At 39.3% G+C, this 288,358-nt stretch overlaps 2 protein-coding genes and 1 pseudogene across 3 annotated transcripts; 2 read left to right on the forward strand and 1 right to left on the reverse strand.

Moving 5' to 3' along the window:
* The first annotated feature begins 29,945 nt into the window (after positions 1–29,945).
* On the forward strand, positions 29,946–149,225 carry SGCG (sarcoglycan gamma). 2 transcript variants are annotated; one of them, XM_028106215.2, is made up of 8 exons: positions 29,946–30,145; positions 84,049–84,243; positions 110,146–110,247; positions 114,622–114,709; positions 122,049–122,168; positions 132,502–132,574; positions 146,210–146,333; positions 148,457–149,225. In XM_028106215.2, exons 1-8 carry the CDS (start codon positions 30,092–30,094, stop codon positions 148,628–148,630), a joined length of 930 nt encoding a protein of 309 aa, XP_027962016.1. In that variant the 5' UTR covers positions 29,946–30,091; the 3' UTR covers positions 148,631–149,225. The 2 variants fall into 2 exon arrangements, with proteins under 2 accessions (XP_027962016.1, XP_087878304.1); XM_088022178.1 differs by lacking the exon at positions 84,049–84,243.
* On the forward strand, positions 115,314–118,860 carry LOC148164736 (protein SDA1 homolog; annotated as a pseudogene).
* Positions 149,226–153,410: 4,185 nt separating the features above from the next.
* On the reverse strand, positions 153,411–199,841 carry SACS (sacsin molecular chaperone). Its single transcript, XM_028104917.2, has 9 exons — positions 199,791–199,841; positions 199,524–199,674; positions 195,021–195,108; positions 194,018–194,103; positions 187,924–188,035; positions 182,361–182,507; positions 178,555–180,037; positions 177,846–177,937; positions 153,411–166,312 (listed from the first exon to the last, which is right to left on the reverse strand). Exons 1-9 carry the CDS (start codon positions 199,799–199,801, stop codon positions 154,758–154,760), a joined length of 13,725 nt encoding a protein of 4,574 aa, XP_027960718.2. The 5' UTR covers positions 199,802–199,841; the 3' UTR covers positions 153,411–154,757.
* Between the last annotated feature and the right edge of the window lie 88,517 nt (positions 199,842–288,358).

Here is a 288,358-nt window from a genome sequence, read left to right on the forward strand (position 1 = left end):
CACTAGGGTTCCCACGTGGCTGGGGCCTTCCCCAGCCCTCAAACGATGTGATGCTTCCTCTTGAGACCCCGTAGCACTCAGTATCATTCACACACAATGAGTATTCCATGCTCTATTTCCAGCTAACTTGATTTTCATTTTCTTTATTATCAGATTGAACGCTTTCAGGGATTGGAGAGGAGACTGTAGATTTCTTAATATTTATGTGTAAGTGTGAACAAAGTATGTCCAGAGTGGATTGATGGTTATGGGGAGGGGAATGGATAAAAGGGAGTGAGTTAAGTCAAATGACCCAAGTTCTGTTTTCACTCTGCTGAAAACCAATGTACCTTAGTCAAGCCACTTATGCTCTGCAATTCAGATTTCCCTTCTGTTACGTGACGAGTCCCTTCCAACTCTCAGATTATATTATTTGTGGGTAGCGGTGGTGGTGCTGCTGGTGCTGCTGGTGTGTGAAACATCTGCCAAGACTATAAATTTCAAGTGCTTATTCATTGGAATTACAAAACTGAAATCCATTTTACATGTAGGTTTCTTTGATTCCTAGCCTTCTACAAGTACATCCTATACTTATAAAAAATGTGGAAAATAAAAATTAAGAAAATCAGGACTTCCCAACAAAATTCCATGGAGTTATTAGATTTCAGATGACATAAAAATTCATTTTTGAAGGAAGGAAATTCATTCATGAAATCAGAATTTATTTTATTTTATTTATTCTCTTAAAATTCTCATTTCAGAAAAGCTGCTAAGGAGTTTGTAATAAAAGACTTAAAATACCACAGAATGATGAACTAAAGGAAAATAAGAGCAGGAATATGAAATGCAACAGAATGAGGCCTAAAGGTGAGGTAAACTTTTGGGGCCTTTGCTTTGCCTCCTTCCTAATACACAAGTAGACACTGGAGATCCTGTTTATGCTGGTTATTCTGTGCTAAGCTTTCAGCAGCCAGCACAGAAAGGAAAATTTTCCCAGTTAAATGATTCATATCTGGCACATAAGATGGTCTGTGTCATTTTTGCATTCAAGATTTGTTGAATTTTGGAAATGCAGTTAGAAAACATTCTTCCAGTAAATATTTGGAAAGTGCCTATTTGGTAGTTTTTTTTTTATTTCAGCTTTACTGAGGTCTAATTGACATAGAAAATTGTAAGATATTTAAAGTATACATAGTGGTGATCTAGATACACATACACACATTGTGGAAAGATTCTCCCCGTTTTTAATTAACACATCCAACCCTTCATTTTTATGGGTGTGTGAGAGGAGACATTTGAGTTCTACTCTCTTAGCAAATTTCAGTTATACTTTACCATTTAGTGTATTGTACAGTCGAATGAAGACATGTATGTCTGAAGAGACAATAGATCTGTGGTTGGCCTGGCCACCTTTTGTGAAAGGCAAAGATTCTATTAAAACACAGTAACTTGCCCAAATATAAAGCCAAAGTATATTAAGACAATTACTTTGCATCTTTTCTAAAGCACAGACAGACAATGAGAACCTCAAAGTTACTGTTCGCTGTGTGAGTCAAATAATTTTCACCTTGAAAAATTTAAAGGTTATAACATAGACAAGCACTGAGTACAAAGGGAAAAAAGAATGCCTCAATACATATGGGGAATAAAAGAATTTTATTGTACCTGGATTTAACTTTAATAAATGCTCTTTAACTGTCTCCACAATGACAGCGGTCATTTGGCTAGATGGAATGCTGAACGGAAAATTTTATTAGAGATAATTTTAAAGGTATAGGAAAAAAGACGATGCACAAATACATTAAAATCTTAGCAATGTTGGGGTTATAGCTAGTGTTAATCTTTCTTTATACTGTGTTTTTCACAATTTTTACGATGTATGCCAATTAGTATCACAATCATAAATACAACATATATTAAATAATGATAAAAATACAAAGAAAAAAGCCATGCTATTCCATTGCAAGATGAATGCAGACTGCTTTCGAAAGAGTTACCAAATGTATAATTTCTGTAGTTGGTGGGGAGTCTGAATTTCCTGGCCAAAATTTCCTGGCCATTTTTGAGGAAAAAAAAATCACAAATTAATAAAGATAAATTGCCTAGAGATAGATTTTAATGAAAGTGAACCTACAACAGCAGCTTATTTATCACCTTGAATTGGTGATTTAGCAGAGGCACATCTGGGACTGGAATACATACTGTTTAAACTATTTCAGCACATCTGGTCTTATTAAACAAATAATGCAAATCCAGGTATAATTGAGGACCTCCTCAAATTCATGGGAACTATGATAAAAAAAAATAAAAACCCTTTCCAAATAGCAAAACACATGCAAGGAGACACAAGAACACCTTCAGAAAAACATGTACTAATATTCAAGTTAAATTAGGTATGTGTTGGACCATGGATAAATCTGGAAAATGACAAGCACGATTCAAGACATACTTTGTTCCAGAAAAATAATAGAATTGTAAAGTGGAAGAGAGAAAAATAAATATATAAGTACATTCTATAGAGCCAGTTTTAAATTCCAGGTCAGACAGGATCATACTTTTATTCATGCCTGCATCCATTCATTAGCTAAAATTGCATACACACTTTTATGTGCCAGTTTCTGATCTGATGGGGCACCGGTGATCAAGTGCTGACCCCAACAAGCACACAGCTTCAGGTCAAATGGGGGAGCAGACAATACACGTATGCATGATAATGTGCCATACAGGGAAAGCATCTTAATATTTCAGAGAAAGCCCCAAACAGAGAGAGAGAGAGAGAGAGATCAGGCTGTGAGTAATGTCTAATTTTAAACCTCACCTGCAACTGAATTGCTAATAATCCATAATGCAGCCCCCATACGTAAAATCAATCCATTGTGAACTCTCCACTACACTAGCAAGCAGAGGATGGTTTGACTGAGATTTACTAAGTGAATTGGTTGATGTTGAGGCCTTACCCTTCTCCCTCCTGTTCTTTACTCTATCTGGCCCACATTACTATTTAATAAATAATTGTCAAGTGAGTGAATTAACTGTTCAGTAAGGGATTATTTATTTGAGGCCTTAATATTATTTTTCATTGTTTCTCTTTAAGAGATGCACAACAAAATTTTCATATATCCAGGAAGCTACAAAAAGGTCTAAAATTTGTCTTGGGAAATGACCTTAAATTGTTTAGGCAGTTTGGAATCAGACAAAAATCATTACAAAATGTAATTAAGTAATTTAAATCATTAAGTTACAACTCCTATAAACATCACCGGGCATGCTGACCAGAATATCATGCTGCCAGAGGGCACTCCATTTTGCTGCATCATGTTTTGTTTGAATCTGCATTGTATTTTTAGAATAAAAGCATACTGTAATTACTAGGAATGTTGTGTTGACATTTGTTCAGAAGAGTTTTTCCCCTTTTATGTGTGATTTTATTTTATAGAGCAACAAAAATATTCCCGTGAAACACAACTCTAATTTAATGTTCCTGTGAAAATGATTTCTCTTTAAAAGATTATTTTTGAAAAGTGTTGAAACAAATTATTCTTCAAAGCAAAGAATTATCCATACAATTTATTTTAAAAGTGTTTTCCTGGGGCACCTGGGTGGCTCAGTAGGTTAAGCAGCTGCCTTCGGCTCAGGTCATGATCCCAGGGTCCTGGGATCGAGCCCCGCATAGAGATCCTTGCTCAACGGAGAGCCTGCTTCTCCCTCTCCCTCTGCCTGCCTCTCTGCCTACTTGTGTTCTCTATCTCTCTGTCAAATAAATAAATAAAATCTTTAAAAAAAATAAAAGTGTTTTTTCTATTTCACAATAGCAAAATATCTAACCAAAACTTTGACCACTTTTTATCTCAATATTTTTTTAAGATTTTATTTATTTATTTGAGAGAGAGCAAGAGCACGAGGCTGGGGGGGTGGTGGGACGGGCAGGGAGAGGGAGAAGCAGGCTTCCCGCAGAGCAGGGAGCCCAACACAGGGCTCAATCCCAGGACCCTGGGATCATGACCTGGGCCAAAGGCAGATGCAACCAACTGAGCCACCCAGGTGCCCCTCAATATTTTTAAGAATAAAAAAATAAAGGCATTGTTACTGCTTTCAGTGAATTCACAACCTAGCTAGGTAAACACATCAAAAGAAACTATTAATATACTAAAAGTGATGAACTGCTTTGTGAAATATACAGTAAAGTCTATAATAACAAAATCACATGATGCAAATAATTAGTAAATAGACCCTCAGGAAGGGCTAGAGGAATCCAAAATGATTGCATGGAGAGGGTTGGATCTGGGAAAAGCTTGAAGGGGAGGGACTTTGTGTGGAAACACAGAAATGGAAGAGCCTTCTAGTCAGGAGAACCTTCAAAGTCAGTACAGTGTGGTGGATGGAAATTTCCTAAGAAACTCTTTATTGCCCCTTCCAGCTCTGTCTAATCAGCTGTTCTATGCAAAAATAGAGTTCTAAGGAGAACTATACATAAATATATAGAACCGTTATATATACAATGCATATCAGAAGGATATACACGTAAAATATCTGACGGCTATATGTCGTATCTGAGGACTATATATTGTAGCATGTATACGTATTATATCAGGGGGGCTCAAATCCTGTCTATGAACACAGATTGCTGCAAGACCTAAACTCCTGACCCTCAAAGTTTGCTTTTCAGAAAAAGCCCTTCAAAGAAAATGGTGTCTATCTTTCATATCCACAGATTTCAATCCCAGTAAGTGAAATCATCCCATAACCAGCCAGTTAGGAAGCTCCAGGACGCAGCTTCTTCCATAATGGGTTAATCTGACCCATTAGGGCCCGAGTCCCTGTCACCTCCCACCTGGACTATTGCAATAAACTTCAGCCACAGTGCAATCTATTCAATGGGTGGCGTAAACAACAGAAATTTACTTCTCATGGTCCCGGAGGCTGGAAGTCTAGGATCAAGGGGTCAGCAGGTTCGGTTTCTCTTGAGGCCTCTCTCTTTGGCTTGTAGATGGCCACCTTCTCCCTGTGTCCTCACGTGGTCTTTCCTCTTTCCCTCACACACCCAGTGTTTGTGCTACGTCCTAATCCTTTGTTCTATGAGGACACCAATCACAATGAATTAGGGCTCCATCCTTAGGACCTCGTTCAACCCGATAGCCTCCTTAAAGGCCAAATCTCCAAATATAGTCGCCTTGGGAGTTAGGGCTTCAACATGTGATTGGGGTATGGGGCGGGGCACAATTCAGTGCCTAATAGTAGCATTCAATGGTTTCCCACCACAGCTCGAGAACAAGCCAATGTCTTTTCAGTGGCCAGCAACTAGTACCTGATCTGGCCATCTTCATTTTTTTACGCTCTCCCCTAGCTACTGTGCTCAAGTAAATTGGTCTCTTTGCTGTTTCTAGAACTAACAGGCACCGTCCTATACTTGCTACTCTCTCTTTTACACAATAGTCTTTCCTGAAGGTTTTTACTAAAAGGCCACTTCTCCAGAAGATCCCCCCTACCTAATTGACAAGCTCGACCCTTGGTGACCATCTACACATCATAACCCCCTCTCCTGCTTTATTGTCTGTAAAGGCATCTATCACCATCTCTCCCAATACTGACACAGCATATATTTTACATATTTATGTGTTTAGGGTCTGTCGTTAAGCTTCATGGTGGCTGAGGTCTTTGTTTTTGCTGTTCTCCATCATCTTGAACAGAAACAAGCATTCTGCTATCAAGGTGACAGAAATTTATGACTGTTTTCAAGGGCATACTGCTGATGGGAATTATAAACTATTTCTAGAACATACTTGGTCTTGGCCAATAAGTGACCCCCACTTTCCTCTACTTATTAATAAACTGTTCCTGGGTCTTGGACATCTCTCTGGCTGCTGACTTTGCACAGCTACTCAAAATCCATTATTATTTCTTGTTTCCTTGCTTGTATACTTAGAACATGCTGAAATCAGCACATACAAATTCATAAATTCAGACCTCAAGGGGTTTTCTAGGAAAGCGCATGGTTTATTGAGGTGTTAACATAAACACTAGTACTGCAAACAGAAATTCTAGATTAAAGATTAAAAAAGAGAACATTTATTGAGTGCTTCCCATGCACTAGGCACTTAATAAATACACAATTTCATTTACAACCCTTGAAAATAAAAAATATAACAATCCTGTATTTTATTTTCTCAGGCAAGCTAAGATTCTCCTGCCCGGACACCCCTCTCTTCTCACATTTGTACACTTGAACACACCCTGGATCTAGAGGCTCATTAAGAAGATGGATTGCTGACAGAGAAAGACATGTATCATATGACCTCACTGATATGAGGAATTCTTAATCTCAGGAACAAACTGAGTGTTGCTGGAGTGGTCGGGGGTGGGAGGGATGGGGTGGTTGGGTGATGGACATTGGGGAAGATATGTGCTACGGTGAGCGCTGTGAATTGTGTAAGACTGTTGAATCACAGATCTGTACTTCTGAAACAAATAACGCAACATATTTTAAGAAAAAAGAAAAAGAAGAAGATAGCAGGAGAGGAAGAATGAAGGGGAGTAAGTCAGAGGGGGAGACGAACCAGGAGAGATGATGGACTCTGAAAAACAAACTGAGGTTTCTGGAGGGGAGGAGGGTGGGGGGATGGGTTAGCCTGGTGATGGGTATTGAGGAGGGCACATTCTGCATGGAGCACTGGGTGTTATGAACAAACAATGAATCATGGAACACTACACCAAAACAAATTATGTAATATATGGTGATTAACATAACAATAAAAAAATTTTTAAAAAAAGAGTGAAAAAAAGAAGATGGATTGCTGAGTTCAAATCTCCACCCTTCCATTCTCCAGCTGTACGTCTTAGGAAAACACTTCTCTGTAAAACAGGAAGGATGATCCTGATGAGAACAATAGATAGTACTCACAGTGGCGTTAAGAGGATTAAAATGAAATAATACATGGAAACAACTTAGAATTGTGCCCACGACCTGTAAGAGCATTCAGTAAATGTAAGTTGTATTTTGCAACTTGTTTTTCTCATTTGTACAAACACATCACAAATTTTTCTATCTCCTGATGACAAACATCTAGTTGATTTCTACTCTTTTACTTTAATAAACAGCGGCACATTAAACACTCTCACAATGTTTCCATGGGCTTATGTGAAAATTAGTCTAGTGTGTACACACAGAACCGAGTTTGCTGTTTGGGAAATGTTCATATGCGATGTATCTGGATGTTCCAAACTTGTTCTCTAACGTGTTTGTATCAACCTTTATTGACTCCAGTGGTATATGACACCCTCACCGTCATTTGATATTATCAGGCTTTATGAATGTGCCTCTCCGTGTGTGTAAAATGACGTCATCCTTCCACTTTCATTTCTGTGGCCATTAGCAAGGTTAAACATGTTTTCATTGTATTGGACTTTCAGATTTCCTTTTCTACCATACACTATGATTTCTGCTGCATTTTATTGGTCAAGGAAATTCATAAAACCAGCCTAGATTCAAGGGGAGGAAAAACAAGAGTCCATCTCTAAATGGGTAAAGCACCTCACACACACACACACACACACACACACACACACACAGAGGGAAGGAAGGAATTGGTGACCATCTGTCACAATCTATATTGCACCTTTATCAGTTGTCTCGTTTGCCTTTTGCAAGTTTTTTAGCTACCTTTAGAGAAGTTATCTATACCTTCCAAATAATCATTCTTTGTAGGATATGCATCACAAATATTATTTCTCCACACGTGGCTGTTCCTGTCACACTTTACAGTGTCTTTGACTCATAGAAGTTTTCAGTGTTGCTGCTAGTACCCCATCTTTAATTATATTTTATTAAGGAGAAAGTTTCAGGGTTCAAGTTCGGTCTCAAAATGTCTGTACAACTTCTTCGGCTTACTCAAGACTAAGCTGAGTAACACCAAAACTGTTTCATAACCGTGTCCCAGCAAACAACACAAAATTATCTTGAATTCACAACCTACTCCAAATTTGACATATTCAGTATTAAATCTAATCATAGTCAATGTCCTTCTTACTTTACTTTCTCTCAGTGCATAACATCCTAACAATATTCTTTTAAAAACTGCTTATAGGAAACCTGACACCACCTCTCATTTCCTTATGCTCCAAAGTGAGCTGTTAATTCAACTTTAAGAAGTTCCTCATGCAGAATGTCTTTCTCTTTTTCTTCTCCCGGCTGGCACATTTTTTGACATAAAGTAGGCACGACTTTACTGTTTGCTTAATTGTATTTAATTGAATATATAAAACCAGGTTAAAGTGGTTTTAAAAGTTTATGAAGGATTCTTTTAAATCAATAAAGTTGAAGCCAATGAAGTGAGAGTTAAGACTACAAAATATCTATTTTATTCCATCTAAAAAATTCCTTGTTATTCTGTTACAGATTATTGCAAAGCATTTTAAATGATTTAAAACAACAACAACAAAGAGCACAAGGGTAAAATTTTTAAGTATAGATCAAGAATTTGAGCCAATTCAGATTTTATTTTATCGCTAAAGTTAATGAACCTTTTAGACTGTAGTTTCAATATGAAATTATGATACTATTCTTGAAATCTGGTCATGACTATTCATGGTGAAGAAGTTTTAGGTTCACTGAATTTACATGTTGCAGAAAGTCACAGCTTGAAACCCCATAGCTAAGAAACCTTGTGACTTCTAATTCAAGTTAATTTATGTCATGAATTTCTAGATATGTAAATCTGTAATGGGTATTTTTATCTACAAAGACTGCAGTAATGAGAGTGACAACTGTTTGTTTTCTACCTTGGCTAGTGCCAGTTTCTGGGTTAGCACATTTAATAATGTTTTTATACATTCACAAAATAGTTTAGGGCCTCTCATATGTTTGTTCCAGTGTCCTAAGCCATGACTTCTTAAATTTCTAGCATAGTCCAGAGGCTCCAAAGACTTTAATACATTTTTTGAAAGTGATTATTAGAAATGTATCTGAAAGATAATCTGACACTATGGATATGAAGTTACGGTAATCAAGGAAATTTTTTGAGAATCTTATAAAGGTGACAGACACTGTCCAAACCCATGCACACCTACACAAAATTTTGTTTTTAATTTTAGGAATCTCAAAGAATACTGAGGTCCAACTCTTAGAATGCAGGATAAGAATGTTTACCCTAGTCCAATCCCTTTATTGCGGACCAAAGCCCAGAGAGGTGCAGGACCCAACAGTTCAGTGGCAGAGGTGGACTGAAATCCAAACCTTTGCTGCCTGAAGTCAATACTCCTTTTTTCTGCACTACAATCAGACTTAAAGGAGGTTACTAGAAACAAATCACAGGATTAGAATTCAAAGTTCTCATTAGCTATGAAATGAACTCTAAATGAGATTAAAAATAAACTATTGGTATAATCATTGTAGCATAATATATTTAGAAGTGGAAGATGACCAAAACAAACTATCAAAAGTGAGAGCCTAAGCATGAGTGGCCAAAATAAATCCCAGCAACTGAGCAGGGGTCATCAATAAAGGGGACTGATGGAAGGGAAGAAGGAGAAGGGCAGATTAAGGAAGAGGTGAAGGGAGGGCAGGGCAGAAAAGAAGAGGAGAGGGGAAGAGAGGGCAGAAATTGGAAAAAAGAGGAAGAATATGAGGTGCCAGGGAGGTGGCCGAAGGACTATGCTTCTTATAGTTATCTCTTCCTCACAACCTCCAAATCCTGAGATGGCTCTAAAACTCACAGAATGTTTAATGTGAGCGGTTTTGAAACAAAACTGTAGGGTCTGAGAAAACTGTCTCTGACAACAGCACATAAAATAGTTCCCCCTTACCCATGAGGATATGTTCCAAGTCACCCAATGGATGCCTGAAACCATGGATAGTACCCAACTCTATGCATACTAAGTTTTTTCCAGTACATACCATGATAAAGTTTAATTTATAATATGGGCACCATAAGAGATTAACAACAATAATAAAAAATAGAACAATTATAACAACATACTCTAGGAAAAGTTATGTGACTATGGTTTCTCTCTCTCTTTCCCAAAATGTCTTAGGGTACCATACTTGCTCTTCTTGTGAAGATGTGAGATGATAAGATGTGTGAGTGAGGAGATGACATCAGGGGAATGACGTAGGCATCATGAGGCTACTATTGACCTTCTGATGATAAGTCAGAAGGGGGATCATCTGCTTCCAGACAAACGTTGACTGGGGGTAACCGAAACCATTGGAAGCAAAACCACAACTAAGGGGAGACAACTGTATTTCCAGAGAAAGTTACAGAATCTTGTCTGGCAATGGTAGGATTGAATTAGTTATCCAAGAGATTGAAATGATGTAGGAATAAAACTGACTGAAGTCATCAAAATATGCTAAATATTTCTTCAGTATATTTAACCTGTGGTTCTTTGGTTTTTATTTGTGTTCTTCAATACCCTTCATGTTTTAAAATATCAGACACCATTAGAAACAAGAATTTCAGGTACTGAATTTAAACACATCTGTGAAATTCACTCCTACACGTGGATTTCATTAAGTTCAGTGAAGCAAATAAAATCTGTTGTTATGAAAGGGGACTTTGACAGCTCATAATTACATAAAAATAAATGCATCTCTTGAAGAGTAGAACAAAATTAAGATGTCAGCATTGATGGATCTCATAACTAAAATTTTTAAGAAGCACATTAAATCTCAGTAATTTCTTCCTGTTTTGTGTAGTTCTATTAAAATGGTAACAATTTTGCAGCAACTTGACAGTATTTAATTTTTAACACATCATGAAAGTTAATTTTTAGAAGTGATAGATTAAAATATATTATATTAAAATCTGCTTAGTTAATTAAACCATGAAAGATTAAGTTGGCAATTGCAACAGGAATTCAACTTAATTCAAAACCTGGGCTAAATGTATAGATTATAAGTAAATGATTGGCACTAACACTTATAAGGAAAAATTACAATATTGAAACTAAAAGTGTCATTATATAAGTTAAATGTTCATCAAAGAAATGGAAATTGTTATCTTCTGATGAGCTGTTCAAGTGGGTCAGTCAAGTTTAGGTGGTCAATTTTATAGACAATGAACTTGAAGACTTGATGCAATCATGTCAGTGCAATAATTCAATAATTTTAATGCAATAATTCAAGTCCTACCACCAAAGAATAATGTAGGAAAATGGAGGCCATGCTTGGGGTTGATTTAAACAATCACTTAACTTTAGACTCTGTTTACACTGAGCTCTGATTATGAATCCAAATACTTCCATTTGGAAGTATTTCAAAGTTGATCCACATTTAAGATCAACAGTTACTGGGGTGCCTCTAAGCTTCACCATTTCACCCTTCCCTGCCCGTATATTTTCCCCATGCCCATAGCTTTCCTGTTCAGAATACCTTCTTCTTTTCTTCTGAAACTAATTTGTTGGCCCTTGTCAATCAGCTGTCAGGAGGACTGATTGGGAGGTAAATTAATTTCTAATCTATAAATAATTCTACCCAAACCCAGCACATTCCCTCTTTGTTCCCCACAGCTGTCTCTCAGAATATCACAGACACAAAAACAGCCTGATGATGCTTGAACTTAGTTGAAACCTCTGGGGAAATAATGATCTGAAAAACAACTAATTTTCAGGGAATGAAACTTGCTGAAGACAAATTTAAAAAATGACTCATACAATATTTCTATATTTTTATTTTCAGAAACCAATGCCCACTACCTGTAAGATGATTTTAAGCAAGTAGCCTTTCAGGTATAAGGTTTTATAAACATCAATTAATTATATATTTTGCTAACATTTCCATGACACTATCAGGATTAGATTGGATTGGATTGTGCATATAAATTTCCTAAATTACTAGAACTCAAACAGCAATTCAATAATGTGGCAGAATACAAAATCAATGCACAGAAATCAGTTGCTTTCCTATACACTAATAATGTAACTATAGAAAGAGAAATTAGGGAATCGATTCCATTTGCAATAGCACCAAAAACCGTAAGATACCTTGGAATAAACCTAACCAAAGAGGTGAAGGATCTATACTCTAGAAACTAAAGAACACTTAAGAAAGAAATTGAAGAAGACACAAAAAGATGGAAAAACATTCCATGCTCATGGATCGGAAGAATAAACACTGTTAAGATGACTATGCTGCCCAGAGCAATCTATACTTTCAATGCCATCCAGATCAAAATACCATGGCATTTTTTAAAGTGCTGGAACAAGTAATCCTAAAATTTGTATGGAATCAGAAAAGACCCCGAATCGCCAAGGAAATGATGAAAAAGAAAAACAAAGCTGGAGGCATCATGTTGCCTGATTTCTAGCTATATTACAAAGCAGTGATGACCAAGACAGCATGGTATTGGCACAAAAACAGACACATAGACCAATGGAACAGAATAGAGAGCCCAGATATGGACCCTCAAATCTATGGTCAACTAGTCTTCAACAAAGCAGGAAAAAATATCCAATGGAAAAAAGACAGTCTCTTCAATAAATGGTGCTGCGAAAATTGGACCGCTGTATACAGAAGAATGAAACTCAACCATTCGCTTACATCATACACAAAGATAAACTCTAAACGGATAAAAGACCTCAGTGTGAGACAGGAATCCATCAAAGTCCTCTAGAGGAGAACATAGGCAGTAACCTCTTCGACAACAGCCACAGCAACTTCTTTCAAGACCTGTCTCCAAAGACAAGGGAAACAAAAGTGAAAATGAACTTTTGGGACTTCATCAAAATAAAAAGCTTCTGCACAGCAAAGGAAACAGTCAACAAAACAAAGAGGCAACCCACAGAATGGGAGAAGATATTTGAAAATGACACTACAGGTAAAGGGCTGATATCCAAGATCTATAAAGAACTTCTCAAACTCAACACCCAAAAAACAAATAATCCATGAGAGACTATGGACTCTGAGAAACAAACTGAGGGTTTTAGAAGTGGGGGGATGGGTTAGCCCAGTGATGGGTATTAAGGAGGGCACCTACTGCATGGAGCACTGGGTGTTATATGCAAACAATGAATCATGGACCACTACATCAAAAACTAATGATGTATTGTATGGTGACTAACATAACATAATAAAATAAAATAAATTTTAAAAAAATAATCAAGTAAAAACAATGGGCAAATGCACATTTTGCTATTTAATTTAATGACATTATCACCAGTATCTTCATTAGAAACCACTAATTAGTGTTCTTTGTTGTTTTTGTTACCAGTCTTCTTTCATACTATGTCTTTTGAGTGACTTGAAGGATAAGTAGGATTTTCCCAGATCAAGAAGGTAGTGTAGGACATTCTTGGTAGTGATAGGAGCAAGATCCTTTTTTTGGTAAGTATTGGTAGCCAGCAATAGTCAGGGTAGGTAAGTATTATAGGTTTCACTTAAATCCTAGTCTCAGATCGAAATCTGTCACACATACATTCATTACAGAATAGACATGAAATAGTTCTATAATCAGGGTTGTAAATTATTTGAAGTCCACAGCACCTTTCACAAAGGTTCACCCAAAGCAAATGTGACAATATTCTCATTGTAGAATTTTGTTAACCATATTTCACAGTCAGGCATCAATTATCTTCCAAATTGGTGGCTGAACATGAGACTACCTAGCAACCCAATCCAAAACTCCACTCTTGGCCACTTGACTCTCAACATTCTAGTGTACTCATGCAATTCTGCAAATATGCTGAAAATATGCTTTCTATGTCAAATATGCTTTTTATGTCAAATATGCTTGCTAAAATATGCAAATATGCTTTCTAGTCAATCTATATATCTTAAGCAATGTGAATTTCGCCGGTAAACACCATTTCCATAACCCATTTCGCTTACCAACAAGCCACACTTTTCACCAGTAGAAACCCATTTCTAACACCCATTATGTTACCTTACTGGCTGAAGAGAGAGAGAGTTGAAACACTGTGGTAGCCACTTCTTGAATGTGGTGCTTTGGGAGAGGGAAGGAACAGAGTGAAGGAGGACAAGGTAAAAAGCCAAACTTCTCTAAATACCCCTTGATTTATAGATTTGACACTGGAATTGTGAAATTGATTTACATATTTGGTTAAAAAAAAAAAGAACCTCCCAAAGAACCTTAACCTGTTCTCAGTAACCATGCTGCTGATAAAACAATTGGTACTGGGATCCTGAAACTGATGTTATCCTGTATGAGCCAATGAGCCAATGATTACAGTCTTTGGTACATGTGCAACAGAAATGTTTGCAGTGTACTGGAAGACATGTACAAGATTATTCATACAGCCAAAAGGGGGAAATAAGACAAATGTCCACCAACAGTAAAACAAACTGTGTTCTCACTATCCAATTGTAATACAAAACAACAAAAAATGAACTGCAGCTATTTGCAACAATACAAATGAGGTCCATAAACAGTAATACACAGAGGAAGCCAAATACAAATCAATCTATCATCTATTTATCTATCATCTCTCTATCATCTATGTGTCATAGGATTTCATTTAAAATTCCCAAGACAGATAAAACTGAACTTTTTCTTCTTGTTAGAAATCAAGATATTGGTTGGCACTTAGTAAGAAGTAGGGAGCCATACCTGAGAATGAGCACAAGCGAGTTTACTAGCATGCTGATAAAATTCTGCTTGTTGGTCTAAATGTTGGATATGTGGACATTCACAATCTGATACCTCCTTGAGTTTTACCTTTATGCTCTGTGCTCTAGTCTGTATTTTATTTTATTTAAAATTCCTTTTAAGGAAACAGCTGCATTGATTTAGATTTAAAATGTTCACATTTGTTTTTAAAATTTGATTTAAAAGAGATTGTAGGTTTTAAAACCAAATCGTTAGAGATTTTAAGATAGAATCCACAATGTTATCAATCCATACTCTCATCAGACGCAGCTCTGAGAATTTTCTAAAGGAAATTTTCTGAAGAAAATATTTCATCACCTAAGAAAGAGCATATTCCACAATCACTGCCTCCGCTTCACTATGCAGTGTGTTATACTTCTGCTGTATGTCTACTCAGATAATATGATTATTTAATTTAATAACCTAATAATAACATAATGTGGAAATTTTGCTGTTGATTATACCCATACAGAATAGAAAAATGAAAGAGGTAGTTCAAAGCAAAATAGGAAGAATGAACTCTGGCCAAGGTTACTGTATGAAAAGTAATATGCAGGAGTCTGGTTCAGTTAAGGGTATTCTACTCTGGGCCTGTAACTCATAGACATATCTTGGCAATTTTACTTTTTATCCCTCTGAAAGTAAATGAATCAAAAACTGAGAATCTCAAGAGAAAGTTTGGTAAAAAGGATTTTCAAAGTTTCCATTAAGTGGACTAAAGATGCCGCTTAGAGACTCTGAGCCACTGGGTCTCCTCTTTTCTTGGTGAAAATGTCATTTTCTGACTTTAAGTTTGGTTCAAGAAACAGGATAGCTTAAAGTTTATTTACCCTAAAAGGTAAATATTAGGTAGAGCAAGGCATCAGTTCTTCCTGAATAGTGCAGAAAAGCCAAGTTGAAAGAATCATGGTACAGCTCAGAATGAAGCTTCTCCATTCCAGCAACATCCCACCTCGCCCAGATGTCCAGTCCCTCGCATCTGTGCCCTCACCTCTATTTCAAACACCCCACCTTGGGCAGCAAAGGTCGGGAGAAAGCATGTTGAGAGCCACAATGCATATGCCTGAGCTCTGCGTTGCTGCACTTTTGTCAGCTTCCAACAGGATGAATCTTGCAGCACATGAGGGGGTGAGTGGGAACTCTTCTGTCTATCTCTGCCCTCTGCCCACCTCATAAGTCAGCAATTACCGCAACAAACTGAGCCTTGAACAAAACTCACACGGTGGAGAATGTGTATTGACAAAGCTTTATTATCTGCTGTTGCTTTAAAGTACCCATGGAAACAACAAAACATATGATATTTGACCAGCTGTTTGTGACCTGGTTGAGTATCAATTATTTCTTACATGGTAATGGACACGACTCTTACAGTGAAGATGATCCAGGGAATCCCATGTTGAGGGAGTAAGGTCAAGCTCACTGTCAGCTCAATGATGGACTATGAAATACACACCCCTGCTATATGCGGAAAACAATGGGCACTCCTGCAATTTTTTCTCTTTGGATAGTTAACAAGTACTACTGATAGGATTACCTGCAATTGTGATCTTGGTATTTATGGCACTTTCATTGTAAATGAAGTATGGAATTATTGCCTAAACCCTACCAATTTTTTTTTTCCTGACTGAAGTCAAGACTGGTGGAACTGCTTCCTGGTGTGAATGGTGGCCCAGGATATCAAGGTGAAGTGCACTCACATCTTGCCATCACTATAACGTTAATCAATGTGGGGAAAGGAAGGCTATTTCCCTTTTAAAAATTATCCTAAAAAGTTAGAAAATTTGTATTCATAATAATAGATATGTAAACTACTATTTAAACTCTGGAGAAGTCTACACGGATGAACTAACTAGAATGAAACTCTGAAATGCTAACAATGGTTGTATTAGGTTAATGGGTGTTCAAATTTGTTTCTGTGTCTCTATTTTCCAAATGCTCTATAATAAGATTAACTTATTTTAATTATTTAAAAAATAAATATGTTAGTAGATATTATATATGAAAAATATATCCTAGGAATAATGGAATCAAAATTACGTATATATCTATATACCCATATATATAAATATAAAAATATATGTAGTTAATTAGTTAGTATGTTAACATCATTTCACCTAAATAGTAGAAAAGCAGGCAACATTTTCTACATGAACAAATAGAATCAGTATCTTAACTTTAATGCTATCTTTCATATGTCATTTTAGCTTTTGTTTCAATTATTTATATGAATATAATTGCTTCACATATCCACCTTTAATAATCATCTTCTAACATTATATTGATGCTTTTGTTATATCTAATGAATTTAATTGAATTTAGTTGAGTTTTTAAATTTCACATTATTTTAAAATATGTAGTATAGTTTCCTGAGATTAAGAATTCCTCATATCAGTGAGATCATATGATACATGTCTTTCTCTGACTGACTTATTTCTTAATCTCAGGAAACAAACTGAGGGTTGCTGGAGTGGTGGGGTGGGAGGGATGGGGTGGCTGGGTGATAGACATTGGGGAGGGTATGTGCTATGGCGAGCGCTGTGAATTGTGTAAGACTGTTGAATCACAGACCTGTACCTCTGAAACAAATAATACATTATATGTTAAAAAAAAAAAAAGAAGAAGAAGAAGAAGAGGATAGCAGGAAGGGAAGAATGAAGGGGGGGATCAGAAGGGAAGACAAACCATGAGAGACTATGGACTCTGAGAAACAAACTGAGGGTTCTAGAGGGGAGGGGGTTGGGGGGATGGGCTAGCCTGCTGATGGGTATTAAAGAGGGCACGTACTGAATGGAGCACTGGGTGTTATATGCAAACAATGAATCATGGAACACTACATCAAAAATAAATAAATAAATAATAAATAAATAAATAGGAAAAAAAAACGTAGTATAGTGATTTATTTCCCAATAATGTATAGATAGAATTCTGAGAATTCAAATTATATCTCACACAATGATTTAATAATAGGAAGTTGTTAACTAGTAATTTGCTTTTTCAGAAGTACTGGAAACTTATCCCCTTATTTAACATTCAGAAAGCAAAGCAAAGAATAAAAAAGGGAAATGTTTGACTTCACACACCCAAGAAAATATTTAGTTGCATATTCTTCAAAATTTTGCAGTCACTGAGCGAGGCATATTTATTTTTTAGATATAAGTTATTATTCTATAAGACTGATCTATATTTGTTCTTTTATCAACAATGCATCATGGACACATTTTTAAGTCAACATAAACTTACCTCATAATTTTAATAAATGACCAATGTTCCACTGCACAGCTATATAATAATTAATTTAACCAATGCCTTATTGATTAGAAATTTCAGCTGTTTGCTAATTTTCAGTACAATTAGCAATACTATGGCAATCTCAAATTCATCTTTGCAACATTGCCTAAAGGTTATTTTAAGAAAAATTCGTAGTAGCAGAATCATTGTTCCAAATGAGCATTATAAAAGTTTTTGACAGAGAGTATGTTTTCCAGAAATCTTGTGCCAATAAAAAAACTCTCACTCGCAGTTTATGAGATTATCATTTATCAAAAACCTTTGTAACACTAAATGCTGTATTTTTTCAATATTTGCTCATTGGAAGAACAGATATCTTGTTTTTATCATCAATTAATTAGTTATTAAATGATGGAATATTTTTCCTTACAGTCATTGACCATTTATGCTTCTTTGTGTATATGTTGCCTATAGTGCTTTTTACTGTTATATGAATAGTTTAAATTGCAAATTTAATTTCCATTTTTAGCTTTATTCTTTAAAAATCCCAAGTGTTTAGGACAGTGTTTCTCGGTGGGGCACCACTGGCACTCAGGAAGACAAGTCTTCATTCAGAAGGATCATTTACATACTTCAGGATATTTATCATACCAGGACCCTAAATACCACCAGTGCTCCAGGCTCAGGCTCCCTAACAACCAAAATGCCCCTACTTCCAAATACTCCCCAAGAAGGAAACAGTACTACCCCTTTGGTTGAAAATTATTTAACTGGATACTTCTGCTATCCTTTTACTTTTAGTTTCTAGGTTTATGTCATTGTACTGACACTTGTAAATAGATTCTTATCATCACTGTTTAGCTGTCTATGAAAACTGGGGTACATTATTGAATTTCACCTTATAGCCCAGTACAAAAATAAATTCAAAATAGATTAAAGACCTAAATGTGAGACCTGAATCCATAAAAATCCTAGAAGAGAGCACAGGCAGCAATTTCTCTGACATTGGCCATAGAAACTTTTTTCTAGATATGTCTCCTGAGGCAAGGGAAACAAAAGCAAAAATAAACTATGGGAACTACATCAAAATAAGAAGCTTTTATTAACTACATCAAAATAAGAAGCACAGCAAAGGAAACCATCAATGAAACAAAATGGCAACCTACTGAATGGGAGAAGATATCTGCAAATGATATACCCAATAAGGGGTTAATATCCAAAATATATAAGGAACTTTAAAAACTCAACAACAACAACAATCTGGTTAAAAAAATGGGAAGGGGTGTCTGGGTGGCTCAGTTGGTTAAGTATCCAACTCTTGATTTTGGCTCAGGTCATCTCAGGGTCATGGGATCCAACCCCTTGGCAGGCTCTGAGCTCAGCCAGAGTCTGCTGGACATTTCCTCTATCTCTCCTTTTCCCTCTACCCCTCCTCCTGCTTGTGCTCTTTCGCTCTCTCTCAAATAAAGGGGTAAATCTTAAAAAAAAAAAAAGTCAGAGGACCTGAGCAGGCATTTTTCCAAAGAAGACATACAGATCGCCAACAGACACATGAAAAGATGCTCAACGTCTCTAATCTTGAGGGAAATGAAAATCACCTTATACCTGTTAGAATGGCTAAAATCAAAAAAGACAAGAAATAACAAGTGTTGATGAGAATGTGGAAAAAAAGAAATCTTCGTGTGCTGTTAGTGGAAATGTAAATTGATGGAGCCACTGTGGAAAACAGTATGGAGGTGCCTCAAAAAATTAAAAATAGAAATACCATATGATCCAACAATTTCACTATTGGGTATTTACCCAAAGAAAAAAAATCCTTTTTTTTTTTATGATCCATGAGCATTCAAAAACATGTGTATTTCCTGATGATGGGGTATCACTTCATCAAATACACTATTCAGATCTCCTCCCATGATCCATGACAACAAACTAAGCGGCCTGAGTCCAACTTCTTTCCTCAAGTGGCTGACTCAGTGTCACATCAAAATTCCATGGATGACTGTACTTATATGATTAGTGGAACCTAATCACATTGAGACACCAGCTTCAGCATAGTCTGGAAATCTAGTTTTCAGCTTTTCTACATCTCTATGAGAGAAGAGGATAGGAAAAATGTGAATTTGCAAATCCAGAGTCCATTATATTGTCATTGTACTTTTTTTGTTTGTTTCTGTTAAATTACATTTCGCTTTTAATTTTTTAAAAAAACTTTAACATGTTTAGTTTTTTCCATTATTTCCTTCTTTTTTTCCCCTCAAATAGCCAAAAATATTTTTGGTGATTTAGGATTTTGAAGTTATGCAGCTAATTTTATTCTAATGATTTTATCATTATAAAAAATTACATTCTTCTGTCACCCTGAGAAATAAATTAGTTTTTGTAGACTCTCCCATAAGAAACAGAACTTTATCATATTTTTATTCCCTTCACCACTCCCTTTCAATGTTTAATATTTTTCTCAAATATTCAATATTTCTAGAGATAATATACGATGGCATAGTTTTGTAGTCCTCACGCATTTGAAAATATTCCTCTTGCTATTTGACATAATTTTATATTAGCAGAAGTCAAATTCTACTAAATCATAAACCTGAAAATGTGTTTTTCACACATATTTAATATTAACAAAAATATTTAATATTAATATTAATATTTAATATTAACAAAAAATTCTAAAGTAAAGCTGATTCCATCTCCTTACTAGCCATTTATATTTCTGCCAATTATTGTCAATAAATTCTCTTTTTTATTGAAGTATAGTTGACATACGTATTATATTAGTTTCAGGTGTACAACACATTGATTTGACATTTATATACATTATGAAACGCTCACCACGATAAATGTAGTCACAGTCTGTCACCATACAAAGTTATTACAATATTATTGACTATATTCCCCATGTTGTACTTTATATCCATATGGCTTATTTATTTTATAATTAGAAGTTTGTTTTTGTTATTCAAAAAAATCTCTTTATTCTGCTTTAAATGTGGTAAAATTTTAAGGAAATAGCCACAGTTTTCTTCATTTTAAGAGAAATTTTCTCTTTTTTTTTTTTCCCACTGCTACATCTCTTCCTCCATCAGGTCCATCTTCCTTCTTTTACTCCCATTATGGACTTACTGTATCTTCAGAATCTATCACCTAAGTAGTTTGCCTTTCCATCCCAAATTACTCTTTATATTTCTTTAATTCCATGTTATGAGAAGAATTTCTCTCTTATTCAGTCGTACATAGATTTTTTTCCTTTTTACTTAAGTGCTGGTAATACTTGGACTCATCACTCATTCAAAGACTTTAGGCCTCTCTTTTGGTCTGTTAAGTTTTATTTTTTTCAGATAGGCATAATTGAGACCTGTTAATGCTGAAATCGTTCCTCATGCTAGATGACACAAAAGGGATTTTGATGAATTGTTTTGTGGTATTAATAGTGAATGATTGAGAAACAAGAAAAAAGAGAGAATTTTAGAAGTGAAAACATCAAATAAAGAAAAAAATCTGAAATGAAATGAGTAAGTGGAAAAGAAAAACAGATGGTAGACAGAAGTAAGAGAAGAAAAGTTGATGGAAAGAAAAAGAAAATGAAGCGAAATCACAAAGTAACACAAAACAGAAAAGAGTAGGATAGGGAGAGAAAGAGAAAGTTGAAATAAAAATGTCTGTTAATATAAAAAGGTGAAGGAGGAAAGAGAAGAGAGTTGAGAAGGACTGGGAATCACATACAGTATATAACATTAGTATGCCCCTGGAAATTACTTTATTACAACAATTTGTAACTTATATTAAAATTGATTAACCTGAGTTAGTGAAGTTTCATGGTGGCACAAGATGATGGCTATCATTTTAACTATTCTAAATTAAGGCTATTAATTCTAAGAAATGGATAGCGGTTTCTTCTGTGAAAAATTCAGTGAAAATATACAGTGAATAAAGGATAAGAAATGTAGAAAGCTAACAGGGAAAGGACTAAAGGTCTATTATACAATTAGATGAATAATTGTCAGGAATAACGTATTCTGTCAAGCTGCAGTTACTACTTTTAGACACTGAGGCACACTTAATATATTGAAAGAATAATACACAAATGATGTTGGGGTATAAAGAGTCCATTGTGTTTCAGAATATTGTTCCCAACATGTTCATGCACTGCAAAAAAATCTGGGCCATTAACTTTTATTATCACATAATCAAAATGATTTCAATAACGTGAAAGCGAATAGAAGAGATCTAAAGAAATGTAAGGGTGCATTTCAATGAAACTTCAAAGTCTATCACTACATAGCAAATCATTTAACAGACCATCTCTCATGGATGATATGAGATTAGAAATGAAAAAGTAGATGTGAAAGCTTTGAAAATGAAAATCATCTATAAAACCAAATGTTACTATGGTTAAGGAATGAATTTCAAGGAGAAATTGGAAATGTTCGCTACAGAAAATAACTGAATTGGACAAAAGAAAAAGGCAAGTGACTATGTGATCATTGCACACAGTACTTGTTATTAATGATGGCCTGTTGGAATGCTGAAACAAAATATTATTGCATTGCTCATTGATTTCATGAACGATAGTAAAAAGAAATATTTTGAAATATTTCAAGTGTATAAAAAGTAAGAGTGTGTAAAGATCATCTGGAATATCCATCATCTTTGATAGGTACAGGAATATTTTTTAAAGTATTCTTATTTATTGTTTAATATATTTGTTACACCAATGAAATACTAGAGAAATAGCATTTGACTTTAAAGAGACATCTGTCCCTGGGAATCATGATTTATAATGTGATATTCAGATTTAACAAGAAAATCATGCAGAATATACACATAGATAGCCATGAATCAATTAGGAAGCTGTATTTCTGAGTCAGGACCAAGTGACCCAGCAAAGTTAGGGAAGCATGCCCCAGCCTAAACACCCAGTGTCTTAGCAAAAGAAAGAAAGTGTAATTGTTGTAAATGTACTAGAAGTGTCAGTCCACATGAAATAATTTAATCAAACCACAAAACATAAGTTTTTTTGTTTTGGAATTATGTAAAACTTGCTGAGTTTTTAAGGTAGAGAATGAAAACTCAACAATAAAATCTGGCACTATTAAATTTTACTAAGTCTTAAGTTAATCAATTTCCCCCCTGTGCGGTAGATCGCATTATTGTTTCAAACTATTTGTTTTAGACTTTAGACTCTAAATACTTTAGGGGATTATGTGCACCTACCTGTGACCAAGTAACCTGCAGTGTCTTGTGAGGGATAAGCACAGACTTTGAGGCTCGGTTGATATGAGGTTTGGGAAGGTGACTTCCTTTGGAATATGAATACTCGGGTTGACATGCCAGGTTGAAACAGGAGCTTTGAGATGCATTGTGTGTTTCTGTCCACTCTCTTGATTTTTTCCTGAAGGACAGCTGGCCTCCAATAAGGGCTGCTCCTTTAACCTGGATCTGGGAACGAGAAAACCTATGACAGCAGCGACAGCAGTCCAGCTGCAATGACTGATGTACAACATGACAGAAAAGTAGATATTTGTGTAAGTCACTGCCTTACAAAAAAAGTAACCATGCTATTAAATGCCACCACTAATAATACTCCTGGGTCCTCCTACACACCACCAACCACTTTCTCAAACCACACCTATGCCAAGTATTCTGGACAAAATAACATGAAAAAAGTCAACTCAAAAGTACCTCCACCTTCTGCTTTTGAGACTTTCATGAATACACAGAGATTGCAATAAGAAACACGAGTGGTAAATACTCCAGTCCAAGAATATATGGCCCGTATAAGAATTGGCTATGACTTGTACCAATGCTTAAGTCCCCTTTCCATCTGCCAAGTATTTCCTGGACACCTGGTCCCACTTGTGCCTATAAAGCAGTCTGTCACCGGCAGTCACTGTGATGCACCCAGCCTGTTTTCCCCAGCTTGCATTTAACCATGTCAAGGGACATGCCTCCGACTCTCCCTCGGCTTCTGGTCCTCAGGGCTTCAGGACATCGATGGGGTCCCCCTGCCCAAAGTGGGTCAACTTTGGGTCACTTAGTTACAAGGCCCTAGAGTGATTCTCCTTAGGCATAAAGCCCTGTAAAGTCCCTTTTGAATAGTTTTATCATCTTTTGCCTTGAGAAAATTTTTGACACTATGTGAATAAGTGAGGAAAAAAAATCGAGGGAAAATATTAATTTTTCTAATAAAGTCTAATATTTTGAAATAATTTATTTAACACGGTTGGATATTAAAATAACCTTCTTAAAGAAATATTAGATAGTAATAGAAGAGAAATTGTTGTTTTAATGGTTCTTTCTGGCAAAAGTAAAAAATATAACCTCTTATGTAGTCCTATATTGTTTAAATTGAAATTTTACTGTCAAAACTCTGGCCTACACAAGCAGAGTCCCACAGTATTATGTGTGTCTAATCGCTTTTTCTCACAAGCACATTGAGTATTTGCAAAGATCCAGTACTCTATTAAAAGCATACCACATTACATGTATATTTCAAGTTCTACATTATGTGAGTGTGAACGTGGTATTTAAATATTATATATAAATGAATATATACATACATATGAACATGAAGCACTTTATAACAAATGTCAGCTAATTAGGATATTTAAAAGTATCTTCCTTACCCTTAACTTTTTGTTGGAGTAACCAGTGAAAAGTGGCCCATATTAGCATTGAAAAAAAGAAAAGATGGCCTACCTAAAAAAATAACTTCCTAGACGCTAGGAACTGTGCTCTGGTTTTGTAAACATTAACTCATATATTTCTTACAACATTCCTATGACTTAACTTCCAATTTTTACTCTCCAATTATACACTAGGAAGTAGAGATGTAAGACTTTAAGTAACCTAAAGAAAGTCTTACAGTGACCAGCAGAAAGAGATCACAGCCCATGATTTCTGGACCCAGAGAGACTCTTCACATGACACGAGGCTGCCTTTACATACTCAGGTTATTGATGTTCAGAATCATTCACTTGTAGGGCTACAGTGATTTTAGGTGCAGGAAGGGCACATGGCCTACAGGGAAGAAATGCAGGCCCATTCAAAACTCTAGCCTTTCTTGGGACACCCTCACTAATATAGAAAACTGAACATTTAAAATAAAACCAAAAAAAAAGTACTTTTAAAGGTTAATTTTAAAAAATAAATTTTAGGGGTCATTTTTTGCAACAGTCTCAATCATAGATGAAAAGCGTTGGACCCAAACAGATAGATATCACCACGAAAAAGATCGCTGGGTGTAGGAATTGAATTTAAAATAACAGGACCCCCGGCACAAAGTTCAATGTGTTTTTTATCACATCATGGTGTCCCTCTGAATTTTGACTGATAATTCTGACACACTGTACCAATTTACACATAAACACAGTCACAGAAAGAACCCTTGGCTTGCAGTCTGTCTTATGAAATACAGTGCAAAGAATAAAAAAAGAACCAGGGACATTATCACAGAAGTGAATATGTCAGGGAGGGAATGGATTTTATAGAAGTGACCTGAGACCTTATTCTCATTTAGTTCTAATTACTGAAGAAGAAAAGGTAAAAGCAGAAACAATGGCCTGTCTCTCTTCTTACTTCTGCCCAACATCATGGGAGTGCGTTACTATTTTTATTTATAAGAACTTTTTTTAGTAGCTTTATTCAGATATAATTAGAAGACCAAACACATTTACCTTACTTAAAGTATTCAATTAAGAGACCTTTAGGGGCGTCTGGGTGGCTCAGTCGGCTAAGCCTCTGCCTTCAGCTCAGGTCATGCTCCCAGGGTCCTGGGATGGAGCCCCAAGTCAGGCTCCCTGCTCAGTGAGGACCCTGTTTCTCCCTCTCCCTCTGCCTGCCACTCCCCCTGCTTGTGTGCTCTCTCTCTCTCTTTCCCTGTCAAATAAATAAATAAAATCTTTTAAAAAAGAGAGAGACTTTTAGTATAACCACAGAGGTGTGGGACGACCACCACAATCTCAGTAACTTATTATTATCCACTCAGTGTCTTTTCCAGATATTTCACATAAGTCGAATAAATTTTGTGACTAGTTTCTGCCCCGCTGCATGTTCTCAAGGTTCATCCATATTGTAGCACGTATCAGCATTTCATTCCTTTTTACAGCTGGATGACATTCCATTGTACGGACAGACCACATTTTTTTAATTCATCCATTGGTAGACAAACATTTCTGTTGTTTCTGGATTTGGGCTCTTCTGAATAATGCTACTGTAAACATCTGTATACAAGTTTTCGTGTGAAAGTACGTTTTTATGTCTCTTGGTGTACTCAGAATTGCACCGCATCCTTGCCAACATTTGCTATTACTCGTCTTTTTTTTTTTTTTTTAAATTTCAGCCTTTCAGGGGGGTGTGAAGTGGTATCTCATTGTGATTTTGGTTTGTATTTCCTTAATGGTTGGTAATGTTGAGCATCTTTTCATGCACTTACTGGTCACTTGTGTATTTTCTCTGGAGAAATATCTATTCAGATCTGTTGCCTATTTTTCATTGGGTTGTCTTTTTCCTGCTAAGCTGTAAAAGTTCTTTCTATATCTGGTTATAAGTGTTTTGTTAGATATATGATTTGCAAATATTTTCTCCTGTTCCATATGTGGTTTTTTTCACTTTCTTGATGGTGTAATTTGCAGCACAAATATTTTTAACTTTGGTGAGGCCCAATTTGTCATTTTTTTCATTTGTTGCTCATGATTTGCCTCACCCAAGGTTACAAAGATTTACTCTAATGTTTTCTCCTGAGAGTCTTTTCTTTAAGCTCCTGTATTGAGACCTATGATCCATTTTAAGTTAACTTTTGTGCACGGTTTAGGAACACACTTCATTCTTTTGCATTTGTTTGCATATATCATGTAAATTATATAATTTGTCAGCACACAGTTGTTTACAGCATTCCTTTATAATCCTTCTCTCTAGGGTTGATGATGGTCCCTCTATTACTCCTGACTTTGGGAATCTGAGTCTTCTCTTTTCTTTCTTGGTCAGTTAAGCCTCCGAGTCTCTTTTCCCCTTACGTCCCTGTTAAGCTTCTGGCTGGTTCGACTCAGTGAATATACTCAGTTCTGAGCCTCCGCTAATTGCTAGTGGATTTCTCTGTTATTTTTAACAACACCTGGGCATAAACTGTTCCACTGTTGGATCTAATTACACTCCAGCCCCTTTGCATGGGTAATCTTTGATGTCACTCTCTGAGGCTTCTTCCACCCCAGGAGGGCTCCTTTCCCCCACCGCCCCCCCCCGGTTTTTTCTGTTAAATTTCTAGCTGGTCTACCATTTATTTAGCTTTTTGCTATCAAAGAGTTCCCATCCTTCTCTTAATTGCTTATTACCAAGATCTTCAGTGTTTTTGACAGTGCCCTTAGGTAGGAACTTCCCCACGATCTCTTCCAAATAAAATCCATCTTCTTAGGCAGAGCTACGGTGCCATGGTACAGCCTTTCTTCCCCACTGCACAGAACCTCTGCCCTGCTGCCCCAGAGCTGGACGCGGGAAGCAGCCTTTTTTTTTTCTGAGTGACACTTCTGCTCTCTGAGCAGGGGTCGCAGATTGGGGTCTGAAGCCCTTGGTATTCTGTTTTCCTCTCCCAACTTGGAACCTCCACACTATGAGTGAGCTACGGCGGGGACAGTAGTAGTAGCCCAATATTCTTAACCCCTCTATACCTGGGGTAGGGCTTCCACCCCACAGTGGTGGCTGGGTAGGTGGAAAGCCCCACACCTCTCAGCCACATCTGCCTGGAATAATGCTTATGCGGGATTGGGGCTGAAAATGGTGGAGGCCTGGCCCTCCCAGGGAGAAGCCAATATCCCAGACCCAGAACTGGGGGAGAGAGGCCATCTTCTCTCCTGCACTCATTCAGTCTGGAGCTTCCAGGATATTGAGCTGAGAGCTGGAAGAGTGGGTTGTGGCCCAGATTTTTGCTCTTCTTACGAAGATTTAGTAGATTCTCATGAATACATGTTTCTTCATCTGCTGTATGCCCTTGGGACAATTTCTAGAGACTTCAAATGATTTTTTTTAAATACTTTCACCACCTAATGGTTGTTTCACTGGGGAGAGGGTGAGCAGAAATTCTCATTTCATTCTGATACTTCTCTTATTTGAATGTAAATTTATCTTTCCTTTTTAAATTTCTATTTGTTTTACAATGTAATATGTTAATTTATGCATATATTATATATTCAGAAATGCATATATTTTACAAATAAATATCCATGTACTGCGTTGCTCAAAATATTTTTTACTGATAAGGTGCTCTATCAAACTAAGCCTTCACACCCTGCCACAAACTCCTGGTTTTTTGCCCCATATTGCTTTGGATATAGTTAGTTTTTCTGCCAGGAGAATGATGGCAAGTGCTCTGGATCCTCAGTGTTCTCACCATCCATAGCATCAAGCTGTTGCCAGTTACTTCTTTCTAAGCCAACAAAAGAGAAGCCTGGTGATGGGTGTTAAAGAGGGCACGTTCGGAATGGAGCACTGGGTGTTATACGCAAACAATGAATCATGGAACACCACATCAAAAACTAATGATGTAACGTATGGTGATTAACATAACATAATAAAAAAAGAAAACGAGAAGTCCTCACTCAGATCATGTTAGTTTTGGCAATTAAAATGCATTAATAACTTTTGGAATTCTTTGACCCAAATATATATACTGAAACCTTTAGTAGATAGTAGGGACATTTTTAGAGCAACAATTCACAGTTCTTTTCATTATGCTGCCTGTGAAACAGAAAGAAAATGATTCATATATGCTTAATAGTATATCTCAGCCTATGTCAATCTTATCTAACCTTGCGAGAGTAGTCTTTAAAAGAAATGGTTGTCACTATCACATATGAAGTGGAGAATAATTAACGAAGATTTTCTTGCAATTATCCATTTCGTTACATGAAAAACATGTGTAAATTCTCCAGCACCTTTATGTTTCCATTTGGTTCCAAACACAGTAGCATATCTCCCATCTAAAAAAAAATCGTAAAATACACCAAAATGATCCTTTCAGGAATGAGCGAATTTACCTCCAAGCACATTCACCAAACATGTTCAGATACCCATACCATTCTCCAGACACAAAACTACTAAAACCAGTCACCCTCCTGTGTAGATGAAGGGGTCCCAGTGTACGTGTGGAGGTCAACTAGAAAATAAATGAGTGAAATACACAAGCGCTAATAGGATAATTATATGCCACATAAGCACAGTTGAGCGAACCTCTTCAGGCCTTGAGAAAAACAGAGTGAAAGAGGCTTCTTAAAATTAATGGGTCAGCACTCACTACTTCCGAGCCTGATTCAAAGAGCTAAAAAGGTGTGGCAACATTTTTGCCACCTTCACATTTCTGCAAATCCCGAGGAACGCCTCCTAGCGGCGGCACCTGGCCCTTGCTCTGCTGGAGTCTAGGAGGAAACCGCGCAGCTCTGAAGCCCAAGTGGTTCTCGGCCAGACTCTAGAGTCTCGTGAATGGAACAATTCCCTCAACAGGGACGCCCTAAAACGCCTTAGATTAGGAAGGCGCTGACTGTTGTAATTGCAAGGGACTAGGAGCCCAGGTGGGAAAATGAGTTCTTCCCCCGAGCTCCAAGCCCGGGATGCGGTAGGCCGACTCAGTTGGACTGAAGGGGAGAAGAGGGAAGGCGCCCTCCCGCGGGCATCCAAAGAGGAATCGGCTGAGAGCGGGTGTCTGCGAGTGCCCTGCTCAGCGACCCGCGCGCGTGCGCGACCGTGGGGGGCGAGCAGAGGGCGGGGAGGCCGCGGTGGGCGCGATCGGAGCGCTGGGACAGGACGTTCTGGACATGGAGGGGCGGGGGACGCAATGGGGGCGCAGGGGTGTGCGGGGCGCGTGCGACGGTGGGACGGGAAGGACGCAGGGAGTCATGCAGGGGCGCGGGCCGTCGTGGGAGGGGCACAGGGGCGTGGGGGGCGCGCGGTGATGGGGTTGGAAGGGGGCGCGGCGGAGGGAGCCGGGCGCGCTGGCCCCGCGCGGGGGACTGGGGTGTGTGGCCGGCTGGGGGCGCCCCCGGCTCGTCCCGGCGCGCGCGGGGTTGCTTGGGGGCGGTGCCGTAGCCGGGCCGAGTCTCCCCGGGGTGTCTGGCCTCCGCCTCCGCTCGCGCCCGGGCAGTGGCGCCCGGGGCCCGGGCGGGGATGTGGGCACCCGCGGCTCGGGGGAGCGGCTCCCCCGCCCAGAAGCAGAGTTGTCGCTGCGGTCGCCGAGGAAGGAGGACGGAGCCGAGGCCCGCGCTGTCCGGAGAGAAGACAGTGGTCTCATCCCGTCGGGAATGAAGGGATATACGGTGGCCGTTTGCTCGTCCGGACCCCAAGAAGTACAGCAGGTAAAGAGAGTGGTCACGGACCACCACTTCGTTCTCAGTTCCCCCAATTTCCGTTGTCCTTCCTTCTCTTGCAGCCCCCTAAACTAACTCTTCCGTTGTTGGGATCCCCTGTTTCCTCTGCAGCCTTTCCCCAAGCCCCAAAACTCTCTTCCCACCCTGCTTCTTCTTCCTCCGTTATTTTCTCTGCCCCAAATAGCGTTTTCCTTCCTCATCTGCCAGTCTACGGGGGCTCTGGGACAAGTGTGAAACGTAGTTTAGACAGTCGGCCTTTCTTTGCTGGAAAAAACTTTGCTAACTGATCTGCACTCTGACATAACACTTAAATAACTTTGTCTTGCGGGGAGGTGGGGTAGCGACGAAGGGAGGGGGTGAGGAGACAGAGGCAGGCGTGGGGAGGGGCGGGGATGAGAGAGAACGAAAATAAGAATGAACTTGTTTTCTGTAAATTCATTTTGCCAAAAACATTGCCCTGGATTGCTGACTAGTCTATCCCTTGACATTGAGTAAGCAGAGTGGTTGCACCAAGAAGTGCAAAGTTGCTTTACTTCGGCATTTTAGAGGGGAAACAGAGATCCTTCAAATCACAGGTGGCTCACACAGTCTTCAGTGGGATGATAACTTGATGATCCTCCCGCCCCGCTTATACCCACTACCCTCTAAAGTTCCCATGGTTGGTATTTATTTATTTGCTTGTTATTTGTTAAACCAGAGTTAGGCAGTTGATAATTTTTAAATCACTACTGGATGGTCTGATGTTTATAAATAGTGGTACAAGCACATACAATTTTTCTGTGAAATAACAACTCATCAAGTGATGCCAAATGTTGTACAAGTAGATTTTTAGTGATGACACTATATATGTATGGTATTTTTGCATAAATGCTGTTGGATGTTCCTTAAAACAGGTAAATCTGTGTAAAGCCATGGAATTGTTTTTATTTTTCTTTTAAAGCAGATCTTTTTTTTATGGCTCTTTTGTGCTTTTCTTCCTTTAATATGAGCAAGCTATAAAAAAAAAACCTGAAAAAAATTTTTACAATATTATTCAAAAATATGTGTAAGCTGATCTCTTGGTTTTTGGTGATGGAATATTTTACCAAAAGGTTCAGTGTCTCTGATATGAGAACTTCCTCTCTAGAAAAAGTGCTTCCAAAGTGATTAGCAAACTGACATTCACTCTACATGTGTAAACATATCATATAGTAAACTTTTAGAGTTATTCAATCATGTTTTCAAATACCTTGCTTTGCCCAAGTCCTTATCCTCTTTTGATATTTAATGTTTGTTATTACTGAATCATTAGGCACAATATTTGGTAGATATTACACCTAAATCATTAATGTATATAGTACGCCTCCACTGTGGGCTTACAAGTATAGAAAAGTTGTCCTGTATAGCAATTATAATCTAGAAGATATTTCTTTAATCTTGAAAAAAATGTAGTGATGAACAATCCATTTAATAAATTAGACATGCATAAGCAGACTATAAAAGAAATTAGGAAACTTTGACATTTAACAAATAATTTGCTTTTTTAAACTATTAAACACCTCTCTCGGTGTTAATGAGAATAATAATAATCTAATTGTGGCTGGAGGATATTTCAAATATATATATATACAGTATTACATTTTGATCAGCATCATTTCATTATCTTGGGTATGACTTTTTAAAAATTATCAGACCCTCGGGGACGCCTGGGTGGCTCAGTTGGTTAAGCGACTGCCTTTGGCTCTGGTCATGATCCTGGGGGTCCCGGGATCGAGTGCCGCATCAAGTCCTGCATCGGGCTCCCTGATCGGCAGGGAGTCTGCTTCTCCCTCTGACCCTCCCCCCTCCCATGTGCTCTCTCTCTCTCTCTCTCGTTCTGTCTCTCAAATAAATAAATAAATAAAAATCTTTAAAATTTATCAGACCCTCATTTTGATGTTTAGTTGTTAAGATTGTGTCCTGCAAGAGCTCCTAATGTCCTTTGGGTAAAATAGGCAAATATCTATGGACATAGTTACAGTTAAGCAAAAAGATAATGCTAATTTTATTTCTTTCTCTAGAATTGTACTGTTAGAAAGTGATTTATATGGACATGATCATCATAGAATCATAACCCAAATATTTAATTTCCTAAAGAGAGGTGATGTTGCTTTGTGATTTGTCAAAAAAATGCCCATTTCATTACGTCTTCTGTAGTTGAATTTATGTGAAGTAAACACGGTTGTGTGTTGTGAATGGTACAAATACAAGTATCCCTTGTGTGAAGTGTATTTGCATATAAATTTCTGAACACACCTTCTAAATTAGGAAACAAAATAGCTACATATAACAACTTGTGTTTTTAGCATATCATTTTGTTAGGTATGAGGGAAATATTTGTGCTGGAGACAGCAGAAAAGGAAGGAGGTAGTAAAATAATGCTTCCTAACTATTTTAACGTCATGGATTCCTTTGAAAACCTGGTGATAGTTCTAGATCTGCAACTTGGACTGGATTTCAAGAGGTTAACTGTTCTTGAAGCCAGTTCTGGACCCCTGGTTGAGGTCACCTAAATTAGATTCTCAGCATGTAGATGGGCTCAGTTGCTGCACATACAAAACCTTGAGTCAGTCCATTATAATAAAGTATGATGACATTAATACTTACATTAATAATAAAACAATGAAAACTTAATTGGAAAAGTAACACGAGCCAGGTATTAATTTGTAGAAATGTGCTTGTGTTATTTTGTCTAGTAGACTTTAATATATGTGCCTAAACTCCTTTTTCAAAAATAACATATAAGTGAACTGAGTGAAAAAAGGGGAAAATTCTAAAATAGGAAACCTTAACAAAATCATATTGCACTGAAGACAAAGGCCTAAGTAAGCAACCAGGTATAAAAAGGGAAAGGCTGTATAAAAGTTGTGTTTTTATAAAGAATGTCTTTATGAGTCACTGGATTATTTACATGGAATTCTGTGGGTTGGATTATAATTGAGGCTGTCTTGCATTTTGAAGGCGTGAGGTGCAGATGCCCCCTGTATATAAAGGACTGTTCTTGATTCTTGATTCAATCTGTTGGTTTATAATCCCCCTTAATTCAAAATGATTTGAGGTAAATACCCACCAAATTATTCTCCAGAGAATTTCCTTCTCGCGTGTGGAGCTTGCAGCTATCCCTCTGACTCCTAGCACGTGCTCTCAAAAGGAAAGTGCGGTGTGCATCCCCTTGACTGAGCTCCTACTTTAAGCCAGGCGAGCATTCATTAAGTTTCATCCGTCTTCTCAAGCACCCTGTGAGGAAGGCCCCACTTAGCACAGACGGAAACTGGGCCCAGAGAGGCCATCGTTTGCCAAGGTGATTGCTCAGCCGAACTAAGTAATAACACAGACCTGACACCAAACCTACTCTTCCCACTGCAGCACAGCACCCAGAAGACTGCTGGGGTCAGTCCTGCCTGTCATTTTTCTTGAGAATGCAAAATAGCTCAAATGACTAAACCACATGACTAGTGCTAGGAATATTTTGAATCAAGGAAAAGGAAGGCATTTAACATTTAAGGGTAACATTAACTAGTGTAAAGCATGAGCACCGGGAAACTTGGTGCCCTTAAAAACCTCAGAATTCTTCTTTAGAAACTCTGGGAGTCTTCTTGAAGGCAACTTCAATGTCTTCGTTTTCCAATTAAATATTTTTTTGACTTTTTACTAAATCGGGCAAATACAGAAGGCAGATATAATAGATAAAATAGTATCTTATGAACACAGTATTCCATTAGCAAGTCTCGAGATTGTGGCACATAGTGGGATGGTGGCTAGCCCACTGGTACTTCTTCTATGAAGATTTTTATTTTATTCATACTTACCTGAAGCAACAGTTCTGTCACCCTTCACATATCATCATATTTTGCTGCCTCATTTTTGAGGCCTTTCTGCCTTTTTTTTCCTTTCCTTTCCAACATCCAAACTTGGAGGTGTGTGTAAGTGGCGAATGGCGAGAACGACCCAACTGGAATAGTAAAAGAATGATCATCCAGTCCTTTCATTTGACCTATCTCAAGCCACAGGTAACTGTCCCACAGTGTGTGTTTCTTTAAGAAATACCACACTCTGCTTAGGGTTCTGCATGATTCTTCCAGCTGACACTTTGTACAAGCCTGGAAAAGGAGATGTATTTTGGCCTTTCTCATTTCCATCTTCCATTTCTTCTCAGGCTGCTGATTCCATCATTCCACATCATGATAGTTTAATTGCTCCAGTGATTTGTAATTATTTTGTGTGAGCTCATCTACACTGAGAGTTATTCTTAGGTAGGACTCTCAAATGCAGCAGGTGTGAAAGTGTCCCTAGGAGTGGTTCTGCTTGTGCATCTGCTGGGATACCAGGGGTTTTATGGGTCTCAAAGCAGTTTTAATGTAAATCTCATGGTTGGGGGTTATAGCAGCACATATTTTTTATAAAGTTGGACAAACTGTCACCTGTAAATGGTACAGGCTTGTGGTTGATGCAAGCGTATGATTTTGCTTTCTATGCAGTGGTTTGTCTTTCTATCCACAGCCTTAGAGAAGGAGGGATCTCTTCTTGGACTTTCCTTGTATGTGGGAGCTCTGGCCTTGCTCTGGACAGAGGCCAACTCTCCCATCTCTGTTGGGCATTAAGATTCAGACTCAGTCTCTAGGCCCATAAGTGGGTCTGATAACCCTCATACGGTGTGTAGCATCACCCCCAGTTATCTCTGGCTTTCATTTCCATACTTTTTTCTAGCCTTGAGAATGTTTCATTTTTTCCTATAATTTTGACTACATATTTTTAAAATATTACATTTTATGCAGAACTGTGTCTTGGTGGTACAAATGGGGATCTCTCATGTCTTCTCCGTCCTTTACATTAGAAGACCTCTGTATGTGTGATACATTTCATTATTTGGGGGGAACATTTCCTATGTAACTATTTTTAAAGATAATTATAAATAATAAAAAAATACATTGTACATCATACTCTGAGCTAGATTACAAGAGAGCTCCATGATGTTCATTATCTAAATTTTAAATAAACCAAATTTTAACCAACTTCTGGAATTTTAAAATGAGCAATAAAGTTAAATGCTATATTAAATGATGTTAAATGGTTAAATTATAATGAAGATAATTCTCAATTATTTATGTTAATTATGCAACCTGTGGATTAAATTGGTTATCTAACCTATTGATTATTTATTCTTGGGCTGTCTATACTTTACTACTAAATTTTGTTTTTATTTATTAATATCTCTACCAAATATTAGTTGCAAAGTAAGGATAGACATCAGGACAGTTTTGTGACTGGTTAGAGTTTGAGCGATTGTTTGCTTGAAACTAATAAATTGAGGTTTGAGTATTTTATTTGTCTTGTGACATAAAACTCAGACCTTAAGTATGAATTTGTAATTAGAGCAGGTACTCAGGTAAGTACCAGTTGATTTCAGGGTTTGTTTTTTTTTTACTTTGCCAGGGGGAGTGAAGGGGACATAGGAATATAATATAATTATCAGATACACCTCTTAGATTAACAATGATAATGAGACAATAAGTTTATTTTTAAAATAATAAACAATAAAAAAGAACTAAAATATGACTTGCATGTCTACAGTAAACTCTATTTCCAGTGAGATATATCAGGAGTAGGCAAACTTTTCCCATAAAGGGCCAGATAATAAATATTTTCGGCTTTGTGGGCCATAGGATCTCTGTCACAACTACACAACTGGGCAGTCATAGCAGCCATAGACGTACATAAACGAGTAGGCATGGCTGTGGCTTAGGGACACTCGTAAGAATAGGTAAAAGGTCTTACTTGACACACAGGCTATCATTTACCAAACCCTGATCTATACCAATGAAAGGAATCAGTTATAAAGAAATAACTTTAGTTGTGAAGTATTTTTCAACATAGATTGATACTGTCAACCTTAAAAATTAAACAATAAAGCCTACCAAGCTGCAAATTAGTTTACTTGGGAATAGAGAAATTGCAGTTTGGGACATGTAAACTGTGGGGAACCATTGGCAAGCCCAGAGAACAGGGAAGACTATCCTTTTGTAGGGGAAAGAAGGAAGTTGGGAGGAGTTGTTTTGAACAAATGTTCATTGGAGTTTGAAGTAGTAGTGGCTTCTCATTGGCCAAAGGTGACTGAAGTCGTGACAGCTTTTCATTGGCTGTGAGGAAATCTTAATCCCTCCTCTTGGACTGTGTAGGCTGTGAGGAGCCCAGTAGTGCAGGAGAGCTCCCCATCATGACTTCCGAAATTGTATTGTACCCATCCATCAGTTAGCCGTGATCATCTGCAAAGTCGGCTTATGATTTTGTTTCTATGTACAATAATCAAAAGGAGGTGAGCCAGAAGAGTCATTTTCCTTTAAGAGGTAAGAAGGATTTATATAAATTGGAAATAAGGGGGAAAACCCTAAAAATTATTTCATCAAGTTTGCCTCTTTTGACACTTAAAAGATTATACAATTTCATTAAACTATTTAGTTTCATAAAGAATTCTTAGTTTCATACTGGGAAGGGCTCCAGATTTTTCTATGTTGCTTATTTTTAAAATATTAACTATGTATTTAAAAGTGATGTCCTTTATTTGCTACACATTCAACAGCTGGAAGACGTTTTTCCAACTCGTAGATTTTGGTTATTTAGTTTGTAGATAATTTATTTCAAATATAATAAAAGGTGGTAATCATCTTACAGTATATAAGTGTATCAAATCAACATATTGTACACCTTAAGCTTTTACAATGTTATATGCTAAATAGACCTCAATAAAGCTGGAAAGAAAAGAAATTAATGGAACCCTTCTTTCCCCCTTCAAAAAAAGAAAATACTCCCATAATGGTGGCTCCGAATCACTATGTATGTGTCCAAACCCATAGAAAAAAACAACACCAAGAGTAAACTCCAGTTTACTGAAAGTAAAATCATTTTAAGTGATTATGATGTGTCAGTTCATTTTTGATAAAAAAAAATGTATCATTCTGGTGAGATATATTGCTAATGGAGGAGGCTGTGCATGTGTGGGGAAAGGACGTATATGGCAAATCTCTATACCTCCCTCTCAATTTTGTTGTAAACCTGAAACTGCTCTAAAAAAATAGTCTCTAAAGAATGAACAGTGCAGGGCGCCTGGGTGGCTCAGTTGGTTAAGCGACTGCCTTTGGCTCAGATCATGATCCTGGAGTCCCGGGATCGAGTCCCACATCGGGCTCCCTGCTCAGCAGGGAGTCTGCTTCTCCTTCTGACCCTCTTCCCTCTCATGTGCTCTCTCTCTCTCTCAAATAAATAAATAAAATCTTTAAAAAATAAAATAAAATAAAGAATGAACAGTGCATACATACACTGCATTTTCTTTATCCATTCATGTGTTGAAGGACACGTAGGTTGTTTTTGTATCTTGGCTATTATAAATAATGCTGCAGTGAACATGGAAATGAGAATATCTCTTCAGGATCCTGATTTATTTCCTTTGAATATATACCCAGAAGTGGAATTGCTGGATCATGTGATAGTTCTATTTTTAAACTTTATGAAGAAGCTCCACACTGTTTTCCATAATGGCTGCACCATTTTACATTCTCACCAACAGTGTGTAAGAGTTCCAATTTCTCCACATCCTTGCCAACACTTGTAATCTCCTGCCTTTTTTGAGAATACCATTATAACAGATGTGAGGTGATACCTCATACTATATTGTATACTTGAAATTTGCTAAGATAGTAGCATTTAAGTGTTCTGACCAGGGAAGGAAGGAAGGAGAAAGAGTATGTGAGGTGATGGATGTGTTAATTAACTTGACTATGGTGATCATTTCACAATGTATGTCAAAATGTCAAGTTGTACACCTTAAATATATACAGTTTTTACCGGCCAATTATACCTCAGTAAAGCTGGGGGAGGGGAATGGGGCTGTGGAAAGTTTTCCATAGGATATGCTTTTGACATGATTTCTATGTTATATCCAAAATGTGGCTGACTGTCAACTCCTGCCCCAGTTAAACAAACAGATTTTTTAAAAGTTAATCTGCTGCATTCAGAAAAGAGAGGAAAAATTCAGAGGCCAGACTTTCATTAGCAATGGTCTGAGTTGTAGCACCGCAAAATTCTTACAGCTCACTAGCCCTAATCTCAAGTTGTAGACTAAGTACCTCCACCAGTGGTTGCACTCATCCCACGTTCTTTGCCCAAGGTGGGTGCTTCATTATTCGCTTCAAACCATGCCTGCTCTGGTTGGTTAACACTGCTTTTCATTCCATTTATTCTTCCACATAGCCAGGTTAGGACCTTTCCCATGTGCATCCAAGTGGGTGCTAAGTCCCATGAAAACCTCACTCTACACAGCTTCCCAGTGTCCTGGTTTGGGATCCAGTGGCCTCTGCTTTCACGTTGCTTAGACAGCAGCTTGGTATCTGTCACCATCTGGGGTTGCTCAACAAATTATTGTGGAGTTAGGCTTAATTTTTTCCATCCTCTCAAGTTTGAGCACAGAAACCTGCTTTGAACTTCTTTGCACAGGGGAAACATCATGAAGAAGCCCAGGCAGGCCCTACCCCTCCATTTCCCTCTCGGACTGCTGTCCGTCAGCCTCCTCTTCCTGTTGGCATTTCCCTTCCCACATACCTGGACCCATGTTGATGGCCTGAACTTCCTTGGCCTGGCCAGGGTCATCAGCTTCCACCTATCCATGCGTATCTGCTCTGTCCACTGAGAAAAGTCCTGCCACAGATCAATCCTGTAGTGTGATTTTCCTATTGTTATCCCAAAAATGTTTCTAAAATGCCGTTGTGTTCAGTTGCCAGTGCTGAGGCTGGAAGGACCCTTAGCCTCATGCTGTGATCGTTCATTTATGCTTGACTTTTCCCCTTCCCATCCCATTGGGAGCCATTCCAGACTTTCTCCGCTGTCCTTACCACCTTTAGCAGATGAGATCTCTCCTGCTTTCTCCTTCACCACCTTCAGACCATTACATTTCCATGACCGCCCGCCCCCCCAACCTTGGGTGCCTTCCCCTATTTATGAATTAGTGCAAGACCTTTAGAGAGAGAGAGATGGTGGCTACACATATGACTGGTTTATTAAAGACGGAAAATTATTATCAGCCTACCTATGAGCCATTTAAAGCAATCTTGTCCTGTGTCTGTTTTGATATAGTTTTTGTTTGAGAATTTTAATCAACTTACTCTATTACAATGGGAAAAAATTGGGGCAAAGAAATGATTTAAGACAGTTTTTGAACAATGAAAGAACATAAACAAACTGAATATTATAGCATTATCCTCAAATCAATAATTATGTTATTTACTAAATTCAACCAGTAAATACCTGATTATTTCTTGGACTAAATTTTGAAGTACAAATGTTGGTATTTTAAAAAGGAACAAAATGATAGGGAATGAAAGTAAAAAAAAAAAATTATTTTTTATATATTTTTAAATTTAAATTCAATTAACCAACATCATTAGTTTCAGATGTAGAGTTCAGTGATTCATCAGTTGCCTATAACACCCAGTGCTCATCACATCCCGTGCCCTCCTTAATACCCATCACCCCATTACCCCATCCCCCACCCACCTCCCATCCAGCAATGAAAGATAAAATTTTTAAAAGACTTGAGAGGGAGGGCAGTTTTAGGTTCACAGCAAAATTGAGAGGCAGGTACAGAGATTTCCCATGCTGCTCCTGCCCCAGCCCCAGCCTCACCATTGTCAACATCCCCTCCTACACTTGTTACAACACTGTTACCATCCAAAGCTCACAGTTGGCATCAGCGCTCACTCTTGGTGTTGTACGTTCTCTCGGTTTGGACAAGTGTGTAATGACATGTATCCCCCATTGTAGCATCATGAAGAATAGTATCTGTGCCCTAAAATTTCCCTGTGTTCCACCTAGTCAGCCCTTTCACACCACAGACTCCTGGGGAGCACTGATCTTTTTATTGTCTTCATAGTTTTGCCTTTTGCAGGATGTCATATAGTTAGAATCATGTAACCTTGTCAGATTGACTTTTTTCACTTAGTAGTAGGCATTTAAGTTTCCCCTACATCTTCTAATGGCTTGAGAGCTCATTTCTTCTTATTGCTGGATGATATTCCATTGTCTGGATGTACCAGTTTGTTTATCCATTCACCATTACCCAGGTTTGTGTAAAATCTTTTTAAATGCAAAAATTATATGACTTCTTTTCCTAAAAGCATTTCTAAAAGTATGTCTTTTCACACGAGTCAAACCTTTTTGTATTGTTTATGATGTGGGAAGAAAAAGACCTGGAATTACTTCCTCACAGTGTACAATACAGTTTGCATCCAAATAATTGGCTGTGTTCTAGAGGTTTGTTTGCAACTCTGAATATATTTTCTCAGAAATGTATCATATAACTGTTATGTTGTAAGAATTCTTTGCAAATGCTTCTTTAAGCCTAATGTAGCTAAACAATAATGTTTCTTGTTGCACAAAGCCTAAACATTATTCAGAATATCACTTCTGTGTTTCAGTTATTAAAACCAAGAATATATCAGAATATGTGGTGCTCAGGATTGGCCCAAAGAATAAGGACTCTTTCCTGGGCACATAACTGGGATGAGTTTTCAGTGATAGTTTCAGTAGAAAGGAACCAAGTGTGGTCCTGGGAGAGAAGGAGAATTCTGCACACAGCAGGGTGTGCAGGAAGATTCTATACATGTAGTGGGGATGAGCTCACAGCCACTTGGGGAACATACTGACGTGTGAATGTATACCAGCCATATCTATAATCCAGTAGTAGACTTTATGTTCGCACAGCATAGCCTAGATTTGGAAAAAAGCTTAATTATTTCTTTCAAATATACCAAAAAAAAAAAAAAAAGAAAGAAAGAAAAGAAAAAGAAAATTCTCACTTTGGGAACCTAAAGCAATTACTTCATTCTATTGAGTTGAAATGAACTGTCAAAAATGACTAAGCTTTCAGCTATACTCCTGGGCATAAAGGTGAACTGAACGGAATCATGTTCCAAAAGAGAGCACTCAAATTGCCAGGGATTGAGAGTGGGATAAGATCTGTAGAAGAACCAGGAATCCTGAGAGTCTGACTCAAACCAAGGCCACAGAATTGTCCTCAGTTCTGTGCTCTGTTTAAGCTTTTGCTGAAACTGAATTCACTATTTTCCTCTTCTTTGGTTATCTAAGATTGTGTGAAAGACCAAAATTCTTTCAGGAGTAAGGATCCACAGAAGGGTGCCCATGGTGCCTCCAAGTCAGTTTTCTCAAGTAGCTAACAACCCTTTTAACCTTACAGTAAAGAGACACGTGGGTGACAGACTTCCACGTTGAAGATGACAATGTGAGGGTAGTATTTACACAGTGCCCTCCTGAGATCATTCAAAAGCAGCAAGGTGAGTGAGAAACTTGTTCAAATTCTATTTTAGGCAACACTAGGAGACAACCAAAGCCCAAACCACAAAATTAGTGGAAAGTATTCCAAAAGAGTGGGGATTGAACAGGTATGCATCTGAAAGAATAGCGAGAGAGATCCTCAGAGCTGCAGGCTCAGAAAACACAGCACTGTGTGTGTTTCAAAGGCAAGAGTGTGTCCTGCGTGGTGCAGTCTGCACATCCCACACACAGTAGGAGGAGGAGATGAATGAGCTGACACCAGCAGGGGATCTCTTGCACAAGCTCTGTGCCAGGATGCAAAGGTGCGCAGATGAGGAGTCACACAGATAAGTCACATGTCAGGAGGCAGGCAGTCTGTTGAAGCTAAGCATAGCACAGATCTTGTACTGTGAAAGAAAAAGGAAGGAACAAAGGAAGAAAGGAGGAAGAGAGGGAAGGGAGGGAGGGAGGGAGGGAGGGCAAAAGAAAAGGGGAGGGGAGAGGAGAGAAAGAAGCCAACCAAACAAACTGAGAAGTGAAAACTAGACAAACACAAATACTCTGGGTCATGAAGAAAATTCCAGTCAGACCAGAACATACCCCATCCTGGCAAAGACCTCCTGAAAGTAGCTGGTCAGAGAGCAGAAAGGAGAGAGAGTGACAGCTCTACGGAAGGGGCTCCTTAGAAGAAATGAACAGTATTTTGCGGATAACGTCAACGCTCTTCATGTCCTACAGCTGGCACTTGGAATAAGGTCTTCTCTTACAGGGGCTGTAGCTACATTGTTGTGCAGCTGTGATTATCAGCCTTGGCAACCCATTAGAACTGCCTAGGGAACTCGGCAAACGCCGATAGCAGGGCCTCCATCATAGCAAATACATCAGAATTTCTGGAGAGGATCCCGGCCAGTGGTGTTCTGTATACCTCTCTTGGTTGCTGCTAACGTGTGGCCGGCTGAGAACCACTGCTCTTCATGCCTCCTCCTCTCTGGCCTTATCGGGCCTGTTCCGTGCACCATGTGCCCACCCCTGGGCCTTGCTTGTCCCACGTACACACAGATCATTCCTGCCCCCGGGCCATTACATGGGCCATCACCCGCCGATATCACACTTTGCCCTAGTCTTTTCATGATTGCTCCTTTCTCATTATTCAGGTCCTCCCACAAAGGCCTGCCCTGACCATATACTTAAATATTCTCCCCCTCCCCATGCTTACTTTCTTTTTTTTTTTTTAAAGATTTTATTTATTTATTTGACAGATACACAGCGAGAGAGGGAGCACAAGCAGGGGGAGTGGGAGAGGGAGAAGCAGGCTTCCTGCAGAGCAGGGAGTCCGATGCGGGGCTCGATCCCAGGACCCTGGGATCATGACCTGAGCGGAAGGCAGACGCCTAACGAATGAGCCACCCAGGCGCCCCCCCCCACGCTTACTTTCTTAATAAACTTGCCACAGTGAGAAATCTTCTTGTTTATTGTTTTCACACTGATTGGCTGTTTCCTCTCAACTAGAGTGTAAGCTCTGAACAGGTAAGCCCTCCTTCGTGCTGTGCACTCTGCTATCAGCATCTAGAACAGTGTTTGGCACCCAGTTGGTGCTTGCGCATTGGATCAAAAACAGCAGAAGTGACTTCAGCAGGATCCTGGTAGCCTTTGCGTATAACTGATTCATGTAAGACAAACCAACTCGGCATCCCAGAAAAACAGTTTCAGAGAGAGTTAATCGTTAATTCCATTAGGCAACCTCTATGTACAATAGGAAGCATTTCCATATAGCTACCTAAAAAGGCATTACTTTTCTTAGGCAATTACTGAGACAAGAACTGAATTTCTCATTTATTCTAGCAAACATAAAAGCTAATCAACAAAGGCAACTCATGTGTATGACAGAAAAAATCCTTGATGAATATTATTTAAATAAATCATGAATGACAGACAACTGCTGTTATCATTCACTCCATTGCGCTGTTACCATATTTTACCAAATCTACAATGCCAATTTTTTACATTGTAATAGCTCTTAATTGGGATGCATATTACCATTAGTGCCAGATTATAGTTTAATTTGCAGAGGTACTCCTTACTGGCATAAAAATAGTGGTGTTCTTAAAATCATCAATCTTAGCTTTGATGAAATAATAGTATATGAGAAAGTCAGGGCTTTTTCATGAGGTTTCCTTGAATCATTACTATGCCTATCTTTTTTTTTTTAATTTAGAACTACCATGTTAAATCTTCCCACTGGTCTTCTCTTGCCAAATCAGGTTATCTTTCTCTGTCCTCATCTTTGACCTCGGCAGAGCATTTGGTAACCCTGAATAGCTCCATCATTTACATATGCCACCACAGAAGGTATGGATTTCTGTAACCTCCGAGTTCTGTTTTACAACTGGTAAGGAGCTGTTCAAGTTTGTGTTCATCACCTCTCTTCATTGTTTGAAGCTTTACTCTTGGTACCATCACCCCCTCATTCTTTCACACCAGGAACTAAGTGAATTCCTACACCACCACCACCAACAACAAAAAAAATTTTTTTAAAAAGGCAAGTTCTTTATTGCATTGGTTTGACTAAAACTTACTTTATATTTTTATGTTGCAAATTATCAAATACCCACTCTACACTTTTGAATGGAAGAAAGGCAATTTATTGGCTGATGTAACTAAAAAATACAAGAGTAGAGGTGATTTAGGCATGCCTCGATTTACGGACTTGAAATTACCATGAATTTTACTTCATCTCTCAGCTCCAACCTTTGCTGCGTTGTGTTGTGTTCATGGCTGCTCACTAACCAGGCTTGAATTGCTATCAAATTCAAGTCAAGCAGAAAAGAAAGTCTGTCTTGTCAGCCACTGAAACAGAAGTTGTGGGATTGCTCTGATTGAGTCTGGTTGGCTTGGACAGAGTCAGTCTAAAATAATCTCTGGCCAAGAGAATGCCGCGCTCCTCTCAGCCTGGCCTAAGTCACATGACCTGCCACTCAACCTGGGAATGGCGTTGGTCTGACTGGACCAAACATACGGACTGAAAGCAAGGTAGGGGTGAGTCCCCAAAAAGAAAATCCAAGGGTCATTACCACAAGTGGAGTTCATGGATGTTGAGAAACAAAAAGCATATACTCATACACTTTTTGGAACCAACATGTTCACTTTTGACATTTTTAAGTTTTTAATCTCATTTTTTTAAAGATTTTATTTATTTGCGAGAGAGGGAGAGAGAGTGAGAGTACAAGCCGGGGGGAGGGGGGGCGGCAGGCGGAGGGAGAAGCAGGCTCCCTGCTAAGCAAGGAACCCGATGTGGGACCCGATCCCAGGACCTTGAGATCATGACCTGAGCCGAAGGCAGCCACTTAACTGACTGAGCCACCCAGGCATCCCTTAATCTCTCATTTTTAAATGAAAAAATATTTGTTTCTTTTTTAAATATTAATAAACCCATGGGATTTTTGTGCTATAGTGAGAAACCAGATTTTGTGCTGTTGTGGAGATGCCAGATTTTCTTCTTGTTGCTGAAATTATACAGAATCTAATGCTTGATTATCAAACAGCTTTATTTCTTTCACGGTAAGTAACTGGACTTGGTCATGCATGGGATGTGCTTAGGCCAGCATTCCTCATTTTTTCCCTTTAATTGCAGACTTCCTTATCCAAATAAATAAATAAAAATGAAATAAAATTTTAAAAAAAGACTTTTTGATCATTTGCCAGTTGGGGGGCAAATACACACACTGCTTGAAATAATTTACATTAAACTATGGAAAGTTTCTGGCAGGGCCAAATGGCAAACGGCAATGCCTTTAAGCTAAGAAAGAGAACAGAAGTTTTGGGGAGAAGTGGGAGGGATAATTAAAATATGTTGAGTTTGCAACATGATGACTTTGAAATATCCACGCCAATAAGTCGTGAAACACAAGGGACCCAAGCCAAAAACTTCATTGCTACATCTCATCTCTCAAGGTCATTCTCTTCACCACTGTCTTTTCTCCCAGGCCTCAGCATTGAGTCTTGCTGTCACCCCCATGACCCCATTACCTCATGACACAGCATTTGTGTTGTCATGAGCCCTCTAGCATCCAGCTTTCACATTTTCAGTGGGAAGAAGGTTTTTGAAATAATAAGACTTTGAAGACTTTTCAGTAGAGAGGGTGAAGGTCCGAGGTCAGGAGCTCAGGGGCCCTCAAGAGGACACAAGCAGGACAATGGTCAGAAGCAAGTCAAATTCAGCTTCATGGGGTCTCCACTATCTTTACCTTTCAGACTGTAAAGTATTCCTGTGTGTTTGTCAAGGCTGTTAAACTGTGTATATCCTATACAAGGCAAGTTGTTGGCAAAAGATGTGGATGCCAGAAAACTAAACTGTAAGAAAAAAATAATAATTTGGTTTGATTGTGTGAAAGTGCTATTGTGTAGTCTGCCTAGGAAGGTTAGTTACTAGCTGAGCACGTTAATAATTAGGCATAACATCAAGTCAGAATGCTTTTATTGTATTAGGTATACCATGAAGTGAGCCAAAATACATTTGTCGTAAAGGCTGCATTTGTCATAATCTGCGATTCATGTATTCTATTTCGTTTTGAAAAACTCACTCACAGCCTTAAGAAACAATTATAATAGCTGCCATTGATATGTGTTTTACTATGTGCCGAGTGCCTTTTGTACATTATCACATTTAATTATTTTACTAGCCTTAAGCAGGGAGTTGATATTATCCCCAACATTAATAGCAGAAAACAGACCATTAAGAAAAATAACTAACATTATACAAGCTATTACTTGTGAAAAAGCTGAATTTAAACTCAGTTGATCCGAAAGCCTGGAGTTTTGGGCCATTTGTTTATATTATTTGTAGGGAAAGAATAAGTAAGGAAGATTTTTAAGTTAATGCTGTGTAGTTTTAATCATAATTAGGCTACAGAATGTAGAGGGTTGAACTAAAGCCACCAATACTGTAACTGTTTCAAGGCTTTGGGTCATGGTCTCAAAACTTATTTGAGGGGCGCCTGGGTGGCTCAGATGGTTAAGCATCTGCGTTCAGCTCAGGTCATGATCTCAGGGTCCTGGGATCGAGGCCCACATCGGAGCCTGCTTCTCCCTCTGCCTGCCACTCCCCCTGCTTATACTCTCCCTCTCTCTCTCTCTCTCTCTGGCAAATAAATAAAATCTTTTTAAAAAAAACTTATTTGACTTAGGTCAATGACAGGTACACATCTCAATATATGTTGGTTCATATACATTTACAAATTATGTTCACACAATATTTATGTCACTATATTGAATACATTTGAAACACACACAAATATTGGAAATTTCAAAAGACTGAGCTAATGATGATTTCTGCTGTTGGAGAATCAACTACCACTAGGTCTTTCCCAAATACAATTAAGTTTTCCTTTATGTGCTTCCATAGCCTTTAGCTCATACCCATACTGTTATGCTAACCACATTATTGAATATTTAACTATCTGCCCTCTAAGCTGGAAAAAAACTACATAAGCACAGAAACTGTGGTTTCCTTGTTAAATTCCTTCATTTAGCAGATATTAATGAGTAGCTAGAGGCTAAGGAAATCCAGGTATCAAGACTCAGTCCCTGCCACCAAACTTACGAACAAATAAAGGGTTAACAGGATTTAGGGAAGTAAATAAGCAGCGACAGATTGGTCTGCACTGAATGCTGTGAGGACCACAGAGATATTTAAGAGGGTACCAGCCTTGCAAAAAAGAGGAAGTTAGAAGAGAAGAGTTAGATAAGTCTAGGTACTAATACAGGATAGCTCTTGCTATGTAGTAGCTCCTCAAGAGAGATATGTGGTTGTTAAATGCTGATTTTTTTGAGTTTGAGAAGATTGAGAAAAATCACTTCTCTGTTTACTGCCCCAGTTCTGAACCAACTGAGAGACAAAGGGATGAGGCAAATGAAGGTCTAAGTGTCATTGTGTTACAAATAGAGCTGTTGGAAAATGTATTCCAGATGTGCAGCAACAATGGGCTTCCTAATGTTACATCCCCAGCAAGGGCTAACACGCCCCTTAGGCAGCTCTAGATGATCACAGGTCCCTCCGAGGGCCTGAGGATCAGTGTCAAAACTGTACTCTCTGCAGGCATGAACGTCTCTGAAGAGGGAGGAAATGGACCATATGGACCCACTATTTTATTCTAACTCATCAGTGAGAAGAATTAATCCACTTTCCCTGGGAAGAAATGAGTAGAAGTTATAGAGAGAACCTAGAAATGTTACTACACTAGGAGGAACCTTCTCATAGAAGGAATAAGTGTTCCTTTGTAAGTTACTATTCTCACAAATTTCAGTGTCTAACATACTTTCCAATGTCCCTGGGCACAGATCTTCCTCCATCGACAGATTTCCAATATTCTCTTTCGGTTCTGTTTTTTTTTTATCCTCCAGTTTATTTTATACCACATATTTTCCTTTTCATAAATCTTACCACCATTTACACTCTAGTTCTTCATCAGAAATTTCTGATCAGGGTAAAGAGATTTTAAAAACATTCATGAAATAGAACGTTAAGTATTCTCACTCGATTATTTTTCAATAAGAACAAATACACTTACGTTTTATAAATGGACGCTACCTTCTCTTTGATTGAATCAGATATATGAAATGCCAGATGAATGCAACAGGAAATAAACTAGGAGAATATTAATTTTACCAAAAACTGCAACGAGTACCTTTAAATAGTAATGTACCTTACTCAATATAAACTAGAAATGCAAATCAGACTAGAATTACATTTCTCTGTAGGAACTCTTAATGACAGATGTCAGTGGAGCAAGGACTTCAAAGTTTAGTCTGAAATTATTTCAACCTAGAATTTTATACTAAATGAAACTATTAACCAGTTTTGGAGAATAGATACATTTTCAGACATAAAAGAACTTAGACAATCTACTTCCCAAACACCGTTTCTGAATGATATTTGAGGGTGCAGTCCATCAAAGCAAGGGGGTGTATGAGGAGAGGACATGAGAGCTGAGTCGGGGAAGATTCACCCAGCTCAGGAGAGCAATGAGATCTAAGGAAGACAGCAGCTGTGTGGGAAGCTGCCTCGGCGACGGACTGGTCCAGGAGGAGGGGAGCCTGGAGTACAGGATGCTGAAGAAAAACACGATCCTATATAGCAGATATTATTAGAAATTCAACAGAAGTTTGACGATGTGGTAGAGGTAGAGAATGCAAGGAACAGAAAGACCATTAGAAAGTCAGGGAGCTGGAGGTGAGTCCTACAAGAAAAGCATGATATAAACTACTTAAATTAGCAAGGAACAGTGTGTTTCAAGAAGAAAAATGACATGGATTCCAAATAATAGATTAAAGGAATAAAAACTGAGAGACAACTAAGATAAGCTGAAGAAGGCAAATTTAGGAAAATTTCTTATTTTACAACAATTACAAAAGTGATATTCAGAAACTCCAACAACAACAGCTCTCTGGGAAAGGCACAATGTCAGTACAAAGCAATTAAAATATTTGGAAGGGGCGCCTGGGTGGCTCAGTTGGTTAAGCAACTGCCTTCGGCTCAGGTCATGATCCTGGAGTCCCGGGATCAAGTCCTGCATCAAGCTCTCTGCTCAGCGGGGAGTCTGCTTCTCCCTCTGACCCTCCCCCCTCTCGCGCTCTCTCTATCTCATTCTCTCTCTCAAATAAAATCTTTAAAAAATAAAAATAAAAAAATAATAAAAAATAAAATATTTGGAGGAATATTGAAAAAAAAAGATTCCATTCAAACTGATAACAGAGGCATTGAGGAGCACAGGTGTTTGTCTCTGAAAGGGAATATGGTTAGATATTTGGGTAGCTAGTTGTAAAATGTGAATGCTGTGTATTGCATTTTTTTTTTAATCAACCTGATCAAATCACAAGAGATACAGGAGAATATAGTTTCAAAGTGGAAGGTAAATATGACCACTTTGAGCATGTACAAAAAGTACAGGGTAACTACAGAGGGTTAGAGATAAGAGTGGCAGGCAGTGGGGCACGTGGGTGGCTCAGTCAGTTGAGCTTCCGACCCTTGATTTCAGCTCAGGTTGTGATCTCAGGGTGGTGAGATCAAGCCCCGAGTTGTTCCCCGCATTGGGCTCCACACTGAGTGAAGGGTCTGCTTGGGTCTCTCTCTCCCTCTCCCTGTGCCCCTCCCCTCCCCCCTCGCTCTCTCTAAGATAAATAAATGAATCTTTAAAAAATTGTGATGACCAAATGCAGTGATTACCAATGAATAGCCTTTGAAATTTTGGGTAGTCCATTTTCTCTTCTGAAATGTAAGAGTTTTCTTTTTTTCAAGTCTTCTTATTTTTCCAGCATGCCACTGTTTTCTTTCCCGTCATCTCTGACAACACTGAATTAGCCCTTTACACTAACTAGTGACTCCTAAACTTCCCCCAAAGTACCACAAGACACAAAATGCCTACATTCAGTAATCTAGTGATCAATTTAATTTTTTTATTTGTACGGCAACTCCAAAGGGAATATGAATTATCTTTCTAAAATGCATACACTTGGATGATCTCTATTTAAGAATAATCAGAGAGTTTGGGTGAGAAGCATCCACGTGATTACATTAATTACATTCCAGATTTAAACCTATTGTGTTTTCATTTGTGTAGAGAATCATTGCATTTCGCTTATGTGAAAGGCCATCTCTCCTGAGGAAGTTGTATCTTTGATTGGAGGGCAGATCATTGACGTTATTTTTTAAGGCTTGAAAGTTTATCTCTCACAAAATATTTTAATTTGATTTCACATTTCATTTGCCCTGAAAGTGAGTACTTTTATTACTGTTATACTGACCTCTTCTGGAAAAGTCTTATAATGTCATCCTGATCATGTGTTAGCTCTTTTTTTTTTTTTTTTTTTTTGTTACGGTGTGCTGTGGACTTGATAGCATAAGAAACATTGAGTTTGATGTAACTATTCAGGGTTCAGTTGAGGGCTCAGGTGCTGAGCAAGGAGTTGATAGTTTAGTAGAGAGAATATGTATATAAAGCAATGATAGCAATGTAAATACAAATAACTATAAGTTTATAAATACATATAGAAAGCTGATAGTGACATATGAACAGACTTTCAAAAGTTACATAGTCATTAGAAAAAAGATGGGAGGTAACTTTGTCATATTTAGCCAGGCACCCAATGGCATGTAGTTTCTTACCAAACCTAAAGGATGGGGACATGGGAGACAGACACAGCCCAGTCGTAAAGGTGTGTGTGCCCTGTCAAGAACGTGGTCCCCATCCTGAAGGCTCGTTGGAGGTCTTGAGGCTGGGGAGTGATGAGGAGAGAATGACCTGTTCTCGGCATTTCTCTGGCAATCCCAGGAGTCTAAAATGGAACGTGGCAGAACCTGGAAGCAGAACCCGGAAGCAGGCCAGCAGGTACTGAGCACCAGGAGACACCTGCTGGTGAGCCGCCCAGTCAGACGGGGACCCCCCAAAGAGAAGGGAGCAGGTAGAGGGAGGAGATACAGCGGCTTAGTGACTGGCCGGCTGGTTAGTGAGGGAGGTTCCCAAGTCAGTCAGCGGTAACTTTGTGGAGGATGGCGTCAGAAACTGAGAAAGGAAGGACGAACAAAAGAGCAGGTTTGGGAGATGGTGAGTTTAGTCTGGGAGGAAAGAGTGAAGTGGTGTGGGGGGGTTTAGTCATAGGAGCTCACATCTGCAGTTAGTATCCAAAGTCACAGGAACTATTAGAAATAGGAACACTGTATACTGATCAACTTCAGCTGGGTCCAAACACTGTCTAGTATATTCACTAGTAAATTTACTGCCCAGCTCTTCACAACTTCTCTCCTCTTTTCAAACTTTCAACTGTCTCATCCCCCATCATCCCCTACATCCTCCCTCCTCAGGCAAACTTACCTCCCATTTCAAAACGAACCATATCTCTACCAGAAATTCCTTGTTTTCACTAGATCTAAAAGTGGTCTCTCTAACCCGGTGTCTTAGGCAGCAGGACTGTCTGCCCCCACGCAGAACAAGGTAGGAGGGCAGGATTGCTAACTGACTACAGGGGGAAGGATAAGGGTGAATCCCAGAAGGATCCTATAGTTATGGAAGACATAAGAGCCTAAGGACTTTCTTCTTTCTTTTTTGAATTGAAGTACGGTTGACACAATGTTACATTAGTTTTAGGTGTACAACATAGTGGTTCAACAATTGTATATATTACACAGTGTTCACCGAGAGAAGTGTGGTCACCATCTGTCGCTATACGTTATTACGATAGTACTGACTATATTCCCTACACTGTACTTTTCATCTCCATGACTTAGTTATGACTGGAAGCTTGTACTTCTTCTTTTTTTTTTTAATGTTTTTTTTTTTAAGATTTTATTTATTTATTTGACAGAGAGATAGAGAGCACAAGTAGGCAGAGTGGCAGGCAGAAGGAGAGGGAGAAGCAGGCTCTCCGCTGAGCAGGGAGCCGGACATGGGGCTCGATCCCAGGACCCCGGGATCATGACCTGAGCTGAAGGCAGTCGCTTAACCGACTGAGCCACCCAGGCGCCCCTGGAAGCTTGTACTTCTTAATCCCCTATACCTTTTTCACCCATCCCCCCTCTGGTGACCACCAGTTTGTTCTCTGTAGGTATAGAGAACTGTTTCTGTTTGTTTGTTTGCCACGCCCAAACCAGCTCTGTAACCTTGAGCGAGCTATTTTACATCCAGTGGACAGTTTGACTAGGTTGTTTCCTTTAAGGCCTCTTATAGCTTTAAAATGCTATGATTCCACTGAAAACATATACACTGAGGTGTGTATATGTGAGTTATAAGCTGAAGCTAACCTTACATTAAAAACTTTGAAGATCTTAAAAGGAATGAGATCTTGCCATTTGCAACGACGTGGATGGAACTGGAGGGTGTTATGCTGAGTGAAATAGGTCAATCAGAGAAAGACATGTATCATATGACCTCACTGATATGAGGAATTCTTAATGTCAGGAAACAAACTGAGGGTTGCTGGAGTGGTAGGGGGTGGGAGGGATGGGGTGGCTGGGTGATAGACATTGGGGAGGGTATGTGCTATGGTGAGCGCTGTGAATTGTGCAAGACTGTTGAATCACAGATCTGTACTTCTGAAACAAATAATGCAATATATGTTAAGAAAAAACAAAGAAGAAGATAGCAGGAGGGGAAGAATGAAGGGGAGTAAGTCGGAGGGGGTGACGAACCATGAGAGACGATGGACTCTGAAAAACAAACTGAGGGTTCTAGAGGGGAGTGGGTGGGGGAATGGGTTAGCCTGGTGATGGGTATTAAAGAGGGCACATTCTGCCTGGAGCACTGGGTGTTATGCACAAACAATGAATCATGGAACACTACATCAAAAACTAATGATGTAATGTATGGTGATTAACATAACAAAAAATTTAAAAAAAAACTTTGAAGATCTTGTTTTAATAATTTCAACTATTCTATAAAATGAAAGATGTTTTTCTCTAAGCCCTCCTCCTGAAGGACTGAAAAGAAAAGTTGGTAGTATTAAATGAATCTGTAGATGTGAATGGAGATCAAATCCATAACTTGAGTAACATTTTTACAAAGCAGTCCACAAAACATTGAAAAGTTCATTGTTATAAAACCAATTTACTGATTGCTGAAAAGGTCCCTCAATATGTAACCTTTAAATGTGTGACATTTCAACCAGAATATTGAGTTAGGAGTTTCAGAGTTTGACTTTTCAGACACAAACTGATACAAACATACATCTCATATCATCATTGTTAAGTATTTATATGTATGTATATATATGTATATATATATATATGAGATAGTTGTGCTGTAATTTTATGTCTAAATTGCTGTGTCAGAGAAAATTGTAATGTGCAGAGAGTTCATGAAAGATTTTTTAAAGTCTTATAAATAAATGTGTGATTAGTTGAAGCTATATCAGCTTTTAATTTAAGGCCTGCAGCTGTTGGTATGAGAAGCATCAAATGTCAAAAGAAGTTAGAGTTATGAATAAATAGAATAAGAGAAAAGGTCTCCTGAGAAGAAAAGAAAAGAAATAGTAAGCATGTGGATTATCATTGCACTGCTTCTCCTATTCAAGGTTTAGTGCTAAAATACAAATTTCAAATATATAATTTAATCTGTGTTAATTCATGCTCCTTACCAGGCTATATATAAAAATAATGCAAAATAAAAGATTATTTTAAAAGCTTGATATTTCTTTACATCTTATGAAAATGAATAAAGATAAAACATCAAGACTGCATTGTTACATTCACATCCTTTGTTAAACATAATATAAATTTAATTTACTGGGAAAGAACTGTCGTAATTTTAACGGGCAGAATTTATTTACTTTCTTTTTATTAGGATGATCATTCCCTAAGGTTTTCTTCTCAAATAATAAAGTTTTTCACTTAAAAAGAGGCTTAAAAAGAGTGATTTTTAAGGAGTGACTATTATATGATAATGTGCATTTCACATGAATGAGAATAGTATACATTTAATACTAATAAAGTCACAACTTCTAAATGTTGCATTTGAAATGATTGCCAAGAGATTTTGTCAACATTGAATTCTACTGGAAACTAGTCTGGTTTTTGCTATTCGCTTAAGGTAAAGTTTATTTTAGAAAGTTATAATTACATAAGACTATCATGATTCAGGATTTAAATGTTGGTTTTGTAAGAATTTTTTTTTTTTTGGCCCACTTAGAGCTGTGTCCTGGAATTGGTGCCCAAACAATTTTAAGTGTGGTACGAGCTGTTTATGTCACTGAGTAAAATTAGATACGCCTGTTGCTAATACGAGGGGACGAAACATGAGACAAGGCCAAACGCGTGAGAGCCTTTTCTTCCAGGCATAGTCTCTGAAGCCTGAAGCCCCAAATCCTTCACTCATTCTTCAAGTAAGGGGAAAGTTTGAAACACTGTGTGTCTGATAGAGCTGGAGCTGATTGTAGCTACTTCCCAGGGGGCTTTTTAATACATCTAAGGTAAGTCATCAGTTTTAACTTGGATTTTAGATCATTCAACTTGGATTTTAGATCATTACAATGTACAACTTAAAAACCAAACAGGTTCAAGTTTTCTTGGTTTTTCTCTTCGTAGATGACATAATAGTTAATAAATTCCATTTAAAATGTTGAATACATTTCTCTCAAAATGATTATATATAAGTATCAATAAAATTTAGTATAACTTCTTATTTCCACTCTTTTACTCTGACTACTAACATGCTATGTATTTTTCACACGATTTGTATTTCTAATGTTTTTAATTTGTAGAATTCCATGATAGCATTTCTCTGTTACCAGGCATTGCATTGTACACGATAGTTAATCTAGATAAAATATAATCTTTAAGATTACCTGTTTCTAATTCTACTCTTAAATTTCTGTGGTTGAACTACATTTGCTTTACATTTTATCCATAGCTCTGTTACAGACATTAAAAAATAGATTAAAATTAATGAGAGCAAGAGTCCCAGTCGTTTGATAAATTGGGAATAAGCAAAAAAAGAGCAAATTACCAACTTTGGCTTCCCAACTATTTTTGAAGTAAAAAAAGGAAAGAATAGTTCTCTCCTAAAATCTGGAAAACAAAGTGTTGCTCAAAATCTGTATCAAAAAGTCAATATAGAGTACAAGGTAAACATGTGCCAACACTTAGGCCTACTAAAGTTGTCAGCGCTTTCCTTGTATTTCCTAATATGGAGCAATTGGAAAACAAGTTTAAAGGGAGGCTCAGAAAAAGATAATAAGGGAAAATAGAACTCAACTGGCTGAAAGATTCGCCAGCAGGATGGAGTAACTCACTAGTACAAAATGTACTGTTTAGTTGTTACTTATTTTCTTGGAAACATTTTGTAGAAATAAGTACAAAGAGGAACACTCAGAGTTTCAAGACTAATGGTTCAAGTTGGTGTTAGTTTTATACGTTCTAGAATTTATCTAAGATTTTCTTTCAAAGCCAAATGAAAAGTAGTATTTCAGCATATTTAAATGTCAAATTCCAAGGACTGACAAATCCAAGTTTCCAGAAGAGGATGGCTAAGCTTGAAGTCGCACGTGCCAAGGGCGGGCTACCCCAAAATGTAAGAGTCACTTAAGAAACAGCCAGTGAATAAACAATCTGACCCCCCACTCCCCTGCATTTGTCTCCTGAAAGCAAGAAATCAGTCTCCCATGTGAAAGGTGCCCTCCTTGTAGCAGGAGATAAGGAGACCTCCTTATCACCAGAGGTGGGGAATTGAGAGCCAAGAAGTCTATATAAACAACCCTTGTTATGTTTTACTAATTTACTCCCCCAGCCCAAATTCTGTTTAGAATTCCTTACTAATGGAAGCTCCCAAAGTTAAGTTTTCTTTGTCCTATCAATTCCTCACAGACTTATGGTCCCTTTCTCTAATATAAAAACTGCCTGCCTGGGTTGTTTCTTTATTTTTCTTAAAGATTTTATTTATTCATTAGAGAGAGAGAGAGAGAGAGGGCACAAACAGGGGGAGCGGCAGAGGGAGAAGCAGGCTCTCTGCTGAGCAGGGAGCTGGAAGCAGGGCTCGATCCCAGGACCCTGGGATCATGACTTGAGCCAAAGGCAGACACTTAACCGACTGAGCTATTCAGGCGCTCTGGGATGTTTCTTTAGGTCTTCACCTCATTATTGGGCCTCCGTGTGCATGTAGTAAACCTTGGGCTTTGTCTTGTTTTCTCTGTTAATCTGTCTCAGGTCAATTTAATTCTTAAACCACCTGGAAGACCTTAAACGGTACAAGGAAAAATGTTTCCTCCCCTACACAATTAAAATGCTGAAAATAAAATGGCTCCATATTGTCCTTTAAAATACACACTTTCTAGTCATTGCATTGCTGTTGACTATGAAAATCAAATAGTAATTGTAAATTATGAACAGGTGTCCATTTAGTTTAATTTTGCATATTGTGTAGGACCTGTGGTTCTCCCTTTGCTCCCTCTTCTGCTTGGCTTCTCACAGACCCTTGCTTCTTTTCAAATGAGCTCAGCCCGGCTAAGGGCTAAGCCCACCATTGGTATGGTTTCCTCATGGCAGGGAAAGCACTACAATCCCAAGGATGATTTTGCTACTTGCCCATTCTTCAGAACCTGCCTCTCCCCCTCTGTTCTTCCCTCCCCTTTATCCCACCGCCCCCCCCACAAAGAGCATCAGCCTAGCTTTGTGCTTCTCTGGACCTACAAAGAGGCCAGATATTTCCATGCTGTCCCCATGAGTGTTGTGGTTTTCCTCATCCACTGGACTTGCCATTTCAGACTGCAACTTCATTTTCAATTTTATATCTGATTATGTCCTAGCAAAATTTATGGGAAAATTGATATAGGAGTATTTAGTAATTAGTGGATTTACAAAAGTCTCAAGAATTCTCTCAAAATCCCTCAAAATATCGAAGTCTGCTTGACGTGGGTATGACCGGTGTGCAGCACACCACTGATGAAAAAGGAGCTGGGGATGGCAGGAGAGTTTGTTTATGCCCAAAGGATGTGTGCTTCATCCTAAAACCGTGGGGTGCTTTTGAGCATTTACAACAGAAAAGCAGTGGGGACAGATTTATTCTTTGGGATACTCACTCTGGTTGCCATGGAGACTGGATTGGGGACATGGGGCGGGGAGAGGGAGGAGTTATGGAAAGTCCAGAGACAGCTTCTGCTGAGGACTGAGGAATGAAGGGAGAAGCAGCAGGAAGAAGCCATTGCTGTAGAGATGGATATCTTGAAACCTAGCCTCACCTTTGTGACTATATTTCAACTCTCTTTTGCACATTCTCAATTGGTTTTACTTGTGAAAGTTCCCTGAAAAGCATAGTTTCAATGGCGAGGCAGTGACTACAAGTGCAGGCTGTGGAGTCAGAGCGCCACTTCCCAGTTGTATGATCTTGTTTGAATTGCTTAACTGCCCTCAGCCTCAGTTTCCTCATTTGTAAAACTAGGAATAATCACTTTCTACCTCCTGACGTTATAATGAGTATCAAATTCAGCTCATACAAAACATGTAGGTGTCTGACTTCTTGGTAAACAGTAGCTCTCCTCATCCTCCCGCCCCCACGCCTCCTAACCATCACCACCAATAATGAAGAAATACATAATCTCTTATTCTCACCCCCACTGACAGGGAGGTCAGAGAGGAACCTCAGGATGGTGAGTATCAGGATTTCTAACCTGCTTCTCCTGGACCCCTAGCAAGGCACCATGAGCCCTCTGTAGAAGATACCAGACTGAAGCTGTTATTCCAGTAGGGAATATTCTAATGCACTCAGGGCTGCTGAGGAGGAAATGCACCTTCCAGAACACAAATAGAAAACCTTCCCTGATACTCTCATTAATTTACTGGAAATCCTTGGTGCCTTTAGTGGCTCTGAAGGAAAAAAACTCAACTGACTGGGTTTCCTATGAACATTTTCCTTTCATAAAACATTTTAGATCTTAATGAAAATTATATATAAAATATTCTAAAATGTTAATCTTGGTAAAACATAGAAGTCTGCTGTCCCTGTACTGGCCCACATTTGAATATCACTTTAAATCCTCACATTTCAATCCTGAAGAAAGGTGTCTACAAAGATAGAAGAGAATCGTGACCTTGAAGTTCTCTGAAACTTCTTAATGAACTGTCAGAGGAATCGGAAAATTGCATATACACCACATTTGATAAGAACCTTAATTAGGTCTACCTCAAGAATTCCTTTTTGCCCTAAATCTTTCATATGGAGACTTGTAACTAAAAAGAATCTCCTCTTGGTTGATACATTTAAGTAACTTTTTTTCTTAAAATTTATCCTTAATTTTGTGTGGTTATTTCTCAGAGTTAGCACTTAGTTAAATGCTATTTTTAGGGACTAGGCAAACCGAGGTTTTGAGAGGAAGGGGTTATAAAGCTGCTTTGCCTGAAATTTTCAGTTCGGTAATAGAACTCCAAAGACTAATGACATAGGTGAAGGCTCTTTTATTCTGTTTGGTTAAATGCAGCTTCCATGTGTACCTTTAAGAATATTCTGAACTCTGGCTTCCTTTGTAAATAATGTTAAACTTAAGAGTCATGTCTAAGAGACTATGGACTCTGAAAAACAAACAGAGGGTTCTAGGGGGAGGGGGTGGGGGATGGGTTAGCCTGGTGATGGGTATTAAGGAGGGCACGTTCTGCATGGAGCACTGGGTGTTATACACAAACAATGAATCATGGAACACTACTCCAAAAACTAATGATGAACGGTGATTAACATAACATAATTAAAAAAAAAAAAGTCATGTCTATACTAGGACGGACCGAGGTCCCCCCCCGCCCCTCACAGGGCTGGCCTAGGAACCGGCTACTAAATGCCTAGTAAGTGTTTGCATGTTTCTCTGGGGCATTGCCCACATCTCAACCCACATCTGTGTGTCTAGCTTCTTCTCCCTCCCTAATCAGCCGCTCTCATTGCCTGACCTGTGCCTCTCAGAGAACATTCCCTTAATAAGTCATTTGTATGAGAATCCTCACCTCAGGTTCTACTCAGGGAACCTGACCTCAGAGAGATGAAGTCGAGCAATGTTCTACTGAGAAATCCGTGGGCGTATCTGTTCACTTGTTAAAATCCCAATCTTTCCAACGGCAGTTGTTTAGATAAGCTTCCCCAGGAAACACTCTGAGCTGGAGATTTGTGTGTCATTTCATGCAAGAACATCTTTAGTAAAAACACGTGTAGGAAACTGAAGGCAGTCAAATTGGGCTGGACGACTGAATGGCAAGGTAGTTGTGACAGAGCTGGGATGGCCCTCAGAGTTGTCCTGGAATTGAGGAAGGGGCCTGGGCCTTTTGCACCCCTGCTGTGATCAAACGGTGGATGTGGGACATACTGTAGGTGGGGCGGCTCATGCCATCAAAAGTAATTCTCATCATCCATTCTCACTCCTGGCAACTGGAAGAATGAGGGCCTTGGTTCTGGTGTGACCAGGGTGTCACATCACTGTTGTTCACCCTGGCCTCACTCAGATTACTTCATGTACCTAATTTGGGAATAGCCCACCCTCCACCCAAGAGTCTAATCAGTCTCTTGCCCTGAGGAAACCACTGAAGGAACATCATTGGGAAAAACTACAGGCTCCGTGCCTGCAGCTGGTCTCTGGATGGCAACTGATACTCACCGTCTCTCGTCCTACCCCCACCCCCAACCACCCATTTGTTCCCACCTAATACCTTTGTCGGTCTACGTAGCCAACCTGGTGTGATGAGCCTGACGTTCAGCTCTGAGGGGTCTGAGCCATTGGTCATCATGCCCTTCTTTATCAACCTTTGTCTGAGCACTTGTCCATTTACGATCAAAATGGTCAAGGAATACCAAGAAATGCTCCATCAGACCTTCTGGGTGACAGACATTCTTCCCAGCCAGGAATGGTACATCCTTTCCTTCTAACTACTGTCTTGATGTGAAGAGATGAAGCGAATGGATGGTAGCTTGAAGATTAATGGGATTCACGTTGCACTCCCTGGTAGAAGCATTTCCCACTGGGAACAGACTTCTAGATCCACAGAGCCTATAGTTTTGGGGATGAGAGGTACAGATTTCCCACCCAGGTCATTAAAAGTGATGGTAAGAATGATCACTCTGACTCTCACCATTGGTAGATGTGTTCTACCTATTGAGGACGCAGTACCACAGTGGTTGTTAATAAGGAATATACAGACTGCATCCTGAGGCATTACACACCCTCACAAGGAATCTCCAAGCTGGGGCCTCAACAGCAACCTCAAAACGCTGTCACATACCCTCCTCTAGCCAGTAGCTTCTGGGACAGAATCGGTGATGAGAACAGTAGACCCACAGTCAAGTGCCACGGTGCCTTTGCTGTGAAGTGGATGATTTGATTTATTGAAATGTCATGGAAAGTCCCACACCAATGGATCCAACATTTGTAAGTCCTCAGATGGTGATGCTGGCCACAGCCATGCAGACAAGAAAAGCCCATACCCAGCCTAGGTGTCAGTTCCAGTCACAATAATATAATTGTCTTGCCATTGAGTGGCCGCTTGGGCATGTCAAGGGATGGTGCTAAATTCAGGTTCAGCATTGGTGTCTGTTGTTGGCAGTTTAGACACTCGGTAGTGGCAGTAGCTAGATCAGCCTTGCTGAGAGGGAGCCCTCGCTGGGCCCATGCATGGCCTCTATCCCAGCCACTATGGCCACTATGGGAGCACTGGTGTGGGTGATGATGAGCTGGCTGGTGTCGGCTGGCAGAGTCATTCTGGTTATTTGCTGCCTTTTACACAGTGAACAGTCCGGAGGATGTTAATGTATGAAACAAAAGTCTTTGCCCTTTGTACCCTGGGGGTCCACCCACAAGGCTCTTTCCCAGATCTCATTGTCCTCCCGCTTCCAGGCTTCCCCTTCCAGGTCCTGATGAACCAGCCAAGCCATTCAGCTCCATCAGTGAGATTGTATATATTCCAACCTCAGCCAATTTCTGTTTCCACAAAAAGTGGATGAGCAGATGCACCTGAAGCTTTGTGCTTTGGGAAGATTTCCTCTCAGCACCTTGACTGGTCTGTGGTCCACAGCAGGCCTTTTGTGGCTTGCACCAATATATTGAGCCAACCCACCCTGAAACCAAGTTTGGCCTTTTTCCTCCTCTCTAGGCTGGTCATGAAGGACACCCCTCAATGGCCAGAGGACTGAGATAGGGGAGAGGTGGTGGGTGACATGGAACTATGAGTCACCTGTATAAGTAGCCTACCTGTGCCCTCTGCCTGGCCCTAACTTTCTAGGAGAAAGTTCTAACTTTCAGGAGATTGCTGCTGGCTCCTGACCTTGTTATGCCCTGGTGTCAGTCTAACAAAATTCAGGTCATGATGGGAAATGCTGGCCACGTGGCCACTTGGTGTCTCATGGTCGGGTGCCTTATCTGCACGAAGGCCCAGTAGTAGTTAGAGAAATGTTTTTCAAACGGCATATAATTCTCTGCCACAGATGGCATGGCCTTATTCCAAAATGCTAGAGGTCTGTATTGTGATTCTTCACCAGGCTTAGTCTTTCGTCAATTGCATGGCCTTGGGATGTGTTGGAGCAGGGATGGCTGAGTCCTTGCTGTGTACGCTTGTTCTGGTGTTGCTGGTGCCTCCTTCTGGGGACCAGGCCTCTCTTCAGTTAAGGGTTTCACGGTATGAAACTTGAGCAAAGAGTTGTGATTTTTATAGGGGTTAGTGGCCCTCGGCCCCCTGATCACCCATCCTTGATGTCTCCTGTTGCATAGATGGAGAGAACTCCCTTGGTAGTTGCCCATCTATCTTCGTCCTCGTCAACAGCTAGTCTGGCATGTCTGGCTTTGTCTTTCATTATATAAGCCATTACTTTCTCCAGGCTTTTGAGGGCCAACCTAGCAGTGTATTAATGCCATCTTCCAAGACCCTTGCCATGGTGTTAAGTTCTGTATCATTGCAGGATGCTCTAATACCAAATGTTTTTCCTTGCCCACTTTGTATCTTCCTTGATCCATCTCCCCGGGACTCAGTTCCAGTTACACTGTCACCGGCTGACACCTGCTGGGTAGGGCCTTCTGGCCCTTTGGATATAGTCCCTTTGTTCCCTTATCAGGTCCTGTCTTTCCCTACCTGGTTATGTGGTGATTTAATCCCAACTATTTGGTCAGCTGGCCAGGAGAGAACAGGCTGGGTGGCAGGTTGTCACATCATCTTCAAGTGGGAGGGAGGGATGGGCCACTCTGCAGACCCAGACATTCCAGGGGCACCTGGAGTTTCCAGGTTCTTAAGTGTATTGGTCCCGATGTCTCATTCCAAGTCTCATGGCTCCACTCCCACCCTGCTGGGGCCCTGGTTCTGACAGAGCAGCCTTGCCCAGGCTGAGAATTCATTCTTTGGTGCTCCACGACTCTTAGGAAGGCTGGATCCTCTGCTCACTCTATCCTTCAGTTACAGGAAGTGAGAGTCTCTTCATCAGCTGCCAGAGAGGTCCTCTGATTTTTACAGTTTGCCTGGCACCACCTCAGTCTCTCATTGTCTTTCTGCAGTGCCTTGAAGAAGAGCATCAATTCCATGGTCCCTGTCTGTCCATCAATTCCATGATTGCCTTGTCTGAAACCCTCCAATCCCTTACGCATTGCACCTGCTAGTAAGTTTCCTCCCACTGATGTTCCATCCCGTTCAGCACCAGGGGCAGTTTTAACGGTGATGCCACCAATGTGTGCCCTGGTATAGCCGGTATTCCACGAACTGCCAGAAACAGGGTCCTGGTTGCCCGTGATTGACAGGTGATCCAGCTCCAAAATATCATTTTAGATTTGCTTCCCCAGACTACTTCTGGCCACCAACTCTGCTACCTGTGTTTTGATGGGGATTCGGGGATGGGGACAGGAGACTGAGATTTGCATAGAGGAAGTTCATTAGGAAGTGCTTTTAGAAAGAATACCTCTGTGGGAGTGGGGGAAGCAGGAAGGGGCAGAGGAAGAAGCTCAACTGTGATGCAATAAAAACAGAAACCTCCGTGATCCCACAGGACTGGCTGGGGAGAGACGAGGGGTGGAGGTGCTCTCTGGAGTCAGACTGACCCTTCAGAGAAGACGTGAATCTTCGAAGGCAGGGGCCAAGCCCTCATGCCCCCAGACTGACCAGTCCTTAGCTGCCCTGCGGGGGGCAACGCTTCGGGTGAGTCTGCCCTCATCAGCCAAAGACAGTCCCAGGGCAGGGACTCGGGTGTGCGCTGTGAGCAGGAAGCCATCCTAGTGGCTGGGAGAATGAGTTTCCTGGTGATGAGGGGAGGTCCGCGTGGCACACCACAGCATCTGCTAGAGTAATCTTGAGGTTTTCTGTTTTTATGATTATCTGATTTGGGCATGAATTTTTAGAAAATAATTTTCTTTCTCTACTTGTTTTACTTTTATAGGTATCACCAAAGTGTAATCCAGTAGAACAATTTAAAACTAGAATTTAATGGAGAATTCATCTTTGTATTATATTCATCCATTCAATCATCAGATATTGGCAATGCTCTAGGCAGTGAGACTGGCAAAGAACTCATAGAGGGGGAAAAAAAAATCCTGCCCTTGTGGATATGGGACAAATGATACGGGAACATGAATGCAGTATTTTTTGGATGTTGAGTAACCTAGGAAACTGGAGACAGGAGAGAACAATTTGCGTTTCAGGTTAATTTGCTTGGGTTCATAAGTAGGGGACTAAGTTAAAGCTACCACAGAACTGCCAGGATAATTCCACCTTAAGTAGAGGCTAACTTCGACTAATTATCCCTTTACTCTCAATACAGACAAATTCAAGGTCATTATTATTTTGGTGATTACTTTGATTAAATCATATTCTGTTATCAAAACATTTTAAAGGAACAAAATCATAAAATAAATATTTCATGGAAAATACATAAATGAGTCATTCATATAATAATTTTAATAAATAGGTATTTCAGTTTTGATTGATTCTCTTAATAATATAGAGTTTTTCTGATATGGGTTGTATCTATACAGCCATATTCCATATTATGGGTTGTATCTATAATAATAGTTTCCACAACCTTGTCAAGGTGTGGCACCATCACATTCTATAAATACGTATTCTTCAAAATACTAGTTTGATCTGACTTTAAAGTCAAAAGACCATGAATTTTGTACTTAGTATATAATAACAGCAAGTATAACACTGTGTGCTAATCATTTTTCTAGGAACGGTGCATTTTCCCTTTGGAGCTATGATGGCAAATTTCAGGGAAATAAGGGCCTCTACATATGTAAGATTTATAAATATATTTGGGGATATATCAGAGCAAATGTTATAAGGTTAACTGGATTGATTGTGAATGTTAGGTGTCCAATGATACTAAAATGGTATGTTTGGAATAATGATAGTAATCAGAGGCATAATAACATTTATGAAACTTATAATTCTCATGACATCAAATAACTGTAATTCACCAGTAAGCCTTACATTCCACCTGTTGTGAGAAAGACACCAGTGGGTCCAAGCATTAGGTAGTCCTTAAGAACTCTGGGAATCTCAACTGTAAGCATTAGGGGACTTAGAAGGAAACTATTACATTACCCATAGTAGGAAAGCATGTATAAGTTAAGACGCCAATAAACAGCCCAGTGAAAACTTTATATGTTAAAAAAAAAAAAACTTCTTGAAAAACTGCATAATTAAACTCTATGGTGATCCTTTGGTGTTGATATAACATTAGGAAAATGCTATGCAATGAAATAGTCCACATATTTGTTGGTAGTTTCTGAGTGATTTGACAAAACACAAATTCAACAACAAGAACTTGGGGGAAGAAAAGATAACCATATATTGTTTCCTAAAAGACTACATATTAAATCAAAAAATAAATCCTCGTGTTCGTTTTGGACCATCAAAATCAAAGAAGTAAATATTTTAAAGACAAGGAGATAAGCCACACTCAAATAATATCATACCTTTCTCCTCCACTTTCATTCAGGAGTCTTAATTGTAAGGAACTAAGAGTCTCCAAGTAAATCTTGTCCATGATTTCCCCAGAGCTTTGGTGGGGTCACAGGTTGGAGTAGAATTTGGGGAAGGAATGCCAGTGTGAAGAAGAAAGAGAAGATAAAACAGTAGGGGGAACTCCAATTTCCAGGGAGCAGGTGCAGAGGTTAGAAAGACATGTGGGTCTGTGGGCTGCATCTCACGGACAGAACCAGGTGGCAAAGCCCCAACCCCCTCTCAGAAAGCTCTTCAAACATATTCCACCAGAAGTCAGAACGTGTCCTGAGACTAAGGTGATCAGGAGTCTCTGCTGTGAGGAGAAGCCTGCTGGGCCAGATGAATTGACCAGTTGACAGAATTGATCATTACGAAGTTTTCGTCCTAGAACTAAGTAAGGCATGTCTTTAGAACTTAGTCTGGTTTATATGAAAGCAAAAGGGAAATACCTAAGATTCTATAGTTGAAAAGCAAAAGTAGAAACAGTGGTTTTATTTAGTTTTTTATTATGTTAATCACCACACATTACATCATTAGTTTTTGATGTAGTGTTCCATGATTCATTGTTTGTGCATAACACCCAGTGCCCTCTTTAATACCCATCACCAGGCTAACCCATCCCCCCACCCCCCTCCCCTCTAGAACCCTCAGTTTGTTTATCAGAGTCCATCGTCTCTCATGGTTCGTCTCCCCCTCCAATTTCCTCCCCTTCGTTCTTCCCTTCCTGCTATCTTCTTCTTTTTTAACGTATATTGTATTATTTGAGAAACAGTGCTTTTTGATTACGAATCTTCCTCCCAAATCCAACTCATTTATCTTATCAGGATAGAACTTTATATGATCTTGACCCTTGAAATGCACTGTTCAGACACAAAGAGTGTTTATGATTAACACTGATGCTAGCAAATGAAGTCATACACAGGATCGCTAGATGTGAAATGAGGGAAGTGTCAGCCTATGAATTATGACATATGCATCCGTCATCTCATTATGCCAATGAAAGGGTCTGGAAAATAATGATGTGTAAATCCATCATTTCCCCCTTTTGTTTGATATGTTCCAGTTCTTTTCCTAGCTATTCACAGAATTTCTGTTGACGTTGGTAGGATCTCAGTTAAAGAATGGATGAGAGAGATAATAGGATGTCTGGATAAAGAGGGAATGACTTACATTTGCAATCATAATGCTGTTTCCTAGACATGGAAATCTATTCCACAAATACATTATAGATGAGAATATATTTTATTTGGCCTCCCTGCCTGTAACAATTACATATAATGGAGTACCTGCTCTGTGGCAGGTGCTACTCTAGGTGCTGGATACATGACGGTGAACAAAGTATCCTTCCTGCCCTCATGGAGATAAGAGTCTAAAGAGGAATAGACAATACAAAGTAAACAAATAAAGGTATCCTTATCCACCTCGAGAAATATCATGAGAGAAATAACCAGGATTCAGTTGTAAATTAGGACAGGACACAAGATACACGGAAGTGGGGGTGCTCCTGAAAGACCCTTTAATTTAAGACAGAAGTGGCCAACGCATGGTACAGACCAAATTGTCAGTCAGAAGGAAGAACATGTACAAAGGCTACGAAACAGAAAGAGCTTAGTCTGTTTGAGAGATGGAAGGAAACCATTGTTGAGAAGGGCAGAGTGGGATGAGATGGAACTGGGAAGGCTGGACGCGCCAGTGGAGTGGAGCTTAGTATGAAGTGCAGCGGGAGGCCACTGAGTGACCTTCAACAGGGAGACAGCGGGTCGCTTTTGGGCTTCTAGCAGGTCCATGGTACAGCATCTTGTTAACATTTCCTTAGTTCTCACTGCAGCTAACTACTAATTTGTCTCTCTGCACTTGATGTCCATGCACTAAATCAGAGATAAATGGTAGGTATAAACCATGCCAAGAAGGGGAGCATATATGGTATCAAATAACACCTGGTGCCGGTTAAGAAACCAGGTCTCCAAATGTGGCAGTCTTTGTGATGCTACTTGAAGGCGCACACTTCTAATTGACATGACTACTGTTCTTGCTCAATCACTATTCTGTGTCTTATCTCTGCCAACTTCAATTTCTGGATGTTAATATTACTCCTTAGGCAAATACTATACAATGACACTGTAAAAGTCTTCGATTTCTGAGTTTATTTAATAAAAACAAGAACAAAACACTAAGAAAAGTATGTTTGAATTGCCCACCTTTATAAACCTCACAATGTTTTAAAATAAACCTACATCTGAACTATGAAACAAAATATGACATTTGAAACCACAGTTTTATTACCTAACATTTGTATGACCGTGGGTTTGAGGTTTTCTTTTTCCTTAACGTCATTCGTTCATTTAAATAAAAGTTTCTTCCCCATTTAGGTCTCTTAGCTACTTAAAGAGCATTTATTCTCTTGGTTTGGTGTATTTTGTAAATAATTTTTTTTTTTTATGTGGCAGAGTTTGCCATTTTATTTTAAAAGTCAATCCTATTGTAAAGAAGAGAGAGGGCGCCTGGGTGGCTCAGTTAAGCGTCTGCCTTCGGCTCAGGTCATGATCCCAGGGTGCTGGGATCGAGTCCCACATTGGGCTCCCTGCTCAGCGGGAAGTCTGCTTCTCCCTCCCCTGCTCTCCCTGCTTGTGTTCCCTCTCTCGCCGTCTCTCTCTCTCTGTCTCTCTGTTAAAAAATAAATAAAATCTTTTTTTTTAAAAAAGGAGAGAACAATCTAATGACCTTTCTAATCTGTGTGTGTGTGTGTATTTATAATATGGGAATATGGGCATAAATGATTCTAACTTTGGATGAAATTGATCATTATAATCCACGTATTTTGCTGTATTTAGGTGTCCAATGCTGAGCAGCTTGACTAAAAGATAAAGCAGATCTATTCTTCAAGTTATCTTATAGTCATAGTTGGGATGAGTATGGTAAATTTATTACTAACTTTAGTATTATCAAAAGAATATATATATCAAAAATAGATTTGTGTAAATTCTGTAAATCTGAAAAAATAGAGAAAAATGTTTGGGAAATGCAATTTTCAATGAAAAAAGTAGAGTATGGGGGAAATTATTATTAACAATTTTTAAATTTTACTTTTTTCTATGCATATACATTTTAATATGTATTTCTTTTTCATATGACACTCTATCATTAGCATTTCCCTAGGATATTGTTTTGCTTCCAAGCAGTTAATTCTGTCATACTGTAAGAATCCAATCAATTCATTACTCTTCATCATTTATTTAGTGTCTAGTTTTTCACCATGATAGATAATGCTACAATACATAATCCTGAAACATACATCTTCATTTTAGTTCCTAATTGTTTCTTCTTTGGACTGTTTCCAGAATTGAAATTACTGTGTTTGAGGTCCTTGGTACATAGTGCCAAGTACCTGTCTAGAAGGATTATGTTCACATTCAAGCTCACCAGCAGAGGGGTACCATGTTCGTTTTTCAAACACCTTGCCGATATTGGCTACTATCACTTTTTAAATCTCCCTTAGTCTTTGCAGACTGCTCCAGCACTTGTGTTTATCTGCATTCCCTTGGTTCACAGTGAAGTTGAACTTTTTATTTATTTTTTTTAAGATGTTATTTATTTATTTGAGAGAGAGAGAATGAGAGACAGAGAGCATGAGAGGGGGGAGGGTCAGAGGGAGAAGCAGACTCCCTACTGAGCAGGGAGCCCGACGCGGGCCTCGATCCCGGGACTCCAGGATCATGACCTGAGCCGAAGGCAGTCGCTTAACCATCTGAGCCACCCAGGCGCCCGAAGTTGAACTTTTTACTGTGGGTATTATTGGTCATTTATGTTTCCTTGGTGTAAGTGCATGGCTTTGCTCAAGTGTTACTGGATTATTTGTATTTTTTAAGGGTATTAACCTTGTCTTATCTTTAAGATAAATGTTTTCCCCAATTTATTATCAGCCATTGAATTTTTCTTGGGGCAGACTCCTCCCCAGTACTCTTTGTTTTCCTAAATGTTTGCACCTAGTCAGAGTGATGTGAGTTATGATGCAAACAGGGAGGTTGGAAGTAGTGAGAATTAGCTAATTAACATTGGAATTAGCTATCTTTTGGAAGTCTGAAAGCAAATGGAGGGAGAACTTTTCCGTCCCATGGTTCGCAGTACTAGCATGACCTCGTCCCCTTTAACTGATAAGCACACTAACTTCCTCCTTCCCAGGAAGAGTGGTCCATGTATACTGGATAGCTCTTATTTCTCACTTTCCATTTATTCATTTATCACCTCTATGTGGGGGCTTGTTTTAGACTCTATTCTCCTTTCTCTATTTGTCCTTTTGTCATGATCTCATTTTTCATACTGAAGCACAAAACTATGCTTTTTATCCAGTAAGTCCCACACTCTATACATCCATTTGTCCAATGCATACTCAGCTATTGCCTGTTATGTGTGCATAACTCCTACTGGCCATGTTTATATAGTCTTGCAGTTGACTACTCTTGTGAGTTGCCTTGTCATTTTAATGAATGATGTAACATGAGAGTACCTGCTGCGTAATAAGAAATTATGCTGCTTGGACATCAGAGCTACATTCTGTGATATGAAAGGCAGTTTTGAGACTGTCAAAAATAATTTTCCTGCAGTTTTTTGATTGACATGATGGGTACTGTTAGAGGTTTGGAAAGCCCCCAGTCAGCCTGCCCTGTGGCCTGGCAGGACCTAACTCAAAGCAGAGCTCTTTCCCTAACACTCAGATGAATCTCCCTTGGAGAAAAGAAGATGGCTGGGAGCTATGCCCATTGGACCTCCTCCACCCCTTGCCTTGTGGTTATGGCAGGAAAACATAATCGGAATCATCTGTGTGGTCTGAGTGAGTGTGCAGTCCTCCTAACGTATTTCAAAGACTTTGGTTTTTGTTTTACCCATCGTTGTGTAATGCACTTATAATTCTACTATGTTATCAACAGAGCAAAGACTTTGTATGAAACAAATCCAGTGACATTTCTTCATACTTCCTTGTGAACTAGTAGGTTATCAGATTTTGCAACTGTTACATGTATGCTTGTAAAGCATAAGCACTTCCCAGTTGGGCTCTATATATGTCCATTTAAACACATTTCAATTGTATTGTCCAAGTTTCATATAACGCCACTCATTTTAGAGGGCTTGATCTATCAATAGACGTATGCTAAAATCTTCCACTATGATAATGGCTTGCTTCATTATTTTTTGAACTTATTTAGTTTTTATTTCATGTATACAGATAAATAGATATACATGAAGGTAGGAATATCAGGATGTTTGTTAGATGCATACAGGTCTGGCACGTCTACAGCCTCCTTGTGAATATAATTTTATATGTGTAGTGTTATAGCAATAACCCACCATAATGTGCCTATAATTAGGGGAGTTCAGATATAACATAAATGATGGATGGTGACTGTCCTCTGCTCCTGCCCCATTGTTGAGGGTAGCTGAAGTTTTCATCTCCTTTGGGGTAAAAGGATGGGTGGTGTTATGTGTATTGGGCTGGGAATAAGCAACACCAGTAAATGGGGCCCTTATCACCAATAATCTAGATTACTCTTCCAAGAATAGTTTAACTGGGAGATCCTTGGAATCACTGCTCCTTCCTCCTTCCCTTCCTTCTTGGAATCACTGTGCAGGCCCAAGGGCTCAGGATCATTCCCGACGGGTGCCCTAGTAGTCAAGGAGTGCTAGCTGGAAAAAGGATGGATTTGAACTCTCTGCCAGACCCTCCTATATAGAGGCCCTCACTGTGATGAGTTCATTAATTTTGCAGCATGACCACGTTTACAAGGTTGAACCTGGGACCCATACTTGTCATGAGGCTTCTTTGCTTTTGATGTTCTCCAGATTCAGAATTATTTAATACATTTCAATTAATTTATCCAGCTCAGGAGTCAGTATCTGTTTTCAGCCTAATTTATCTTCAATCAGAGAAAATTCTTCACAGTTACCCTTTAGTCATTGTTGTTCCTGTATTTTCTCCTGTTACTCCCCTGGAGCTCCAGTGGGACACATTTAGACCATCTCTTCCTTCAGATTTCCCTTCACATTTCCCGTATCTTTACCACGCTGTCATGTTTTCTAAGATTTATCTTCTTACATATCTGTTGGATACATATAAGACATAGACTTTATATGTCTGAAAACTTCAAGCTATATAAATCATTTTTGAATTTTAAAATAGAACTGAATTTCTCATTTCTAAAGGGTCTGTTTGGTTGTTTTCAAATCTCCTTTTAAAAAAAATCATATTGGCTCCTTTTCAACATCATCCATGTATTTGTGGTTTCTATGTCTCAAACTCCTGGCAATAGCCTCTCCAAATTAGGCATGTCCATAAATGACCCTTGAAATTAAGAATGTCATTTAACAACATCTATTTAGTAGACACAGTGCTCAATTCACTATATTATGTCCCATGACAAGAATCAAAGAATATAGAAGACAGAATTCTTATCCATAAGGTGGTTTTATTTTAGTCATAAATAGGGAACCATGAATTCAAAGCATATAAAAACTGGTATTCATGCAAAAATGTATTATGCTTCATGTCTGAATCCCTATTAAAATGTTGATAACTATATTTGAGAGAAGCATTTAAAACCCATCAAAATTAAGTACACATCCATCAACAACTTTGAGAGATGGTTAACAGGGAAAGAAGTATAAATTTTTAATGATAACATAAATTATTTTTTTAAAGAAAGTTACTTTCTTTTATTTATTTATTTGACAGAGAGAGAGAGCACAAGCAGGGGGAGCGGCAGGCAGAGTAAGAGAGAGAAGAGGTTCCCTGCAGAGCAAGGAGCCCAATGTGGGGCTCTATCCCAGGGCCCCGGGATCATGACTTGAGCCAAAGGCAGATGCTTAACCGACTGAGCCACCCAGGTGCCCCAATAACATAAATTATTTAAAAAAATAAAGGGGTCTCTAAAGGTAATTTTTATTCAGCATATAGTGAAAGTCAAAATTCTTTATCTTGGAATACAGATTTTAAGTTCTAAGATAAAGCATTATTTCGTTAATTTTTTGGTAAAGGGCTTATAAATAGATTGCAAAGTACTCTGCATTGTTCCAGCACAATTTCTTGCCAGCACGAATGCTGCTTTGCTGTTGTCTGACGTCAGAGTGCTGAAGGATTGGTATCCTTCCCAATGCTGATAATAATAAATATCTGAAGGAAGCTAGCTGAACCAGATTGCCTCTGAAAGTCTCTTCTAGCAAAAACATAATACACAGTATCAAATAAAAATGAAAGCCAACATGAACTATGAGGAATATAAGCTAATAATTTATTAATTAACAAAATTGATTTTTTAGAAAAAAATTTAAATTGAGTGTTCCACCTAGTCATTTAAATCACGCCTGTCTAGAGTAAAATCCTTGTTTTATGCAACATAATCAACACTGAGAAATAGCAATAGCAGGTTAACCAAAATACTTAATGTGGGCAATCATAAAGCATGGTGGAGTAAGAAATAAATTGGGGGGATAAAACCAGCTGTGGGAGCAGAAGTAATTGTAACTAGCACTCAGATCTGGAAGGACAAGAAAACAGGTCATTAGCTTCTGAAAGTGAGCCTGGAGTCAGTATGTTCAGCTGAGGAAATGGGATCCAGCCTCTTAGGCAGTCAGCAAAATAGGTGCACAAAAGTGGGATAACTCATGGAGCGCCTGGGTGGCTCAGTCGGTTAAGCATCCGACTCTTGGTTTCGGCTCAGGTCATGATCTCAGGGTCGTGGGATCCAGCCCTGCATCAGGCTCTACACTCAGTGCTGGAGTCTGCTTGAGCTACTCTCTCCCTTTCCCTCTGCCCATCCCCACCATGCACTCTCTCTCTTTCTGTCTCTAAAATAAATAAAATCTTTTTTAAAAAGTGGGGTAACTCATAAACTAGACAGAACACTTTCCCCAGTTTCCTCTTCCCCAGTTAGTGAGATGGGGAAAATTTTACAAGGAGCAGGTTGGGAAGATGAGGTCAGTTTTGGTTGGGACATGTGAAGTTTGAGATTTCTAGTTGGGTATAGGAATCTTGAGTTCAAGGTGAGTCTGTGCTAGGAACTGGGGAGTCTTCATCTTAAAGATGCATTCAAGGGGCACCTGGGTGGCTCAGTCAGTAAAGCGTCCAACTGTTGGTTTCAGCTCAGGTCATGATCTCATGGGTGGTGAGATTGAACCCTATGTCAGGCTCCCCACTGAGCTTCTCTCCATCTGCCCCTACCCCCACTCATGTTCTCTCTGTCTCTCTGTCCCTCCCTTCATCTCTTTCTCTCCCTAAAGTAAATAAATAAAACTAAAAAAAAAAAAAAAGATGCATCCACAAATGGGGGTAAATGCAAATGAAGAGAAGTAGTCTAAGGGCTGAGTCTGAGGCTGGGAGATGAGGAGGAAGCAGCAAATGAGAATGAGAGGCAATCGCCATTGCAAATAGGGTTTCTGGAAACCTAGTGGAAGTGGAGGCAATGACTATTTGGCATGTGTTGACCCTAGGTCATGTGAATGCACGCTTTTCATAGCAACATGGAGGTCATTGGGGAGCTTGCAAAAGCAAGTTCAGTGGGTGGTAGGTGTGAAAGCCTGTCTGGAATTGACTTCTAGAGAGAAGGAAGACACATAGATAGTGGGTAGAGTCAACCTACTCAAGGAGTTTTACTGGAAGGAGGAGTGGAGAAATGGAGCTGGGGCTGTAAATATTTGTGAGTTTCTGCTGTCTGCCAGGGCATATGGTGGTAAAAGCAGAATCGCTATCCTCAGGAGTCACGGACTGTTTTTCTTGTCTTACGTAGTTTCTCTTTGTTAATATTCTTTCAGTAGTAAAATCCTAGAGATCTCATATTTATATGTTACTAGTCCTCTTTCCAATAGGTCTTGTCTGAAATGCTTTAACAGTAAAGACAGCAGTTTTATTTCTATCTACTTAGCCTGGATCCCCTTTGGAATTAGCTCCTCATCCGCAGTCATTGTTTAAGAAGAGTGTTAGACCGGGGGAGGAGCAAGATGGCGGAGGAGTTGGAGACCTAAATTTCATCTGGTCCCAGGAATTCAGCTAGATAGGAATCAAATCATTCTTACAACTACGAACTCAACAGGAGATCGAAGAAAAGAATAGCGACAACTCTCTGAACAGAAAAGTGACCACTTTCTGGAAGGCAGGACGTGTGGAAGAGTGAATCCAAGGCGATATTCGGGAGGATAGACAGTGGGGGAGGGGACCTCTGTTGGCCACTTCTGGCAAGTGATAGAGCAGTGGAGCACAAAATTGGAACTTTTAGAAGTCGGCTTCGCTGAGGGACGTCACTCCAGTGGCTGGGGGGGGGGGGGTGGTGTGGAACTCTCGCTGGGACAGTGTGGTCTCAGGACCCTCGGGGTCACAGAAAGACTGAGGTACCTGAGTGCGGCAGAGCTCCCATGAATCAGAGCGTGGAAGCCAGCTGCAGAGATGGAGCCAAGGAGCAGGCTCTCAGCGCAGGGTTGCCATAAACCATGATCCGCGGCACAGTCGGGTCACTGCTCCTCCAGCAGGGACCCAACAAGCGGCAGATCCGGGGAGACTCCCTTTCCTCCCCCGGGAGGAGCAGCGTGGGAGTGCACTGCAGGGATCTGCTGGGTTTGGAGACTCCACATGGCGTTGTGTGCCAGAGATAGAAATGCTCGGTCACAGGCCAGGTGAGCACGGAGTGCGGCCAGAGACCAGGGAGACGGGAGCAACTGACTGCTTTTCTCTGGGGCCTCACTGAGGATTGGGGCCCCAAGTTCTCGGCTCCTCCAGGGCAGAGAGTGGGAGGCCGCCATTTTCATTCGCATCCTCCAATGCTGTACAGAAAGCTTGCAGGGAACAAAAGCTCCTGAGAGCAAACCCGAGCAGATTACTTAGCCCAGACCAGCAAGGGGGGGACAATTCTGCCTCCGGCAAAGATATTTGGAAACCATGGCAACAGGCCCCTGCCCCAGAAGATCAGCAAGAACATTCCGCCAAGATCAAGTTTACCGATCAATGAGAACAGCAGAACTCCAGCGCTAGGGGAATACTGCACATAGAATTCATGGCTTTTTTTCCCCATGATTCTTTAGTCTTTCAAAGTTAATTTTTTTAACTTTTTTTTTAATTTTTCTTTTTCCCTTTTTCAACCAACGTCTTATCAATCCCTTTTCTAAAAAAAATCTTTTTTATTTTTCATTTTTAGCAACATATTCTATCCCTTCGTAGTAGTTAACCTTATTTTTGGTATATGTATATATAAGTTGTTCTCTCTTTAAATTTTGGGATACAGTTTCCTCTAACAGACCAAAATATACCCTAAATCTCTAGTGTATGGCTTTGTTCTAGTCTCCTGCTTGGTCACATTCTCTCCCTTTTTTTTTTAAATCCTCTTCTTTCTTTTTTCAACCAATTTCTTATCTTATCAATTCCTTTTATAAAATCTTTTATAATTTTCATCTTAACAGTCATATTCCATCCCTTCATCGTATTTATCCTTATTTTTGTACTTTCTTTGAACTTTTGGGAGGAACTTTCTTCTAACAGACCAAAATATGCCCAAAATCTAGTGTGTGGCACTGATCTATGCACCAGCCCGATCATATATGAGTCTGGGTTTTTTTGTTTGTTTGTTTGTTTTTATCTTTTTCTTTTTCTTTTTTTTTTTTCTTTTTTCTTTCTTTCCCTTTCTTTTCCCCCGGTTTCAGGTCTCTTCTGATTTGTTTAGTGTATATTTTTCTAGGGCCATTGTTTCCCTGTTAGCATTTTGTTCTCTCATTCCTCTATTCTCCTCTGGACAAAATGACAAGACAGAAAAATCACCTCAAAAAAAAAGAACAAGAGGCAGTACCGACTGCCAGGGACCTAATCAATAAGGACATTAGTAAGATGTCGGAACTAGAGTTCAGAATGATGATTTTAAAGATACTAGCTGGCCTTGAAAAAAGCATGGAAGATATTAGAGAAACCCTTTTTAGAGAAATAAAAGAACTAAAATCTAACCAAGTCAAAATCAAAAAGGCTATTAATGAAGTGCAATCAAAAATGGAGGCTCTAACTGCTAGGATAAATGAGGCAGAAGAGAGAATTACTGATATAGAAGACCAAATGATGGAAAATAAAGAAGCTGAGAAAAAGAGAGATAAACAACTACTGGAGCACGAGGGCAGAATTCGAGAGATAAGCGATACCATGAGACGAAACAACATTAGAATAATTGGGATCCCAGAAGAAGAAGAAAGAGAGAGGGGGGCAGAAGGTATATTGGCGCAAATTATAGCAGACAACTTCCCTAATTTGGGGAAGTAAACAGGCATCAAAATCCAGGAGGCACAGAGAACCCCCCTCAAAATCAATAAAAATAGGTTAACACTCCGACATCTAATATTAAAACTTATGAGTCTCAGAGGCGAAGAGAAAATCCTGAAAGCAGCTCGGGAGAAGAGATCTGTAACCTACAATGGTAGAAACATTAGATTGACAACAGACCTATCCACAGAGACGTGGCAGGCCAGAAAGGACTGGCATGATATATTCAGAGCACTACACGAGAAAAATATGCAGCCAAGAATACTGTATCAGTCTCGGCTGTCATTGAAAATAGAAGGAGAGATAAAGGGCTTCCAGGACAAACAAAAACTAAAGGAATTTGCAAGCATGAAACCAGCCCTACAAGAAATATTGAAATGGGTTCTCTAAGCAAAGAGAGAGCCTAAAAGTAACATAGACAGAAAGGAACACAGACAATATACAGTAACAGTCACCTTACCAATACAATGGCACTAAATTCATATCTTTCAATAGTTACCCTGAATGTATAAGGGCTAGATGCCCCAATCAAAAGACACAGGCTATCAGATTGGATAAAAAAACAAGACCCATCAATATGCTGTCTGCAAGAGACTCATTTTAGACCCAAAGACACCGCCACATTGAAAGTGAGGGTGTGGAAAACCATTTACCATGCTAATGGACACCAAAAGAAAGCTGGAGTGGCAATCCTTCTATCAGAAAAATTATATTTTAAACCAAAGACTATAATAAGAGACGAGGAAGGACACTATATCCTACTTAAAGGGTCTATCCAATATGAAGATCTAACAATTGTAAATATTTATGCCCTAACATGGGAGCAGCCAATTATATAAGGCAATTAATAACAAAAGCAAAGAAGCACATCGACAACAATACAATGACAGTGGGGGACTTTAACACCCCCCTCACTGAAACGGACAGATCATCGAAGCAAAAGATCAACAAGGATATAAAGACTTTAAATGACACACTGGGCCAAATGTACTTCACAGATATATTCAGAACATTCCATCCCAAAGCAACGGAATACACATTCTTCTCTAGTGCCCATGGAACATTCTCCAGAATAGATCACATCATAGGTCACAAATCAGGTCTCAATTGGTACCAAAAGATTGGGATCATTCCCTGCATATTTTCAGACCACAGTGCTTTGAAACTAGAACTCAATCACAAGAGGAAAGTAGGAAAGAACTCAAATACATGGAGGCTAGAGAACATCCTACTAAAGAATGAATGGGTCAACCAGGAAATTAAAGAAGAATTAAAAAAAATTCATGGCAACCAATGAAAATGAAAACACAACAATTCAAAATCTTTGGGATGCAGCAAAGGCAGTCCTAAGAGGAAAGTATATAGCAATACAAGCCTTTCTCAAGAAACAAGAAAGGTCTCAAATACACAACCTAACCCTACACCTAAAGGAGCTGGAGAAAGAACAGCAAATAAAGCCTAAACCCAGCAGGAGAAGAGAAATCATAAAGATCAGAGCAGAAATCAATGAAATAGAAACCAAAAGAACAGTAGAACAGATCAACGAAACTAGGAGCTGGTTCTTTGAAAGAATTAACAAGATTGATAAACCTCTGGCCAGACTTATCCAAAAGAAAAGAGAAATGACCCAAATCAATAAAATCATGAATGAAAGAGGAGAGATCACAACCAACACCAAAGAAATACAAACAATTATAAGAACATATTATGAGCAACTCTATGCCAGCAAATTAGATAATCTGGAAGAAATGGATGCATTCCTAGAGATGTATCAGCTACCAAAACTGAACCAGGAAGAAACAGAAAACCTGAACAGACCTATAACCACTAAGGAAATTGAGGCAGTCATCAAAAATCTCCCAACAAACAAAAGCCCAGGGCCAGATGGCTTCCCAGGGGAATTCTACCAAACATTTAAGGAAGAATTAGTACATATTCTTCTGAAACTGTTCCAAAAAATAGAAATGGAAGGAAAACTTCCAAATTCGTTTTATGAGGCCACCATTACCTTGATCCCCAAACCAGACAAAGACCCCATCAAAAGGAGAATTACAGACCAATATCCTTGATGAACAGGGATGCAAAAATTCTTACCAAAATACTAGCCAATAGGATCCAACAGTACATTAAAAGGATTATTCACCACGACCAAGTGGGATTTATCCCTGGGCTGCAAGTTTGGTTCAACATCTGCAAATCAATCAATATGATATAATACATTAATAAAAGAAAGAACAAGAATCATATGATCCTCTCAATAGATGCAGAAAAAGCATTTGACAAAGTACAGCATCCTTTCTTGATCAAAACTCTTCAGAAGATAGGGATAGAGGGTACATACCTCAATATCATAAAAGCCATCTATGAAAAACCCACAGCGAATAGTATTCTCAATGGGGAAAAACTGAGAGCTTTCCTCCTAGGTCAGGAACACGGCAGGGATGTCCACTCTCACCACTGCTATTCAACATAGTATTAGAAGTCCTAGCCACAGCAATCAGACAACAAAAAGAAGTAAAAGGCATCCAAATCAGCAAAGAAGAAGTCAAACTCTCACTCTTTGCTGATGATATGATACTTTATGTGGAAAATCCAAAAGACTCTACCCCAAAACTGCTAGAACTCATACAGGAATTCAGTAAAGTAGCAGGATATAAAATCAATGCACAGAAATCAGTGGCATTCCTATACACCAACAACAAGACAGAAGAAAGAGGAATTAAGGAGTCGATCCCATTTACAATTGCACCCAAAACCATAAGATACCTAGGAATAAATCTAACCAAAGAGGCAAAGGACCTGTACTCAGAAAACTGTAAAATCCTCATGAAAGAAAATGAGGAAGACACAAAGAAATGGAAAAACGTTCTATACTCATGGGTTGGAAGAAGAAATATTGTGAAGATGTCAATGCTACCTAGAGCAATCTACACATTCAGTGCAATCCCTATCAAAATACCATCCACTTTTTTCAAAGAAATGGAACAAATAATCCTAAAATTTTTATGGATACAGAAGAGACCCCGAATAGCCAGAGGAATGTTGAAAAAGAAAAGCAAAGCTGGTGGCATCACAATTCTGGACTTCAAGCTCTAATTACAAAGCTGTCATCATCAAGACAGTATGGTACTTGCACAAAAACAGACACATAAATCAATGGAACAGAATAGGGAGCCCAGAAATGGACCCTCAACTCTATGGTCAACAAATCTTTGACAAAGCAGGAAAGATTGTCCAGTGGAAAAAAGAAAGTCTCTTCAACAAATGGTGTTGGGAAAATTGGACAGCCACATGCAGAAGCATCAAACTGGACCATTTCCTTACACCGCACACAAAAACAGACTCAAAATGGTTGACAAACCTAAATGTGAGACAGCAGTCCATCAAAATCCTGAAGGAGAACACAGGCAGCAACCTCTTCGACCTCAGCCACAGCAACTTCTTCCTAGAAACATCGCCCAAGGCCAGGGAAGCAAGGGCAAAAATGAACTATTGGGACTTCATCAAGATAAGAAGCTTTTGCACAGCAAAAGAAACAGTCAACCAAACCAAAAGACAACCGACAGAATGGGAGAAGATATTTGCAAATGACATATCAGATAAAGGGCTAGTACCCAAAATCTATAAAGAACTTCTTAAACTCAACACCCAAAGAACAAACGATACAATCAAGAAATGGGCAGAAGACATGAATAGACATTTTTCCAAAGAAGACATCATGAAAAAGTGCTCAACATCACTCGGCATCAGGGAAATCCAAATCAAAACCTCAGTGAGATACCACTTTACACCAGTCAGAATGGCTAAATTTAACAAGTCAGGAAACAACAGATGTTGGCGGGGTTGCAGAGAAGGGGGAACCCTCCTACACTGTTGGTGGGAATCCAAGCTGGTGCAGCCACTCTGGAAAACAGTATGGAGATTCCTCAAAAAGTTGAAAATAGAGCTACCCTATGACCCAGCAATTGCACTACTGGGTATTTACCCCAAACATACAAATGTAGGGATCCGAAGGGGTACATACACCCTGATGTTTATAGCAGCAATGTCCACAATAGCCAAACTATGGAAAAAGCCAAGATGTCCATCGACAGATGAATGGATAAAAAAGATGTGGTATATATATATATACAATGGAATATCATGTAGCCATTAAAAGGAATGAAATCTTGCCATTTCCAATGACATGGCTCGAACTGGAGGGTATGTTCGCTTATGCTAAGCAAACTAAGTCAATCAGAGAAAGACATGTATCATATGACCTCACTGATATGAGGAATTCTTAATGTCAGGAAACAAACTGAGGGTTGCTGGAGTGGTGGGGGGTGGGAGGGATGGGGTGGCTGGGTGAAAGACATTGGGGAGGGTATGTGCTATGGTGAGTGCTGTGAATTGTGTAAGATGGTTGAATCACAGACCTGTACCTCTGAAACAAATAATACATTATACGTTAAAAAGAAGAAGAAGAAGAAGATGATGGCAGGAAGGGAAAAATGAAGAGGGGAAATCGGAGGGGGAGACGAACCATGAAAGACTATGGACCCTGAGAAACAAACTGTGGGTTCCAGAGGGAAGGGAGGTGGGGGGATGGGTTAGCCCGGTGATGGGTATTAAGGAGGGCATGTACAGCATGGAGCACTGGGTGTTATATGCAAACAATGAATCATGGAACACTACATCAAAAACTAATGATGTAATGTATGGTGATTAACATAACATAATAAAAAAAAAGTGTTAGACCACAATTACTAAATCTTTTCTTAATGGATTCAGTATGTTCATAAGTCATAGAATGTTTTATTTAATCTGTAACTCAGAGGACTCGCTCCATCTATCTAGCCCCACTTGTTATCATTGTCCCTGGCAGGTAGATAGCTCAAGTAGTGTTTTTCAAATTCAATAGTTTGTTTTTTTTTCAGTTTTTTCATTCACTCATTCACTTAAGGCCTCTATTATGTGCCTATTATTTGTCAGTTACCCTATTTTAGGGACATAGCAACGAACAAGACTCACATAGAGTTTACATTCGAAGGAGGAGGAGTCAATAAACAGGTGAATAATCAAAACAGATTCCCAGGACCGATGGGTATTAAGGAGGGCAGGTACTTCATGGAGCACTGGGTGTTATACGAAAACAATGAATCATGGATCATTACATCAAAAACTAATGATGTATTGTATGGTGACTAACGTAACATAATAACATAAAATAAAATTTTTTAAAAAATAGGGGGAGTTAAGGACTACCCTCATAATGGAATTGCTACTGGCTCTCCTGTAAGCCACAACAAAATTGTCTTAAATGGAAATTAAGGTTTTTCCCATTTTATGTAAGTGTGAGCAAAAGCTTTCTATGCAAGGTAGAGTAATGACCTCCAAATATGTTCATGTCCTAATCCCTGGAAACTTATATGATAAAAGGGATTTTGCAGTTGTGATTATGTTAAGGCCTTTGCGATGGAGGCATTGTCCTGGATTCCCCAGTGGGCCCAGTGTAATCACAAGGTGTTTATGAAGGGCAAGCGGCAGGGTTAGAGTCAGAGAAGGAGCTGAGGCAACATAAACAGAGGTTGTAGCCAAGGAGTGTGGGCAGCCTCCAGAAGCTGGAAAAATGAAGGAACAGATTTTCCCTAGACCCTCCAGAAGGAATACAAACCTGCCCACACTTTGATTTTTAGCCCCCAAAGACCCATTTTTGGACTTCTGACCTCCAAAACTGTAAGATAAAATTGTGTTGGTTTAAGCCACCAGATTTGTGATAATATGTTACACCAGCAATAGGAAACTCTACGTAGGAATAGAAATATGTAGCAGTTGGAAACCCTGTATACACACATTCTTGGAAGGCTATTCTTACCGATCTGTAACGATGCTGTAAAGTAGTACACTTGTTATAAATTCAGACCCCCTGCCCACCCTTCCCAATCCAACTGCAGTCTCTCAGCCTGTGCCTCACAGAAATTCTGGAGTTGCCACCATTATTACAGATAATAATAAGCACTTTGAAATAAGTGTAATAGCCAGAGGCAATGGAAAGTGACCTGAGTGCCCAGAGAATACTTCTCTGAAGAAATGACATATGAGCTGCCACTGAAAGATACAAAGGAGCCAGCAGAGTGTTTCAGGTGGAGAGAATGCCCAGGACAGAAGTCCTGAGGTGAGTTAACCTGGTCGATTAAAGAGTAGATGGAGCATTGTGAGCAAAAGACAAAATGGTAGTAGTAGATGATGTTGAAGAAGTAAGCAAAGGCCATTCGTGGAGGCTCTGGCAGGTGACAGAGGAGTTCAGATATTCTCAGTGTGGGGAAGAGCCATTAGAAGGTTTGAAAGAACAGAATGATAGGAGCTAGCTTTCATTTAGCGTATTTGGCTGCCGGGTAGAGCATGGTTTCTGGAAGGAAAGAAGGGAAACCTGTTTCCCAGGAGTGCAGGTAAGAGAGGTTGTGGTGGCTTGAACTAGTGTGGGGGCAAGAGGAGTGGGCACATTCGGGATACATATTAAGGCAGAGCCGATAAGATATGAGAAATTTGAAGGGAAAAGAGAAAAAGCAAGGATGACTCCTTGGACTTTGGAGGAACTGCATGCATGAGGTAGACTCTAATGTCAGGAAGACTGAGGAGCTCAAAGAAATGAGCAAATATGTTATGCCAGTTATGACATCAGTAAGCATTTAGGTTTTGAATAATATAGATTGTCCTGAGTATTTGAAAATCCTATGTGATGAATAGCACAGTTTTGTATAATCAAATAGAACATAGGAAAATCCAGTTGTTGAGTGGGAGAGAGATTTAAAGAATTATTTCAGACTATGACCTCTTTTAATAAGGGCATCTCCAAACCATTCCTAAAAATAAACATAAGACCTTTGCATAAAAAAAAAATCCCAGAGGAGAATACTTTATGTTCTGATTCATCATTTTACTGCATTTACAATCAGGAAAGTCTTAATAATCTCTAATCTTCACTTTATAAATTAAAACCACTTTCTTCTTTCCACTGTTGTGAAGTGAAATAAAAAATAATTCTTTAAAATCTCCTCATAGAGTTGAAATTATTATGAAAACTCAGTCTAGTTTACATAAAACAATGAACACTTGTAAACATTTGTATGCATGTATACATTCTGATTGTTCTCGGAAGTAGGTCAATACTGGGGAAATTTATTATAGGCAAAAATTAGTGTGGTAGGTATCTTGAAGAGAACCTTTAATTCTGAGTAATTTAGCAACTGAAGAAAGATGTGATTTAATTATTTGACATAAAAACTAAATAACTGGATTCCATTTTTAGAAAAACACATAGGTATCAGCTTGATTTTCCTCCCACTGAATCTTATAAAAACTTGGTAAGTCGATTATTTTAGGGTGATGCTTCAATTCCAAGATTAGCCCTGCAGAATTTTGAAAGTTGTCTATATATATTAAATGTATTGGTTAAAATCTGAAAAAATGGTCACTGGATTTCAGATGAATTGGCAGTATCTAAACTATTTTGAATGATAGATTAAATATCACTCTGTGCTTGAAATAGTGACAGGTTTCAAAGTAATATTCAGTTCTTTTTAAAACTCATCTTAATTCTGGAAATATATTATTGGGGTAAAAAGTATTATCTTGTCGGACTTGTAGTAAATCAGTATTGACAAACAAATTCTCTGTTTCTGTCTCTATGTCCCTCCCTCTCTCCCCCTCCCCCTCTCCCCCTCCTTCCTCTCCTCCCTCTCTCTCTCTATCTCTCCACACTCCGTCTCTCCCTTTCTCTCTCTACTTCCCTGTCTCTGTGTCTCTCTGACCCTCCTCTCTCCCTTATCGCCTCCCTCTCCCTTTCCCACCCTCCTCCCTACCCCGTGGCAGATGGTTCGTGAACAGTACACTACAACCACAGAAGGCACCCACATACAGAGGCCAGAGAACCAGTGTGTCTACAAAATTGGCATTTATGGCTGGAGAAAGCGTTGCCTCTACTTATTCGTTCTTCTTTTACTCATCATCCTCCTTGTGAATTTTGCTCTTACAATTTGGATTCTTAAAGTGATGTGGTTTTCCCCAGTAAGTAGCTTCCTTTCCTGGTAAGCATGTTCTTGATCTCTTTGTTGTATCACTTCATCCATATTGTATTGGTGGAAGCCTCTTTCAATGGAGTTAATGTTTGTTTTCTGTCCAGATCAGAATTCTTAGTAGCAAAGTATTTATACATTTACTCTTTCTTAATTTCACTATGAACTATTAGGGTGTTGGGTTTTTTGATTTTCTATTGCAATTTTTTATGTTATTCACTACCTCTACATGTGAGAAAATTGTATCACTCGAGTTTGTGGTTGACTGAGTCAAAAGTGTGTAATTATTTAATCCATTAATATGTAAAATTCTATAAATCACATTTTCTAATCTCATTAATCCATAAATAGTAACCATCCAGGTGCTACTTTCTCATTCTTTTAAAAATTTCATTTTAATATACAATAAATTCATGTCCACACTCAACATTTAACAAAAGATTTGAGCAGATAAAACACTAGTAGTCCTAAGGAATTCATAGTCTGTTTTAAACATCCTCATGTTTTCAAGATAGCTGGGTAATTTTATATGCTTTGATAATATTTTGTATACTTTTTGAAAAAATATTCATTTAATATAAAAATGTCTTAATTTTGCTAGATAGTCATAGTGAGAAAAATACTGCAGTGAACATCACAGGTAGGTCAGTCTGTTCTTTACATGCATCCTGAAGGTGTGATATAGGCACGGGCTATATCCAGGACAATAGTTGTAGCAATCAGTCTGACATGGCTTCCTCTGATGAGTCTCCTTCACTTTCTATGCAAGTATTTCTTTCCTGCCGTTGTTCTGTAGCCACTAGGCACATTATTTATTTTGTTGACATAAATAAGTATTTACATTTTTCCATATTCAAAGAGGTAAAATACCAATCCAATCGAAATATAGCTTAAAATGTATTAATATATTTAACATATATTTAATATAAACACATATTATAAATTGTTATTATAAATTATATTTAAATACTATAAATACATAATATATTTAAATTAGCCAAATATAAGTTGTGATTTCTTCTTTAAGATTTACAAAAACCATATTTTTACAGCATCACCATAGTATTTAGTTCCCTTGGACACCTTCACTTAACTAGCACAGCATATGGTATGCATGTGCTGAACATCACCTTCATTTTATCTCTAAATTTATTTTAATATTTTTTGGAGAATGAACTGAGATTGAAGTCCTCAAATTATAAACTATGGGATCTCTCAGGGATGCCTCCTGACTAAAGGGACTGCCTCCACCCGCAGTGTGCCCCTCAGGTATGCAGAATGTAGAGAGAAATTAAGTAGGAAAGAGACCCTTAGAATGGCCTGGGAGAAAGAAGCCATCCCAGGGCCCTGCAGGTGCGGAGGATGGCCAAATTTAAAAGTCCCTTGGCACCAGGCACCATGAGTTCTATCAGTCACCTGGCCATCTTGGCACATGTTTGGCACTTGGTAAATACATCTTGAATGAATGCAGATGGGCATTATGTTAGAAGTGTATATGAATTAACTTTATAAACTATGTGAATGTGAAGTGATAGTATATTTTGTGCTCTTGTCTTGTATAGCACTGAAAACAAGTGTGGGATATTATAAATTTCAATTGCATTAAACTAAATTGTGCCAGCAGCTGAGTCCACTTCAACTTAGGATAGCTATTTACAGAGACCAGCAAATGTTTTCCTGCTATTGCTGCCCCTGTCCAGAGCCTGCGCTTTCTAGTGAGATAGAGTCAGCATGCATGGTGTCTCCTTCCACATTAGGGACCTGTTGCTAATTCAGGGTGCTTTAGTGCCCCTTTCAACAAAATTAGATGAACACATACTTATATTCATGGATCAAAAGGGAAGATCCACAAAAAGATTATTCTGCAGAAAGTGCCGACATTTGATCAAACGATGATGGGTGGACTTTGGGTCATTCTTCTCAAAGTGAGATGTTATAAATGATGTAATTCTCATATGTATGTGAGCTTGATCCCTTGATTTGGCAATGTCCCATGCATTATAAGGCTGGATGTTGTTAATTAATTTATGCTCTAATTTTTTCTGAGTTTGAAAGATCTCTCTGTATGTAAGAATTTAGTTTTGTTTTTATTTTATTCATATATAAACCGGTATCCTTTCTTGAATGCATACATGCCAAAGAAGCAACAAGACTATAAAGGAAGATTTCAAGAGCTTTGGTACTGAAATTATAAAGTCAGATAGGGCTCTCAACATTTGCAGGGAGCTATAGAATTTTGAACATGTAACTGCTAGTATATAATTCCCTACCTAAATTATAATAACCTACCTATCACCTATACAGTCATTAGTCAGGGTGGACTGAAAACTATAATTTGCCAAATTAGCAGAGTTTAGAAGACTTTTTCTGCTTAGATCCCCAACATAGAGTAATGTCAGGTTCATTAACTTCCACATACTATCACTTCAGTGCACTTATCCCCTCATCATACTTAATATTTTACTATAGAAAACAGTAAAGCCAACCACCAGTAACATATCTTAAAATGCCAAGATCAAATTACAGGGGAAAACAAGTAAAAAATCACAAAAGGAAAACACAAGGATGCCAAAGAAGTTGGAGACTTCAAACAGAGGTTAAATGTCGACAAGAGAACTAATCTGAACGCAATGAAACCAAGCCTTAAACAACTTTGATGTGCCTGGCGTGGATGGGTTCCAGAGACCCCAGATCCTGAGTAGCTCACCAGGGTAGCTCCACTCTTAGAACTGCAGCTCCATGTAACAGAATTTTACATAATTTCTATGTATGACATCAATTGAATATAAAGTCATATTGAGGAAATTGTAACAACTGATGCCAAACATAAAGGTTCTAGAATATTCTGTGTTGGTCATCATAATAGCTAAATCCGTTGGTCAGGAAAGTGGACATTAAAAGAAATCAGTGCAGTAAAGTGGCTAATTCTCTTTTTCCCTTTCCTTCTATAAAACTAATATACAATATTAGTTTTAGTTCTAGTGTTCATGGTTATAAAATGATATCCATGAGTCTTATCAGAAAATATGTTTAAACAAGGCATCTTTAATTTTTAATGACCCAGATTCTTTTTCAAAACCTTTATGGTTATTTATTTACTTGAATATAAAATATTTTAGTGCATTTAATGAATGTAATTTTAACAAGATAAGATTAATGATTCCAAGCTAAAAAAAAAAAAAAAACATTAATGCTGAAAGTTAAATTTCTTTAGATACTTTTATTTGGGGGAAAAAAGGGTATAAGTAATCAAAGCAGAATTGTACTATTGAATATCAGAATTAAACTTATAGTCCTCCTATAGTGGTTCTCAAGCCTCTCAGGAGCTCCCTGGGTGAAATCTGAAATTGGCCCTCAAACACAGAGACAGGGGGAGACCAAGGGAAGAGGCAGGCTACCCCAGTTAACCTCATTACCCATATCTCATTACTCGTCTTACTAGCAAATATGTTGAATAGCATTACATTTCTAAAATGAAATTAATTCAAAAGGAAAAAATGACATGTAAACTACTGAAATTGAAATCATTTCTGTCTGTGTCAATCCCTGCTCATTTATTGAAGAGATCAAATTTAGCCAAAACAAATCACTTGTACTAGAATACTTTCTGCTAGAATGTTTCACAATTCCACAGATGTGAGTTTTATTAAATTGGGCAGGGGTTTTATTTAAAAAATATTTTACTGCAGGGGCACCTGGGTGGCTCAGTCGTTAAGCGTCTGCCTTCAGCTCAGGTCATGATCCCAGGGTCCTGGGATGGAGCCCCGCATCAGGCTCCCTGCTCAGCGGGAAGCCTGCTTCTCCCTCTCCCACTCCCCCTGCTTGTGTTCCCTCTCTCGCTGTGTCTCTCTCTGTCAAATAAATAAAATCTTTAAAAAAAATAATAAAAAATATTTTACTGCAGTAGAAAATGAAAGAAGAATTTCTATCATATGTTTAGCAACCGTTACAATAGTGCATTTTAAGATGAGTCTGTTCTTAGATCCGAGCAACATACTTTGTCTCCGGGAATCGCTGAGAGACAGGCACAGGCAGGTGCCCCCAAAAGCTACCAAGGTCTTGGGGGATCTTGAACTCAGTCTCTCCTTTGTTTGCTCGGCTCCCTCTGGGCTCCCTCTGGTTGTTTCCTCAGAAAAAGGCAGTGTGTTGTCAACTGCCGGGAGCCTCTAACAAAATCGGTCCCGAGCCCAAAGGAATGAATTCTGCCCACAGGACATGAGCACATAAGCGTGAAGGCGGTGAAATTTTATCTGACCCATAGATGGCAGAAGAGATTTTCGCTTCTTCGCTGTACCTGTCTACCATGCTTGACACCTACACTTAGCAATGTTTCGCCATTTGTCTTCTGCCTGCCTTTGCAGAGACCCATGCTGGTGGCCCGAGAGCAGGCTGGCAGCCTCGTGTGCTCCATCCCTGCCCTTGCCTAAGCCTGGCCCACATGGTCATCACATTGTCAGTGATCTGATGTTGATTACTGATGCTGCCTCCCTCTCTTTGCCATCCATTTTTCACACCAATGGAAATTAGGATTAAAAGGAAAACATGACACGGTGGCATTTTAAAGCAGCACCTTGATATTTTCTCAAATTATTTCTATCTTTCTGAAAAGAATTATGTTACATCAGTGCTTGCCAGTCTAAAAACCAAATTGAAATGTTTGATTTATGTCTTAGCCATAATAGAGTGGGATTGATCCAGAGGTCACAGACGGTAAGAACATGCACTAACTTAATGGCATTTTCCTCCTAAGAAGTCAAGATATTATTAAGCCTGAGTTGAGAGGAGGAAGATAAACCTCAAGCTGTTCCAAGTACACAGGAATTTCATTATCCCTGGTATCAGGAACACAAATCCTATTATCACTGGTGTCTAGAGATACAGATCGCACCATAGTTTTAATTTCTATCTCAAAGATAGTCCTTCAACTTTCCTTTCTATTAAAATTTTTCTGTAAGTGATTTAAACATATTTTAACAATTGGGAAATAAAGAAAACAAAAGCACAGGGTCTCGCAAGCTCTTGTCTTGCGTAGTGATTTTCATCAGCTTAACCCAGATACGAGATTCACACTCCTGTCGTGGGGGTATTATAACAAAGTAAATGTGCTCACATATAAATGTATTTACTTGTTTCCCTTTTCCACCAATAGTATAAAACTGATAATGTCTTTGGGTAACATAATTTTTTTCTCACGAATGCTAATGCAGATAATTTCTTGTAATTTATAAACCAACCTAATTTATTTGTTAAAGTGTTACTTGTTTAAAAAAACCCGACTTTTAGAGGGACTGTAAGACAGTGGAAAAGAACATTAGCCTAGGAGTCAGACTGGGTAAGAATCTTGATTTTAGTTAAGATTAAGTTCAAGGTACAATTTTCTAATTGTGTACACACACACACAATGTACTGTTTGCGATTATTTATGTTACTTAGACGCTCAGTTTAAACTTGGCACAAAATTATGAACTCCTTTGGCCAAAGTGTTCTTTATTCTGTGTTGAGCATAACATGAGAGTACTTGTCATCCTGTGAAACTTCTCACTGTAAAAATACGAGGGAAAGTCAAACTGAGACAAAATCATCACTCCCTCGGTCGAATATGGGTCTCTGCATGGATGTTGTAGTTGCTGTTAGCATAATGAGCAGGGAATTAAAACCATAACTAAATCAGTAACTAAAGCTGTTTGGTCACGAGTCACCATTGCTATATAGCCATAGGCTTGAACTGTATGCAACCGTCAAACGTGGAAGTTAGACCAATTTCAGATATTCTATCTGCACAATGTATGAAATAACAGAATTTCAAAGATAACCGTACTCAAAAAAAAAAAAAAAATGAGACACACAGAGGGGATTATTTATCTTGTCTTAAGAATTAATATTAGAGGGGCACCCGGGTGGCTCAGTCGGTTGAGCATCTGCCTTCGGCTCAGGTCATGATCCCAGGGTGCTGGGATTGAGCCCCGCGTCAGGCTCCCTGCTCGGCGGAGAGCCTGCTTCTCCCTCTCCCTCTGCCTGCCACTCTGCCTACTTGTGCTCTCTCTATCTCTCTGTCAAATAAATAAATAAAATCTTCAAAACAACAACAACAAAAAAACCACATAAGTTTATAAGAAAAAAAAGAATTAATATTAGACTCTTCAATGTCTTTCTCCATGGTAATCTTTCTATGACAAAGCTCATCATTGCCATTCCATTAAATAATCTAAAACTCTTTAAAAATGAACTTAAGTCCTACCTTTCTATCTTGGCCCAGATCAAATCCCACACCCTCTGAGAGACATTCTCCAATTTCTCTAATAATACACTTTAATCAGGCCTCATTCTGACCTCTCAAAGCTGTCTGTACTATTAGTGTATCTTTTTATGTCAGAGAAATTTCTTGAGGGGCCAGTAGAGCTTTGTAATTTTCTTTTTAATCTCCAGCCATATCACAGTGCCTTGCACATAATTTAGGTACCTGGTTAAATACTTTGTGGTCCTAAAAAGTGAGAAGAAATGAAAGAGAACTTTCACATATGTGTATGAAATTAGCTATGATCAAGAAGGAACACAAATTCAGTACTAGGTTGATTACACAAAATCACTGTAGGATTTACAGATGGGTAGTTGGATCCAAGATTACTCATCAAAAATTTGTTAATCTGTTATTTTGTTCATAGGCTCTGATACTGAATGGACCATGATATTCCCTCACAAATTCTCAATTTCTTTGCAAATGCACTTGAATAAATTGCATATCCTTAAAGTTGTTTCCCCCAATTTTCTGAGATGTAGATGTGGTTCATAGAACATTGACCTTTTTTTGTATGCAAATGTCCAAGTGAGTGGCAGCAAAAGCATCTGATCTCTTCTATAGTTCTCAGCTGTTAGTTGTCTAAAACAATATAGACTGGGGCGCCTGGGTGGCTCAGTCGGTTAAGCATCTGCCTTCGGCTCAGGTCATGATCTCAGGATCAGGATCCCTGCTCAGCTGGGAGCCTGCTTTTCTCTCTCCCTCTGCCTGCCGCTCTGCTTGTGCACTCTCCCTCTCTCTCTCTGTCAAATAAATAAAATCTTAATAAATAAATAAATAAAATAGAAATAAATAAAAAACAATATGGACCAATCGATTTAATGTAGGCTCCTCATGCTGGTCAACCTGATGCCCTTACTTTTAATCCCCAAATATATACTGCTTGAATCACCTGGTCTGAGTTTCACCACACTATTGGTGATATATATACAGAAGCACATTCAAATACTCTGGAAATACTCTGGAAATTCTGCTTTTAATGTCTGGGTAGTAGAAAATGGTGATGATTGTAACAGCAATAACAACTTCGTGTAGTGCTTTAGAATGTGTAAAGTACTTTCAAATGTATAAAGCATTACAAACGTATAAAGCATATATAACGTCTCTTTATAATGCCACCTTTTCCAAGTAGCAAATTAAGGGACCACCATTCAGATTATTTATGATATGAGGAGAGGTTTTAACTTGATTCCTCTCCCCAAACACCCAGTTTTATGAACACCATTTACAGAATAATCTGTTTTTTGGTTTTGAAAACTTTTATTGTTTATGGGTTTTGTATGCATTTTCGAAAGACAAAAGACTTGAGAAACAAGAAATTACCCTTAATATAACGATTCAGATGTAACTCGATATCACTTTTGCTGCATATCCTTCTAATTGCATAATCCTGTGTTTCCCATTAGTTACTATGCTTCCTTTATCATATAACAAGCTCTTATGAGTTGAATCTACTTCAGAGCTATGTGCTTCATCTACCTGTTTGTTACTTCTTTTGACAGTGTTTTAGAACCCAATTTTAATTATGCTAAATTTATTATTGTTTTCATATATATAAGAGGGCAAATCATTCCTCCTTCCTTTTAACCTTCCAGGTGTTCTGGGCACTATGGCCTGATTATTCTTTTTGTCTTTGCAGTATATTATGAATGATTTCAAATACGTAGCTTGAAAATACAAAATTCTTCATCAAGTTGTGTGTCATCTTTTTAAAGTACCATGCTAATCTTTTCTCATTTTTTTGTTGTATTATCTGTGCTGCTAAAGGACATACCATCTCATAATTCCTGAGTCTTTTATGCTCCTTCAGTCTCTTCCTGTCTCTCTCAAACTGCTGTTCTCTTGCGGTGCCTTCTCTCCTATTTCCTTCCCTGGGTTCTTTTATTAGCTCTACTTTACAAGGTAGAGAAGAAGCCGGTCTGTATATTTTTTTCCTAGTACCTTGTCTCCTGCTACCACATGATAGGCACTACTCTATAAATATAGGTGTACCTTAACTGAATTGTCAGAAATTTAAAATTTTTCTGAGATCACAGAGTGAGAAAATAAGAATTAGAATTTGCATCCATTTCATTTGATTTGAAATCAGCCCTTTTTTCACTCGACCACACCACATGGGATATCATATATGATGGTTGTAAAAAGAAATAGTTGACAAGCATTCTTCCCTAACATGATAAAGAATATTTACCACTAACCAGCAGCCAAAAACGCGCTTACTACTGAAACCCTAGAGGCATTTCCTTCGAAGACAAAAACAAGAAAAGTATGTCTGATAGCACTACTGTATTCTACCTTTTTTTTCCTGAAAGTTTGACAAATGCAGTAAGACCACTAGTTAAATAAGGGATAGAAGTAGCTAAACAGCAGATGATTTGAGGGAAAAGAATTACTTGCAAATAGTTATTGTGTTATAAAGTCCAGAAGAATTAAATGAAAAACTACCAAAACAAATACGAAAGTTTACAATATGTTAGTTAATAAAATGAGGTACAAAATGTCATGTTTAGCACACCCCCATACTCTAGTCCAAACTAGTTAGAAAATGTATTAGAAGAAGAATCACACTTCATATTGCAATAATATGCAAATTCCCAAGGACTCTCAACTTGCTGAAATATACTTTCCTGGCAGTCCTGAAAGGAATCCTGAGTAAAAGGGTATATACAGCTGGATGGAAAGACTTCATGTTAGCTTCATTAATAACAAAGAATAACAAGAGAAAGCTTGTTCTAGTAAATATCAAAACATTCTATAAAACTAGAATAATCTAAACCGTGTGGCTCATAAACACCAATAAACCCATGGAACATAAAGAGATGTTAGAAACAGAATATAAATTGGTAAATTCTGTACAATTATAATTTGTTATAATTTGTTCACTTTTCTAAAAATTATGTTGAATTAAAATGTTTTTAAAATACATAAGTTACATAATTTGCAATGTTTTAATTTACTTTAAATTTACTTTAAAACATTGCAAATTATGTAACTTATTTGTTATATTAATAATATAAATATATTATCAAACTGATAAATTAAAAATTTTGAACTCAGTCAATGGAAAAGGGTAGTGAACTCAAATATGTTCTATCAATTTCAGTCATTCTTGGGCAGTAACCAATATTTTGTCATACACTGAGATGACTTTGCTACTTAAATGAAGATTGAACATGTCATACTTATTTGTGTTTATTTCCTCTCATGAAAGATATCGTGCTGATTCTGTTGTACAAATATGGCAATACATTTGAAAAATGTAAGTTAAAGGGAAAGTGGGGGCATTACTTCGTAAGCCTATGGAAAACTCAGGAAACTTATTCTGCTTTTAGGTATTGCAATGATACAGGGGGAAAATTATGAGCCAAAAAATTGTGCACATTGTAGAATTGCCAGAGCATCTGTATATTGTATATTTACATTTATTAAAGATTTTTCTTAGGTGGTACTTGGGATCATTCCTAGGATTGCTTTTAATGTCTAAATGGAATTATCCATTTCCATCAGAAAACAAGTTTTCTATCAAAGAAGTTATTTTCAGAGGATTTTTGCTTATTTATAACTGTAATTATATTAAAGGGATTTTTCTTCTAGGAGAATATATTTTTAACTTGTTTTGGAAATCAATAGAAGATATAATTCAGTTGAAATTAAATTTATTCTATAGCAAGATGCTGGGAAATATGAATTTCATTAAATGAAGTATACCCAGAACTGGTTTCTATACATATTTCTAAAGGCTCACATAGTCTTACTCTGGACAAGTCAGAGGATCAACTTGACCAACTTTATCCTTTCTTCTGCTGAACCCAAACAAAAATTTATTATCTAATCTTTTGTGTGATTTAGAAGGAACAAAGATCAAAAGCTCATAAGATATAAAAAATTGAGAAGTGAGTCTCTTTGCGGGTATTTGAAAATAGATAAGACAATCACTGATTATTCTGGGACTATTCCCAGAATCCATCTTTACATAAATATACTTATATTTTTTTTAATATTTATTTATTCATTTTAGCGGGGGAGAGAGAGTGCACATGAATGGATGGAGGGGCAGGGGGAGAGAATCTCCAGCGGACTCCCTGCTGAGAGGGGAAACAGACCTGGGGCTAGAACTCATGACCCTTGAGATCATGACCTGAGCCAAAACCCAAGAGTCCGATGCTTAACTGACTGAACCACCAGGTGCCCCAAATATGCTTACTTTAACTTCTCATTAAATTCTAGGAACCCCCTGTATGTAATATGAAAACTCAGTATCAGTGTAAAAATGAGAGAAAATTTTATAAAAATCCTATCATTTGAAGAGTAAATTTATGTCATCGATCTATCACTATGTTTTAGAATATAGTCAGATAAAATACTATAAACATTCATTCATGAAATAATTCTTCCTGTTTCTAAGGAAAAAATTCTTATGAACTAGAACAACTTACATTTGGTGCCTAAATTTTTTACTAGCATCCTAGCAAGAAAGAAAAGTTGTATAGAAAACCAGAAATAACTGGAAAAAACAAAAACCTGAGGTAAGCAAAGAATAGTTATGAGAATAATTAATGATAAAGAAACTTGGGTTTGAATTTATATTACTTCCCAAATGTTGGCATGAAGTTATGAAAGCACAACAAGGTTAAAAGCTTTTTAAAAAAGATTTATTTATTAGAAAGAGAGAGCACAAGTGGGAGGGGTGGAGGGAAAGGAAGAGAGAAAGCAGACTCCGTGCTGAGCATGGAGCCAACTCAGGGCTCAATCTCACGAAGCTGAGATCATCACCTGAGCTGAAACCAAGAGCTGGACACTTAACCGACTGCACCACCCAGGAACCCCTAAGTTAAAAGATTTTTAAAATCACTGCAACATCCCCCAAAATGCAAAATTTCTTACTATGCACCATTTATCATCCTTTACTGTGAATACTGAAGTAATACCAATTATTAGCCTATAAATTTTTTAAACAGATACTGAGCAACTAACATAAGCAATGTGCTGTGTATCATGGATCTTGCAGTTGCCGAGGCCATTAAATCATTGAACACATTGTTGTTTTCTACTGTGTGTAAGGTACAGTGCTAGCTGCCAAATACAGATTGGATTTACAAAACTCTCAGGGCAGTAGAGGTCTCGATATACGTAACAATGTGATAAGGTTTCTATGCGACACAGGGTCAAAATTTTGTAAAAATCCAGAAGAAAGACTTACAATGGCCTGAGGAGGTCAGAAAAGTCTTCGACAGGACTTAGATGATTTGGGGATGCAATATGAGGATGAAGAAATGTTGTTGAGTGAGAAGTTTATTGTCACTAAAACATAAGATTAAGAGAGGAAGGCTGGAAGATGAAGCTGTAGAAGTAGTCAGGGATCAAGTATAAGAGCCTGGTATACCAGTAGCTCATTTGTATTTTGTTGTGTAGACTGGTTGAAAACCATCACAGGTTTTTTGTTTTTGAACTCTTAAATTTTATTATGTTATGTTAGTCACCATACATCATTAGTTTTTGATGTGGTGATCCACGATCCATTGTTTTCGTATAACACCCAGTGCTCCATGCAGTACGTAATCACAGGTTTTTAAAGAGGGAAGTAAACTGTTAGATTAGTATGTGTGTATGTATGTATTTGAGGGGGAAGCAGAGGGAGAGAGAAAATCTTAAGGAGGCTCCACACCCAGTGCGGAGCCCAACACAGGACTTGATCTCACAGCTCTGAGATGTTAGATTAGTAGTTAAAGAAATTATTTTAGGAACACTAAGGAGAGGTACTGAAGTGGATGAAAGGCTTAACATATATTAAGTATATACATAATGCCAAGGATGAAACTCCAAGAAACACCAACTTTTAACAAGAAAGCATAGGATGCATTGTCTATCTGGTCTAATGTGCAATTTAAGTGTAAGAAGTGCCAAAGGAATGGTCAAAGTTCTAAGGTAATAAAACAAACAGAATTGTCCTAAGCCTCAGGGTAGGTAGTGTTAAGAATTATGGGTTGGTCAACAGTCTCAAATGTTACAGAATTTTCCAGTAGAATGAGAATTGAGAATGGGCATTGGATTTATTAATAACAAAGTTATTAGAGACTTTATGGAGAGCAATTTCAATAGAATGATGATGGTGGAGGCCAAACTGTAATGGTGCAGAGACTAAGTGGGAGTTGAGGCAGTGGGAATTGAGTGTGGACTCTAACAGAATGGGAGTCATATATTATGTGTATATTCAGCTTCCATAGAAACCACCAATTTTTCAAAGTGGTTTACTAATTTATACCAGCAGGATATGAGAGTTCTAGCTGCTCCATATCCACTTGCTCCTCACTAACAGTCGATATTTTCCATAATTTTTCATGCTTATTGAGGTAGAATTGACAAATAAAATTGGAAGATATTTAAAATGTACAACATGATGATATCATGTACACATACATTGTGAAGGGACTTCTCCCAAGTGAATTAACACATCCATCACCTCCCATATTTACCCTTTATGTGTGAGAGAGAATAAATTCTATTCTATTAGCAAATTTAAATTACAGAATACAGTGTTATCAACTGCAGTCACCACGTTAACAGTAGATCCTGAGACCCTATTCAGGTCTTTTAACTGAAACTCTTCCTACTTCCCCCCATACTCCAGGCCTTGGCAACCACTTTTCTACTATCTGTTTCTATGAATTTGATTTCCCCCCTTTTTAGATTTCACATAAAGACATACTATGCAGAATTTGTCTTTCTCTGTATGACCTATTTCACCTAGCATTGTACCTTACAAGTTCATCCATGTTGTTATGACAGGATTTTCTTCTTTTTTAAGACTAAATAGTATTCCATTGTTTTAATATACCACATGAGAACAATGTATAATCTGCTGCTGTTGGATCGAATGTCTATCTGGTCTAATGTACAATTTAAGTACACTTTTCTCTTATTGATTTTCTTTCTGAATGATACATCCATTGTTGAAGGTAGAATATTGAGTTTCCCTGCTATTATTATATTGCTATCTATTTCTCCCTTCAGATCTGTAGGTACTGCAATGTTGGGTGCATATTTACTAATGTTATATCCTCTTGATGAATTGACCCCTTTAGTATCATATAATGACCTTCTTCATCTCTTGTTACAGTCCTTGACTTATGGTCTGTTTTTTCTGATATAAGAATATCCTTTTGGTTTCCATTTGCATGGAATATCTTTTTTCCATCCCTCCACTTTCAGTCTAGATGTATCCTTAAAGCTGAAGTGAGTCTGTTGTAGGCAGCATATAGTTGACTCTTGTTTTGTTGTGTTATCCATTAAGCCACTCTGTCTTTTGATTGTAAAATTTAGTCCATTTACATTTAATTATTGGTAGGTATTAATTTAGGATTGTCATTTTGTTAACTGTATTCTGGTTGTGTTTTGGAATTCCTTTGGTTCCCTTCTTCCTCTCTTGTTTTCTTCCTTTGGGATTTAATAATTTTTCATAGTGTTCTGCTTAGATTCCTTTACCTTTTGTGAATCTACTATAGGTTTTGGCATTGGTTCCCATAAGGCTTACAAAAGCATCGTTATGGGGGTGCATGGGTGTCTCTGTCTGTTAAGTGTCTGACTTACCATTAACAAGCTGATTTCAGCTCAGGTCATGATCTCAAGGCCATGAGATTGAGCCCTGCATCAGGATCCATGATGAGTGTGGAGCTTCCTTAAGATTCTCTCTCTTCCACACCCTGCTCATGCTCAGTCTCTCTGCCTCTCTAACAAAACAAACAAAAAGCATAGTTATAACAGTCTATTACTTTTTTTTTAAAGAAAGTTAAGAGTTTTATTGGAGCTCAGGTTAGGACAACTGCCTCTGATACACAATCTTCACAAAGGGAAGGGCTCGAGGGAAGGAACATTTGGTACAGAGTTATGTGTGTTTTTTACATAAAGAATTACAAATCGGGGTGCCTGGGTGACTCAGTCGTTAAGTGTCTGCCTTCAACTCAGGTCATGATCCCAGGGTCCTGGGATCGAGCCCCGCATCGGGCTCCCTGCTCAGCGGGGAGCCTGCTTCTCCCTCTCCCACTCTCCCTGCTTGTGTTCCCTCTCTAGCTGTCTCTCTCTGTCAAATAAATAAATAAAATCTTTAAAAAAAAAAAAGAGTTACAAATCAACATGATGAAGGACATTCCAGAAAGTTACAGATTTTATCTTTTTTTAATTTTAATTCCAATATAGTTAATACACAATGTTAGAGTAGTTTCAGGTGTACAATGTGATGTTTCAACAATTCCATACATCACCCAGTGCACATCATGAAACTGCACTCCTTAATATCCATCATCTATTTCACCCATCCCAGCACCCACTTTGCCTCTGGTAACCATCATATATAGTTAAGAGACTGTTGCTTGGTCTCTCTCTCTCTCTCTCTCTTTTTCTCCTTTCTCTCTCTTTTTTCCCTTGGCTCATTTGTTTGTTTCTTAAATTCCACATTTGAGTGAAACCATATAGTATTTGTCTTTCTCTGACTGACTTATTTCACTTACCATTATACTCTTTAGCTCCACCCATGTTATTGTAAATGGCAAGATTTCATTCATTTTACAGCTGAATAATATTCCATTGTATATACATACCACATCTTTATCCATTCATCTATCAATAGACACTTGGGCTGCTTCCATAATTTGATTATTGCAAATAATGCAGCTATAAACATAGGGGTGCATGAATCCCTTTGAATTAGAGTTTTTGTATTTGGGGGGTAAATACCCAGTTGTACAGTTACTAGATTGTAGGGTAGTTCTATTTTTAATGTTTTGAGGAATTTCCATACCATTTTCCACAATGGCTATTCCAGTTTGCATTCTTACCAACAGTGTAAGGGGATTTCCTTTTCTCCACATCCTCACAAACCCTTCTTGTTTCTTGTGTTTTTTATTTTAACCATTCTGACAAGTGTGAGGTGATATCTCATTGTAGTTTTGATTTGCACTTCCCTAATTATGAGTGATTTGAGCACCTTTTCATGTGTCTGTTGGCCATCTGGGTGTCTTCTTTGGAGAAATATCTATTCATATTTTCTGCCCATTTTGATTGGATTATTTGTCTTTTGGGTGTTGAGTTTATCAGTTTTTTATATATTTTGGATACTAGGTCTTTATTAGATATGTCATTTGTAAATATCTTCTCCCATTCTGTAGGTTGCCTTTTAGTTTTGTTGATTGTTTCCTTCACTGTGCAGAAGCTTTTTATTTTGATGTGATCCCAGCAGTTAATTTTTTTATTTTATTTCCCTTGCCTCAGGAGATATATCTAGAAAAATGTTGCCAAGGCTGATGTCAGAGACATTACTGCCTGTGCTCTCTTCTAGAATTTTTAGTGGTTTCAGGTCTCACATTTAGGTCTTTAACCCATTTTGAATTTATTTTTGTGTATGGTATAAGAAAGTGGTCCAGTTTCATTCTTTTGTGTGAATGAGTTTTCCCAACACCATTTGTTAAAGAGACTTTTTCCCATTGCGTATTCTTTCCTGCTTTGTCAAAGATTAATTGATTATATAATTGTGGGTTATTTCTTGAGTTTTCTATTCTGTTCTATTGATCTATGTGTCTATTTTTGTGTCAGTACCATACTGTTTTGATTACTACAGCTCTGTAATATAACTTGAAGTCTGAAATTGTGCTGCCTCCAGCTTTGCTTTTCTTTTTCAAGATTGCTTTGGCTATTTGGGGTCTCTTGTGGTTCCATATACATTTTAGGATTTTTTGTTTTAGTTCCGTGAAAAATACCATTGGTATTTTGATAGGGATTGTGTTAAATGTGTAGATTGCTTTGGGTAATATGGACATTTTAACAATATTTGTTCTTCCAACCCGTGAGTATGGAATGTGTTTCCATTTCTTTGTGTCATCTTCAGTTTCTTTTTTTGTTTATCAATTTATTTTTAATTTTTATTTATTTTTTAATTTAAATGCAATTAATTAACATATAATGTATTATTTGTTTCAGGGGTACAGGTCTGTGATTCATCAGTCTTATATAATACCCAGTGTTCATTACAACACATACTGTCCCCAATTTCCATCACCCTGTTACCGCATTCCCCCACCCTCCACCCCTCCAGCAACCCTCAGTTTGTTTCCTAAGATCAAGAGTCTCTTACGGTTTGTCTCCCTCTCTGGTTTCGTCTTGTTTCATTTTTTTTCTTACTTCCCCTATGATCCTCCGCCTTGTTTCTTAAATTCCACATATCAGTGAGATCATATGATAATTGTCTTTCTCTGATTGACTTCTTTCACTTAGCATAATACCCTCTAGTTCCATCCACGTTGTTGCAAATGGCAAGATTTCATTTTTTGATGGCTGCGTAATATTCCAGTGTGTGTGTCTGTGTGTGTGTGTGTGTGTGTGTGTGTGTGTGTGTGTGTGTGTATCCATTCATCTGTCAATAGCCATCTGGGCTCTTTCCGTCGTTTAGCTATTGTGGACATTGTTGCTGTAAATAGTTTGGTGGAGGCTTTGGGTTTTCTATATAAAGTATCACATTGATTGATTTATGAATATATCAGTGTAATACCGGCCTTGTAGAATGAATTTGGAAGATTTCCTCCCTCTTCTATTTTTTGTATTTCTGTGGTATTGGTTGCTATTTCTCCTTTCATTTATGATTTTCCTTTCTTTTTTTTTTAATGTTTCTAACTAGAGGTTTATCAATTTTGTTGATCTTTTCAAAGAACCAGCTGTTGGTTTCATTGATCTGTTCTATTGGTTTTTAGTTTCTATATCATTTACTTCTGTTCCATTCTTTATTATATCCTTCCTTCTACTGGTTTTGGGTTTCATTTCCCTCTTAGAACTGCTTTTGCTACATCCCAAAGGTTTTGGACTATTGTGTTTTCATTTTCATTTAGTTTCATGTAATTTGTGATTTCTTCTTTGCTTTCCTGGTTGACCCATTCATTGTTTAGTAGCATGTTATTTAACCTCCATGTTTTTGTGGTCTTTCCAGATTTTTTCCTTGTGGTTGATTTTAGTTTCATAGCATTGTGGTCAGAAAAGATGAATGGTATGACTTTGATCTTTTTTATTGTGTCAAGTCTTCTTTTATGCCTTGTATGTGATTTATTCTGGAGAATTATCTTTGTGCACTTGAAAAAATGTGTATTCTGTTTTAGGATGGCATTTTATGAATATGCCTATTAAATCCATCTGGTTCAATGTGCCATTCAAAGCCACTATTCCTTGCTGGTTTTCCATTTGGATGATCTATCAATGTAAGTGGGGTGCTAAACTCTGCTACTATTATTGTATTACTATTGATTAGTTCCTTTATGTTTGTTATTAAATATTTTATGTAATGGATGCTCCCATGTTGGGTGCATTAATATTTACAATTGTTATATCTTCTTGTTGGATTGTCCCCTTTATTATTATGTAGTGTTCTTTGTCTCTTGTTACTGTCTTTGTTTTAAAGTCTGTTTTGTCCAATATAAGTACTGCTATTCTGGCTTTCTTTTGACATCTCTTTGCATGATAGATGTCTCTACATCCCCTCACTTTCAATTTGCGGGTGTCTTTAGGTCTGAAACAAGTCTCTTGTAGGCAACATATAGATGGGTCTTATTTTTTTTATCCACTCTGTCACCCTATCTCTTTTCCTTGAAGTGTTTAGTCCATTTACATTCAAAGTAATTATTGACAGATATATATTTATTGTTATTTTTTACTTGTTTTATGGTTTTTATAGTTTTTCTCTGATCCTTTCTACTCTTTCTTGCTTTCGTGGTTTGCTGGTTTTCTTTAATGATATACTTGGCTTCCTTTCTCTTTATTCTTTGCATACCTATTAGTGGTTTTTGATTTGTGGTTACCATTAGTATATACCATAGTATATTTGTATATAACATCTTCTGCATATAGCAGTCTATATTAAGTTGATGGTTGCTTAAGTTCAAACCCATTCTTTATTCCTCCTCCCCCCAACACATTTTAGGTATATGGTGTCATATTTTACATCCTTTTATTTTGTGAATTCCTTGACTGATTTTTTTACAGAAATACTTATGATGTGATTTGGTTAAGGGTCTTGAAATGGAGAGATTATCTTGGATCATCCAGGTGGGCCCAGTGTAGGAGGGAGGCAGGTGGGTCAGAGTCCGAGAAGGGGTGGGATGACAGAAGCTGAGTCCGAGTGATGTGGACCATGAGCCAAGAAATGTGGGCAGCCTCTAGAGGCTGGAAAATGTAAGAAAAACAATTCTCCCCTACAGCTTCCAGAAGCAACATAGCCCTACTTACCTCCAGAACTGGAGGATAATAAATTTGTATTGTTTTAATCTACTAAACATGTAGTGTTTTGTTACAGCAGCAATAGGAAACTAATACAGTAAGCAAGATGAAATGTATGTGCCATCCATCCCCAGTATGAGATCACTGAAAAAATATATAGTGTTCCTCCCCCCAGTTCCTGGCCCAGAGCTCCTAAAACCCTTGTACTAATGATAAGAGCACTAGGAGCATCTTTTGTTCTAATGAGGTGACTCTGGGTGGGCTCCTGGATGACTCCCTCATGGGGGCCAGTCACCAGAAAGACCCAGCCATAATTAGAAGCTTAGAATTTTCAGTCCTACCCATGCCCCATCCTCTAAATAGGGAAGAGGGGCTGGAAATGGAGTTAATAATTGTTCATGCCTACATGAGGAGCCCTCCATACATCCCAGTCATGGGGGGTTTGGGGAGCTTCTAGGTTAGCAAAAACATCCACACTGGGAGAGTGACATACCCCAGCTCCATGGAGACAGAAATTCCTGTACTCAGGACCTTCCCAGACTGCATCCTAGGTATCTCTTCATCTAGATGTTCATCTGTGTCCTTTACCATATTCTTTAATACACTGTTAATGTAAGTGTTTCCCTGAGTTCTGTGAGCTGCTTTAGCAATTCAGTCAAACCCAAGGAGGGGATTGTTGGAACCTCTGATAAATAGCTGGTTAATCAGAAGCAGAGATGACAACCTGGGCTTGTGACTGGCATCTGAAGGCAGTGGGGGCAGGACAGTCTTGCGGGACTGAGCCTTTAGTCTGTGATATTTGATGGTATCACTGGGTAGATAGTGTGAGAATTGAGTTGAGTTCTTCAACACCCTCCTGGTGTCTAAGGATAGCTGGGTGTGGGGAAAACCTCCACACATTTGGTGACCAGAAATCTCGGAAGTGAAGTGTTCTGTGTGAACTACAGGAGCCTCACAGGAGGAAAGACATTATAGGGAGAGCTGAGTTTTTCCCTACACAGGAAGGAAAAACTGAGTTTTTCCTTATTAAACCCAGCTAGCCTTTAGAAGGTGTTGAGTGGGGGCAGTGCTGACCAGAGAAGGAAGACAGAGGGTAATTTATTTCATACAAGAAGGGAAAATTATCAAAGTTAGTTACTTGAAACAAAATTAATGTGGTAAATTCAAAAGGATATATAGGCTAATTAAACTTTAAGAACTGAAAAGGAAGAAAGACAAGCTTGCAGAACTATCAAATATTTTGCAATCTTTTGACCTCCAGAATGAAGAAAGCCAAAAACAATAGGAAATTGACCAAATGAATTTAAGTTCCAGAGAAAGCTGATTAAATCATGTTCTACTTTGATTGTTCTAGCTGTAAATGCTAAGCCTGCAACTAGGAAAATGATGATTAAGGGTCAGAGCAACATTTGACCTGTTAATTCCAGCTTTGGGAAGATGAAAAGAGTGATTTGGAAGTGGTTTGGAAATTCTTCCTCCCTCATTTCTTTGAGGGGATGAATTTGAGTCATGACATCGTCCTGCTTATTCTACCTACTACTATTATGTGGAAGGCATTGTGAACTACAGAGCTCATCCTCCTGGTATTCTGTGTAAACTACCTAAGGATTTAATCAAGGCATCATCCTGCTGGGACTGCTCTCCTGCCCCTTGCTATTGCTCAGAAGTGTCGAGCCCACTTGGAGTGAGTGGTGGGAGCAAAACAGAGTCAAAATCGGGCACTTGGTTGATTTTTGCCAAAAGAATGAATGCGTGATGGTACAGTCACATTAGAATTGACAGCAGAGGATACACCAAAGGAAGGGAAGCCAGAGTTGAGATGTCATATAAATACTAAGCTGACAGTGTGGTGTAATGCAGGATCTAAATAATGCTGTTTTACTGGCTGCACTTCTGATTTTTTTCTGGAAACAGATCACTTAACTGTTCAACAGCCATGTAATAAGCACTTCTGCGCATCAGAGAGTAAATCAAGAGGTGAGAATAGATGCGGTTAATCTCTGCTTGCAAGGAGTTGGCCAAGGGATTTGGCTTCTGGGAGGCCTTTTTAGCTGGCTTTTCTGTCTTTTGACCTGTCCTCATTATTCTTTGAGCCCTTCCTTATCTTCTGGCGCAAGAGCATCTGGGCTCATCATGCTCTTTCCTTACTCTGGCCCTGAAACTAGCTACCTCTCCAAGGAGCTCTCTTTCCTTTTCGTGGGGAACGGTATTTAGAAGCTAAGAGTCAAGTGTCAGACATGCTTATTGCTGTTGATGTGCTGCTACTCCCAGACCCAGTCAGAGAACATATAACTAACACACACACACACACACACACACACACACACACACCTTTGTATGAACATTTATTTCTCTACCTACCCATGTACACATGGAACATCATGGGTTCATACAAATTTTAAATTCAATCCAACATGACAGGGTTTAACCTGATTCTCTCTCTCTCTCTCTCTCTCTCTCTCTATATATATATATATATGTATGTATATATTTGTACTCCCTTCCTTGACATGAGGAATGTGGCTCCCATTACTCTTTCCTCTACTTATTCAATCTCCTTCATGTTTCCACTCTCATACCTCTACCACCACCCTCTCTCCTACACAGATGCCTCCCCATTCCACTTGAGCTTGACACCCTTTCCTGGGAGTTTCAATGCTGAGGGGTACTATTCACCCTTCTGGGACCTGACACCCAATACTGGGTCACACCCCTTCATAGACGCCCTCTTCACCCAGGTGGGGCATTTTATTTAACAAGAACCCTTGGCCTTAATGGAATCTTACATCTTTTTTATTCTTAAAACAACAATATTTTTATAGGGCTTTGCTATGAGTGTCAGAGCTCAAGAGGCCATTTTACTGACAAAATGATTGTCAGGTCATCAGAGATTGTGCTCGATAACCAGTGTAAATTTCCATAGAGAAAAATAAGATAGTAGAAATCCATCAAAATATTTCAGTAATTTTACTGACTGTGAACGTTAAACTCTACTGTTAATAGACATTTTCAAGTTGTGTTTTTAAAAAGATCATCTGTAATCTGCTTACAAGAGACATAAAGGAAAAAATTGAGGGATTTTGAAAATAAAAGAAGGAAAAAGCGTAAACCAGAACAATACTGACTAAATGGAAGCTGATATGAAATAAAAATAATATCATTGGTAATGGTACCAAGAGACATGAAGTATTTATGTAAAAATCTAGCAAAATATGGATAAGATTTGTATCCTGAGAACTACAAAATAAAGATGAAAGAAATCCTTAAAATTAAATAAATGGGGAAATAGTGTTTAGGCATTGGAAGATTAGATATTGTTAAGATGTCAGTTCTTCCCCAGACTGACACTTATATTCAATACATTGCTAATCAAAATCCCAGAAGAAATTTTTGTAGAATAGACAAACTGATTCTAAAACTTATATTTAAAGCCAAGAAACAAGAATACGTTAAAAAAAAAAAGACAAATGTATATGATTCCACTCAAATGTGAGGTACTTAGAATAATCAGATTCATAGAATCAGGAAGTAGAATAGTGGATACCAGGGGCTGGGGGAGTGGGAAATGGGGAGTTGTTGTTTAATGAGTACAGAGTTTCAGATGGAAAAGATGAAAAAGTTATGGAGATGGACCGTAGAGATTGCACAACAATATGAATGTACTTAATACCACTGAACTATACAACTAAAAATGGCTAAAATGGCAAATTTTGTTAAGTATATTTTATCATAATAAAAATCTTTTTAAAACAGTTTTGACGGGCGCCTGGGTGGCTCAGTCGTTAAGCATCTGCCTTTGGCTCAGGTCATGATCCCAGGATCCTGGGATCAGGTCCCACATCAGGCTCCCTGCTTGGCGGGAAACCTGCTTCTCCCTCTCCCACTCCCCCCTGCTTGTGTTCCCTCTCTCGCTGTGTCTCTCTCTGTCAAATAAATGAATAAAATCTTTTTAAAAAAATAAAAATAAAACAGTTTTGAAGAAGACAAAATTAGTAAACTCACACTATGTGATTTCAAGCCTTTACTTTAAAGTTGGAGTAATCAATACAGTGTAGTAAGTATAGACACATGGTCCATAGAACAGAATAGAGAATCCGGAAATACAACCACATATGGTTAATTAATTTTTGATAAAAGCACAAAACTAATTCAGTGGGAAGTGGATAGAATTTTCACTATATTGTGCTGAAATAATTGGATATCCGTATGCAAAATAATCTTTATCCATACCTCACACCATACATAAAAGTTAACTAAAAATTGGTCAGAGACCTAAGTGTATATTCTAAAACTATAAAAATTCTAGGAGAAAATATGTCTTTGGTTTAGGTAAAGCTGTCATATAAAATACCAAAAGCATAACTACAAAAGACAAAATTGATAAACTTCTTGAAAATTAAAAACTTTTGCTCTTCAAAAGACACAGTTAAAGAAATTAAAAAAAAAACACACATACTGGGTGAAAATATTTGCAAATTACATATCAACAAAGATTTGTATCCGGCATATATAAAGAACCCTAAATCATCAATAATAATGAAAGAAACAGTGAGTAGAAAAAAATTAAACAGGTATTTTACCAAAGAAGAGATGTGGATAGCAAAAAGCACATTGAAAAACGTTTGACATCATTAGTCATTAGGAAAATAAAATTAAAACCACAATATGATACCATCATATACCTATTAGAATGGGAAAAAATACTGACAATACTAAGTGTTGACAAGAATACAGTGCAACCAGAACACTCATATATTGCTTATGGGAATGCAAAATGGTACAACCACCTTGGAAAACAGTTTGGCATTTTATTTCTTATAAGGTTAACCATAAACCTACCATACAACCCAACAATCCCATGACTAGGCATTTTTTCAACAGAAATGATAATTATGTTCACACAGAAGCCTTTTCTATAATCATCAAAACAACCTAAAAGTCCTTCAACTGATAGATGGATAAACAAATTGTGATATATTCATCCAAGGGAATACTACTCATCTCTAAAAAGAAACAAACTGCTGATATGCACAAGAGCATGGATGAATGTCAAATACATTATTCTAGTGAAAGAGGGCAGTCTGAAAAGTCTACATACTGTATGATTCCATTTATATGACATTCTACAAGAGGGAAAATATTGATACAGAAAGCAGTGTTTGCCAAGGAATGGGAGTGTGGGGTGGGGAGTGACTGCAGGGAGGCATGTTTTGTGGTCTCTAGAACTTTTCTATATCTTCACTGTGTTGGTGTTTTGTACTTTGTGAAAACTTGCAAAAATGTTCACTAAAAAAGGTAAATTTTATTATTTGAATTATGCCTCCACATACCTGACTAAAAAAAAAAAAGTAGACAAATAGGTGTATTCTTTTGTTTTAAGGCACTGAGGAGTGACTGGTTGTTTGTAGAGATTTGTAATTCATTTTATTGAAACTGTAGACTATTACAGGTGAAAGGAAACTTGGGTCACCTCATGTCAATTTCCTTATTTTTCAAGGAGACGAATAGCCAGAGGAGGAAATGACACATGACAAGGAACAATGAGCTTTTGCAATCTGACTATGTAAATTAGTACTTCAGAGGCTGGAGTTAGCATTACTTTTTTATTGGTGTTTTCTTCCCTGATATAGCAAAATAGAGTCCAGAAAAACTCCTGCATGTGTTTCACTGAACCCAGAAATTGAGCAGCAGATTTTCAGATTCAAATATATAATCTTGAAACTTCACTTTGGTTAACTCTAGGACAAAAAATTCCTGATGGAATTGTTTGCTAAAAACTGGTTTATTATCCACACATAATGGAGTTCGTAATATTGCTAATGTTGGCTTAATTTCATTAACTGTGCCTTTGAGTTGCATGGTTAGATTTTGTGAGAAACTGTAGAACAGTAGCTGTCAACCTTTTAGATTTTGAGCCCTTTCTTTAAACCAAGCTACACACTGAATCACACGTGTCAGAGAGACTCAGGAGAGCTTCCCTGCCGGTGGTGGGGGTTGACTCAAGCCCAGCAGCACTGAGGGACTTCCATTAAGCACAGGGCAAACTCCACTGCTTCCACACCCGAGTTTGGGAAGAGGACCATAATGGTGGTTCACAGACAGATAACCGGGCATAGTAATTCAGATTGAATCTGGTTCTTGTCAGTGGGGCTTATCAACCAGTGGAGTTCTTCAAAAGAGAAGTCTATGACATCAGTTCAGAGTAATGTATCTCTGTCCTGGAAATCACCTGTCACTGGAAAAAGTTGTCCTTAATGTTTTTGTTTCATTTTCCTGACCATTCTGCTCTCCCTTTCTTAAATCTACCTCTATCCTGGGGGAAGAGAAGAAAGATCAGAATTCAATTTGTTGTATTTAGGTGCTCCCAGGACATTCAAAAAGGAAGGAAAGATAGACAATCATATATATATATATATATATATATATATATATGGGTCTGGAGCTCGGAAGAGAGAATGTAAACTGCAAATAAACAGGTGAGAATTTCCACACTGAGATGGTAACCGAAGCTGAGGGCAGGGCCAGGGAGGGATCACAGGAGAGAGCCCGACTGAGCTTGAGGCCAGAGGCAAAGGCTGGGTAGATGACGATGAATGTGTATGGAGGTCAAGGAGAAAAGCTAGGAGAGCGCGGTATCCCGGAAACTGAGTTAGGATAGTGTTCCAAAAAGAAAGAGGTCTGGTGCTGAACGCTGCTGAGAAAGCAAAGGAAATGAAGCTTTAAAATGTCTACAAGATTTAACAGCATGGTGGTCACTGGTAATCTCCAGAATTAAGTCTTCTATCCTTCTATCCAGTAATTTTTCATGACTGAAACTTCCTTGAGAACTGACACCTTGAATAGAGTTTTGCATCCTCCTATATTGCTTTTCACTTAAGAACTGGCCAATAAACAGTTGCTATATTGTAAACTGCCGGATACAGTTGAAGCCTTTAAGGTATGGTGCGGGTGGGAGAGAGAGAACTGTTCTGTACCTTGTGGACCATTGTTAAAACTCATAGAACTGGACACCTCAAAACAGTCTGTTTTATTGCATCTTAATTTTTAAAAATGTTTTAAATAGTCGTGGCAGGAACCTTTTTCTTACATCGTGGTGGGCTCTTGGGGGTTTATTATAAATTGACTCTTTAAATCTTGTATGTCGTTCCTAAATAGTCCTTTGTATTACACAAAAGTTAATGAAATACTGACAATTGAGTAAAAACTAAAGTTTGAAATAGAATATTTAAGAGAAATACAGAAAAATGCCAATAGAAAACTTATGAAAATGCGTCTGTAATCTTAGTTGATCCTAAAAGAAAGGAAAAAGAAAGCTATAACAAAATCTCTATTGTCTCATCTTTTTACCAGACGGGAATGGGTCACTTGCGTGTTACAAAAGATGGTCTTCGCCTAGAAGGAGAATCAGAATTTTTATTCCCATTGTATGCCAAGGAAATACACTCCAGAGTGGTAAGAAAATGATGAAGCATTTAAATATTTTGTGTTTTATGAAAAGTAAATAATCATTAAGCACAGAAACAACATATTTCAGAAGAGGTTCTTAAATGTGTACAAACACACATTGATGTTACACTCTATAAAAAGCTTGGCTAGAAGGTTGTAAAACATATTTCTGCTATTACATTCTAAAAGGATTCCATTTTCATGTGCTTTAGATCTGAATTTGGTGGCCTCAGTAATTTAGACCATAATAAAAAAGGTTTGGTAATTAAAACCTTTATCAAAAATAATCTAAACTTCTTTTAGTGCAGGTAATTTGAATACACTCTTTCAAAGCATTTAAAATTATCTGAGAAGCTTAGAAGGAAATTAGTTTCATAGTAGTATGTTCTGTACTAATTATGCTAATTATAGATTATGGTCCTGTAGGATTCTCGGTAAATAGATTAAACATTCTCATTAAATAATTTTGTGACTTTATAAACAAATCTGTTTCAATATTATCTTCATTTACCTCCACAGAATTTATAACAGGTAGAGCCAAGCATAAAATATAGTCCATTTTTGTAATACGTTCTATTTTGCTTTCAGTGATGCTATGGACTTTGTAGTAAAGATAAACATTTGGCAAATTATTGATTAGGTGGCATTATCCCAACAAAATGTTAAACTTCATCCAACAACTTGCCAATTGTATGAAGAGTGCACTCTTCATTTTCCTGTCATATTTCTATATATGAAAGGATATGTCAGTATCTCCTACATGTAGAGGCTCTTCCAGCTACTCTAGGGCAATTGGGAAGGATACAAAAGTCTAACCACTGAGAACACATGTGGTCTTCGAGATAAACCACACCCCTACATGGACATCAGAACAATCACCAAGCTCTACTATCAAATATGGACTGCGGAGGTGAGATTCTAGAAAGTGCAAAGCACATACGTAGCTCTTAGACACTACTCTATTACTTCTGAGAATGTCTCAGTTGAGAGTAGAAACAGGCAAATGATGTGGAATATGACAGGCTGATACATGCATAAACCCGATTCTATGAGCTTCTTTGGATAATACGCTTACATTAATTGTGATGGCATTTAAATATATTAAATACCCCTGTCATATGGGAACATGGGGAATGAACCTAAGCTTTTGTAAAAGGGGAGGTCAGATCTGAGCAAATAATTTAAATATTAGAACTTGGCCATCTTTCCTCCCAGAGTTATGTTGGCTGATCCCCTATCATATTTTTGAAGAGATAAGACTGGTAGAATAACCTGGTGACTGAAACCAGGTGACTGGTTCATAACAAATTTACTCTTCTGGATTTAATAATACTTTTAGTTATACTTATCAGATGTTTTTCATCTCTGGTATACTTTTAAAAAACAGCAAAATTGTGTAAATTATTTTAGATAATCATTTTTAAAGTTTTACAATGATGGATTGATGAAATATGTCAATTGATACATAAAATTACAGAAACATTTGGAATAATAATTTGTGATCACAGAAATAGAAAGTATCTGGTAACTAATATGGCTTTCCAATAATAGGATTAACTGAACAAAATTATGTTTTATATTTTCTGTATACACTGATATATTAGTTACATTTGCTTTTCAAAGATGAGTCCAGGAAGTAATTTTCCATAAAACTACAGAAATGAATTTGCAAAATTTGACATATATTCATTTATCTATATTGCTGAGGTGAGAGAATTTATTATAAATATAATTCAACATGGTATTCTGGCTTCTAACATGTGATTACTCTTCACATTTAATACATGAAGTCCTGTCAAGATCCTGCCTGGAGCTCATGATTTAAAACCATCCACCCTGCCCATTGACCTAAACACGTAGCAATTATATTCGATAAAACAAAAAGGCTGTATTTAGAAACATAGAGACATAGCCAAAAATGAAATGAAGCCCAAACACACAGTGGTAAAGCTTTACTTGAAATGATTGTCTTTGAAGTTCACAATCCTGGAAAGCAGCAGAGGTAGCTTACCATCAAAGCCCACAGAGGAATAGAGACCAAAATGGCACCTGATGAGACTGCTTGGGACTCCAGCCAGACCTCCTGCATGAGACAGCAGTGAAAGGCAAAAAAGGCTTGCACCTACTGCTCAGGCTTGAATAAAACTGTATATCTGTGAGATTGAGCCCATAAAGGAGCCCATAAAAATGCCAGACAAAGCCCCGAATGTCACTGAGGACACAAGCCCTGAGCCACCATTATAAGACTGAGAAACATGGCAGTCTGAATGAAAACAATGGTAAAGCCTTTAGACAGGCTGGTTGAGTCCAGAAATTAAAATATATTCACACAGGGAGCTTGAGACTGAAATTTGCAACCACATAAGGAAAACTCCATCTAAATAAAGGATACCAAATAGACTCTCTAAAAAAGAGAATTAACTTCCAATTAAGTAAAAATAATCATTCTGAAAATGACTGGAAAAGCACACTTAAGAATCTCACAGAGATAAAGCTATTTTTGAGTGGCTTTTATTAAAAGAATAAGAAATTATAAAATCAAAACGGGTAAAACAAGACAGAAATAATAGGGAACAGATTTACCCACTTTTATTAAGCAACTAAAAAAACCTTGAGAAAGTATATGAAACAATGGTTTTTGTTATGGTCTGGAAGTCACCTGTTGAAACCTAACCCCTAAGGTGATGGTACTAGGAGGTGGGGCTTTGGAGAGATGAGGTCATAAGGACGGAGCCCTCGTGATGGAATTAGTGCCCTTATCAGAGCACCCTGAGAGAGCTCTGTGAGCTGGAAGGCACCTTCCAGCTGAAGGCACCTTCCGTGAACCAGAAAGTGAGTTTCGTGGGACACCAAATCTGCCAGCACCATGATCTTGGACTTCCCAGTCTCCAGAACTGTGAGAAAGAAATCTTCATTGTTTATAAGTTATCCAGTCTCTGGCATTTTGTCATAGCGCCAAAATGAAGTAGGATGGTTTTCAAATATTGGACAGTGGCAGTCAGGACAGTTATCTCTGAGAAAGGGAACAAAAGAGATGAGCCCTAGGACTGCCCCAGTTTACTGCCTGGAGAGAGTTTCTAAGGCCACAGTGAGGGAGGGGACCAGTGCAGAGGCAGGCATTCTCCCCAAGTTGAGAAGATACGGTTGGGAGTCCAAGGAAAAGCAGTCAACCTGAAGTTCACAGGGCAGAGTACCGTGCAGGAGGGGGCTGCCGCCACTGAGAGAGCCCAGAGATTGCACAGAGTGCCCCCCTTCACCACCCTGCACACCGAGGCTAGAGGGAAGAAATTGGTAAACTGTTAATTCTTATTGTCATGCTAGTTATTTTTGAACAGTGCAAAAACAAGGATTAAGGTCACATTATTGGATAAAATGTGAGATGCTGATAGATCCATCTGCTTCCACAAAGCAATTTGGAGAATTTCGGACGTACCAGAGTTCAAAGGCACTCCTGAAACTTCTTTCCTTCTGAAAAATCACATTATTCCCTGCAGCTTCGGAAGATACTTGGTTCCCTCGGAATGGACCATAAACCCACCTGAATCCAACAGCCAAATTGTTGCGTTCTTTTTGAAGAAAATTGTTTATATAAAAACAAACGATCTATAAAACAAAACCACCCATTCAGAGCTATGATATCACAGAAGGCACCTATGTGCACATAAAGCCCTCTTATCTTTCAACAAAAAATTCAAAAAACATAGGCATCTGACAAATTTTAAAAGCTCTTTTGAAATTGTGAAAAGACTTTACATTTTGAAAATAAGTAACATGGTATTTATTGTAGAAGAACTAACCATTCTCTGATTTATATTCCAAAAATATGTCTTGGACATAAATAATAAGAAATGAAATTTTAATTCCTTGGAATAGAAAAAACACTGATTAAAACTTGATGATTTTAGATCTTCACCCTGAGAACTAATTTGGTATATTGTGGCCAGGGCACACAAGCAGCAGAAACCCATACGAGTATTATAATTTATGAAAAAAAAAGTTAGGACATCTACAGTAGCAAGGAAATGAATTTTGCCACCAACCACATGAGCATAAAAGAAGACCCTGTGCCTGGAATGAATCCTCAGCGCTGCAGTCCCCTTGAGATGCTGAACAGGGAACCATGGTAGATTCTGCCTGGACTCCTAGCCCATAAAAACTATGATATAATAAATATGTGTTGTTTTAAACTTTGGGAAAAAAGTACATTTATTTACTCTTTTAACATAATATAGTCCAGAATTTGAAAATACTGTGTAGGGTCACAGGATCTGTGACTATGGAGAAATTATCTCCTATAAATCCTAAATTTATGTATGAATATAAAGATAGTCATTTTAAATAATGTACTTTTTTTGTCAAATTTTGTAAATGCTTTTCTAGGACTCATCTCTGCTTCTGCAGTCAACTCAGAATGTGACTGTCAACGCACGCAACTCTGAAGGAGAGGTCACAGGCAGATTAAAAGTGGGTGAGTCGGACTTCACTGTGCTTGGCCTGTGAGTGGTCCATGGAGAGCTGTGCTGAATGGATACATTTTTCTCTTCTAAAGAATTCAAAGTTACTTATGAACAATTAAAGCATGAATTTTTGGGGTGCCTGGGTGGCTCAGTTGGTTAAGCAACTGCCTTTAGCTCAGGTCATGGTTCCAGGGTCCTGGGATCAAGCCCCGCATTGGGCTCCCCGCTCAGCGGGAAGCCTGCTTCTCCCTCTCCCACTCCCCCTGCTTGTGTTCCCTCTCTCACTGTCTCTCTCTTTCTGTCAAATAAATAAATAAAATCTTTAAAGCATGAATTTTCTAAATATCATGCTGTGTTGACCACAGAGAATAATTGGCACCACAGGGGAGACAGTCTGAAGTATTTTAAGTAACGTTATTTTGATTCTAAGAAATAGAGGACCATGTATTTAACCAACTGCCCTTGGGTCAGCAATGTACACTCATCCAACCAGCTAAAACCAGAGAGTAGGCTCACCCAGGAGTGAGATCACATGGAATCTCACACAGTGATAAAAAGTGTTAGAGAGATAGATGGAAGAAATGACAAAAGAGCAAACCACCCAGTGAAAGGAATATGTACACATTCTCTATACTATCAGCAGTCTATAGATGTGCCAAATCCAAGAAATTAGGTGGACCTTTGCGTCCAGCCAATACAGACTGGTAACTTTCAGTGTCTCTTTTTTAATGACTGTTTTTACAAAACAGAATAATGTTACATGGGCAACGGCAGCCACATAATTAGCCTGATGATTCCTTTTTATCATGCTAATACAGGAGTTCTATATTTTATGTTCTTCTTTAATCTTTGTAACTTGTTCTAAATAATGGATCATATTTCTCTTTTGCTTAAAAGTTTGATCACTAAGTCCAGTGAAATTCTCAGTGGACCTAGAAGACAAATCTGAGTTTATCCAGCATACATGTTCTTGAAACTTGTCTAAATCAAATCATATTTTCTTGATGAATTATGTAGTATTATGATTTATCTTTTACCATTTTTTCATAAAATTCTTTGATTGTAGCTTTTAAGAGTTTGAGGGATCTTTGCTCATCTTTTGTCATTTGTTCAACATTTATTGGATGCCTATGTGCTACTTTTTAGATGCTGTCAAGTAAGTAATAATATATAAATAATATGCACATCTCTCTTAGGAGCGCCAAAAGTAAAAGATTCCCTTTGTATTCTTTATATTCTTATAAAAATGATTTAATACAAATATGTCCTAATTTAATATTTTGTTGAATGTGGATTTTCATATATCGTACAACAGAGTTACATAATATAAATCTGTCTCCAATTGCATGAGTGAAAAAACTGAAGCACCTGAAACCTCATTTGCTTAAGAACACACTATACAGCAGAAAAAGCCAAACCAGGAGGTAGTAGAAATTAGCAGTTAGCAGGAATTCATAGTTAGCAGGAAAAACAAACCCCGGGCCTTATTTCCTTCAGCCCAGAGTATAGCACTCCCTCTCTCCAATCAGATTTCCTTAAATTATGGCACACCAGTAACCACCCTAGTTCCTGCAAATATGGTTACCATTTTTGTCACCAACAAATGTACTTAAAAAACAAAAATACAAAAAACTTTCCTATTAGAATTACTTTGGTTTAAATTGTTAGTCTTAAGTCTTGAGTTTTAACCTTGGTGTTTCATGCTTGATATAGTGTTAAAGTTAGTGATTTCTTAATATACTTTGGTTGGAAAACCTCTGTTATATTAGGGACCCTGAACCAGGGAATATGCCTCAGCTCACCAGGGTTATTTTCAAGTAAATGATTTCCCACAGTCACAGTCATTCCAGCCTCATATTTCCTGGAAGATGCTAAATTTAGCCAACCTGTATATTAAAATGTAATTTATGTGAACTAGCCAAATTAATCCCACTTAATTAATGAATAATTATTTATTACTAAACCCCTGAAAAAAATGGCAATCAGTACAGTCAAAACCAAAAGTCTTAAATCCCAAAAGAAATCAAACATTGACAAGCAAGCAATAATAGCTAGCATTTCAAATCCTTGAACTGAAAGATATCAACTCATAGCAACAATAATGGAATCTTCCTAATCATAACTGCAGCTCTGGTTACCATAGCTACTTTTCCTTTGATTTCAAATAACAGAAATGAATTCTGGTTGGCTTAAAAAGAAGACACCGCCAGAAGTTTGCAAGCTGCACTCAGATGGGCTGGTTGGGTTTGGAGCTGGGTTTTCTGAGATCATAGCCTGGCTGTAGCCAGTGTATCCTGTGGAAGCACCAGTTTTCCACCAACTGGCAGTAGGTGCAGAAGTTGATCAAGCAGGACCCCTGGCCTCCACCTTGAGGGATTTCTATAGCATTACAGTCACTACCAATCCAAGTGGAGCTTTTCAAATTACAACCAAATAAACCCAGTGGGGAAGCTGGTAATGTTTATGGCACCATTTGGTCACTGCCACCCAGACGTCGAAGTCATTTTTCTGGATGCTAAAAGATACCCTCTGCTACAATCAAACTGTCTTAGATCCAGGTCTTCGAATAGCAAAGTGGAGAGGTAAGAATCTCATCAATCCATAAAGGTTGTTAGGGCTCTTGGAACTTCTGCATTGCCATGATAAGCTTCTGCAAAAGATTTTATATACTCAGAACGTGACTAATATAAAGAATAGAAATGTAAAATATAAAGAATATAAAATGTATATACTCAGAACATGACTAATACAAAGAATATAAATAAAAAGAAGGTGAATATAGCATTGCAGAATTTCATGCACGCTTTATTATGAGACAGCAGTGCACCTGCAGCCAAGCTGTCTTTGGATGTAATGACTGAACTCGGCAGAAGAAACGTTAGAAATGAGGCCAAAAATACCAGCGTTATCCCAGCTGCATGTTTCTCTGAAGTCACCAAGATGATACTGCTTTGAAATCCTTCCTAGAGAAACAGGAGAAAGGGGGCGGTGACTCAGAAATCTGAAGAAGAAAGACTGTCTAGTGCAGTGTGCTGCAGGAAAGGGAAGCTCCGAACACAGGGTTGCAACAGGCTGTGAATGTAAGAGTGTAGTTAAGAGCCAAAAGTGGAACAATAACTGAGGCATTTGACTTTTCAGCTGTTCACTTGATTAATGATTCCCCAAGGTTCAGCAAATAAATTACTAAAGCATGCAGCATGCTCTGAGAAGAGGTTTGAAATGAGGGTGATGCTTAGGGACGTTATCTCCAGATTGGTGGGAATTCATGGGCTTTTTCTCCTTAACTTTGATCCTTTGGTGCAGAGGTTTCTGCAGCCCCTTCAAAGAGAAATAACCGAGAGTCTTCTGTTTGCTGCACAAGCACAGCATCATCATCATTGCTCAAAACTGAGACCAGCCATTTTGTAATTGACAAAAAGTCCAGGGAAGTCATGACAGTAATAAGCAATGCTATCACAGATAGCAGCTCAATGTCGTCTGGCCGAGACCCCTCCAAGATCTGGCCCAGTGTAGAACACACAAAGAGAAGACTGTGATGACATCTTCTAGAACTTTGATTCAGCTCTTCTGATCACCATATCCTTTGATGTTGCAGAAGAAATTCTGGAGTGAGCCTACAGAGGTCTTGAGAGAAGCAAGAGTGCAAAGGGGTGCCTGGGTTGGCTCAGTTGGTTGAGCATCCAACTCTTGATTTTGGCTCAGGTCATGGTCTCAGAGTCATGAGATCCAGTCCTACATCAAGCTCCACATTCAGCAAGGAGTCTGCTTGAGATTTTTCTCCTTCTCCCTCTCCCTCTGCCACTCATATGCTCTCGCTCGCTCTCTCTAAAATAAATAAATCTTAAAAAAAAAGAAGAAGAAGCAAGAGTTCAACAATATGGAGAATTCAATGCTAGATTGCATCTTGGCAGCAGACATTCTAGAATTGAAAAAGAGGAAGAGAATGACAAAGATGGGTGGGAAAGTACCAGTCTTAGGAAGAGGAGGATGCTGATGGTAAATGGGTTGACATGTACCACTCTTCCCTGAGGAACAGCAAGAACTTGCCAAGAATCTGACCAGCATGCTCACAGAGGAGTGGAAAGCCAAAACTGCTGCCCTCAGACCAAGATATGGCAAAATCTCACAGAAGTACATATATACACTCCTGTTGACCAAGTAATCCCACTTCTAGGGATCGACCCTGAAGATACCACCCCAACCAAACAAAATACATGCATAAAGGTTATTCTTGGTGGCAGTATTTCTAATTGCAAAGCATTGGAAACCACTTACATATCCATATGTCTGGGTGAATGGCTGGATAACCACAGTACATCCACGTGACAGAGAACCCTGCATCTGTAAAAAAGGATGAGGAAGATATCTAAGAATTTATATGGAATAACTTCCCGGATGTATTTGTAAGCAATAGAAGTAAAGTGCAGAAGAGTATCTATTGTATGCCACCCTTCATGGAAGAAAGAAAGGGATATAAGAAAACATATGTGTGTTTACTTATTTGTAGGCAAAAGAAGGAGAAACCTGAAATGCAGAGACTGGCTCCTTTCTGGGTATGCATGGGAAGGGGGTGGGGGATGAGTCTGAGGTAGAAGGGATGAGGAGGAAGTCACATATCCAATTAAAGCTATCAAGGATTCTGTATGTCAGGAAAAACTTGGTTGTATTTGCACTCTCAAAAACCCTTAAGCCGATTTCACAAACATCAATTGGTCAGATGATGAAAACTTCCTTTATTTATTTCCTTCATTTTTCATTTCCTTCTTTGTACCAAAGCCTTTCATTAAAAATTTTACTTAACCAGATAGTTACTTTTATCACCAAGGTAGAATTTGAATTTTATTTCTTAAAGAACTCCACTGCAAAAGAGGATTATTTACTTAGCTCTAATCACTGTTCAGCTAGGTCAATGAAAACTAGTAGAATATTAATAAAACTTAAAAGATTGATTAGAAACTTTGTTATTTTAAGAGATGATTATCCCTGTGATTATGGGCTTGTCATCACTTGGAGAATAGTGTCTTCTGAAGTGAAAACATGTTTAAATTTAACATTCAACGTGTCTTTGTTTTTAATAAAACGAAGATGGAATTTTATTCACCTCTGTGCCTTTGTTCAAGTATTTCCCTCTACCAGGCGTACCTCATTCTCCCTTCATCAGGGGAACAGAAACTCTTTCTACAAGGTCAGCTCAGACACCATTTCCCAGGGTGCCATTCCTGACCCCCAAGGCCAGATCAGGGATTCCCTGTCAGGCTTTCTCATTGAACGCTGCCTTCCTTGTATCATAGCACTTCCCAAATTGTCCTGGAACTAGGTTCATATGCTCTTTCTTCAGTGGACTAGGAACTCCTATAAGCTGTGAGCTACATCCCACAATTGTTTATCTATCCTCAATTCTTAGCCCAGAACCTTAAACATAAAAAAAAATGCCATAAATTTGTGCTGAATGGTACAGACTCACTTTTTTGCATTGTCTTTTAAATTTATTTATTTTTTTAGTAATCTCTACACCCGACATGGGGCTCGAACTCATGACTCTGAGATCAAGTGTTGCATTTTTGCATTTTCTTTGACTTGAGTAAGGGTTTATATGACTACTTATATTGCTCCTCATGAAAATTATGCTCCTAAGCTTGTTGACTAGTTCATCACCGTATATGAACCAGTGGTTACAGAAAAGGTATCAGTCATGTAGTTGAACCCCTTTTACTGAATAATGCCTCCTAGAACTGTTATGTGAATCTCCAATAAGCTCAACAGTGAAGTCTTACTGGATAAATTATTCCAGGTTTTTTTTCTCCTTGTCAATTTTAAATGCCCGTAACTTCATATTCGTCATGTAATATAAATATAAATAATGCAAAGCAGTATTTATATAATGACTATAGCAGTGACCCAGAAGAGGTGAATGGTGATGCTGAGTCCCTGAGTGACTGAGTCTGGGTAAAAGTGCGGAAGAGCAGAAATACAGGCAACTATCTAAAAAAATAAAGTCTGGCTTCCTTAAGGGAAAGAAGATTAAGACATAGAGGAAAAAATGAGTTCCACTTTATAACTGCCTCAAACACACACAGACATATTTAAATGAAGAATCACTGAAGGCTTTTACAATACCAGTTAATGAGATAATGTAAGAATATGTTGGTGATCATATCCAAAACTGGTTAATGTATTCGTTGAAGAGCTTCTATTTAATTTCTGGTTAGGTATCCATCAACTTTAATGAGTACTGGGAGTGATAGAGGGACATACACGCAAAGACTCTAAGATAGCCATTTTCTCAATAAACTTACTCTCCTACGCAATAAAGCTAACATACAAAAGAATTAGGGAACACATGTAGTTCCTTGCACGAATGCTGAGAGCTATGTTCCAGAGAGATTAACCCATTATGCTGCCAGGGTTAGAAAGATTGGAAGCACAAAGATGAATTAGGAAACAAAATGGTGAACGCTTGAGAGCAGGCAAGGGAAATCGAACAAGGTCGGGTATGTTCTTGAGGGCACAGTATCCCCAGTGCCCAGCACATGGGAGCACCCACTAAATCTTTGCTGAGTAAATAATGAGTTCGTAGTCACAGAGTCCAAAGCTCATCTGATGAGATGAAACTTGGAGGAGAAAGTGATGCCTCTGTCACTAAAATATGAAGAAGGAAGGCGTGAAGGGGACAAAAATGCCATAGGGGAAGGAAGGACAGAAGCTTGAAGATGTTCTGCGATGATGTCTGTTTTCTCCAGGGGCTAAGAGGTGAGGACCTGTCCCGAGGATAAGGGCAGAGGAGGGAATCTGAATATGATTCATTTTCTGGGTTGACTTTGGCCATTAAAGTGAGCCATTCATAAAATGGTCTTTCACAAATCTCATGTTTTCAGAATACAAAATCCTTAGTTGGGTAATACTCAAAAGATGACAAATTTAAATAATCTGAGTAGACGAAATATGTTATTTTGGGCAAGTTGTAAACTTGAAAAAATTAACTTTTAGATGACTTATCTGTTCATATATTTGATCTAGATTAACATATTTTTTTGGTTTTGCTTTTTCAATTTTTTGTTTGAGTATAGTTGACACACAATGTTGCATTCATTTCAGGTGTACAACATAGTGATTCAGCATCTCTACACATTATGCTTTGCAGATTAGCACATATTTGACATAATTTTAATAATATAGATTTAGGCTTAGAACTTAAAAAGTTTAATCATAGAATTTAAAAGAACTATTGGTAACAGATTTTATATATTTAGTAATTTGGCAAGGGTGACATGATATGACATGTAAAAATAGAGATTTTGACACTACATATAGTAAACACTTCATAATAAAATGTTTTAATGAATTGTTCAGGTCCCAAAATGGTAGAGGTCCAGAGTCAACAGTTTCAGATCAACTCCAAGGATGGCAAGCCACTGTTTACTGTCGATGAAAAGGAAGTCGTGGTTGGCACAGATAAACTTCGAGTAACTGGTATGTGATAACTTTATTTATTTATTTATTTTTTAAGAGTTGGTTACACTTTTTATTTATTTTTATTTTTTTACTTTAAATTTTTTATTGTTATGTTAATCACCATACATTACATCATTAGTTTTTGATGTAGTGTTCCATGATGCATTGTTTGTGCAAAACACCCAGTGCTCCACGCAGAACATGCCCTTTTTAATACCCATCACCAGGCTAACCCATCCCCCACCCTCTCCCCTCTGGAACCCTCAGTTTGTTTTTCAGAGTCCATCGTCTCTCATGGTTCGTCTTCCCCTCCGATTTCCCCCCCTTCATTCTTCCCTTCCTGCTATCTTCTTCTTCTTCTTTTTTTTTTAAACATATAATGTATTATTTGTTTCAGAGGTACAGATCTGTGATTCAACCGTCTTGCACAATTCACAGCGCTCACCATAGCACATAGCCTCCCCAATGTCTATCATCCAGCCACTGCATCCCTCCCACCCCACCCCCACTCCAGCAACCCTCAGTTTGTTTCCTGAGATTAAGAATTCCTCGTATCAGTGAGGTCATATGATACATGTCTTTCTCTGATTGACTTATTTCACTCAGCATAACACCCTCCAGTTTCATCCACGTCGTTGCAAATGGCAAGATCTCATTCCTTTTGATGGCTGCATAATATTCCATTGTGTATATATACCACCTCTTCTTTATCCATTTGTCTGTCGATGGACATCTTGGCTCTTTCCACAGTTTGGCTATGGTGGACATTGCTGCTATAAACATCAGAGTGCATGTACCCCTTCAGATCCCTACATTTGTATCTTTGGGGTAAGGTTCCTCAAAAAGTTGAAAATAGAGCTACCATATGATCCAGCAACTGCACTACTGGGTATTTACCCCAAAGATAACTTTTTTTTTAAATTGAGATATAATTAACATATAATATTAGACTCATTTCAGGTGTACAACATAATGATTTGATATCTGTATCTATTGTGAAATGATCACCACAGTAAATCTAGTTAACATCCATCACCACACATAGTTACAAATTTTTTTCTTGTGAGGAGCACTTTTATTTTTTTTATTTTAATTGCAGTGTAGTTAATAGTAGTGTTATACTAGTTTCAAGATCTATTCTCTCAGCAACTTACAAATATGCAATACAGTATTGTTAACTATAGTCACCATACTTACATAACATCCCCAGGACTTAGTTATTTTATAACTAGAAGTTTGTACCCTTTGACCCCCTTTACCCATTTTGCCCATCCCCACCCCATGCCTCTGGCAACCACCAATCTCTTCTCTGTATCTATGAGTTTGGCTTCTTTTTTAGATTCTACATGTGAGATCACACAGCATTTATCTTTCTCTGACTTATTCCACTTAGCATAATGACCTCATGGTCTATCCATAGTTGCAAATGGCAAGATTTCCTTCTTTTTTATGGCTGAGTAATATTCCATTGCATATAAATATCACATTTCCTTTATCCATTTATATGTACTAACTCTTAAGGAAAACAATATCCCATAGAATACATTTCTACAAAAGCATATTTTACTTTTGGCAAGTTTACTCTGGAATTTTTCAGGTAGGTAAGAAAAAGCAGTTTGAATTTGTTGACTCTTCTCTGTGGCATTTTTTTTTAATTCTTTTTTTTTAAAGATTTTTATTTATTTGTCAGAAAGAGAGAGAGAGCGCAAGCAGGGGGAGCAGCAGAGGGAGAGGGAGAAGCAGGCTCCTCACTGAGCAAGGAGCCCGATGTGGGACTCGATCCCAGAACCCTGGGATCATGACCTCAGCCGAAGGCAGACACCTAACGACTGAGCCACCCAGGCATCCCTTTTTTTAATTCTTGATACTCTCCTAGAAAAATGAAATCTTCCTCACAAATTTTTGATCATTCTTTTCTTCCACCATATTGTAACGCTTTATCTCTTTCCAGTTGGTGTAAACCGAAGACTTATCATAAATTCCTCTATCATCTGTATGATATTCTAATATCTCTTTCCCATATGCCTTTTGCAAGAGAATCTTCTTCCAACTTTCTTTTATTCCCATTGTATCAGGTACTTGGAATCCCTTTACTTCTATTAAAAACTTGTCTCTCTTGGAAATAAAGAGTGGGTGGGGTTCTGATAAAAATCACTTTTAGGACTGAAAAGAAGAAATTTGGGGGGGAAATGTGCAGAACATGTTTGAAATGTACTTGCTGAGCTTCTGTCAAGACTATAAAACATTGGAAAGCAGATACTGGTTAAATTGATCCCAGTACTTTTCTGTACTGTGCAACTTTATTCTCTCACACATTATTACCAATACTCATAAATAAAAACTGGCTTAAGAAGTAGACTCAAGCCTCATACAAAGTTTTATGTAATATATAATTCTTAAAAATATATATAAGAATCATAACCCGTGTTGCAGTATACACTAAGGCAGTAGTGTGTGTGAATTTCTTACTAAAATAAAGGACTCTAGGAATCTATTTAAAGGAAATTGATCATTTCCTAATAAAGAAATGGCTAGGTTGCCCAAGAGTGTTGGTCATCAGAAATCTACTATTGCTCCATACAAAGCATATTGGCTTTCAGATTCTATTCCTATCTCAACAATTACTAGTCACATGACCTCAGACAAGTTCATCTCTTAGGCTGTTTCCCCACTTTTAAAAGTAGATTGATAATGTCTTCTGTACTAGCATTGCTGAATTAAGTGGATTAATATATGCAGAGGGCAGCAGAGGTCTTGATAAAGTGTTATTGTACTGCAGGGCAATGAAATCTATAGGGAAAACAGTTTAAGAAATAGGACAGATTGCTTCAAACCCAAGCCATCCTACACTGGGCATCCCTTCAGTGAAACTTTTCTTATCCTAGGGCTCTTCCAGGTCTTGATGTTAATTTTAGTCAAACAGGTGAGAAAAATTGATAAGCAACTATAATATTTATTACCTGCATGTATGTATCAGAATCGCCCACATGTATGTATCAGAATCACCCATGTATCAGGGCTTGTCAAAATATATGTTGCTTGGCTTCATCCCCAGAGTTTCTGATTCAGTAGCTCTGGAATGGGACATGAGAATCTGCATTTCTTATAAGTTCTCAGATGATACTGATGCTTCAGTGCTAGGGACCACAGGCTGAGAAACACTCCCTATGTTAACTTGTCCAGAATCAGTGGAAAAAAACAACATGTTGGTTCCATATAGCCGGTCCCCCGGCACACACACATTTCAGTTAGTCTTTTTAAAGATAAGTTATATTCTTCTTCTTTTCATATTTTTTTTTGTCTGAGGTATAAATTTCTTCCAAGCTCCTCTTCTCTCCAGTGAGACTAACTAGAGCAAATACACCGCACCTGTAATTACTGTATACTTTCCTTGTCATTATGCCATTATAACAATATGGAGTTTTTGTCACCAGGGCAACCTGAGTGGTGAGCATATGAACAGTATAATTTTGATGCAGATCTTGACTCTTCTCAGTTTTTCAGTATGTTCATAGCTTCCCTAAATTTTGTGATTAAAGAAATGCAAGAAATTTTACAATTCTGACTTCTCTCCTTATTTTTCCTATCCAAGGTCGGACTCCCTCTCAATATTGTATAGCTCAGACTTTCTCAGCCTTAATACTACTGACATTTTGGGCTAGATAATATTTTTGGTGTAGGTGTGGGGCTATCCTATGCACTGCAGGGTACTTAGCAGCATCCCTGACCTTTATGCATAGATACAGTAGCATTCTTACCCCCAGAGTTATGACAACCAAAATGTCTGCAAACATTGCCAAAAGTTTTCAGGAGGATGAAGGGGTTGCAAAATCACCTCTAGTTTAGAACCACTGATTTACCTTAAACCTACACTGTTTCTCTGGACTTTATTAACATTGATTTAATGTGTACTATCTGCTAATAAGCAAGCTAAATACCTATAGTATAAAATGATTAAGATATACTTCCTTTTACATGATGTTTATATTTTAGCTGGAGAGCTTTTAACATAAATTAATTGGTTGGACACAGTCCACTAAGGACTGTAAGAGATGTTTGGGCCACAGGCTATAGGAGCAGCCTGGAGAAAGGCATCAGTTGTGCCAGAGTGTGATAGAAAGAGACACAGAGTGGGTCAGACAAGGTTTCTCAAGAAAAGATGAATTTAGGCTGGTCCTAGAAAAATGCATCAAGGTTTATCAGGAAGAAAAAGTGAGGTTAATTTTTCTAAACAGAGTGTAGAGCATGAATGAATATTAATAAATGGATATTGATAGATACTTATTAAATAGTATTAAAATATTAAATTAATGTATTTTATTAATGAATCTAAATAATAATTAATATAAATATTAAGTTATTAAATTATTTTTAAATTATTAAATAATAGGCAATTATTAAAAATAAAGGTGGATTGGGCGCCTGGGTGGCTCAGTTGGTTAAACGACTGCCTTCGGCTCAGGTCATGATCCCAGGCTCCTGGGATCGAGTCCCACATCGGGCTCCCTGCTCAGCAGGGAGTCTGCTTCTCCCTCTGACCCTACCCCCTCTCATGCTCTATCTCATTCTCTCTCTCAAATAAATAAAATCTTTTAAATAAATAAATAAATAAATAAATAAAGGTGGATAACTTTCTGAGAACTTTTTGAGAACCAGACTGAGTTCCAATACCAGCTGCTCCACTGAGTAGATGTGTGACCTGGAGCATCTTTCACCCCTCAGTCCTTCACACTACAGCCCCAAATATCTATACCCACTGGTTTCTCATTGTACCAGACTGTTGAAAGAAATTGAAGAAGGCATGCCCCACATCAGGCTCCCTGCTCAGCAGGAAGCCTGCTTTTCCCTCTCCCACTCCCCCTGCTTGCTGTCTCTCTGTCAAATAAATAAATAAAATCTTAAAAAAAAGAAAGAAATTGAAGAAGGCACAAAAAAATGGAAAGTCATCCCATATTCATGGATCAAAAGAATCAATAATGTGAAAATGTCCATACTACTCAAATCCATCTATAGATTCAACTCAGTCCTTACCAGTATACCAGTGACATTCTTCACAGAAATGTAAAAAACAATTTGGAACCACAAAAGACCCCTAATAGTCAAAGCAATCTTAAGGGGAAAAACAAAGCTAGAAGTATCACACTGATTTCAAACTGTACTACAAAGCTGTAGTAATAAAAAACAATATGGTACTGGCATAAAAATAAATACAGAGACCAATGGAACAGAATTGAGAACCCAGAATTAAACCCCCACATATACAGTCAACTAATATTCAACAAGTGAGCCAAGAACACCCAATGGGGAAAGGATAGTGATGGAAAAACTGAATATACACAGAACAGTGAATTTGATATCTGCCTTACACTGTTCACAAAAACTAACTCAAAATGAATCCAAGACTTGAACATAATAGCTGATGCTATAAAACTCCTTGAAGAAATCATAGAGAAAATTCTCAACTCTGGTCTTGGCAATGATTTTTTGGACATGATGCCAAAAGCACAAACAGCAAATGCAAAACCCAGCAAAAGGGACTACATAAAACTTACGGCTTCTGCACAGCAAAATAAATAAATAACAAAATGCAAAACCAATCTACAAAGTGGGAGGACGTTTTACAGACCATGTATCAGATAAGGGGTTAATAGCTAAAGTACATAAAGAACTCATAGAAATGAATAACAGTGAGAATAACAAAAACCTCCTACAACTCAAAAACAAACAAAAAAACCTCAGATTTTAAAATGGTCAAAGGATGGGGCACCTGGGTGGCTTAGTCATTAAGCATCTGCCTTCAGCTCTGGTCGTGGTCCCAGGGCCCTAGGATCGAGCCCCACATCGGGCTCCCTGCTCGGCGGGAAGCCTGCTTCTCCTCTCCCACTCCCCCTGCTTGTGTTCCCTCTCTCACTGTGTCTCTCTCTGTCAAATAAATAAATAAAATCTTATAAATAAATAAATAAATAAATAAATAAATAAATAAATAAATAAAATGAAATGGAACTATATAGACATTTTCCTAAGAAGACATCCAAATTTCCACAGGTACATGAAAAAATGTTCAATACCACTACTCATCTGGGAAATGCAAATGAAAACCATAATGTAATATCACCTTACATCCATTAGAATGGCTTTCATCAAGAAAATTAAACAGGTTGGTGAGGATATGGAGAAAAGGGAGTACACTGTTGATGGGAATGTAAATTGTCTCAACCACTGTGGAAAACAGTATTGAGATTCCTTGAAAAATTAAAAATAGATATACTATATTATCCAGCAATTCCACTTCTGGGTATATACCCAAAAGAAATGAAAACAGGATATTGAAGAGATATATACACTCCCATGTTTATTGCAGCATTACTCACAATAGTGAAGATATGGACACAATTTAAGTGCCCATCAACAAATGAAAGGACAAAGATATGGTATGTACATACAATGGAATATTATCTAGTCATGAGAAAGAAGAACATCCTGCCATTTGCAACAAAATGGATAGACCTTGAACACATTATGCTAAGTGAGGTAAGTCAGAGAAAAACAAGTACTGTATGATATCACTAACATGTGGACTCTAAAAAAGCCAAACTCATAATAAAAAAAAAAAAAAAACAGTAGTTACCAGGGCATGAGGGATGGGGGATAGGAAAGATGTTATTTAAGGGTACAAACTTGCAACAAGTAGTCAATAAGTCCTAGAGATCGAATGCACAGTATAATGAATATAGAAAACATTATCGTATAATAGTCATCAAAACTGCTAAGAGACTAGAACTTAATTATTGCACTCACTAAAAAGAAAGGACCATTATGTAGCATGATAGAGATGCTAATTATCACTATAATGACAATTATAATATATAAATGTATCAAATTAACATATTTTACACCTTACATTTACACAGTGTTATATGTCAAATATATTTCAATAAAGTAGCATTCTTTAAAAAGTTCAATTTATCAGCTTCAATTTATCAGCTAGGAAACTGAAGAATTGTATTTAAATCATATTTATGGAGGAGATTAAATAATTTCACCAACTCACTTTGAAATTGACCGAGGCCTTTAAGCAGTCTCATTTTTCCCCTTAAAAATAGAATTGGTCAACAAGTGACCAAAGTTAGCATGCGCCTTTGTTAACTTCAATTATAGAACATGTTACTGAAGTAGCATCAAAATTTCATCTTAAAAAATTTTTTATACCACTGCCAGAACTGACTTCGGGCAGAAAATATACTTTAATTCCTTGGCAGTGATTTGCTAGGCTGGGTTCGTTCCCCAACATTTAGTAAGAAAAATATAGTCCTGTAATGTTACCCAATTTCCCTTGAGGAAAACAAGATTAATATAAGCCAGTTCAATTTCTTTGCACCTGTGCAGCTAAGCAGGCTTACATGAAGTTGGAAGTGATGGAGTAGAAATGCTGGAGTCACTCACAAAGCCACTGACAAAAGAGGATCTGGAGAATAAGATTTCAACAGCTGAAAAAGTAAACATAAAGATTATAAATCCAGGTCCCTTAAAAAAACACTTGACATATCTACAAGATGCTAAGAGATCACCATATCCTTTAAGAATATATCCAAGATCTCCAAACACTTTGTAATGAAGCTCTGTGAACAGTTGATGACCTGGCCCATTGGTTAGCAATCTTCAGCTGAAAGGAACAAAAGACCCAAAAAATCTGGCTTAAATGATAAGAATATATATTATCTTACATGAAAAGTCTGGAGGCAGGGTAGCTCCAGTTTGATTAATTCCGTGGTCCAGTAATATTCACTCCAGCTTTGCTTCTCTTAAGTGTGTCAACATTCCCCTTTTAATTGCAATATGGTTCTAACAGTCACTTCCCTGGGGGATGACTTCTCTAAACTTCTAGAAGAGGACCTTGATGGCCTCTTTAAATTACCCTTCCAACCTAAATTCTCCTCATATTAAATGATTTACATTTCTCTTGAAAGCGAGGTTTGGCTGGAATTATTTTCTTTAACCCAGTCTTTGGTTTTTAATGAGGAGTTTAATACACTTACTTACATTTTGATAGCTGTTCTATTTGGCCTTATCTATGTCTATTATTTCATGATTTTTATTTTTTATCATATTGAATTTAAGTCTGAAACAAGCCTGGTATAAAGGGAGACACAGAGAAACCAGTTCATGCATGTACTTGTTGGCCATTATAAGGATTTAGGATTTGTTTTAAATGCAATGGAAGAGCATTGAAATGTTTCAAACAGGGTACTCTTTGATTTGCTATACATCTTCAGATCAATATAATCATTATAAGGGAGAATAGATTGCTTGGAGGAAAGAGAGGAAACAGTAAGTCCAGTTAGGATGTCAACTGTACTTCAGGCAATATCTATTGCCTGCTGACCTGGACTAGGTGGTAACAATGGTCATTGAAGGAAGATAATGATTCCAAATTAAGAACTGACATATAGAACAAATAGGTGGCAGGAATTGAGAGAGGGGATGAAAGATGGAAAGATTATATTTGCTTCTGGATGATGACATTATTCTTTGGGTAATGGAGAAACCTGGGGAGAACACATTTACAAGGCAAAGAGAATAAACAGTTAATGTTTTAGATGCATAAATGCAAGGTATATGAAACAACCAAGTGGATATGTCAAAGTCAGCTCTTGGATATGTGAGCATTTATTGCACATAGTTGAAGTCTTGACTAGAGATATAAATGGAGGCCTCATCAACCAACTGAGCTCTGAGAGATGCCAGTGTTACAGCCCAGCGAGGTAAAGGAAGGGTAGCCACTAAAGAGAAGTGTGAAGAGACAGACAATGTGGTAAGAGGAATGTCATAGGAGCCATTTTCTTGATGCCAAGAGAGACTGTGTTCCCAGAATTTGGGTCCAGGAAAGATGAGAACAGAAACTGTCATTGAATATGTCATCCTGGAGGTCATGATTATCTTAACAAGAGCATCTTCTTTGGAGTATTAAGGCAAAAGGCAGTTTGTGGTGGTGGCAGAATAGAATGGATTGAAGGCAACAGAGACATCATGTGAAGGTTTGGCTGTGAGGCGGAGCAATGGAAATCTTTTTTGTTTTTGTAGCACTTGAAAAGCTCGTTTCAGTCCATAAGTACTCAATGCATGTGTGGAATCAATCTTAATAGTTATCAGTGTAGACATAAAAATCTAACACATGTCTGGGTATATATTATAATAGCACTATTTGGACAGAGGTATTCATGCTGAACTCTATTTCTGTAATTGAAAGAACCCATGAGTAGGGAAGAATAGAGCAGCCTAGAGCAATTTCCCCTTCAGTGTTGGGTTCTATCCATGAACTTCATAGTACTGGGTTCTGCCCGTGAAGTCTTCACCACCATTCCAATTCATTTTGTACCATGGTCTTACTACAGATCTTCACATGAGTATCCATTCATCATAAATTATTCTAGGATCCAGAAGAGAAAGAAGGATGGTATCATCCAAATACTACAGATATTTTATTAGTGGAAATCACCAGACTGTTTACTATGCCTAATTGTGGTGATACACTCTTTAAAAAAAAAAGTTAACATTATAACACTGGGCTTTTTTGTTATTATACTTTCCTTATACAAATAATATTTATACAGGATCATACTATAGAGTTATTTAAGTGCATTATTTATATAATGATATTTTGTTGTGGACTTTTTTTGCCTGTCTAAAATGTAGATTATATGACCCCAAACAATATGTTCTATTTTCCACAAGAAAGAGATGTTACATCAATTATATATTTTTATATAATCATAGTTGGGAATATTAAATATGAATGCATACATAAGGGAAATATAGTTATACTGAAAATCAATGATTTATTAAGTTATTTTATAAAACTATGAAGCATCTCTTTTAATATATGCAAATAGGTTCTGAGGAATATTTACTTTGAGGCCAAATAGTAATAATAGAAGTAAGATCATATAATTTGAACATTGACAATTTCAATGATAAATTGCTGCTCTCATTTAACAATAATATGGATCAGTTTGTAGGCTTTATGCCTGCCGTGTACTTGTGTGCATTACGATGATCACATGTCACTATAATATCACTAACTCGTTATGTTAAGTAATTGTCATACATTTAAAAACTAGTTACGGAGTTATAGTTCCTTGTAAAAGAGTGCCACTGACACTCTTAGAATAATTTCAACTTAGCGGAACAGCTTAAAAATCCTATACATTAGTTTGTATACATCAATTACATTTTCTTGCTCACATCTGTAAAAATTCAGCAACAAGATCAAAATCTACTTGTGTTTTAATATACAGACTAAATGTTTCATTGTTTTACTTTTGTAAAATGATGCATCTCTGGCTTTGTTTAGGGCCTGAAGGCGCACTTTTTGAACATTCAGTGGAGACCCCCCTCGTAAGAGCTGACCCATTTCAGGACCTGAGGTAAGAATTTTATTCAAACATAAACTCTCCTATGGAAGATACCTGGGTATGTGCTGGAACAATATTTTAGCAGTCATTACCAGACTGTGTCTTATTCCATTAATTAATTGTCTTTATTCTCATGATGTTCCACTTATTAACTAGTCATTACTTACTAAAATCCAAATGAAGTAAAAAGAGCCACTGATTCTCTATGTTTGATCCACCCAAAACAGAAAATTTGTCATCTTAACCACTTTTAAGTGTACAGTCCAAGAAAGTATTTTAAGTACATTTCCACTGTTGTACAACCATCACCACCCTCCATCTCCAGATTTCTTTTCATTTTGCAGAACTAATACTCTGTGGCCAGTAAATGACTTCGCAGTCTCACCTCTACCAAACCCTGGAAATCACCATTCTACTTTCTGTCTCCACAAATTTGACAACTCAAGGCATCTCATATAGATGAAATCATACAGTATTTATACTTTGTGACTGGCTCATTTCATTTAGCATAATGTCCTCAACCTTTGTTATATCTTTACATAATGTCAGAATATATAAAATCACCTAGTTCCAGAATGTAAATGTATTCTTTATAGGAGTCTCTGTGTGCCTATGTGTACTTTACTTTATCAATGCACTACTGAACGACATTTATTGCTATAACTGTTTATTCCAATATTATATTTATATTTTGTAACAAAATCAAATACTATTTTTTAAAAACAAGTACCTAAAATCTAAGGTATCCCTTAAAATTACATTCAGTATTTGAACTTGAAATATATGCAGAACAATTAACATCCTAATATATTATGTATAATAGAGGAAATTAAGTATGGTAGGAGTCCTGGCTTTACACAGAAAAGCCTTGTGACCTTGGCCAAACATAGCTTTTGAAACTATTTTTCTCATCTATAAAATGTTGATAGTAATATATATCTCAGTGTATTCTGGGAAAGATTTAATTAGCTATTAGGTTAAAAGTATTTTGTAAACTGAAAGTTGAATACAAATAATCATTTTTATTATCATTATTATACCAAGTAGATAATCACACTAAATGGAATAAAAGTTAGAAAATTAAGCATTTCTCTTATCTTTAATATCTAATTAAATATTAGTTCAAAGCAAATGAGGGTTCAATTCATCGTACGCACTTAGAGAACATTTGCAGCATGAAAATAAATTGTGATTCTAATTACATTAGAACAATTTCATTATTTTTGATAAAGGATCACAAGATCAGTATTACAGAATTACTATAGTTAGGGAAGAAGAACATTTTCTTTTCTAGGATAGAAAAATGATTCAGGGGCGCCTGGGTGGCTCAGTCGTTAAGCGTCTGCCTGCCTTCGGCTCAGGTCGTGATCCTAGGGTCCTGGGATTGAGCCCCGTGTCGGGCTCCCCGCTCCGCGGGAAGCCTGCTTCTCCCTCTCCTGCTCCCCCTGCTTGTGTTCCCTCTCTCGCTGTGTCTCTCTCTGTCAAATAAATAAAATCTTAAAAAGAAAAAAAAAAAAGAAAAACAATTCAATATCTTTAAAAATAATCCCATTAAAACCAATTTGAAATTATAAAATAATATAAATTGTAGAGATGCCAGACTCCTTTTTGAAGTAATTTACTTAACTGTTTTAAAATATATGGATCTCGAAATTAAACCCTTTATCTTATGTTGTCCCATCAGGGTATAATCTGCTGGTTATACAGCAGGCCTTTGCTAAAAAAGAAATGGCAGAAGAGTATCCTCATGCTTTCCAAAAGGTGGTACTAAGTGGGGGGTGGTCACATAAACGAGGCGTTACAGGCAAAGTGATTAAGAAGATAATGAAATTGTAAGAAATTCCTGGAGGAATGGGGTGAGGATGGAAGGCATGAACTGACAAGTACTGAATGTCTTCAACTGCCAGGATCTGTGCACTGTCCCATAATTTGTCTTATTTAATCATCAACTCTACCTTAAAAATAAGCAACTTTATCCCCATTGTATAAAAGAGGAAAACCAAGATCTAGATAGCAGCATGTTCTAATCAAAGATTAAAAAGTAGCCTAAATAAATAAACAAACAAATAAATAAAAAGTAGCCAACGGATTATTCAAATTCAGCTCTGACTCCACAGTCCATGTTTGTTGGGTGTATTCTCTCCACCACTTAAGTGGACCCTTGAGTGATTTATTCTTTAATTTACAACCAGACTCCTCTAAATGATTATATGATATTCATATTTTCTTCTATAAATTCTTACCATAAACTGTCTTTCACTTTATATTTCTGAATCCAGTACCATTACTATTCCTGACTTGAGTAAAGTGAAAATGATTCTAGAATATCCTGAAAACAATGAATGGGGATTTTTTAGATTTGAGATCATTATGCATTTATAAATATATCTCTGAAATATACATGTTTAAATATCACAAGCTTAACTTTTATTTTTTTTATTATGTTGTTCATCACCATACATTACATCATTAGTTTTTGATGTAGTGTTCCATGATTCATTGTTTGCGTGTAACACCCAGTGTTCCATGCAGAACATACCCTCTTTAATACCCATCACCAGGCTAACCCACAAGCTTAAATTTTGATATTTGTTCAAATGGTAGTCATAGAAGGGTGACAATTATTATTTGCTTTAAGAAGAAAGATAATGTATATTTAAGCTAGATTTGCATTTCTTATAGCAAAGTCATTCACAAGAAAAATACAAAGTCTGATATGCTTCATTCATTCTGACATGCTACTTTTCATTCATACATGATATGATTCATTCTTTTTTAAAAATTCAGCAAAAATATACTAAACATGTTTATGTACCAGAATGGTCACTAGTTCTACAGTGATAAAACACATGGATTCTGCCCTTAATGATTTTAAAGTCTGTTGGGAAAGGAAACATGCAGACAAGTTAGAACAATATAATTCCTTGCTATGATGAAAGTCCAAAATATAGTGAGGGCATAGGAGAAAAAACATAAAATCTTCCCAGGGTAATCTGAGATGATGTTACAGAGAAGGAAGCAACTGAAACTTAAGAAAATCAGTAGATATTAATATCACAGGGTAAACTGTAAACCCCCTGCAACCCAATAGGGATGTGGTGGCGATTAAGTAAGTTATTTGTAAATGCCTCGAAACGATGCCTAGCACATAGTCAATAATATAGGTGTGTGTCTTCATTAAATAAGTAAAATGAGAGGACATGGAAACATTTGCTCCTGTTTCAAACACTTGTAAATACCAGTTTACTTATGAATAAATAAATACATACATAAGCAAACAAATAAATATAAGTATATATTGTATACTTATATATACTTATAAGTATACTTATAATATTATGTATATAAGTATATAATATATTATATACTTATATATCATACATATTATATACTTATAAATATTGCTCAAATACTTATAAATACTGCTCAACTAGAAACCAAGACAAACTCATTCTTAGATCCCAGTAACAAAGAGGAAATTCATTGTCGGAGTAGTGAAAGCTAAAGCCAAAGTATTCATGGAGATGTCGGGATGTCATAGAGATCAGGAGCTGGGATTTTAATATATTATGGGACTGTGATACTAAGGTATAGCTCTGTGTGTGTGTGTGTGTGTGTGTGTGTGTGTGTGTGTAATGCCCAGACTGAGATACCTTGTAAACCCTGGTCCCCATGAAAGATATTTGAAACAATTTGCCTAAAATCTTGGGCCATAAGTTAAGTTACCCACAAGAAATCATGAACAATAGGCCTTTGCTCAGCCAAGATCAGAGGACTAAATCCACACTACCTCATTGTATAAGAGCTCAAAGATGGAAAATTAATGTTAACTACACTAAAGTCCAACTACAGTGAAGAAATTATCCCATTACCCATGACATAAAAACATCTATGGAAAACAATCCTTGCTAAAAATGAGTTTACTACAATAATAATAATAATGAAAAGATAAAAAATCAGCAGCCACTACGTTACCCCCTAAAACTCTATCTAAGTAGTAGAGCAAAGTGAGAGATTTTAAAACAGACATGAATAAAATGCTCAAAGAAGAAAAAAATTGAATATAAAGATGAGGCAAAGTCGTATGAAGATGGCAGATTTGGAAAATAACAAAATAGAAATTCTAGAAATGAGAGATCAAGTAATTAAAATAAAATCAGTGGCAAACAAACAGTACTTGGTTTCTCATACGATTCTGCAATAAAAGGAATCAGGATTCTTCAGAGAAATGGCTCATTCTAGGACTGGGGCAGCGAATGTAAAAGATAAATTTGGAGCATTTTGTAGCACCAGTGAATAAGATGCGCTCAAAAACCGAAACAACAAAGGTACATCATTAAAAGGACACAGGAACCAAATAAAAGAGTTCCCAATCAAAAACAAAACAAAACAAAACAAAAAAGTTCCCAATCAAAGCTGGACGATTTAAGCAAAAAATTTTTAACATACTGGATCATAACCCAAAGTTGATGGGTATCAACTCTCCGTGACTTTTTAGATTCCATCAAATACACTGTAAAGTGATGAGTCTTCTTTCAAAATGACAGTGTTTATAAATGTGGCAGAAATGGTATCTTTTGCAAAACTTAAATTTATGTAAAACACAATGTTAACTTAAAAATGGGTAATGGGCACCTAGTTTTTCATTCTTTTAGGACAGCCTTGAAGAGCACTGCTCTGGGTTGGCTATTCTACCAAGTTTCACAAAGTGTGGGTTTCAGAAGTAAACATATTGGACTTTGCCAGGCTTGGCCCATGTGCCTCTCCAAGTGCTTTGTGCTGATTTATAATTCTGTGAGCGGTTTGAGAGTCTCTTTTCTCACCTTTTACCAGCATTTCGCACTGTCAGACTTTATGACCTTTTTCGTGCTGATGAGTGTGATCTTGTGTTATTTTACATTTCATTTCCCTGGCGACTAGTGTGGTTAAGCATCTTTCATATTTTTATTCTGTTATTAAGGCTGCTGCTTCTGGAATTGACTCCATCTTCTTTGCTTCTTTAATTACTTTTTAAAACAGATTTATAGGGATTAAAAATATACATATATATTCTGAATATTAACATTTTTCCTATTAACATTTTTCTATTAATTTTTAATGTTTATATACTCAAAATTATTAATCTTTTTTTCATTAAATCTGAATTTTAAACTCTCCTTACAGAAAGAGGAATTTGTCAGCCCCATTGCTAGTCTGGCTTTCCCTTCTACATCAAAATACATTGTAGGGCGCCTGGGTGGCTCAGTTGGTTGGGCGGCTGCCTTCGGCTCAGGTCATGATCCTGGAGTCCCGGGATCGAGTCCCGCATCGGGCTCCCTGCTCAGCGGGGAGTCTGCTTCTCCCTCTGACCCTCTTCCCTCTCGTGCTCTCTCTCTCTCTATCTCATTCTCTCTCTCAAATAAATAAATAAAATCTTTAAAAAAAAAAATACATTGTAGATCCCTGATGCATTTAGAGGTTATTCTTGTGTGAGGTATAAGGTGTGAGGTCTGCGTCTAATTTTATCTTTTCCAATCAGCCAACCAGAGGTGCCAACAATGAGATAATTAGAAATTCTACCTTTGCCACTACAATTTGACATACAACCTTTATCATGTATTAAATTTCCTTACGCATGTGTGTCTGTTTGTAGGTTTTCTACTCTATTCCGCTAGTTTGTCTATTCAGGTCCCAGTACCAATCTTGTTAAACAGGATTTAGAAGATATTTTAAAGTCAAATAGGACCAGTCTCTCTCTCTCTTTGTCTCTCTCTCTCTCTCTCTCACACTCACACACACTTGTACTGACTCTTTCAACATTTCTCTGTCAGTTCTTGCTTATTTTTCCATATGAACTTAAGTGTTAACTTGTCTAGTTCAGGAAAAAGCGTATTCTTTTATTAGGATTTTGTAAAATTCATAAATTAGGGAAAACTGACATCATTATGAAATCATTTATCCAAAAACATGGGGTGTATTTCCATTCGTTAAAATCCATTTTTGTCTTTTCAGGAGTACTTAAAAGTTTTCTTGACATATTTCTAGTTAAGTTTAACAAGAATAAGTTTAATAAGTTTACATATATCTTGTTAAGCTTATCCCTAAGCATGTTAGCTCAGCTTGGTCGCAATTATAAATGAGGTTTTATTCTATCTACCATTATATCCTCTAACAAGGTATTGTTTTGGATATGAAAGCTAATGATTGCTGTGCATTAATTTTATATAAACAACCTTACTGAACTTTTTATTCTTTGAGTCAGTTTTATGTTGGCTCATTAGGATTTTTCACGTACGCTGTCCTATCATCTGCAAATAGGTAGACTTTTACACCTTCTTTTCCAAATCTGTGTCTCTGACTGATTGATCTCACTCCATGTCCCAGTATCATTAGAGCAGTTGAGAAACAAGTGGAGATAGTAGTGTGCATCCTTGCCTTTGCCCAGTCTGAATGGAAACGCTGCTAGTGTTCCTCCATTAAGATGATGTGAATGTGTATTTTATAAAAAAATAAATAAATATCAGTTTCTATTTTGTGTTGAATGGCTGTTAGATTTTGTCAAAGGCTCATTAGCGTTTATGGAGTAGTCATATTTATGTGTCCCTTAGATATATTAATACAGTGTATCATGTTAATGGGTTTTCTAATGCCAGACCAATTTTGCATTCCTTGAATCAATTGCCCTTGGTCATGGTATATTCTTTCCTTACAATGGTGTTCAATTCTACCTGCTAATATTTTATCTAGAACCAACACATTTATATACATGAATGATATTGGTCTGTAGCTTTCTTTTTCGTGTGCTGTTTTTGTAAAGTTTAGGTAACAATGTTATTCATGCTTCAAGAATTAAGAAGATTTCCTTCATTTTTAATGTTCTGGGATAATTTGTGGACAGTTGGGATGCTCTGTTCTCTAAAGATTTTGTAGAATTCTCCCTGGGATCATATGGGCCTGATGAAATTTTTAAAAATAATTCCTTAACAGTGTAATTCTTCTTTTATGGAAATTTGTCTTTTTAAATCTGTACATTTAATAAAGGTCCATTTTGATCACCTGTATTTCTCTAGGAAATTACTAATTTAATCATGATTTTCAAATATATTTGTATAAATACATGGTCTGAAAGTGGTATCTTGTGAATTAAATTCCTTCTGTTTCAGTGTTTTTTGAAACAACTCATTGATTAAAAAAATCAGTGTCTAGGGCGCCTGGGTGGCTCAGATGGTTAAGCATCTGCCTTTGGCTCAGGTCATGATCCCAGGGTCCTGGGATTGAGTCCCGCATCGGGCTCCCTGCTCCTTGGGAGCCTGCTTCTCCCTCTGCTTCTCTCTCTCTCCTCCTCTGTCTCTCATGAATAAATAAATAAAATCTTTAAAAAAAAAAATCAGTGTCTATAAATGAACAATTAACAAATGAAGCATTGATTGCTCTCAGCTTGCATAATCCCATTTCTTATCCCAAGTGTTTATTTCTCATTTATCATAGGTTACCATCTTGAAGCTACTTAAACAATGAAAGCAATTTGTGCCTCGCGGTAATTAACAGTTTATGGTGTGGCTGATTTTCCTTAATTCTAGCAGTTCCAAGAAAAAAGAAAAAATCATAAAATATCAAAACAAAATATAGTGTATTTAGTCAACTCAGCAAGTAAAAACAGTTTGAGGAGTTGAAAGTTTCATCCAATAACGGAAAGTAAAATGCTGGGGGGACTGCCTTGGCTGGCTCAGTCAATAGAGTGTGTGACTGTTGATCTCAGGGTTGTAAATTCAATCCCTATATTGGGTGTAGAGATTACTTAAAAAATAAAATCCTTAAAAAAAAGAAGAAGAAAGTTTCATCCAATAACAGAATAGTGAAAATAAATCTTTAGGAACTTGGATATATTGGAAACCACTTCCTGGGCATTAGCGAAGGAAGTGAATTCTTTCAAAAACACTTTCATTTTTCATATTTAGGTCTTTTAATCCAACCAGATTTGCTTTTTCATGTGGAGTGTATTATTATGTTTCAGTTGTTTCTCTAGGAATTAAATTTCTGGATTTGAGATTTAATCCCCTACAGTAAAGTTTCTAACTTTTAATAGGTGAATTTAACTATTCATATTTAATAGGTGATTTATTTGACATATTTCTGTGGTGTCATGTTTTATTTACTGTGCTTTTTCTTTTCATTTTTTCTTCTTTCTGACCTTTGGTTCGATTATTAAACTTCTCCTTATTCTCCCTGCCATATTTCTCTCTAGTGGTTCTGGTTTCATTCTTTTAATGATTATCCTTTATGTTTTATATGCATGGAGATAAGTTAATACTTTCTAACTAAGTTTGTCATTATCATTCTCTTCTCAAATTATACCAAAATTTTAGAAAGTTATCCCCACCCAAACTTCGCTTTGTGTGTTGTTTTGTTTCAACTTTGCTTTTACTCATCTCTCTGGTTCTGTTTTTCAGGCAATACAGATTTAGCTTTACTCACACACTGTGTTGGTTTTCCTAATGTCCATCGCTGCTTCTTCCAAAATACTCATTTCTTCTGCGTTTAGTTTCTATAAGTACTTTCTTCAGTGATGATCTGCATAGACAATAAACTTTTCTTTCTGGGCCTGAGATGTCTAGTCCCTTCATAGCTGAAAGATGGCTAAGTTGGGATATATTTCGAGACTGACAATAATTTTACACTGGCATTTTTAAGATGTTGTTCATTACTTTTGGGTCTTTGGTAAGTAAGCAATTTGATTTTCATTCTGAATACTTTTAAGACCTTCTCATAATCTTAATGTTTTGCAGTTTTACCAGAAAGTGTTTGGGTGCTGGATATGTCTTAATTCATACTTGGGTATCGATACACCTCTTCAGTTTTAGGAACTCATGTTATTTTTCAATTCTGGAAAATGATTAAACATTACCTCTTCATATCTGTGTCTTCTCATTCTCTAGAGTATAGGTGTTCTTAACTTGTGGTCTGTGGATCCCCTGCGTGTCCAAGAACAGAATTTAGTGGGTTAATGATTTTGAATGTGAAAAAAAAGTCCTTCATTTTCACTGACTTCTAATTGAAATTTAGCATCCCTTCAACTATAAATGAGAGGTAACAAACCACGGTAGGATTAGCAGTTTCTTTGACTTTTTAATCTGTAGAAGCCAGAGATACTTTAATATCACATGAAGGTTACAGCAAGTATCTCAAAATACATTACATACTCTTTGCTGCTTTGAAATTATAGTAGTTGTAAGCCCGTTGGCCAGATATTATTTAATTAACAAGTAAGCTCATAAATTGCTATATCACCCATTTAAGTAATGTTTACATTTGTATTTAAAAGTCATGGGTGCCTGGATGGCTCACATGGTGAAGTGTCTGCCTTCGGCTCGGGTCATGGTCTCAGGGTCCTGGGATCACGTCCCGCATCGGGCTCCCTGCTCCTTGGGAGCCTGCTTCTCCCTCTGCCTCTCTCTCTCTCTCTCTCTCTCTGTCTCTCATGAATAAATAAATAAAATCTTTAAAAAATTAAAAAATAAAAGTCATTAATGAGTTTCCTTTGAAATTCTGTGCTTTTTATGCATTTAAAAACATTAATTGTGCATTTCAAATTTTACATTTCTTGTTTTCCCACCAAAATACCAAATTTACATTACAGTGTCCTATTCTCTTTTGATATATGACATGTCTACTATTCAGTCTACCAGAAGACTTTAATTTTTTTATTTAATTAATTTCTACTTACCTGGTTTTTAAATCTTTCTTTTTCTATTTTGGTCTTGTTCTGTTAATTTATCTCTTTGGATGCTCTAAGCTTAGTGTTAGTCCCTTTCTGACTGTTCTATTACCTCTAGTTCCTCATGTTGACAGATTCTCCCATGTGGTTTGAAAATTCTGTCTGAGAGCTCATCCTCTTTGGCCCTTCATCTAGGTGCAGTTCTCATGGAGACTCTTTTTTTTTTTCTTTAAATTTTTTTATTGTTATGTTAATCACCATACCTTACATCATTAGTTTTTAATGTAGTGTTCCATGAATCATTGTTTGTGTATAACACCCATTGCTGCATTCAGTACGTGCCCTCTTTAATACCCATCACCAGGCTATCCCATCCCCCCACCCCTCCCCTATAAAACCCTCAGTTTGTTTTTCAGAGTCCATCGTCTCTCATGGTTCGTCTCCCGCTCAAATTTACTCCCCTTCATTCTTCCCCTCCTGCTATCTTCTTCTTCTTTTTTTTTCCTAACATATATTGCATTATTTGTTTCAGAGGTACAGATCTGTGATTCAACAGTCTTGCACAATTCACAGTGCTCACCATAGCACATACCCTCCCCAGTGTCTATCACCCAGCCACCGCATCCCTCCCACCCCACCCCCAAGCCAGCAACCCTCAGTTTGTTTCCTGAGATTAAGAATTCCTCATATCAGTGAGGTCATATGATACATGTCTTTCTCTGATTGACTTATTTCACTCAGCATAACACCCTCCAGTTCCATCCACGTCGTTGCAAATGGCAAGATTTCATTCCTTTTGATGGCTGCATAATATTCCATTGTATATATATATACCACATCTTCTTTATCCATTCATCTGTTGATGGACATCTTGGCTCTTTCCACAGTTTGGCTATTTGCCGTTAATGTCAGTTTCCCATTCACTTCTGCCAGGGTCCTGCAGGGGGCACTGTTCTCAAGCCAGCGTTCACAGGTGTTTCTCAGGTTGGGCTGATACAAGGCCGGAATAGTGTGTGGATTTGGCTTCTACAATAATGCATGATTTAAGACTTTCTGCTCACATTCCAGAAAGAGCAGCCTGCTTTAGGGTTCTTATCATACTGTGTTTCAACTCCCATCTGTATGCCCAGAGCCCATTTCCAAACACTCCTCCCATGCCCCCCCCAGTTGGCCACAACTCCTTCCCTGTAGAGATTTAAAATACCAGCTCACAAGGCATTTATCTGCCCATTACCTCCAAGGGCTCCAGCATTTCAACTCCCACTCATCACTCTGGTTATGAGTTTCTTCTGTTCTGACACTATGAAAATGCCCTTTGTTTTTCTGGGTTTGTTTTTGTTGTTGTTATTTATGCCTAGCATGTATTTGTTTTTTATTGTATTTTATCCAGCATTTATATGTAATTGGGGGCTGAGGGCAGAGCTCTGCATCTGTTCATCTGTCTTGACAGGTCTTTATAGAGTGATATTTTTAAAGCAAAAATAGAATCTTGTTATTCCTCTGCTTACATCCTTTAAGCTTCTTGAATGTTAGATTCCTAAGGGCAGGAAGCCTGTCTGCCTTTTTTGCTACTGTTTTTCTACAAATCTAGAAAAGCACATAATAGGGACTTAATAAATAAGGGTTAAATGACTAAATACATTATTCCCCACACTTTTAGATTAAAGACCAACACAGTTAACATAGTCTAGTGGTCAGCATGGCCTAACAGTGGACATAATCTAGTCCTTGCATGATTTGGCCAGTGCTGTCTCTAGGCCAGCTTTTCTTGTCAATTTGTATTTATGCTTCCCAGTCTCTCATGCTATTTACAAAATTTAGACTTACTGTAAGCCTAAAAGAGCTTAAAATCATGAGCAATAAATATTACAATCATATATGCTTGACTACTTGTATTCTCTAAATGCAAAAGTGAATATGGGCAAAGGGCAAATATACCATATGTGTGTGTGTGTGTGTGGCAAATATACCATATGTGTGTGTGTGCGTGCACGTGCGCACACACACGTGTGTGTGTGTGTGTGTGTGTATAAACACACAGCTTATTTATTTGGTATATTTCTGGGTCACTGTTCAAATTTTTTTGTTCCTCATATAAGTAATGAGTAAATATATATTCACATATTCGAAGAAAGGGTTGGATATCTAACTAGCAAACTAAAATATAACAAAAGAGAAAAAAGTTGAGTTGCTTTATATCTGACTGCTGTTCAGTGTGTTCATGAAAATGTATGCTTCAGAGCATTCTAATCACAACCTTTTTTGGTAAAATGTGTCCCAACTTGTGCTGAACTGACATATTTCATCTTCAAGGCTAGAAATGATACAAAGGGGAAGAAATTTGCTATTCCAGAAGCACCATATTATAATATGGTTAAAAACTAGTAGTTGGTCCTATTGAGGTTATTTTGTTGTTTGATGACTGATCTTTGAAACAAACTCACCTTCCCCAGGATCTTCAAATTTACAAATGGATTGCTGAAATGGACCAGACCTCTACAAGTTGCTTACATGTCTTCCTCCCTTCCTTTCCTTCCCCATCCCCTTCCCCTTTTTTCCTATCAATCCAGGCAGGAAAAATGTAGACAACTAGCAATCAGCAGACCAAATCATCTAGATGTATCTAAGCATTTCCCCATAACCTAAGCTTAACATAATTTGACCAATAAATTCTATAAATGTCTCTAAGTGTTTCCTTGTACTCAAAGTAAATATAAATTTCAAAATGTATAACAGATCAAATTTTACATATTAAGATGTACGTAAGAAAATGAAACTTTGTTTTCTGTAACAAATAGTGGTAGACAAAAACTTGCCAATTAAAGGCAGCAATTCCTCTGAGCTAAACATCTACTGAATGAATATTCAGTCAGTTCAAATGCAAATCAATGACCGAGGTACTTTTTCCTCTGGAGCCACTCCCCTTTCTCTCTCCTACCCATGCCTACTCTTAATCTTACCTGCTGTGAGAGAATTACCCACTGTTTGGTATCCTGTTCCACTTCATTGATCTTAAATATTTCAGTCAAATCAGCCTTTCAGATTGTTGGGTTGGGTTGGGTTGGGTTGAGTTGGGTTGGGTTGGTTGAGTTGAGTTGAGTTGGATTGGGTTGGGTTGATTTGGGTTGGGTTGGCTTGGGTTGGGTTGGGTTGCGTTGGGTTGGGTTGGGTTGGGTTGGGTTGAGTTGGGTTGGGTTGGGTTGGGTCAGGTTGGGTTGGGTTAGAGTAGCTGAAAAATCTTTCAAGTGATCATGTTATGCCACCTGGTGGAAATTTAGTATTTTTCAGGCAGAAGCAAACAGAATTTCTCTGGTCCATATACTCCTGGTTCTCTATGTTTGACTTAGTCACAAGGAGATTCTGATAAATTATACAAAAACAAAGCCAGCTGGGGCAGTCTCCATTGTTTCCCAACCCTACCACTTTAGTATTTTCCCAAAAGAAATCTTCACATGTGCCCTGTAATCCTCCTAAATTAAAAAATAAATAAATAAATGCAAACAAAACCTAAAGGCTAAGCTTACATTCCACTTTATGAAGAGGGAGCAAATGAATGTCTTACCCTTAAGTTTGTCTTCTTCCTGGACAGGTTTCTGTTTTCACTACAGTTTTACAAAATTATTCACAAATTGCATTTTCTTCTGGTGTGATATGCAGAGTGCTTAACCCTGCCATCTGAGACTACTATGTTGGGGTAGAGCTGTGTAATGTTTTTATCTGTTTTTAAAGGATACTAATTTTGTAGATTCTTATTGATGGGAAGTTAATTTCTTTACTGCACCTTATTTCTGGATTTATCGATAAAGAATGTACACTATATTAGCATTCAAGAATGACATCATGATACTATATGCTTTGTTAATTGTATTTTCTACACAAAGCCATTCAATGAGGGATTCCTGGGGTAGCTTTTTTTTAATACTACTTTTTGTTGCTTCTTTCCCTCATTTCAGGTTAGAATCCCCCACACGGAGTCTAAGCATGGATGCCCCAAAGGGTGTTCATATTAAAGCTCATGCTGGGAAAATTGAGGCTCTTTCTCAAATGGATATCATTTTTCAAAGTAGTGATGGAATGGTGAGTTTGGTATATGAAGCTCCTGTTGTATGTCCTGATGACTTTCAGAGCAGACAGAGACTATCAGTTCTTCAATTACCTACTGATCCAACTTCTCTCAATATGGCAGTCACTGGGAGTTACCTGTAAATGACAACCATTATTGGTTGTTGCCTTGAGCCCTATGCTTGCTCACATCAAATTGTTTAAACAAAAATTAAACATGAAAAATAAGAGCTTTAAAAGTCAACCACAATAAGGATAAAATCTGGAACTTCAAGTCCAGAAATAAAACATCACTGATATAAGCCAAAGTTGTAATGAGGCAGTAGAGCACCCGCTACTCAACACCGATTGTTCTAGTACTAGATAAATTCATGAATTACCTGTCTGAGTTCAGGAAAACTAACAGGCCTCTCCAGACCTGGACCTATCTTCTCATTTGTCAAATAAGGAAAACAATATTTGCTTAACTATGTCACAGTGCTGTGAGAAAGCAATGTGGTAATATGGGTGGCAACATTTTGAAATTATTATATTAATCTGATATTAAGAGGAAGGTGTGGTTGAGGCAGCAAATGGAGGCCATGAGAGGCAGCTCATGAGTGTGGACAGGGCCCATCCAATGGCAGGCTGCTAGTGGAATATAAAAGACATCCGCTGAAGCCCCTTCAAGTTGTAACTGAAGAAGTTATGATGCCAAGAGCAGATAAATGCAAAAATGGAAGTCAAGCATTTTGGAATCTCATTACTAAATGATAATGTCACTGCATACTTAAAATATATGACCTTGGAAAAAATATGCTAATTTTAATTTGAAATAGTCTCACTTATTTCCGCGAATAAGGTGCCATTTTTATAGTAGCACATAGCCTGACTCGTAAGCTGATGTTCCTTATTACTGGAAGCTAGTTCAAAGTGCGGGGATGTCTGGCAAGACAAGATATATTTCTATAAAGATAAACGAAGGTGAGCAAGGAAGGGGTACGTGGATTGCCAGTGACTAGAGTTTGCTGGAAGAGCAAGAAAAAAATAACAACTAGAAAACAAAGTCACTGATTAACCATAAGAAAGGAAAGCAAAGAAGCCAACAAGGAAAAGGTAAAGCACATTAGCGAAAACCAACTAGCCACAGAACCCAAAGCACTGGACAATAGCATAAGTAGGTTCTGAGTTTAAAAAAAAAAATACAATACATATTTCATTTCTTTTACTATGACAGTGTCCCAGACCACAAGGTAAAGCTTTGCTTCTAATATTTTTCCACCCACTGCTTCCCATGGCAGTGGTCAGCTTCCCAAGAGGGTGTACAGACTGCAAGCATAGGTTTATGAAAAGAGTAGGGTTCATGGATGAGAGTATGGAAAATAAAGGAAGATTCCAAACTTGTTTGCAAGGCACAACATTATGCCCGTCTATGACATGCTTTAATTCCTTCTAATAAGTGAGTGCCCCGGCATGGGTAAAATTCGGCTACTCAGTGGGACAGTTCTTTGTTCCCAAAAAGATTTCCAAACCTCAATTAATGGCCATCTGTTTACATTTCGGTGTAACTAAACTGTCATGGGAACAAAAACCCCAATAGCTTTCATTTAATTTTAGTTGGCTTTAGTCTGTCTACTGCTTTTCGACATCTAAGAGAAGTTAGGGAAATGGTTGGCATCTAATAGGATGAAGTTAATTGCCTCTCATTGGAAAACAAAATCAGCAGAAATTCCAACATTCACAGGTAAAAATTATTAAGATGAATTTATTTCTGCGGCTTGTACTTTATCCTAATGGGGTAGAGAAGGTGATTTAGCATAAAGTCAAAATAGGTCACAAGATAATTGTGAATTAAAACTTTTTTTCAGATAATTCTGAAAGGTATTTTTAGTATAGCACATAAATCTTCTAGCTCAACTAGCACAATGGGTTAAAAAAAAAAGACTTCAATTTGGAGAAGGAATTATTAAGCCCCTGCTTGAATGGAAAATAGAAATAGGTTTTAAAAGACTCTGATAATGTCTTAAGTGAAGTCAGGTGCCTATTTCATTTTCTGTGCAGAGAAGAAACTAATCTGTCTGGAGCATCTTGAGATATGAGTTTTACACTATCATGTCCATTCTCCTTTATCACTTCATCTCTCGTTTTCTCCCAAACAGCTTGTGCTTGATGCTGAAACTGTGTGTTTACCCAAGTTGGTTCAGGGGACTCGGGGTGCCGCCGGCAGCTCACAAAGACTCTATGAAATCTGTGTGTGTCCAGATGGGAAGCTTTATCTGTCCGTGGCTGGTGTGGGTACCACGTGCCACGAAAACAGTCACATCTGTCTCTAAACCACCTGCATCTTCCACGGAGCACCTGCCTCATTTCATTGAGGTTTACCGACCTCAAGCCTTCACACCAAGCAACTTAACATCCTGGTGGACGGTGGATGGGAAGTAGGAGGGCACACTTTCAAAAGGAACTCAGAAAAATGTACCAGGGAAGGTGTTCTGATGAAAATCCATGATCTCAGAATGGTGTGCACGTATTAGACAAAAAAGTCTAGCGATAGCAACAACAAAAAAAAGTCTTTATTCCAAGGTTTATTTTCATCAAAGCCATTGTGACTTTTCTTTTTCTTTCTTGTGGATAATCAATCTACAATGGAATATTGAATTGCTGTGTGGAATTAATTTATGCTATTCAACTGTGAGTATCTAACTCCCCATAAAAGTAGCATTGGTCAATACTAAAATGCCCCCAAAGTTCTATGTGGTGTTCCCACTATATCACTCTAACCCACAAGTTCTCTCATTTTAATGCAAAGTGTATCAGATTTCACAAGAAATCTTCAGGTTTTGAGGGGACTTGGGTTGATCTGATTTTCAGTATGTTGTCAAAGGAATAAATTATACAAAATTAATCATGTTTCCTTTATATACAGTTATAAGCAATAAAAATCAACCTACATTTTTCCCAAACTTCAGTTTGTCTTCCTTTCTTTAATCCCCACGACAGCACTTTGAGGTTAATATTTTCCCCCAAATTACTGGTAATTAAAAAAAGGTTCAGCTAGGACAAGTCAGGAGATCAGGCAGTAGCTAGTGAAATTAAACTGAAATGTGACCCTACATGTGAACAGCTGTTTTCATTTCGAAAATCTCTGGTATGTTGTCTCATTCCATCCAAACACCAGCCTATGTGGGAATTGTGTAGATGGGATGATATTCTTTGACAAGTGAAGAAACCAAAGTCCACCAGGATCAAACAGCTAGTAGGTGGTGGGACTCATAATGGCCCAGCCTGTGCATTTACCTCTTACACAAAGTAACAGACTTGATGTTACTTCATGGAATCACTCTCTTCATTTTTGAAAGTAGGTTTAATACCAACTGGTAGTATGTGTCACTATATAAGTCAAATAGGACACACTGAACCTATGAAAACAGGCTAGCCTTGTGTAAGCCACTCACTCACTTTGTAAAGTGCCAGTCATCACAAAGACTGGTGAGTTTGGTTTGGTTTGGTTTGGTGTTTTACCAGTTGTTATAATTAGGATCTCCAAGTAGCACAAGATGTGCTAGGACCAAGAGCATTGCAACTTTCTATTTATAGGATTTATAACTGTAAACACGAGTTCAGATTCATTTTCTGCGGTCTCAGAACTGAGAGAAAGTGGGAGAGTGAACTCTTGATTTCTCATGTTGTTTTAACAAGGTCATTTGACAGCATAGCCCCCTTATAACAAATTCTGGATTTTTGAACTGTTATGTGCATAAACACTTGAATTACAAAATAAAAATTAGGTGTGTCCTGAGCAGTTAAGAACAAACTCAACTCTAAATATAATGCACCTAAAATTTCACAGGGGGTGGGTGTTTTTAGGTTATAAATTGGTATTCACTTTTCCATTTAGTTCTGATTTCTTAAATAAATGTTTGCTTTCTTGCTACAGCATTCCTACTGTCCTAGTAACACTGCTTTTTTTTATCATATTCACTTTCTTGCTCCATATTTGTGCAAAACAAATGTCTTCAAGCTTGGTTGACACAAGGTCAAGAAAAAGAATCAAGGAGAAATTATGGAGGATAAAACCCTTTAAATCAAAGATGTAAATTAGATTTTTTTTCTCCTTTGTTATTTGGAATCATCATGAAAGAAGTTGTTGTGGATAGCTGCATTCTCCAGAATGATAAGGAATTTATCTCTGGTTAGAATCAAAACTTTTAGATAGGCTATATTATAAAATATATTACATAAACCTTTCTTTTTAAACACGTTATGCAATGTAATTTAAATTTTCATTAAAAGTCCAAGGTCATGATTATGAACATACCTAATGAACATACCTAATGAGCTATGTACACTAATACTCCTATATACTAAGTGATTGTACACCATTGAGTGTTTGATATTTGAGCGACCTCAAAAAATAGCCCTTATTTCTTTTTCAACTTCCAAACCAGCTGAGTAGGCACAAGTCAGAAAGATGATCAAAATGTCAGCTTTAATAGTAAAAAAGTTTGATCTGCAGCAAAATGGACTCCCCTAAGACCCGAATATCACAGGAACCTCTCCCGTCCCAGGGAGAACTGTGGGCCTCTGACTCCCATAGCTTGTCACATGGAAGAGGGTGGACAGATGCTCCTGTTCTAAAGGCAGCCAAATTCAAAGTAAAAGGAAGGGTTGAGCTACACGTGTTCGGGTCCTCCCCTGCAAGTCCAGCCACCAGGTCAATCTCCACTGCTTTGGGGATCAGTGAAGGAGGGCAGAAGCACTTCTGAAAGGCAGAGCCCCTCACACTAAGGCTGTTAGGTGGTGTCTGTCTAGTTTTTCGTCCCTTTCTTCCCTGATTTAAAACATCAATTCCTATGCAGCTTCAGCGTTTTGCCCTATTTTAAATTCCATTTCAGATTTGCTGTTGTTTCAAAACCAAATAAGCTTTTGTGTCGGGTGTAAGCATGCAGGCGGAACAAGAGGAGCTAAGGGCACCACTAAGTCAAAATCCATTCTTAACTGAAGAGATAGCGCAGCTTCACTTCCGGGATGGAGTGTGCACCTTCATGTCCCCAACACCTGACAGAACGGCTGCACACGGTGCCCGGGGGCCGTTTTCAAATGAATGAATGAATGGCACTACTTTAAGCCATATTTGTTCAAACAAGAGAACGGAAAAAGCCTTTGGGAGCCAAAGCGTGAGGACATTCCATGGGCAGTCTGCAGCTTCAGCCCCGGCCGAGTGCGCGCAGCCTGTGGCGGCCGCCGGCCCTCTGGATCACACGCTTGCCACCCCCATGGTCACCGGTCACTTCCCGGAAACAGATCTCTCCATCTATCTGTTTCTGGATATCTCCCCCTGGTTGTTTCTCTGGTAGAACCTGATGAGTACAGAACTAATTCAAATCTTCTATAATTACTCTTTTCTACCAGCACTACAAATTTTATCCTTGAGAGCTACAGAACAGGTGAAGTACGGAAGACGTCGACTGGCGCCAAGGAAGAGAATTCCACACCCGCACATCAGACCATCAGACCCGTAAACAGCTGCTCTTTATTTTATTAAACACTACTTGAACATTTTGCCAATGTCATCCTTGGGCTCTCGGCACTCCCACCCCCACCCCTGATCAACTGCCCACTGCTTTTTATTTTTTTTATTCATTCATTTATATTTATTTTTAAAATTTTTTTGGTTTTTTATTTTTTTATTAATATATAATGTATTATTTGTTTCAGGGGCACAGGTCTGTGATTCATCAGTCTTAAACAATTCACAGCGCTCACCATAGCACATACCCTCCCCAATGTCTTTTAAGTAATCTTTATGCCCGGTGTGGGGCTCAAACTCACAACCCAGAAATCAAGAGTTGCATTCCCCACTGCTTTCTAAACTACCTGGGCTGCACAGGTTCTCCTGGAGTTTCCTGGCAGATGCTATGAACAGTTCCGCCAGCCCACAGGGGCTGCTTTTCTCCCTCGCTCATCTGGCAGCACACAACCTGCTCCGGAATGCAGGAAGGCCTCTTCCAAATCCTTGCTAGACCGTGTGCTACTCAGGAACAGCTACTCCCCACACAGGCTGTTTCCACTTTCCTTTTAATAAGAAAAGGGAACTAGTGGGAAAGCACAAAATAATAAAATAAAAAGTTCACATCAAAAATTCCTTACCCTGAATTTCAAAATCTTTAAAAAGCTCCAAAAATAGGAACACCCTCCAAATATGTCTGCTGCAAACTATTGGTGGCGAGATCTGACGGGAATTTAGGTGAGGTTATTTATCGGGCCTATGTATTCCAGTTAGGGTGAGTATTCATAGGTTTCACGGCAGAAATATTGTGGTCAAGAGTGCTACCTACCCGGATGGGAATGTTTGTATTAACTTTCTAAAATCCAAATTCTGAAATACATTTGGATCCAAGGGTTGTATATAAGATATTGTGAACCTTTTTTCTTTTAAGTATAGGAAAAAAAAAAGAAAACGGGAAATCCCAAATAGATCAACTAGCCCAATGGCCACCAGACAAGGTTTTCTGTGTACATTTTAATATCAAAAAACAATAAAATATATTCCAAGTACTGAATCTGAGTTTCAAAGTAGCAAGCACTTTTTAAGACATCCAGAAAGCTGAAGACCCAGAATCTGGTAAGCCCCAGAAAACTCTTCGCCCTGGTCTGCCTAGTTTTGAAGACCTGTGCCTCAGGTATAAAGATGAACATTTTCTGTTAAGGCTCAAGCGTAAATTAGCCCCAGACATGCAGCCCCCTCCTGAAGCAAGGTAAATATCAATTCAGCCTCTACCTATGAAGAACCATAATATTTAATGTATCTATATCCAAATACATGTATGTATGTATGTGTGTGTGTATATATACCATACCATATATATCAGCTAATCTTATTCCCTAAAAAGGGAAAATAAAACTCTTAACTAAACCAGCACCTAATAAACCCAGTATGTATCAAATACTTTATACTCAATCATAAAAAAAGAATGTGCTAAAATTCCAATATAAAATATAATAAAAAATTCTATCCTAAATATTGCCAATAAATACACCTATATGCATATATCAAAATGTTATATAGGAAGATACTAAGTTTGATTTTTCAGGAAATACCAGTTACAATAATTTGATATGGACATTTGCTTTATTAAAAGTATGGCACTTAATATAACAGCAGAAATAATTACATAGCTTCACATCCAGAAGCAATACAATAGTCGAGGCACAAACATTCCTTATTACCATAAAAGTAAAAAAGTTTTCATATGTTCCATAAGCCCTTAATTGCATAAAATTTATATTTAGCATCATTTACAGCCAGCACACTTATATAAACTAATTATCATTACCTTTTGTTTACATTCTGCAAAAGAAATATGCCGAAGTAAGTAGAGTATAGTAGGACACTCAAACAGGAAGAAAATCAAATGTCAGTTCTGAATCATTCATGGGGAAAATGCAAGCTGACAATTCCTCTTTTATAAGCTACTGGATATTGTCACAATGATTTTACACTTTTTTTTTTAATGTTTTCAAAGTAAAATCCAAAAAACTCCACTAAGTGCCATGTTGAAAGAAGAGATTTTTTTTTTAACTGCAGCACCTTTTAGACAACGAAAGATTGCATCCTGTTCAATCTCGCTATACAAATTATGATATTTGTGGAAAATATGTACAAACAGAAAGCAAATGTTCTAACCGTTGATAAATGTTGTTTTGGTAAGCAGTTCTTGGACGCAATATTAACATCTGGTGATAAGAACTGCCACCATTTTGAGTTTTCCATATGTTACCTTCATGAAATAGGAAGCCTGTAAACATAAAGTGTAAAAAACCATTTAAAATAAAGATGTAAAGTGCACTCAGTGCACCCTAAGAAGTACTATCTGCATACTCTTAATCAAGTAATATTCAGGATTAAAATACTGTACCATTTTATAAATGTACTATTTAAGATGTAAAATTGCAACAAATTCATAATCAGATCCAGCTGATAGTAATGCATCCAAAAGAGGATCCAATTAAAGAAGTGATCAATGCCAAAGACTTAATTCCCCTTATTTGTTTAAACCAATGATATGTCCAGTGTTTCATTAGCTCCTTCAAAAACACCATGTTAAAAACAGAAAAGTTAACTCCATCCTGATCACAGACATACACAGACTCTTATCTAACAAACCGCTAAGCTTTGGTTACATAAAGTGCAGTTCAATAATGTGCCATCCTAGCCATTCAAATACATCTAGCAATTCTGCAGCTCACCATCTTCAAAATAGTTCGCTTTCAGGTTCAGGCAGGGTCCTCCACTGATTTTCACATTAACAACAGCCCCAAAGTTCTTCCCAGTGATCTGCAATGTGCTTTATACAATTCTTAAAGAACTGGCGACGAAGCCTAAGGAAGTAGAGCACTTCACATTTGAGCTATGACACAGTCACGCTCTAGCTCTGCTTTTTTTTTTTTTAAATACCTTCACACTTTTTGTTGTATAAAATTTTCAAGTTTTATGATGATACAGGCAGTACATTCCATCACCCTCATAGCAACCTCAGAAGTGAACCTGTCATTTGGGATCTGTGGGAAAGGAAGCAAATCAGGGTATCTCGTTTTTAAACTGTCCACACCATAAGCCTCCAACGTGTGGACGTCATTTGTCAGTCCTTCAAGCTGCTGACTGTACTCCTCTATTTTTTGTGCAAGTGCGGTGGGCTTGACATCCTTATCGGACTTCCCTCTCACAGCATAGTCAGCGGCGATCAGAGCTAATTTGGTAGAGAGGTGACACTTAAAGCACACCCACTCATTGGCATTTTTATGAAGGTCATTCCTGGCAGCTGAAAAATTGGCTCTGGCTTGTCTTAACCATCTCCGTGCCTCAACTGGATTACCAACTGACTTGAAAGTGGGGGGAACAAAAAACCTCTGAGAGTACGTCTGGCCAGCTGAAGGTGTGCTTTTTTCTTTATTTTGTTGTTGCCTTTCAGATTTATGGCTCGTTGCTTCTTGATTCCATGAAGTATAAAATCTCTGAAATGAGTACTTGTCTGACTGAAACCGGGATGCTGAGGTTGAAAATGTCCGCCTTGAGGCTCTGTCTGCATTTTGATCTAGAAAAGCCTGTTTCTCTAGTCTGTTGATTTCGTTCTGCAAATGTTTAAACACTTCATTAGCAATGTCGTGATTCTCTGGGTTTTTGTCGGGGTGCCATTTCAAATACAACCGCCTAATAATCTTTTTTCTTTCAGATTCTGGAAGCTTCCAAGCTTGCTCCACCACTGATGTCACTTCTTTTAAGATTTCTGGTAAAGAATTCACCTTGAGCTTTTTGGGGGAATGCTGTTTTGAAGAGGTCTTGTGGCCCTCTCTACTGGAGAAAAGAGGAGGAATGCTTCGTAGACCAGGGGCTAGGAACTCTGTGGGGCTGGTGGGTGTAGAAGGGGCACTGTCTCTGCTCTGAGAGCTTTCCTCGGGCCTTGAAAACTTATACAGATCGAGAGAGCTAACTATTTTATATTCACTATAGCCAATATCAATCTGATATATCTTTCCCAGAAAACTAGAATTATCAGCATCTTCTCTTTCAACTTCTTGTACAATAATCGCGTATGTGTATGTTGGCTGGTACGATCCATAGATATCACCACCTTCGGCATCGACAAGGTACCCAACATACTCTCCCGGGTAAAAAACATTCATTGGATCCATAAGCAGAGTATAATGGATTTCTGCAGGTATTGGGGTCCCGGGCATTGGAAGTTCAAGTTTTGATGGTTCTGAAGAGTCATATTTTACTCCTAAACTGTCAAGCTTCTCACTGATCCTGTAAATATCATTGCATCCTAGCATTGCAATTAAATATGAGGTGTCAGAAATCAAATTGTCTGTTGCTGACTTCAGTGTCATTGCCAATGCTAACAAGAAGTTAATGTCCTTACTGTCTGAGTGCTGTATGTATAGCAAAATGACTGCATTACCAAATCTCTTCAGAAAAGCAAAAGTTTCACTTCTACTGTGGGGAATAGGATTAAAACCTTTAACTCTTAATGTTGTTTGAAGCTTTTCAAAACAGGACACTTTCAATCCTTCTCTTAGGGCTTTGCAAAGTCTTATGGCTTTTTCTTCATTGGCCAGGAAAGCATTATCATTTTCATGCTTCATAATTCTAATCAGTCCCGTGATGAACTGTTCAGAAGACAAGAGTAACTGCAATCTGCCCTGAAGAGAACACAACGCTCCAAACTGACAGACTTTGGGAGTCTCTTCATCTAACTGCTCTTCAAGTATACTGCTCAGTAAACGGGGTCTAAGTTTTTGAGGAAAGAGCATTATCAATTTAGTATGAAAGCCATGGTCCTTCCCTAGGTAGCACTGGCTAAGGTCAACCAACATCTGCACACCAATATTCCCCTGGATTCTACTTTTGTAATGCGGTGCGTCATCAAACACTAAGATGCTGGACTTCACCAGTCTGCCGTCCTGGCTTGGAAGGTAAAGTGCGAGGTCTCGTACGTTCTCCAGATCACCCCTCACCTTGACTGAATCATTCTGCAGACTCTTGAACAAGCCAGACACTACTCTTTTAACTGTGCGCATCTCATTAGGATCTAGCTGTTTTCCTTCAGAATTTTTGAATATGCGGCTCAACACTTCAACATATTGCTTTGTTGAAATAATATCTTCAGTCCCTAGATGTTTAAACAACTGGTGAAATGTGCCCAGTTCTAAAGGTAGCTTGTACAAGTAAGGTTTAAAATCAGATTCATATTCTAGATTTATCACTACCTCCTCGGGCTTCAGGAGTTTCCAACCATCTTCGACCATCACAAAAGCAACCCCCCGCAGTTGAAACCGAAACTCCCTTTTTTCTGCACTGAGAAATTCATATATGCTCCTTAAGACCTTTGCTCTAGTTTTTACCATGTCTTCATCCAAAGTAGTTATGTTGCATATGTTTCTGCAGTTATTAATGACTTTATCAAGAGGAGGATCCAGGTTCACATTAAGCATGCTTAAAACTTGTTCAAGCTGTTCTTGCGGACCAAGTTCACTACCTTCTTGTTCTCTGATACTCAAGGGTGTGGCTTTCTCTGGAAGAATTGGGCAGGACGTCCAAAGGAGCTGGAGCACATCACACTGCTTAAATTTGGGGTTTACCTGTGCTCCATTGAACTTTATGAGAGGAAGTGTTCCATTGACCTCTTGGTACTGAGGATGAAACCTAATGAATTCAGCAGGGGCCCGCTCAGGACACAAGAATGGTATTAAAGAAAGTTCTTTCAGGAAATTTCCAGATAACAAATCCATTCGTTCTTGGAATATATGATGGAGAAGGATATCAACTGTATTTTGCAAGGTTTCCTTAGACCAGTTTTCTGTATTAGCTCTCACACTAATTTCCTTAGCAAACTGCAGCAACTGCTGCTGGGAAAGTATGTATTTCAGTCCAATGTTTCGTAAGAATTCCACCCACGAGGTCATAAATGTGGCTTGGTTTTTGGGCTTTATAAGTTGTTCCAATTTTTTAAAGAAGTCCTTAGGAATAAACAATTTTTCGGGAAGCATAACTTCAAAAACTCTCACCGTTCTATCATAGAAATGTTTTGCTTGCTTTAGTCGACTGTTAGCATCATAGATTATCAATAAACTTTCCAGTTTCTCAAAAAGTTGTTCCTTAATTTCTGACAGTTCCTCAATACTTGATAATCTATTCTTAAGATAGATCAAGTGCTCTAATTTTGCATCATATGAGAGATTCTCAATTTTTGGTAAAAGGTGTTTCAAGTACACCTCAAGATCATCTACAGGCACACAGCCAAGCACCTCATATAGTTCTTTTAGATGTATTTTTTCTTCAAGAAATGCAGATGATGATGATTGTGTCCACTTTTCCACTTCAGTTGAAGGGATACTTTTTGTGAGTACATAGCATGTTCCAAATTTTGCAATGCTCATGTAGCGACCACTGATGGATTTGTAGCATGGAAGGGACTTCAAAATTTTTATGTCATCTTGGGACATCAAGTGACTCAAATTGCAGTTGAAATACATCAAAAGGGCTTCAAAGTCATTTTCTACTAATTTTTCAGTTCTAAATGTTGAAGTCTGAACCATATAATGTACAGCCCTTAAAATGCTTGTGGGGCTCTCTATGTTTGCTGTGTGACATGACAAGAGAGGAACAAATGCACTGTCTTTGGAGCAGATTTTGTTCAAGGCAAGTTGAATACAGCCAGCTTTCATGAGAGCATGAAAAACTTTATCACTTTGGGCATTTGGAAAAACTGCAATGTGCATGAGACTCAAAGGAAGCAGAACATCACCTTCAGGAACTACAAGCTGGTTGATTGAAACAGTGAACTTCATTCCGGGAAGCAAGGCCCAGTCTTTTAGGGTATCAACAACAATGTCAAATGTTGGTTGTGTTTCTTCTTGATCTTCTTTCACATTTACAGACTCACTGATGAAATGCCACGCATTCTTAAGCCAAGACTCACTTGCAAAATTGTCCTTCCACTTTGTACAATTTTTGGTCTTATACTCACGAGGCAGCACAGAGGATAACAAATCCGCAAAGCTGGAAATGTCAAACACTTTTGCCACCTTACAGTTCAATAAAATACTACTGTATTTCAAATATAACGTATTCATGAACAAGTCTTTGCGGGATGGAATCAACTCATGGTATGTTGTCAGAAACTTGGGTCGTTTCGCATCAAAAGTTTGCAAAACACTGTCCAGTGTAATGAGAAGGGGCAGTCCCTCCACTTCAATCTCATTTTCTTCTGCATCCTTAAAACAATAGTCCACTAAAAGTTTTAAACTATGAAAAAGCTTTAGGTTAGTCTGCTGGAGGCGACAAGGCAGCTTCCCAATGTGGCAGTTGGTGTCAGGAGAAGAAAAGGTCATTAAAAAAGCCCTAACATCAGCAGGAGTGACGTAACTGACAGGAATATCCGCGTCTATAAGACAGTGGTATAGATTGGCAGTTTCATCGCAGTTATAAACCAAGTTGAAACCAATTTCTAAAAGTAGGTGTTTCAGTCTGTAGACATTCTCCGCTACAGTCTTGCGGGTCGTGATGTTATAATCTGCATTTTTAAGGTGTTGTAATTCATCCTGCAGTAAGTTGTCAAAAAATGGTCTGGTTTTATTTGAAGTAGACATATTAATCCAAGTAATTATAACTGCAGAGTGTAAATCTGAGCCGTCAATATTTGGAGCCCGTACAACAGGGAGAAGACGTTTCATGTCTTCATGAATGCAACTGTAAAGGGCTTTCACTAGACAATATAAATCTGGTTGTAGGTCAAGCCTGTTAACTGGGAAAAATGATAAAAACTTCTTTAAAGTATCCTTTACAACATGAATAGGCGTGCTCTGTAAAACTGATAGTGTTGGGTCAGAACCAGGGAAATAGCGCTTTTTCAGCTGGATTAGTAATTCAACGTATGCAGGCGCTATTAATGCTGTCATTAAACTGTTATTCCAGTCACTGCGAACACCAACTCCGTTATCATCCCGCCACAGATTTCTCCTGGCTGAATCTAGAGCAAAATGGCCGTTCACATGAAATGGTAATCCCGTCTCCAAAGAGAGGGGCAAGAAACAGAAGGCCCTGTGGGGCTTTTTATAGTTGTGAGTAATGCAGGCAGCCACTCCGCCACGTGGGAACAGAGTGATATCTTGGTTCTTGTGAGCCGATATAACACTCTTTGACACTTTTTCCATACTTGAGAAACCTGACCTATTACAAATGAGCCATGTAGTAAGATTTCCTTCGGAGTCTTCAGTATCCATAGTATAGGTTATCTGTTGAACTGGTATGTCTTTGAGCTGTCTCTTTTTAGTAACACTATCGATGACAGATGCATGAAATTGCTTCCTTTTCAATCTGTCCCCATCAGTGATTTTGCCCTTTACAGAATATAGCACATTCAGAGCTCCAGTACCTTTATCTATTTCACAAATAGAAATCTTTTCCATGTGGTTAAGAAACATTAAAAGTTCTGCCCCATCTGACCGCAGTTTGTCCAAAAGATTCTGGACCATTCTATCTGATGATGGAACTGAAGAAATTTCTGAAACCTTTGCCATTTCTGCATTACGAAGAGGAAATCTAAACATTGTGCAATTATCCAATTTAAAGTGGGTTCCCAAATAAAGATCCAGCACATCTGAGAACTGTGTCCGAAAATCTGCATCCAAATCTCTGAACATGCGTCCAGGACTAACAGATGTGGCTCCTGGTGCATACCTGGCATGAGGATCAAAAATACACAAGATGTCATTGCCAGAAATAAAAGAAGGGCAGTCTGTAATATGATACACAGAATTGAATCCTATCCCATACTGTCCAGTTTTACAAGGATTTCCTTCTTTGGTGCCTTTTCCAAGATTCTGAATTCCTCTGACATCATCTTCTGTAAAAGGCTGGTTGTTGTACACACAGAGTGCCGGCCCTTGCAGTGGGGCCCACTTATCATCAAATATTCTATCAACTGGATGCTGTCTAGGATCAAACACAAAACAGATTTCTGTGGCCTTTGCATCATCAGCATTTTGAAGAAGTTCCTTCAACATTTCCTTTTCTGAAGGGTAGGCATTAAGGATACTCTTAATTCTGCTGGTCAATTTTTCTTTCTGCCCAAATTCTGTGCCAAGCGTGGTAAAACAGATGTTGGATGCATACCGCTCTAAGGCTTTATGTCGCTTTGGGATTGCTCCTAGCTTTACGGCTACTTCCCTGGGTATATCGGCATGACAGTATTTTACGGTGGTGTCCTTTACTTTTATCCAGGGACAATCGTTGTAGCATAAAGATTTAGCAGGGAGAAGCTTAAGATTTGTATCTGGCAGTAATATCTTGCCATAATTTTTCTCACAAAATTCTTGTTTCTTTTCTCTGATGAGACTCCATATTCCTTCACTAATTATTCGCCGGCAAAGCTGAAAATTCTCTTCTGTTATTTGCTTTGTTCCTTTCTCTTGATCAATAGATTCCAAAACAAGGGCAAAATCTTCAACAGTAAATGACTGCCTCACACCCACGCTTTCAAACAGTTCACGGAAATTATTTTTGTACTTATTAGGCAGCTGATAAAGGTATGGTGCTGCATCAAAATTCAAATGAAAAGAAACTTTCTCCGAGTCAACATATGCATTCTCAACTAGAATGAAGCTAAAGGGTTTTAACTTTTCAACAATTGATAATTTAATGATTTCATTTTGCATCATTGCGTCATGAAGGTATTTGTAGCAGGCATTGGTGATGTTCTCCTGGTACAATGTAATTCCATCATCAACTGATTTTGCAACTTCTTTCAACTGGTTCACAACCAGATCAACTGTTGGCTTCCTCAGTAGCCCCAAAAACTCCTTAACAGCCAATGACACTGAACCACAACCTCTGAAGGAATGTGAGTTTTCATTTAGAATTGGTTGCAAGAGACAAACTATATCTTGATGCTCAGCTGTATAAAGGTCAGTTGCTGCAAACATGGTTTCAGGCTTAAAACTGTTCCCTTTCCAGTCCAAAGAAAATCCTGCTGGCTTTGTGAGAAATGGAAGGAAGGGGATTGTTTGATATTTTGCGGCAAAATCCTTTGCTCTAGGATCCCTTATTTTTAGTTTTTCATCGATGAGACTTAACAGGATACTACTTCTTAGACAAGCAGCAGCATGATCACTTTTATTAATTTCGGCCACGGATTGTGCCCGTTCCAGCATGTCATCCCAAAAAATGTCATCTTTTGCCATGCCTAACTGAACCAGCTTAATCAAAATAATAGGATTAAGATAATCCTGAGTAGAACCATAAGGAAACCGTCCATCTTTAGTATCAAATAACTTTGCAACTCGTCCTTCAGGGTGGATTAATCTTGATGGTAAAACCAAAGGATGCCCCTCCAAAGAGCAAGGAATACAGGGAGTAACACGAAGAATTCCTGAGAATTCATCAATTTTTTCATTTAGAACAAAATTCATTAAAGGATCTCTGAGTTCTGCTTCAATTTCTTGAATATTTGGGAAAAACACTTCCGAAAAAAACTGCTTCTCTGAAAATGTATTTTCAAGCAGTATCTGTTTGCAGCCAGCTTCTTCAAATCCTGATTTTACTGAAGAAGGAAGTTCAACAGCACAAAGGTTTTTTGACCCAGTCTTCTTGAGGTATTTCAAAAATATCTTGAAGGCTGCTGGACCAACATCTTTTCTTTTAAGTATAGAGTCATCTAGAAATCTCACATTCTTCATGGAAACCCACGTGGATCCATCAGAAAAGACTCTGGTCAATTCTTTCCCTTTTCCATGAGCTATATCTTCATAAAATCCTTGGCAAATTACAGAAAAATCATCATGAACTAATTCAGGATCAGGCCACACTGAGTAGTAAGTATAATCCATTAGCTCCCCATTAGTGGCCAAGTCACGCAGGACACTGAGCGCCTCCAAGTAAGCTTTCACAATAACATGCCTCATGAAGGTGGTATTCCATCGTCCTTTTGTGTCCGTCTTCCAGATTTCTTTTCTATTTGAAGTAACAGCAAAACACCCATTGATGTGAACTGGCAATCCTGTTTTGATTCGTAAGGGTAAATAGCAAAATAATTCTCCAACATGTGGTTTCACAGCCCACTTCTGGTCCTGGATTTCAGACAGCAGAACTCCCACTGCCCCACAAGGAACCAGCCCTAGTCTTCGTCCACTTTCATTCAGGGAAAACTTTAGAGCCTCTCCTGTATCCATACAGGTGCATATAAGCCACGTGGTACACTCTACTGTTTTTTGTGGCAGCTCATCTGATGGCTTTTTCAATTGGCCAGACTTAGCCATTTCAAAGAGAGCAGTTAGGTCGTCATCCGGACCTCTGAAAAGTGGCGACTGTAAATCAGCAATCCTTCTGAACACGTGGTGAAATTCTTCAACTGTGATCTGAAGAATGCAAGAGGACTTTGGCGCATCAGCAGGAAGCTTTTTATTACTGCTGCTGCAAGTCTTCATGAGCCTAGCAGCTTCTTTTAAAACACTTAAGACAGGTGCGCTCAATGCTTTGGAAGAGCAGGGTTTTTTTTTAATTATTACCGTGTCTTGTGCCAAGTTGGGATTGGTTTCCTCAATTTTCAAGTACTTCAAGTACATTGAGTTCACACTCTGAGTGAAAATGATAAGCCGGTGTCCACAGAGACTAAATTCATCCACAAGAGAATAAATATCTGCTGTATTGTAGCAGGTACTACTAACTTCACTCACTTTCGCTTCCTGTTGAGTTCTAAAGGACAGTCGGAAAAGAGTTCCGCTGTAGCTGTAAGGTGCTTCTACAGTCAAAGGTAACTGACAGCCAAAAACGTCTATAAATGGTTTGAACTGATTAGGAAATTTCCTCAGTCTTTTCTGTTGTTTACTCCAATTAATTTTGATCCCAGGATTAGATTTGTCTTTAATGTGTTTACTGATGTGGTTTATGTTTGGATCGAACATTATCATGAATTCTCGACTCATGATGATGGGAATGTCAGTGATATGGTACACAGAATTAAATCCAAGACCAAATTTTCCAACTTTGTCAACCTCTTCCCTCTTTAAAGATTCTCCTAGCCTAGTGATGTTCACAAAATCTGAATCTGAGAACTGAGAATTATTGAATGACCACAGAGCGGGTCCGTGGCAAGCCGCCATGCCTGGGTCCAGCAGATTCTCTCGAATGTCCATATTTCTTCGCATATCAATCATGAAACTGCATTCTGTTGCATTTGCATCATCAGCATTTTGAAGTAGTTCTTTAAAAATATCTGACACTGAAGGGTATTCTTCCAAAATATTTTTAATTCTTACAGTAAGTGGCTCCCTCTGCCCTGACTGCTCAAATCCCATGTTTTCAGGATTAATCAGTCTTGTGCTGAGGCACGGAACTTTCAGCCATTCTGCGGTTTTCATAGGTATGTCCTCATGCACCAGAATGATTGGTTCCACCGAATCTTCCAGTAAGTCATTGAGGTCATCAACTTTGATGTCACAATAACAGCATTCATGAATTGGCTTCATGATAAGTTTAGAAGGATTTTTGCTATGATGTATGGGAACCGGCGTGTTGGGGCTTGCTGGAATCTGATTGCTGTAAAGCCATCTGATGATATTCAACATAAGATGAAGATTTTGTTTGCTTTCTTGATCACTGAGATCTTGGTCACTTTTGAGATACACCTTCTGAATGACCATGGAAATATGATCTGATGTCAACTCCTCTATCGAACCACAGACCTTAAAGAGTTGGTGGAATTTTGCCATGGTTTTAGGCACACTATGCAAATAAGGCTGAAGGTCAAGATCATGGAATGGTTTTATCACAGTTTGGGCAAGGGGACAAAATTTTTTGCCAGTCCAAACCCATGGAAATTTTAAGGCTCTGAAAGCATCCTTCCCTTCATTTAAATGATCATGCATGAATCCATAAATTTCAAGCAAAATGTGTTGAAACTGATAGTAGTCTTCATCACTAAAGGTTTTCGAAGTATACCAATCAACAACAATTTTAAAGTGTTTTAAGACAGCACTGATGCTAGGTTTGGTGAAGATCCCTAAAGCTTTCTCCAAGTTAATATGGACACTCTCAACAAGGGGAAGTGATGAGCCAACCAGAATCGCATGGGCTCCATCACACATATCTGGCGGGGCACAAAGGTTGCAGACGTCTCCCTTCCAGACTAAAGAGCCTGGATAGTTTGGTGGCCTTTCCTTGCAAGCTGGAACCCATTTTATTTTCTTCAGGCTCATCTTTCCTTCAGACGACTGTAACAGTGTATGATTCTTGTTTAAAACCAGTAAGAGTGTTTTGGCTTTCTTTAGAAGAACATCCTGATTTGGACAAGAACTGACCTGTAAGGCTTCAATTTTTTTTGCTACTTGCACAACATCATTCTCTTGGAGACTGGCTTCATTTTTTAGACCAATCTGTCTTAAAGAGTGAAGAATGTCTGGTGAGGTAAAAACTGAAGGTGGGAAGCAAGTTTCTTCTTCACTGTAAAAGAGATCCTTTAGTACTTCTATATCAGGATCAAAGAGTTCACTAGCCGACACCATCCGTTCCTGTGAAATCTGAATGAATTTTAATGGCATTAACCAGTCAAGTACCTTCGGATTCTCATTTTTCAGAGAGGACAGATTCTCAAGGGTCCATAACATAAGGTGTGTTACCTCATCGTGTGAATAAAATGCATTTTCAATATCTTTTAAAATGAGCTTTAGGCAATTAGTGGTCTTTAACTTCTCTATTTTCAACATGTTTGCCAAGCGAATAGTAGCTTCGTCGCTGCTGTCTATTACTGAAATAGAGAGTCGGAGATCTGGAGGAAGTTTGGCAGTATGGTGCAGGACCTTACAGCCTTTTAGTTTTGTGTAAGAGGAAATTCCCTGATCAGATAAATGGTTAATTCGCTTGAATATCGGTAATTCCTGAATTATTCTTTTCTCTTTTTCACTGCTATCAGTTAGACCAGCTAAAAACTTCCTTAGGGCCTCTTTGTGTAGGGGAAGTAGCGAAGCTATCTGATTACACAATTTCGGCAACGGCAACTTCTCCATTATCTGCAGAACAGCACTCGGTAATGGTGAGTGAATGTATTTTTTAATAAGTGGATGCTGTATGGAGGCATCTAATTTTTTAAGGACAATCCCTCCAAGTTTTTGTACAATTTCTGCTAAAAATTCAGGAAGCTGTGCTTCAGATTCATCATCTAAAATAACTAATGATGGAATCCTGAGTCTAACGAGTTCCACACACGTCTGACCTTCGCCTAGTGTAGTTCTGGGGAGAAGTGGCATCTCATCAAATAAAGTCAAATCCTCTGAAAAATGTATATAGAGATTCTTCCAAACCATTTTAAGCCATGAAACAGATGGGTGATTTTTGTCTTCATCAAATGGGTACCACTGAACAATCAACTCTCTGCCAGGCCAGAATGTATTCATTACTTCTTTGATAAGACGTGCAAATCGTTCTGGATTTAGAAGCTGCAGCTGAGTACATGGTCTTCCTGTAAATCATATACAGAAATGTTATAAATACATGTAACACTCTACTGTAACTTACTGAGCTTTCTATTCTTGCAGATTACATAGTACAACAAAGCCATTTTTAGAAGGTTTAAGTACACTGTAAAAATGCAAACACTCAGCATACCTGGGCTAAAATAATTTTTATGTAACGACAGAGAATCTACATATACACTTATATTTACAATGACTTAAGGGAGAATTATCTTTGGAAAGTGCTTATTTTAAATAAATATTTAAAATGCATTTGGGTGTATTTTTAAAATTATCCTATGATGTTTTACAAATGGAATTAACATGGAAAGTGATTTTTAGTGGTTTTCTGTCCACAAATAAAAACATCAAAGAAAATGTGGCTAAAGCTTAACTAAGCACCATTCTATTTAAGGGTAAGCAATTTGTAAGCAAACCCAATATGAATTTCCTTCCTTTGTGTTTCCAGGATGGGAACACAGCTACACAGGATGAAGAGAGGGGCATGAGACTGAAGTCCCTGTCTCAGATGACCAACACTCTCTGAAGCTGAGGCAGCAAGAGGACTTACAGACTTTCCTTCCACTCACTAAAACTACATGTGTAAGGTCGGTGTCACTTAATCTTTCTGGGACCTGAATTCTCTCTGGAAGAAGGATGGGGATGAAGTTCTGGTCCCAAGACTGCTCCATTTACATACCCAAGTAGGGACGATAGTCACAGCTTTTCCAAAGCAGCTTTTACCTAGCTACTTATTACTTATTTATTATACAGTGTGCTCTTCGGAGCTCTGGGATTTTGCAGAAATGCCTCAGGGACAAGGGACGGGAGCAGGTGGGCACTGCTGCGAAGGTGGGGCTTGTCCCCCACCAAGCAACTCTACTTCTAGATGTTTTGTAAGTGAGGAGACTAGTAAGATTTTGTCTAGGGAAAAAGATTTTTGCTGATTTTTAACCACTGGTCCAGAAAATAACATTATTTCTAAGTGCATTTTGTGTTTCAGAGTATTTAAAATACAATAGGGAAAGATTTTTCAAGAACACTATATACCTATAGGTATGTATTAGCTCATAGGGAGAAATAAAAAGCATCTCAAATTCAATCTTATGGAAAACTAACAATTTTCTTCCTATGCACATACAATTTCTAGACTCTTAAAAGGCTAATTTAAAAAAATTATAAAAGTACCTCAAGCCCTTTGAAACTCTGGTACATAACTCATTTTAAACCAAGAAAGGACACCCTTATTTCACAGTCTTACACGTCGGGAAGACGACTTTACCTTCTACCAAGAAAATTTTCTTTCATGCTACAATAAGACATTTTAAAATTACTACCACAGAAATGTAGGCAAAGGCACAATTTTGCAACTTCTGGAAGACGTCAATACCCAAATTCTGAAGATCTTCAGTTTCTACATTGTGTGACTTAGGGTAAATCAAGTAGTATTTAAGAAATCATAAAATCTTGTCAATAGTCTGACTAGTATAGTCTCCTTTACCTATGAGTCCCATTAAAATATAATTTTTTATAATTAAGTTTTAACAACAATGTTCTAAAAAAAAACGCTGACTGAATTGAATTAGTAGAATATCCAAATCATAAGTAAGGCAAGGATATAATACCAAAGATACAAAAAAGAGTTAGAAATTAAAATTCAGAACACTCTGAAAACAAAACATTAAATGTGCACCACAATGTGCTCTATGTTAATAATTGCCACATGACATGCATTTTGTAGATAATGCTGTCTAGTATCCTCATGTGAAACTGGCAATTTATAAGACTATACCCACCTTCGGGAAAAATATCTAATATTAATGTATAAATAAAAAACCAAGAAAACACCCACAATACATATAACATGCAATTAACACACCAGTCATGCTTAACTGAAAAAACATAAGGGAAAGTAAAGGAGAGAGAAAATGAAGTTAAGACACAATTCTAGGTACCCAGATGGGTTCAATCTGAAGTCCTGATTTCTTTTTAGTTTGTATTTAAGCCTTTAGCTTTTCACCCTAAAGTAGAAATGTTAACACAGAAAAGTCTTCACATCTTAGGTTAGAAAGCCATCGAAATGGTAAAGCACCTCCAATAGTATCGGCAAAATAATTTTTATAGCATTTTAAAAAATGACTGTTTTTGTTGCCCTAGCCTCGAAAATCATCAGCACTGTCAAAAGAGGTCAACTCGACAGTACTGAAAGTGTTCCTGGAGACAGAAATGTTTTATCTAAACTATGATTAGACATGATTATTTCAAAATAACTCTTCTAAGAGTAGTTTTGCTTCACTATCGATCTGTTCAAAATAAAAAACATCAACACACTGAATCACTCTTTAAAGACTGCATTATGTTTTTTGTTTATATTTATTCACATGTTTATGTTCAGTCCTACCTTTGAGAGAGATTTTTGACACAGATGAAAATAGGATATTAGACTACTTCAACATTTACTTAGCCAAGAAATCTCAGTCCTGGATACTTTCATCAACTGGGAGCTCACTACACTTGACCAGACTCCCTCAGAGTCACAGCCGGCTGACTCTGGGTATCCAAGGCCATAAGCACAGCAACAGCTCTTTACACTTTTCTTGTACAGAAAGGGGCAATGGCAGCTTTGACGGATGATGAGTTCTAACTACACTCCACTGTGTAGAGCTAGCCAAATCTCTTTGTAAATACACATGTGACATAGTGGAAGTCCATTCAGTGGTAAGCTACAGATAAGTCAAATCTTCTGAGAAACAGAAAGATGGGAAAAGAAAGGAACCAAGGAAAGAAAGGAAAGAGCGTGTCTACCCGCCAAGCACTCCATCTGGCACCGGGCAGGTCTAGCGGCAGCACCACGAGCACTGTGGGGGTCCAGCGGAAACGTCCACTCTAACGTGGAGCCTGCCAATGCGGTTCAAAAATCCACTGGTGGCCAAATTTCTTCTCAAGAAGTCCACATTGGCATTCTGCCTCCCTAGTGTCCCTAGTGTTCACTTAGAAAAGGAGATGCCACGAGACAACGGGAGAGGTCACTGCCTTTACCCAGAGCGTCCCCAGGGCATATGATAACTATGCAGCCTACTCATACCACCATTTTGTTTTCCTCTTTGATCACACTTTAAAAATATAGGATATATTAGGGTTTAAAAATATATAGTAAAAACAGCTGTGGATGACAAGCCACTTACAAGCTAGAAACCAAACTTAACATTAATAGGAATCATCAATATAACAATGACTTGGTTTCTCAATTAATTTGAGTATGGTACAGCTTACTTCAAAGAACTGACCAACTCCAAAAATAGTATTTACCATAAAAACAATTCCTGTAAAGCAAATCTTGCATCCTCTTGTTTTCCAAGTGAAACATGAACTGAGGGGAAATAATACCAGCTGAGTCAAAATACTTTTATTTTTTAAAAAAAGTCAATAAAACGACACTGTAGGCACAGTAAGAACAATGAGCCAATTGTTCCGAGTGAAAGCTGTGTTAGCCACTTTACTTTCCTCGGTGTGCCAAGTAGAGGGTCGCTCTGCCATTCCCAGCTGCACCATGGTAAGCCAGACGCCACTGCGGGTACCAGAAAGCCTCCTCCCTTCATGGTCACGGATCCCAGAACAGGGTCCCCTCCACACTTTCTAATCTCAGCATTTGTGTGTTATCATATAAGAGAGGTGCATTCATTCACACTTTCCCACTAAAAACCACAGCTTAAAATACAAATTTCAGCAGAATTCTTTGAGACCAAATGTTTTATGAAATGTTTCAAATCATTTAAATATGGTTTTATTGTGGTATGTACAACAACCACCTATATGCCTATATTGGTATAGTTTCCTCTCTCCTTTAATAGTTATCAGCACCAGAAAAAAAATGTTAACATTAATCTCTAGCTACTTCAGTAAATGAAAAAACAAGATTCAAAGAATCAAATGAACAAAAACATCAGGCTACAAATAAACACAACATGTAGTCAGTTACCATACCTGAATATCCCCAGAGAAGTTGTTGTGCTAGAATATAATTAAATCCGATCTTAGAAAAAGCCAGAATTGTCACAATTTCACATGATGGCTACAGAAATTATTCTACATCTTAAGATAGCACTGTCTATGGAATCTTACACATCATCACATAAAAGAAGAGCCATAAACAAAACTCCAAATACAGCAGAATATACATTTAAGATTTAAAAATGTATTTCAGTGCAAACTAAATCCAAACTACATACTGGGTGGGAAATCTTAGTTCAGAAAGAAAGCAAAGAAGAAAGGAATATGAACTTTGTATGTATAAATTACATTTCAACAGCATAAATAAAGTCATTTGATAAGTTCCCAATGCGCTTTTTGTACAGATGATTATCATGTGATATTCAGATATTCCAGATAAGAATTAAGAAAGGGAAGGGCGCCTGGGTGGCTCAGTCGGTTAAGCATCTGACTCTTGATTTCAGCTCAGGTCATGATCTCAGGGTCATGGGATTGAGCCCCACATCGGGCCCCATGCTGGGTGTGGAGCCTGCTTGAGATTCTCTCTCTCCCCTCCTTCCACCCTTCCCCCCAGCCTCTTAAAAAAAAAAAAAAAAAGAAGAAGAAAGGGAAGACATCTAATTTACAGAGTAAATCACTCAATAAATTGGAATATATCTACAAAGTACAGTTTTTGGAGGATCTCCATAAAGTAAGTATAATTCGGACCCTATGATAAAGAAAGGGAGGTTTTCTCATATATTTCCACTGCTTGCTTATGGTAACCACCAATAATTTCAAACATCAAAGAATCCTCCATGGCCATCTACCCCTCCTCTGCCTGAAGCAAGCCATTTCTTTGCTCAGGTACACCTCCACAGCTCTGTGCAATGTTTGTATATTTGGGTACCTTAGGCTACACTTAGCAGCTAACACAGAGCGCACACTCTTACCAAAGGAATTTAAGCTCTTCTACTCTGAACATCCTTCCAATTACTTTAGAGGCATTCTGTCAGTCAATATTGACTGAGGGCTGGAGACAGAGAAATAAACAAGAGGCATGACCTCAGACCATGTCTTATAGTCTAATGGGGAAGGTAGGTGTCAGATAAATTATTACAAATGATGACACAGGTACACGGGTGGGGCACAAGTGCTACGAGGGGCTCAGTGTGCCATGAAGACACATGGGCCATGAAGGAGCACAAGAGAGCAAGATGGGGGGCAAAGGAAACCAGGTACACCACACCTAAGGGAGGAAAAGAAGAGGCCGTCTCCCAAATAGGACAAGGATCAAAGGAGACAATAAAAGATTATTAATAATCATCACAATAATAGCAAATACTGATATACCCTTTCCATGTACTGGATTCCAGGCATCTTCGTAACACCCAGAAATGGAGCCACATAATGAAGGGCCTCATAAGAAATGTTAAGAATTTTGGCCTTTGTTCCAAGGAAAAAGGGGAAGCCTCTGAAAGATCTTCAGATAAGAAGTGGGAAAAAATTTAGAAAGATAATCATAGCAGTACTGTTGCTGTGTTAACTAGAGAGGCAAGGATGGATGTGGGAAGACTTTCAAGGTTATTCCCGTAGTCCAGGTGGGACATAATGGCCACCTGAAAGAGGGTGAGGGTGCGGTTGGGAGACTTCCTAAGACAGGGCCCTTCTGTCCAACAGGTGGCTGTGAAAGAAGTAACCCAGAACATCCTCATGGCACAAATCTTGTACCAAAATCTTTGGAATATTGCCCATCTATATACCCGAGGTTGGCACCTGAAATCGCTCCCTCTTCTGAAGATTTCTACATACACCTATGAGATTGTCTCTGCAATGAATACCGTAAATCATCACAAAGCAGCGTCAACGTGGACAGGTGCATGTGCCGTCCCTCCAGCCGTGATGTTTGTGGTCTTTCCCCAGAAGGTCTCAGACAGAACACGCCAGCTCCTCTGTGAGGTTCCCCCAACCTGCCCCCGCTTCCTCATACTGACTCTATTCTCAGTATTTGACACAGGATGCATCCCACTAAATGGCAGTATTATTTACATTGCTGTCCCCACTGGACTGTGAGCTCCTTCACTTTTATTCTTCACATTATCTCCACCTAGCACAATGCCTGGTATACAGGGGACATTCAGAAAAATGTTTACTGGGAGTCTTTGGTCATGAAACAGAGCAATGCGTGAGGCCATATGTAATAAGTAAATATTAAAAATATTTCAAATATAAATAGGATCTTGGTGCTAACCTATCAGACACTCCTACCATTGTCTGATTTAACTGTTTTTTCTAATTATTTCCTCCAAAACCCATCTACCCCCTCTTCTAACTATTCCCCAAATTCTGATAGTCAAGCATTTACTCAAGTAACTTAACCCTCAAATAACTCAAAGGAAGAGGACAACATACACTCGATTATCTCACGATTATGGAGAGCAAGTAAGAGGCCAGAAGATACTCATCTGAAAAGTTAAGAGTAAACCACAGGCCTGATCCCAGGGATTTATTTGCCTTTCCATCTTTGTGCCCCTGTCCCCCGCAAAACCATCCCCACCCCAGCATGTAGAAGCATAAACATGTCCATCCAGACTTGCTAAGCAGGCACTGGAAATACAAAAACAAAATGAGAGATGGTCCCTGCTCTCAAGGATTTTACAGTCTAGCAGAGTAAAATTATGACCATGGTAAGGCAGAAGGGACCGAATGGACTACGTACTGAGCTCCCTGAGCAAAGCAGAGGCATCCATCTCAGAGGTGCAGGGCAGGGGTGGGTGTGGGGCAGGCCGTGTGAAAGGCAACCTCTTGGGAGGACACGTGCGGGCTGAAGCGTGAAGGGTGAATACAAGTCAGAGGGGCAGAGTGGAGGAGAGAAAGAGTGTTCTAAGCAAAAGCAACACCACGTATAAAAATAGAGACATGAGAAAACTTTCATTCAAGTAAAAACAATTACCACGCACCCACCCTGAAGCAGTTCCTGTGCTACATGGTGGTGACAAGTGTCTCTGCTCTCATGAGGTGGATGGAGTGGTACATTTATCAATCTACAAGTGCTTGGGACGGCGAGAACAGGAGGGGGCCGCTGAATGAACCAAAGCCAACGAGATGGCGAGTTCACAATCACAGAAAGCCCTGTCACCCACAGGAACAGCACCAGGTCCAACCTGAAAGAATCAGTGTCCTCTGAGAATGCCGAGCAGGGTGAAGAGCGAGCACTGGAGGGAGCGAGTCTGTGAGGAGGGACCTCCGCTACGACGGAGGCAGCACAGGAAGAGAAAGCCTAACCCGGAGGCAGCACAGGAAGAGAAAGCCTAACCCGGAGGCAGCACAGGAAGAGAAAGCCTAACCCGGAGAGCCGGGAAGCAGGGGAAACAGACTTAAGGAGAGGATGAGGACTCAAGTCGCAAAAATGGTGATTTCGAGACACTTGCAGAACTGCAAGTGCAAAATGGTATTAGCGGCCATTTCGTCAGTGTCCATATGGGCCCGGTAGCGGGTTGAACCGTATATATTATGTATGCATCATGTGATCACCAAAGTAACGACCACTGTGAGTAACACTACAACATTGCTTTTCGATAACCTGCCCTGCTGCAATACTGCAAAACTGGATAAAACTCATTTAGAAAGTTGTGACTGCCTGCCATCCTTGACTCAACCCTTACTCTCACTTCTTTAACCTTGTAATTAAGCAATCTTGCACTGGGTATCACTGAATCTTGAAGGCCTCAGACAGACTCTCACAGAAGGATATTACTGTATTACCTTGTTACTGATTGGGAAACACAGGCTCAGAGAGGTTGGCTAATTTGTCCAGAGTCACACATGGAGGAGTCAGGTGTGAGCCCGGAGATGCGTGACAACAAAGTCCCAGGCACTCAACCACTACACCACACTGCCCCTCTTAACACTGGGGTGGCAACGGGAGATGGGGCGGTCCTTCCACAGGCATGGCGGCGGGTGCCTGGGCTGGGTGGGGAAACTCAAAGAAAGTGAAAGCGAAATGGAAGAGGTGAGTGAGAGCTCCTACACTAGCCCACATTCGGGGATAAACTCAGGAATACGAATTCACAAATAATTCTGGGAAGCAGGAAAGAAGCATAAGGACACCAAAAAAGAATGGTGCCATAAAAGCCAAGGCCTTCAGAAAGGGCATGAGCAACAGAATCTAAACTTCAGGGAGATCAGAAAAAGGCAACAACAAAAGTCCACTGGATTTAAGTCATTAACTGATGACCTCAGCCAGTCAATTTTATTGGAAATCTAGCAGAAGCAAAGGTTCATTTGCAGTGATAACAGATGAGGAGGAGGTACAGACCAAAAGCATATCCTACTCTTTCCAGAAGCTGGACCAGGACAGAATGCAAGAAAGGAAATCGAAGTCAAGTTTTTTCTGTTTTCCCCAAAAAAGGGAAAGTTTGAAACAATGTTTCAAGCTAACAGTAAAGGGGCAGTGGAGGCAAACAGTGAAAATACAAGCAGTTACTTTTTAGCTCAGGATTCTAAATGGGATACAAGTAAAACTATCAAATAATAAGACAGATTTTACCTGAGCAATGAAATTAGAGAAGTACCCACTGTAGAGAAAAAAACCTCATGTTTAAATTCTAGGCAGCAGTACTTTCAAAACTGGGCAATCGGTTGTTACTGATAATCAATAAACAGAAGTCCACAGTGCTCTATGTCAGCAAAACAGCCACATAATCATTATTTAGAGCAAAAAAAGATAAAATAATAAAAAATCAAATGTTGTTGATGTGTGATGTTCCCTACCATATAAAGGGACCTCCATAAATAGCACACGGCCTCTGTTCTCCCACACTCACTAATGCCCTCCGTCTGCCCCACACCACCAGAACGTGGAATAGCATATCTGATCGGTCACTTCAGAAAAGAACCTGCATGATGCCAAGAAGCCGTCAGGGGTGGCTCCTCCACACTGTGCTGTGCAACAGCAGAAGCAAGCCGCCTGCCATCAGCCATGATCTCCAACACCAGAATTATCAGGACGTCAGGGGTGATCTGTGACGTTTATCTGCTGGACTCCTCTCTGGGCATCTCTTCGCCAACTCAGCTCTCAGAAAAGCAAAGCAAGGGCATCACTTACTGGTCCTCATCAGCCTCCACATCATAATGCTCCCAAAACATTAAAACTGTTCAAGGCAACAAAAAATATCAAAAAGTAATTTTCGCCTGGAACTAATAGTACAAAAATGATATAGGGAAGATGCCCAGGAGGCAGTTACCCATCACCCATATGGCCAAATAAAATACTGAAAAGTCCAGAGGTCAGGATTACTAAATAATCATGAGAATGGTAGCCTAAACTTAAACTGATATAAAGAAAAGTGACCTTGAAGACAATTTCTGGGAGAACCGAGCTACATATTCTGGGTGACAAACAAAAACAGTCAACTCAATCCATCTAGCGTTAACAGTCCAGAGAAAATTAACCAAGAACCAGAAACAAAAGAGTGCTTATGGTATAATCCCAAAATAACAGATCAGAATCCACAGTAGATGAGCAAATGAAAAGACACACGAAGTGGGAAGACTCAACTTTATAAAAATGTCAAATTACCTAAGTAAATGCATAAATTTAACTCATTCTAAAAATATAACTAAAGGTACCCCCATCCACCTGAGGCTAGACAAACAAGTTGTGGTCATACCCCAAGAAAAAGGTATCTGAAAAGCAAAAGTAGTAAGTAAAGTAAAAGCAGTATTATTAGTAAAAGCAGTATTATTCTGTTGGACTTGTACCCCCTGCATCTGATTTGGTTCTGAATAACTTGAATAACTGGGCTGATTTCCAAATCCATATCCACCTGAGAAACTACTGGCCATTAACGAAAACATTCTCTTCAAAAGAAAGTAATACATCACACAATGAGAAAGAAGGATCTACAACTCAGACAACCTGGATGAATAAGAGTAAGTCAAAGAAACACACAGCACACACTGCATGATTCCTCTTCCAGAAAGCACAATAACTAGCTGAGCTCATCTGTGCTACTAAATGCCAGGATCACGGTGTGAGTGGATAGGACCACAGAAGGCCTGAGATGGTGTCTGGGTGTGGGCAATCTTCTGGGTTTTGACCTAGGTGTGTTCTGTTTGTAAAATTTCATTGAGCCTACATTTATGATATGTGTACTTTTCTGTATGTGCATTATATTGCAATGTAAAGTTTTTATACAAGACTGTAATACAGATTTTGAAAAATAAGGATTTCTAAAACTTTGGAGCACAGAACAGCGGAGTTATAAGAATCCGAGTTTAGACTCCCACAAAGGCTACTTTGAAGATGACCATTCCCAACTAGGTGAATCATCTAGACAGTGGAAAGATCAATGTCCACTTCCCGGCTCACAGTTACAGATCCTTATGGTAACAGCACTGCACACTCTTCTTCCTTTAGTCTCACCTGGGCTCATCCTTAGTTCGCCTCCCCCTTTCCAACTCCTTTCACTTTTATTTAAATGAATAAAGAAGTATAATGACTAGCAACTTTTCCTTTAGTCATTATCCTTCAAAAGAAAACAGCATATGCTATAAAAGACACACCACAAAAAATATACTTTATAACCTTAGCCGATGGGAAAAATCCAGAATTTTTCAGGCGGGTACCTAACTTAGAGTTCAGACAACGGTTTTATAAGGGAAAGGATGCTCGCAAAGTTGAAAGATACTATTTAAGACCCATGCTGGTTTTTCCCCCCAGATCACTCTGTCTTTTCCTAAAAAGAATTCTCAATAAAGGACACCCATCCTTTGCCGAGACCTCAAGAGTCCCCTTTCCTGACACTGCCATCAGTCTGCAATCCCTGGAGCTGAGCCAGCACAGCCACATGAAACTCTGGAGGACTACGTGGTATGGGTGACACAACAAGGCTGGCAGGTGCAAGCCCTGAGCTCCAGGCACACAGGAGCTTCTGACCTTGAACCAATCTCTTTCCCTCCTTCCTCTGTGCGATCCAACCAACAACAGCTGTGCTCACTACTACACGGGCTATAAGATATGAGACTGGGGGTTCATGTGAGAAAGGAAATGGGAAAGCATTAAAAAGCTGTGCAAGGGACACTTGGGTGGCTCAGTCAGTTAAGCCTTTGCTTTCGGTCAGGTCATGATCCCAAGGTCCTGGGATTGAGTCCCACACTGGACTCCTTGCTCAGCGGGGAGCCTGCTTTTCCCTCTGCCTGCCATTCCCCCTGCTTGTGCTCTCTCTCTCTCTCTGACAAATAAATAAATAAAGTCTTTAAAAAAAAAAAAAAAAGCTGTGTTAAGAAATTACCCTAAATGTACACCACCCTACCGTGACAGGGAGAGGTTTTGAAATACAATACCACTTTTGGATTCTGTTAGATGTCCAAATCTAGCACTGAAATGCCTTAAAATAAAATAATTACATTAGGTTGAACCATCTGAAATTGTTAACTTATAGGTCTAGAATGGGTAACTCTTGGCAATTTCATATTGGTTCAACTTCACAGAAAACTTATCAAAACTATTTATATTTTTATCAATAGGTTTATTTAAAAAAAGAAAAAAAAACTAAGCAACTATAATACCTCGGGTTTGGGCAGCTTCCTTTAAAGCAGCTATAAGGTGAGGCTTTAAGCTATCCAAAATGAACCTTCCTTCAAGACCTGGGAAAAGGGACCTAAAAAGTGAAAGAAACACAGCAATTATAACCTTCTAACAATTCTAAGATAAAGAAATTCAATTACATAATTTCAAATCAGTTATTTTCCATAAATTATAATGCACGTACCAAATCACGCTGCAATACTTTTTGATCGAATATTATCTAGGCTTCACTTTAAAACATGGTGGCATCATGCACCATATCCAAGTTCACAATAGTCTAAACATCTTAGAATGAAATTAACTTTATATTCTGAGATGTCATACACATCCTCAGTTATAATGAGTTCCTTAATGTACTATTCTCTCATTAAATTCAATTTCATCAACATAATTATCGACTCAATCTTACTTCATTATTAGCGCTTTAGAACCACTGTTTTCAGTGTCCTGTTATTGGGATTTCCTAGAGAAACAACTGTTCGATAACTTTTTGGCTGATTGACATCTGAATGCACTTTCACTTTAGAATGTAAAAATATACCCTTTCGTATCTTAACAAAGTATTTCTGCAGAAGTCTTCCTGACCATAAAGTCTACCCTGATGGTGACTGACTGATCCCACAATAAAGGACTCCAGACATGCGTGGGGGAGAGGGGAAGAAACAAGCACAGCAGAAGCGTGAGCTCTACCTTGGATAGTCTTCTGAGGTAATATAAATAACATCTTGATCTGATACAGATGAGGAGAAGGGCACAAAATTTCCATTTTGTAAAGGTAGCAGCTCCAACCCCAGCAGTTCACTGTAGGCTTGGTCAGAAAGCACGAATTCCAGAAGGTGAAGCTTGCCTTGGGCATCACCCGGGTGCGCAGACTTCCTCAGCACCTGACGCACCCACGCGGGCGTCACCTTCCTCACAGGCTTGGCGCTGGAGGCAGCGAGCTGAACAGCAGCAGCGAGATTGGCCGGCACCTTGACAATCTGCTTCCCTGAGCTCTGGAGGTAGTCGAGCACGGTTTTTGTGTATTCCAAACTTTCGTCCAGTTCTGAGAAGTAGGCCTGCTCCAACTTGACCCAGTGGTTGCTGATGGAATACATGACCGCGTTCTGGAACAGCTCGTTGAACAGAGGCTCCAACACGGGCCGCCAGTGCACCTTGACTTTGCTCGCGTCGGGCCAAAGCTTATAGATGATGTCAACCGACAAGGGAAAATCGGAGCTCCTTTCTGTCTCCAGACGTTTTATGGAATCTAAGATCAGAGTCGCATAGGCTTTAGGGACAACGTTCACAACAAGAAATTCATTCCACAAGGCTGCCGGGTCTCTCCACTGGTCCAGCTCCCGCCACTTTATGCTTCTGCGATTGTCAGTCAGGCCAAAGAACCCGCTGATGTGAACCGGGAGGCCTGTTTTGCTCTCCTCACCCGGTGGCAAAGGAAGAAAGCAAAAGGCTTTTCCTGGGAAATCAGCTGTTGCTCCTTTTTCTTCATCATCTCTCGATAAAGACATGGCTATTCCAATGATTGGGACAAATTTCAGTTCATCAGCTAAAGAATCAAGTTTACCACTAATCCCTCGCCCACCCACACTGTTACACACCAGCCAAGATGTTTTTTGTGCGTCCTTAGTACTCTCATCTTCTAAAACTATATTTAAGTGATATGTTACACAGGTTATGCTATTGCTTGGAATCTTTTTACAATAGTTACTTATAGCAGTTTCCAGGATCTTTACAGAATTGGGCCGCTCATGTTTCAGGGCCTTGTTCTCACTAGCAGTTACCCTAAACACCAGTCTGTCGGTTCCATCGGCCTCTCGGATGTGTAAGGAAACATCCTGCACACTTTTCAGGAAGAGCAGCACTGTGTCTGCATCTGCCCTGAAAGATTCAAACAACTCAAGAACCTTCTGCTTGTTGTAGAGGTTACTACTCAGCTGGGAAGGTTGTAGGCGGAGAGGGAAACGGAAAAATGTTCCTGGAAAATTGGCATTTACAAATGTTTCCTTGGTGCTTCCAAAAATGCCAATAAACGGTGCAAACTGGTCTGAAAGTTCACTAATTTCTTTGCTGTCATCTTTGAGGTTCCAACACTGGCCTGATTCATGTGGACCAAAAAGGGTTTGATGAGGATCTAGCATCCCAATCTGGTGACCACTAAATATACAAGGAACATCTGCAAAGAAGAATTCAACAGTCATGATCAACTCTGAAATTTAATGGACAATTATAATTACAATGTACAATTACTATCAAAATAGTATATGTGGAAAAGCATAAACCATAAAGTGACTCTAACAGATTTATCTAAAAACAAACTAAATTTAGCTCAGAAATTTAATTCTCTGAACATGAAATCTAATGATTTCTCTTTTGATTCAGCAAGTACCAGGCAGAGAAACTTTAAGGATTACTGTGAAAACATAAGATAAATCTTCAAACACCTACTAAACAATTACCATATGTAAAGGGTATCTGGATATTTATACTCAGCCCCCACAGCCACCTGAACCCAATTATACAGAGTTGCATCCTACACTCAAAATAAACACTTCAACCACAGATTCTCCAAAAAGTGGGGGAGAGAAATCACAGCGCAGGTGACTCTGCCCACCACGCTACTCGGTGGGCAAAGGCCCTGGGGTGAGTCTACAACAAGCCCCCCTGGTTCGCCTCTCACGCCAAGCACACCTCACCACGCGGAACCTAACCAAGCGCAGTGCTGCAAGAGACACATTTTTTTATACAGCATGGCTCCTAAAACCAACAGCAACTGTTTCACCTGCTTCTCAACCACAGACAGAATATTTCGACAGACAGAATATTTCGACAGAGGCAAAATAACGAAGTATGTCAGATGCTCTGTACTTATCTTCACCACGGTGCCTTTCTAAGGACTTCCTGAGAGTAATTGTGACGTGTTTTGCCTCACATGCTGACTTTAGCACCTAACCTTCATGCAAGATGCATGTTAATATTTATGGTCATCAACACCAGGCCGAGCTGTCACAACCACAGATTCCTAAGCTTCCAGGTGTTTTAAGTAGGAAATGTGATGTCCACCAACCCAACCGCTAAATTCATCAACAACGTGGTGGGATGGCACTCTCGTCTGCGCTCCCTTTACATCACGTCTGCACTCCCATTACTGAAATTATGTCAGAGAGATTCCTGACAGTTGTAAAGCATGATGCACGACCTCTGCAAAGCCTCAGATTAGAGCACAGCACTCCAGTTAATACCGTCCCGCATAAACGTGCTCACTCGCCAACGGGGAACAAACAAACCCACAGTGATACACAGATGCTGGCAGTCAGCTTGACCCTCCGAATGAACAGTTCATTCCTGTACGACAGTCTCCACACTTATGCAATTCATGTATGTGCCCCCATAAAATTTTAAAACTTCCACAGACCTGAGGAGTAACTCGCAAATGGTTGAACATGTCAATGTTAACATTCATGTATAATTGTTACATAATACTGTGAGATATGATTTAATGTATGATTTAAGTTACACAATAGATTATAATAATATAAATGCAATCAAAATAGAGGCTTACTAAAATTGGGCTATAGTGAGGGTGACCCAACGTGCCCCTAGGCAAGGGTAGTCGCAGTTCAGGCCAGCGGTTTCAGAATGATACCACCCTCTTCCACCCTGATGAGTGCTCCGGTTTGAACATAAGTCATAGGGTTACCCTTGCTATATAGCTACAGCTCTGCCAGCCAGCTCAGTCTCTCCTCCTGCAAGTTCAAACTGCAAACAGAGTTTGAAACTAAACCACCGCAAGTGCCAATTCCATGAAAACAACTTTTTTAGCACAAACTACAGTAAACACTGAGAGCTTTGACTCTGGAAGAATAGCCATCTACTCTCAGAGATGTCTACACCAAGAGTTTAAAGTACTTCCTATTGTAACCATGAACCGGAATCCTCATATTCTTTCTAGATTCAAAACATGATTTCAAAGTAATCTTTAAAATACTCAAACATTTAAGAAGAGTAAAACTTTTATCAGGAAATGCTGAGAAACCAGAATCAAAGATCTTCACTTTGTTCGTTATTCAATTCTACTGAGTATTATACTTTCCTCGTTAATCTCCTAATATTTAAAAATATGTACAAGAAAATCTGTGAAAATCCATTTGTCTGACTCAAAGATACTCAGTGTAAAATTTTTTAGAGTAGTAATAATTTGAATAGGCATTTGAAGAGTTATATTTCAAACCTCATGTAAAATGACTTAACATATAATATTACACTGATCCCACCGGATCACGACATTAATGTTTAGCAGCACATGCTAAAGTTTTGGTGTACCAACCATGGTAACTTTAGAAAACATGGATAATTCACTGGCATACTTCTTGCCACCACCAGAGAATTTGGAAAAGATGCCTTTTAAAAGTATCATCTCCAAAGTTAACCAAATAAATTACAAAATGTAGGTTAAAATAATTTTCATGACCGTGACCCAGAAACCAAAAATACTATACCTGTTATATGATAGACAGAATTAAACCCAATTCCGAATCTTCCAACCTTCAGGGGGTCGTCCTTTTTCCTGCTTCTGGCTATTTCCTGAATGCCATGCCAGTCCTCTGGGGTGAAAACTGCATTGTTGTATACATACAAAGCCGGCCCTGCGTGTTAAAGCGCACATGCAGTATTCAGAAAGAAGTAAGCCGTGGTGTTCAGTCCTCTGCCAAGAACTTCCTCTACATAAAACTGCTTATTCCATGGGAAGATGGAAAGAAGTGAATGGAATGACTGAATTCTGCATTGTAATTCCAATTTTCACAATAAAAGTAAAAACAAAAACTAATGTAAAAATAACTAGCAGGAAAAACAAAATTATTGCTGGCCAAAACTCCAAAAAGGAAAATTAAGGATGTTATGATACTTAGACATCCAAACCACAGAGCAAATGAAGAATAGTTATTACTTTATAAAATTTGTTCCTAAATGGCATATTTAAATCATTTTGTAAACAGGATAACCTATAAATGTACAAAGGAGACTTGCTATCTAAAAAAAACCTTGTTAATATATTATTTCATAAAGAGAAAAATAATCCTTTAGTCATGTTAATAATCACCCTGTTTGTTTTTGTCAGCCTCTGGATTTTTCTATACAAGGCATTACCTGTATAACTAAAACAATCATTAATGCGACAAATTTTAAAATCAGCACTTCAGAATACTACTACCCTGTCTTCAAAGTAGCTCTTTTAAAAGGTAACCTCTGTAATTCAAAATATTTGAATTTATAATGTGAATTTTTAATTCAAAATGTTTTTGGAACACCACTTTTTAAAACTTCAGAATCTCTAACATTCTTTGAATATGTTCAACTATAGTAATTCAACATATTTAAAAATAATTAACATTGTTCTTTTGGGGTGCCTGGGTGGCTCAGTTGGTTAAGCATCTGCCTTCGGCTCAGGTCATGATCTCAGATTCTGAGGTCGAGCCCCGTGTGGGGCTCCCTGCTCAGCGGGGAGTCTGCTTTTCCTCTGCCCCTCCCCTAACTCACACGCAGCGCGCAAAAAAAAAAACATTGTTTTTTTAAAAAGTTACTGAAGTATAACACACATACAATGAAGTGCAAAGATCTTAAGTGCACAGCTTGATGAATTCTTACAAAGTGAATAAACCTGTGGAACCTTCATCCAAATGAACACAGAGAACCTTCCAGCACCCCCAGAAGCCTCTCTTCACACACCTATAAATTCAAGCTCAGATATGGGGATGTTGGCCATCGCTTGTTTTACAAAAATGGCCTGGTGCTGTGTGTAATAGACTAAGAATGGATAGGAAAGTAGCCAAGACTGCCGAGGGCTTTCTGAAGAGGAGCACGCAGTGGCTGAAGCGGACTCCGGATTTCAGACCCAGCTCTACCATTACCAACTCATCACTTCCAGCAAACAAAGTCTGTAAGGCTCAGTGTCCCCATCTGCTCGCCTGTAAAATAAGGATGAGAACAGTATCGCCCCACAAAGAAGTGTGGAGGCTCAAATGACAGAATACAAATGAGGGCCCAGCACAATGCCTAGCACAGAGTAAACCCCAAAACAGTCAGATACTGTGACTGTTGTAATCATACTGTGACTGTGGTATATGACATGTTAAGTATTTATGATTAGCAAAACATTGTTATAGGAATCTTAATAAAATAAGTATCCTAATCGCCGACAGCTAACTATAGCTGGTCTGAAACGGGATCTGGTGAACAGTGTCTGGTTCTGCCTACTCCAAATGTCCATTAAAAATACCTACGAAAGGGGCACCTGGGTGGCTCAGTCGTTAAGCATCTGCTTTCGGCTCAGGTCATGATCCCAGGGTCCTGGGATCGAGCCCCGCATCAGGCTCCCTGCTCGGCAGGAAGCCTGCTTCTCCCTCTCCCACTCGCCTGGCTTGTGTTCCCTCTCTCGCTGTCTCTCTGTCAAACAAATAAAATCTTTAAAAAAAAAATACCTACAAAGACACAGAAACAGGGACCACAAAACCTCACAACACTGAACACCGGGACTGAGAGTGAACCTCTGCCAGAATCCAGAAAGAACTTGCCTAACTAGAAGGTCTACGGAAGGGAATTAAAAATCCAGCAGGGAACACACCATGTAACCCTGCCAGGAGCAAAGCAGAGCTGCCAGCCTGGAGGAAGACCTCCCTTCCTTCCCATTGTCAACCCAAAAACCCTCTGCGGCCCAGCTGCTTTTAGAAAACATCTGTCAAGTTACAAAACAGATGCATGTTCTTACAAATTCAAACAAAGTAGTGCTTCTAATGAAAAAGAATTTCCTCCTCACAACCTCACTCTCCAAGGTTTACTGTCTCCCATCAGACCCCATCAGTGAGCTCCTAGAAAGGACACAGGAAGCAAACACCCCTGTTCGTGGAACTACTCTGTACACTGGCTTCCAGAGCGCACCTGACAACACGGGTTAGTCAGTGACTGAACCAGGCGGTGCTCAGATGAGCCCACCTCAGCCAGCAGACAAATGGATGAGGCAGCTCAATGCATCGCTCTTCACTGGCTTCCGTATTTAGCAGGCATAATCCAGTTCTTATTTCAGATTTTTAATCATGATATTATCTGATTATCCTCATTCTGGACTCATACTCATCCTGGAGATTTAATCTCGAATCTCACTGAATCTCCAACCTCCATCTTGCAGGTCAATTTTAAAATACCCCAATCCACCCTGATTGAAAAGGTGCCTCTTGGTTCTGAGAGTGAAATAACAAAAGAATAAACCTCTTGAGAGAATTTTCTCAAACAGAAGTTATTTATCTGGGAAGGAAAGGTGAGCAGCAGGCCTACAATCTACTTTCTCCTTTTGAAAAGGAATGGGGGGGAGGGGGGGGGGAGAGAGAGAGAAGCCAGCCAAATCTCCTTGTAAACATGCTGATGACAGATCTCTGGGCAAACACACTAACGCTACCTGCTAGCAGAGGAGTCTAGTGGATGCTTTTAGAACTTGCTTATTATAAGTAAACCTGGAATTTACATATTTATGAGACAGAACTCCCTGAAAAAGTCACAAGCTATTTAATTATCAGAGAAAAACTGAAATAGCTCCTTTTGTGTAGGCGATGGCCTGCGTCCATCACTCAGAGGCCACCTCTGCTAACCTTAGGCCCAGGTGTATCCAACACATGCATGGACCTAGAGGGAGGTGCTGGGAGTCCAAGACTTTTCCATACTTCCTTCACTGTGTCTCTTAATTAACCACATCCTTGAAATCCTTACTGGTGTGAAAACGGGTAAGATCTCCTCATTTCTATGCACCTGATTTGACAGATTGAGTCTTCTGTCACCTGATTACATAAAAAAGAACAAAAACAAGGTGGACTGAAAAGTTCTCTTTTGCAAATTTAAGTATCAATAAAGGGAAACAAAACTAAGATCCAAGAAGACAATACCAGTTAAGACAACATTCACATCTGAACATAAGAGAAAGATATTTTCAAATATGCAAGAGCATGGAGGGTCCTCAACAATTATTTGTTAAATAAAGGTATCAAAGATTTCTCCCTACTTTTATGTGTCCAAGTTTATTTTAAATCAGCTCATCTGATAATAAGTTTAAAGAGCTTATCTCTAAGTATACAGGTGACCCTTGAACAACATAGGTTTGAACTGCACCAATTATACACGGATTTTTTTCAGTAAATGTATTTCCTTTTTCTTATGATTTTAACATTTTCTTTCCTCTAGTTTACCATACTGGAAGACTACAGTACATAATACATATAGCATACAAAATATGTGTTAATTGACTATGTTATGGATAAGATGCTTCTGGTCAATAGTAGGTTGTTAGTAGCTAAGTTTTGGGCAAGTCAGAAGTTATACACAGATTTTTGACTGCACAGGGGTCGGCGCCCCTAACGCCCACATTCTTCCAGAGTCAAATGGACTTATGCACAAATTCAGTTAAATAATCTTGTTTCAAGTATTTTTTTTTTAAACGAGGTGAAGTCAAGGCTGGAAGCTAAAAATCCTAGACTTAAGGTAGGAGTTTGAAGCAAAACACTTCTAGGATCTCCTCACACCTTTATGGCTCTACAGTACACACGTATTAAATTCAGTGTGATACCAGACATAAAATTATCACCGATGAGCCCATCTAATCCACAAAATTACTTGGAGGCAGGGGCATCTGGGTGGCTTAGTCAGTTAAGCATCTGCCTTCCGCTCAGGTCATGGTCCTGGGGTCCTGGGATAGAGCCCCGCGACGGGCTCCCTGCTCAGCAATCTGCTTCTCCCACTCCCTCTGTGCTCGCTCACGCGCTCTCTCTCTCACTCACTCGCTCTCAAATAAAATCTTTAAAAAATAATAACTTGGAGGCAGATTTTGTTATTACCATTTATAGGCAAGCAGACTGAAATTAAGCAGGGCTAAGCCATCTGCTTAATCATGGTGAGTAAATATGGGGATTGGAGTAGTTGCTGGGCAAACCGGTGCCCAAGGGAGACATGCCTTGTGGTGGGAGACATGCCTTGTGGTGGGCCCGTGCAGGACCAGGACCTAAACAAGAGCCTCCTCTCCACACCTGGTATCTTTCAACAGTAGTTATAATAAATCAGGGAATCCTAAAACCAGGACACCTGACTTGATACTCTTTTCTTTATAAAACTGGACAATGGTAGAGAGACGGCCTGCCCCCATCACCAAGGCAGGAGGGGTCAGGGCTAGAATGGCAGCCTCCTGGTGTGTTAGGTCTCACTGTCTTCACACAACAAACAAGTACAACTTGCCTATCACAATCTGACCAAAGAATGAATATATCAGCTCTAATAAATATTAAATATATAATGTTTAAGTATTTAACAATTAATGTTGATTACTCTCCTCAATCATAAAACATCTTTTCAAAAATATAGGACATACACCTCTTTAAAAGTCTGTTCAGGGAAGTCTGAATCAATCGTTCTTATTTTCAATAACCTTCCATCATATATAATCATTCTATTATATATAATCATATGTAGTCGTATGTATCATATATATTATCCTACTGACTTTTAAGTTGCACTGAAAGTTATGAACATTCTTTTGAACACAGCACATCAAAGAGTAGGGCAGAGGTATCAGGAGTTGGTTACAGTTCTCTGCCTTTCCATTCATTGTCCTTATTCCCTTGTCTCCTTCAATTTTTCTTCCCAACCCACATTAAAACACATCAAGGGTACCCTAAAAGTAGATAACAATACTTCTTTCTAAATGCAGAGAAGTGTTACGTATGTGGAAAGGGTGTCCTTCTGTCTTGCTAATAATATAACTCACAAGTTCACTGAATAAAATAAGAGGCTTATGTGTTTACGTTGTTACTTTGAGTTTCAACATTTTTACTCTTTGTTCCCTAAAAATACTGACTTAGCAGACTCCTGTCCATCAAAAGCAGAGAAAAACATCTGAAAAAGTGGAATTAAGTATGGAAAGAAATGCAGTATGCATGGTAATTAGACCGTTCATCAGAGTATTGTAAAACACTAAAAATTACCTATTAACACATTAAACGAACCTTGTTCCTCATTCTTGATTCTTACCCTGATATTGTGCCATATCTTTTGACCAAAGAGTCTCCGTTCCATACTGAGTTTCATCATATAAAAATTTAACTTCTGTGGCCCCCGCATCTTCTGCATTCTGAATTAATTCCTAATCAAGAAATACACCAAAAAATAATATTTAGTAATACAGTAATCTGCCCATCTGCCCATTTACCTATTAACATTTAAAAAGTAATTACATTTAAGTAACAGAAGCCCACAACTGGCATCATTACTTTTAAATCTGGTGGGGCTATGACTGCAAGTAATTGTCACAAGCACTGAGAGGATAGTTGAGAGCTTGTGAGTCCTTCTCCAATTATGCACCTAAAATGCGATTTTTAACTTGCTATCTCCTCGCCCCCAATACAAATCCTGAAACTGTAACTCTCTTATTCACAATCTACCCAAAGCCTTCATTCAAAAGAAAGTACTCCATTTCTGAAAATAGCACGGATTGTTCTGTTTCTGGGACAGATACCTTCTTCTCAAAGTAGTTACCAAATACAGACTTTTATCACTTCCTTATCAAACTTACTTTCTCTTCGGAAAAATGTATGTACGTACTGATTAGTATTCTGTATTCTTGAGAAGATGGGTTATGAACCTGTCTTTCCCCTGCACTAAAGCTGAAAGCTTCTTCACAGTCTGGACTGATTCATTCCTTTCTCACAAAGAAAGTAGTAGTGTTACTTGTTTGGTGGATGGGTGGTCACACCTCTGCAATGTAGATAGCAAAGAGCAAACTACAAGATTTATACCCATCGGTAGCCACAAAAAAATCCTCAGTCTCAGCAACCCCAATCACTTTGGCATGCCTACCAAAAACAGGCTGGGCTCTCGTCCATTTGAAGGGAGCATCAGGCTCTGAAATAATTTCAGAGTCCAACTCTTAAAGCCAACACCATAATCATCAAACTGGAACTCGAGATATTATCTCTTGTTTATTGTGGACCTTGTCTAAAGCAAAGTCAACAGATGACAGACAACTGCCCGGAGAAGCTCTGACTTAGACCAAACCAAATCAAGTGGTTATATTTTAAATGGATGGATCTTTAAAACACAATAATTACCCTGTATTATTCGCCCTAAATGAGGGGAGGGAGCAGTGAGGACAGACAAGAAGTAAGGAGAGCTTATACTCATCCTCTGGCAATGCCAACAGCAAAACCTACAAGAGACTCCTTTTAGATCTAAAGACACCTACAGATTGAAAGTGAGGGTGTGGAGAAGCATCTATCATGCTAATGGCCACCAAAAGAAAGCCAGAGTAGACATACTTATATCAGACAAAAGAGATTTTAAACCAAAGACTGTAACAAGAGATGAAGAAGGGCATTATATCATAATAAGGGGTCTATGCATCAAGAAGATCTAACAACTGTAAATATTTATGCCCTCAACTTGGAAGCACCCAAACATATAAATCAATTAATAACAAACATAAAGGAAATCATTGATAATAATACAATAACAGTAAGGGGACTTTAACACCCCACTTACATCAATGGACAGATCATCTAAACAGAAAATCAACAAGGAAACAATGGCTTTGAATGACACACTGGACCCGATGAACTTAACAGATATATTCAGAACATTTCATCCAGCAGCAGAACACACATTCTCTTCGAATGCACATGGAACTTTCTCCAGAACAGATCACATACTGGGTCACAAATCAGGCCGCAACTAGTAGGAAAAGACTGAGATGATACCATGCATATTTTCAGACCACAATGCTATGAAACTTAAAGTCAACAAGAAAAAATTTGGAAAGACCACAAAAAAATGGAGATTAAAGAATACCCCACAAAAGAATGAATGGGTTACCCAGGAAATTAAAAAAGAAATTAAAAAATACACAAAAGCAAATGAAAATGAAAACACAATATCCCAGAACCTTTGGGATATAGCAAAGGCAATCCTAAAAGGGAAGTAAATTGCAATATAGGACTACCTCAAGAAGCAACAAAAGTCTCACAAAACCTAACCTTACACCTTACGGAGGTAGAAAAGAACAGCAAAGAAAGCCTAAAGCCAGCAGAAGAAGGGAAGTAATAAAGATTGAGCAGAAATAAATGATATAGAAACAAACAAACAAACAAAAAAATGAACAGACCAATGAAACTAAGGGCTGTTCTTTGAAAGAATTAATAAAATTAATAAACCCCTAGCCAGACTTATCAAAAAGAAAAGAGAAAGGACCTAAAATCACAAATGAAAGAGGAGATATCAGAACCAACACCACAGAAATACAATTATGAGAATATTATAAAAAAGTATATGCCAACAAACTCAGTAATCTAGAAGAAATGGACATATTCCTAGAAACATACAAACTACCAAAACTGAAACAGGAAGAAACAGAAAATTTGAACAGAACCATAACCAGCAAAGAAATTGAATCAGTAATCAAAAATCTCCCAAAAAACAAAAGTCCAGGGCCAGATGGCTTCCCAGGGGAATTCTACCAGACATCCAAAGAAGAATTAATACCTATTATTTTCAAGCTGTTCCAAAATATAGAAATGGAAGGAAAACTTCCAAACTCCGAGGCCAGCTTTACTTTGATTAAAATCAGACAAAGACCCCATTAAAAAAAAGAATTACAGGCCAATATCCCTGATGAACACGGATACAAAAATTTTCAACGAGACACTAGCTAATAGGATCCAACAGTACATTAAAAGAATTATTCACCACGATCAAGTGGGATTTACTCCTGGGCTGCAGGGGTGGTTCAATATCCACAAATCAAACCACGTGACACACCACATTAATAAAAGAGAGGACAAGCACCATATAATCCTCTTAATAGAGGCAGAAAAAGCATTTGACAAAATACAGCAGCCATTCTTGATAAAAACCCTCAACAAAGTAGGGATAGATGGAACATACCTCAATATCATAAAGGCCATATACCAAGGACCCACAGCTAATATCATGCTCGATGGGGAAAAACTGAGAGCTTTTCCCCTACAGTCAGGAAGAAGACAGGGATGGTCCCTCTCACCATGATTATTTAACATAGTACTAGAAGTCTTAGGTTCAGCAATCAGACAACACAAAGAAATAAAAGGCATCCAAACTGGCAAGGAAGAAGTCAAACTTTCACTATTTACAGACAACAGGATACTCTATGTAGAAAACCCAGAAGACTCCGCCAAAAAAAATTGCTAGAATACATGAACTCAGCAAAGTCACAGGATATAAAATCAATGTAAGGAAGTCTATCGCATTTCTATACACCAATAATGAAGCAGCAGAAAAAGAAATCAAGGAATCAATTCCATTTATAATTGCACCAAAAACCGTAAGATACCTAGGAATAAACTTAACCAAAGAGGTAAAAGATCTGTACTCTGAAAACTATGGAACACTTACAGAAGAAACTGAAGTGGACACAAAGAAATGGGAAAAAATTCCATGCTCATGGGTTGGAAGAACAAACATTATTAAAATGTCAATACTACCCAAAGCAATCTACACATTTAATGCAATCCCTATCAAAATATCACCAGCATTTTTTTTAAGGTTTATTTATTTTAGAATGAGAGTGTGTGCACACACGTGAGTTGGGAGAGGGAGAGAAACACAAGCAGACTCCCCACTGAGCTCGGAGCCCAACACAAGGCTTAACCTCACAAACCTGAGATCATGACCTGAGCCAAAACCAAGAGTAAGATGCTCAACTGAGTCACCCAGGCACCCCACCATCACCATTTTTTTATGGAACCAGAAAAGACCCCAAATAACCAAAATAATGTTGAAAAAGAAAACCAAAGCTGGAAACATCACAATTCCGAACTTCAAGCTCCATTACAAAACTGTCATCATCAAGACAGTATGATATTGGCACAAGAACAGACACAGAGATCAATGGAACATAATAGAAAACCCAGAAACGGACCCACAGATATACGGTCAAGTAATCTTTGACAAAGCAGGAAAGAATATCCAATGGAAAAACACAGTCTCTTCAACAAATGGTGTTGGGAAAACCAGACAGCAACACGCAGAAGAATGAAACTGGACCACTTTCTTACACCATACCCAAAAATAAATTCAAAATGGATGAAAGACCTAAAAGTGAGACAGGAAACCATCAGAATCCTAGCAGAGAACACAGGCAGCAACCTCTTTGATCTCAGCGGTAGCAATTTCTTACTAGACACGTTGCTGGAGGAAAGGGAAACAAAAGCAAAAATGAACTACTGGGACTTCAACAAGATAAAAAGCTGCACAACAAAGGAAACAGTCAACAAAACTAAAAGGCAGCCTGTGGAATGGGAGAAGATATTTGCAAATGACATACCTGATAAAGGGTTAGTATACAAAATCTATAAAGAACTTACCAAACTCAACACCCAAAAAACAAATAATCCAGTTAAGAAATCAGCAGAAGGCACGAGTAGACATTTTCCCAAGACATCCAGATGGCTAACAGACACATGAAAACATGCTCCATATCACTTATCATCAGGGAAATCCAAATCAAAACCACAAAGATATACCACCTCACACCAGTCAGAATGGCTAAAATTAAAAACACAGGAAACAACAGATGTTCGCAGGATGAGAAAGGGAAACCCTCCTACACTGTTGGTGGGAATGCAAACTGGTGCAGCTACTCTGGAAAACAGTATGGAGGTTCCTTAAAAAAGTTAAAAATTGAACTATCCTACAATCCAGCAATAGCACTACTAGGTATTTACCCAAAGGATCCGTAAGTAGAGATTTGAAGGGATACATGCACTCCGATATTTATAGCAGCATTATCAACAATAGTCAAACTATTAAAAGAGCCCAAGTGTCCATCAACTGATGAATGGATAAAGAAAATGTGGTATATTCATACAATGGAATATTACTCAGCCATCAAAAAGAATGAAATCTTGCCATTTGCAACAACATGCATGGAGCCAGACTGTATTATGCTAAGCAAAATGAGTCAGGCAGAGAAAGACAAATACCATATGATTTCACTCATATGTGAAATTTAGGAAACAAAACAGATCAATGTGTTGGAAGGGAAAAAAAGGAAACAAACCATAAGAGACCCTTAATGATAGAGAATAAACAGGGCTGATGGAGGGATGTGGGTGAGCGTATGGGCTAAATGGGTGGTGGGTATTAAGCGAGCACTTGTTATGATGAGCACTGGTTGTTATATATAAGGGATGAATCAGTAAATTCTATTCCTGAAACCAAAAAAATAAAAATAAAAAATAAAAACAAACAAAAAAATTTAAAAATAAAATCACTGATGGAACAATCCCCCTAATCAGCACCTATCTGAGTATGACTACTTAAATTCAATTAAATATACCTAATCCTACTCTCTAAAAACTTAGTAATCAAACTAGAAAATAAAATGAGGGCCAAGATGTTAAAGGCAATAAACACTAAATAAATTAACGAGAAGAAAAATGCATGATAGTTGATCTACTCTTACAGTTAATTAAGGAGTTTCCCCATTAGGCTTAAACACAAAATATAATTTTTGCTGTATCTTTTACTATTGCTTTCTTCTATGGTTGTTCAGGTTTTGAGGTTCTTTTGGTTTTCAATGAGTGTATTCAAACTAAAAGAATACACTGTAAATAGAAACAAATAACTAAAATCATTATCCTATGAAATCAATTCTCCTAAAAGGCAAACCTCTAAGTCCAAGGGTCAAATGTGTTCATGGCCCCTGAATGTGGGTTTTGCATTATTTTGTTCGTCTGGTAAACTGCCTGGTTTATAAAGGCTCTGCAAGATATTTCACATAACATTTATAAAATTACATTATATATTTACATAAAATGACAAAAAGAGTGTTCTTAGAGCAACACTGTGCTTGATCAGAGCACACAACAACCTAATGAGTTCCTCTGCCTCTGAAACCTCATGTATTTACAATGGCTGCATTTCCAACCCATCCCATCCAGCATATGCACTGCAGGCACAGAAGGAAAGAAATACTGCTATTTAAATCTAGACAAAATTTTTACAAAGTTAAATGCTACTAGGATTTCCAAATCATTTTACTCCATCTCCATTTTTATCAAAGTAAATTCACACATGTACACAACACATGACCTACCTTAAGAATCTGCCCTCCTTCTGGATATCTTCTTAAAATGTCCTTGAGAAAGTCAACAAGTGGTGGAGTTGTCTGACCAAATCGACCTAAAATACAGAACACATTTAAAATACGATTTAGAAAAAAAATCCCATGACTGTTACCAATGGGTTATCTGGTTCCAGGACATAGTAAAATTATACAAGTTATGACTTCATACATTTTGCTGCAGCACTCAGGTACAAAAAACTAAATCAGACTCAGTAGAAAGCAAAGCAGACTCAATTTATCGAATCTCAAGACTTTTAATTGAACTACAAAATTCAGGTTTTAAAAAATGCTCAAAAATAGACTATATATCACAAAAGATTATTAATTCAAAAATAAAAAGCATGGGGGGTGAGGGCAGGAATTGTTGCCATTTTCCAAAGCAAATGAAATAAATGGCATCATTTTGTAGGTACTTTGCCACTAAATAAGCCAGAGACAGTGGTGTCAATATGACAGTGTTAATAATCTCAAACTCAACCGATGTTCGGATTATTCTGAGATCGGCACAGTCAATGTCCCAGTGGCTGTCTGGTTCAAATAGCCTTAGGCATTTCCTAACCGAGAGATTCTTAGAACTGACTGACCCAGTTGCCTTCAGAGAGGTGGTAACAGGCAAGTATACAGAGGATGGGGAAAGAAAAGTTAACTTCTCAGATGCATAGGGAAAAAAAAAAATCTGTATATCATTAAAAAAGAACTCTGTGCTTAAAACAATGAAATCACAACTACAAACTTATCGACATCATTTTGGCACAGTGCCCACCAGGACCAAGCCCCACCCAGCAGGACTCTGCTGCATAGGGCATGATACCCCACACATTCTTATGATTCACTAGCTCCATCCGCCCTTGCTTTCCTCCAGCCTGGATACCCCTTCATCCCATCCCACGGAATACACTTTTATTTTACTTTTAAAACATAATCTTTATGCAACTAAAAATGGCATATACTCCTGGTAAAGTCAACGTAATACCTCCCCCTTTCAAGCCTTTTGATTGAAGGTTTACAAAAAGATGACAATTTTTGAAAGTCAGATCTCCAATCTTGATCCAGTCAGGTAACTGAAAAAAACAAAAGAAAATGTATGAAAAGCAATATTGTTCCTAAAACTGTACATTCGAAACTACCTCAATTTTTTTTTTCACTTAAGAAATAATGCTTGTTAACTGTTCTCATCAGGAAATAAGTTGCTCTGGAGAAGTGAATATTTCAAAAAACAGAAATTTAGTCAACAATTTTATTTAACTAAAAGGATTTTTTTAACCTAAAGGATTTTAACTTAAACTTAACTAAAGGATTTATCCTTAAATAATTACAAATAAAGATCTGCTTTAAAATAACTTAAATTTTTTTGAGGCCCCTGGGTGGCTCAGTCGGTTAAGCGTCTGCCTTCGGCTCAGGTCATGATCCCGGAGTTCAGGGATCGAGCCCCACCATCAGGCTCCCCACTCAGTGGGGTGTCTGCTTCTCTCTCTGCCCTTCACCCTGCTTGTGCTCTCTCTCTCACTCTCTCTCTCAAATAAATAAAATTATTTTTAAAAAAATAAAAAAATAAAATAACTTAAATTTTTTATGATTAATCAGAATCATTAAAATAAACAAAATCATTCTTTTCACATTTCCAAAGTGTACTGCTCAGAAGCCAAAGCCAGATCAACCTTCTCCCCAGCAGTCCACTCAAGTGCTACTATGGAATGACCTCCCACAGACCCATTGGGTCTGCAAAACATTACTCAAAAGCTCACGTGAAGAATCACCTTCGTAACTTACACTCCTCAACAGGGTGTGAATGACGTAATTTACCATATCAAAAATTCAGTATTTCCAACTGTCTAGCACCCATCCCACACTGATATCTTTCAAGGTTCCTAAAGCTCAACCTGTCAAAAGTGACCTCACTGGATTTCCTTCCAAACCCTTATTACTCATTTTTACTTTGTATCTCAATTAACAGTGGTACCTTCTACCTATTCACTTTAAAGGGAAACATGGGGAGAAGTTCTCTCTCTCTGCAAACTACATATCCAGTTACCCTCCAGGTTCCAGCAAGTCCATCCTCAATCTTTCTCAGACCTAACTTGTTCTCCCATTTCCAATTGCTCAGACTCCCAATATTTCTTGGATTTTTATAATAATCACTTTTCTGGTCTCCTTACTTTCTGTGTATCATCATTCTAGTCCCCATTTCTAAAATACATATCTGAGCACACTGTGACAGTTCCCAGCTTATAAAGCACTTTCATATACATATTCCCACTGAATCTTAAAGCAAGCCTGAAAAAACTCCCTGCACAGAAGATATGGATTAAAAACAGTAATTATTTTGTGCTGTAAACCACAAAAAGTTCAGAAACAACCCAATTCCATGACATATGAATACAGTGGAGTATCATATAGCAAAGAAAAATGGATTAACTAAACTGCACATAACTTAAGAGTGAATATTCATAACATAATACTGAGTGAAAAAAGCTAATTCCAGGTTACTACATATGGAATAACAAGCTTCTTATAAAATTCATTAACAACTAAAAGTAAACAGTCTATCATTCAGGTCATATGTTTATAGACATCCACATACACATATATAGATATATACGTACACAGGTGTACATTATATACACACATACATACACACACATGATAAAACTATTAAAACAACTACAAAAACAGGCAACAAAATAATAAACACGAAGGGGTAAAGGAAAAAAGAGAGGAACACAGGCTGGGGAGGAGAAGCAGAGGTAAATATAAACTATCAACAGTGCTCCCATTCTTCAGTTGGAGGATGTCATCTTGGTTGTTCATTCCATTGTTAGTTAATTAACTAACTGATTAATTACTGAAAGAGAGCCATGCATAAGCCAAGGATTACTGGTCCAATTTAGTAATAGCTAAGGTACATCTGAAGAAAGAAAGGCAGACGGGAGGAAGGAAGGAAACTTTTAATGCAGGAAGAAGTCAGCAGGTCTTAAAGAAGACTTGAAAAGGAAGAAGACACGGAGTAGAATCATGTTAGTAAAAAACAGATGTAACCGGCTATGTGAGTCTGACTGTGAAGGCTTTTGGTGGACTGTAATCAGTGACCTATCTACAGGCAAGTGATTCTCCCAAAGAGAAATCAAGCAGCACAGATAACTGACCTCAGCAGTGCTATCAGCTTTCGCCTCCTGAGTCTGCCAAGATTAAGGGATTTTGCTTGGGCCTCTCTTCTTCCTAGACCCCAAATCACTCCAACCGAGCAAAGTGACACTAGTCCTATTCATCTCCAGAAGCAATGAAATCTTAAAAGTTGCCCATTTCAGTCTTTATACATATATTTTAAAACAGAGTGATTGTAAAATGATTTGAACATCTGGATCTCTGTCCATGCCAGCCTCAACCTCCCTCAAAAACCTCAGAGATGCTCATTTTCATTTACTATGAAACAGTAACTCTTTCCAAATTACTACACAAACAATACAATATTAATTACCATTGGCTCTCCCAGCACTTCTTCCTTTGTTCAGTGGTCAAGGACACAAAGAGGTTCTGAGATTCAAGAGTTGACAGAAAGGACATTTTTTGATCAATTAAGAGACAGGAAAGTTAAGTAATAATTCAAACCTCCTGATTTGAGGCTCGACCACATTTTGTACAAGAGGAAAAAGGATCAGGAAGATGCACAGTTATAATGAATAGCTTCAGTCTCTTCATGAGACAGGAGGTAAAGTGAAGAACTTAAAAATTCCATTTTCAGGCCAGGGAAACAAGAGAGGTAACGAGAAAGAGGATGGCAGACCCAGAAAGAAGGAGGACAGGGTGAGTGTCTACTGCTTACTATGCTCAGTACCAACCAAAACCACCGAGTGACAAGGAGTCCTCAACAGCTTTTGTTTCCTGCCTACCCTGACATATTCAGAATTCCATTATTTCTAGGTCTGACTCAAGGCTTGTGAATATCCTTGGCAAGACCTTCCATCTTATTCTACATCTACCCCATTACACTGCACACATGCACACAAGCATAGACACATGCACACCCATTTGGTACCAAACTGCCAAAATTCTACTTTTACAGAGTCTCCTGTACATCCTTTCCTTTCAGTTTCACCTCTACAGACATAGTCTAGAACCTCCCTAGCTCAGGACAGCACAAGTTTCCTAACCAGACCCCCACCCACCCATCCACTCAATCTGAAACACTCTATGCCCCACAGCCATATTCACCTTCCAATATCAATGCTTTGCACAGATACCTCCAAAAACACTTCTAATGGCAAGACTGGGCCACAACTGAGCCTCTTGGTAGGACCACATGTAAGGGACAAAATGACAAAGCAGACCCAGAGGAGTAACCAAAGAAGGGGGTATAGAACCAGAAGAGTATACACAGGAAGGAAGAGACAGAGATGGGCCCAGAAAAAGAGGTAAGAATGACAAGCTTTGCTCCTCAATTCTGTCCAATGTCCTCAATCAAGCCACTGTCTGCATGCCACCAAACACTTCGGGGAGCTGGTAAGGAGGGCTGAGTTGTGGAGGAACGTAAGAGCAGTTCAACTGGAAATCTGTGTCTAAGTGGTCAAGAGACCATGGTACGGACCCAGGTACACAGGTCAAGATTACACTGAGGGATTAAAAATCACAGGTATCAAGTACTTCACCAGTGTTTGTATTGGGTACAAATCCAACACTTGAAATGTTATTCTGTATGGCTCAGTATTCCTTATATATTTGTTTAACATTTTTACCTCTTTTAAATCCTGGAAATGATCTTTTATCTCATAAAAAGTGAATAAATTTCTAGGATCAAAGAATAAGTTATTTCTCGGTAAAAATTTAACTCCTCCTTTGAGAAAATTTAGTTTTTTCACTCACCTTAAGGGATATATATGACAATATGAAATACTGCTATCTTCCAAAGTTTTGATCTCATTCATTTGCAGCTCAGAAGTTTTAATGAGAATGTATTCCTCAAAATAACAGCCTCTATAACATAGTCTGAAGATACTTTCAGCCCTAAATTTCTATTATTCAAAACTGAGGGGAAAATTCTAAGACATTAAAGGTGAAAATTATTCCAGCTTAATGTCCAACACAATTGGGAAAAACGTGAGTAATGGTTAAGTCACTTCAAAACAAGTAAACCACAACAAAAACCCTCTGACTACAATGCCCACCGAAAAACTATCTTAATTTCAGGAAGTGAAGATTCAGACAAAAGGGCGGGCAGGGGGCAGGGTGACACAAATGTTGAAATGGTAAATCAAATAAAATTTGATGATGAGAACATACCCGTGTGATTTTGTTCATGTTACTTACAAAGCATTATTTCCAGGGTGACCATTAACTGAGCATCTACCTTCCAGGACGTAAGAATAAAACCGGTTCAGTTTCACTCTCAGCGAGCCTACTGATAGCTAGTGAATGCGCTACAACCCCGAGCACAGAGGCGGGCCCAGCGTCCTACTAAAGAGAAGGGATCGACGGGCCATACCTCCCTGTCGCCGAGCCACAGCCGCTGCTCCGACACCGGGAAGCCCGTCTCGGCCAAGATGCGCTCCTTGATGTCGCGAACGGTCCAGGACGCCTGAACGGCCACGGTCCTGCAGCCCACGCAGCCGGGGAGGACGGTCACCCGGAGCCACCTGTGCAAAAGGCAAAAGGACCTTCAGCAGGGGCCACGTGGGGGCCCTCCAGCCCGGGGTCCCGGGGGCGGGGAGGCTCGCGGCCCTGGGCTCGGCCCGGCCCCGGCAGGGTTTACCTGTCCCCCATCGCGAGCGTCCTCGCCAAGCGCCGGCCCGCGTCCGCCCCAGCGCGTCGCGCCTACTCACGGCCGCCGCCGCCGCCGCACAGAGAGGCCCGGCGCGGGCCCGGAGCGCGGGACCCTCATGGCGCAGGCGGGCGCCGCCCCGGCCGGGCTCAGCAGCAGCCCCGGGAGCAGCGGCACGAGCCGAGCTGGAAATGCGAGAGGAAGCCGCGGCGGCGGGGGCGGGGCGAGCGCCGGCAACGGCAGCGCGCTCCCGGCCGGCAGGGCCCCTGGAGGCGCCGCCCGCGGGCACGCGCCCGCCCGCCGGGACCGTTAGCGGCGTGGGCGCCCCGCCCAGCCTGCAGGCCCCGCCCCGCGCCGCCCGCGTGGGCAACCACGCCGGGGCCGGGACGACCTGAAACACTTAATTGTATTGTATATGCGGAACACACATTGAGGGAAGACGTGTATTTTCCCTGGTGGAGTTCAACAGTACCGAGAAATGCAGAACTAGACGTTCCTAGGGCCTACGTCTCCTTCGCCTCTAAAGACTTTCAACCTCTGGAAGCATCTCCAAGTAAGATTTATGGTGGCCTCTTAGGCACAGCGGGAAACGTGGTGATTGCAGAACGCAAGTGTCTTTCACGGTTTCCCGTTTCTTTCTAAGGCACAAAAGTAAGATCAGTGGTTCAGTTGGCTAGAGGATGGAGTGCCAATAAGAAAGTAATAGATGATGATATACATGAACATATCCTATGACATGTTAAAATATATGTAACTTATTTTGGCAACATTACCTTTTATTGTTGGTAGCCTAAGTGTTTTCCCATCACAGCTGCAAGCTCCTTGAAATCAGAGACCAGAGTCTTAAAGTTGATGGAATCACCCAAAAGTAACTAACGTTGCCTTGGAATTTGAAAGTGCACGTAGCTGAATGAAGCTTCAGAAAATATCAGTCTTTTCCTCTGGCTTATTTCTCATAGGTATAGATGAGATACATCGAAAAGGGGGGGGAGGGGCAACATCTATTAAGACAATTCAAAGGCTATGTCCTGAACAAGTAAACTTGGGTGCTTCTTGCTTAAATACCTGGAATAGAATTAAATTTTAGCGTTGGCACCAAAAACGATGTTAATTACTGTTTTTCAATTATCACTTCTCCCCCTCTTGCACAAAAACTATTACTCAGAACTCGTTATCAATAATAGAGTACCCAGACAGCTATTCCATCCCTTTCCATAACCATATTTAAAAGGGAAAGTCTGTAAATCATGCAGCTCTTTCCACAGTTGGAACAAGCAAGCACAATCAATTAGAGAACACTAACTCAGTATAAGATTAGGCCAGAAAACGTTAATGAACTAATATTTACTTTTTCAGTCAGACAAGACTGAAAGGACACATTTCTAAATGACAGTGAAAACAAAGTCCTCATCTCATGCTTGCGTTCTAGGGAAGGAAGACAACAATAAACAAATAGACAAATAATATATACATCCTATGATGTCAGCCAAGTAGGGATAAGTACTATTTAAAAGTGGGGGAAGGGAGTTGGGGCAGGACAAGGTAAGAGAGGAAAAGAGCTAAGATGGTCCTAGGATTCCTTTCTAAGAACTGACATTTGAGAAAAGGCCTGAATGAAACAGGAGAATGAAGTTATCCAGAAAGAGGTTATATGAGAGGAAAGGGGGCTAGAGCAACTGTTGCAGTCCATGTGCATCTTTGACCTGGATTTGGTACCATCACCTCCCACTTGTTGCCCCTCCTCTAACTTCTCTCCTCCCCAACCCATTCTCCAACCTGCTGACAAAAGCAAAGCTGAAATTGATGTCTTCTCTTATTTGCTGATGGCTTCCCAGAGCCTGAACGAGGTCCTAACACAGAACAGATGTTCAATAAATATGAGGGAAGGAAGGACTGAGGGAGGGAAGGAAGGAAGCAAGAAAGGAAGGAATTCAATAAAGGAAGTGGGGCCGAAAGAAAGGGAGAAATAAAGGAATGAAAAAATATCTGGAAAATACAGAAAAGTAGATAGAAGCTCAAACATTACACATCATTCTAACACCCCAATACAAAAACATTTTTATCCATTACCATTAATTTAAGGGGTTTTTATATGATTACTATGGGTACATAGTGTTTTTCAACATTATTATCACTGTATAAATTGAATTTCTAATAACTGCCTAATTTTCCATTGAGAAGAAATGTCTTAGGCTATTCAACCCTACTGATACTTACAAGGGTATTTTAATTTTTTCAAAAGTGCACAGACCAATAAATATCTTTGTTCCTGAACTTTCACCACTATTTAAGATGAGAAAGAAATTTGCAAAAATGATGTATTCTAATAAATGTGTAGCTGAGCCCTAACTCATTCTGTGGGAGCATATTGTAAAATGCAGAACAGCAAGAAGCCAAAACTTTAGTCTCTTCTTTTAGAATGAATGAGTCCAGACTTCGTAAAAAACAGGGAGTCATGGGACCACCCTTTGAGCCTATTTCAGTTGTAGAGATGAGTAAAATAAAATTATTTTATCGCACAGGCCAGACTCAGCAGGATAAAAGCAGAAAACAATGTTATTCCTTCTCAGGAGTCCTGTTTTAATTTGCCCTGGTGCTTTCTTTCCCTTTCCCTGGATGACAGAACCAGTATGGCTTGGGCCCTAGCTTTCCCATCATTCCTAGATCATAAAAACTATCCAGTCCCATTCAGTCCCTCAAATGACTCATTTTAGTAATTGAAAACCCTATCCAGGGTAACAACCAAAACACCAGTCCAATCCAATGTAAAAATTCTTACATAGTAATTGGGCTTCCTTTATTCCAGTTCATTCTCACTGTTTGGACTGCAGTTTCGAAGTGTAGCACAAGGCTGAGAGTTAATTTCTCCTGAAATAACGCTTCATGATTTTATGAAATGGAATGTGCCTAATAGCATATCTTTGATCAGAGGGAAACAATAAATTAGTCCCTTCTAGAGAATGTTCGCCAGTTATGTAAAGACAAAAGAGAGACAAGTCATTACTCCTTTGTTTAATGAGTCAGCACAAGGCTGTTTAGCTTGAAAATAAAAAGATGAGGATATTGTGGGCATGCTTTAGAACACTGAAGTCCTAAAAATTGAGTAAAAATCATAAGCCAAACAGAAAAAGGAAAAAATCTCTCAGGGAGAGCAAATAGCACCTACAAGATCATGGAGTCAAAAAAATAGCAATAAAGCTGAGGAATTACAAGTAGCTCCATATGACAGGGTCAGAGAGTAGGATTCATGTCAAGGTACAGGAAATATGATCCAATAGCAGTTTGTGGGAATATGGTCATGAAGTCTCCTTCATGCTACAGCTGGAGCTACATGGGAGCCACTTTCAGATTTTAATCCGGTTAGGTGATCATAATTACACTATAAAGATTCCTCAGGTGGCAGGACTGAGGATGATTTGGAAGGAGACAAGACTTAGAATAGGAACAAAACCAAGAAAAAAATGGTATCTGTGAGATTAAGTAAAAACCTTCAAGGAAAGAATCAGCAGTGCCAAGTATCACATAGGTAAATTGCCGGTAGGGTTTGACAACTAGTTAGCCCTTGTTGACCTCTGTGCTGCAGAATCTGCAAGAGTTTCCTGATGACTGTAGGGTCAAGTTCAAGTTATTCTGCATGACGTATAAGGCCCATCACAACCAAGCCCTGGTCAACCTTCTCAGATTCTTCTGAGGCCACCCCACTGTCTGTCTCCATGACCAGCTTATAATAATATGTATAATAATAATAAACCCTTATTGACTATTACTAATTTTTATTCATTGCAATGGGAGCACCTTTGCATTCCTCTTTGTACCTGAAGGGCCAAGGGCAGAGTAATATTCAATAAATGTTGCTAAGATGTTTGAGAGTTGAATGAATGACTGCATATAGGTCAATGGCATCTTCATCCACTCCTAACATCAGTCAACGAGGTTTTGTTTTGTTTTGGGGTCTGTTCAAAATGCTTTGGGCTACAAGTAACTGATTACCTGACTAGCAGTAGCTAAACTGATAAGGGTTTGTTTTTCTCACACATCAGGAAGTCTGGAGGAATGCCATTCTTTGACAATGTCAAGAACTACTTCCCAGTGATGTTTTGGGACTCTCTCACCTTGTCCGAAAATGGCTTGTACAGCTCTAATATATCTGTATTCAATGTAAGAGGAAGGGGGGGGAAGGGAAGAAAACAGTTCTACCTGCTTTAGCAGAAAAACAAGAATTTTCCCAGCAGACTTCTATTCCTCGCTCATTGGCCAGCCCGAGCTGCAAGGAAGGCAGGGAAAACCAAGCCTCCATAATAGAAGGTTCTAGCAAGAGAACAGGGCTTTTTGAGTGACTGTCCGATCAGCTTATGACACTATCTACAACATTGCTCTAATATACATGGCAAATTTATTTTTAAAGTGTCTACAGGATTATTAGAAAACAATGTAACTAGTTAGTTTTTTAAAGCCTGATTAGTGACATATCAAGATATATTTTTTAAAAGGATAGTAGGGGGAAATAGTTCATGCAAGTAATCTTTCTTTGCCTGGGGATGGGATTTGGGTAAATCCTATGATTTTTCTGCTCATTTTTACATAATCATGGTCCTGAGTTCACTTTAAGTTACAAAATATAGTTTCAATTCTCTAACAGAATAAGTTTCAGGCAAAATCGCTAAATAAAGGTCGGTGTCTCCTTGATGTTGCCATCACCACCCAACACTAAGTCCTGTAGTTAGATGCTGCCTGCTTTCCAGGAGGGAGAAGTGGGCAGTCTCTCTTCTCTCCCTGTTCCCCCAAATAGTAACTACTATTTGTAGTTGATTTACAACTGGGTGATTTAACCGCACCCAGGCCAAAGCTGTGGACACAGGAAAGGCAGGAGGATGGGTTGTTCCTTGGCTGGGGGGTTTTGAGCCCTGTGAGTCCGGCAGGTGATTAAGCTCAGCATTTCTCCTGTGGCAGTCTTTGAAAAGTCCTGTCACTGAAGACCTCAGCAGAGAGGCAAAAGCATTTCTATACTGAGTGATCACTCATGACTCCTTCCACAACCTTAAGGAGCTCCATATCACCTCCCATTTCTGGTTGCTCTGGCCCTACCTCAATCAGCCCCAACCTGTTGCTCTTCCACTTAGTTCAGGTGTGTTCTATGGAAACTTCTCTCATACCCCTTGCCCAGCAAGCTTGGGCAATACCAATATCAATACAGCCACCTCCCTCCTACTGCTTCAGAGTGCTTGGGCCCCAGGCCTGAATTGGCCTCAACTCCAGTTCCAAGTTTCCTGTGTGGTTCATCAGGCTTAGTGTAAAGCAGGTAAATCCCTCTAATCCTGTCCACGTGGCAACATCTCTCTCCAAAAAAACCTCTACCAACCTTCCCTCTCTGTCCTCTGGCTAAGCAGGGGTCTCAGTCACAGAATGTGCTCTGAGGCTCTTTGTAACTGTGTATATGAGGGAGGGTCTGTCCCCAAACACTTTGATATACAACATCACTGTCAAAACTGAGGTAGAAAGCATTTTATTTTAGCACTTTCTTACCTTAGATACACATTAGCCATCAGAATGATTCAAATTGTGTTCTCATAAAGTCCAAGAGAAGAAAAAATATGAAGAGCATGTAAATAAAGTTATATATATGTGAGATATATATAATTATGTATTCATTAATTCAAAGTTCAGACACCACAGTATACCAGAATTATACCAGTTAAACAAAACAACACCCAGCTCCTATGAGGCTCACACTTTCATAATGGGGAGGCAGAAAATAAATAAATACACAGATAAATAATATGCAAAACAGAAGTAAGTCCTGTGATGAACCATGGTGGGCAAGGAATGGAACATGACATGGGCTGGGGTGCTATTCATCTTGATGTCACCTGAGAATGGAACCAAATAGGCAAAGTGAGAAAGCATAATGAAGAAAGCTTTGGGATGATGTTGGTGATCGAGAAAACAACCCTTACACAAAGGCAAACTGTAAGGATATGATTTCTCTTCCATAAAAAAAAAAAATTTGCTATTCTAGTTCATTCTCCTTAACTCACCTCACCTTATTACCATAACTCTGCTTAAAGTATTTAAATTTAAGAAAGTACTCATCAGAATCGTATGCATTCTACCCACCACACATTTCTAAATAGAGTATCTCAACCACATTAATAAAAGAGAGGACAGGCACCATATAATCCTCTTAATAGAGGCAGAAAAAGCATTTGACAAAATACAGCAGCCATTCTTGATAAAAACCCTCAACAAATTAGGGATAGATGGAACATACCTCAATATCATAAAGGCCATATACCAAGGACCCACAGCTAATATCATGCTCGATGGGGAAAAACTGAGAGCTTTTCCCCTACAGTCAGGAAGAAGACAGGGATGGTCCCTCCCACCATGACTATTTAACATAGTACTGGAAGTCTTAGGCTCAGCAATCAGACAACACAAAGAAATAAAAGGCATCCAAACTGGCAAGGAAGAAGTCAAACTTTCACTATTTACAGACAACATGGTATGTAGAAAATCCTAAAGACTCCACCAAAAAAAAAAAAAAATTGCTAAAACTAATACATGAATTCAGCAAAGTCACAGGATATAAAATATCAATGTACGGAAATCTGTTGCATTTCTATACACCAATAATGCAGCAGGAGACAAAGAAATCAAGGAAGGAATCCCATTTACAATTGCACCAGAAACCATAAGTACCTAGGAATAAACCTACCAAAGAGGTAAAAGAGGTACTCTGAAAACCATAGAACACCTATGAAAAAAATTGAAGTGGACACAAAGAAATGGGAAAAAATTCCATGCTCATGGATTGGAAGAACAAATATTGTTAAAATGTCTATACTACCCAGGGGCGCCTGGGTAGCTCATCAGTTAAGCAACCAGCTCTTGATTTTGGCTCAGGGTCCTGCATGGGGCTCTGTGCTCAGCACAGAGTCTGCTTGTCCCTCTCTCTCTGCTCCCTTGCTTGTGCTTGCTCTCTCATTCTCTCTTGCTCTCTCACTCTCTCTAAGAAAAATAAGTAAAATCTTTCTTAAAAATATCTATACTACCAAAAGCAATCTGTACATTTAATGCAATCCCTATCACCAGCATTTTTCACAGAACTAGAACAAACAATCCTAAAAAGCCCCAAATAGCCAAAGCAATCCTGAAAAACAAAAGCAAAGAGGGGGACATCATGATTCTGAACTCCAAGTTATATTGTAAAGCTGTAGTGATCAAGACAGTATGGTACCAGCACAAAAACAGACACATAGGTCAATGGAACAGAATAGAAAACCCAGAAATTGACCTTCATCTTTACGGTCAACTAATCTTCAACAAAGCAGGAAAGAATATCCAATGGAAAAAAGGCATTCTCTTCAAAAATGGTGCTGGGAAAACTGGACAGCAACATGCAGAAGAATGAAACTGGACTATTTTCTTACACCATATACAAAAGGAAATTCGAAATGGATGAAAAACCTAAAAGTGAGACAGGAAACCATCAGAATCCTAGAAGATAACATAGGCAGCAACTTCTCTGACCTCAGCTATAGCAACTTCTTACTAGACACATCACCAGAGGCAAGGGAAACAAAAGTAAACATGAACTATTGGGACTTGATCAAGATAAAAAGCTTCTGCACAGTAAAGGAAGCTATGGACAAAACTAAACAGCCTACAGAATGGGAGAAGACATTTGCAAATGACATACCTGATAAAGGGTTAGTATCCAAAATATATAGAACTTATCAAACTCAACACCCAAAAAACAAATAATCCAGTTAAGAAATGGGCAGAAGGCATGAATAGACATTTTTCCCAAGAAGACATCCAAATGGCCAACAGACGCGTGAAAACATGCTCAACATCACTCGGCATCAGGGAAATCCAAATCAAAACCACAATGAGATACCACCTCACACCAGTCAGAATGGCTAAAATTAAAAACACAGGAAACAACAGATGTTGGCGAGGATGCAGAGAAAGGGGAACTCTCTTACGCTGTTGGTGGGAATGCAAACTGGTGCAGCCACTCTGGAAAACAGCATGGAGGTTTCTCAAAAATGTTAAAAATTGAACTTCCCTATGATCTAGCAATAGCACTACTAGGTAGTTACCCAAAGGATACAAAAATACAGATTTGAAGGGGTACATGCACCCCAACGTTTATAGCAGCATTATCAACAATAATCAAACTATGGAGAGAGACCAAATGTCCATGGACTGATGAATGGATAAAGAAGATGTGGTATATGCATACAATAGACTATTACTCAGCCATCAAAAAGAATGAAATCTTGACATGTGCAACCACGTGGATGGAGCTAGAGTATATATTATGCTAAGCAAAATGAGTCAGAGAAAGACAAATACCATATGATTTCACTCATATGTGGAATTTAAGAAAGAAAGCAGTTGAACATATGGGAAGGGGAAAAAGAAAAATAGGAGAAAGAAACAAACCATAAGAAACTCTTAAGGATGGAGGACAAACAGAGTTGATGGAGGGAGGTGGGCAGGGAATGGGCTAGATGGGGGATGGGTATTAAGGAGGGCACTTGTTATGATGAGCACCTGGGTGTTGTAAGTGTTGAATCACTGAATTCTACTCATAAAACCAATATTGCACTGTGTGTTAACTAACTAGAATTTAAATAAAAATCTGAAAAAATAAAGTCAATTAAACTACCTGGTTAATTGAGGTATTCTTCCAACTGATGAATATTTTAATATTGGTTTTCAATTCATTCAGTGAATACTATTGCTTTCAAGGGAAGCACTCCATTTTTGTTTATATTCCTACAAGCCACTGATGTGTGCACTAGGTTGTGTGTGTACAACAATGACTATGTATGTTTGGGCATGTAGAAGGCAACTGTCACCGTTCTTTTAGCATACTATGAGTCTTTATGCATCTAAATGATAATGAACTATATTATCAACAGTGAAAGCAGGATTTTCAACTGTCTGTGCCCAGAGACATTCTGCACAAGTTAAATGAGGAAACTTCCACATTCCCGCTCATTTCCTGCACATCCTAAAAGGCCCTGTGCAATTATGGCGGGATATGCACATCAATCGGGGAAGAGGGGTAGCCGGTAGCACCCAGACCCATGACATCAGGGCAGGACAGGATATTAGATGGTGTCATTAATAACACTTTTACTGCAGCTAGCAGAAAGCCACGTGTCTCTATGCTTATCTCTAGAGCCTTCTTCCCTTTGGCCTTCTCTTCCTTACTCCTGAGTCATCAACCTTGCTATGTTTGATAAGCCCCCCTCCAGATTCTGTCAGACTGACCTTAGTAAGTGCTTTTCCTAAGTCAGGCTTGTTGCCATTCCACCAGCTTTCTCTTTATGCTTCTTACGGTCTCCCCCCACTTCCTCCTCTACCTCGCCTTGACCCCCTACTGCTGTGGCAGTACCATCCCCATCTCCTCTCCCCTCTTCTAGGCTTTTCTAGAACCAACTACTCACATACAAATCCTGTTTTGACAATTCTGAGTTCAGTATGTGACTGCCCTTGAAATGAAGCGGTGACCCAGTGTCCTTGCACAAACATGCAAGAGCACCGCAGAGGGCAGCCAGGGACTTGGGGAAACACAGCTACAGAAAACAGGGGCCAAATCAAGATAAAACGGTGGGCTGAAGATGCAAATTCCTGTCACTCAAAATCCATGTCACTCAAAAGAAAAGTCAGGGTCTTTAGCATATAAGGCAGTAGTGGTCAAGCCCCCCTGCCACCTTGTCCCAGAGCTCATATCCTCCTCGATCATTGTCCCCCAGTCCCTGCCTCAACTACCTCTGGCTCATTCCACCACAGCCACACTTGGCACCCTTCAGTCCTGAACACCAAACCACACTCCCTGCCCCAGGGTCTTTGTGCTTGCTATTACCCGTTTGGCATGATCTTCATCCAGATGGCATTTCTTATTCCCTCACCTCCTTTATGTGTGCACTCAAATGTCATCTATCTCAGGAGGCCTCCCCAACCAACCTGTACAAAATAGCAACACTCCCTGTGCCCTCCCCCTTAAGTTACGTAATCCCTCTCTAAAGCACCTACGACCATCTGATACGTATTCGGTTTCTTACTTGTACAATATCTACCTCAATCGACCATGCTTTCCACTCCATGAGAGCAAAGCCATTATCTGTTGAATTCACTGCTCTCTTCCCAGCATGGGATGGGGTCTGGCATGCCACAGGCGCTCAGTAAATACTGTCAAATACGTGAATGGATGGATGCTCCCTCTGCTGGCACCCTGGACCCCAGGCTGATGCCTGGGTTATCTGTTCCTCCATACCCCTCCCAACTTGTTCCAATCTTGGTTTCCAGCCTCTGACCCCAAGGCTCCAGCACTGCCAGGCTCACTGCAGCCACATCTGTGGTGTGGCTCTGATTGTGCCCGTTGGTTGTCCCCTGGCTCCAGCCCTCTGGCCAGTGGCTCTCCGCTGTGCTCCAGGGACTGGAGGTGTGAGCTGACCCCAACCCACAGGTCATTTAGCAGGACAGGTCCTGCCACTTTGGCTTCCTTCCCAGGGCAAGCAACCACCAGCATATTGGGAGAAAAAGGTCACGGTCACGTTTTACTTCCTTGATGAAGATTCTTAAATCTTGGTGAGAACTCACAGCTGAAACATTCAGAAAACCTGTGTCTGGAGTTTAAGATTAAGGACTACATTCTGGGGGTGCCTGGGTAGCTCGGTCAGTTAAGCATCTGCCTTTAGCCTAGGTCATGATCCCAGGGTCCTGGGATGGAGCCCCATGCTGGGCTCCCCGCTCAGCAGGGAGTCTGCTCTCCCTCTGCCCCTCCCCCCACTCATGCTCTCTCACTCTCTCTCTCTCTCAAATAAATAAATAAAATCTTAAAAAAAAAAAACTACACTCGGATGACTCTTGCTAAGAGATGTTCCTAAGAGATGCACCTCTGCACAAGAGACTTGAGTGTTGTTGCCACAGACTCTGCTAGAATTGCATCATGAGTGCTGTGCCCTCCCCGGATCCTCCTAGGTGGCCCCCAAGGCCCTTCCCATCTGCAGACATGTCCTTCTCTTGCCCCTGTACCATGTCCTGCCTGAGGTAGGAAGTCCCAAAGCTCCTGGGCATGTTAACCACCCCCGCCCCCGCAGTGGGTGTATCACTAAATCACTCTCTTTTGCTCCCCAATACTGCAACATAGACCATAACAGCCTCAGACAGAATGACCCCTCCACCACTGGTTTGCATCCCCCACAGGCCCCTTCCCAGTACCACATCTCTCCATCTTGTGCTGAAAACTTCCCAAGCCTTGAAAACAGTATCCTAAGTGAAATGAGTCAAGCACTCAAGACCACACATGATGGGCTTCCATTTGTATGAAATGTCCGGAGTAGGCAAATCCATACAGACAGAGAGTAGGCTGCTGGTTGCCAGGGGCTAGGGAAAGGGGACAGTGAGGAGTAACTGCTAATGGGCTTTTCTGGAGGATGGCGAAAATGTTCTAGAACAGTGACATACTGGTGAACATCCTTAAAAGCCACTGAACTGGATCCTTTAAAATGGTGAACAGTATGGCATGTGAATTACATCTTAAAAAGAAAAATAATAATACCATCATAGTTGAGGTGAATATATCACCATACCACCATGTGTAGATTCCCTCTGGGCACAAACAGTTTTTTTTTCCCTTAACACATATAGCATTATTTGTTTCAGAAGTACAGATCTGTGATTCAACAGTCTTGCACAAGTCACAGCGCTCACCATAGCACATACCCTCCCCAATGTCTATCACCCAGCCACCCCATCCCTCCCACCCCCCACCACTCCAGCAACCCTCAGTTTGTTTCCTGAGATTAAGAATTCCTCATATCAGTGAGGTCATATGATACATGTCTTTCTCTGATTGACTTGTTTCACTCAACATAACACCCTCCAGTTCCATCCATGTCGTTGCAAATGGCAAGATCTCATTCCTTTTGATGGCTGCATAATATTCCATTGTGTATATATACCACTTCTTCTTTATCCATTCATCTGTCGATGGACATCTTGGCTCTTTCCACAGTTTGGCTATTGTGGGCACAAACATTTTTAATGTGACTACCTTGACTTTTTTGGTGAATCAGGTGGTTTATTTCACTATCTTCTTAAGAGATTCTCAGTCATTTTCCAGAATGGTCAGAACTGACAGCTTTGTCCCAAATACTTAAATAAGACAAAATGCAAGCTTCTTATCAGAACATCTAAGTCCTACTTTTCACCCTGATCTCTCACTGACCCCAGTTTACTTTCCCCACCTCCCACCTACCCTTGCACACTCCTCAAATTAACCCGCTGAGCCCGGTCACTTGGCCTTTGCATCTAGTCTCTTTCCTTCTTCAGTGTCCACCGCACCTTCAGATTCAATCTTCTTCAGGAAGCCTGATGCTTCACAAGACACCACGGCTCGGTTTCCACCCCCTTGATCATTCATCCCATCTGTGTCTCCTCCCTGAGTGCACTGACAGCAGAGCACTACACCAGGATCCTGAGCTCCACCTTCAAAGCCTTAGGCAGAGTAAACTCTTTAAGGGAAAATGAGGTCTTCAACCAGAAATGCAGGTGGCTCAGGCAGAATTTATCCAACAGGCCACATTTAATAACCAGTAAGTCAGACAAATGACAAAACTTCCCTGCTCTTTGTGCTAATGTAGACACAATTGCTTAACTTTTATTTTTAGTTATATTGAACGTGATTTGGGAAATGATGTCATGTTTCTGAATTAACATTCCTGCGTTTTCTACTTCCAACGAGGGTACTATGAATTCCCTAAAGTGCCGTAAAAATTATGAGAAAATAGGCCTGCACAGACTTTACATAATGCTTTTGAATCTATTGTTAATTTTAATAAGAGCTAGTTGTTTGGTTGCCAAAAATCCTAGCTTATTCAAACACAGCTTTGCCAAAGCAAAATTAACCAGTAGAGGCCTTGAGTGTAGTCATGCTTACATATATCTATTGACTAATCCAAGGGAACTTTGCATTAGAAAGGGAAAAAAAAATGACTCAGCCCCCTGGATATTATAAAGGTGACACATCTTGAGCTGTATTAGCCATTTCAAGGAATACTAAAACCACATGTGAATTCCTCTGACTTCTGAATCACTCTTCCAGCTCTTCCATTTATGGTGACCTTTGATTAAACATCCTCTCTTGGAATATTTTATAGAAAACATGGAGACAGAGTGAGCTGGCTGAGGCAGTATGTACATTAAAATAAATTTGCTGCTTGCTTATAAATGGAAAGTTTGAATGGCGTTTCAGGCCTAGACACAATAGTAGGAAACTCATAAACCTATCCCATCAAAAAACTGAATAAATTGAACATAGAAATGGAAATAGTAGGAGCAACAAATACCATAATACATTTCTTCCTTTTTTCTGCTTCTCCTGGCTACTGTTATTCTTCCAGTCAGTTCATTTTCCTTCTATTTGTCCTTTATTTTCCTGAGTTGTTCTTCTTCACCTTCTGCCCTTCTCCATCCTCTGCCCCTTGGGTGGTACTGAATGAAGGTGTGACCCCACCAATACTCACACCTGTCAGCTGGGGGGATTGTCACTGTTCTGAGCTCACCTGTATAACTGGACTGACTGTCACGTTACCGTCAGGTGAAATGGGGCAGTCACTGACCTGGCAGCTGCTTGTTTATTCATATAAAACGATGTGGAGCACCAGTATGCCCTGGGCACTGGTACCGGGATAAAGGAGCACAGTTCCTGCCTTGGGGGTGCATCACCTCATGGGAACAGCAGCCAGAAGGAATTCCAAGATGGCGGCCTCCCTACTCCTTTTTTCTCACCCCCAGTCTCTTCCTTCACCCTTTTTCTCTTGTTTGGGCATCTGTTTGATCAAGATCAGTGCCAGAAAAAAAAGAAAAAAAAAATGAGAATCAGGCAATGGGTGTCTTGGGTACTCTTGAACCCCTCTGTCTCAACCTCATCTCCTCCTGATGTGCCCTACACTTTTCTCCACCACTTCCCCCAGCTCTGTGAGTTCAGTAAACATTAACTGTACATGTTCTACATGCAGGCCCTCTATCCTACTGCCTGTAAGGAACCTGAAGAATGGAACAATATGCAAACATCTTCAACATAATATTCATATAAAAGGAAAAGTGCTAAAATAAAGAAAACCTACCTAATTCATTAGTTGCTACAAATGCCAAGATAGTGTCTTCCATTAATAGGGCTTTCCTGGACCAGCGCCATGGTTCCACAAGCCAGTCAGGAAAGAGACTGCACTCCTGGTTGATTTTGTATGTGGAATGAAAGCCGTTTTTTTTCTTTTCCTCCCCCATTATCTTTAACCCCAAGCATACTGCAGGGCTCAGCCTCCAGGCAGGTCTATCTAAGCATTGGGGGTGGTTCTCCTGCCAGTCTAGGGCACACTTCAGCTCCTGGGCATCCTTCCTGCATGTAAACAGTCTCACTCACACCTGGCATTCCCTTCTCGTGCATCTTCATGAGTCTGTGTGTGTTTAGAGAGAGAATTTGTCTTTCCACCTCTTTAGACCTTCCATAGGAAGGACAGTGCAGACCAGGTAGCTATCAAGAGCACACCACTCTTAGTGGTCCTGGGGCTGTCCTTTGATCACTGCTTGCTTCTTCACACAGGAAGGCAATGAAAGGCTATTCTCCACAGCTAACACCTCTCTCCCAAGTATATCTGTATTTTAACAGGGGATTTTCATTTCTGCTGCCGTGCAGGAACTAGGTTCATATTTTGGGACGTTTAGTCACCCGACTCCCTCTGAAATCATATCACAAAGACAGTCACTCATTTTAAGCAGCAATGGGGATGGCGAGAAATTCAAAACAATGCCTAATAATAAAACCTGCCATTAATTAAGTACTTACCAGGCACCAAATGCTTCTTATTTAATCTTCACAAAAACCCTATGAGGCATTCTTATTCCTATGGATGATGAAAGATTCAGAAAGGTCAAAACTGCCCAAGACCATACACAGGGTCAAGATCGAACCCCATTCTGAGCAAACTCAAAACCTGGGTTTTTAATTACTGCCCACATCCCCATGACAGAACTAGAGATGTTTATCCTGGAGAAAAAAAGATGACTCCCGGGGACCTCTTATACTATCCAAATACGGGAATGGTTTTCATGTATAAATATTTCTGTGGCTCCAGAGAAAAATTTGGGGCTCACTCGGACGAAATATACATATTCCAACAACTAGAACAATTCTCATTTTTATGCACTTACCACCAACTACATGTCAAATCCTTCACATCCACTATCATATTTAGGTCCCCAATGAGCCTACAATGAATACATTATCATCCATACTTAGAAGTCAGGACTCAGGACCCAGAGAAGGTAAATAATCTGTCTGAGGTTTCCTTGCAAATGCCAAGTGTCAACATTAGAACTCAGGTCTCTGTTCAACTGCCCTTATTCTGTGCTGCTGTCCAGAATTTAGTAAGGGGGAAATACTTTGCTTGGGAAGTTTAGTCACCCGACTCCCTCTGAAATCATAACACAAAGACAGTCATTTATTTTAAGCAGCAATGGGGATGGCGAAAAAGTCAGAGATGTTTTAGGAACAACAATGAACGGTGTCCTAGGTTCTCTTCTTAAAAAAAAAAAAAGACTTATTTACTATTTCAGGGGGGGAGGGGCAGAAGGAGAGGGAGAGAGAGAATCTCAAGCAGACTCCCCGCTAAGCACAGAGCCCAACATGGGGCTCGACCAGGACCCTGAGATCATGACCTGAGTCGAAATCAGGAGTGGGAGGCCTAATGAACTGAGCCACCCAGGCGCCCCCTAGGTTCCTTTTTAAGGGCTGATCACAGTCTTGTATTTCAAACATATGGCAATTTTATAGGCTGGCAGGATGTAGCACATGCAAGCTCCCTCATACACACACTGAAGAGCACTTCTAAATGTATGTGGTAAATATACAAGCATGAATTATAGAATAGAAATATAGATATTCAGTCAAAAAGGGGGAGATTTTACAATTAACTACTTCTATTTAGTTAATGATAGTCAATTGAGTTAGGTGTTTAAAAATGCAGTCCCCTTTATTTAGTTTTAAAATGGTGTCTCAAATAGAATCCCAAACCATAATTTGATTAAACTAACATCCTCTAGTCATAAGTACTTAAGAAATAGGAGTTTATTTATAAAAAATAAATGGAAACCTTATTTAGTCATAATTTGTTTTGAATATTTCTTGCTTAAATTCACTAAAGATTTTGAAAAATAAAAAACATGTTCTTATGTAATCCATTTCTAAATATCTGGACTTGGGGTGACATTAATGAATAGTTCAAAGAATGAACATTATTTTATCTCTGTGCAGAGCCAATGCCATAATAACTTGGAAATATGAATCAGGTAAACCATGTCCACAAAATTATATATCTGTGAGTTTGTGGAAAATAACACTATATTTTTTTCTTTGCTTTAGTAAAAGAGGAGCATGCCACAGTCTTCCTCACACAGAAGGCTTTATAAATGGCTGCACACACATGCTATCTTGGGGAACATTTATAGTAGTTGGCAGGCAACCTCCACTGGAAGGGACACAAAGAAAACACTAGATAGAAATAGGTCAGGGGAGTTGTTTAAGGAAAATTGAGAATGAATCCATTAAAAAACAAAACAACTGGACTTTACATGAGTACTACAATTAAATAGAAGCTTAATCTGTTATTCTCCTACATTTTGCTCATTTCTCAAACCATTTCAAATTTTCTCTTGATATGATTTCATTGAATAAATGGAATAGTTATAAATTGGAAGAGGAAGACTTCCTTTCTATTCCTTTCCTGTCTATTTACTCACTGCTTATAAAAATGAATATTTCTTAAGTAACAAAGACAAAATTTTTAAATAAGGAAAGCATAGATAATATTCAAATGTACATTTTTTTCAGAATGTACCCAAATCAAAATCTAAATTCACCCAAAACAAATCATATGATTGCTCATTATTTCTACCCTCTTTCAACTGACATAAAAAAAAAATCATCAATAAGAAAACTACTTAGGGCAATTGAATATAGTTCAGAAAACATATTTTTAATTTCATTGATAATTAAAATTTTATGTGTGTTTGTCACTTAAACTTTGGTCACTTGCCTGTTTTCTAAATATTTTCCATTTTTGATTAATCTGCAGATATTGTAGACACAAAACAAATATTCCCAAAAGGAAATATTGGTTATTCTCTACAAACATCAGCCACCATGTCTAAGCACTCCACCATGATCGCTCTCCCTTGAATCCATTCCTTCCTTGTGTTCATATTGATTCAAGCTTTACTCTCTCTTGCTCAGACCATGAGGTCAGCACCCTAACTCTTCTCACTGTCCCAAGTCCTTTCTTCAGTCTTCAGTCAATCCTTCATGTTACCACTGAGTTGTTCTTGAATGGATCAAGACTAAGCCTCTGCCCACCATTACGATATTCGGTACTTCAAGTTACCCACATGATAAAGTTCAAATGCTTCAAAGACAGGCTCACTTTCCCAGCTTTGTCCACCCCCCCTCCTTCCAGAATATTCCCCCAGAGTGCTGCAGCATGTCTTTGCACTTTTTTTTTTTTTGCACATTTCTCTGCACATTCTGTTTCCTCCTGTGGCATCTGCCTCCTCCCTACATGTTAAACACATTACCTATCCTTGGTGGCCCAGCTCAAATGCCACTTCAGTTGTGAAACCTTCCCTCTCTACCCAACACCGTTTAAGGAAAAATGGAAATAGGTCCATAACAAATAAGCCTTATGTGCCCTTTCTTATTCTCTCATAATACTCTGCATTGTCTATCTATTCCAGGTCTTCCCACATTACATAAACCAGGTATGTACATGGCTGTATCCCCCTCTGCAGACTGGGGACCTTTTAAGAACAGGAAACAGATCTCAATATCCCTCTTCCACACCCCCAGGGCCTGGCACACACCTGGTCAGTGCATATGGAGTGAATAAGGACTGAGATAGGTAAGCAGGGTAATCACAAGATCTCTTCCTCTGAAGAGCTGGTGAAAAGCTAGAACCTCAGACTCAGATCATATATCCAGGAAGCTCTAATCTTATTTTTAAGTTGTTAAGTGCATGAATGGGAAGTTGGAAACACTCCTTCACATTTCAGGAGATAGATATAAAATGCTTCAGAGATGGGAAGAACCTGATAAATGACACTACTGAAATCCTACCCATCAATCAGTGCCCAGCCAGAAGAGCAGAAGGCTTCTTCCAGCTGAGCCAATGAGACCAAACCTCTATCTTCTTGAACATTTCAGCGCTTAACTTTCACTTATGAATGATCAAAGAAGGCATAAGTTTTCTTTATTCATAAACTACTGAAACCCCTCTTGCTTATAACCTCTTATATGTTGTTCTATGTCCCACAACATTCGCTGCTGAAAATGGGAATGCTGTGGTCTTCACATACTTGGCTTCTGATGACCATTCCCTTCAAGCACTTCACATCCTGCATGTAAAGTAAGAATTAGAAGAAAAGTGAGTCCTTATTACCTTTTTTTTCTGTAATAATTCTCTTACTGGACAGATACTAATAAACTGGCATTAGATAAAGCTGTGAGCTAGTCTAGCCTTTCATCACAAACTCCAAAATAATTTTTTCACAGCTTGGGAAGAGGCGCAATCCTTCACGACATCTAAGTCTGGGAAAAGCAATAGTAAAAAAAAGCAACAGGGCCATAGGGAGGTTGGGAATTCAGCCTATGGAAGATCAGAGGATGAAGAAGTGACTGGCATTTGTGCAGAATCTAAAGATTTTTTTGGTCAATGTTGTGAGTATTTATGGATCACTTACTGTTCTAAGGCCTTCCTTTGGTTGCTGAAAGACTCCTACACATCAGCTGGTTCCTCTACTCACCATGTACATTTGTTTAAGTAATCTCTATACCCAATATGGGGCTCAAACTCATGACCCCAAGATCAAGAGTCACATGTTCTACCAACTGAGCCCGCCAGGAGCCCCTATAACATTTCTTTTTGTCTTAATATATAGGTGATATCCAAACAGTTAACTGTGCAGGTACCTACCATTCATATGTGTAAGATGTTGGTTTGAGATCTGGTAAAGCAGCTGCTGGGGAAAATCTCTGGAGCGAAAGACCCTTGACAGGCAGCTGAAGTATGCTCTTCCTCACTATGTACTTGCAACTGAATTTGTTCCTTAAATTTAAAATCCCTTAAGCTTAAAAATTCTTTTTAATTGTGAGAATAATGAATTTTAAAACTAACATCTTGTAATATATGACTACCCATGAGAAAGATATTAACTTAAAAAATGTTAGTTATTCCATTTTAAAGACTTTAAGGTGGAAACAAACCACCAACAGCTAGGCATGGCTTCAGCAATCAACTGACTGGACACAGGAGGTTCAGAAGACAACTTGATTCATGGAGAACCCACTTTACCCATGAAAGGCATGAGCTAAAGATCCTTAACTTAACCCTGAGAGCAGTCTTCACTAAATAAGTTTAAGTAAATTGGTAACATCCGTGGTTATTACTTCCAAAACAGAAACTGATAATTACCTGTTCCAGAATAGGAAAGAAGGGTTTTTAATAAGTTCTTACCCTGACACCACCTTTGGATCCAAAGAATATAATGATAAGGTACCATTAAGTAGCAAAATGTAGATATGTTTGCCTTTTTTGGTGACTGGTTAGCAGGCAGAAACAATCAGTTGCCTCTGCATTTAATACAATGTATTCAAAGCACATACTGTCCTTGTAAACCTGTCCTCTCTCTGTAACTCAACTGAAGTTTTGAACTAAGCCTTCCCTAAATAAAAAAAGGAAAAAAAGGGGTGCCTGGGTGGCTCAGTCATTGGGCGTCTGCCTTCGGCTTGGGTCATAGTCTCGGGGTCCTGGGATCGAGCCCCGCATCGGGCTCCCTGCTCCATGGGAGGCCTGCTTCTCCCTCTCCCACTCCCCCTGCCTGGGTTCTCTCTTTCACTGTGTCTCACTCTGTCGAATAAATAAATAAGATCTTTTAAAAATGAAAAAAAAATTAAAAAAAAAGAAAAAGGGCAGTAAACGTGTACAAAAGCTTTGTTGTGCATTCTCTTGGAAGAACACATTTGCTTCCGTTCTCCATGCAGATTAAAAGAAGGAATAAATTACAGTGTCTGAAGTCTGTTCCTTGGACTCTGCATTTAGCCAGCATTTTCTTGCAACATGAGAAGGGGCAGTTCCTTTCTTCTGTTGTTGTTTTTTTTTCTTTTGGGGAGGAGGGAGCAAGTGAATTTATGTCAAAATGTCAAATTGTTTGGCTGTACCTATCTATACCAGAGGTCAGAATAATACACAACCACTTTTCTACAGCTTTTTTGTTTTTTATATTTTCAAAGATTTTTCAAGGAATTTTTTTTTCTATTTATTCTCTGAGGGATTTTATATAGGCCTCAAATTGTGGTCGGCTCTGAAAATAATTAGTGTTTTGTTTCTGCACTATTTTTCTTATGGCTGTGGCTTTCATTCATAACAAATTAGAAGTTAGAATAATTTATGTTAAGGATTCATATATAAAACATTTTTCCTACTGCTTAATTTAAAAAAATGTATCTTTGTCAATTTGTCTCTAAGTTATCGTTTCTGTATGGAATTTTTTTCTGCTTCGGGGAGTCAGTAAATGAGATCATTTAAAACCTTAATATTTCACGCTGGGTAATAAATTAACTTTATATTCTTCTCAAGAAAAACCTATCAGTTGATTTTTCAGTGAAGAGGACCTTCCCAAGTAGTATTTAAGGAGTAATGATTCTAGTACCTATAAATGTTAAATAACGAAAGTATTTCTACTGTGTTACCGCTCCCCGTTCTCCCTTCCAATAGCTTTTGGTGATGGCAGTGAACCTGCTCTGGCCCTGCACGCAGAACTCCCTCCTTTGACACACACCTGTTGGGAGTGGAGAAGTCTTCAGGGCTCCTTCAGGGTGACCCCTGCAGTTGGAGAAATGCCACTGCACAGCGAACCCCCCAGGGCCTAGCCACCAGCACCAGCACAAAATAGAGTGTGTAGAATCTGCTTTAACATACTGAAGGAAACAGAAAGAGGGGTATGAACATATGTGGCAGAATTTCAATAAGTATTTAATTTTATGGGTATTCATCCTAATGGTTTATGTATGCCTAAAACTTTTCATGATATTTTTTAAAGGAGGTAAAGGGGCACTGAGGCCAGGCATAGGATCTCTGCCAATCATGGGTAAAGAGGGTGAAAGCCCAGGCTTCTCTCCACATATACTAAATATCGCTCTACCCCTTGCGTCCACTCTCCACCTTGCTCACCTAGGCCGACCTGTCTGGACTGCATCAACGGGGCTTTGGGGCGCTTTTGCTACAGGTCAAGTTGACCAACGGGAACCTCAACAGAGGGTCAAAGTGAGGGATGAGAGTGATGTCAAAGAATTCATTCCCCCAACACCCATCACACAGCCTCACCATGGTCTGACTGTGTCTTTCAACCAAAGGTGACTACCCTTCTCAAGAGATGTTGCTCCAAAGTATAACGCTTTGTCCTTCAAGATTCAGCAATTGTTTTTACCCTAGTCCCTCAGGTCTTGGGAGGTAACAGTGCCTTAGCTGCCAGGTTCCTTGGCAATTTCTCGTTCCTTTTCACCTCCGCATGTAAACCCTTGGCTTATCCTAATTCGCTGTGGGGACCCTGTCTATAGACCATTCACAACAGCATGACTGCCAATTTGATCCATGAAGGAGAAGGTGAATCAGACTTACTATTCTGAAAAGCAGCAGTGCCTGATTGGTAGACAAATACCACAAAGCTTTCATCAGTATGTCTTTCCCTCCTTCTCTCACCAAATTCCTTCCCTTGGTCACTGAAGATGGATTTCTTACTGCTCTGAAGCTGACAGCAATGGTGAGTCACCTGTTGCAGACCAGACCCTAGGCTGTGACTACTCCACCAAAGGGCTTAGAATCACACATGCAGGCTGAGTTTTCCCTCCCACAAGAACCAGGAAAATGGAAATTGCTGCAGAGCCCACAGTAGGAAACTACAGGGAAACCAAGTTGGCCATTTCATTACCACTTGGTGAGGACCACCAAATGTCCCAACTCATGCTGCTGCCTTTTGATGATTCTTTCCCTAAAGATACTATGTGGTGTTGAGGCGGAGCAAGATGGCAGAGGAGTAGGAGAGAGACTTGGATTTCATCTGGTCCCAGGAATTCAGCTGGATAGGGATCAAACCATTCTGAGCACCTACGAACTCAACAGGAGATCAAAGAAAGGAATAGCAGTAACTCTCTGAACAGAAAAGCGACAACTTTCTGGAAGGCAGGACGTGCGAAGAAGTGACTCCGAGGCGATATTTGGGAGGATAGGCAGTGGGGGAGTGGGCCTCCATCAGCCACTACCCGCAAGTGATAGAGCCGTGGAGCACAAAAACGGAACTTTTAGAAGTCAGCTCCACTGAGCGATGACGCTCCAGTAGCTAAGTGGGGGGTGGAACACTCGCTGGGTCAGTGTGGTCTCAGGACCCTCAGGGTCACAGAAAGACCGGGGGTGCCTGAGTGCGGCAGAGCTCCCAGGTATCGGAGCGGGGAAGCCGGCTGCAGAGACGGAGCCAAGGTGCGGGCACTCAGCTCAGGGTTGCCATAAACCATGGTCCGCGGCACAGTCGGGCCACTGCTCCTCCAGCAGGGACCCAACAAGCGGCAGATCCGGGGAGACTCCCCTTCCCCCAGCCCCGGGAGGAGCGGCGCGGGAGCGCACCGCAGGGATCTGCTGGGTTTGGAGACTCCACACGGGGTCGGGTGCCAGGGATAGAAACACTCGGTCACAGGCTGGGTGAGCACGTAGTGTGGCCGGAGACGGGGAGACGGGAGTGACTGACTGCTTTTCTCTGGGGGCTCACTGAGGAGTGGGGCCCCGAGTTCTCAACTCCTCCAGGTGGAGAGTGGGAGGCCACCATTTCACTCTCGTCCTCTAAAGCTGTACGGAAAGCTTGCAGGGAACAAAAGCTCCCGAGAGCAAACCGGAGCAGATTGCTTAGACCAGACCGACAAGGGTGGGGCAATTCTGCCTCCGGCAAAGACATTTGGGAACCACGGCAACAGGCCCCTCCCCCAGAAAGTCAGCAAGAACAGCCAGCCAAGACCAAGTTTACCAATCAATGAGAACGGCAGAACTCCAGCGCTAGGGGAATACCGCACACAGAATTCATGGCTTTTTTTACCATGATCCTTTAGTCTTTCAAAGTTAATTTCTTTTTTAACTGTCTTTTTTTTTTTTAATTTTTCTTTTTCCCTTTTTCAAGCAACATCTTATCAATCCCTTTTTTAAAAAATATTTTTCATTTTTTACTTTTAGAGTCATATTCAATCCCTTCATAGTAGTTACCCTTATTTTGGGTATATATATATATATATATATATATATATATAGTTCTCTCTTTAAAATTTTGAGATACGGGGTGCCTGGGTGGCTCAGATGGTTAAGCGTCTGCCTTTGGCTCAGGTCATGATCCCAGAATCCTGGGATCAAGTCCCGCATTGAGCTCCCTGCTCCTTGGGAGCTTGCTTCTCCCTCTGCCTCTCTCTCTCTCTCTCTCTCTCATGAATAAATAAATAAAATCTTTAAAAAAATTTAAAATTTTGAGATACAGTTTCTTCTAACAGATCAAAATATACCCTAAATCTCTAGTGTATGGCTTTGTTCTAGTCTCCTGCCTGATCACATTCTCTCCCTTTCTTTAAATTCTTTTTTTTAACCAATTTCTTATCTTATCAATTCCTTTTATAAAATCTTTTACATTTTTCATCTTAACAGTCATATTCCATCCCTTCATCATATTAACCCTTATTTTGGTACATATATAAGTTTTTCTTTCTTTAAAATTTTGGGAGCCACTTTCCTCTAACAGACCAAAATATGCCCAAAATCTAGTGTGTGGTACTATTCTATGTATGCACCAGCCGGATCAAATTTGATCATATTCTGTTTTTTGTTTTGTTTTGTTTTGTTTTTGTTTTTATCTTTTTTTTTCCTTTTTCTTTATTCTTTCTTTCCCTTTCTTTTCCCCCAGTTTCAGGTCTTTTCTGATTTGTTTAGTGTATATTTTCTGGGGACATTGTTACCCTGTTAGCATTTTGTTCTTTCATTCATCTATTCTCCTCTGGACAAAATGACAAGATGGAAAAAATCACCTCAACAAAAAGAACAAGAGGCAGTACTGACTGCCAGGGACCTACTCAATACGGACATTGGTAAGATGTTGGAACTAGAGTTCAGAATAGTGGTTTTAAAGATACTAGCTGGGCTTGAAAAAGCATGGAAGCTATTAGAGAAACCCTTTCTGGAGAAATAAAAGAACTAAAATCTAACCAAGTCGAAATCAAAAAGGCTATTAACGAGGTGCAATAAAAAATGGAGGCTCTAACTGCTAGGATAAATGAGGCAGAAGAGAGAGTTAGTGATAGAGAAGACCAAATGATGAAAAATAAAGAAGCTGAGAAAAAGAGAGATAACTACTGGATCACGAGGGCAGAATTCGAGAAATAAGCGATACGATAAGATGAAACAACATTAGAATAATTGGGATCCCAGAAGAAGAAGAAAGAGAGAGAGGGGCAGAAGGTATATTGGAGCAAATTATAGCAGAGAACTTCCCTAATGTGGGGAAGGAAACACGCATCAAAATCCAGGAGGCACAGAGAACCCCTCTCAAAATCAATAAAAATAGGTCAACACCCTGACATCTAATAGTAAAAATTACAAGTCTCAGTGATAAAGAGAAAATCCTGAAAGGAGCTCAGGAGAAGAGATCTGTAACCTACAGATCTCTTCTACAATGGTAGAAACATTAGACTGGCAACAGACTTATCCAGAGACCTGACAGGCCAGAAAGAACTGGCATGATATATTCAGAGCACTAAACGAGAAAAATATGCGGCCAAGAATACTATATCCAGCTAGGCTGTCATTGAAAATAGAAGGAGAGATAAAAAGCTTCCAGGACAAACAAAAACTAAAGGAATTTGCAAACATGAAACCAGCCCTACAAGAAATATTGAAGGGGGTCCTCTAAGCAAAGAGAGAGCCTAAAAGCAGCATAGACGAGAAAGGAACACAGACAATATACAGTAACAGTCATCTTACAGGCAATACAATGGCACTAAATTCATATCTTTCAATAGTTACCCTGAATGTAAATGGGCTAAATGCCCCAATCAAAAGACAGAATATCAGATTGGATAAAAAAACAAGGCCCATTGATATGCTGTCTGCAAGAGACTCATTTTAGACCCAAAGACACCCCCATATTGAAAGTGAAGGGGTGGAAAACAATTTACCATGCTAATGGACAGCAAAAGAAAGCTGGGGTGGCAATCCTTATATCAGACAAATTAGATTTTAAAACAAAGACTGTAATAAGAGATGAGGAAGGACTGTATCCTACTTAAAGGGTCTATCCACCAAGAAGATCTAACAATTGTAAATATCTACGCCCCTAACATGGGAGCAGCCTATTATATAAGCCAATTAATAACAAAAGAAAACAAACATTGTTAACAATACAATAGTGGGGGACTTTAACACCCACCTAACTGAAATGGACAGATCATTTAAGCAAAAGTTCAACAAGGAAATAAAGACTTTAAATGACACACTCCACCAAATGGATTTCGCAGATATATTCAGAACATTTCATCACAAAGCAAAGGAATACACATTCTTCTCTAGTGCCCATGGAACATTCTCCAGAATAGATCACATCCTAGGTCACAAATCCGGTCTCAACTGGTACCAAAAGATTGAGATAATTCCCTGCATGTTTTCAGACCACAATGCTTTGAAACTGGAACTCAATCACAAGAGGAAAGTCGGAAAGAACTCAATACATGGAGGCTACAGAACATCCTACTAAAGAATGAATGGGTCAACCAGAAAATTAAAGAAGAATTTAAAAAATTCATGGAAACAAATGAAAATGAAAACACAACTGTTCGAAATCTTTGGGAAACAGCAAAGGCAGTCCTAAGAGGAAAGTATACAGCACTACAAGTTTTCTCAAGCAACAAGAAAGGTCTCAAATACACAACCTAACCCTACATCTAAAGGAGCTGGAGAAAGAGTAGCAAATAAAGCCTAAACCCAGCAGGAGAAGAGAAATAATAAAGATCACAGCAGAAATCAATGAAATAGAAACCAAAAGACAGTAGAACAGATCAACAAAACTAGGAGCTGGTTCTTTGAAAGAATTAACAAGATTGATAAACCCCTGGCCAGACTTATCAAAAAGAAAAGAGAGGGGCGCCTGGGTGGCTCAGTCGTTAAGCGTCTGCCTTCAGCTCAGGTCATGATCCCAGGGTGCTGGGATCGAGCCCCGCCTCAGGCTCCCTGTTCGGCGGAAAGCCTGCTTCTCCCTCTCCCACTCCCCCTGCTTGTGTTCCCTCTCTCGCTGTGTCTCTCTCTGTCAAATAAATAAATAAAATCTTTAAAAAAAAGAGAGAGAGAAATGACCCAAATCAACAAAATCATGAATGAAAGAGGAGAGATCACAACCAACACCAAGGAAATACAAACAATGATAAGAACATATTATGAGCAACTCTATGCCAGCAAATTAGATAATCTGGAAGAAATGGATGCATTCCTAGAGATGTATCAACTACCAAAACTGAACCAGGAAGAAATAGAAAACCTGAACAGACCTATTACCACTAAGGAAATTGAAGCAGTCATCAAAAATCTCCCAACAAACAAAAGCCCAGGGCCAGATGGCTTCCCAGGAGAATTCTACAGAACATTTAAAGAAGAATTAATACCTATTCTTCTGAAACTGTTCCAAAAAATAGAAATGGAAGGAAAACTTCCAAACTCGTTTTATGAGGCCACCATTACCTTGATCCCAAAACCAGACAAAAAGGAGAATTACAGACCAATATCCTTGATGAACATGGATGCAAAAATTCTCACCAAAATACTAGCCAATAGGATCCAACAGTACATTAAAAGGATTATTCACCACGACCAAGTGGGATTTATCCCTGGCCTGCAAGGTTGGTTCAACATCTGCAAATCAATCAATGTGATACAATACATTGATAAAAGAAAGAGCAAGAATCATATGATCTTCTCAATAGATGCAGAAAAAGCATTTGCTAAAGTACAGCACCCTTTCATGATCAAAACTCTTCAGAGTATAGGGATAGAGGGTACATACCTCAATATCATAAAAGCCATCTATGAAAAACCCACAGCAAGTATCATTCTCAATGGGGAAAAACTGAGAGCTTTCCCCCTAAGGTCAGGAATGCGGCAGGGATGTCCACTATCACCACTGCTATTCAACATAGTATTAGAAGTCCTAGCCACAGCAATCAGACAACAAAAAGAAATCAAAGGCATCCAAACTGGCAAAGAAGAAGTCAAACTCTCACTCTTTGCCGATGAATGGATACTTTATGTGGAAAACCCAAAAGACTCCACCCCAAAACTGCTAGAACTCATACAGGAATTCAGTAAAGTGGCAGGTTATAAAATCAATGCACAGAAATCAGTGGCATTCCTATACACCAACAACAAGATAGAAGATTGAGAAATTAAGGAGTCGATCCCATTTACGATTGCACCGAAAACCATAAGATACCTAGGAATAAATCTAACCAAAGAGGCAAAGGATCTGTACTCAGAAAACTATAAAATCCTCATGAAAGAAATTGAGGAAGACACAAAGAAATGGAAAAACGTTCCGTGCTCATGGACTGGAAGAACAAATATTGTGAAGATGTCAATGCTACGTAGAGCAATCTACACATTCAATGCAATCCCCATCAAAATACCATCCACTTTTTTCAAAGAAATGGAACAAATAATCCTAAAATTTGCTTGGAACCAGAAAAGACCCCAAATAGCCAGCGGTGGCATCACAATTCTGGACTTCAAGCTCTATTACAAAGCTGTCATCATCAAGACAGTATGGTATTGGCACAAAAACAGACACATAGATAAATGGAACAGAATAGAGAGCCCAGAAATGGACCCTCAACTCTATGGTCAACTAATCTTCGACAAAGCAGGAAAGAATGTCCAATGGAAAAAAGACAGTCTCTTCAACAAGTGGTATTGGGAAAATTGGACAGCCACATGCAGAAGAATGAAACTGGGCTATTTCCTTACACCACACACAAATATAGACTCCAAATGGTTGAAAGACCTAAATGTGAGACAGGAGTCCATCAAAATCCTAAAGGAGAACACAGGTAGCAACCTCTTTGACCTCAGCCCCAGCAACTTCTTCCTAGAAACATCACCAAAGGCAAGGGAAGCAAGGGCAAAAATGAATTATTGGGACTTCATCAAGATAAAAAGCTTTTGCACAGCAAAAGAAACAGTCCACAAAACCAAAAGACAACCAACAAAATGGGAGAAGATATTTTCAAATGACATATCAGATAAAGGGCTAGTATCCAAAATCTATAAAGAACTTATCAAACTCAACACCCAAAGAATAAATGATCCAATCAAGAAATGGGCAGAAGACATGAACAGACATTTTTCCAAAGAAGACATCCAAATGGCCAACAGACACATGAAAAAGTGCTCAACATCTCTCGGCATCAGGGAAATCCAAATCAAAACCTCAATGAGATATCACTTCACACCAGTCCAAATGGCTAAAATTAACAAGTCAGGAAATGACAGATGTTGTCAAGGATGCAGAAAAAGGGGAACCCTCCTACACTGTTGGTGGGAATGCAAGCTGGTGCAGCCACTCTGGAAAACAGGATGGAGGTTCCTCAAACAGTTGAAAATAGAGCTACCATACGATCCAGCAATTGCACTACTGGGTATCTACCCCAAAGATACAAATGTTGGGATCCGAAGGGGTACATGAACCCCGATGTTTATAGCAGCAATGTCCACAATAGCCAAACTGTGGAAAGAGCCAAGATGTCCATCAACAGATGAATGGATAAAGGAGATGTGGTATATACATACAATGAAATATTATGAAGCCATCAAAAGGAATGAGATCTTGCCATTTGCAACGACGTGGGTGGAACTGGAGAGTGTTATGCTGAGCGAAATAAGTCAATCAGAGAAAGACATGTATCATATGACCTCACTGATATGAGGAATTCTTAATCTCAGGAAACAAACTGAGGGTTGCTGGAGTGGTGGGGGGTGGGAAGGATGGGGTGGCTGGGTGATAGACATTGGGGAGGGTATGTGCTATGGTGAGCGCTGTGAATTGTGCAAGATTGTTGAATCACAGATCTGTACTTCTGAAACAAATAATAAATTATATGTTAAAAAAAAAAAAGAAGGTAGCAGGAGGGAAAGGATGAAGGGGGGGAAATCAGAGGGGGAGATGAACCATGAGAGACAATGGACTCTGAAAAACAAAAAACAAACTGAGGGTTCTAGAGGGGAGAGGGGTGAGGGGATGGGTTAGCCTGGTGATGGGTATTAAAGAGGGCACATTCTGCATGGAGCACTGGGTGTTATGCACAAACAATGAATCATGGAACACTACATCAAAAACTAATGATGTGATGTATGGTGATTAACATAACATAATAAAAAAAAAAATACTATGTGGTGTTCCCAGGATTCTCCCCAGCCCCTCCCTTTGCATCTTATGTTTCCTATTGGATGGCCAGATACTGGATATAACCCTCCCCAAGCAGATCCTGGCACATATGGACACATTCAGGGGATGATAGCAGCAGGAAGGAAAATCCCCATAACCAACCAAGACGGGTAAGACAGACTTGTTTACAACTGCTCGTTAGCTGGGATGGTGGTAGGCAACACCATCCTTGTAACACCTGCATGATGGTGGAAGCCATTACAGATGGCTAGACTTAGTGCTAGTTTCTGGATAAGGGACTGTTGAAAAGAAAACCCCAAGCCCAAAAGGGAGTCACTTATGTTAAGGGTATCACATCAGCAAACAAGACGTAATACCTAACCCAAATGCAGTTTCACCCTCCCCCAGAATGTAACCGTTAACCAGTCAACATGGAATTTCCTGGTCAGAACTGGGAAATATACTGATAGACCCTTTCTGTTCCCCTTAGAAAGGTGACCTTGCCTCAAACAATGCATTCTTCGCAATAATTTCCTTTATTCCACTCCCTCTCTGCCTTTAAAAACCTTTCCTTTCTTGCAGCCTGATGGACTTCCTTTCTATTTGCTAGAAGGGATACTGCCTAATTAATGAATCATTCAACAAAGTTAATTTGAATTTTTAAATTACTCAGTTGAGGGCGCCTGGGTTGCTCAGTTGGTTAAGCGACTGCCTTCGGCTCAGATCATGATCCTGGAGTCCCGGGATCAAGTCCCACATCAGGCTTCCTGCTCAGCAGGGAGTCTGCTTCTCCCTCTGACCCTCTTCCCTCTCGTGCTCTCTCTCTCTCATTCTCTCTCTCTCAGATAAATAAATAAAATCTTAAAAAAATAAAAAAAATAAATTACTCAGTTGAATTTTTACTACTTAATGGAAGTCATCATAACAAGTGTTACCTTTTCTGAGGCATTCTGGGTCAACTATTATGCTGAGTGTTTAACATTCATGATCTCTAACCTAACATTACTGTAGGCATTATGATCCCCATATTAAGAAAAAGTAACCTATTCAAGGCCACGTAACTAGTAAATAGCAAAGCTGAGATTCAAATCAAATATATCTGGCTCAAATGTTGATACTCTTTCCATTACACAATTTGCTTTCTCTGAAAGGAAGTGGAAGGTATTTGTTCCGAGTTTGTTTTGTTTGGATGCAGCGGTATCCAAGGAGAAAAGAAGAGAGGAGATGTAGAAGAGGCAGGACAGGACCCATCCTCCCCTCTCTGCCCATATATAAGGGACTGGTTTTGAGGCTGTGAGGACAGAAACTCAGGTATGTTTATGAAACATAGGACAAGACTAAGTCCATGAAGCACTGCTTCCCTCTTAGAAAACAGAATGAGCACAGGCTCGAGGAGAAACCACTCATCTCCCCTTACTGCCCTCTCCCCAGGTTTCAGAGTTGTTTCGGGCTCAAAGTGTCCACTGGGTGCAGGGGATAATGTCTTAAAGAACCCCAGCTGCCGAGGCCTTGACAAGTCCCCTTGACAGAGAGGCTCAAGAGGAAAGAACATGAGCAAATTCATTCCTGAGCCCATATAAGATGCCACCACCTTGAGGATGCCCAGAAATAGCTGGGGAGGAATTTAAGCACCCTCGTGGGCCATGGGAGTTAAGGTCTTGTCCAACAGGTGAAGGCTTGGAGCCATGGAGATAGAGATGTAAATATTAACTGACCTTATTTATACTCATGAACTACTGAATCCAGGGGGTGTGGAATAATTGCTAATCCACTTGTTCTTTCTTTGGACGCCAGTCGCCCTGGCTCTGGTTCTGAGTCACTGCCATTAAACCGATGGCTTCAAGCCTGAATCCACTCCTGCCCCTCAATGAGAAGTACAAGGTCTGGCTTTTTTTCCTGGCCCTCTACTGACTACTTGATCTTCCCTATCTGGGCTTAGTTTCCTACACTTGAATTCAGCTTATTTGCCTGCTCTCCTGAAGACTGGACTCTGCTTTCCCATTTGAATCTTTCTTACTCCTAGTGTGCTATCATAGAAAATATATATTTGGTCTTTATCTTCTTGGGCCTGGCACAGAGCTTTTAAATTTCCTGAGGATAATAATGTCTTTTGTATACTGATGAAATAACTCAGGCAGGGCTCCTAAGTCACTTCAAGATCAGTGGTTAGAGCTAGAGAAAACAATCATGCAGTTAGAGAATTAGAACTTTCAGCTGTACTCCCTGACCTCCAGGGAGGGGAGAGGGGCTGGAGATTGAATTCAATCACTGATGATTTAATCAACTGTGCCCACAGAATAAAACTTCAATAAAAACTCTGAAACAACCAGGCTAAATTCACCAGATAAGTGAACACATCAAAGCAATGGGAGGGCATGGAAATTCTGCACACCCCCTGCCCCCAAATCTTACCTGATGTATCTCATCCAAATGCCTATTACTGAATCATATCCTTTACAATAAACTCAGGCACAATGGATCACTGCCCAATGTCATCATGAGTAAAGCGCTGTCTGAGTTCTGACTTGTTCTAGTGAATTATTGAACCTGAGGAAGGGTATCACGGGAATCCCTGAATTTGTAGTTGGGTTGCCTAGAGATCCCATTTGTACCTGGCCCCTCAAGTGGGGCAGTCTTGTAGGACTGAACCCTTAACTTCTAGGGTCTGTGCTAACTCTTGGTAGTTAGTGTCAGTTGGAGAATTAGGGAATTGATTGTTTTTGGGAAAATGGCAAAACACTCATCATAAGTAGGTTGTTGACATTCATTTTAAGTGTATTCAACATTCCCACACTGCCAGATGGTAAGGATATTCTTGAAGCCTTGGTGAAAACACCGACAAACACGTGCGGGAATCGCTGCAGAGTCATCAGATAAGAAGTACCTCAGGGAAGAAGGTAAGAAGAAAACACCCTTCCATCCAGCCCATAGCCATCATCATCTCTCATCTGGCTTGTTACAATAGCCCAGAATGGTGACCCCACTTCTACACCTGGCCTTCTCCATAGCAGCTAGGGATCCTTTAAACATATAAGTCAGAGCATATCACTCCTTAAAACCCTGCAATGGATTCCTATTTCCTTTATGGTGACCTCGTGCCCAGCTTCCTCTTCAATCACACCATCAACTCGCCTTCACTCACTTCGCTCCAGCATGCCCACCACCTCTTTATTCTTGGAACATGCCAGGCAGCTCCCACCTAGGCGCTTTGCTTGGGTTTCCCCTGTCTGGAACGTTCTTCCCCTATATGATTATGATTATTCCTTTCTCTCCTTCAAGTGTTTGCTCAGATTTCATCTTCTCGGTGAAGTCTGTCCTGACCTTCCTATGTAAAATTGTGCACACATTCCTGTACAACACCATCAGACTCCCACCTCCTTTTCTTGGCCTACCATTCCTTTTGTTCCATCATGTAAGATATCCATATAATTTAATTATGTATTACATTTATTATTTGTTTCCTATCTTTCCCTGCTAGAATGTAAGATTCATAAAAGTCAGTATACACCTTGATGTATTCCAAGTACCTGGCACATAATAAATGCTCAGTACGTGTTAGTTGAGTGAATGATTTTAAGAGCAGAGGTTTATTTGGAGGATCCTAACTGAAAGTGTTCCCCTGTAATCCCCAGGTTAGATGTAGAGCCAGACACACTTGTAGACCCTGGAGGAAGATGGGAGAGGCAGGTCCAGGCACCCTGGGCTTGAACCAGCTTGAACCTGGACTCTCTCCATGACCAAACTTTAGAAGGCACCTCTGAGCCCTCTTTTCAATGAGGGCTTGCCCTTGGGCTCTGTCTCCCACCTGCCTAACCCAGTTTTAACAAGACTCCTGCTAAATCAGTTTAGCAAAAATCTCCGTACCTTTAATATCTGATTACCCTCAATATTTAATCAAATACCCTGATACCTGATCACCCTGTCCTGCCTTCAGCAAGAATTCTGTCAAGTTGCATTAGCCAGAATCCCCTTACACTGGATATCACCTCTTATTAATTGTCCATCCTCTGGTCCCCTCACTCTGCTCATTGGCTATAAACCCCCAGTTGCCTTTGCTGTATTTAGATTTGAGCCCAATCTCTCGCCCCTGTTGCAACGGTCTTGACATCTCTTGCAATAGTCCTGAATGAAGTCTTCCTTACCACTTTAACAAGAGTCATAAAAATTTTTTCTTTAACTAACCCTCTGAGTTTGAGCAAGTCACATAATTTCAGTTTTCTTATCTATCAAACAAAACTCATAAGAAATTATCTCAGACATCACCACCAGCCTGAATCAATACCAAATCTGCAAAGCTCCTTAGCACACTGTAACTAGAACTGTTTCCTAGGCATCTTAGGGGACAGTTTCCCCAAATCCTTCCATATCCTGGATTCTGCTTCTACCCTGGCACATACTAAGGCTCCAGAGTCTTCCTGATGGCCATGGAGAGAGAACCAATCCCAAAGCAGCCTTCAACAAGTGAGATTAAGTCTCAACTTTTAGTTTAAATATCCAGATGGTATATCCAATAATACATCTGCCTTTATTTTAGCATAACACTTGATATTGCTTATTAAATAGACAATCTAACTTCTTTTCCCAAAATATTTACATAAAGGCAGTACCCTAGGAAGGGCCTGAGCTGTTGATGCCATGAGTGAGTGAGCCCCCACTACACATGCACACCTCTGGGAACTTGGGCTACAGTGTCCCAGAGCTCAAGAAACCTGGACTGGATCTTTTTCAGCTTTAAAAATTATTATCTTGCCACAGGAACAAGGAGACCAGGCAATCAAGTTTTATAGATTTATGGTCTTAATAAGATAGGTTTTAAATGCCTTAATAAAAGTGTGTGCTTATAAAAATAACCTTAAGATTGATGTTTTGACCTTCAACCCATGTACTCCACTCTGTGTACTCACACACTTGCGATATCCAGTCACTGACATTCTGGCTTTAAGTAAATAAGTAAATAAGCCTTAAGTAAAACAAATACATCAGTTCTGAGAAAATTCTACAGTACCAAAGCCTACATAATCTGCAAAGATACACCCAAAGTTAATATACTTTTTTTAGCTATAAATAGAATTTATCAGACAGTGACTTCAAAGACAATTGAATCTGTTGGTTTTTTTCAACATCTGTTAGATGCTTCAAATCAATCCTGATTGTTGAAAAGTTATACTTTAGTGACAGAATCAGTGATTCTACTACACAAACACTACTCTTTAAAATAAATTTATAAATGATATTATGTCTAACAAATCAGTCAACTGCCAAGTTGTATGAAAATGAATTCACCTTTAGTTTGAAAAACATCTTTCACAACTGAGAAGGCATTATATAGAAGTACTATAGAAGGTATTATATATATTATATAGAAGGTAAAAAAAGAAAAATCCACAAATTGTGAGATAGCATGTATGGTGCTACATAGTATGTTTCTCTCATATTTAAACAATTTAGCATCAGTAATATTATCTTAGATGTCTTAGAGCCTTCTTTTTATATTAGAAAATACAGAAAATAGTCAAATATTCCAATTGGCCAATAAAAACCAAATCCATTAAGTAGTCTCAACACTTGTGTGCATTCACATATTTAAATAACAAGCAGTCACAAAAGTAATCCTCATTTGCTTAAGGAGGCAAGTTCCATTGAAAAAGTTACACTTACCTCCACTGTCAAATGAATAAAACATATAAAAATTTTTACTTTGGAAATTTTTGAAAGTGAAAAACAAATACTGGGCTTTTTTTCAACGTTTCAAATTTGGCTTGCCAAATTTGGCTTGCTGAACTTGCCAAAGCCAAATTTGAAAAGTCTTTTCATCTGTTGATATCATTAGGTTAGAAGATGTAAAGACTTACCTGGTCTCTATGGCACTAAAATTTTATCTACTGAGCATACTACTTGAATACAGCATTCAAAATCAATGAAAGAGTGTTTTGTTATATGCTTAAGAAAAAAAGAACACATAGAAATTTAAGGGATAATTATAAATATTATATTTTTGCTTAAATCCTCAAGCTTATATATGTTCTTATTAAACAGCAACTAAATTTGAGGAAAGGAGTGAAATTTATTGTTACCAAAGTTCACAAAGTAAATGCAGACTGTGCTCTCTCTCTCTCTCTTTCTCCTTTCCCAGGTTATTTGCTACAATTTCAGGTACTTCACAGTTTTTTATTTAATAATCACAAGGCCCCAGTAAGAGGTACTAGCATATGCTGAAGTATCTATAGTTTCATCTCTAGAAAGTTTTCATCTGTTTGTGCCTATCTATGTTTCATTTGGGAAAACCCAATAAGGTTTAAAAAATCAGTGTAAATTGTTGTAACTTAAAACTTTAACTCATTTACCTATTATCCTTGGTCTCCATTATCACTTCTGTAATACGAGTCTGTGAAAATCATGGAATTATTTTTCAGTCTTCGAAGTCTTTCCTTTGTATTTCCTTTAAATGTGTACTCCAACCTTAGCTCTGCCTGGCCGGTGAGAAGCCTGTATTCCCCTCAGTGTTCATTCATCATCTGATGCCCGGAAGCATTGCTGCGTTTTGTTGTGTTCCTTCGGGTAAGACTCTCCAGTCCGAACGTGGTTGCCTCCTTGGGTTATGCCTTCTGATCTGGCCACCCACAGAAGTTCTTCAGGTAAAATAGTACTGAGTAGGTAATGGTTTGGGGCTTTTCTCCACAGCAGAAATAAGCTATTTTCATCTGAGAATCTCCTGTATTTCTTTTTGAAGGTGGTGAGGAAAAATGTCATAGAAGCTCTCGGGTTCTGTGCTGCTCACCCTCATCTCAGCAGATGTGAAACACTCGCTGGCAAGAGCCTTTCTTCTTGCTCTAGCGATACCCGCATCACTTTTGGATTCTGAAAGAAAAACCAAGGAAGGCTCAAGGAAGGAGTAGGGAAAAGTACTCAGAGTAAATGCACTAAAAATGTAATTTCTCGTGGAAGACAGCCATGGTTCTTATTTCCAGCGACTTTCTAATTATAAACTGCTGGTTGCACTAGAGCCCTGCCAAATCGCATGGCATTTATCCCTCACCTCACAACCAACAAATGCACATGTGTAACTACACATGGTGAGCTCTATAAATAAAAAACATGAATACTTAATTTAGTTTCATGTTCTCACTCCCCAGGCGTTTCTTCTCATTTCTCTATTTTCCTGGCTTCTTCTAAGTGAAATACGTACTTCACATGATGTGCCTTTTTTCAGAAATAAGACCTTTAAATCCAAAGGTACAACTTTACATATAACTCATGTTTGAAAGCAAAACATCTGTGTAAGGAAAAGAAAAGAAAATGTGTCTATCTGAAAGTCTTTTTCTTTTTTAGTAATATTCCCAATAACCACTGGTGACTCCCAATAGTCTTAACATTTTAAGAAAAAACTAGGAAGATAAAGGACAAACTGTGGCAAGAGTGATAAGCCAGAGGGACACATGAGATTGAATTTTCTAGCCATTCATACAACTCTCACACATATAAATGCTTGATAATTTTCAAGGTGCTCTCTTAGCACCACACTTAAATGGTTCTTTGAGGTGGAGAGAACAAGAGAGGTAGAATTGCTGTACGTTAAAGAAACTTGGATGCGGGAAGGTGAGGAACTGTGTCCAAGCTCACTCAACTAGGAACTGCTAATTAGAAACTGGAACACCAGCTCCTGAATTCCTATTCTCCTTGTGCTTGCCGACAATATTTCATTCTTGACAAACATAACTTAGAGACGGTAATGTAAGCTTAACTTATAACACTAGAGATTCTTGGCTTCATGAAAACCCAGGAAAATAATGTAAAACTCACTGTAAATTATTCCCTGAAAACACTTTCCCAATAACCTGTTATAATAAAAATATTAACAGACATCAGGAGTGAGATTAATTAAAACAAACCAATCCAAAATCTTAATTATTCTTTCATATAAAATCATATATAATGAAATCTGGTTGCCATGCGTCAAAAATTAGAGAAATTGTAGATTTGAATTTATAATTAGGGGCCCCTGGGTGGCTCAGACGGTTAAGCAGCTGCCTTCGGCTCAAGTCATGACTCCAGGTCCTGAGATCGAGCCCCATGTCGGGCTCCCTGCTCAGTGAGGAATCTGCTTCTCTCTCTCCCTCTGCCTGCCACTCCCCCTGCTTGTGCTCTCTCCCTCTCTCTGTTAAATAAATAAATAAATAAATAACAATTCTGAGAATAGGACTTACTCCAAATATGTCTTCTAAATAAAAAAGATTTTGTCAATTAAAATGTCATTTTAAGTATAACCATAAAATATAAATGTATCATACAACACAGGTTTTATATAAAGTTTATGATAAAATGTGAAATTCCAAGGGAAATCTGGAATTAGTTATACTTGAATAGAGACCCTCCAGGCTTGGCCTTCAGCCTGCACAGTTTCTCGGCTCATGATGTTCTGCTTCTGTGGGAGCGTTAGAGAGAAATAGAAGCATGGATTTCAGTGGAACACTGCACGTTCATGCTCATTAACCTCACTCGATGAGTTTCCATCTCTAATTCCAGTTTGCCAATATCTTTTAAAGCACACACTCTGAAATCTACAACATTAATCAGCTCTATATCACCTGGCATGTTTGGTAAAATTGCTACACAATGTAGAAGCCTGTGACAAATTATTTTGACCTTCCTACAGATAGACAATGATAAATTCATCACAAAACAATCTTCGAATAGTTTTTCCTACATAACTCTGAACCCTAATGAAAGTGCTATTATCAAACACATATATTTTTCTCAATGGTAACAGGATACAATGACTTTGCCCAATATATCACCAAGGCCAAGATGTAGTCTTTCTCCTGATCCCTCTGCAGAGCTGTCAGTCTAAAAATTTTGTCAAAGAGGAAAGTATATTAACATGACATGACATGCTCTTGATGAACCCATGCTGGGTCCTAGGGATAACTGTGTCCTTCTCTAACAGCTCCTTAATTCTCTCTAGTAATACAGTCTTCAGTTTTAATATCACTTCTATAATTAACATCTAACCCCCAAATTAGAATTCCAAAAACTATTATTCCCTTTTGGGCACTGAAACATTTGTACATGTGCATCTCTCCAGGACTTGTCTTCTTCTCTAACTGTTCCAAAATTACCCCCTGGGAAAAGGTAGATAACAGGCAATGTGCTTGATGATACTGTAACAGCATCATGGGATGACAGTTGGGAGCTACATTTGTGGTGAACACAGCATAATGTATAGACTTGTTGAATCACTATGTTCTACACCTGAAACTGATGTAACATTGTGTGTCAACTATACTCAAATTTTAAAATTAATAAAAAGAAACAAAGAACTTACCCCCTGTGATTAACGATTGTATATGCATGTGGATGAGAGAAGACGATGTGTTGCCTGGAACACCAGTTTCCCCAACACCAGTCACTGATGAGTCACCCTCATGATTTTGTTCCTATTTGAGATACAACATACCACTCTGGGGATCTTTGGCCTATATGTGTGCCACCTATTGGATCATTACTTAAAATTTTTCCTTAATTAGTCTCTACCTAAATAAGTGTATTATGAAAGGAAACTCCCTGTTCACAACATAAATGGAAACCTAATACCATGGTCCACAAATAGAGGGTAACTCTAAAGATAAATAAAATGAATACAAACAAAATGAATCTTTCAATCCCGGTGGAGCAAGATGGCAGAGGAGTAGGAGACCTGGATTTCATCTGGTCTCAGGAATTCAGCTGAATAGGGATCAAAGCATTCTGAACACCTACGAACTCAACAGGAGATCAAAGAAAAGAATAGCAACAACTCTCTGAACAGAAAAGCGACCACTTTCTGGAAGGTAGGACGTGCGGAGAAGTGAATCTGAGGCGATATTTGGGAGGTTAGACGGCGGGGGAGGGGGCCTCCGTCGGCCGCTTCTGGCAAGTGATAGAGCCGCGGAGCACAAAATCAGAACTTTTAGAAGTCGGCTCCGCTGAGGGACGTCGGTCCAGTGGCTAAGCAGGGAGTGGAACCCTCACGGGACAGTGTGGTCTCAGGACCCTCGGGGTCACAGAAAGACAGGGGGTGCCTGAGTGCAGCAGAGCTCCCAGGTATCAGAGCGGGGAAGCCGGCTGCAGAGACAGAGCCGAGGAGTGGGCTCTCAGCTCGGGGTGGCCATAAACTGTGATCCGTGGCCCAGTCGGGCCGCTGCTCCTCCAGCAGGGACCCAACAAGCGGCAGAGCCGGGGAGACTCCCCTTCCTCCCCCGGGGAGGAGCGGTGCGGGAGCGCACCGCAGGGATCTGCTGGGTTTGGAGACTCCACACGGGGTCGGGTGCCAGAGATAGAAAGGATCGGTCACAGGCCGGGTGAGCTCGGAGTGCGGCCAGAGATGGGGAGACGGGAGTGACCGACTGCTTTTCTCTGGGGGCACACTGAGGAGTGGGGCCCCGAGTTCTCGACTCCTCCAGGGCGGAAATTGGGAGGCCGCCATTTTCACTGTCATCCTCCAACGCTGTACGGAGAGCTTGCAGGGAACAAAAGCTCCCGAGAGCAAACACGAGCAGATGGCTTAGCCCGGACCGACAAGGGCGGGGCAATTCCACCTCCGGCAAAGACATTTGGGAACCACGGCAACAGGCCCCCTCCCCCAGAAGATCAGCATGAACAGCCAGCCAAGACCAAGTTTACCCATCAATGAGAACGGCAGAACTCCAGCGCTAGGGGAATACTGCACGTAGAATTCATGGCTTTTTTACCATGATTCATTAGTCTTTCAAAGTTAATTTTTTTAACTTTTTTTTGAATTTTTCTTTTTCCCTTTTTCAACCAACATCTTATCAATCCCTTTTTTTAAAAAAAACACTTTTATTTTCCATTTTTAGAGTCATATTCTATCCCTTCATAGTAGTTACCCTTATTTTTGGCATATATATATAAGTTGTTCTCTCTTTAAAACTTTGAGATACAGTTTCTTCTAACAGATCAAAATATACCCTAAATCTCTAGTGTATGGCTTTTTTCCAGTCTCCTGCCTGATCACATTCTCTCCCCTTTTTTTCTTTCTTTGTTTCCTTTTTTTTAATCCTCTTCTTTATTTTTTCAAACACCTTCTGGTCAATTCCTTTTTTAAAATTTTTTATAATTTTCATCTTTACAGTCATATTCCATCCCTTCATCGTATCAACCCTTATTTTGTACATATATAAGTCTTTCTTTATTTAAAATTTTAGGAGGCACTTTCTTCTAATAGACCAAAATACACCCCAAATCTAGTGTGTGGCACTGATCTATGCACCAGCCTGATCATATTTGATCATATTCTGTTTTTTTTGTTTTGTTTTGTTTTTGTTTGTTTTTATCTTTTTCTTTTTTTCTCTCTTTCTTTTTTCTTTCTTTCACTTTCTTTTCCCCTGGTTTCAGGTCGTTTCTGATTTGTTTAGAGTATATTTTCTGGGGATGTTGTTAACCTGTTAGCATTTTGTTCTCTCATTCATCTATTCTCCTCTGGACAAAATGACAAGATGAAAACAATCACCTCAACAAAAAGAACAAGAGGTAGTACTGTCCGCCAGGGACCTACTCAGTACGGACATTAGTGGGATGTAGGACCTAGAGTACAGAATCACGATTTTAAAGATACTAGCTGGGCTTGAAAAAAGAATGGAAGTTATTAGAGAACCCTTTCTGGAGAAATAAAAGAACTAAAATCAAACCAAGTCGAAATAAAAAAGGCTATTAATGAGGTGCAATAAAAAATAGGGGCACTAACTGCTAGGATAAATGAGGCAGAAGAGAGAATCAGCAATATAGAAGACCAAATGATGGAAAATAAAGAAGCTGAGAAAAAGAGAGATAAACAACTACTGGATCATGAGGGCAGAATTCGAGAGATAAGCAATACGATAAGACAAAACAACATTAGAATAATTGGGATCCCAGAAGAAGAAGAAAGAGAGAGAGGGGCAGAAGGTATATTGGAGCAAATTATAGCAGAGAACTTCCCTAATGTGGGGAAGGAAACACACAGCAAAATCCAGGAGGCACAGAGAACCCCTCTCAAAATCAATAAAAATCACAGATCTGTACCTCTGAAACACATAATGCAATATATGTTAAAAAAAAAAAAAAGTAGAAGAAGATAGCAGGAGGGGAAGAATGAAGGGGGGAAATCGGAGGGGGAGATGAACCATGAGAGACGATGGACTCTGAAAAACAAACTGAGGGTTCTAGAGGGGAGGGGGGTGGGGGATGGGTTAGCCTGGTGATGGGTATTAAAGAGGGCACGTTCTGCGTGGAGCACTGGGTGTTATGCACAAACAATGAATCATGGAACACTACATCAAAAACTAATGCTGTAATGTATGGTGATTAACATAACAATAAAAAAATTTTTTAAAAAGTGGCAACAACCCAAACACTCGTCAATAGATGAATGGATAAACAGAATACGGTGTAGCCCACAATGGAATACGATTCAGCCCCCAAAAGGAATGAAGCTCCAACACACACAGTATGGATTAACCTCGAGAACATGATGCTAAGGGAAAGAAGCCAGCCACAAAAAGGACACATATTGTATGATTCCATTTATATGACATGCCCAGAGGAAGCCAATCTGTAGAGACAGAAGGCATGGTTAGTGGTTGCTAGGGGCTGGAGGGAAGAGGGAAAATGAGGAGTGACTGCTAAGGGTTGTGGGGTTTCTTTGGGATGATGAAAATATTCTCAAGTTGCCTGTGGGAATGGTTGCACAACTCTGAATACACTCAGAATACCACTTGAAATGGGTTTGCATTTGATGACATACTATATCCCAATAAAGCATTTCAAAAAAAAAAAAAAGGAATCTTCCAAAATTCTGGTCAGATCCAAGTGCCTACAAAATCACTGAGTCTTTGACCTGCTCGCTCTTCATTAAAAAGAGGGTTAAGGAGCCCCAGCAGAGTTCTTTAAAAAGACACATTGGCAAACTTGTGGCAACGCTGATCAAGATAAAACAGTTACCCACACAAAGAGAGTGCTGGTAGTGAAACATTAGAAATTTAGGAATTAGAAATTAAAAGATTAATTAAAAAGATAACAGATTATAAAACCTGTCAGGTAATGAATGCTTAAATTCTGGAAACGGACAAATTCCTGGAAAAATAAAAAGTACGAAAATTAATTCAAGAACTAAATCCATCCTATGAAATAGATTCAATCGCTGGTATTGAAAATCTCACAGAGAAAGCACGAGGCTGGCCAGTTTCACTGGTGAGCTGTACCAAACGTTCACTAAACAGCTAATTCTAGTATCTTACAGATTCTCCCAGAGAACATAAAAACAGACAGTATGTCCAAGTAATTTCATGAGGCTGATAATATTTCCAAATTAAATGATCGACACCAAATTGGGACAATATGAAAAAGCAAAATCCCTGGCCAATCTCACTCATGGACATGGATGCAAAAATTCAAAATACGTATTAGCAAGTTGCATCCAGCAGTGTGTAATAAACATAATACCTTATGACCAAATTGACTGGATTTATCAGAGGATAAAATTCAATAGCCATTAATGATAAAAAAATTAAAAAGGGAAAGGAAACAAAAAAAACTTTCAGTCAATGAGAAGTAGATGAGAACTTCACTAAAGGGCAGACATACTTTCCTGTCTTCGTTTCTAGCCCACATTTTACTGGAGGTGCCAGCCAGTGCAAGAGAGTAAAAGGGGGAGAAGGGTGAGGAATGAGGGGGGCAAGAGAGGAAACAAAACGTCACTATTCACATACGGAATATTAAAAAAATTTTTTTAGACAAATTACCAAAGTTGGTAGTGGAGTGTATCAAGATTACTGATAGAAGTTCAACCGCATTTCTACATACCAGCAAGTCTGTTTTTTTTAAAGGGGCTCTTTTAAATGATAGCCATTTATGACAGCCAGAAAAAAAGTAAGTTACCTTGGAATCGTTACAATGAAAGAACTTGTATAAAACGTTTAGGAAGAAAAATCTATAAACCTGAACAAAAAACACTGTAGAGGTTCTTTAAAAAACAGAGATAATGAACAGGATGAAAAGGAAGGCTCCATATCATTGAAATGTCAACTCTCCTCAAACTGATCTTCTCATTCAAAGGAATTCCCAATAAGTTTTTTAAAATAAAACTTGACAAGCTGATCCTCAGAGTTTTATGGAAGAACAAAGGAACAAGAATTTCTTTAAAAAGACACTCCTTCAGAACAGTAAGGGAAAAGACTTGCTTTTCTAGATATTGAATCTCAATGTAAACCTATTGTAAGTTAGGGCATTCACACAAGAACAATCAGAATAAAAAGCTTGGCAACAGAGCAGTGCATTCATAGAAACTTGGTACGTGACAGAGGTGTTTGTAGAATTCAGTGGGGAAAGAGGACCATTCAGAAAATGTTACTGGGACAAATTATTATCTCCATAGAGACAAAATGTATCTGTACCTTCCACGGTGCACAAATATCCAAGCCAGACATAAGTGAGAAAATCAAACCTTAAAGTTTTTAGAAAGAAACATAACACAGTATTTTTATGACCTCAGAGTAAAGAAGAATTCTTTAAAGAACAAATAGAAGCCACTAACCATAAGACAAAAGATGATTACAGTCAAACCACATTAAAATTAAGAACTTCTGTTCACCTAAGACAAGCTACAAAAATCAGGAGAACATATTTGCCTCACTAATTGACTAACATATTTGCCAAACTAATTGACAAAAGTTTGTGTCCAGAATACATAAAGAACTTTTGAAAATAAAAAAAGAAACAACCTAAAAAAAGTAGGCAAAGGACTCTAATTTATATATAGTCTTTTGTATTCACAGTATTTCCCTTTGAAAATAATAAAAATTAAATTCGTCCTATAAATTGTATCTCGTACATAGAATAATATTGAAAATAGGTTTATAAAATGAAGAGTGTATAATGACGTCTTTGGTTAAAATAGTCTTTAATAGCTTTCATTTATTATTATAATAGCTGTTTATTAAGAATGAGGTACAGATGGAAAAATAGAGTCTGGGTATTAAGGTTTTTTATAAGAGGAGGGAGGGGAGGCGAGTAGAGAAGAGATTTGTAAAAGGGATCATATCCTCACTGCATAATCTCTTTTGTTGTTGTTGTTGTTGTTGTTGCCTATTTGAGTAGCATCTTTTCCTTTCCTAAACACCAACCATTCCCTGTTTTCAAGGCATGTGTCCTCCACCTTGTGAAATGCTCCATGAGAACCTACTCCCCAAGCACTCCAAAGTATTCATTAGAGTTGGAAGGATCCACAGGGTACCCATAAGCCCTTCCTTTTTTTTTATTTTTTTATTGTTATGTTAATTACCATACATTACATCATTAGTTCTTGATGTAGTGTTCCATGATTCATTGTTTGTGCATAACACCCAGTGCTCCACGCAGAACGTGCCCTCCTTAATACCCATCACCAGGCTAACCCATCCCCCCACCCCCCTCCCCTCTAGAACCCTCAGTTTGTTTTTCAGAGTCTATCATCTCTCATGGTTCCTCTCCCCCTCCGACTTACTCCCCTTCATTCTTGCCCTCCTGCTATCTTCTTCTTTTTCTTTTTTCTTAACATATCTTGCATTATTTGTTTCAGAAGTACAGATCTGTGATTCAACCGTCTTGCACAATTCACAGCGCTCACAATAGCACACACCCTACCCAATGTCTATCACCCAGCCACCCCATCCCTCCCACCCCCCACAACTCAGCAACCCTCAGTTTGTTTCCTGAGATTAAGAATTCCTCATATCAGTGAGGTCATATGATACATGTCTTTCTCTGATTGACCCATAAGCCCTTCTTAATTAATTAAAAATTCTGCATGTGGTATTTAAATGATAGTACCTTACATTTCTGTAGTCCTTTACTACTCCATATATGGTGTCATGCGATCCTTAAGACCACTTGATAAAAGAGGTAGACCAGATAGTTTCTCCATTTTACAGGCTAAGAGATTGAAGCTCAAAAATTTAAAGCATGTGCCCAAGCCATAAGGGGCTATAGAAGGGCACAAGGTGACAAAAGTCTCCAGGGCTGGTCTATGACAAATGTTGTAAATGTTAGTTTATACATATGTAAATGCTAATCTTTGTAATTTTGAGCTCTGCAGTGGCAATGTGGAAGGGGAGAGACCATGCATACCATCACTGTGTCTCTTGGGGCCACTAGGGCCCTACAAGGTAACAATGAGGAAGTGACACAACTCCAACACAAGCTCTAGACCCTCAGTTCAAGAGGTTTCTCCAATAAAGCAGACTGTTTCTCATGATATTGAATGTATGGAGCACATCAGCATTCACATATATCATGCAGCATTTATCACATATTCTTTTCTTTATTCTCATGATGACTTTGTACTAATCCAAGATCAAGATATACAGGCAAAAGAAATATTAAAATGTCTTTTTTGGGGGCGCCTGGATGGCTCAGTCGGTTAAGTGTCTGCCTTCGGCTCAGGTCATGATCCTGGGGTCCTGGGATGGAGCCCCACATTGGGGTCCCTGCTCATGGGGGGTTCTGCTTCTCCCTCTCCCTTGGCCCCTCCCCCCCATTTGTGTGCTCTCTCTCATTCTCTCTCAAATAAATAAATAAAATCTTTTTTAAAAAGTCTTTTCTATTCCCAATTCATGATTGTGCATGCACGCGCACGCACATCTTTATTCAATTCAACAAACATTTATATCTTCGGGTGCCATAATTTCACATTTTAAATATGCAGATATATGAACACATCTCTGCTTGTAATTAAATATATATTTAGTTCTTTCTCACATTCATTGTTTTAAACTGCAGAAATGCTTTTAGTTCCTTACTGATTGTAAGATTAACATTATATAGGATTTTTATACTTATATGTTTAATGCTTCTCTTGTATAGAAATTTTTTTTAAAGATTTTATTTATTTATTTGACAGAGAGAGACACAGCGAAAGAACACAAGCAGGGGGAGTGGGAGAGGGAGAAGCAGGCTTCCCGCTGAGCAGGGAGCCCGACGCAGGGCTTGATCCCAGGACCCTGGGACCACGACCTGAGCCGAAGGCAGACGCTTAACTAACTGAGCCACTCAGGCACCCCTTGTATAGAAATCTTTATCTGATAATGAATCCATTTTTGAGTGCTTCAGTATATCACACATTTACTTTTATAAATCCTCAGCAAGGACATTGCAGGGAAAGGAAAAGTTAGTAGTCCTTTTTGTGGCATCAATCATGATTGAACAGCAGTCTAATGCAATTTAAAATATAAGAAATGTGAGCAAACTCTACTAATACATTTAAGACAGTTCCTCAAGACAATGGTATGATAAAGTCTGGTATTTTTTTACTGCTTTTATGATAATGTTGTATTAATGTAGCTCATTGACATAGCCAAGAAAATTAGTATATAGTAAATTTTTTATACAATTGAAATGTCAGTGATAGTAAAATTATAATGCAGTATAGTCGGGTTATCTTATAGAGATACGGTATTTTTAATTTGTTGAAGTGATTCCATAGACATTATATTAGTTCAGTTTCATAATAGACTGGTAATTCGGTAGGAAATGATTAATCCTATTTCACAGATAAGGAAATTGGGGTTCAGAAAGTCAAGTGACATCCATGTGGGGGCTTAAACACAGGTTCTTTAGCTTCTATCTCTTTGCTTCTTCACCTAACACAATGTAGGCAATCAAACAGTATTTCCTTCTCTCCCGATACCTTCCCCAAAAGGGAAGAAAGCTGCTTCCACCGTGTGGTGTTGGGGGTAGTGTGGTACAATGAAGACCACGACTGGAGACTCGCATAATGTCTCCGTCCCTCATCTGTGAAACGGGGCTAGCCTGCCCCATCCATGTGTAGAGTCATCATAAAGACCCCCCAAACTATGTCTACAAGTACTTAATAAACTGCAGGTAATCTTTGCAAACATTGGATGTCACTCTTCCTATTCACATCATATTCTTTAACACATGAAGTGACACGAAACGCATTTGTGATACTCTCTGCCCACTGATTCAGGGCCTTGTCTCAGGCCCCCAGGAGCCCAGACTATCGGTGCTCTGTACTGGCGATTCGGGAATGGGGCTTGGACATCTGTCCCTGCCAGCAGTGGGATCCGTTCATCTGGCTTGGAACCCTGAGGTCGCTGCCCGTGGCTCATACAGGCACAGTGTCCCACTCAGTGACCTCTTCGCCTGCCCGGCAAAAATACCCTATTTTGGCAACCCGGGTTTTCCCCACAGCGGGTGAATTTGGCAGTAAATATGATCTCGTGTAAGGAGTGGGGAAGAAACGTACCAGCCCCACTTACTCACTGAGCTGAAACTCTCTTTGAGTTCCACTGCTTGAGACAGAAACAGCCCAGAGACTCAGGGTGTAAACCATGATGCTTGTGTAAATAAGTGGTGGCATCCCTTTAGCCAAAAGCTGTCCTTTGGTAGGCAGGCAGGGAGCAGCGTGGGAAGACGAAGGGATCTCTAAGGTGGAAGAAAGGAGACTTCACCAGAAAGAAAGATGACAGAAGAAACGTCCCAGGAACCAGAATAGACACCTGGCTGTCGCCCACGGGGAATGAAAAGGAAGGTCTTTCCTGCGGGGATGAGATAAAAATATAATCAGGAGCTCCCCCTGATATGTTATCTTCAATATGGTATCCCTTCTCTTTGGTCTGTGTGTCCATCTAATTGCAGAACTGCATGCTTTCTGCAGAGACTTAGAAGGAGTAAAACCCCTCCTTGTGTGGGGTGGGGGGCAAGGGGCCCATGGCCCGGGGGAAGCAAGGATGTCATGGTTGACCTCTCCCCCTTTCCACTGTTCTCCGTGCTGCCAGGACGCACAGGCACAGCCTCTGCAGCTTTACGCATCCTCAGAGCTTTCGTTTCCCTAGAAACAGCCTTTCAACCCATTTACAGCCTCTAGCAATCTCCTGAGAATGGCATACACATCCGTCTAAAAATGGGATTTAAAAATCAACATTACTTTCTCATAGGTAGCGAAATCCTCCAGGATGCGGTGAAAATTTACCCTTGAAAGTCCCCAACGTTACGACAACAGGGAGCCAAGTACAGACAGGATTTTGGGCCCACAGAAAACCTCAACTGGAATTACCCTCAGAAAAACTGTCTTGCCCTCCTTAATGTCAGAACAAAACATGAGTCAGCAAAGACTTTAAAATGGCATCTTTGCAAAATGGAGAAGTCAGTTTAATTCACTCTATAAATCAATAGAGTAAAATTAAGATATTAAGACATAGCAAGAATTGTGAATGTCGTTAATGACAGAACCATATTGGCACAATCCATTGTAGAAAAGGTCATGGTCACTACAGCCCTTATCTGACCCCAACTATGCACCCCTCTAATTGAAGGGGCACATAAATGCACTTTGTAGAGCACCAAAAACAAAGTTAAAAATGAGTGATACTTAATGCGTTGGTTGTACGTGTACGTGTGCGTGTGTGTGTGTGTGTGTGCAGTTAAAGAGTTCCATGTAAAATGTACAACAGAGAAGATATATTTCAGATTTAAAATAAGAAAAAATATACATTATTCCCTCAGCATTCCAAATCTCCTCTGTGTTATACAGATCTTCCTCTTCTACTTTGCTGAATGCTCCTCAGGAAGGTCTTGTTCATCTTTGACTCTCCTACTCAGTCAGATTCAGGGCCATGGATACAGAAGGTATTCAGTAAAGATTGAATAATTGAGTCACTTTGGCCAATTTCCAGGTAATAAAAAAAGACACATACTTCTATAGGCACAGCTTGGATCAAATTGATGGAGACTCGGGGCGCCTGGGTGGCTCAGTCGGTAAGCGTCTGCCTTCGGCTCAGGTCATGATCCCAGGGTCCTGGGATCAAGCCCCGCATCAGGCTCCGTGCTCCGCAGGAAGCCTGCTTCTCCCTCTCTCGCTCCCCCTGCTTGTGTTCCCTCTCTCACTGTGTCTCTCTCTGTCAAATAAATAAATAAAATCTTTAAAAAAAAAAAATTGATGGAGACTCTGCTTTCAGTCTTGTCAACTAGCAGAGCTCCTCGTCTAAGGCACGGGCTTGGGGAGGGCTGGAGCTGGAATAGGAGCTCCTCGGGGTCTTGGGTTTACCTTTAAATGCTCAATTTAGCTTCAAAGATAACATTTTACACAAAAATAAAAGATCATATAGATGAATTATATGGTATATGAATTATTTTTCTCAAAAAAGCTTTTAAAAACCAATAGATGAAACATAGATTATATGATTAAAATACATCTCATTTCATACTATCTGTCTAACATTATCATCTGGCTTTTTGAAGGGAAAAATAATATTTACTCATTCACTTACAAACCAACTTTTCTTCAGGGAGCCTGCCATGGAAAATCACACAGAGACTTTACTTACCTGGCCTCATGCTCTCATGAGGTGGGGAGTATTAACCTACGATCAGTCCCATTTAAGAAGGGGAAAACTAAGTTTCCAAAAGGTGAATTATCAGGGCTAGTATGATGGACAGTCAGTTTTCAAAACCAAATTTATCTGACTCCAAGCAAATATATTTAAAATCTTGCATATTTTTCTTCATTCATTAGCAAGGCCTCTGGGGAATATGAGATGTGGACATAATATGATCTTCAGAACCAGGATTTTCTTAGAATGTTCACTTAGCTTAAAACATTTAATAAAAGCATCAATATATAATACTAGGGAGATGTTTGCATATTATGAAAAAGTAATAAAGGTTGGATTTCATTTATGTTTTAAGCTTAAAAACCTAACAAATTAATATCTTCATGCTCAAAGTAAATGATTATCTAATTTATCAATTAAGGTTCCGTTTATACAGGGTTGCTAGATTTAGCAAATAAAAATATGCCTAGTTAAGTTTGAATTTCAAATAAATAAATCATTTTTTTAGTATGTGTTGATTTTATGCAATATTTCCTGTGATATACCTGGTAACCCTATTAGGACATTTTTTAGTGATTAAATTTATTGTTGCATGAAAAACAAGGAGAAAGGGCTAAGCCTTTATTACTATGTAAATTAATGCACAAATTCCAGATACTTGAGAAACTCAAATACATATGCCTCTCTAGCACTTACTACTTGAATGAAATAAGGAGATCTATGAAGTTCAAGTGATCACCCACATTATTTGGGTGTCTTTGACTTTTTAAAAAATGTTATAGTTTCAGGACACATGAAAAGGGATATGTGGCTTGCAGAGCACACATTTTCTAATTTTCTAATCCAGAGGAGAATGTTTAAATCAAACGTTTGTCTGGATTCAATGTTACTTTAACAAGACCATAGAGGGCGGGCCTCTTCCAAAAACAAGAACCCAGGTGGCTTGGGTTTCATGCCACCATAAAATCTAAGTGCCCTGAGAGGGGACACCGAGGCACAGGGACCAGAGTTCAGGGTTTGGAGGCTGAGGACTCACCGAGGTTCAGCAAGAAAAGCGAACTTGGATATCATCTACTCAAACTCCCCTTTTGACAAATAAGAAATAGCTGGGGCTCTCCTCTCTCTTTATTCTACACTTTATAATCTGCAAAATGGCGTTGCCTATTCCGCGAGATTATTGTGGGAATGATAACAGACGACAGCGTGTGAAAGCACATCTTTTGACCAAATAATTGTTAGAAACCAAGGGTACCCACAGAGACTGGCTATATTAATTATGTACTCAGCACTCGAAGGAAACTTAAGGAGTATCTACTTCATACCTCTTACTCAGAGATGAAGTTAGTGACTTTCCCGTCATCGCAAAAAGAAGCCAAAGTGGAGCTAGCATCCCCCCCTCAATTCCCACCCAGTGCTTCTGCCAATTTCATCCCATTCCCCCTTGGGCATTGGCACAGTGGCTCCGTCCTAGGTGTCAAAGTCAGACACGATGTGCTGAGTGTAGAATTTAAGGAAAGAAAAGGTGGTGAGGAGAAAGGAGAAAAGCACATAAAATAGAAATTAAAATAGTAACAGGATTGGCAATACAAAAAGCAAATTGCTCCCCAGGTTGTTCAAGATCACAATAGCAACGGGAATTGTCCTGGTTTCCAATTCGGCCCCCTTTGTATCAGTCACATTTAGTGGTCCTCACTTGAGCACATGGCAGGACAGCCAATGTCCTCATCGTTTCTGCCATCACAAAGGATTTAGTGGGAGCTGTGCAAAGAGAGTTGGCTTTCCCTTCTCCAGTAGAACGCTCTTGTGGCAACATGGCAACGGTGTTACTTTTATAGGTAAGAGATCCTTAGCAAGTACTGAATATATGTTTTATATTTAATTAGAGCTTGTTAAGGTGCACTTGATCAAAAGACCATTTCAGAATTCCTTCCTTTAGGAAAATGGTACGAGAAACCACTTTAGCCTTCTTCCCCAGGGATGGGGGGATAGGAAGGTGGAGAGACTGAATGGAAAAAGTGAAAACTCCTGCTAAATAGCAACGTTGTGCCAAGTTCTGGGCTGGTGCGTTCATTTGCATTACCTCATTCCAACCCCATGACAGCTGTGTGAAAAACAACCGCCAACATCTCTAGCATAGGAAGGAACTGAGACTCTCAGAAGTCAAGTGCGTTTTCAGTGGTTACAGAACTAAGATGTGGCAGAGCTGAGTGAGATTAGAACCTAAAGCTTCTGAGAACAAATCCAGCATAAAGCAACATTACACTAGATGCTTCTGATGTAAGCGAACCTTGGTCTCAAAAAGCTATGATCGGGCATTTCTTCCTATCATGGGAAGAATAGAAAACACCATCTTAATCATGGAAAGGATCTTACAAACCAAGCAAGATACAAGGAAAACATGGGAATATGGAACATCCGACTTGGTATGTTTGAAAGGGAGACTGAGGAGCCTCAGTCTCCAGAGAGAAGAAGAGGGAAATTGGCCAGCCCAAAAGCCAGAGAAGGTAAGGAGAGGATGAAGTGATACTTTGCTTCAGGGTTAGGGAAAGAAAGCTGGTTAGTCATAAGCAAAACCACTGGGACATCATAATCATGCATTAACCTGGTATGTACCTGGTTGTCAATGAGTAGCTTTAAAAAACAATGTAGGAGATTCACTTTTCAAATGACAAACAAAATGGGATTAAGTGTCAATTACTTTTATTTGCATTGGTAGAGAAATAAAGAGCTTCTTTCCACTAACTTCAGGGAAGCTCGTGCTTGGGAAACACATGGAATTAACCTGCATTCACTTTTACTTACACAGAGCAGGATACAATTAAAACCAAAACAATTAGGATGTTAGAAACAAATCCAGCAGTCTTTACTGAGGTAGTAACCTTGTTTTAAGAAAGAGAACAAGACAGAGATTCTTGTAGTTAAAACTGGGATATACTCTTTCTAAGAATGTAATGATCACTTATTAGAATAAAATTGAATAACAAAGTAAAAGGCTTTTAACTAAAAGCAGGATTTTCAAAAATCATTGTATAAGAGAACTATAATATGTGGAATCATTTAAGGGCGTGCTGTTTGAAATGAGGACAATCACCATAAATTAAACTATAAGCCACTTTGAGAATCCCGCTTTCTTATTCAACAGGGCTCTTAACCCCACACTCGGTATTACAGCAATAGACCCATTGTGACCAAACCCTGCAACCCAGGGTGGACATTAAAATGACAAAGCCGGGTTGTGTGAGCATCTCGACCGCAGCGGATCTCTCTAGTAACACTGCGACTGGCGCCTCACCCACAAACCCGCAGGCTGCTAGCCCAAACTGTACATTTTTTTACAAAGAACCCGTTACTCACAGCGGCAGGACGCGTTAGAGAAGATTCTCTATCGTCTATGGAAGGCGGGTATCTTAGGAAAGTGGTCAATGATCTCCGCGAACAACTGCAGTGGACTAGAGCGAGCTGGTTCCAGCCCAGCTCTCAGAGGGCTGAATAACCAATCAAACCGCGGGCCGGCCGATTTCCATAAGCTTCTTCCCTTTCCCTTCCCGTTAGTTATCCAGCTGGATCCTCGGATACTTACCGGTAGCCGTCAGCGTCCATCTGGGCGCCTTTGTTTTCCTTTTGTCACATCAGCAGCTTCCATCGTGACTGCCACCGCAGCCGCACTAGGTCCGGACTTGATGCCGATGCCGCAGTCAGCAGCAACCCCCCCCTCCCCGCCCCCGCCGCCCCCAGCAGCCTTTTTTTTTTTTCTTTTCTTTTCTTTTTAAAGAGATAGGACCATCATCAACCTTAGGTTTTAATAATGCTGCAGAATGAGCATGTTTGCTCAAGTGGTGCAAAATGACAGCAAGTGCGGTTTCTCTTCTCACCAAATTGCAAAGATGAATTTCAGGACATAGGCAGGGTAACAAAAGACTGGCTCTGTTAAACACTAGCCGTGTGACCTTAGACAAGTCACTCGTGGGTCTCATTTTAGTTCATGGAAAATGAGGAGTTGTGACCACGCAATGATCAGTCTGGAAATCCTATCATTAACTACAATTAAATACAAGGACATCAGCCACCTACTCACTGATAAAATACAGTAATACACTATGTGTGCATTGCAGGTTATAGCTCACAAAGTGCTTTTTGTATTTTATTTGGATTTGGGTATGAAGTTCCAAGGATTTAAAAGAAAAAACATTTACCCAAAATGTTTTGTAAATTGTGAAATGTTGTATAGCTGTAAAATGTTCTAAGTTTTCATTGTTACTGTCAGTTTAGTAATAAAAATATTTTAACAATAAATTAGAGTTCTACCTTCTTGCTTCCTACACGTGGGGCATGTGAAATACCAAGAGTCTAGTTTTATAAATAGCTGTTCTCCTGGTGCCCTTGGGTGCACCATATTCCTCACAGCCTCCTAGTAGACCTGCCTACGCCAATAGAAACCTAGAATGGAGGCTTATCTAGAACTACGTCTAGAATTTGAAGCTCCTGGTTGCTTTATGAGCAAAATACCTAACTCAGCTCTGCCAACTCCAGACCTGAAAAGGCTAACCTGTTCTCTCCTGGGAAGACCAATGCGGGCCCAGAATGTCAGCAACCACTCCAGAAGCCGTGCACCTGCCTCTCTGCAGCGTGGGCCTCCGTGGGGCTGCCACTTAAGACACCAAATCTAATTTCCGTTGTGTCCTAGATGCACAGATTCAGATACATATATCGTCCTAGGAAATAGTAGGGAAATGTCTTATTCTGACAAAATCAACAAGGGAGAAATAATGTCCTGAGGACCTTCTTTCTGATCCTCACCAAGGGGAGGCCACCAGCAGTCTGGCCCTTAGTGGTATACCCCCATGGGGGTGAGCTTTGCCCTTCCAGAGGTGCCTCAATTCTAACAGCACCACTTTCGTCGTCATCAAATTAATAAAGCCCACATCTATGGAGCACTGGCGCTCAGGTGGGCACAGGGGACTGCGAGACGAATCTTCGGTTTCTTCTTCACACAACGTGATCATCTACATACTTACAACTTTGAACTATTAGGCCCCCAGGGGGGCAGATGTTATAAACTGTAAGTATTTATAATAACCCATTAGTCCACCTTCCAAGGAAAATGGGTTCCTAATGAAATCATTTTGTTTTGTTCAGTGTAGCTGTGCTGGGAGGCAGGCAGCAGAAACAAAACAATAGTGACAGTACAGTTTTGTGCTAATTAGACGGAAAATGTGTGTTTATTTTAGAAAATACGAGAAATATAACTCATAATCCTACTATATGAAATAGCTGTTTTTTATCTTTTGATATATTTGCTATTTGCATATATATATATATGATATATATATCATATATATATATATATAAGTTTTATATCTGGTTTTCCCACTTAACATTATATTGAAAATATTTTCCTCTTTCATTCTTTGAAGACCTACTTTTTAATGCCTGCATGAAAACCCTTCTTACAGTTATACCATAGTGTATTCAACCAATTCCCTACTGTTGGTCCTTTAGATTGACATATATTATTTTCAGGAAGGTTATACTATTTTGCCCACCTACGCACACTGCATGAAAGTGCCCCAGTGACATACTGGTTATGTAGAAATGGCCAAATGACACAGAGGTTAACACGTCAGTTCCTTCCTGAGCAGGGCACATGGCATGCCTTTGTGCTGTCACAAGGATTTGCACGTGTGCTCATGTGGCTCCATGAGAAGCACAGCCCTTGGCCTCACCACTGCCCAGACACACTAGCTCGCTCAAGAAGCCGTACGGGGTCACTTCAATCTGTGGTACTGTTTATGGTTTTGAACATTGTTGTCAAAAGATTTAGACTTTGTCCTAAAAATGGTCAGAAGCCAAAGGTTTCTAGATAATCAGTGAATCACAAATCTTCCATGTTCTGGTCAAAGATAGACTGTTGAGGTACACAGTTTAGATGTCAGCACGTCGTTCCTCACCTTAAGCTGACAACTAGCAAACAGTGTGAGAGAATATTATCTAGTACCTCCTTTGCCCAGAACTATGAAGACTTAGCCACTTTTCTAGGGCTTTTAAAGAGCTGGCACCACCAACTCTCTGGCTTCTTCTCCTGGATGACTCCCAGCCATGGCTCTCGCCATGGCCCACTCTTCCTTTCCAGCCACATCATGTAGCCTGGAGTCCACGTGGCCTTTGTGGCTCTTTTCCATAAAGCTGTAAGAGTGTCAGATATTTATAAACTCAGAAATGGCCATTGTTCAACCAGAACAACGTCAGCTCAATCTCAGCACCTACTCATAATTCTAGAGTCTTAGCCTTAATATCTTCATCAGTTTCTGTAACTCCCTGTGTCTAATGCCAGAACTCTCTCAATCACAACTGCTTTTAGCAGTTTAGTAGGGCAGCCATGGATTCAATCCCTATAAACCAGTAAATGTCTAGGCAGAAAGCACCTGAGCTTTTTGACCTTCAGTTTCTCCTTCTGTGAAATGGCGATATTACCTCCCAATACAGGAATACACAGTTCTTGTTATGTAATAAGTATCCAAATTATAGAAGTTATTCGTTTTTTTATAATATTTTTTCTGTTTTAAGTCTCTTTCCCCATTTGAGAAGTATAATTTTGAAGGTGAGAGCCAGACACTTGCCCTTAAAAGCCACCTATATAACCTCAACTCAAGACATTCAGAAAATCCCCAGCTACTTCTAAATCATAGCAGCAGTATGATCCCACGCCGTGGCTTAAGAAGGACATGTAGACTCTGAGTTATGAAAATATGGAAGGCATAAGGTAACAACTCTCAGAACTATGACCTCATAAGCAGTGTGCGTCCTCACTACAACCCAACGGCAAGTAAAGGCATCTGCCACGTTGTAGATTTTTTTTAAATCCCCCACAGCGTCCAGGGTGGGCATGTAGTAGGTGTGTGGCCAATGTTAGCTAACAGAAAACTTGGGGCAGAGCCCACTTCTTCCTTGGGCCAATTTTGTTTCCATGTCCCCCTGTCATATTTAGGGGACCAGAATATGCCTCCCTAGAATATGTTATTTTGGCTTAAGGATTATTTTGCACTGAAAACAGTTGAGAAACAGCAGAAGAAAGCTCTTTATCTTCCTCTTGATCCTCAGAGAGGTGCTAACACCACCCTTTCCTGTCATCAGTGTCCCCACATAGTTCCCACAGTTTGCCACCCCTGAAAGCCTAAATCCCTTCTCCGTTTTCTTGTCCCATCTCGACAAACTTATTGTTCTTTGTGAAGACCCTATACAGAGCCCCAAGTTCTAACCACCCCTTTGAGTTACTGCTCATCGTTGAGTTTCTCTGGTGTTGATGCACACTGCACACGTTGTTAAAATGTGTGGGCTTCTCTCTTGTTAATCTGTCTTTTGTCAGTTCAGTTTCCAGAGTCCTGTCTGCAGAACATAGAAGGATAGAAAAAAAGGGTTTCCTCTTCCCTTGCCTACAGTTATAGACTTTCCACTGGTTCCCTGAACTATTTTCTAAGAAGTCAGTCCCTAGAGCTTAGCTCTGACAACATTCCCTGCAGTTTTCCAGTCCTGTGGTGTTCCGGAAAAAAAAAAAAAAAAACAAACGCTTCCTGAGGCACAGACACGTAGACCAACATCTCACTACATGGGCTTCCTTGCAAGTAGCTTTCTGTACAAAGGCAAGGTGGTGTTCCTCTGTCTTTGCTTCACAATATAACAATATTACAATGGATCATTGCAGACTGGGTGCATCTTAATTACAAGGTACCCAATTCTGCCACAGGATGCAGTGTAGGCAAAATAACAATCCATTTTTAAGGTGATGCTTAAAGTCATCCTGGTCACCTAAGAAAAAAAATTGCACACCAATTTACAGGATCATCAACTCACTATAAAAGGAATACTGTCATCAATAACCCAAACCTCACTGAGACCACAAAACAGAGTCTAAACAAATAGGAGTTGTCTCAGATGAGCCTCCCTGCTCCCACATTTTAAAAAGGGACTCCTGGGTGGCTTCAGTTGGTTAAGCATCTGCTTTCAGCTCAGGTCATCATCCCGGGGTCCTGGAATGGAGTCCTTCCTTGGGCTCTCTGCTCAGCAGGGAGCCTGCTTCTCCCTCTCCCTCTGCCTGCCACTCCCCCTGCTTGTGCTCTCTCTCTCTGTCAAATAAATAAAATCTTAAAAAAAAAAAAAGAAAACCTTGGGGGTGCCTGGGTGTCTCAATCAGTTACGTATCTGCCTTCGGCTCAGGTCCTGATCTCAGGGTCCTGGGATCGAGCCCCGCATCCATCCGGCTCCCTGCTGAGTGGGGAGCCTGCTTCTCCCTCTCCCTCTACCTCTCCCCCTGTTCCTGCTCCCTGTCTCTCTCAAATACATAAATAAATCTTAAAAAAAAAAAGAAAAGAAAACCTTGAAAATCAACTTGTTTAAAATATGTAAAAATCAACCATCCTACCATTCAGGAAAAAAAAAACAACACTGTTGGTATTTTAGTGGATATAAATCATTCCACATGATCTCCTATAAAATTTATTAATTTATCTTGTGGCTTCTATGTACAAGGCCCTTTCCACCTGCTACAGTAATAAGTGGCAGAAAACCAAACAGGCAGGGGCCCTTCTATGAGGAGCTTACACTGCAATGGAGAGAGACCAAACAGACACAAACACGTAGATGCCAAGCGGTTAAATAAATGTTAACAAGGAAATTAAGTACTGTAGGAAGGTAGTAATGGCTTTGGAGAGGTGCTACTTTATTTTTTTTAAAGATTTTATTTATTTATTTGAGAGAGAGAGAAAGTGTGTACAAGTTGGAGGGGCGCAGAAGGAGAGGGAGAAGCAGACTCCCCTCTGAGCAGAAAGCCCGATGAGCAGCTCTCTCCCAGGACTGCGGGATCACAACCCAACCTGAAGGCAGCTGCTTATCCAACTGAGCCACCCAGGAACCCTAGAAAAGTACTACTTTAGACAGAGAAGGAATCCAATCAAAAGTTATGTACCAGACATTCATTATATGCCAGAGTTAAGAAATATAGAATTTTCAGGTTTAGAACCAGAGCTACAATTCTTAATTTAATAAGATTAAAGTCAATAATAAGTAAAGAAAAACATTTAAAAAAAGACAGCCACTCAACATTTTCATATATTTTTCTTTTTTTCTTTAATACTCAAAGTTAATTTATTTTTAATTGCACAAGTCACATATAATTGCATTCTTCTTGGACATGATCTGAACACTGCAGCTAAAATGAATTTTCCATTATAGCCAGCCCATCCTCCATTTCTCATCTCAGAATAAGTAATCATTATCATATGTCTCCTTCCAGAGTGAATCTTTCAATAATGCATACTCATACAGACATAGCAATGGATTGTATTGAATCTTCAGAAGGACATAAATTATACTTTCCTTCCAGCAACTTACTTTTTGCACCTAATAATCTATCAGTAAATATTCTGTTTCCATGCCAGTACCCTGATCTTTCTAACTATCAAATGCTATTCCATAGTTAGGACACATCACAGTGTATTTAACTCTTCCATTTTGATAGATATTAAAGTGACTTCCAATTTGCATTATTAAAGCATAAAACTACTTGCCTCTTTATGTCCATGGGACTCAGGCAGGTAAGATGGAGTGGAATTGCTGGACCATAGGATCTAAATTTTAGTTAGTTGGTTACTTAGTTATTTTAAAGAGAGAGAAAGTGCAACGGGGAAGGGCAGAAGGAGAGAGAGAATTTTAAGCAGGCTCCACATGCAGCATGGACCCCAACTAGGGACTTGATCTCACGACCCTGAGATCACGACCCTGAGATCATGACTTGAGCCGAAATCAAGAGTTGATGCTTTACCAACTGAGCCACACAGGCACCCCTAAATTTTAATATATACTGTCTAATGACTCTAGCATTTAAAGTGCTTGTACTGGGGGCGCCTGGGTGGTTCAGTCAGTTAAGCATCTGCCTTCGGCTCAGGTCATGATCTCAGGGTCCTGGGATCAAGCCCCTCGACAGGCTCCCTGCTCAGCAGGAGAGTCTGCTTCTCCCTCTCCCTCTGCCCCTCCCCCTGCTTGTGTGTGCGCTCTCTCTCTCTCAAATAAATAAAATCTTTAAATAAAAAAATAAAGTGCTTGTATTGGTTTAAACTTCCACCAGAGGTGTACCCTTTGCAAAATTAAAGCCACAATACACTTACCATTTAAGACTGTATTTTCGCCCACATAACAAAACACCATGAACATTTTTCTATGTATTTAAGTGTCTTTTTAAAAGATAATTTTTAATGGAGGTGTTTTATTCTATCTCAGTTGTATTAAACTGCTTCTTTTTCTAAATTGATTTCCCTACTGTTGGATATTCCAGGTATATCCAATTGCAACTATAATCTTCATATGCTTTTGGGATCATTTCTTTATGCCACATTCTTTGAAGTTAATACTGGGCCAGAGAGGATGGACATGTTTAAAGCATCTTACAGAAGAGTTGCCAAATTGCCCTCCAGAAGACTTCACCAGTTGATATTCCCACCAGCAGGTAAGAGTAACCACAGGTACGTTTGATGAGCATCCCAGGTGTCCATCAGGATTTACATGATACGAGAAGTCACGAAGGACTTTATGAAGGTGCTGAACTGCTCACTACAGACGGGTCCCACACCACAACGTGGGACAATGTGGCAGAATGGGTGAGTGATTGTGCCATCTATGGTCAAGCCCTGGCTTCCCACTGCCCACTGTGGGCCCTAGAAACACGACTTGATGTCTTCATGCCTCAGCTTCTTCGAGGGTAAAATAGGAATGTTAATAACATCCTCGTGGGCATTTGTGTGGAATAAATGAACCTATGTATACAAAGCTTTTAGCACAGCACCTGATTCAGCTCTCTCATAAATATTAGCGAGAAATTATTACAGCTTTGCTGTTTTCCATGGTGTCCAATGCCCGCAGTATAAAGTCCAGTATTCATTTGTTCAACATGCTTATTGAGTAATTCCTATGAATCAGACAGGGATAAATAAGTATCCTTGCCCATGTGACAAATCTATCTGAGAATTTATTAGGAAGAATATCCACTACAAGAAGCACTGTCTCTTGTGAACAATAACAATTATATACACATGCATTTGCCTTCTTGCCCTTGTTCTTGGGAAGTTCAGAGCAAAATTTAATGCTCTATTATGATAATACTGATACTATTGTTCTATTGATTTAGTATATTGATTTCTTTCTCATTCTGATACTTTTTTCACTTTTCATTTCATGATCATGGGCCTTGCTTAGAGTAGCTTTTATATAGATATATAACTATATACTTAAACACCTGTACATTCTAAGTTATGAATAAGGAAACTTTTCATTTAAACAGCTATAGAGTTTTCAGAAAAAGGAACAAAAGCAGAAAGTGTAACAAAGAACAAACAACAAAAAATTCTAAATAAAAGGAGCCAAAGCTGATTTTTGTGATGGGTATCTATATACTTTTGGAAAAGACAAAAAAAAAAAAAATGGGGTGGGGGGCTTGAAACTCCTGACCTTTGATTTCCTGGGTACCCGAGCCAGTAAGTGGTGGAAACTGATTTAAGCAGGAACAGAAACTCACATTTATTTTGTATCTGCTGAGTTCCAGGCACTATGTTTGTTACTCTAATGCTTGGTCTTCACAAAAATAGTCCTTCGGAGTAGGTATTATTCCCCAACTAGATGAAGAAGCTGATGTCTAGAGTGATTCAGGCCCAGGTCTCTGTAATTGCCACCCCCATTCTCAGTAAGGAGCAACATGCTGGCATCTCCTGTCACACCCAGGGCTGGGCAAGAAGAAAGACAGGGGCAGGGCTCTCTTCAAGAGGCCTAAAGCTAAGTAATCCTCTTATTGGCTTAAAAAAAGTAGGATGTGTAATATTTTTTCTTATATATAAGGAATACAGAGAAATATAGATATCATATCAGAATATAGTAATGTGAGACATAAAGATGTACATGCTGTGGTCTGTAAAACCCACAGCTAGGATTTATCCTGATTAATTTCACAAAACTAAACTCTACAGACATAAAGATATTTTTGCAGCATCGTCTGTATTCGGTACAGCTTAAATGAACATAGAGTAAATTACGAAATGATATAGTCGTCAAAATAAAATAAAAAGAGAACCTAGGACAAGCTACGTAACTTGAAGTTCCCACTACCAAATAAAAACATCAGTCACCTTGCTCAAAATTATTAAGAATTTCAAGATGTTGACCACAGATCATTAAACCAGGTCCAGGGCCCTTCTGAGCATGGGATCCTGTGGGACTTCATGAAGCTGACCTTGACAGAAACACAGAAAATGTTTACAATATGTTACACAGGAAACAAAATATGTGAAGCAAATGCACCACAGCTGTAATTACATAGAACATATATGCACATGCAAAAAGTTGGGTAATTAACTCCTCTGACAGTTGCCCTGCCATCCTCACTCAGGTCAGCCCAGCGTGGCCTGGGGTCCCAGGAAGAGACGGCAAGTGGCTGCCATTCCACATATGGCTGCCGTGTTTTTGACCATAATTGTCCTGAGCTATCTTAGCCCCCAGGAGCCCACCTGGTCCAGGTTCTTATCTGAAATGTTACCCGAAGAATTCTTTTCACTCGTGTCCAGTAACACAACAACCAAAAACTTGGTTGAGAATGGTTAGGCACAAACTATAAAATCAACAAAGCTGATTTATAAGATATAAACTTAAAATACCTCAAGAAAATGTCTCAGTCCTGGTCCTGATCCTCCTGGAGTGGTGTTGTCAGGTGATCCTCTGAGTCTCATGCAGTTTTGTGCCTTGTACCACCTGTGTCCAGGCTTCCCTGGGCCTTTATGTTCACCACAAAGCATTGGCCCCGTGGCGTCTGTAGGGGAACAGAGCTAACCAGTAGAGGGTATGGTGATGGGTCCCTGACCGGGTGAGCTTGTGTGCAGACCTGCTGCCACTGCCACTCACGGGATGTGAACAGGGCCTGGGAGCCCTTTGGGCCACTTACCCAGAACATTCACCAAGAATGAGCAGAGCCAGGGAGGAAAACCAAACACATGGCCTGTTGGGAGGCTCGTAAAACAAGACTGAATTGTGCATGAGACTCTGGGGGCACATATTTTTGCCAGGCAGCAAGGCTAGTACCCTGGGGGTTCATTGAACAAAGTCTTCAAATACAGGGTGAGTGGGGTCAGTATTTCAGGCCAGACCAGCCATCCCCAGAACATTCTGCAGGACGGCTTTCTCCTCAGATGTTGGCCATTTCATGCTTTAAGAGCCTGAAAAAATAGGAACTGCCAATAGCTACATAGTTGGAGACTGATTTGGACTTTGAAGGTGATTTAATTTTTACCACATGACATTTCACAAGGTGAACGCAACACAGCCAGGTGTGTGGACCCAGCCCAGCTGCTTCTTAACAGTTGACAGTGTGCTCACTGCTCTTCCAACACAAGTATTAACAAGGTTGCCCAGTTTGCAAGAAAATGCAGAGCCAGAACTCAGACCCTCGTCTGGGCAACTGCATCTACCAAAATCAGCCACCATCTCTGCCCATGGATTTTGGACACTGCATCATCTCTCAGAGTCTCAAGCTCTTCTCTAATGATTGCTTATGGAATATTCCCATTCTCTTTCCCTGCAGTGGGCACCCCATTGAAATGAGATATTCAAGATCTATTTAGGCTCTCTGCCTTCCCATGGCTGACACCCGTCCAGCTGACTGAACTGAGTCACTAACCACTGAATGGCCATCACGGCCAACCAACTCCTTCCAGGCTTCTCTCTTCCACCATCCCCTCATCTGGTGTGTGGTTGGCCCTCCCTGGTAAAACTAGTTGGCTATTCCTGGAAGCCATTTCCAGATTTCACAGCCACATCATAAACACTTCCCACTTAATCCTTAGGTCTGCAGTCACATAAATTGGATTTTCCACCTTTCATTAAGAAACTGCTGACTCAGGGGCGCCTGGCTGGCTCAGTTGGTTAAGCGACTGCCTTCGGCTCAGGTCATGATCCTGGAGTCCCGGGATCGAGTCCCGCATCGGGCTCCCTGCTCGGCGGGGAGTCTGCTTCTCCCTCTGACCCTATCCCCTCTGATGTGCTCTCTCTCTCTCATTCTCTCTCTCAAATAAATAAATAAAATCTTTAAAAAAAAAAAAAGAAAGAAAGAAACTGCTGACTCAGAAACAGGATAACTTTCTACTGCACGTTTTTGAGAAATCTTTATATATCTCACTTTAGGCTTCTTCAGGCTCACCATTGTAGACTCATAGGATCACAAATCTTTTAATATTATGGACATAAATATGAGGCACAGAGAGGTGGACTGACTTCCTATGGGTAACACAGTTAATAAGTATCGAATAATAAGTATCCAAAGAGCTCTAATTGGAACCCTCTACCTTGTGATTCCTAATCCAGGACACTTTTCTTTTATTCCTCCAGGATGCACCCCCCCACACACACACACACAGACACACATACCTTCAATGTAGTGAAATAGACAATGTTAGGTATTCACTGTAACCTCTATTGTCCAGATTTACCTGAAACATTCTATAGTGTTCCTTGGTTGTTGTTTTTTAAACTGAGCTAACACTAAGTTTCCAAATGTAGTTGCATACAGTTTTGCAAAATAGTTTTTAAAATTTTTCTAAAATTTTAAATATTTTTTAAATATTTTTTAAAAATTTTCTCTGTATCCTTGTTTATCCCCTTGATTTGTTTCGAGTTATGTTATATCCTGGTAGTTTGGATGAGGTAAAAAATCAAGAATGACAAATGATCCTTGAAACCCACTTCTAAGCAAATGGTCACTGATGACACAGAATAATGATATGGGGCAAGCTTTGGGGGCTGCAGAATATAAACGGTAGAAGGAGGACGTACTGCTTTCCTAGAGGCAGAACTGGGTGTTTTGATTTTACATTGTTGATTTTCACTTGTTCATTGTTGATTTTCATCTTTCCCAATAAGGTCCTTGTTTTTCTCCCACCAAACATTCTGAAAATTTGGCTATTTTCTGCCTTTACAACCTTAAATGGCATACCTAAATGTCTGTTGCTCAATGTGTCAACTTTAAGATAGATGTCAACAGTAGACTATCCGCTGTAAGAAATGGATAAATTACATCTCTTTCCCTCCATTTTTCAGGAAAATGGTGTCCCTGCTATGTGGGTGGGGGGAGGAGGAAGCAGAGGACTTAGTGATCCCTGAGGGCCTCTCCTCCCATTGACTACAAAATCAAAAAGGGTAATGACTCTTATCCTACACATGCAGGCTCAGATCTCTCAAAAACAAAGGTTTGAATAACTCCAAGGAGGAAAGAACCCCAGCTGTAGAGGAGATGCTGGCTAAAGACAAAGAATCCAGAACAAGCAGCAAAGAAGGAAACTCTTAAATACAAGTTAGAGCCTCAGGACCGATCACAGAAACAGGGACTATAACCTCTACCAATATTCAGTATTAACACATAGGATACTGGTAGTAATGGACCTTACAATTAAATCCACAAGTGGCAGAGCATAAAACAAGTCTAAGAGAACTTATAAAAAGAAAGTATACCAGTCAGACACACAGGGCCTGGGTCTGAGTGAATATATGAAAGAGTTTGGTTTGTCTCCCTTTACAAAAGGTGTGTCATTCTGGTCCTATGACCAATAGTAGCATTATAGAAGGAGAAAACGTTTCTTTTCGCAAACTGTACATATGGAGCCTCCAAGCACGCTCTTTCACATGCTGCTGGCTGGAGCCTCAGGTCCTGCCCACAGAGACCTCTCCATAAGGCTTTTTGGGGGTCCCTGGCTTCTCCCAGAATAAGCAATCCAAGAAAGAGAATAAGGAGGAAGCCACAATGCCCTCTGTGTCCTAATTTCAGAAGTGATACGCCATCTTGATCAATCTACTCGTTAGACACAAGCCACCAAATACAGCCCACATTAAGTAGAATGGCTCACCTTTTGAAGGGAGGCAGGTCCAAGAGTTTGCGAACGTATTTCAAAACCACTGCACAGTGTGTGATCTGGACATGCTTTCTTTCTTTTTATCCACCTGGCATCTCACCAACATGCCCACCTGGGGATGCACTCACTGTGGGGAAGACTTCCATCCTGAACCCTGGCAGCTAAGACATGGGCCCATCACCTAAACTCTGGCTACTCAAAACTATGCTCTGGGTTTTGAGCCTTGATGGAGTGTTTCACAGACTTGGGGATCATTGAGGAAGTGGTTTCCTGTGATGAAACCTTGGATCTTCCCCCCTACCCAGCTGTCCTTGGTCCCTGCCTGTTTTCTGAGTCTTCTCAACAGTGCAATGAGCTACCCAGTACCTTCCAATAATTTTATTTTCTGCCTGTTGGTCAGACTCAGGTGGTCTTGCTTGGCATGTGCTCTTAACAAATACAAATATATTAAAGTCCCAGCAAAATAATCTACTCAGAACCCCACCAGAGAACCAAGGGCAATGAAATGCCTCAACACACTTACCGCTAGACCGTGTATATGTTTGTTTACTTGTATGTGTGCGTATCCATCTGAATGCCAGCTCTATAAAAGATAGTCTTATCAGTTTTATATCTTTTGAAAAAAAACTTTATATTTTGAACTCATTTATGAATCGCAAGAAGCTGCAAAAAAAAAAAAAAATGGTAGAGAGAATTCCTGTGTACACTTCATCAGCTTCCCAAATGATAACATCTGCGTAAGTGTAGCACATACTCAAAATCAAGGAACATGACATTATTATCATTGGTATTGTACTATCAACTCAAATGCAGATCTTTTTCTTCTTTTTTGAATTGAAGTATAATTAACATACAGTGTTATATCAGTTTCAGGTGTATAATATAGTGATCCAACAATCCTATACATTCCTCAGTGCTCATCATGATAAGTGTACACTTAATCCCCTTCACCTAGTTCACCCATCCTCCCACCCCCCCTCCCTTCTGGTAACTATCAGTTTGTTCTCTGTACTTAAGAGTCTGCTTTTTGGGACGCCTGGGTGGCTCAGTTGGTTAAGCATCAGCCTTCGGCTCAGGTCATGATCCCAGGGGTCCTGGGAGTCTGCTTCTCCCTCTGCCTGCCCCTCCCCCTGCTTGTGCGCTCTCTCTCTCTCTCTCTCTCTCTCTGTCAAATAAATAAAATATTTTTAAAAAGAGCCTGTTTTTTGTCTGCCTCCTTTTCCTCATATGTTTTGTTTTTTAAATTGCACATATGAGTGAAATCATATGATATTTGTCTTTCTCTGACTTATTACCCTCTGTCTTGCTCTGACTTATACCCTCTAGAGCCATCCATGTTGTTGCAAACGTCAAGATTTCATTCTTTTTTATGGTTGAGCAGTATTCTATTTATACCACATGAAAGATGCTCAATATCACTCGTCATCAGAGAAGTGCAAATCAAAACCACAATGAGATATCACCTTACACCTGTCAGAATGGCTAGAATCAAGAAGACTGGAAAATCCAGTGTTGCTGAGGATGTGGTGAAAAAGGAACCCTGGGCACTGTTGGTGAGAATGTAAACTGGTGCAGCCACAGTGGAGAACAGTACCAAGGTTCCTCAAAAAATTAAAAATACAATTACCATATGATCCAGCAATTCCACTACTGGGTATTTATTTACCTAAAGAAAATAAAAACAGTAATTCAAAAAGACACATGCACCCTATGTTTATTGCACCGTTATTTGCAATAGCCAATATATGGAAGCAGCCCAAGTGTCCATCCATAGATGAATGGAAAAACAAGATGTGGTTTTATATCTTCAGGACCTGTTAATAGTGCTTAGCACATGGTAAACACCCAACCAATTCTTACTGAATGAACAAATAGGTGAATAAGTGAATCAATTATAGCAGTACTTGGTGAAATTAAGTAGACACTTTTAATACCAAGTTGTAGGATGCAACCCCATATGGAGAAAGAGGAAGGGAAAAAAAGAAGGGGGGTAGGAGGGGTCATGGAATGTAAGGCGGTGGGGACAAGAAGTGAGATTTTTTGAGCAGCCTCCAAAGGAAGTGATAAATTTTACGGATGTTTTCCTTTTGGATGCACTATGACAATCCCTTCAGATAACCCTACAATAATATTCTACATTATTCTTTGAAGTCATATTTGACTTTGAAGGCTTAGAAGTCATATTTGAATTTCATTTAAGCACATCCACAAGTAGAGATGATCCTCAAGGCATTCCAGATATATCTGGAGTATGTTAACTTACTAACAATTCTTGACACCGTAACTTCATTGGAGAAGAATATAAAATGAAGGAGAGGGGACATGCAACCTACACTGACTCACTGGACTGTTATGGACAGAAGTGGGACAGGGCTGTAATGGAAGGAGAGGCCTGCCCCAGCTCATCCTCATGGGTGGAGGTCTGTGGGGGTAGCAACAAGACACAAAGGGATCCCAGGGACACGTAAAGACCGCAGATCACAATCGACTGTCACCCTATGACACTGGTGAAGTGAGCTGAGACCCATGGAAGAACAGGGAAGAATTTGCAATTGGGAAGAACAGAAGGAAGTTAAAATTAGGTTGATTAAGTCACAGATATCAGATTCCATTCTTTTTACGATTGCAGACCCACTAGGAAATTATCCCAAACTGAAAACTTCATGAAGTGAGTTGAATGATAGTCTCCCTCCCCCCGCAAAAATTCTGCATTCTCCAGAATCTGTGATTCAACCTTACCTGGAAAAGGGGTCCTACAGATATAATTTAAGATCTTGAGATGAGTTCACCCTGGATTATTTGGATGGACCCTAAATCCAATGACAAGTGTCCTTATAAGAGACAGAAGAGGTGGTGACCCAGACACAGAGGAAAAGGCCATGGGAAGGTAAAAGCAAAGGTGGGCATTATGATCTACAAGGAACAGCTGGACCCACCAGCAGGTAGAAGAGGCAAGGAAGGGTTCCCCTAGAGCCTTCGGAGGGGGCACGTCTCTGCCGACACCCGGATATGGAACTTCTGGCCTCCAAAACTTGTGGCCTTCACACGGCCTCCAAGTGAGAAAATAAATGTCTGTCACGTTAAGTCACAAAGTCTGTGGTAATTTGTGATGGCAGCCCTAGGAAGCGAATACATGGCATAAGAACAAACATTGTCAGGTTTGAAAATGTGGGCTAGTAGAGCTTTCAAGACATTGAGTAATACCATCTGTATCAGTCAGGGTTCAACCAGTCCCGTAGGAGATAATGAGATCTGTTGGAATGAACTGGCTTGTGCAATCGTGGGGGCTGGCGGGGACAGTCCGAAACGTGGAGGGCAGGCTGGCGCCCTTGGCACACATGGACATGGCTATCCTCAGGTTGACTTCTTCTTCCTCGGCTCAGCTCAAGGCCCACCCAGATTACCTAGGACAATACTCCCTTACTTAACGTCAGCTGACTTTGGACTTTATCACATCTACAAGATCCCCTCAGAGCATCACCTAGATTGGTGTTTGGTTGAATAACTGGGGATGGTGCCTCTCCACGTTGACACATAGACAAAACCACCACACCTTCTCTGACCTACTACTTCATGGGCCGCTGTGCTGGATGTGTGTACCCTCAAGTTGGTCCCATGTTTTCTAGTCCAGAAGTGACTGCTCCCAACAACAGTTCTGACCATGACTCATTGTCCCCATAGCAGCAGACCTAGAATCCAATACAGAGCAAAACGTAGTTAAGGATAGAGATGATGTGTCAAGAACCATCTGACAAAGCCGTAAATTGAAAAAATGAACATAGAAATAATCTTCTGGTTCTTTTCACCTCCCACTAGAGTGGGCTTTTCAACTACAAAATGAAAAGATCATTTTTCCACTCTCACTTCCACCTCACGGGGAAAACAGTCTTGTGTAACTGATACCCTGGATCCATAAACAACATAACATTTTTATTTTCAGAGCTAAAAATAAAGAGTTGTTGCCGGGAGGAAGGGGTCAGGCAGAGTCGACTCCTGCCAGGGTTCTCTGTGTAGAATTTAGACAAGAGGTTGCAAGTTGGCAGCAGTAAGGCTGGTGACGAGAACCAAGCCAGGGAGGAAGGCAGACAGAAAACTGGAGACAGCCAGGCTCTGAATGGTGTCACTGAGCGCCCAGACCAGTGCCCATCACTGCCTACCCCCAGACTGCTGCTTATGTGGGAAAAATACTGAGATCTGCTTGGGACTCACCAATTTCTGTGAGTTTTCTCTTATTTGCAGAGCAAGAAATGTGGCTGATGGGACAAAAACAGTATTTCCACAAAGTCTGTCCTGCTTGCTTCATCAGGTTATTATGTGAATTAAATGCACTAATGCATCTATAAACAGGTTACTAAAATTAGGCCTTTTAACATAGTGCCCAGCAGGTGACAACTGCCCAAGAAAGGTGTGCTTATTTGTCCTAAGTGATGCTACAACACACATGAAGCAAATGGCTTACTTGTGAGGTTTGCTGGAAAAAAAAAGCTTAGGAAATCAAAATATTTGGATTTTTTGATTCAGGAAAACAAGAGTAAGTTGTATTTTTCACAAAGAGGAGAAAACGTTATTGTTTGTGAATTTTCAATTTGCATCTAAATATACATTTCCACTTAATGACAGATTTTGAAAGATTTTGAGCAATTCGAGGAGATATTCACAATGCCACGCTAACTCATCTAACTTGAAAAAGGCAGAAGTTACTTGTACCACCTCATTTGCTGCCTCACTTTGTGTAGACCAGGAAGAAGCTATGGATCCATGAGATATGGAAACTAGAAAAAAATTACATTATCCCCTTAGTGAACCTTGGAAGGTCATCAAAGACCACCTCTCTGCGCCGGGCCAGCCAAAATCTAAACCACCAGGGGCGCCTGGGTGGCTCAGTCGTTAAGCGTCTGCCTTCAGCTCAGGTCATGATCCCGGGGTCCTGGGATCGAGCCCCGCATCGGGCTCCCTGCTTGGCGGGAAGACTCCTTCTCCCTCCTCCACTCCCCCTGCTTGTGTTCCCTCTCGCGCTGTCTCTCTCTCTGTCACATAAATAAATAAAATCTTAAAAAAAAAATCTAAACCACCCATGGGAGAAGAGTGCTTGCCTAGCCCGTCATGTCACCTGCTCACCATTAATCAGGATGACATCTGGAGTCATCTTGAATGACATCACGTGCCCTCTTGAATTCTGGAAAGCATTCTGGTGCACGATGACGGCGTTTTTCCTTGGATCATGAAAGTGAAATGTATTTAGTCAAGTTGCAATAGCACACTATGCCTTCATGTCAACCTCAGAAAGTTGTCCCCATTATAGAGGGGGCAGGCGAAATAGGTGAAGGTGTTTAAGAAGGGGATTGAACTTCTGGTTTTAAAATAAATAAAGTCATAGGGATGTAACATACAGCACAGAGAATAGAGTTAATATTGTAATTACTTTGTGTGGTGTGATGATAACTAGACTTATTTGGGGAATCATTTCATAGTATATGGAAATATGGAATCACTATGATGGACGCCTGAAACTAATAGGATATTGTATGTAAATTAGACTTCAGTTAAAAAATAAAATAAAATAAATAAGACATCTCAAAACCCCTCCCCCTAAACCTTTACTGGTTTGTAAAGAATGGTTTGCCATAATAAGCAACTCTTTCACATTACAACTTTTAGAAAGATCAACATTAACTGGAGAGAGTTATCATAGTGGTTAAGCACAGACTGTTCCTCGATTGAATGTCCAACTTCATCACATAGCTGTGTGGTCTTTTGCAAGTTACTTAGCGGGGGGATATATCAAGGGGGATATATTAATCATGTTTTTTTTTAGTCTGTACATTTTATGATGCTTTCACATCTTGGGGTCCTTGCTGGCCAGGGGAGTGACTGCGGCTAGCTAATTTCTAGAGTTAGCAAGCAACGGGACTGAGAGCATGCCTTTCGTATGCAAACCGACCAGTCCAAAGCCCATATTCCCAAGCACCTCTTTCATCTGACTCTCTCACACCAAGCCAGTACTTCCCTGGCCCCGTATCATTCAAGGGCCGGGTCCTGAACAACAGGAGACCACCTCTATAGAGCAAGGCCCACCAAAATTATTCAAGGTGTCCAATCCTAAATCTTCTTCAACTTGACTACACTTCGTTACCCATTCCTTCTTGTTCTCATAGAAACCACACTACAGACTTTGGGCCACGCTTTCTCCTTCATACTCCACGTCTTGATGCTGGTACTTCTCTATGTGGCCCTATGTGGTGTCACATACACCTCCTCTTAGAAACTGGAAGGTATAAAACTTCCAGTGGCATCCATCTCTCTGTTGTCACTTGGTCACCTCTATAAATTCAGCCCTGGGTACAAATGAAACAGGATGATATTGAAGTTTCCCACCTCTAAGGCCAGTATGAACATCAAGCAACTGAATGCCTATAAAGCATACAGAATAGCGCTGGTGCTTTGTATGGCCATCATGGGTTAGCTGTTACTAACTGGGCCATATTGCTCCCTGTCTTTGGATGGAGAGCCTGGCATGGTTCCTCACCACCCATGCCCTGGTGAGGTTCCTCTCATTGCCTGTCTTGTGATTAGAGCCTCCCTGCCTCCAACACCATGTCTTGTTGCACTGTCCTCCTTAAAACATACCTCTTCTTTCTCTCTGATTTCCAGACTCCTAAAAGTGTGCTGTCTGGTAGACCAAGACCAAGAGTACACATTTCTTCCCAAGAGAGCCTGGGCTGGCCCAGGAACTCATCTCCTCCTCTGCTCAGCATACACACCTGTCCCAAGGTGCCCTGATGATTCAGTCATGTGCCTCTCTAAGATATCAGCAAAGGTGTGGAATATATTACTCCCCACAGTAACATTTTGAACGTAATAGGCATAACAGCTACTAACAATACCTCTTAGTCTCCTATGAGCCAGAGCTTTTGTCCCTTTCGCTTAGATCTTACTCCTTAGTACAATTCTTGAATATAGGGATCATTTTACAAACAAGAAAACCAGTGCACAGAGAATTTAAGTAACCTACCCAAAGTAATGACCACTGAGGGGCCGTGACAAATTTCAAATGTGTATCTACCTGACTCCTGGCCACCCCCTTATCACATCACTTGTGCGAGCTTGCTTTTAATATTCTTGGGGTACTGTTTACCATTACTGCTATGCACGTTGTCATTCTCATCATTACTGTTGACTATATTACTGGCCAACATCATAGAAGTTTTTATCTCTCCAGTCCTCCTTCCCACCGATGAAGAACCAAACTTCTAGCATAAGCAACCAAGGCCACTTCCATTTAGAACACCAGCAAGCCAGTTCTCTTGTCAGCTTTTCTTCCATAATTTACCTCTTCTCTAGCTCATACTGTTTATTGTAAAATCATTCATGCTTAAATACCATTTTTTTCCTCTAATAGAATAATTTTGGAAAAAAAAGAGCAACAACTCTCCATGTTTGAAACCAGGCTGAGGACTATTTGTTAGCCACTTTCCAAGAGGAAGAAATCTTTCCATTCTATCGTATTTTCCAGGTAATGATCCAGTTCAATGATCAATTATTAATTGATAAATATTAATTATCCAAATAATTGTGGAAATTGAGTGGTCTGATTTATTAACTGGATTTTCTACACAAAGCTATAAAACTCTATAGGTTTTCTAGGCATATTTATTCATTTTGTATAAAAGGAAAAATTATTTTATGATACTAAGACTGACTATAAGTTGATTAAAGCATTTTCACATATGGCCAGGGTCGGCGTTTGAACCTTTATTGAAGCAATTTATTTCATTTAGAAAATTATCCTACTCCATAGAAGCATTTAGGACCTCTGACCCAAGCCAAAAGCATTGAGTCGATGAATAAGCAGTTAAAATTCTAAGATAAGCCATAAAGACTCATTATGGTTAGAAAGCTAACAGAACTCTGATACAGGGATTTCTTTAATCTCTTTTTTCCAAGAGAATAAACCAAAGCTCAGAGATGTTGATGCGTTGTAAAGCTCACAGCCAGATGATGTGTAGTGTTGTCTTTAAATAAAACAACATACTGTTAATAATACTTAGCATGAACAATGCTTCAACAACAACATTCACTCAACTATATGAGGGTCTTCAATATGCCAGGTGCTGTGCCAAGTTTTGGGATTAGCAGGAGAAGAAACACATGGCTACATCGAAAGGATTAGAGTCTTGTGGGGGAGCCAGGCATGCAAAAGCTTAAAATACAAAGTGATAATGATATATATGCTAGAGGGACCACTGGGGTGCCTGCCTTGGGAGTATAGGCGGGGAACTCACTCTGTGTGAGTGGCTGAGAGTTGTCAGCAGGCAGTTATAACCCACTAAAGGGTCTACACGAATGAATGGGTCTACAGACTCTTGAGTGACAGATGGTACATTTTCCTTTTCACCCGTGTAAAATTCCAGCCCTGCAGGCTGTCAAACATGTCTCTCCAGCACTCTCACTTGCCTACATCTTGCCACACTGACCTCTTCTCCTGCCCCCAAACGTCCTGCCTGGGCTCTCTTAAGCACATTCTCTCACATCTGCCCCCCTCCTTACACTCCCCTCTTACCCCATCTTGGTCTCAGGGGCCACGCATCAACCCCCACAGGAACAAATGTGTCTCTCGAGACTCTTGGTGTGGGAAATCATCTTCAGCTCTTCAAAGACCACGTATGGGTGCCCTCTCTCTGCTTCCTTAGCTCCTCAGTGACCCGGCCCTCTCTTTCAAAACTGCCTAGTCCTCAGGAATGGATTCAGGGACCATGCCACTGTGCCCAGGACAGATTCATCCTAAGCACTCAACAAGTAGGAATAACAACAGCTTTCTGATAATTGATATCAAAATTCCATTTCCACTTAAACAATTGCACAAACCAAATGGCATGTCCCTTGAACTCCATAATTCTTTATCTAAAATGCACATTGCAAGGGGGGCTGCACCTGGGTGGCTCAGTCAGTTAAGCTTCCGACTCTTGCTTTCGGCTCAGGTCATGTTCTCAGGGTCATGCGATCGAGACCCATGTCCAGCCCCAGGTTGGGCTCTGCACTGAGCATAGAGCCTCCTTAAGATTCTCTCTCTTCCCCTCTCACTCTGTCCCTCTCTACCCCTGCTCGAACTTGCATGTACTATCAATATAAATAAATAAATTAAATAAGTAAGTAAGTAAGTAAATAAATAAATAAATAAATAAATAAATAAATAAAATGCACATTGCCGGGGAATCCAGTTTATTCACATCAGTAAGCTAGCAGATGCTAAAACTCCCAAGTTCCCAAGTACGGCAGAATCTCTAGGGTGACTCTCAGTGTATTCAAGGGTATGTTCAGGATTTTTATGTTCTCTAATAAACTTTGTGCTATATTAGGTAGAGCATGTATACAAGGCATTCAGATATTTTTTCTATTTTTTTATTCTTTTTTTATTAACATATAAGGCATTCAGATATTAACCAACCTTTCTGTATGATGGCAGTAATGATTATGAAGTGAGACAAAATGTACTTGTCAACTGTGAATCAGTATAAAATGTGAGGGACCATGAGCATCTGGACTCTGCCAGGCCTGGGACCCTTCAGATGCCCCTGTCCCTGGTTCATTCCCGACTGTTCTCCCTCCTTCTCCCCAGGCCTAGCCTAACCTAGCTGAACATCCGGCAGTGACCAAGAAAACTACCCCCAACCCAAGAATGGCTCCAACTTCAGCAACAAACAACACTTAATACAAACATCAAGGCCACTATAAACTTGGCACCTTCTCCAGCTTGACGATTGCTTACATTTGGGACTTCTCAGCAACGCCCCACCCAACACCACTGGTGAGCTAGAAGCTTCTCCCAACATAATGGGGGGGTGGGGGGGCGCATGGTGTTCATCATCATCATCAAGCACTAGCACAAAGAGAGGTAGCTCAGAACCCTGAGAGGAGCTTGTTTTCGAGCCAATTGCCTGAGCCGACTCCAGGCTCTGCCTCTCCCCAGCTGTGTGAACTTGAACATGTTAACTAGCTTGTCCTGATTCTTCATCTGAAAAATTCAACAATAATAAAATTTCCTCTGTAAGAGTTTTTGTGAACACGAAGTGGGCCAACAATTTTTGGGATTAGAAAAGTGCCTAGAATGCAGAAAGGACGCAATACATTCACTATTATTATTAGCACCATCATCATTCCGTTGGTTTTCAGGAAACTAACTCAAACTAGTTTAGGCAGAAAGGGACAATTCTGGCTTCAGAAGTACAGAAACAGGAACTTGACATGCCACAAGGACTCTCTCTCTGTCCTTTGTCTTTGCTCCTCTCTTTGGCCAGGCTAATTCTCTTCACAGGAAGGATCGAATGAGGGAGACCCTCCCCACCGGGGGTCCTGGGTTGGTCCGGCCAATCCCGTAGACAGGACATGGGGTTTGAGGAAGGTGGTAGCTCTCACTCAAACCTGACAGAAAGGAGCTCCTTGAAACAGGGGCACTCTTGAACACAGATAAGGGAGTCATCTGTTACCATGCTCGCTGCTGGCTTCCACAGACGCATTTTGATAGAGTACAACCCCTTCCCTCACAGAACCCTTTTCTTTCTCATTCATTCATCCTCACACCTGTTTAAACCTTTAATCACATGTCTGTAAGGTGCCAGGTGCTGTGCCTCGAGGTGGAATCAGAGATGAAAAAGACACAGCCTCTCAAGACTCTAGATTCCCTTTTATCCTTTCAGCCACCTTTTCGGCCAGAACAAATCCATTTGGTAATAAAAAGAAATCGCTTCTGCCCAGAGATTGATGCCCGGCCGTGCTCCCTCCAACAACTGGCATCTGAAGACGGCAGTTGTTGCTCCACGGAGGCCACCTTGTCCCAGAGACAGCGACTTCTGAAGGCCCAGGAGCAGCTGCTTCCACTCACGGGTGACAAGTGACATGATTCAGTGGATCCCTCCATGAATGACAACGGGGCAAGTGTTGGTATAATCTCACCGTGAATGTTTGGAATGTGGAGGAGAGCCATGGGCGAAAACATGGAGCCCAGCTCTAGAACACACAAACGGGAGCCAGAGAGAAGCATGTGAGAGGCCAGGCGGCAAAGCCAGCGTGAGTGAGGCCGACCCCCGGCCCCCTTCCACGGCGTGCCCCCCAGTTCATCCTGGGCCGTGTCCTTCCCCCAGCTCAGACTTCTCCCGTCTATTTATCACTTTAGTGAACATTTCTCAGGTCCCCTGAACGTTTGTGTCCCACACAATTCACATGTTGAAGCCCTAATCCCCCCTGGGATGGTATTTGGTGGGAGGTAGCTTTAAGAAGTGATTAGGTCACAAGAGCTCCATCCTCACGACAGGATTAGTGCCCTTCTAAGAAGAGATGTGAGAGAAATGATCTCTTTGTCGGCCACGTAAGGACACAGCATGAAGGCTGCCGTCCCCAAAACAGGAACTCACCTGGCACCCCGATCCCAGCCTTCCCTCCGGAACTGTGAGAAATATGTTTCTGTTGTTTAAGCCTCCAGCGTGTGGCATTTGTCCTAACAGCCCGAGCTGACTAAGACGCACCCCCTAGTGCCAAGGCTGCAGTGGGTTCTGGGGATAGAAGGGAAAGAAGGAGAAGTAAGAACGGTCCCTGCGCCAGAGGAGCATAGCCACCCCCTCAGCAGAAGCTCACACACTGGCAGGGACTGCGGTGTATGCACAACTGGGTGCCTTACCAAGTGCTGGGGGAACGGGACCCAGAAGGAGACCGTGACTCGGACTCAGGGACTCAGGTGCCAATGAAAGATTGTGTGAAATTCTGAAGAGTGGCTTTTGTGCCCCCAAATATTGTCCAAGTGCGAGTCCCATTCTAAAAAGTAATATTTATTTCATTAACATACAAATTTTAATATTTAATTTTCCTTTAGTTTTCTAATCCAACTTCCAAATCTTACCTTACAGCCATGAATAGCACGACTCTGACAACTTCCTGAGATTGCCATAGAGAGCTTGAATTTATTTATAAATGTGAAATCTTCACTTCTTTTTAAGTGCTACAATTTAATAAACAAAATCTTCTTAAGTACTTCAATAGCTCCTACAAATCTAATAAACTTACAAATGTAGTGATTCTTCTTCTTTTTTAAGATTTTTAATTTATTTTTTGACACAGAGAAAGACAGCGAGAGCGGGAACACAAGCAGGGGGAGTGGGAGAGGGAGAAGCAGGCTCCCCGCTGAGCAGGGAGCCCCATGTGGGGCTCGATCCCAGGACCCCGGGATCATGACCTGAGCTGAAGGCAGACGCTTAATGACTGAGCCACCCAGGTGCCCCACAAATGTAATGATTCTTAAGTTGTCCTAAATGCATATCATTTTAGGAAGACTTCAATATAAAACAGCAAGCCAAAGTGAACTAGTCAATAATATACATATATATATTTTTTTAAGATTTTATTTATTTATTTGGGAGAGAGAGAATGAGAGACAGAGAGCACGAGAGGGAAAAGGGTCGGAGGGAGAAGCAGACTCCCCGCTGAGCAGGGAGCCCGATGTGGGACTCGATCCTGGGACTCCAGGATCATGACCTGGAATCATAAGATTAATCTGTTGCTTCAAAACACCAGTTTCTTTTAAACATTACAAATCCTTAAAATGTCAAACATACACAATTTATTTGCTAACACCCAACTATAAATACCACATGGTTGATGGATTTCCATTCCCTTAAATATTTCTATATCTCAATCACGACTTTCTCAGGATTAAAAGATGCTTACCCACTAAGAAGGCAATCCAACAATTTTGGAGGTAACCCTTCTGCTTGCTGAGGGTAGCAAAGGAGATGTGAGCTGAGCCTGAGCTCAGAGGCCTCACACACCCAGGCCCTTCTTTCTGTGACCTTGACTACCGGGCTGAGCCATACAAAGATGGACTCTACATCTCATAGAAAGGGTATTCAGAAAGCCCACATTCTTGGACCTACATTTGACTCATCCCCTTACCTAATTATTTCAATCACTCATGAAAGTCTACAACTGCCAATCAGGATGCTATATCACCTAATTAGATTTTGTGTCTGATTTCCTAATTGGTTAAGATAGAATTACAAACACTAAGATAGAGTAACAAACACTAAGAAGGCCTTGCGGAGAGAGACGCACCTGGGCTGCATTTAGAGGGACCTCCTCCCTCCATTGTTCTGGTGCCTTGTGCCTTCTTGCTACTTGTGCCTTTCTCTAAGCACTATGCCTTTTCTTTTTTCAGGGAATGGATGGCGCTCTAATGTAGCTAAACCACCGGTGAGGTAAGGGACTTAAAGTTTTAGTGTTTATTTAGTATTATTTAGAAATGATCATGAGTCCATGTAATTCAAAGGTTAGTTCTGAGAAAATGTGAGATACGGTGTAAAGGCATTTGATTACATTTGAAGCAATTTACAAATAAAATTATCTCCTTTTGCTGGAAGATCAAGGAAGCAAAAGGTCTAGTGAACAGAACAGACTGGAATTTCACAGACTTGGGTTCAGATCCTTTCTTCCTGACCCTGAGCAATTTCCTCACTGCTCTGCATTTTGGTCTCCTCATCTGTAATATGGTATTACTGACATATTATGTATTTCATCAAGGTTAAATGTGTCTTGTAATAATAATTAATAATAATGCCTTCCTCACCAAGTTAATGAGATTAAATGGCATATGTGATGTGTCTACAATAAATGTGGTCTTAATGGTGGTACAAATAAAAAGAAATAAGGCCACTTTCCAAGTGGCCTTTCAGAGATTTGATCATTCCTTCTACTATTCCCCTAATTCCATTTGACCTATTTTTGGCCAGCACAGTGTTTAATAAATAATTTCAACATTCTAAAAAATTGTCAACATTTAAAGGTTGGAAGATTTCACTTATAGTCCAGATTTCTGGCTTCTCTTGACAACTGGAAGATCTGAGAACACATGACCCATATTTTCAAATGGCCAACGGTCAACATGTAGCCTGGGCTGGGAAGCAAATGCACCTCTTTAAATGCATTGCGTTGGCTATTGTGGACATTGCTGCTGTGAACATTAGGGTGGATATGGCCCTTCTTTTCACTATATCTGTATCTTTGGGGTAAATACCTAGTAGTGCAATTGCTGGGTCATAGGGTAGCTCTACTTTTAATTTTTTGGGGAACCTCTGCACTGTTTTCCAAAGTGGCTGTACCAACTTGCATTCCCACCAAGAGTGTAAGAGGGTTCCCCTTTCTCCACAACCTCTCCAACATTTGTTGTTTCTTGCCTTGTCAATTCTTGCCATTCTAACTGGTGTAAGGTGGTATCTCAATGTGGTTTTGATTTGAATTTCCCTGATGGCTAATGATGATGAACATTTTTTCATGTGTCTGTTAGCCATTTGTATTCCTTCTTTGGAGAAGTGTCTGTCCATGTCTTCTGCCCATTTTTTGACTGGATTATTTGTTTTTTGGATGTTGAGTTTGAGAAGTTCTTTATAGATCTTGGATACCAGCCCTTTGTCTGTAGTGTCATTTGCAAATATCTTCTCCCATTCTGTGGGTTGCCTCTTCGTTTTGTTGACAGTTTCCTTTGCTGTGCAGAAGCTTTTTATCTCGATGAAGTCCCAAAAGTTCATTTTTGCTTTGGTTTCCCTTGCCTTTGGAGACATGTCTTGAAAGAAGTTGCTGTGGCCACTGTAGAAGAGGTTACTGCCTATGTTCTCATCTAGGATTTTGATGGATTCCTGTCTCACATTGAGGTCTTTCATCCACTTTGAGTTTATCTTTGTGTATGGTGTAAGAGAATGGTGGAGTTTCATTCTTCTGCATGTGGCTGTCCAATTTTCCCAGCACCATTTATTGAAGAGACTGTCTTTTTTCCATTGAATACTTTTTTCCTGCTTTGTCCAAGATTATTTGACCATAGAGTTGAGGGTCCATATCTGGGTTCTCTATTCTGTTCCATTGGTCTAGATGTCTGTTTCTGTGCCAGTATACCATGCTGTCTTGGTGATCACAGCTTTGTAATATGGCTTGAAATCAGGCAACGTGATGCCCCCAGCTTTGTTTTTCTTTTTCAACATTTTCTTGGCGATTCGGGGTCTTTTCTGATTCCATAAAAATTGTAGGATTGTTTGTTCCAGCATTTTGAAAAAGCCGAGATGCTCTTCAATAGATGAATGTATAAAGAAGATGTGGTCCATATAAACAATGGAATATAACTCAGCCATCAGAGAGGATGAATACCCAACTTTTGCATCAACATGGATGGGACTGGGGGAGATTATGCTAAGTGAAATAAGTCAAGCAGAGAAAGTCAATTATCATATGGTTTCACTTCTTTGTGGAACATAAGGAATAACATGGAGGACATCAGGAGAAGGAAGGGAAAAATGAAGGGGGGAATCGGAGGGAGAGACGAACCGTGAGAGACTATGGACTCTGAGAAACAAACAGCGTTTTAGAGGGGAGAGGGGTGGGGGAATGTGTTAGCCCAGTGAAGAGGGCACGTATTGCATGGAGCACTGGGTGTTATACACAAACAGTGAATCATGGAACACTACATCAAAAACAAATTATGTACTGTACGGTGACTAACATAACATTAAAAATAAATAAATATATTTTTTAATAAAAGGACTTCTGTGCCAAAGCCCTTATATGGAGCCCAGGTGAGCCAGGCTTGACGATACAGAGCTGAGCGATCCTTTGGCTCTTTAACCTAGGAACACACTAGAGCAAGCCATGCTCACACTCCAAGTCTGGCCCTTCTGGATCTTATCACAACGTATGCCAGTAGAGACATGGAGAGTTGAACCCAAGAAAAAAGTGTTTTAATGTGTTTTTAAAAGAATTAAACCAAATTTACTCCAAAAATAAATAAATAAATAAATAAATAAATAGGTTGTGTTGGCTTCACTTCACCAGTGTTCATCCAACCGACTTTTCTCACTCACATTTAGTGCCTGAGATCCATCTTGGAAATAAAGATAATATTTCAGGCAGAATGGCAGGCCAATGGGTGTTTTTCTGCCATAAGGCAGGCCTTCATAAGAGGGGTATTGACACTGTCTAATAGCATAGAAGGTTGTCAGGATGATAAAATTACAGCCTTTTTAAAAACTATTCACTCTAATGTCCTGAATCTCCATGCCAGGCCACAGATTAGATCAGCATGTACACAATGGTTTCTCTTCAACAGAATCACAGACTCCCTGGGACGAGAGGAACCTTCGTGATGATCTGGTTGAGGACTCACACATTGCTTGAAACCTCTCTACAACATCCTTGCCAGAGATTCCCAGTGACTTTCAACCAGCTTAGAGGGTCTCATCACCTCCAAAGGCAGCTATTCTGCCTCTTGAGACCCTCTTTGTAAATCGAACAGAAATCTGATGCCCCTATTATCACACCAAAGTTGTACAGCAGTAGAATCTGCAAATTACAGTCACAAACTCCATTTAATCCTCTGCGGGACTGAGTTATTATTGATATTATTGCTTCTTTACAAATGAGGAAATTGAGGCTCAGAGAAGTTGCATGGCTTAGCCAAAATCACAGAACTGGTAAGTAGTGGCAAGAGGTGGTTTCCTGTTTCAAACGTCAATATTCTTTCTACAGAAACTTGGTCTAAGGTCTAGACTATGAAATAATGCTGCACATCTAATTTCTCTTTTCTGTAATACACCTTCATCTATTTGATCACAGATATGATGTCTACCACTATTTCTAATCAAATAGTCCCCTTCCCTTCAATCAAGATTCATTTGACAAGGTTTCTATGGTCCTCCCCATTCTCATTTCTCTTCTCTTAAATTTATGTGTCCACTTGACCCAGCTGAGGGATGCCCATAAGCTGGTAAAACGTTATTTCTGAGTGTGCATGGAAGTGTTTCCAGAAGAGATGAGCATTTGAACTGGTAATCTGAGCAAAGAAGATGCCCTCACATAAAAAAAAAAAAAAAAAGATGCCCTCACATATGTGGATGGGCATCATCCAATCCGTTGAGGGCCTGAAGAGAATAAAGGCAGAGGAAGGTTGAATCTGCTCTCTGCAGATGTTCATCTTCTCTTGCCCTCAGACATTAGTGCTCTTGGTTCTCAAGCCCTCAGTCTAACATCTGGACTTACCCATGGGCTTCCTGCTCCTGAGGCCTTCAGACTCAGAATAAATTATACCACTGGCTTTCCTGATTCTCTAGCTTCCCCACTGCAGCTAGCAGAACTTTTCAGCCTCTGTAATCCAATCAGCCGATTCCTATAATAAATAAATGTCCATATCCATCCTATTGGTTCTGTTTCTCTGGAGAAATCCAACCAATATAAAAATCAATTTTAAAGTTTTAGAGTTCAGATCTGAATATAATACTCAAGATCTGACCAGCACAAAGGAGAGCAGAGTTATCTTCTTCATCTTTCCGAATATTATACCTTCTGGTAATTCAGCCCAAGTGTACCTCAGTGTTTTTTGACTTCCACATCAGTATGTTAAGCTAAACGTATTTTTAGAGATCATGGGCCCTATTTTATCCAGGACAGTCCCAGATTCTGCTTATTGTCTTGATTAAATTATTGGGGCACCTGGGTGGCTCAGTTGTTAAGCATCTGCCTTCAGCTCAGGTCATGATCCCGGGGTCCTGGGATCGAGCCCCTCGTCAGGCTCCCTGCTCAGCAGGAAGCCTGCTTCTCCCTCTCCCACTCCCCCTGCTTGTGTTCCCTCTCTCTCTCTCAAATAAATAAATAAAATCTTTTTTTAAAAATTTAAAAAATTATTAATAATGCCCCTTTTTACTCCTAACTGCCCCACTTTGGGTGATTGATTGTATTGTCACCTTATCTATATGAAACATGGTGGCAACTACATCTTTCCTACAGATGCTACTGTTTAGGCTTGTCTTCCTGGGATAAAATTTGGACCCAAGTTAAAAACCTTAAATTTATCCATGATAAATTTCATCTCATTGGATTCAACCTATATTAGATTGCACTAATGGTCCCAATTCTTTAGTGTTCTTTGTACCTTCTACCACATAGCTTTGCACGGCCCTTACCTTGTAGGCTTGGTGTCATTCTCCAACCCTCAGCTTGGCCATGTGATTTGCTTTGGTCAATGGAGTGTTAACACGGTATGAGAACAACAGTGTCTTACAAAGTGTTCCTTGACCAGGCTTGCATGCTCCTGCTTCTGCCGTCACTGTGAGGTGGCTGTGTCCAGGATGGCTGCTGGTCCCAAGAGAATGAGGGACACGTGGGGCATGGCTGCCCCAGTCCAAGGACCCTGGCCTCGAGCTGAGGTCAGCTGACAATCAGTGAGTGTTAGTTTAAGCCCCTGAGTTGTGGTGATTTCTTAATGCAGCTATCCATCTACTGTCCAGACTTTTGGGGTCTAACTCTCACCCAGTGTATTCACTACTCCTCCCAGCTAGGAAGCTTTCGCCCTAAATTTGAGTATGTACATCATTCACACCCTCGCTTGGGTCACTTTTACACTGTTGAATTGCATATGGCTTAGAGTAGAATTCTGTAGCCCTCTAAAAAGAACATTCCAGGTTCATATTGATGATTTAACCACTTTCTTTGGGCAGACCCTTTATTTATAATACATATCAATAATAAACACTTACCATTTGCATGTCTTAAACATTTTTAAAAAGATTTTATTAATTTTTTGAGAAAGAGCACCTGAGTGGGGGGGAGGGGCAGAGGGAGAGGGAGAAGCAGGCTTCCCCCTGAGCAGGGAGCCCTATGTGGGACTCAATGCCAGGACCCCAGGATCATGACCTGAGCCGAAGGCAGACACTTAACCAAATGAGCCACCTAGGTATCCCAAGCGTTTTATATGTATCACCTCATTTAATCTTCTCAACTCTGAGAGGCAACTAATGCAACCCCCTGTTTTATGATGAAGACACTGATGAACCCATGCGTCAAGGAGCGTTCCCAAAGTCATACTGCTGGGAGGAAAGCCTAGATTCCCACCCTAGTGGGAGGATTTCAGTGCCCTCACTCATAGGTACCTCCTTCCACAGTCTCTTGGTCTCTAGTCCCCCACTTTATGATCAGATCACAGGAGATGTTGGCAATGGGTTTGGGGGAGTTGAGAAATACATTTCTCAGATCTTAGTGGGATATCACTCAGCTAAAAGTAGTCATCCTGAAATAAAACAAAAGAACACACTGTTCGGAGAATGCCAGACAGATGTGAGTGGAGATCTGAGCTCCAGCACTCACCAGGTGTATAACCTGAGGCCACCTATTTGAGTTCTTGGAGTCTTGGTTTTCTCACCAGGGAAATGAGGACAAAAATGCTGACTTCATGAGGTTGTTGTGAGTGTGCAAAGCCCCTAACGTTAGCATTAGCCAGCTTCAAGAGATGTTTGCTCTCTTCCTTTTTTAAGGTAGAAAATGAGGCTGGTCTGACATGCTGACCCTGTGGTCTATGAGCATGCTGGACTCTGCACTCATGCCCAGACCTCCTTGCTGTGGACTGTGTTTTGTGTTCTTGACGTTCCTTCTTTCCTTTGCCACTGCTGAGTTTTATTCTATTTAGCTCACTCCTTATTCCAAAAAAGAAAATGCGATCCTCTTTCTGAGCTAAGTGACTGAGAAACAAAATTTGGAAAGTGAAAAACAACAGCAAGGAAAAAAACATTTCAAGAATACTAACTATGGTAAGAGATGGAAAATTCATTCTCTGATTTTGGAAATTCCCCCGTCATTTGACTCTAAGTTTAGAATTGAACTCACCGTTTTGGCATGCTGCACTGTAGAACTCTGCCATGCTAGGTTCTGAGTGGCTGCACTCTGACCAATACCAGTAGAGGTAAAGATTACCGTCACAGGGTTTAGTCCTGAAAAATTCCAAGATGGCTTATTAGCTGTGGGACCTGGACTGAGCTATCCAGCCCATCTGGACTTCAGTTTCCTTAGCTGTAAGACAGACATCAGACTTCACAACAATACCACCACATCTAACGGCAGTGAGGATTGAAGTGCCAACGCCTAGGGAAACCTTAGCATATAGTAAACTCTCAAAAAACAAAAACAAAAAAAAAATCAGTTGGAACTATCAGTGCTAAGATTTTATTCAATTAGATGTGTCTTTGGAATACACTTTTTAAAATCTGTGTAAGCATTACTATAGCAACCTAAGGCAATGCTGTAAGAAATGTAAGAAAGTGGAAATGGAAGTCATTGATCCCCACCTGTAACTCTCCTGGTAAGTACCTTAAAATGCTCTTCACTTCCTTACTCCTTCCACTCCTCTCTCTCCACTTTACCTTCCTTCTCTTCAATGCACCAAGAATCTAATTGGCTGCTAAGGAAGGTCCACAGAGGTTGAAAAACAACAGGATATTGACATAATATTAAATATCTCTCCCCAGGGGCGCCTGGGTGGCTCAGTCGTTAAGCGTCTGCCTTCGGCTCAGGTCATGACCCCAGGGTCTGTGATGGAGCCCCGCATTGGGCTCCCTGCTCAGAGGGGAGCCTGTTTCTTTTTCACTTTCTGCCTCTCCCTCTGCTTGTGCTCTTTCTCACGCACGCTCTTTCTCTCAAATAAATAAATAAAATCTTAAAAATAAATAAATAAATACCTCTCCCCAAACACTGATCAAATACAAAGTGCAAAACAGGGACTTTACCATGGAGGAACTGGCAGACACCAGCTTGTCCATTTCATACATATTAGCATCATACAAGTGGATCAAGGTGACCTCTAAGAACACAGCATAATTTCTGGTATTCCCTCCCAGAATGTGTAGACCAAGTCTAGCCCTGCAAAAACATCAGAGAGAACCAAGTGAGCATCATCCTACACAGTAGAGAACGTATACTTTTTTTTATTACTACTATGGGTATATAATTGGCATATAACATTGTTTAGTTTAAGGTGTACATCATAATGATTTGACATATGTAGATATTGCAACATGATTACTAGAATAAGTTTAGTTCATTTCCATCACCTCACGCAGTTACAACTTTTTTTCTTGTGAGGAAAACTTTTTTTAAAAGATTTTATTTGTTTATTTGACAGAGAGACAGAGAGCACAGAGGGAGAGGGAGAAGCAGGCTTCCCGCGGAGCAGGGAGCCCAACGTGGGGCTTGGTCCCAGGACCCCGGGATCAAGACCTGAGCCAAAGGCAGCCGCTTAACGACTGAACCACCCAGGAGTCCCGCGATGAGAACTTTTAAGATCTACTTCAGGCCTGTACTTTTTAAGCCTCTCAAGGACAGTTATGGGCTGAATTGCATCCCCCCAAAAATTCATACTGAAGTCCTAGCCTCCAGTACCACAAAATGTGACCGGGTTTGAAGACAGGGTCTTCAAAGAGCCAACTGGGCAAAAATAAGGTTATTAGGGCCGGTCCTCATCCAATCCGACGGAGGTCCTTCTAAGAAGAGGAGACCGGGACACAGACTCATCGGGCGGAGGCATGGGAGAAAACAACCACCTGTACCCTGAGGGGAAAGGCCTCAGACGAAACCCACTCTGCCAACACCTTGATTTCAAATTTCTGGCCTCCAGACCGACGAGGAAATACACTGTTGTTCAAGGTAGCCAGCTGCAGTACTGGGTTATGCTGCTAGCAACTAATGGCGCTCGCAAACGAATATAGTCAAGAGAGGGAAACGCTGAGGATGTTCCAGATGGAAGGAAACTAAGGACATGCGACAGCTAAGTGCAAGATGCGATCCTGATTCTGGACCAGAAAGGACAAGAAGGAATGCACTTGAGATGAGAATGGGGTCTGGCGCTCACACAATACTGCACAGATGCTGATTTCCTGGTTGGGAGGGTTGTGCCTGTGGGAGAGTGCTCTAGTTTTAGGGAGGAGCACGCCTGCCCCAACAGGGGATGTGTTTAGGGATGATGGGCACAGGGTGGGAACACATACAGATCTGAAAATAAGAGAAAGAGCGAGGGAGCCAATGTAGTAAAATGCTAACCACGGGGAATATGGGTCAAGGAAATATGCGATGCATATTCTTCATACTCTTCTCAAAGCTCCTCTAAAGATTTTAACTTTTTTTTTTTTAAGGTTGAAAATGTTACTCTGGGAACCCTTGTGCACAGTTGTTGGGAATGCAAAGTGGTACAACCGCTGTGGAAATCGGGATGGTAGTTCCTCAACAACTCAAATATAGACTTCCCAGACAATCCCACAATTCCACTTCTGGGTAAGCAGAAACTAACACGGATTTTAGTACATTTGCATTCATAGCAGCATTATTCACAATAGCCAAAAGGGGAAAGCAACCCAAGTGTCCACTGATGACTGAATGGATAAACAAAATGCGATGTGCACATAGAATAAAAATCAGCCTTGAAAAGGAAGGCAGGCTACAGTATGAATGAATCTTGAGGATATTATGCTAAATGAAATAAATCAGCCACAAAAGCACAAATGTTACATGATCCCTTATATGACGCTCCTCTAGTTGTCACGTTCAGAGACACTGAAGGTACCAGATTATGCCACCCCAAAATAGGCCTCTCTAGCAATGGATCCTTTTGAGCTTACAAGCCATTGAGAACCAGCAGATGCAAGGAAAGCTCTAAAAACAGAGGACTGATTTTCCTTTTGCAAAGGGAATTTGCATTTATAAAGGAAATTTCCATTTGTAAAAGGTATTCTCTTTCCCAAACTGGGAAGAGGAAAACTGTTAACAAATCTTATCAATGGAGAAAGTAAGATCTGTATAACAAACCATACTACACAACCCTTCTTCACCAGGCTTCCTGGCTAACTTACCATAATGT

This window comes from Eumetopias jubatus, unplaced genomic scaffold, assembly GCF_037043125.1.
Source record: "Eumetopias jubatus isolate StellerSeaLion01/CBP00866 unplaced genomic scaffold, mEumJub1_p1.0 scaffold_3, whole genome shotgun sequence".
NCBI classification, from domain to species: Eukaryota; Metazoa; Chordata; class Mammalia; order Carnivora; family Otariidae; genus Eumetopias; species Eumetopias jubatus.

Coding starts and splice junctions, on each gene's coding strand:
- SGCG (XM_028106215.2), top strand. CDS start 30,092: ATGAAGGGATATACGGTGGCCGTTTGCTCGTCCGGACCCCAAGAAGTA. Junction 30,146..84,048: donor GACCCCAAGAAGTACAGCAG/GTAAAGAGAGTG, acceptor ACCCCGTGGCAG/ATGGTTCGTGAACAGTACAC. Junction 84,244..110,145: donor AAGTGATGTGGTTTTCCCCA/GTAAGTAGCTTC, acceptor TCTTTTTACCAG/ACGGGAATGGGTCACTTGCG.
- SACS (XM_028104917.2), bottom strand. Junction 188,036..194,017: donor AAGGAGGGCAGATTCTTAAG/GTAGGTCATGTG, acceptor TTTCTTGATTAG/GAATTAATTCAGAATGCAGA. Junction 177,938..178,554: donor ACCTCAGAAGACTATCCAAG/GTAGAGCTCACG, acceptor TTCACTTTTTAG/GTCCCTTTTCCCAGGTCTTG.